Source organism: Pinus tabuliformis, chromosome 4_1 (genome assembly GCF_031772625.1).
Source record: "Pinus tabuliformis cultivar Carrire ecotype Pingquan chromosome 4_1, CPIR1, whole genome shotgun sequence".
Taxonomy (NCBI): domain Eukaryota; kingdom Viridiplantae; phylum Streptophyta; class Pinopsida; order Pinales; family Pinaceae; genus Pinus; species Pinus tabuliformis.
In genome coordinates this window covers 859,543,453-859,831,810 of record NC_142303.1, presented here as the reverse complement: position 1 = coordinate 859,831,810, position 288,358 = coordinate 859,543,453, and the positions used below count along the sequence as shown (strand labels likewise).

Sequence of the window (288,358 nt, the reverse complement as noted above, 5' to 3'; positions counted from 1 at the left end):
CTGACAACTGTTGATGTAAACATAAAATATTTTGATAGATATGACAGCTGGGTGAGATTTTCTACGGATCCAAACGAATCCTTGATTTCATAGCGCAACCAGTGCAAAATCTGGGTTTTTCCCTACGAAAACACCTAAACAGAGTTTATGCACTACGAAAACTCCTAAACAGTTTCGTAACACATAAGAACCTTCGAACAAAGCTGGTACATGGAAACTATGTGAGTTGTGAGACCAGTGATAAATGAGAATGGATAATTGACCTTTATTTAACCATACCACCAAGACTCCTAGGACTTAGACACTAAAGCAAACAAAAAATTAAACCTAGACTAGCACCTAACCTTTACAATCAAACTGATGTGAACAATTTACAAATTGTTTCTTAAGTGATAACAGGTGTGACTCTAGGTCATTCTCCTTAGTGAAAGCTTCTAGAAATGCCTTGTTGTAATGCCGCTAGGGATCCAGCAAATCATACATCTTCTTAATATCTTCAGGCTTGAATGTCCCAAACATCTTCCCATCGGCTGTGAAGAAGGATCTATTTGTTATATTAATACTTTCGATCACCCATCTCACTAGATCATTATATGGTAAAACTTTGGCTCGAGCTGCTATTTTATGGAGGAAGGAGCTGGCTAGGTCATTGAGCATGCTCTCTGTTTTATCGGTTCCATCTGCTGTTGCTTCTTCTTCTATCTCCATTGGATTTTCTGCTTCGAGTAAAGTATAGATGCCTTCGCATCAGATTTTACTGAGTCCTAGACAGGTAGTATTTGCAATTACCACCAATTTTGCTGGTGATTCTTCCACTACCACGGGGGCTTTAGCTTTCCGAGATTTCTTAGACATCTTGCTTGATGTGCGATACTCAGTTAGTCCTGCAAAATGAGAAAGAGGAGCGTAACAGTAAAAAAAATTGAACAAAGGTAATACAAATTACAGACTAAACGTAGTTAAGCGAATTAGATGCATGAGACGTTATGTTGTACTTAGCTATCTCGATGAAATCTTCGAAGGACATACCCATAACTGCTCTTTAATGTTTCGCCGTAACCTCCAACGTGGAACATTAATGTTGAAACCATATGTCACATTGCAAGTCTTGTAACGGTATTTTGTAGAATAGGTGTCGCGACTCCGTGATTTGTGATTAGCGATTGCGTTATTTTCATATTTGTTTAATAATTGCGTATCGCAAATCGAGAGTTACAAGCGCCATAAAAAAATTGTTTGCATCGTTGTGATTGCGATGAGTGCTTAGCTGGCATAGGGAGACAACGGGTTTTAATCTTGGCAAATCATGTTATTTCTTTGTTTATCAATTTATCCCTTTACCGCATGTATTTATTGTTGGAAATAATACTGAGAGGGGGGGGGGTGAATCAGTATTATTAGATCAATAAAACTTTTCAAATTTCATGCTCATAAACATATACGCTACTTCAGTTAAGTGAACCAGCATGTACACGCTACTGTGTCTAAAGCAACTAGCGTATATCCAGAAATCTTATGATTCAGTTAGCTTATCTTCAGTAAAAGCATCAGAACATTATTAACCACATTGACAGTAAACAGGTGCAGTATAACAGAACAGATCATCACATAAAAGCCACACACATGAACACCATGATATAAGGTGGAAACCCAATGTGGGTGAAAACCACCTGCTGCAAGTCGTCTCTTTCTTTCTTTAATAAGAATCTTCAGTTTACAATCTTTTGTACTGGTGCAGCCTTATACCAGTACATAGGCTACAACCTGCAGAGGGCTACAACCCTCTCTTGTTTTCCAACTACTTTTGGAAGGGAGCTACAACCCCCTCAGCTCTTGTACTAGCCGATCCATTTACTAGTACGTAGGTGCTGACCCTACAGAAGTCTACAACCTTCTTTCCTACAGGGACCACGTTTCATCAATTTTTAGACTGGATCCATGAGTATAAAACAAACACGGCTGCAATACAATCATCAACTTATACTTGCATCACAATTCTCTAGATCACCCAATACTGAATCACTGAAACCCTGTCATCAAGAACACAGAACACAAACCAGAGCCCAGAACACTGCAACAACCACCAGAATCAATAGCAACCTGAAATATCAAATCTTATTATGCATACGCTACTTCGATATACCAAAACCGCGTGTATACGCACTTTCTCCAAAGGCAACCCGCGTGCAGATCTAGAAATAATTACTTATACCTTCGCTGTCAGATCCGACCCTTGCCAAGCGTCCCGAACAAATAACAAGCAATACCAGATCTTCTCACTTCATCAGACACACATTGCTTACACTTCTTTGCCTAATGATCTTCTCCTTATATAGCCTTAGGCACTTCACAATACCATGGACCAAAACCATAGTAACACAATACCATCAACTTCAAAACTAGGGATCGACACGCCCGTCGAGACACCATGGTCCAAAACCATAGGCACAACTTCCAAGGACTAACCGCCATGGACCAAAGGTACTTTTCACATGTACGCGCTTTTCCTGAAGCCAACCTGCGTGTACACGCTGGTTTTCCTTAATGAACCTGCGTATATCTCTTTCTTGTCCTGCTGTACTGAGATTTGTCCTCTGATCAAGTTGCCATCACTTGTACCTGTCTCTGAGTGAGTTGCCATCAAGGACAACACTTGTATCATAATGCCAACAATCTCTCCCTTTGGACTTGATGGAAACCACCACACCAAGTCACTCTCCCCCTTTGACATCAAGGGCAAAGGGCGGACCAAGATATTCTCTTCTTTGGCATACCTTCTGCTGTCCATACTCCCCTTGAGTACCTGCTGAAATCTCCAAATGTGCTCCCCCTTTGTGTATGCCAAAGTGTACCAATCTATCCATGCTCCCCCTGAGCAGAGGCAGGTTCTAAGACCAACAATAACTAACATTTATCATATATGATCTGTACCATACGCATAAGCCTGCAATACCATTCCTTTGATCAAACAAGAAGATGTATCATTTAGTTTCATCAGCAACTTCCAACCATAATGCCAACAATGAATAATTTGAAGTATATGCTCCCCCTGAGCGTGAGCCAACCATGACTGAACCATTTCCTGAGTCTGTTCTGCTGCCCTTTATGCTCCCCCTGAGCCTGAGCCAACCATGACTGAACCATTTCCTGGGTCTGTTCTGCTGCCCTTTCTTCATATACGTGACTTTGCAGCCTGTAACTCGTGTATATACGCGCCTTGTCTTCATTATATCAGCGTATGTAAGATGGAATACTGAAATTCATCACTTTCAGATTCCCCTGTGTCTGTTGTGTCAGCTGTTTGAATTATGCCACACCTTTCTGTCTATGTCTTCTTCAATTCCTGGAACTGTGATGATGTATGGTCCTCTTGTTTTGAATTTTGAAATCTGCTCCTGCATTCCCTTGCTTTATGCCCATAGTTGTTGCATGTATAACATGTTACATATTTCATGTTCCTTCTATCGCAATCAATTGCTTTGTGTCCATATGCATTGCAGGCAAAGCAATATCCTCTGAAATACCTGGGATGTGATGATCTTTTGTAATGGTCTTGACCCATTCTACTTCTACATCTGGCTGCAACATGTCCAAGATTATGACATACATAACATTCAACATTATTCAGTGGAGGAAATAATCGTCTATCACTTCCATAGTTAGGAGTAAAGGATCTTCCTTGAGGAATTTCTTTCCTTGGTTGTTCCTTGTTCAACATTTCAGATTTCTCATTAGAATTCCTTGCCTCACCTTGTACACTAGATTCACCTTCAACATATTCATGAAAACCAAGACCAGTTTTGATAGCAGGAGACCTTTGACTATTAAGAATATCATCCAAGACTCTAGTACTATCTTGAAATCGTAAAAGCTTATCCTTTTCTTCTAGTTTACCTTTCAAGATATTTACCTCAACTTGATGTTGTTCTTCCTTTTCCAGATATTGATTCCTTAGGTCTTCTTCAGCTTTTCTTCCTTCTTCCACTTGTCGCTTTAGTTTGATCACTTCATGTTCTTGATCTTCAAGAGCTTCTCTGTTCTGTTCTCTTGATTTTTTAAGATCTTATTTTAGAGAGAGGATCTTTGATTCAAGTCTCTGAATAGTTATGCTCTGATCCTTTACTATATCCTGCAATTGCTCCCTTACCCTGGTTTCTGTCTCCAATTGTTCATTTAATTTGGTAACTTCTTCAGTTTCTGCATTCTTCTGTTCATGTGCCATGAGACTTCTAATATCTTCACTATTATTGGATGAAGCATTCTTCTTTTCATGTGCCATGAGACTTCTAATATCTTCACTATCATTGAATGAACTTTTAATATGGGTATAATAGCTTCTACCATCTTCTTCAGATATCTTTCCTTTGTTATGAGGGCATCTAGCAGCATAGTGACCAACTCTACCACATAGAAAACATTTGAAAGGTAGCTTACCTTTGAACCGTCCAGTTCCCCGTTCAAGATTCTTGACAAAATTTACCTCATCTTCTTCCTCTGACGTTTCAAATGCGGCTTCTGATGGTACCTCTTGTCGCATTTCAAAAGTAGTTAAGATCCCGTGAAGCTGTGACATGGTGATTTTCTGCACATTCTCCTTTTCTTCTATGGCAGATACTTTAGAATCAAATTTAGCAGACAGAGATCTCAAAACCTTTTCAACTAAGACAACTTCCTCAAATTCTTCACCCAGATCCCTCATACAATTTACAATCTCATCCATACGCAGGAAATAATTAGCTGTGCTTTCATTACTATGCATCTTAAGAGTTTCATACAGGATTCTGAGAGTTTGAAGCTTTGCTCTTTTTACCTGATCATCTCCTTCGTAGCTTGTAACGATTTTGTCCCATATTTCCTTGGCTGATTTGAAATGCATGATCTTCATAAATTCTGATTGTGTCAAACTACTCAATAGGACAGTAACAGCTTTGGCATTGAGCTCATATTGCTTTTTCTCTGCTGGATCTGTAGGAGTTGCTGATGGGAATTTGTATCCTCCTTCTACGCTTCCCCAAACTTCTGCTCCAAGAGATTGTAGATATGCAGTGGTTCTTATCTTCCAGTGGGTAAAATTGTTCCCGTCAAAGACTGGTGACCTGATTTGTGCCTCTCTTTCTGGATTAACCATTCTGATGGATCTTTTCCTTCAAGCGATCAAGCTTCCTCTGAAGAACCTGCTCTGATACCAATTGTTGGAAATAATACTGGGGGGGGGGGGGTGAATCAGTATTATCAGATCAATAAAACTTTTCAAATTTCATGCTCAGAAACATATACGCTACTTCAGTTAAGTGAACCAGCGTGTACACGCTACTGTGTCTAAAGCAACTAGCGTATATCCAGAAATCTTATGATTCAGTTAGCTTATCTTCAGTAAAAGCATCAGAACATTATTAACCACATTGACAGTAAACAGGTGTAGTATAACAGAACAGATCATCACATAAAAGTCACACACATGAACACCATGATATAAGGTGGAAACCCAATGTGGGTGAAAACCACCTGCTGCAAGTCGTCTCTTTCTTTCTTTAATAAGAATCTTCAATTTACAATATTTTGTACTGGTGCAGCCTTATACCAGTACGCAGGCTACAACCTGCAGAGGGCTACAACCCTCTCTCGTTTTCCAACTACTTTTGGAAGGGAGCTACAACCCCCTCAGCTCTTGTACTAGCCGAACCATTTACTAGTACATAGGTGCTGACCCTACAGAAGTCTACAACCTTCTTTCCTACAGGGACCACGTTTCATCAATTTTCAGACTGGATCCATGAGTATAGAACAAACACTGCTGCAATACAATCATCAACTTATACTTGCATCACAATTCTCTAGATCAACCAATACTGAATCACTGAAACCCTGTCATCAAGAACACAGAACACAAACCAGAGCCCAGAACACTGCAACAACCACCAGAATCAACAGCAACCTGAAATATCAAATCTTATTATGCATACGCTACTTCGATATACCAAAACCGTGTGTATACGCACTTTCTCCAAAGGCAACCCGCGTGCAGATCTAGAAATAATTACTTATACCTTCGCTGTCAGATCCGACCCTTGCCAAGCGTCCCGAATAGATAACCAGCAATACCAGATCTTCTCACTTCATCAGACACACATTGCTTACACTTCTTTGCCTAATGATCTTCTCCTTATATAGCCTTAGGCACTTCACAATACCACGGACCAAAACCATAGTAACACAATACCATCAACTTCAAAACTAGGGATCGACACGCCCGTCGAGACACCATGGTCCAAAACCATAGGCACAACTTCCAAGGACTAACCGCCATGGACCAAAGGTACTTTTCACATGTACACACCTTTCCTGAAGCCAACCTGCGTGTACACGCTGGTTTTCCTTAATGAACCTGCGTATATCTCTTTCTTGTCCTGCTGTACTGAGATCTGTCCTCTGATCAAGTTGCCATCACTTGTACCTGTCTCTGAGTGAGTTGCCATCAAGGACAACACTTGTATCATAATGCCAACATTTATAATATTTATCACTTTATTTTTATTGAGAGCGCGCCATGTGATAATTAAATCGCATCGTGATTCTTCAATGTAGTGTGTTGGATACTTCTTTATGAATCTGCGATATGCGATTTGCGATAGCCTTATTGCGTCACAATATTTCAATGGAGTTTAATGGACACTTTACTATGAATCAACGATATTCGATTTGGCGATAGCCCTATCGCATCGCAAAGTTTCAATGCCGCTTTAAATCATCCCAAGGGATTAACGTTGTGAAAGATGCGACAATTTTATTACTTTATGTGTATAAAAGGCTTATCTTGATAAAACTTTGCAATGAGGGTTTTGCTACAGCTATGATCGCATCGCGATTCTTGAAATGGATTTTCACGGATTCCAAAGAAATTCGATTTGCGATGAGCGGTCCCAACTACTGTAAAAGCAATTTTAATATGACTTCTATGGAAAATTTGTTTTATTTAAAAGTTTATTGCTTTTATTGATATTCAAAAGGGGACCCATTTCTTATTTAGTATTTTAAGACTAAGAGTTTAAAAATTGAAATGGGGGGTTGTTGTATAGCACAACAGAACGCAACATAATCAAGTTTATTTTATCATCATTAGAGGGACTTGAAAATAACATAATCATCCAAATTATTTGTTAGGTCCCTATACTACTAGTGTAGCCCCTTATTGTTATTGTTAGTGTAGTTCCCTTATTTTTATTGTTGTGCCCATGTAGTCCCCATATTGTTATTATTGTGCCCCATAGAAGCCTACTATTGTTATTGTTGTGCCCTTAAATTATTATTATTTTTTTTTACAGAAATGGTTATGGGACTTTCATTAACTATCTGGAAAAATACCATAAATTTGGTTACGAGAGCTGAGCCTGGTTTCTTGGAATCTCTCCAACCGGCTGAGCATGCCACGATCACTTGTGAATTGCGTCTTTTTACAATTTTTCACATGGCCTTTTCTTGTTGATTTCCCAAGCTTATGAATACAAACGAACTGCTTTAGCAAAAGGCGGAAAAACATAATTTTTTTTTAGGGGATTGGTTCCCAAGACATTTCATTATCTCTAAGAGTAGTCCCAGCGTCTAACTGAGCTACCTTATTTGCTTCTACATCTGCTTCCTTGTTATTGGTTCTCAGTATATGGAAGAATTCCTGTGTCAGGAGCTTGGTCACGCTTTTAATTCTTGAAATTCTTGCAAGTCGAAGATCTGCCAAATTTGTATTGGTCACCATTGCATTTATGATGACTTGGGAATCTCCCATAACAATTGCTTTTGTGAGCCCTAGATCTTTAAGCATTTTGATCCCTTGAAACAACGCCATGACTTCAGCTTGGATGCTTGTGGTGTGGGCTAGACCCCATGCGAACCTGTGGATGGAAGAATCTTTTGGATTTATAATTAGGCCTCTTGCTCCAGCCATTCCTGGATTTCCCTTGGCTGCCCCGTCAAAGAACAGGAGGGGAAGAGCTTGATTGGACAGCCAAGCTTGAAATTCTTCTCCATTTTTCCTTATTTGCTAGTTTTTGAGGCATATGGGCGAAATTTTCGAATTTTGGAAATTTAGATTGAGAGCTGCTCCGAACTCAATGTCATGCTGGCTAAGATTTGTGTCATCATTTTTATCACTCAGCCACTCATTTGGCTGTCCTTTAACTGTATTTGCAACTACCTTGTAGTTCTGTTCCTTATCCCTGAAGATACTTCTATTCCTCTCCAATCAGGTTTACCAGCTGATAAACTTGGGCAGAGCAGTCCATCAAAATTTGACAATCTTGTTTTTTGGGCCTGGTCCTGGATATCTAGCCCACCACCCAGCAAACAAATGCAGGACTGCGTGGGAAGATGGGCATCAAATTCAACGTTCCAAGGAGCTCCTGCCAAACTAGAACTGTAAATTTGCATTCCAGAGAAAGATGAACAACGGATTCGGGATTTTCTTTGCATAGAACGCATCTTGATGGACCTAGAAATCCCCTTTTCTGCAGCCTATAGTCTGTTAGGATTTTTTGATGGCATAACAGCTAGTAGAAAAAATCAATCTTTAGAATGGTGGAGAAATTCCAGATACCGTTCCAAGGCACTGGGTTGGGAGGAACGTGGGGTCTCTCCATGATTTTGGCATAGCCCTGAGCCACCGAATACCTAATCTGCTTCATTCCCCTGCCTCTCGAGTCTTTCCTTCTTGCGTGAAGAGGTGTAGCTCCATGTAACATCTGTAGCAGTGTTTCATAGTTTGGCAACCACGCAGCTGGCACATTGAGCGTTTTCCAGCCATCCCAACTATCTCCATGCCAAGTCGATATGTCCCAAAGCGATTTAATGTTTGCTTCTTCCATCCACACCTTCAGCTCTCTCCTGAGGCTCGAGTTCACTAACAGAGGTCTGTTCATAATGCTGTCATCCCAAATTCTGATAAGTTTTCCATTCCTAGGTATCCAATAGGCATTATCTCTTATAAGTGGCCCAACTTTAAAAATTAAATTGCTGAAAGGGGATCTAAAATGGACTTTGGTATGCTCCAGACAACGGAGTCTCTAACCTCATTTCCTCCACAGCACCAACTGAACCCATCCAGGCTTTGGCACTATGATATTCCAGATCAGTTTAGCTCCCATTGCTAAATTTTGAGTGTTTAGATTTTTAAAATTTAATCCTTGCTCTTGTAGCGGCCTAGATATTATTTCCCAGTTTACTAAGGAGAGTCGCTTCTCATTATTCTTGCCTCCTTTCCAAAGGAATTTTTTGATTATCTCCTCCATGTTTTTAATGATTCCCATTGGCGCCAAAAGAACAGAGAAATTAAAAAGAGGCAGGCTGCTTAAAACGGATTTGATAAGTACTGATTTTCCGGCCATGTTGAGCCAAGATGACCCCCAGGCATGCATTTTTGTTTTAAATTTTTCTATTTGTGGGAGCCAATCCTTGCTTATAGCCCTCTTGTGGAAGATGGGCAGCCCCAGGTACTTGAAGGAGGTCCAAGATGCTGAAGCAGCAAAGCCTAGGCATCTGGCTATGGAACTAGTAGCAACCACTGATACATTCCAACAACAAACATGGCACTTACCCCTATTTAGTTCACTACCTGATGCTTGGCAGTAGTCTTCCAACACTTCTTTGAATTTACTTGGCGATAGTTGAGAAGCAGCCCCAAGGAGCAGAGTATCGTCTACAAAGAGGGCGTGATTGATGCTTTTCATCCCTCTTGCTATGCACAATCCAACTATCTCTTGATCTTGTTGTTTCTTATTTAAGTGAAAACCGAGGACAGAGGCTTGCAACACAAAGAGGAGAGGAGACAGGGGGAACCCCTGCCTTAGCCCTCTAGATGCTTTAAAGAAGTCGGAAGCCCTGCCATTCACTAAAGGAGCAATCTAGGGTTCAGAAATACAAGCTCTGATCCATTTGATAAATTTTTGTCCAAACCCAAGTTTGTGAATTACATCAAACAAAAATCTATGTCTTACATGATCAAATGCATTAGCTAGATCGAGTTTGATAACCATACCTTTTTCTATTCGACGAAGACTGGAGTGGATCGCCTCTTGGACCAAGATGAAATTGTCTACCAACTGCCTGCCCTGAATAAAGCTGCCTTGATTCTCCGGGATGACTTTAGGGAGGATTTTCTTCAATTTGTTTGCTATAACTTTGGTGATCACTTTGTATCCAATGTTACATAAGGATATAGGACGAAATATATTAAAGGAATTAAAACCTTTTTCTTTAGGAATGAGGGCGAGGAATGCTAAGTTTGTGCAACCTCCAATTTTCTGACATTCTTGGGATTTTAGGATCATTTTCATAAATTCTTTCTCAACTATCTGCCAGCATGTTTGAAGAAATTTGGGCATGAATCCATCTGGACCCAGAGCTTTATCGGGTTCCATTGCAAAGAGAGCTTCTTTGACTTCATTTGTGGTGATTTTTTTATCAAGAATCTGGTTCATTTTTGCTGTGATGAGCTTGGGGACAACGTCTATCAGATTGGCATTCAGGCTGGTCTCCACGTCTTCAGAATACATCTTTTCAAAGTGGTTTGACGCAGCCTTCTTGATGCTCGCAAATTCTTTTAGAGTGCTGTTTTCATTTTTAATTTCTGATATAGAGTTTCGACATTTTCTAGCTTGAGCTTGCTTATGGAAAAAGGAGGAATTACGATCTCCAGCCTTGAGCTATAGAATCCTTGACTTGAGCCTCCATAATTCTTTTTCTGCCAGGCACGCCCTATGGAATTTATGTTGCAGTTGATATTCCTTATCTAACTCTTCTTTGGTTATTTCGACAACTTCCAGATGGAGGTGATGGGTTTCCAGATCATTTTAATTTTTTTGTTTGTTTGTTCTCTGTTATAGACATTTTTGTGCCTTACAGCATTGAGCATGAAATGTCCATAATCCAAGGGATTCGAAGTCCCTAAACATGTTTTTCCTACCCCTAGAGGAACAAGGCTAACAAACCACAGCAATTCACAGAAGTTCTCCACCAGAAACTGCTCAAAAACAAGTCAATTCAGGATCAATTCAGAGGCTCCACTAGCTGTCTGCGCTGAAATGCAGAGATTACACTGGCTAGGTGCACTGCAACGCAGGTAGAAGCACTACCAGGGTGCGCTGAGCGGGAAATGACAAATGGAAAGTTCATTCAACGAGGTGGAAAGACCCTGGAAGCTTCCAGAATCTTCTCCAATGACACTTGCCTCAGTGAATTCGACTAGTGATGAGTAAGAGGCTCTTAGTCTCCAAGTGGAAGTAAGAGCTGACAGAGGGAGAGGACACTAGTCAGATCTCAAGCTGACTCATCCTCTCTCCAAACATCTATATATGGATCTCTACTCCATGAGATCCAGGAGGCTGGAATTTTGTTATTGCAAAGAATTGCTATTGGTTTGAGATTGGAATCATTGGGTGCTTAATGCTTTGAAGGAAGGTGAAGATAGGAATTTCATTTGCTGGGAAGGAGATGCTGGATTGGAACTCTCTTGGTTGTATTTCCTCCTGAACCTTGTTATTCATCAATAAAGCTATCTTGGTTTCTCCTATATACTGATGTATCTTTGATGTATGATTGCATTAGTATGTTTAGTTTATTTCTAATCCTGAACTAGTTATGAATATGAATCTATGTCTTTGTGTAGTGTTCTCTTCTTGTGATCTTGCAGGGACCTGTTGAAGCTAGGCGAGCGAGAAGGCAAGTAGCTGGGAACCCTCAAAGAGAAGAGAAACCGGATCGAGGGACAAACGGAAGACACCGGTTAGTCCATCTATCTCTCTTCATTCTTAATTCATAAAGGAAGAATACTAGAATAGCTGTTTCTGTTTGTTGCTAAGGCACTGTCACACCTTAGGTGGTTAGGATCGTCCTGCATAGGCATTTTTCCCCACAACAAATTGGCGACTCCACTGGGGAGATCTGTTTAGTCATTTTATTTGTGTTTCTATCATTGTTTGTTTCATAGACTCAATAGCAACAATCGAACTGCATCTGCTATTCTCAGATGCAAAGTAGACAACTGCTGCTTTGATCCAATCACTGGATTTGTCTATGATCTGAACAATGGACTCACAAATTATTTGATGATCCTTTGTGATAGATCTTAATCCTCCTTCAAAGCATCCCTTTGATTGTACCTTACTTGTTGCTTTGATTTGGTCTGAAACTGTAGATTAAATAGCAAACTGTGACCCAGAACCCGGAGAAAAACTCTCGTTTCTGCTTCAGCGCAGACTCTGTGAAGAGGTTCTGCATTTCAACGCAGGTCCCGTGAGGGCTACCTGCGCTGAATGTCAAAACCTCTGTGTTAGGAGTGCGCTGATCCAGTTTAGGCCTTGTGCAGCTGGGGTTCTCTGCTATGTTTTGCCTTGTTTTGATCTCTGATTTCTATAGCCTGTAACCAGCATAGGTACCTGTCTGATAACTCCTTTTCTCTGCTTAAATTCCGCCTCCTTTTGTACAAAAAGACTGTGAGTGTTTTTATGTGTTTGTGGCGTCATTTACAGTTTTCCTTTGCAAGAGTGAAATAGTCATCCTATAGCCCTTGATTCAGATCTGTTGATTGTGATCTTAGGAGAGAGTTCATTGGCTGTTTACAGTTGGTTATACATTCATTTTTGCTTTTGGTTTGAGTTTGTCTCTTTTGAGTGTCAAAACAAGTATTCATTTCGAAAATCGTTAAGTGTTGTAATCTCTTCTACCCTTCCTGATTTCGAAAAAGTAAACTTGTTTGTATTTGTCATTTAAAAGCAAATTCAAAGTTGTACAAAAAGCTTTCTTTTAGGCATCAATATTAAGAGAGCGGAAAACAAACACCTGCATTGTGCATTTGCATCTTGATAGTTTGCATGTTTGATTTAGGAAAAGTGCATTTAGAGTGTGCTGGTTGCTATTTGAGAAAAGATGGTGTCTTTCTTTTCCCTTTGTAGCTAGGATTTTCATTGTTGAAAAGATATAAAAGCTTGCTTATCATCTTTTAGATTGCATTTAGGAAAGTTGTCTATACATCTCGTGGTGATCCAAAAAGGAAAACTTCTAAGAAAGATTAACCTAAAATAAATTGAATGAACCTAACAACGCTTTGTAACTTAACGCACAACATAGAGGTCTAGGCTAGAGACGTGTTCCGGCGTCGTAAAGTCTGGTGACTGTCGATCTCGCTGATGGTGGGTGATTCCTCCTGAGGGACGATAGCACCAGTACGGATTGTGCTCCCACGTACCATCGAGTATATATTGGGAGACCCCTATAGGCATAAAACCTTTATCCTTAGGAAGCCGTGTCGGCCGCCCTACTGATCGCAATGCACTGAACACAGCATTCAGGAAGATTGACCGCCCGTACCTTAAAAAGTATTCTGCGGTTTTGCAAAAAGTTTGGCACACCCTCTACCTAGAACTCCAGAGCAGTTCCTTTTGGCCTTTTTCAGACTCTATAACGGAAAAAGTCCATCCAATCATTTGTCACTTCGGGCTCGTTAAAACATCGAAGGAGACTAGAGTCATCTTTAGCTTTTTCTCGACTCTTTAAACTGAAAAAGCAAGTTGTGTCTAAAGCGTCGTTAAAATTTATTTTAAACGGAACAATTACCCCTATTCCCGCGTTGATCTTTTAGTTGAGAAAATGGAGCCCTCAAACCAAGGAATTCCCCTTGGTGGAAGTCCTAGTCCCTTCTCCTCTTGGGGAGATGTTGGAGCGCCCCATATGGCCACATTGTCGCTTCCAGGACTGACAATTGGCTTGCCGGTCTGGCTCTTCTTAACCAATGTCGTTCAGAACACCACTATTCCTGAACAGTCGAATCAACAGTTAGACCAGACCAGAGTTACCCACCAGCCTTCTACTTCATCTAATTCTTCCTCTCCTCCTTCCTCTTCGCTTGACGGAACTGGTAAAACAAAAAACCAAGTTCCTAAGGAGAAGAAGGAAAAGAAGAAGAAAGAGAAGAAGAAGAAGGAGCCAAAAGCGACTGGGGGCAAACAAGTGTCGTCTGACAAAAATCCACACACAACACTGACTAGGCCTAAATCGCCATGTGTCATATGCAAGGGAGACCACTTCCACAGAGATTGTCCCTGCATCCCTCAGATACTAAGGGACTGGTCTCCCCATTTGCACAATTCGGTGGCGTCAACCTCTGATAGCCATGTTGACAGCACACCATCAACTAGTGAAAGTGAAGCCACAGGATAGAGAGGGAAAGCTAGATTTCCCTGCAAACTGTGTGAAGGCGACCATGCCATCCACCGTTGTCCCTTCTTAGACGAGGCTAAAAGAGTTTTGGAAGATAGCCCGGTTTTACCAGCGCGACTTCCTCCTGGATATCAAAAACTCCTGCCAAGTCCTTCACCAGTTGAGAACCCGGCTGACCCGCTCAGGTGGTCAGCCGAAGCACCTATCATTGAGGATGAACCGTCTGAATCCATACATGATGAAAGTCAAAAGGTTGAGGCGGCAGTTGACCCGGTTTTGCCTTCAGAGGCTCTATCTTCGAATGATACCATCATAGAGGAGAATAAAGACGACACCGTCCAAATTCTCTTCATCAACACAGACTCTGACGAACAAGGGGGAAATTTGCCCATTCCTTTATCGCAGGAAGGAACTTCGTCAGAGTCATACCCGGCCGTCTATTCGGTCCCACCACCAAGCAACCTAGTTGTATCCTTCGATTGGAACCAACTAGGCAGACCCCGGTTGCCAGCAAGCATACCATTCAGAATTATCGTTGAAATATACAGAATGGTAATGGCTGGCACCATCATTGATGAGGGGGCATCTGTGAGTATCCTTTCCTCTATTGCTTGGAAAGCGCTTGGTTCACCAGCGCTTTTGCCTGAAATGAGAAATCTGACAGGCTTTGATAAAGGAACTAGTCGACCTTTAGGGATCCTCCCCAATGTGCCTATAACATTGAAAGGGAAGACCGTTCAAATGAACGTGATGGTCGTTCAAGGACCCTTGGATTATAACCTACTCCTTGGACGAGACTATATATATTGCATGGGAGCTATTGTCTCCTCACTCTTTAGAGTAATGTGTTTTCCGCACGAAGGAAGAGTGGTCAAGCTCGTAGACCAGCTTTCATTTCCCGGATCACGCATTGCAAATAGTCATATACCATCCCTAAATGGTCTCTTCACGCAAGAAATGTCTCAACCCACGGTCCGTCCTCCCGATGAGCGCAAGTAATTCGGAAGGACATGACTGGAACCCAGGGGGCATGTGTCCTGGTCTGCTTCGGCAGGAAAACTTTGGGTATAGGGTAGGTTTCCGCGGGAGAATATGACTAGTCCGTACCCCGTCCGTGGTTGGAAGAGGGGTTGTTCTGGAATAAGATTCTTTTGTCAAAGTTACGTGAGTTGGCGGGCATCGTCGATCACCTTTGTTTATCTCGGTAGACATCGCCGAAGAAGTGTTTTGTTTGAAAGATTAACAGGACAATCTTTGGGTAACCTGAAAGAGGTAGGCCTCTCTCGGTAAAACAATTGTTTTGGCGGAAGTGAAGTAGAGGTAACCTTGAAACTCTGTTTTATACTTGGGGGCATGCAAACCTTTTGGAATGCAAGCAAGGGGCGACTATTTATTTTTAAAATTTTTAGGTCCTCCCTTTAAACCTGTAGGTCTAACCCTTTAAACTCGTAGGATTAGTCGTTTCCGGACTTGCATAAAGAAAGGATCCGAAGCAAAGCTTTGTAAGATGAAGCTCCACAAAAAATAGAATCTTAATGGGACATTCTTATCATATGATTGGAAAATCGAGCAGTTTTAGCACACAATTCATGCTCGTTAAAAAATAAACGCAAGATCCAAGCAGTTTTAGCACATAGTTCATGCTCGTTAAAAAATAAACATAAGATTGAGCAGTGTTTTTCCACGTTTAAGCTCGTTAAAAAATGAACTATCTTCCGGTAAATAACCACCGTGAATGTAACATTATCAGCCATTAAAGCCTTGGTCGTGTTTGCACCATCACCTCCACTTTTCCATTGGCCGATCGTTCACCTCCATATGATTGTTTACCCATTTTGAGGAACAGCTGCGAAGAGTGATTTCACTAGCCATCCTTGTGACACTGCCGTGATTTGGAAATTCCAATCCTTCCCTGGAATCAGCTGCTACCCTTTTTATCACTCGTTCCTCAAAAGACGAGTCTTCTTTAAGCTCTTTTCATCTGACTCGTAAAATATGAAAAGATTGCCGAGTTTTTGCCTTCCAGCTCGTTAAAGCGACCGGAAGTGCTATCCCTCCTCTAGATTTTAATTTTTTGGACCTGAGGGATTATTGCACAAAAAGATCGAGCGCTTGTTTTGTTCGGCTCATTAAAGATATCGAAAATTCATCCCTTCTGTATTGTTTTATACTTTTTCAGACTTAAGGGATTAGATGACGAAAAAGGACTTTCGGAGTCGACTTTATGTACCTTTTCAGACTCTCTAAAAATGAAAAGGACCGAGTTATCTTTGTCGTTAGACTCGTTAAAAGCATTAAATAGCGACAAACTTGTCTTTAGACAAGAACGAGTTTCACTGTCGCTAGGCTCGTTAAAACATAGCGATGGGCTTGCCCGAAGGGCAAGTTATAGAACAAGCATATGTTATCCTCCTCAATCTTGACAAAAATAAAGAGGTATTGGTCAGCAATGACTGGGGAAAAATTGGGAGAAACTCAAGAAAACTTTGATGGTAGCAAGTCGCTCTTGAACATGACACTTTTCCTCCGTACCACAGTCGGGTTGGGTTGTTTCATTCACCGGTCACATCACCATGGTCTCGCCATACCATCCATATTTGGGGTAATGCTACCGATCCATCACATAAGTGTCGCCATATGTTCAAGAGAAGTCGTTCAGAGAAGTCACCTGTGTCCCATCCACTACCATACATTATACTCTTTCATGACCGCCACCCTGAATCATATATCATCAGATCATTTTCACCTCCATCAAAATCATTAGCTCCGTTCCGTGTCATTGATGTGGGATTCATTAAGGCCCTCCTTTGACGGATCACTTCTTGTCGACATCAGCTCATTATCCAAGAAGTTGATCTAGGAACAACCCCTTCAGTACTTTGAAGCTTGCATGCCTCAATGGCAAGTTTCTCACTTCCGGCGACAGGTATACATCAATGACCTTCGACCGAAAGATTTTGCATGGTGTTCGACGCCAAGTCCTTTATTCACACCACGTGAATTGTACTGCAGTACCTTGAGGGTCATTATCATTATCGGTGATTCCTCTCGCGCTTGTTAACGGTTTACCTCATTGACCGGTAATCAAGCGATGTCTTTCCATGTTCGACTTCAGAACAATTCTCACATGGATCGAATTGTACTTAGAGTGAAGATCGGACGAGATTGAAGACCCCGGATCTAGTTTCATCCATCCGGGCTGTGATATATATTCAGAAAATAAAGACATAGAAATGTACAGCTTTACAGCACAGATAATCATCCTACCAAAAGGATGATGACTCTATCAGAATCATCAGTCTGTCATCAGACGATTGTCTGTTATATGTACAGGAAAATGAATTTATAAAGCTGAGCATGGGAATGCCCGCCTCAGCCAGATCGTGAAAAAGTATGAAATTAATGTATTGTATTGTATTGTATTACAGGTCTCCTCCCAGCATTGAAATAACTTCGGATCCTCCTAATAAAGCATTTCACCCAATAAACGGCCTCATACTTTAGGGGGCAACTGTTATAGACATTTTTGTGCCTTATAGCATTGAGCATGAAATGTCCATAATCCAAGGGATCCAAAGTCCCTAAACATGTTGTTCCTACCCCTAGAGGAACAAGGTTAACAAACCACAACAATTCACAGAAGTTCTCCACCAGAAACTGCTAAAAAACAAGTCAATTCAGGATCAATTCAGAGGCTCCACTAGCTGTCTGCGCTGAAATGCAGAGATTACACTGGCTAGGTGCACTGCAACGCAGGTAGAAGCACTACCAGGGTGCGCTGAGCGGGAAATGACAAATGGCAAGTTCATTCAACGAGGTGGAAAGACCCTAGAAGCTTCCAGAATCTTCTCCAATGACACTTGCCTCAGTGAATTCAACTAGTGATGAGTAAGAGGCTCTTAGTCTCCAAGTGGAAGCAAGAACTGACAGAGGGAGAGGACACTAGTCAGATCTCAAGCTGACTCATCCTCTCTCCAAACATCTATATATGGATCTCTCCTCCATGAGATCCAGGAGGCTGGAATTTTGTTATTGCAAAGAATTGCTGTTGGTTTGAGATTGGAATCATTGGGTTCTTAATGCTTTGAAGGAAGGTGAAGATAGGAATTTCATTTGCTGGGAAGGAGATGCTGGATTGGAACTCTCTTGGTTGTATCTCCTCCTGAACCTTGTTATTCATCAATAAAGCTATCTTGGTTTCTCCTATATACTGATGTATCTTTGATGTATGATTGCATTAGTATGTTTAGTTTATTTCTAATCCTGAACTAGTTATGAATATGAATCTATGTCTTTATGTAGTGTTCTCTTCTTGTGATCTTGCAGGGACCTGTTGAAGCTGGGCGAGCGAGAAGGCAAGTAGCTGGGAACCCTCAAAGAGAAGAGAAACAGGATCGAGGGACAAACGGAAGACACCGGTTAGTCCATCTATCTCTCTTCATTCTTAATTCATAAAGGAAGAATACTAGAATAGTTGTTTCTGTTTGTTGCTAAGGCACTGTCACACCTTAGGTGGATAGGATCGTCCTGCATAGGCATTTTTCCCCACAACATCCTCTACAGGATTGGGCAAGGTCGTTACCCAGCCTTTCAGCATCCTTTTAACTCTCCAAATTGTTTCCTCCCATACATAGAAGGGAGACCACTTTACCGGCTCTTTCCAGCACTCTCTAATCTTTTGCAAGAAATATGTGTCTTTGGTCAATAGAGAGCTAAACCTGAAAGGTATAGGACCTAGATCCTTAGTAGAAATCAGTTCTAGGCTGATAGGCTTATGATCTGAGACACTGCTTTTGAGAATACGCATTCTAGCCTCTAACCCCAAGAGTAGGAAGGAGCTTTGAACAAGAAATCGGTCAAGTCTTGCCGCTATATGTCCCGGCCCCACTCTCTTGTTTGACCAGGTGAACGTTCCTGTGACTGGTTTTATATCTAGCAGATCCCAGTCTTGCATGAGGTCTTCCGCCCATTCTCTTGCCGGATCCCTGACTATGCTACCTCCTCTTTTTTCTGATGCATAGAGTGTGAGATTTAGATCTTCGGCTATAATTATATTTTCCAAATTTTCTAGATCTACCAGGCTTTTGATGGAGTCCCAACAGTTCTTTTTCTCACCTGCATTGTTAGGAGCATACACATTGAACAGACAAATAATCTCCTTTGATTCTAAATGTTGCATTTTTAAAAAAATCCAATGGGTATTCAGGGACTCAGAGATTAATGAAAACTTATTTGTGTTCCAGAGCGCCCCAAGTCCTCCCGATGCTCCGCGGGCAGACATTGCATGCGCTCCATTTTTATTCCAAAATTTTTTGCTTGCTTGGAGGAAGGCTGAGTCCTCCAATTTGGTCTCCTGGATGAGGAGGATATCTGGGGATTCCAATCTTATTAAGCTATGCATTTCTTCTTCCTTAGCTGAGGTGCCCATCCCCCTACAATTCCAGGAGACCATCTTCATCATTTATTTCTGCCTTGGAGGGCTCCCTTAGAGCCCTGTGATTGAATCCTAGTCACCTTCGGAGTTTTAGCTAGGAGCTTCTCTAGTGTTGGATAGCTGCCCTGGAGCTTGTCCTTGTAGGTTACTTGTTCTCTTTTTTCTTTTGCAGATTTGCGCCCTCGTGTAGATCTTTTGGGAGAGGATTGGGATTCCCCGATTTCCCCTTCTTCCTCCTATTCCTCGGACTCTTGGGTTTCCTCCTCTTCTTCTGAAGCCTTCTCTTTGGATCTCTCTGGAATGCTTTTGATGGAGGGGGAGGCTTTAAGGGGAGAGGCCTCCTTTGGAACTTCTGTCTCTTGTGTGTTCATGATTTTAGATCCGAGGATTTCAAATTTATTTCCTTGGCTTTCCCTGGTTGATTTTTGAGCAGGGCCCTCTTGAGGAGTTTTGGCACTGCCATTTGTGTTCTTCCTGTGAGAGGTTTTGGATCGCTTTGCCTGATTCCATCCATCTTCCTTTCCTTTTTCTTCCACCCCTTTGGACGGGCAGTCCCTGGCAAAATGCCCGTAGACGTGGCACTTCCGGCATTTGAATGGCAGCTGCTCATAATCTAGTTTCTGTATATGAGTCCAGGGACCTACCACTATTTTGACGGCTTCCGGCAGTCCGACCTCCAGATCTACCTCCACATAGATTCTAGCACAATCATACTGGTCCTTACTGTTAGCCTTGTCTATAAATTTTCCAAGGGTATTTCCGATGTGCTTCAAAGAATCCCAGTTCCAGCAATGAACTGGGAGGTTGGGGAGTCTCACCCACACCGGGACCGCTGTGGGCACGTCCACCGCCGGATCGAAGTCTGGCATCCATTTGTTTAAATACAGCCCTTGGGGGCCCATGAAGTAGGGGCCATTCCTGAAAATAAGGTCTTTGTCTTCTTTTGCAGAGAATTCAAACAAAAAATAGCCTCTCCCGAGGAAGTAAGAGGTTACCTTATTTTGGATCAGAGGTGCCCAGTTCCTGGCTACCCAATTCTCGGTCGACTTTGGGGAAGGCCAAAGTCCTGTAAACTGACCAACCAGAGCCCGATCTGCCAGAGAAAGAGCTACTTGGATCGGTCCTTCTGGTGGGAGAGCAATCTTCGAGATATCTTCCAGCCTTTTCACAAACTTCGCTGTTTCCATGCATTGCTTCTTAGGTAGGGAGGCTAGAAGGGTTTTGAAGGCCTCTGCTGTGGAAGGTGTAGGAGGAGTGGGGGTTGGCTCCTCCATGGAGAGCCAATAGCTCCAGCCAGGGCGGCTGCGGCTGGAAGCAGGACCCTCGGTGGACCCCCGCAGGCACAAAATAGATCCCTCCGCGAGCTCCCTCGCAGACTCCAGGCAGGATCTTCCGTGGACTCCCACGCAGGCTCAGAATGCGTGGAGCATGGGGGCACTCGCAGACTCGGCTCCCGCAGAAGGCGGATCTTCGTAGGTTGCAGAGCGCTCTCGTCAATTGTTTAAAAAATTGTCGTGCCCTTAAATTATTATTGTTATGTAGGCTCTGATTATATTGTGACCCTTTAGACTCCTATATATATAAATGAGGTATTGTCATTTGTATAATTCAAGAATTGTTCGTTTATGTGATGTAAAGGAGGTTTCCCCCTTGAAGAGGCTAATTTTGAAGTCATTGATCTATCTCTTTTTTGATCTGGTTACATAACATTTGGTCCTAGAGCTTTGAATTCTAGGGTTTTGCTGCTTCAAACAGATCATCGTGGCATTTTCGCTATAACTTTTTTCTATGAAGCTTCATAAGTTGAAATTGAAACCAAGTGGATCCGAAATATTGATGAACTTCGTGTACGAATTTAAGGTCTTCTTTCACTATATTTTTGGAGATATGATCCGAGGAAGTTAGGGTTTTTGCAGGCTCCAAAATTCCATCTCAAACAGGTGACCTAGGGAAAATCGTCATAACTTTCTCTCTGAGCATCAGATTTGAATTTTGTTAAAAGTGATAGAAATAGGACAAACTTTAGTTTTTTGGGTATCATTTCCAGGGCCGAAGGTTGAAACAGTGACATGTGGAGCTTTGTACAATTTCATTATACTCAATGAGTCTATAATTAGGTCATCGTGGGAGATTGGGCATAACTCTTTCTAGAAGAATCCAATATTGGTATGATTTGTTGGGTTGCAAAGAATAATCATAGGGATACTATAGGATGAAATTTTAGATCTTGGATATTCATATCTTGGAGAAAAAGGTGTGTATTTATTAAATTTTTCATAACTTTTGTTTGTAAAATTAGTTTGAAGTGATTCAAATGGCATAATGAAGCATAGATATCATAGTTTGATTTCAAAATGCCTCGAAACAAAAAAATGGACACACCTAGTAAGCAAACATAAATACCTTCAATGACACATGAAGAAGAGGAAGAAATGCAACATGATATATCAAAATTACGAGACCAAGTGCAACAAATTTCGCTCTCGCAAAGAGTAACCAAAAATGAAATGGAAGCTAAGATGGATGGTTTGAAGAATGGTTTAAAATAAGACATGGAAGGTTTGAAGGATGGATTAAAAGAAGACATGGAAGGTTTGAAGGATGGTTTAAAAGAAGACATGGAAGGTTTGAAGGAAGGTTTGACAAAGTTGCTACAAGAAATGCTTCCTAATGGCGAAAAGATATTAAATGAAACTCATGATGAGAACAAAAGAAATGTTAATCATGATTTCATAGACTCTAACGTTGGATTGAAGACCCATCATATTCCAAATATCGATATGAGGAAGTTTTATGGAGAGGTTCTGGTAACATGGATAATATAGATGGAGCAATATTTTAATCTCTGTAATGTGCAACAAAAAAAAAGGTACACATTGTAAATTTATATTTAGAACCCAATCAGTTTGTATGGTATCGATGGCTTTGATCTTGTAAGCCAATTTTCACTTGGTCAATTTTTATGAAGGAAATCATAGCACATTATGAGGATATAAAGAGAAACACCTTCTTTATCCAATTTATAAATCTCAAACAAAAGGGTTCAATGGTAGAACACATTGAGGAATTCCAAAATTGAATATAAGGGTAAATGATATTCCAGAGGAACATAGGATTGATGTATTCATAGGGAATTTAAAGGATAACATCCAACATGAGGTTATCCTTTGGGAAAATGACTCATTGGAGAAGGCATTCAGGGTGGCAAGAAAAGTTGAAAGCAAAATTATGGCGACTAGGAAGTCTACCACTTACAACTATAAATATGGAAGTGTTGCTACTCCTAGCCTTCCACAACCTACAAGGTTGACACCAAAAAAATTGGAAGAAAAAATAGCAAAAGGGATTTTTTAAAGTTGTGATAGAAAATACACTAAAGGTCATAAGTGTGATGAGAAGAAATTATTTTACATAGATTGTGAAGAGGAGGGAGAAAAGGGAAAATAAATGTCAAAAGAAGAGGAATTACACCAGGAACTAACCCTAGAGAAGGAAGAAATGAATATGACCATATATTGTAATTCATTGGTAGGAATTAACACTCCTCAAACTCTCAAGATAGAAGGACATATCAAGAAGAAAAAGGTAATAGTGCTGATTGATTTGGGTAGTACCCATAATTTTATTCATTGTAAGATAGCTAAGGAATTAAATTTTTTCCTATATCTATCACTAGAGTGTCAAGTGATGGTTGCAAATGGAGGAACTATAAATTACTCTGGAAAGTACCATAATATCAAGCTAACCATGGGGGAACATGTTTTTAATAGTTTAATGCTTTCCATTCCAATGGGTATTGCTGATGTTGTACTAGGAGTCCAATGGTTACAATCTTTGGGTACGATAGCTTTTAATTTTCAGGAACTTTTCTTGAATTGTTTTTGGGAAGGAAAGGAAGTTTAATTAAGGGGTATCAGAGGGAAAGCATGAAGGATAATCAACTCTAATGCCACGACAAAGCTTCTAAGTAAAGAACAATGGGGCATAATTGCACAATTATTCTCACTAGAGATTCAAACATCGAAATCATCTATTCCTCCATATCTCCAAAAAGCCTTGGACAATCATTCCAAGGTATTTGATACTCCCAAAGGCCTCCCACCTATTCGTGATCATGATCATGCTATTCATTTGATTCCAGGAAGTGTTCATCCAAACATTAGGCCTTACAAATATCCCTATGCCCAAAAGAGTAAAATTGAAATCATGGTTGCATAAATGCTAGAGGCTGATATAATTCAACCTAATCAAAGTTATTTCTCTGTTCTAATAGTATTGGTGCATAAGAAGGATGGATCATGGCACAAGTGTTTGATTATAGGGAGATCAACAAGCTCACTATTAAAGACAAATTTCCCATCCCTGTCATTGATGAATTGTTGGATGAATTACATGGATAAATTTACTTCATCAAGTTGGATCTTCGTTCAGGATATCATCAAATTTGAATGAAGACTGAAGACATTCTAAAAACAACATTTATAAATCCTGAGGATCATTATGAATTTTTGGTCATGCCTTTTGGCCTTACCAATGCACCTTCTACATTTCAAGGTTTGATGAATTCCATTTTCAAATCCTTACTTAGAAAATTTGTGTTAGTATTTTTTGATGATATACTAATCTACAACAAGTCTTGGAAGGATCATGTTAAACATGTTGATAGGGTTCTCAAACTATTGGAGGAGAAACAATTATATGAAAAAACCTTCAAATGTTTCTTTGGAGTATAGGAAATGGAATATCTAGGTCATATTGTATCTCTTGAGGGTGTCAAGGTAGACCCTAACAAAGTTAAAGCCATTAAGGAATGGAAAATCCCCACAACCATAAAGCATCTTTGAGGATTTCTTGGGTTGACAGGATATTATCGCATGTTTATTAATAATTATGGGAGAATAACAACACCTCTAACAATATTATTGAAGAAAGATGCATTTTCTTGGCCTCCAGAAGCAACTAAGGCCTTTGAACAACTTAAAGATGCAATGTGCCAAGCACTGGTCTTAGCTACGCCAAACTTCACAAAAACCTTTATTGTGGAATGTGATGCCTCAAGAAATGGAAATGGTGTTGTTTTAATGCAAGAAGGAAGGCCCATTTCTTTTGAAAGTTGTCTAATCAAAAGAAAGTATTTACACAAACCTATTTATAAGAAGGAAATGTTGTCAATACTACATGCACTAAAGCAATGGCGACCTTACCTAATGGGAAGACACTTCAAGGTAAAAAAATATCATGATAGTCTTAAATACTTTTTGGAACAAAGATTATCTTTTGAAAAGTAGCAAAAATGGGTCACAAAGATGTTGGGTTATGACTTTGAAATCATATACAAAAAAGGGAAGAAAAGTGTTGTTGCAGATGCACTCCCAAGAAAGAATGCGTGTGTGGAAGGATTGCTTTGTGCCATTTTTATTATCCAATCAGGTTGGATAACCAAAGCAAGGGATGAATGGAAGAATATGAAGAAGCATGGACATTCATTCAAAATTTGCAGCAAGATCCTAGTATATCTGATACATTTAGCTGGAAAAATGATTCAATATGGTACAAAGATCACTTATATCTTTGTGAGAATTCCCAACTCAAACAAAATATTCTTTTGGAATTGCACACCTCTCCCTTAGGAGGGCACTCAGGATTTTTAAAACTTACCATTATTAGGTTCAAGAAGGAATTTTTTTGGGAGGGACTTAAATCTAATATTCAAATGTATGAGGCGGAAGTTGAGACAATTAAGACCCTGGGTTTGTTACAACCTTTAGCCATTCAACGTTGGGAGGATGTTTCAATGGATTTTATCAGAAGTTTACCCAAGTCCAAATGAAAGAGTGTCACTACTACATTTATGAAAACAATTCAAAGGCTACATTGAAACCCAAAGATTATTATAAGCCACAAAGATCCCATTTTCACTGGAATTTTTTGGACGAAATTATTTTCTTATTTGGGTACTCGATTAGCTCATATATCATCTTATTGTCCTTAGTCTAATGGTGTTATATGGAATTTGCATCTACGTATAAACACATTTTACCTAGGTGGGTAGCTACACCTATAACAACAGAAAGAAAGTAGTTTAACCTTTTCCTATAGTAGATAGATGAGATGAAAGAACTTACTTGTGGTCTTTCACTTCCTTGATCCCCTTTGAATTGCTCCTGTCCTTCCCACTTGAACTAAATCCACTCAATTGGTACATGTATCAACAGAAACAAAAACAACAAATGATCAAAGCATACATGATCTATCTATTATAAACCAATGGAATCAAAGACATTGAAACACATAACCATCATAGATATGAACAAGAATACGAGAAAAGGAATAAACACTTTATTAATGTAGAAGAAAGAGTTTCACCCAATACAGTTCGATCCTGTGTCACTCCTCCAACTTCAGTCCAACCCTCTCCACATCAAAATCACACCAATATAGCAGCATAACATTGCTTGACATGAACACAAATCTCAAACCAACATAATTTCTCTACAATCTTTAGATTCTAGCCCCCTTGATCACTATGATGAGTGCTCAATTTATAGGGAGATGGAGGTGGTTTTGTCATAAATGAGGGTATTGAATGGCCTTCCAAAATTGGAGTTAGTTTCCATGGAGTAAGGGATGAGAGGATAGGAGGTTAATTGATCCATATCCTATCCAAAGTCGACCTCATAGGATGAGATAAGAGCTGGGAATCCTTCTAGAATGCTCTAGAATCAGAGAATATTCCCAGAATCCAATGTGAATTTCACTCATTCTCGCCCAACGCATGTCAAAGAGGGCCTAAGTGCATTGCAGTGCAGGCTTGAATGGACCCACCTACATTACAACGCAGTTACCCCTGACCAAGGCTATGCTGGTGTGCCAAGGAGGCATTTCAACAAGGTCTCAGGCTAGAAAACTTTCATGGATGGAAGCATTCAATGAGATGACTTGTCTAGGGCATGTAACAACTGAATTAGGGTTTGATGAGCCCTAATTGTACTGATCTGAATGTCAGGAGTGATGTGCCCAAATAGACCTGTAACATTTTCCCCCTAAAGCATGAAGTCGAAAATGATAATGTCGAGTGATATGCTTTACGATGTGATGGAGAGGATCTGAAGCGGACGGTGACCTGCATCGATTATAATACATAACATCATGATATTTTGAATTTTTCATGAATTTCTAAGGGAAGGCATACCCATACTCAGCATATAAACTTTTCATTACATGTACATAAATCAGATAGTCGTCTATAGATATAGATCCTTGATAGGATGACCATCTGTGTAAAGCCATTGTATGGATGATTTAGTACTCTCCTGAAATCGCAGCCCGGATGGACGAAACTAGATCCGGGGTCTTCTATCTCATCCAATTGTTCGCTCAAGTAAGAGTCTAACCATGTGAAAATGTGATTTGAATTTGAACATGGGAAGTCACCTTCTGATTACCAGCCAATGATGTCATTTGTTAACAGACGCAAGAGAGATCACCGATAATGATAATGATTCTCAAGGTACTATAATACATTCTGCATGGTGTGAATATATGTTTTGATGTTGAACACCATACAAAGTCTTTCAGTCAAAGGCCAGTGATATCAACCTGTCGTAGGAAGCGAGAAACTTGCCATTGATGTATGCAATCCCCAAGGTATTGGAAGGGTGTTTCTAAGTCAACTTCTTGGATAATGTGCTGATGTCAATAAGAAGCGACTCGTCACAGGAGGGCCTTGATGTATCCCCCATCAATGACACAAAATGAGTGTAATTATTTTGAAGACAGAATTTGATTGACGACACAAGGTTCAAGAATGGCGGTCATGAAAATGAAGGTTTATGAGTATTGCAAAGGATGAAGTTTACTGAGTGACTTCTCTTGAACATGTCGGCGACATTGAATGAATTGGTAGCATTGACCCAAAACCAAAGTGATGGATGGTGTGATAGACCATAGGTATGATAACCATCAAGCAGATAACCCAACCCAAATAGTCACAGAGATGAAGTGAAAGTGTCATGTTCAAGAGTGACTTGCTACCATAAAGTGATTTACCCCTTTTCCCATTTTCTCTAGTCATTGCTGACCAATACCTATTTATTTTTTAACAAGATTGAGGAGGATAACATATGCTTGTAGTATAATTCCACCCTTCGGGTGAATCCATCGCTATGTGATGTTTTAATGAGCCTAGCGAAGGTGAAACTCGGTCTTGTCATGATGGACAAGTTTGCTACTATTTGATGTTTTAATGAGTTTAACGATAATGAGAACTTAGTCCTTTTCATGTTTAGAGAGTTTGAAAAGCGACAAAAAGAAAACTCCACAAGTTCTTTTTCGTAAATTTGTCTCTCAAGTCCGAAAAAGCATAAAATAATATAAGAGAGAACTTATTGACCATGTTCGATCAACTTATTCCTTTTTCGTAAGTAATCTATCTCAGTCCAAAAAGGGTTAAAATTATACTGAGTAGATGTCTTCTAAAAACATGTTGATTTATGTGAAGATGTTGGCTAATAAGACCACTCATTGCAACTGTCCCTCAAAAAGGGTAAAGCAACCAAGTGAAAGCGTATGATCGGCCAAGCAGATAGTGACGATGGAAGGAGAAAAACCAAGGCTCATATGACGGAAGAGGCTGATAAAATGGAAATCATGAGGGTTAAAATGGAGATGGGTTCATTTTTAAACAAGCTTGAACCATAGGGAACTATGCTTGGATTCAGTTTCATGTTTACACAAGAGTGAAATGAAAAACTATGCTTGGATTCAATTTCATGTTTACACAAGCTTGAAACGAAAAACTATGCTTGGATTCAGTTTCATGTTTACACAAGATTGAAACAAAAAACTATGCTTGGATTGGTTTACATGCCCCTAGCATGATGACTCAATTCTAGGTGCATGCCCCCCAAGCTTCATTGCATTCACCTAAGTAGAATACTCATGGCTATCATGTGGATGGAATGAAGGTTAATTTACGAGATCAAGTGAAAGAATCAACTGGGATTTTACGAGATCTAATCAAAGACTTGAATTGGAACTTTTCTCCAAGGGACCTTGTTTCATTTTTTTATGAGCTTGACACAATACAAGGAACTCTCCTCAGATTCCTTGTTTCATTTTTTAACGAGCTTGACACAAGACAAGGAACTATGCTCTGATTCCTTGTTTCATTTTTTAATGAGCTTGACACAAGATAAGGAACTATGCTCTGGAACATGTTTCATTTTTTAATGAGGTTAACATAGTAAAAGAACTATCCTCATATTCCTTGTTTCATTTTTTAACGAGCTTGACACAAGACAAGGAACTATGCTCATATTCCTTGTTTCATTTTTTAATGAGATTGACACCAGAAAAGGAACTATGCTCATATTCCCTATTTCATTTTTTAACGAGATTGACACAAGACAAGGAACTATGCTCTGGGACCTATTTCATTTTTAATGAGGTTGACACAGTAAAAGAACTATCCTCATATTCCTTGATCACGACCCATAAGAGGTCATGACTTCCAAGAGGTTCTCATCAGATGGGAGAACAATGCTCTGGAAGGGATATGTAGCAAGGAATCCATTAGAGAGATCTGGTTCCAATGCCCCTAGTACATAATGTACAACATCACGGAATTGATCGTCAGTTGATGTAGGCATGGAACGGGTTGCCACATAATTGACCCATGGTGGGGAAGATACCATTGGGACAAAAGGACCATTTAGGGAAGATGGTTGACTGGAAGCCATATTTGGACTGGGAAATGAAAGCTGGTAAATAGTGACAATTCTACCTTCATGCGGGAAACACATTGTGGGGAACGGGATCCCCCCAGGACAGTTTTGGGGCGAAAAGCCCATGTTTTGGGTCAAATTTTGTAATAAAGTTGTAAAGACTCCACATTTTGTGGTCACGGAGTGTGAAGGTGTCATGAGTCATAAAGGGTTGTCCGCCCTTATTTTGTAAAGTAAATTCAGCTATAAAGATCTACCCTTGGTTCGTGGACCATGGGATTGTATAAAAAGAGCTAAGTAAGTAAGTAGTCTTAACGAGTCATGAGTTGTAGAAGAAGTCTTGAGTGATAAGGAGATAAGTCTAAGTTTCGGGTCTTAGTGTAGGTAGAGGCTCTGCAGTTGAGTGCGTAGAGGCCTAGGGTAGAAGTCCACAGCTGCGTGCGCGGACCCTTGCAGCTGTGTGTGTAGGGTGGATAGAGTCTGTAATCATCTGAAGATATCAACAAAGAGAAGCATTCTACGAATTCTGTGTCTTTGTTTCCTATTAATGCATCTTGTCATATTGTGTATGAATTTCATTTATAATGCTTATGTGATGCGCGAATGTATGTAATTACGTTGGTTAATTGAACGCAAGTAAAAATATATGATTACGCGGCGCTAACTGTGATTGTCTAATAAGATAAGTAAGACTCTTAAGATAACTTGGGAATCTGTTCTATACGCTGCTTTAGCAGCGCGAAAGTACTTGAACCGCAGGGTAGGGCTGTGCGAAGGCCAATCGTACCCCTTCGCGGAGGTACTGAAGGGAAGAATAAAGGGATAGATAGACTGAGCCCTAGAACTTAATGACTTGCGTGAAAGTAGGAATAGGAGGAATAAACCGACATCACGACCGTCTCAGGGTGTAGAAACTTGGTTCCAACATCCCCCCATACTGCTTCAGGTGAGACTTCGGTCCGCGCTCCGCGGGCTGATGCTGAAAGGGTTAGTAGTGTAGGGATTTGTTTGGCTAACTAACGCTAAACATAGGTCAGGCCCCCCAAGCCAACAAATGGTTCTGCTGCCGTGACCAGAATTTGCATAAGAGATGTGTGATGTCGTATCATTGGAATCCAACTAAGAAAGAGATTAGAGATTGATTGGATAGGAAGATCTAGGAATTCGCGGCGTAGGAGAACATAAATCCATGACTGACAAAGGAACAGTGGCTGGACAGGTACCTATATATAGAAATACACGAGATATTTTTCTATTCCTTTTCGGTTGAGCTATACGAGTGGATCACAAAGCTAGTAGATAGCCAAGGAAGGTGGAGACTTGACGGTCCTATTGTTTGGACCTTGGAGTTAGTACAAAGACTGGAAGCCTTTGAGGATAAGATCGCCCGCGCTGTCGATCATTGACACGATCGCATCATAGGATGATTTGTGATTGAATTTGCGGTCGATACCTTAGTCAACTACAACGAGGTGGAGCGACACTTTTTCAAAGGTCCGCGAGGTAAGTACTTGAAATATTTGAATACCTGGATTTAAATGTTATTGTGCGAAAATCGGGTTATGCAGCTACCTTGATGTTCGAAGTTACGCAAAGTGGAAAAACTTACAGGAACAAAGGAAGAAAGGGTCCTAAATATATTCCATTAATTTCACCTCCACGAGGTGACGAAGAAGGAGTAGCGCAGGCTTCTCTGTGAAGTGCTATTCAGTTAATAAGACAATGATTCCCGCGACTACCACCTCCACCCACACCACGTCCAACTTCACCACCATCGCCTGTGATTTCACCCGTACCACCTCCACCTCCACCGCAATTCAGCATGGCAAATTAAATGAAGCTACCTTTGTTCAAAGGCTTGGGAAATGAGGACCCAGACCAGTTTTGGTTCATTGTGAAATCTGTGTGGGAAGGTCAGGGAATTACAGATGATCACATGAAGAAGGCAACACTGGTTAGTGCTTTGCAGGATAGCGCGCTAACTTGGTACATTAAATACTCTAATGATAACCCAAACACTGGAGTAGTAGACATCCAGACCGCACTAAACAAAGAATTTAGTAGGCATAAATATGAGGCACAGTCGATTGTAGGGTTCAAATAAATCACAATGAAACCAGGTGAGACACCTTGGGAATTAGATCAGATATTTAAGTGTAAAATCCGTGAAGCTAATATGAACTTAACAGATGGGCAACACCACGAATGGTTTGTGGCTTCACTCCTGCCACACCTGAGTGTTGCACTGTCCCAACAGAAGATAACAACTTAGGAAGAGGCCTTGGAGATTGCAATGAGACTGCATGAAACATCGATGCAAGATCCGAATCTAGGTGTTCAACAGATCCATGCGTAGTTGTAAAATATTTGCATTGAAATGCAGAGCTTGAAGCAGGACAGGACAGTTCGATCGGAGGTGTGCGAAGAGGTATGGTGCCTGAAATGCAAGGGTCAGGGGCATGACAAAGACCATTTCCTGGTCTTTGTGAACTACCTTACAGGAGGAGGACCAATGCCTTTGAGGCCAGAGGCCCAAGCAAGACCAAGTGTGGGGCCTGCATTGTGGTGCGCTATATGTCAAGTAGCGGGAAAACATACGACAGATAACTGTTATATGTTGCAAAAGTTTGTACAGACACCGCAACAACTATTCTGCACTTCTGTAGGTCGGTAGGGCATGATGAGTGCAACTACAGGAGCTATGAATTTATAATCGATAGAACACCTGCCTATAGGGTTCATGTAGAAACGCGGCCCCCTGACCAGAACGTGGGGATGGCATGAACATGCTTTCAGGGGCGCAGATGAGGCCGAGGTGGAGGAGGACCTGGTAGAGGTCGGTAACTGTTAATCTACTATAATTGTAAAGGACTAGGACACTATGCCCGCGATTTCACTAACCCAACACGTCTGTCGTACAAATATTGCACTCTGTTCGATCATGAAACGAAGGATTTTCCTATGCTGATACGAGCATACATGACAAAGGGGTGCTACCACTTCAACTAACTCAGAACCTATAGATGATGAGGTTTGAGCCTTGCGAAGAGGATCCAAATGTGAATATAGTGCTCCGAAGTGGAATTGCAACAGGGGATGATAAGGGGAAACAACCCGAAGGTAGCACATGGGTTCACAAAGCTCTAGTGAAGGAGGCTGAATTTGATTTGGAGCATGCACACGAAACATTCAAGGAAGCAAAGAAGAGCTTCGCTGAGGCCTCCACCTCAGGAAGGAAGGATAAGCCTGATCATGAGATGGACTCTTCTATGCTTACAACCTTCCTAGAGACCTGCATGAAGTTGCTACGGGATAGAAAGGATGTGAAGGGATTACAAGAGCTTATAAATAGATGCGTTGGAAACACTCTGGGTGAACTATGTGTGGTACGAAAATTGGTAAGCATAAAACAAGGACATGACGAGAGATGAGGTTGACTGCGCAGATAGGAGAGTATGAAATGGATCACGTTATTTTGGATCTGGGATCCGATGTGAATGTCCTACTGAAGCAGACTTGGGAAAGAATGGGAATACCCGCATTGCAGTGGTCTCCGATATAGTTAAGGATGGAAAATCAACAGAAGATCATCCCCATGGGATGACTATAAGGGGTGACTGTAGATATTAAAGGCGCGAGTGCGCTGGCTTAATTTGAAGTAATAGAAATTGTGGATGATAGCAACCCCTACCCTGTGCTCCTTGGCATTGATTGGGCTAATGATATGAATGGGGTAATCAACCTAAAGAAGTGAAAGATGTTATTTGAGAAGAAATCGCTCCGCGTAATAGTACCCCTAGATCATGTTGAAGGATCATGCTATACTGAACCAGTTCGCGATTATGAGAGCAATGACGATCTGGACTATATCTATAAGATAACAACGCGAGACTAAGATTAGGTGAATCCAACATTAGATAAACGAATTACATGGGATCGTGAGACTTCCTGCACCTCAGACTCTGATGAAGAATTAGAGCGCTGGCAGAATCGGTTACATGAAGTAACCACGCTAAGCTGTAACATGATGACCCAATCGCTACACTGTGTGTCATCAGAGGTAAGAAATCTACCCACCTATGATGGCCTGAATGATGTAGATATATTTTTGGATGCATTTGAGAGGGAGGTACCAGAAAAGCAGCGCTTCCAAGCTTTGGACTGGGCACTGCGCACTATGCCCACAAGATGGTGGGGTACGCACAAGGGTAGCTTTGATGATTGAGTGTAGAAGAATGATGAGAACATGCTTTGGGAAGTTGAAGGTACGAATCATAGACAAATATGATGGGCAGGATGATTCGCTTGCACACTTGGCCAAATGGGCTTAGGCTTATGTGGAGAAGCCCCAACCTGAATGGGTGCACTTGTTATATCACACCCTGGATGTCATCCCGATGAACTGGTACTTGGAAACCGACCTCTGCCATGGTATAGGTGAATGGGATATTCTGCGGGAAGGATTCATAATGACATTCAACTTTGAAGACGGGTTTGACTGTATCAACAAGGCGCTACAAGAAGTAAAAGTAGCAATCTTTAGTGTTATAGAAATTTTTGTGCCTTGCAGCACCAAGCATGAAATGTACATAAACCAAGGGCTCCTAAGTCCCTAAAAGTGTTGTTCCAACCCCTAAAGGAACAAGGTCAAAAAATTATAGCTTCTCCCAGAAGTTCTCCACTAGAAACTGCTCAGAATCAGTCAAATCAGGATCATTTCAGCTGCTCCACTAGCCAGCTACGTTGCATAGCACCTAAATACACTAGCTAGGTGCGTTGCAATGCACCTAAATGCGTTATCAGGGTGCGTTGAGTGCGAAATGACAAATGGCAGTTCCATTCCGCGAGGTGGAAAGACAATGGAAGCTTCCAGAATCTTCTCAAATGACACTTGCCTCACTGAATTCGACCAAGGATGAGTAAGAGCCTCTCAGTCTCCAAGTGGAAGCAAGAACTGACAGAGAGAAGACACTAGTCAAATCATAAGCTGACTCATCCTCCTTGCATACATCTATATATGGATCCCTCATCCCAGAGATCCAGAGGCTGGAATTTTGTACATTGCAAAGAATTGCCATTGGTTTTGAGATAGATATCAGAGTATCGGGTGATTTATGCTTTGTTGGGGGTGAAGAGGGGCTTCTTTGCTGGGAGGTTCATGCTAGATCAGGAATCATCGGTTGTAACTCCTCCTGGATCTTCTTGTTATATCAATAAAACTATTTGAGTTTCTCCTACATGCTTGTGTATCATTGATGCTTGTTACATTTGTATGTTTAGCTTAAACCTGATCCTAAGCTTTTTATGAATATAGATCCATGTCTTTGTGTAGTTTTCTTCTTCTGTGATCTTACAGGAACTTGGTGAAGCTGGGCAAGTAAGGAAGCAGGTAGCTGGAAGCTGTCAAAGAAGAGAGGGATTGGATCAAAGGATTAGCGCAAGAAACAGGTCGGTTCCTTCTATCCCCCTCTATCTTTAATTCATAAAGGAAATACAAAAATAGTTTTCTCTGTTTGTTTCTAAGGTAACTGTCACACCTTAGTGGGATAGAGTCGTTCTAAATAGACACTTTTCCCGGTAACATTTAGGATACTGCAGGATCCTTTGGACCTGATTTAGCTTGATGGGACTACTCAGTTGAGTCACGCGTTGTAATGATATAACATGACCGCTAAAGAAGATGAGGATCCGTGAAAGATTAACATCGCTGAAATAGAAGGTCACTGCGAGGTTGAAGGACCGCAGGTTGAGGATCCAGATATAACTATGCCACTGAAAATGAAATAGGTAAATATTGGTATGGAGGCGGAGACCAAATTCGCGAAGATTGGAGATTACTGGGATGACGCGATGGTGGATAAGGTCACTAAATTGCTTCACGAATACCAGGATTTATTCCCTACCAAGTTTACAGATCTAAAAGGGATAATCATAGACTTGGGTGTTACGAAGATCACGTTAAAGCTTGACACGAAACCGGTTAAGAAAAGACCTTAACATCTTAATATGAAGTATAAGGAGAAGGTCCACTTAGAGCTAGACAAGATGCTCACGGCAGACATCATTGAGCCCGTAAAAGAATCTGATTGGGTGAGTCCAATGGTGGTACAGGAAAAGAAGCAGAAGGATGAAATAAGGATTTGCGTAGATCTCAGGAAGTTGAATGACACTTGTGTACATGATCCTTTCCCAACTCCCTTCACTGATGAAGTGTTGGACAATGTAGGTGGCCAAGAAGCATATTCCTTCACTGATGGGTCTCGGGGTACCATCAAATCAAAATCACGCCGGAGGATAGGAGAAAGATGAATAGTCGTATTGTCATCCTTTGATTTGGATCTGTCGCAAGTGTCGATTTTGATCATAGGAGAAAGTTTGATTGCTGCTGATGGTTGACTATACTTTTAATTTTGCCTTTGGTCTAAATTTATGTTTTTCTAGTGTCAAAAACGAGTGTTTATTTCAAAATCGTAAAGCGTCGTAATCGTCTTTATCTTTTGATTTCGAAAAGAAGCTTGTTTGTGTTTGACGCTTGAAAGCAAATTCATATTTGTGCATCAACTTTCTTTTTAGCATCAATATTAAGAAAGTCGAAAACAAATACATGCACATGTGCATTTGCATATTGACAGTCTGTTTGGCTTGATTTAGGAAAGTGCATTTACAGTGTGCTCTTTGCTCTTTGTGAAAAGATTGTGTCTTTCTTTTCCCCTTGTAGCTAGGATTTTCATTGCTGAAAAGAGATAAAAGTTTTCTTATCATCTTTAGATTGCATTTTAGGAATTACATCTACATCTCGTGGTGAACCCAAAAGGAAAACTTCATAAGAAAGATCAACTTAAAATAAATTCAATGAATCTAACAACGCTTTGGAACTTAACGCACAACATTTAGAGGTCTAGGCTAGAGACGTATTCCGGCGTCGTAAAGCTTGGTAACTGTTGTCCTCACTGATGGTTGGGTGATTCCTCCACTTTGAGACGATAAGTACCAGTATAGACTTGTGCTCCCACGCACCGTCGAGTATATATTGGGAGACCCCTATAGGCTTAAAACCTTTATCCATAGGAAGCCGTGTCTGCCGCCCTATCGATCGCAATGCACTGAACACAGCATTTGGGAAGATTGACTGCCGTACCGTAAAAAAGTATTCTGCAGTTTTGCGATTGGTTTGGTACTCCCTCTACCTAGATCTCCAGAGCAGTCCCTTTCGTTCCTTTTCAGACTCCTTAACGGAAAAGGTCCATCTGAGCACTTGTCACTTCAGGCTCATTAAAAATCGAAGGAGACTAGAGTCATCTTTTGTTTTTTCTCGACTCTTTAAAACTGAAAAACAAGTTGTGTCAAAGCATCTAAAATTTATTTTAAACGGAATATTCATTACCCCTTTCCTACGTTGATCTTGGGTTGAGAAAATGGAGTCTACCAACCAAGGAATTCCCCTTGGTGGAAATCCTAGTCCCTTCTCCTCTTGGGGAGATGTTGGTGCACCCCATATGGCCACATTGTCGCTTCCAGGACTGACAATTGGTTTGCCTGTATGGCTCTTCTCAACCTCTGTCGTTCAGAACACCACTATTCCTGAACAATCGAATCAGCAATTAGACGAGTCCAGAGTTGCCCACCAACCTTCTACTTCATCTAATTCTTCCTCTCTTCCTTCCTCTTCGCTTGATGGGGCTGGTAAAGCCAAAAATCAAGTTCCTAAGGAGAAGAAGGAAAAGAAGAAGAAAGAGAAGAAGAAGAAGGAGCCAAAGGCAAATGGGGGAAAACGAGTGTCGTCTAACGAAAATCCACACACTGCACCGACCAGGCCTAAATCGCCATGTGTCATTTGCAAAGGAGACCACTTTCACAGAGATTGTCCCTGCATCCCCCGAATACTAAGGGACTGGTCTCCTCGTTTGCACAACCCGGTGTCGTCAACCTCTGATGATCATGTTGAAAGCACACCGTCAACTAGCGAAAGTGAAGCCCCAGGACAAAAAGGAAAATGTAGATTTCCTTGTAAACTGTGTGAAGGCGATCATGCCGTCCACCGTTGGCCCTTCTTAGACGAAGCTAAAAGAGTTTTGGATGATCGTCCGGTTTCACCGTTACGACTTCCTCCTGGATATAAAAAACTCTTGCCGAGTCCGTCACTAGTTGAGAATCCAGCTGGCCTGCTCAGGTGGTCGGCTGAAGCGCCTATCATTGAAGATAAACCATCTGGATCCATACCAGACGAAAGTCAAAAGGTCGAGGCGGCAGTTGACCCGGTCTTGCCTTCAGAGGTTTCATCTTCAGATGATACAATCACTGAAGAGAACAATGATGACACCGTCCAAATTCTCTTCATAAGCACAGACTCCAACAAACATGGGGTCAATACACCCGTTCCTTTACCGCAGGAAGGAAGTTCATCAGAGTCGTACCTGACCGTCTATTCGGTCCCACCTCCAAGCAACCTAGTTGTCTCCTTCGACTGGAATCAACTAGGCAGACCCTGTTTACTAGCTAGCATACCATTCCGAATTATCGTCCAAATATATAAAATGGTTATGGCTGGTACCATCATAGATGAGGGGGCTTCTGTGAGTATCCTTTCCTCGACCGCTTGGAAAGCGCTTGGTTCGCCATCGCTTTTGCCTGAGATGAGAAATCTGACGGGCTTTGATAAAGGAACCAGTTGACCTTTAGGGATCCTTCCCGATGTGCCCATAACATTGAGAGGGAAAATCGTTCGCCTGAACGTAATGGTAGTTCAAGGACCCCTAGATTACAATCTACTCCTTGGACGAGACTATATTTATTGCATGGGAGCGATTGTCTCCTCACTCTTTAGGGTAATGTGTTTTCCGCACGAAGGAAGAGTGGTCAAGCTCGTGGACCAGCTTTCATTTCCCGAATCACGCATAGCAAATAGTCATACACCATCCCTAAATGGTCTTTTCACGCAAGAAATGTCTCAATCTCCAGTCCATCCTCCCAATGAGCGTGAGTAATTCGGAGGGATATGACTAAAACCCAGGGGGCATGCATCCTGGTCTGCTTCGGCAGGAAAACTTCGGATATAGGGTAGGTTTCCGCGGGAGAATATGACCAGTCTGTACCCCGTCCGTGATTAGAAGAGGGGTTATTCTAGTACAAGATTCTCTTGTCAAAGTTATGTGAGTTGGCGGGCATCGTCACCCACCTTTGTTTGTTTCGATAGACATCGCCGAAGAAGTGTTTTGTTTGCACCGCGAATGGAACAATCTTTGGGTAACCTGTAAGAGGTAGGTCTCTCTCGTCAAAACAAAGTGTTTTGCCGGAGAGAAGTAGAGGTAACCTTGAAACTCTGTTTTATACCTGGGGGCATGCAAACCTTTTAGAGTGCAAGCAAAGAGCGACTATTTATTTTTTTAATTTTTTAGGACCTCTAACCCTTTAAACTCATAGGATTGGTCGTCTCCTAACTTACATAAAGAAAGGATGTGGGGCAAAACTCTAAAAATTGCCGTTTTTATATGAGACATTCTTATCATATGACTGGATTAATCGAGCAGTTTTTACCGCGAGGTTCAAGCTCATTAAAAAATAAGCCCGGACCGAGCAAATGTTTCCACCCGCGTTTAAGCTCGTTAAAAAATGAACTATTCCCTGGTAAATAACCACCGTGAATGTAGTACTTTAGCCATTAAAGCCTTGGTCGTGTTTGCACCGTCACCTCCACTTTTCCATTGGCCGATCATTCACCTCCATTTGATTGTTTACCCATTTTGAGGAACAGCTGCGAAGAGTGATTTCACTAGCCATCCTTGTGACACTGCCGTGATTGGAAAATTCCAAACCTTACCTGGAATCAGCTGCTACCCATTTTATCACTCGTTCCTCAAAAGAGGAGTCTTCTTTAAGCTCTTTTCAACTGACTCGTAAAATATGAAAATATTGTCGAGTCCTTGGCCTTCCATCTCGTTAAAGGGACAGGAAGTGCTATCCCTCTTATAGATTTTAATCTTTTTGGACCTGAGGGATTATTGCACAAAAAGATCGAGTGCTTGTTTTGTTCGGCTCGTTAAAACTATCGAAAATTCATCCCTTCTGTATTGTTTTATACTTTTTTGGACTTAAGGGATTAGATGACGAAAAAGAAATTTTTGAGTTACCTTTACGTACCTTTTCAGACTCTCTAAAAATGAAAAGGGCCGAGTTATCTTTGTCGTTAAACTCGTTAAAAAGATTAATAGCGACAAACTTGTCTTTAGACGAGAACGAGTTTCACTATCGCTAGGCTCGTTAAAACATAGTGATGGGTTTGCCCGAAGGGCAAATTATAGAACAAGCATATGTTATCCTCCTCAAGCTTGACAAAAATAAAGAGGTACTGGTCAGCAATGACTGGGGAAAAATTAGGAAGAAAAATCAAAGAATCTTTATTGGTAGCAAGTCGCTCTTGAACATGACACTTCCACTCCGTGTCCGAGTCGGGTTGGGTTGTTTCATTCACCGGTCACATCACCATGGTCACGCCATACCATCCACATTTGGGTTAAATGCTACCAATCCATCACATAAGTGTCGCCGACATGTTCAAGAGAAGTCATCCATAGAAGTCACCTGTGTCCCATCCGCTACCATACATTATACTTCATTCTTTCATGACCGCCATCCTGAACCGTATATCATCAGATTGTTTTCACCTCCATCAAAATCATTTGCTCCGTTCTGTGTCATTGATGTGGGATTCATTAAGGCCCTCCTTTGACGGATCGCTTCTTGTCGACATCATCTCATTATCCAAGAAGTTGGTCTAGGAACACCCCATTCAGTACTTTGAAGCTTGCATGCCTTAATGGCATGTTTCTCACTTTTGGCGACAAGTTTACATCAATGGCCTTCGACCAAAAGATTTTGCGTGGTGTTCGATTCCAAGTCCTTTATTCACACCACGTGAATTGTACTGTAGTACCTTGAGGGTCATTATCATTATCGGTGATTCCTCTCGCGCTTGTTAACAATTTACATCATTGACTGGTAATCAAGCGATGTCTTTCCATGTTCAACTTCAGAACATTTCTCACATGGATCGGCTTGTACTTCGAGTGAAGATCGGACGAGATTGAAGACCCTGGATCTAGTTTCATCCATCCGGGCTGCGATATATATTCAGGAAAATAAAGACATTAAAATGTACAGCATTGCAGCACAGATAATCATCATACCAAAAGGATGATGGCTCTATCAGAATCATCAGTCTACACTCAGACGATTGTCTGTCCTATGTACATGAAAATGAATTTATAAAGCTGAGCATGGGAATGCCCGCCTCAGCTAGATCATGAAAAACAGTATGAAGATAATGTATTGTATTGTATCTTATTACAGGTCTCCTCCCAGCATTGAAAGAACTTCGGATCCTCATAATAAAGCATTTCACCCGATTAACGGCCTCATACTTTAGGGGGCAACTGTTATAGACATTTTTGTGCCTTGCAACACCAAGCATGAAATGTCCATAAACCAAGGGCTCCTAAGTCCCTAAAAGTGTTGTTCCAACCCCCAAAAGGAACAAGGTCAACAAATTACAGCTTCTCCTAGAAGTTCTCCACCAGAAACTGCTCAGAATCAGTCAAATCAGGATCATTTCAGCTGCTCCACTAGCCAGCTGCGTTGCATAGCACCTAAATACACTAGCTAGGTGCGTTGCAACGCACCTAAATGCGCTATCAGGGTGCGTTGAGCGGGAAATGACAAATGGCAGTTCCATTCTGCGAGGTGGAAAGACAATGGAAGCTTCCAGAATCTTCTCCAATGACACTTGCCTCACTGAATTCGACCAAGGATGAGTAAGAGGCTCTCAGTCTCCAAGTGGAAGCAAGAACTGATAGAGAGAAGACACTAATCAAATCATAAGCTGACTCATCCTCCTTGCATACATCTATATATGGATCCCTCATCCCAGAGATCCAGAGGCTGGAATTTTGTACATTGCAAAGAATTGCTGTTGGTTTTGAGATAGATATCAGAGTATTGGGTGATTTATGCTTTGTTGGGGGTGAAGAGGGGCTTCTTTGCTGGGAGGTTCATGCTAGATCAGGAATCATCGGTTGTAACTCCTCCTGGATCTTCTTGTTATATCAATAAAACTATTTGAGTTTCTCCTACATGCTTGTGTATCATTGATGCTTGTTACATTTGTATGTTTAGCTTAAACCTGATCCTAAGCTTTTTATGAATATAGATCCATGTCTTTGTGTAGTTTTCTTCTTCTGTGATCTTACAGGAACTTGGTGAAGCTGGGCAAGTAAGGAAGCAGGTAGCTGGAAGCTGTCAAAGAAGAGAGGGATTGGATCAAAGGATTAGTGCAAGACACAGGTCGGTTCCTTCTATCCCCCTCTATCTTTAATTCATAAAGGAAATACAAAAGTAGTTTTCTCTGTTTGTTTCTAAGGTAACTGTCACACCTTAGTGGGATAGAGTCGTTCTAAATAGACACTTTTCCCGGTAACATTTAGGATACTGCAGGATCCTTTGGACCTGATTTAGCTTGATGGGACTACTCAGTTGAGTCACGCGTTGTAATGATATAACATGACCGCTAAAGAAGATGAGGATCCGTGAAAGATTAACATCGCTGAAATAGAAGGTCACTGCGAGGTTGAAGGACCGTAGGTTGAGGATCCAGATATAACTATGCCACTGAAAATGAAATAGGTAAATATTGGTATGGAGGCGGAGACCAAATTCGCGAAGATTGGAGATTACTGGGATGACGCGATGGTGGATAAGGTCACTAAATTGCTTCACGAATACCAGGATTTATTCCCTACCAAGTTTACAGATCTAAAAGGGATAATCATAGACTTGGGTGTTATGAAGATCACATTAAAGCCTGACATGGAACCGGTTAAGAAAAGACCTTAACATCTTAATATGAAGTATAAGGAGAAGGTCCACTTAGAGCTAGACAAGATGCTCACGACAGACATCATTGAGCCCGTAAAAGAATCTGATTGGGTGAGTCCAATGGTGGTACAGGAAAAGAAGCAGAAGGATGAAATAAGGATTTGCGTAGATCTCAGGAAGTTGAATGACACTTGTGTACATGATCTTTCCCAACTCCCTTCACTGATGAAGCGTTGGACAATGTAGGTGGCCAAGAAGCATATTCCTTCACTGATGGGTCTCGGGGTACCATCAGATCAAAATCACGCCGGAGGATAGGAGAAAGATTACCTTCCTGACTAAGTGGGGGTGTTTTTAGCACACTGTAATGCCTTTCGTATTGAAGAATGCGCCTATGATTTTTTCATGCGTAGTCATTGCGGCGTTCAAGGAATTTATTCACAAATTCCTGGAAGTATTCTTTGATGACTAGACTGTGTTTGGGTTGGTGAAGAGTCATGTGGCAAGCTTGCGTCTGATGCTAGATACCTATCGAAGATACTAGATCGCGCTCAATCTGAAGAAGTGCCTGTTTTGTGTTCCTTTTGGGACCCTGCTGGGTCATGTGGTTTATAGACATGGATTGATGGTAGATCCCATGAAGATCGCAGTGATACTTAACTTAGAAGCACATAGGAGTGTGAAACAGCTATGCGCAACCCTAGGACATACAGGATATTACATAAAGTTTATCAAAGGCTATGCCCAGATCACCGCGCCTATGGAGAAGTTGTTGAAAAAGGATGTCACATTCTACTGGAACAAGGAGTGTAAGAAAAACTTGGATGCATTGAAGGAAAAGATGGTCACCGCACCAATCTTAGTCTTCCCGGATTGGAAGAATGAGTTTCATGTACATGTTGACGCATCATGTATAGCGCTGGGAGTAGTACTGACACAAGTTGGCGAAGGAGACTTGGACCATCCGATAACATTCACAAGTAGAAGGTTATCCAAGGTGGAGAAGAACTATTCCACCACCAAGCGCGAAGGGTTAGCCATGGTATACGCACTCCAGAAGTTTAGACACTATTTGCTGGGTGGCCATTTTAAGATGTATACAGATCATTCCGTGTTAAAATACCTGGTCAATAAGCCTCTGTTGGGGGGGGGGGGAATCTGCAGCTGGTTGTTATTGTTCTGTGAGCATGATTTTGAAGTTATTGTGAAGCCTGGACAATTGAACACGGGACCAGACCATCTGTCGTGCATCGAAACAGGGGAAGGGCACACTAATTTGGAAGAAGGATTGTCAGACATGTAGCTATTTGCAGTGCACGTCACGGATGGTCATTTTGAAGATATCATACACTTCCTAATGACAGGAACTACCCCGGAAGGATACAATGTCTAGCAAAAGAAGGAGTTAGTGGTGCATGCGGCAAACTTTTCTATCATTGCCAGGAATCTGTATAAAATGGGGTCCATTGAAATATTGCGACGGTATGTACCAGAGTTTGAAAGGAGTAGTATCCTCATGGACGCTCATGGGGGCACCACGAGAGGATATTATGCTGCGAGAGCGACTGCGCAGAAGATTGTACGTGCAGGGTTGTGGTGGCCAACCCTCCATCACGACTTGAAAGCATATTGCAAAGCATGTGATGTGTGTCAAAGGACTAGTAGGCCATCGCGGGGGGATGAGCTACCCCTAAATCCACAGATGACATTACAACCCTTTGAAAAATGGAAGCAAGGTATATTATCACCGCAACGAAGTATCTGACTCGATGGGCGGAGGCACAACCTGTAAAGGATTGTACACGTGTGACTACTGCAAAGTTCCTCTTTGAGTATGTATTGACACGATTTGGCTGTCCAAAGATTTTGATGAGTGATCGAGGTATGCACTTTCTAAATGAAACGTTCAGTGCGCTAACAGAGGAATTTCATGTATATCACTAGAAGAGCACGCCTTATCACCCGCAGGATAATGGGATGGTGGAAGAATTCAATAAAGTGTTAGAGCATGTGTTGATGAAGGTTTGCAACAATTAGTGAAGTGATTGGGACCTACGGATACCCGCAGTACTATCGGCCTATCGGACGACATGCAAGAAGTTGACTGGACAAACACCCTTTAGGATTGTCTATGGTGTTGAAGCAGTGATTCCCATGGAATACATTGTGCCTAAGCTGTGCATAGCGATACTCATAGGTATGACAGATCGCAGAGCCTTGGAGGAGAGGCTCACTCAGCTGGATGAGCTTGAGGAAGAAATATTTCTAGCTGGATTTCACCAACAAGTCCAAAAGCAGCGCGAAAAAGCATGGCATGGTCGGCACATTAAGCTGTGCACCTTTAAGGTAAATGACTTGGTTTTGCTATATAACAATAGGTTTGATAAATTTCTAGGAACATTCAGAATGCACTGGTTAGGGCCCTATGTCATTAAGGAGATTACTAATGGAGGAGCGGTTCAGTTGGTCAAATTCAATGGAGATCCCCTCCCAAGAAATGTGAATGGAAGTTGCTTGAAGCCATACACTGGTGGTCCGGCCATGTGACTATATGAAGGTAGCACAGTCTTAGTGCTCCAAGCAGCTGAAAGAGGGCGCGGGACTATAAACTACACTACTCGGGTTGGGGAGTTGCGCGATTGGAGGATTGTGTGAAGTAAGGAAGTGTCACAGGGTTCGCTGCAGTGTGAAGGAAGCTACACTACCCAGGGAGAAATCACGTAGGTCGGCTGGAAAGTGACCATTAAAGTCACTGTTCATGATTTGATGATAGAAATGTGGCCAAATAGAGCGAGCGACTGACATTTAAGAAGAAATTTATGGGTCAGATCCTTGAAAATTTGTCGCCAATCCGGTATTAATGAATTGAATTTGGGGGGAACGATCGGATTCGAATTCAAAATGCCCTATAAATTACAGGTGGTTGTCCAGTGAAAAACACTTCGCATTTCGAGAATTGAGTTTTTGAGCTCTCAGGTGCACATGAATTGTGAGCACTACGAACTTCTGATAGCCAGTTCAGTATTTGAGACATTGCCGAAGGAGACACAAGAGTTCTTGTAGAATATCATGTCGGTGTCCACAGAAGCTATAGATACCGAAGCAGAGGAATCGGTGTTGGAAATTGAGATGGAGGTCAAAGGAGCTGCTCCAAAGGTTGCCAAAGTATTAGTTGAAGTCCCCAAATCACCAAGGATGCCGAGACCAAAGCTGACCCCAACCAAGGAGAGTGTAAAGGATAAGAAGGGCAAGAAACCTACAATACCGGTGCGTGCATCACCAAGAAGAAACCCATCGAAGCCTACCGCATAAGAGAAGGGAAAATCCATCAATTTGGAGCTGGAGGAGGAAGAAATAGAAGACATCTCGATGGATGATGAGGATGTGGGAGTATATGTGGAGGAAGTTGAAGCCCAAAGTGCTGACCCTATTGTTGAGTTATGGAAAAGGTATAAATTTGACATTTATTTCCTTATCTTTCTCCTTAATCATATCTCCTTTATATTCTAAGATGATAATATATCAAAAAATTCTAGAGAAAACTAGGGAGTTATTGATTATTGTAATTTAGTTAATTATTGTCTTTTCTCATGCAGGAAAGAGAAGAAATGGAAAATTACCATTTCGGAGGAAAAGACAAAACATAGTAACTACTGTTCCTTCACCAGGAAGCCGTATCCAGACAACAGGTCAAGATTGGAGTGCACATTTAAGGATAAGAATGGAAAATATCACAACATTAGTGCAAAAGACAAAGAGTTAACTGGAGTTAGAAGATTGAGTGGATCCCTCAGGATCTCTTGATCTTGAGGGATCACTATTACTAGTCTATCTGCTATTCCTATTTTATCCGCCTGGCCATTATAAAAGGGACAACGCTTGTAAAGAATGGGGATTCATCATCATTATTTAGAACTTACTGTTGTATTTTTACTTTGATCATTGACTCTCATTGATTAAAACAGAGTACGACTGGCTATAACCATTTTTGCATATGATTAATACATAATCTGGTTGCTGTTCTTTCTTCTATACTGAAGTAGTCCAGCGATGCTTCACTAGTGGCTAAGGGCCCGACCTTGGTGGATCCACTTGCTATTCTGTACCATTCCTTTACAATATCTATTGTGTGATGGTTTCATTTGATCTTCGTTTATTGGAATCGCATTGGTTTATTGTTTCTTGTTTCTAGATTTAATGAATTGCTCCATTATATATATTATAACTGAATTGTGTTGCTGTTCCTTCTCATCATAATAAGATTATTATTCTCTACAACTATATTGTTATGCTATTCATCTCAATTACATAGCTTCACTGTTCATTTCAGTAAACTAACTTTGCTGTTCATTACAGTTTCATAAGTTCCACTATTCATTTCTACTAAATAGCATTGCTGTTCATTTCCTTTCTGCAAGCATTTGGTTTTGCCTTTCAGCATTGTTACAGTTAGCATAGTTATTCCATTTCTATCAGCAACATTATTGATTTAATTCATTGTCATTTCCAATCGGTCATTTAGTGTGGAGTGTGAGATCAACAACTATAAAGGACATTGGCTATTACTATCAGAGTTCTCAGATTGAGGATCTTATTTATGTTTGATTTCATTTACATCAGTTAAAAGAGGAAGGAGTTATTGCTACTGTATCCTTGACTGATAATTGCTATTAATTTCCTGAGTGAATGATTTAGTTTCAGAGCATTGAGTTTCTTTTAATTGCAAGTAAGTTTTATTTCAAGCATCTATTTACTCTTGTATTCGAAAGCACTGTACTGCAATTTAGAAACATTACTCTTGAAGAAATTGCCGGTACATACTGTGTACACTCTGGAAATAGAAAATCTTACCGAGATTGATAATTAATGTAGGATAAGTAGGAGTTGAAAAGACACCTTTTATCACTAAACATTTTGGCGCCATTGCTAGGGAAAGTGTAGCCATTTAAAAAAAAAAGAGTAGTGTGCATCTGATGAGCACCTATTAGGAGAGAATTGGGTATTAAAAATGGAAGGTAAGAACCTGCGTATGGAGCATGTAAAATCCCTACTCCCCTGCCCACTTTCGAGTAGAATTGTTAATTTTTTTTTTTGGGTAGAAATAAATATTTGAGTTGTGTGTATGACTAAGAAGAAAAAACTTGAAAATAATCCAAAACCACTACCCAAACCTGACAAAGCTAAGGGACCAGTGACCCTTGGTCGATCAACCTTCATAGACGATTTTATAATTAAGCCGAATATCAGCCATCAGTGGGCCCTAGAAAAGTTGCTTCTAGACAACCTACTGGCTCCCTTTGGGCCACAGGCTCACCATCTGTAGCCTTTGCTGAGGTGCACAGCAAAATAGAAGAGACTGAGCAAGATTTTCAAGAAATTAAGAATTCTCACCCAATTTATTTACAAGAAGGGAATTCTAGTAATCTCTGTGAAGGAGGAGGGGAAATAGGGGAAACAAAAGAGCCAAGATCCCCTCTCGAAATAGTTCAAACACTCAGCAGCCTAGATAAGGGGAGTGTTGTCAAGATCATTCAAAACAAAGCAGAATAACTTGAGGAGCCAAGATCCCCCAGATCGTAGTTCAGCAAGGAACACTCATTATCCTAGACCAAGGAAGTGCTATTAAGCTCATTCCTACTCCTTCTAGTCATCCTAGGAATAACTCCCTAGAAATCCCAGAAGGGTATTGGCACATATTTGATCAAATGGCCCAGAACTAGCAAACACCTCAAACCTCCACACTGCAATATCCCATCGTGGACACTACAGTTAATGCACCTATGAAGGCCATTCCTCTCCAAAATATTCCTACATTCCATGGCTTAACATCAGAGGATCCAGATGCATTTCTATTTGAGTTTGATGTATTATGCCGGGGGTATGACTATACCACCGATCCCCAAAAACTAAAATTATTTCCCTCCACATTAAAAGGAGCAGCTTTACGATGGTTTATGGGGTTAGGTGGAGGTGTTATAAATGACTGGGATCAGATGAAAACTGCTTTTCTAAAGAAATATCAGGATTATTGTAGATCCAGAGAATTAAAGGATGAAATATTTCAAATGACAGCAAGACCTAGTGAAACACTGGAGGAATATGTAGAACACTTTCAATAAAATCTCCAAAGATCTCCTTATGCATATTTACCCTTGCCTGAAAATGTGTTAAAAACTACACTAATTAAGGGGATGAAAGAACAATGGGTTGAAACATTAAACATTATGGGCAAAGGTGACATATATCAGGAAAATTTTGCTGACATCATTGATTTGTGTATCAGGAGTTCAAGAGGTAGCACAAGACTGAAGCCAATAGAACGTGACATGATCACAAGGGATAACAAGATCTCCAGTGGAGGTATAACCCGCGCAAAAATTGACAATCTACTAGAAGATTTCAAAACTGATATTCTAGGGACTCTGACAATGCAGCTTGACATTATGCAAGCTAAACAAAATCAAGCAGAAGTAGAACAAAATTTGGCGATATTCTGCCCTAGATGCAGAAAGAAACATAGCCACAAAGAGTGCCCACTGGATATAGTCCAAGTCTGCACCATTTGCATGAAATATCACTCCACAGAAAGCTGCCCCTCACTCCCAGGATTGAAAGCAATCTACAAAGAATCAGAAGAAGAAACAAAACCGATTTACCTACTAAATCAGCGCCACTAGTGGCAACCACAATAAACAGGTATGCTCGTTGATCCATCCTCTTCTTTTCAGTATCCTCAGTATAATGCTCAGCAATATAATGGAATGTGGCAGAATCAACCACCTTTTCCCAGCTGGTCACAACAGCCATTCCCCATATCACCATGGCCAAATCAAACAAATCAAACCAATTGGCTGAACTTTCCTTACTATCCACCATTTTGGCAAAATAATGCATATTCAACACAATGGTCACCCTCCACCTCGCAGAGTCAAACCTAGCAGTCGAACTGGCAAAGACCTATGAATCAGCTAGCTAGAACCATTCCTCTCCCGTAACCTACATTGATAGCACCTTATACATTGCAACAAAATCCCCAGACCAACTTAAGACTGTAGCTCCCAGCCCAACCCAACCCGAACCCCAACAATAGACCGGTTCAATCTGTACAAATAATCAAAGGACCAGAACTAGAAACTGAGTTAAGGGAGTGCAACGACCTTCAATTAAGATCTGGGCGTATAATAGAATCAGAGGGAGATAAAAATGTTCAAGTTGAAAATTCGTTACCTTTAGAACAAACACCACAAGAAGAGAATTTGGTTAGACAACAAACTCATGAACAAGCAACCACCTCTTCTCCACCATTCCCAAAATGACTGATCATACCTCGCCCAATAGAACATCCTAATTTTGATCTTCTGGGAGAACTAAAAAATTTGTGTATAAAAATTCCACTCCTCCAGGCTATCCAAGACATCCCAATTTACGCATCAAAGAATTATGTATAAAAAAGCCAAAGAGGAAAATAACATCTAATCCAACTGTCCAAGTAGTTGATACCCTATCTAACTTACTATCAGGAAGGGAAGCACCTGTAAAATATGAGGACCCAGGAAATCCTATAGTCACGGTGCAAATCAATGGATGCTCCTTCCCAAATGCCTTAGTTGATTTAGGATCTGCAATCAATATTCTAACAACCACCACTTGTCAAAAGCTTGGCATTACATCATTAGACCCAACTACAACCTTATTGGAGTTGGCTGACCACTCGGTAGTCAGACCAGAAGGCACACTATATGATGTAATGGTATCTATAGACTCCTGGGAGTACCTTGCAGAATTTCTGATCATTAATCCCAAAAACCGACTGGATGGACACCCTTTAATTCTAGGTAGACCTTGGCTAGCAACTGCTGACGCTTACATTGGCTATCGACAAGGCAGCATGACTATAGCAAGAGGGAGCAATGTAAAGAATTTAGCCTTATACCCTCCAGCCCAGCCAAGCTTAACAATAATCAAAACAAAAAGACAACCTGTATCATACCTAACTGAAAACATTAGATCACCACTAACCATAGAAGATGAATTCGAATTTAAAGACCAAACAGAGGACGACATCATTAACAACTTCATTAACCAACGAGAAACCAGATCCCATCTACAATGTCACATGATCAAGGCAACATTTGATAATGAAGTAGAAGAAGATCCCTTAAAAGATACTCATGATCAATCAATACCAACCACCTCTGTTTATAACAACAAAACCATAGATATTGAGCCGGGAAAAACTTTGAACATTAACAAAAACCTGACTGCTGAACAAGAAGAAAAGCTGGTCCAACTACCAAGAAAATACAAGGAAGCTTTTGCATGGGATTACCCGGACATGAAAGGAATTGATCCCCAGTTGTGTACACACCACATCTATATAGAAAAGGATGCTAGACCCGTTGGCCAACCCCAACGGAGATTAAACCCTCATCTTAAGGATATTGTGAAAGCTGAATTGCAAAAACTTTTAGATGTAAACTTTATTTACCCAATATTTGACAGCAAGTGGGTCTCTGCACTAGTAGTGGTGCCAAAGAAGAATGGAAAGTGGCGGATATGTGTAGACTACAGAGAATTGAACAAAGAAACCCAGAAAGACCACTTCCCCCTTCCATTCATTGATCAGGTATTAGACACATTAGTAGGAAAGAAATTCTTTTCTTTCCTAGATGGCTTTAGTGGATACAATCAGATTCAGATTGCCCCTGAAGATCAGGATAAAACTACTTTTACCTATCCTTGGGGAACATTTGCTTACAGGGTCTTACCCTTTGGGCTATGCAATGCACCTGCCACATTTCAGAGGGCTATCCTCAACATTTTTTTAGATTTAATAAATGAAGGGCTCGAAGTATATATGGATGACTTCACACCTTATGGGGATGACTTTGAGCCAGCATTACAAACATTAGAAAAAGTGTTGCAAAGATGCATTGCCACCAGGCTCTGTTTGAGCCATGAAAAGTGTCATATGATGATGACCGAGGGACTCATCTTAGGTCATTATATTTCAGTAGCTGGAATACAGGTAGATCTGGCTAAAATTCAGATAATTTTGTTAATACCTACTCCTACCACACAAACAAAGGTACGCAGTTTTTTGGGATTTTCTAGTTATTATAGAAGATTTATAAAACATTTTTCTCAGATTGCTGCACCTTTATATGCACTAACAAGGAATATTGATTTTATTTGGACAGATAAGTGTGACCGTGCTTTTGAGGATCTAAAAAAGCTTGTATCAACAACCCCAGTGCTAAGGGGCCCAAATTGGGATTTGCCATTCCAAATTTCATCTGATGCTTCAGACACAGCAATTGGAGCAGTTCTTGGGCATGAAGAAGATAAAAATCCATATGCAATTTATTATATTAGCAAAAATATATCTCTTGCTGAATTAAACTATACTGTGACTGAAAAAGAATTTTTAGCTGTAATATATGCTGTAAATAAATTTAGACATTATATAACTAGGTATCCTGTAGTTTTATATATAGATCACTCTGCCATAAAATATTTAGCAAATAAACCTATTACAAATGGAAGAGTGACAAGATCGTTGATTCTCTTGTAGGAATTTGATATCACAATTAAGGGTCGACCTGGAAAAGAGAATCCTGTAGTTGATTTTCTCTCACGAATGCCAAAGCCAGTGGATGTAGCAGCAGTCGAAGATCAATTTCTGGACGAACATTTGTATGATGTTACTGTCAGAACACCATGGTATGCTGACATTGCAAATTACTTAGCAATAGGCAAATTACCCAAGCATCTAACGCCTAATGAACGAAAATAGATAGTGCAGCGCAATAACCGATTCTCTTGGATTGGGGGCTACTTATTTCATACAGGGGGAGATATGCACATTAGAAGATGTGTCTGAGAAGATGAAGTATTTGACATTCTAAAAGCATGCCAAAATGGGCCTTATGGCGGACATTTTGCAGACCGCAGGACCAGTCACAAAGTTTTACAAACAGGCTATTACTGGCCCACTATTTTTAAAGATGCTAAAAAGTTTGTTCAAGCTTGTGATAGCTGCTAGAGGGGAGGACGCCTCAGACAATATGATGAGATGCCTCTAAATACGCAGTTAGTAATCGAGCCATTTGAGCGATGGGTGCTCAATTTTATTGGTCCTATTAACCCATAATCAAATTAGAAAACATACATATTGGTTGCAACAGAGTATGTTACTAAATGGGTTGAAGTAGAGGCGCTGCCAAGAGCTACAGAGGATTCAATGATACATTTTCTTTTCCAATTATTTGTGCAATATGGCCTCCCGAGGGACATAATTATAGATGGAGGACCACAATTTTTAAGTAATAAGATTGCTGCAACATTAAAAAATTACCACATTCTGCACAAAATTACAACTCCATACCATCCATAGGCAAATGGCCAAGTAGAAAGCACCAATAAGGTGATTGAGGCAATACTTACAAGAATAGTTGCATCACAAAGACATGATTGGGCTTCAAGATTTTTGTAAGCCTTATGGGCATACTGAACAATGTGGAGAAATACCACAGGGTATTCACCATATCAATTAGTATTTGGAAAAGAACCCATATTCCCAATCGAATTCGAAACTCAAACATTAAGAACAGTGCAGGAGGTGGGTTTGAATTTAAATGAAGCCCAGACCAATAGATTACAGCAAATCAAATCAGGCTCTCAGCTCTTTAACACACTACATTAATTCAACAATAGAGAGAAAAATGGCATGACGCCCTTATTAAAAAGAAAATCTTCCACGAAGGAGACTGGGCACTCCTATACGATTCAAGGTTCCAAGATTTCCCCGGGAAACTCCAGACATGATGGCTTGGACCTTATGAGATACAAAAAGTGCATGACAATGGCACCATTACATTGACAACCATTGATGGATCTGGACATTCTTTCAAAGCGAATGGTCATCGAGTGCGACTTTATCACAAACCGCTTACCAGGGAATCCTTTTACCAGCAATTACGGGAATATTCCACTATGCAAATTCTTGCTGAGGAAGATAACCCCTCCTCAACATTAATTCACTAAACAATTCCTTTGTTTTCGAATTTTGTATATAAACTTTTCTCTTTAATTTTCTTGTATAAACTGTTTTTGTACATATTTTAGTGCTGTTCCATTTAAGGAACAATAGAGGTTTCTTTATTTAATTTTCATGTTGTTCCTCTTAAGGAACAGATGTTGTTCCTCTTAAGGAACAACAACTGTTCCTCTTAAGGAACAACAATCTTGCGTGCTCATATTTTTGCTATTCCTCTTAAGGAACAACAGCCGTTCCTCTTAAGGAGCAACATCTTTGCATGTCCATATATTTTTGCTGTTCCTCCTAAGGAACAATGGCCATTCCTCTTAAGGAACAGCCGTTTGACGCTTTATTTTTGCTGTTCCTCTTAAGGAACAACTGCCGTTCCTCTTAAGGAATAGCAGCCGTTCCTCTTAAGGAATAGAAGCCGTTCCTCTTAAGGAACAACAGCCGTTCCTCTTAAGGAACAACAACCATTCCTCTTAAGGAACAGTAGCCGTTCCTCTTAAGGAACAACAGCCGTTCCTCGTAAGGAACAACACTTTTGCGTGTTTCTATTTTTGTTGTTCCTCTTAAGGAACAATGTTAACAGGAAAAGTGTCTACTCAGAATGCCTCTCTCCCACTAAGGCGTGACAGTACCTTAGAAACAAACAGAGAAAACTACTTTCGTATTCTTCTTTATGAACTATAAATGAAGAGGAATAGGATGAACCAACCTGTGTCTTGCGCTAGTCCTTTGATCCAATCTCTCTCCTCTTTGACAGCTTCCAGCTACCTGCTCCCTTACTTGCCCAGCTTCACCAAGTTCCTGCAAGATCACAGAAGAAGAAAACTACACAAAGACATGGATTTATATTCATAAATAGCTTAGGATTAGATTTAAGCTAAACATGCAAATATAACAGAACATCATTGATACACAAGCATGTAGGAGAAACTCAAATAGTTTTATTGATATAACAAGAAGGTCCAGGAGGAGTTACAACCGATGATTCCTGATCCAGCATCAACCCCCTAGCAAAGGAATCCCCTCTTCACCTCCAACAAAGCATAAATCACCCAATACTCTGATCTCTATCTCAAAACCAACAACAATTCTCTGCAATGTACAAAATTCCAGCCTCTGGATCTCTGGGATGAGGGATCCATATATAGATGTATGCAAAGAGGATGAGTCAGCTTATGTTTTGACTAGTGGCTTCTCTCTGTCAGTTCTTGCTTCCACTTGGAGACTGAGAGCCTCTTACTCATCCTTGGTCGAACTCAGTGAGGCAAGTGTCATTGGGGAAGATTCTGGAAGCTTCCATTGTTTGTCCACCTCGCGGAATGACACTGCCATTTGTCATTTCCCGCTCAGCGCACCCTAGTAGTGCATTGAGGTGCGTTGCAACGCACCTAGATAGTGTACTGGGGTGCTATGCAACGCAGCTAGCTAGTGGAGCAGCTGAAATGATCCTGATTTGACTGATTCTGAGCAGTTTCTGGTGGAGAACTTCTGGGAGAAGCTGTAATTTGTTGACCTTGTCCCTTTAGGGGCCGGAACAACACTTTTAGGGACTTAGGATTCCTTGGTTTATGGACATTTCATGCTTAGAGCTGTAAGGCACAAAAATGTCTATAACAGTTGCCCCCTAAAGTATGAGGCCGTTTATCGGGTGAAATGCTTTATTAGGAGGATCCGAAGTTCTTTCAATGCTCGGAGGAGACCTGTAATAAGATACAATACAATACATTATCTTCATACTAATTTAATGATCTAGCTGAGGCGGGCATTCCCATGCTCAGCTTTATAAATTCATTTTCATGTACATAGGACAGACAATCGTCTGATGGTAGACTGATGATTGTGATAGAGCCATCATCCCTTTTAGTAGGATGATTATCTGTGCTGCAATGCTGTACATTTCAATGTCTTTATTTTCCTGAATGTATATCGCAGCCTGGATGGATGAAACTAGATCCGGGGTCTTCAATCTCGTCTGATCTTCACTCGAAGTACAAGTCGATCCATGTGAGAAATGTTTTGAAGTCGAACATGGAAAGACATCGCTTGATTACCAGTCAATGATGTAAACTGTTAACAAGCGCGAGAGGAATCACCGATAATGATGATGACCCTCAAGGTACTGTAGTACAATTCACGTGGTGTGAATAAAGGATTTGGCATCGAACACCACGCAAAATCTTTCGGTCGAAGGTCATTGATGTATACCTGTCGCCGGAAGTGAGAAACTTGCCATTGAGGAATGCAAGCTTCAAAGTACTGAATGGGGTGTTCCTAGATCAACTTCTCGGATAATGAGCTGATGTCGACAAGAAGCGATCCGTCAAAGGAGGGCCTTGACGAATCCCACATCAATGACACGGAACGGAGCAAATGATTTTGATGGAGGTGAAAACGATCTGATGATATATGGTTCAGGATGGCGGTCATGAAAGAATGAAGTGTAATGTATGGTACTGGATGGGACACGGATGACTTCTCTGGATGACTTCTCTTGAACATGTCGACGACACTTATGTGATGGATTGGTAGCATTTACCCCAAATGTGGATGGTATGGCGTGACCATGGTGATGTGACCAATGAATGAAACAACCCAAACCGACTCAGGCACGGAGTGAAAGTGTCATGTTCAAGAGCGACTTGCTACCAATAAAGATTCTTTGAGTTTCTTCCCAATTTTTTCCCCAGTCATTGCTGACCAGTACCTCTTTATTTTTGTCAAGCTTGAGGAGGATAACATATGCTTGTTCTATAATTTTCCCTTCGGGCAAACCCATCGCTATGTTTTAACGAGCCTAGCGATAGTGAAACTCGTTCTCGTCTAAAGACAAGTTTGTCGCTATTAATCTTTTTAACGAGTTTAATGACAAAGATAACTCGGTCCTTTTCATTTTTAGAGAGTCTGAAAAGGTACGTAAAGGTAACTCCAAAATTCATTTTTCGTCATCTAATCCCTTAAGTCCAAAAAAGTATAAAACAATACAGAAGGGATGAATTTTCGATAGTTTTAACGAGCCGAACAAAACAAGCGCTCGATCTTTTGTGCAATAATCCCTCAGGTCCAAAGAGATTAAAATCTAGAGGAGGGATAGCACTTCTGGTCGCTTTAACGAGCTGGAAGGCCAAAACTCGGCAATCTTTTCATATTTTACGAGTCAGTTGAAAAGAGCTTAAAGAAGACTCGTCTTTTGAGGAACGAGTGATAAAATGGGTAGCAGCTGATTCCAGGTAAGGTTTGGAATTTTCCAATCACGGCAGTGTCACGAGGATGGCTAGTGAAATCACTCTTCGCAGCTGTTCCTCAAAATGGGTAAACAATCAAATGGATGTGAATAATCGTCCAATGAAAAGTGGAGGTGACGGTGCAAACACGACCAAGGCTTTAATGGCTGAAATGCTTCATTCATGGTGGTTATTTACCGGGGAATAGTTCATTTTTTAACGAGCTTAAATGCGGGTGGAAACATTTGCTCATGTCTTATGTTTATTTTTTAACGAGCTTGAACTATGTGCTAAAACTGCTCGATTAATCCAGTCATATGATAAGAATGTCTCATATAAAACGACAAGTTTTAGATTTTTGCCCCACATCCTTTCTTTATGCAAGTTAGGTGACGACTAATCCTACGAGTTTAAAGGGTTAGAGGTCCTAAAAATTTAAAAAATAAATAGACGCCCCTCGCTTGCACTCCAAAAGGTTTGCATGCCCCCAGGTAAAAGTATGGTTTCAAGATTACCCCTTCTTTAGTCCAATAAAACATTTGTTTTACCGGGAGAGGCCTACCTCTTACAGGTTACCCAAAGATTGTTCTATTCGCGGTGCAAACAAAACACTTCTTCAGTGATGTCTACCGAGATAAACAAAGGCGAGTGACTCAGTTCTGCCAACTCACATAACTTTGACAAGAGAATCTTATTCTAGAATAACCCCTCTTCCAATCATAGACGGGGTACAGACTAGTCATATTCTCCCGTGGAAACCTACCCTATACCCGAAGTTTTCCTGCCGAAGCAGACCAAGACGCATGCCCCCTGGGTTTCAGTCATATCCCTCCGAATTACTCGCGCTCATCGGGAGGATGGACTGGAGATTGAGACATTTCTTGCGTGAAGAGACCATTTAGGGATGGTATATGACTATTTGCTATGCGTGATCCGGGAAATGAAAGCTGGTCCATGAGCTTGACCACTCTTCCTTCGTGCGGAAAACACATTACTCTAAAGAGTGAGGAGTAGGTTATAATCCAAGGGTCCTTGAACAACCATTACGTTCATTTGAACTGTCTTCCTTCCCAATGTTATGGGCACATTGGGGAGGATCCTAAAGGTCGACTAGTTCCTTTATCAAAGCCTGTCAGATTTCTCATCTCAGGCAAAAGCGATGGTGAACCAAGCGCTTTCCAAGAAGTAGAGGAAAGGATACTCACAGAAGCCCCTACATCTATGATGGTACCAGCCATGACCATTCTATATATTTGAACGATAATTCGGAATGGTATGCTTGCTGGTAAACGGGGTCTGCCTAGTTGATTCCAATCGAAGGAGACAACTAGGTTGCTTGGAGGTGGGACTGAGTAGACGGCCGGGTATGGCTCTGATGATCTTCCCTCTTGCGGTAAGGGAATGGGTAGATTGCCCCCATGTTCGTCGGGGTCTGTGTTGATGAAGAGAATTTGGATGGTGTCATCCTTGTTCTCTTCAGTGACTGTATCATCCGAAGATAAAACCTATGAAGGCACGATCGGGTCAACTGCCGCCTCGACCCTTTGACTTTCATCTGGTATGGATTCAGATGGTTTATCTTCAATGATAGGCGCTTCAGCCAACCACTTGAGCGGGCCAACTAGATTCTCAACTAGCGACGAACTCGGCAAGAGTTTTTTATATCCAGGAGGAAGTCGTAACGGTGAAACCGGACGATCATCCAAAAGTCTTTTCTCTTCGTCTAAGAAGGGACAACGATGGACGGCATGATTGCCTTCGCACAGTTTACAAGGAAATCTAGCTTTCCCTTTTTGTCCTTGGGCTTCACTCTCGCTAGTTGACGGTGTGCTTTCAACATGATCATCAGAGGTTGATGACACCGGATTGTGAAAACGAGGAGACCAGTCCCTTAGTATCCGAGGGATGCAAGGACAATCTCTGTGAAAGTGGTCTCCTTTGCAAATGACACATGGCGATTTAGGCCTGGTCGGTGCAGTGTGTGGATTTTCGTTAGACGACACTCGTTTTCCCCCATTCGCCTTTGGCTCCTTCTTCTTCTTCTCTTTCTTCTTCTTCTCCTTCTTCTCCTTAGGAACTTGACTTTTGGCTTTGCCAGCCCCATCAAGCGAAGAGGAAGGGGGAGAGGAAGAATTAGAGGAAGTAGAAGGTTGGTGGGCAACTCTAGACTCGTCTAATTGCTGATTCGATTGTTCAGGAATGGTGGTGTTCTGAACGACATTGGTTGAGAAGAGCCATACTGGCAAGCCAATTGTCAGTCCTGGAAGCGACAATGTGGCCATATGGGGTGCACCAACATCTCCCCAAGAGGAGAAGGGACTAGGATTTCCACCGAGGGGAATTCCTTGGTTGGTAGACTCCATTTTCTCAACCTAAGATCAATGTAGGAAAAGGGTATGAATAGTCCGTTTAAAATAAATTTTTAGACGGTTTGACACGACTTGTTTTTTCAGTTTTAAAGAGTCGAGAAAAAACAAAAGATGACTCTAGTCTCCTTCAATTTTTAATGAGCCTGAAGTGACAAGTGCTCAGATGGACCTTTTCTGTTAAGGAGTTTGAAAAGGAACGAAAGGGACTGCTCTGGAGATCTAGGTAGAGGGAGTACCAAACCAATCGCAAAACTGCAGAATACTTTTTACGGTACGGCAGTCAATCTTCTCGAATGCTGTGTTCGGTGCATTGCGATCAGTAGGGCACCAACACGGCTTCCTACGGATAAAAGGTTTTAAGCCTATAGGGGTCTCCCAATATATACTCGACGGTACGTGGGAGCACAAGTCCGTACTGGCACTTATCGTCTCAAAGTGGAGGAATCACCCAACTATCAGTGAGGACAACAGTTACCAGGCTTTACGACGCCGGAATACGTCTCTAGCCTAGACCTTTAAATGTTGTGCGTTAAGTTCCAAAGCGTTGTTAGATTCATTCAATTTATTTTAAGTTGATCTTTCTTAGAAGTTTGCCTTTTGGGATCACCGCGAGATGTAGATGTAATTCCTAAAAATGCAATCTAAAGATGATAAGCAAACTTTTATCTCTTTTCAGCAATGAAAATCCTAGCTACAAGGGGAAAAGTAAGACACAATCTTTTCTCAAAGAGCAAAGAGCACACTGTAAATGCACTTTTCCTAAATCAAGCCAAGCAGACTATAAATATGCAAATGCACATATGCATGTATTTGTTTTCACTTTCTTAATATTGATACCTAAAAAGAAAGTTGATGTACAAATCTGAATTTGCTTTCAAGTGACAAACACAAACAAGCTTCTTTTCGAAATCAAAAGGTAGAGAAGATTACGACACTTTATGATTTTGAAATAAACACTCGTTTCGACACTAGAAAGTCACAAATTCAAACCAAAGGCAAAAGTAAAAGCATAATCGACTGTCAACAGTAAATAAACTTTCTCCTAAGATCAAAATCGACACTTATGACAGATCTAAATCAAAGGACGACAGTATGATTATTCTACTCTTTCAATGGAAAACTGTAAATGATGTAACAAACACACAAAGAACATATACAGTCTTTTTGTACAAAGGAGGCAGAATTAAGGCAAAGAAAAGGGGTTTTTAAACAGACACACACTGATCACAGGCTGCAAAAATCAGAGACAAAACTGAAAAAATGAAGCAAAGAACCTCAGCTGCACAGGGCTAGGCTGATCAGCGCACCTGTTACACAGAGAAACTGGATTGTAGCGCAGGTAGCCCTCTCGGGAACTGTGTTGAAATGCAGAATCTCTTCACAGAGCCTGCGCTGGGGCAGAAACAAGAATTCTATCCGGGTTCTGGGTCACAGTTTGCAGTTTAATCTATGGTTTTTGGCCGAGTAAAAGCAATCAGTAATGCACAATCAGAGGGTGGATTTAAAGGAGGTCTAAGAGCTATCACAAAGGGTAATCAGATCATTTGTGAATCAGCTGTTCAAATCATAAACAAATCCAGTGAATGGATTGAAGTAGCAGATGTCTACTTTGCATTTGATAATGGCAAATGCAGTTCGATTGCTACTTCTGTGTTTATGAAACAAACAACAAGAGAAACACAAACAACTAACTAGACACGATCCCCAGCGGAGTCGCCATTTTGTTAACGGGAAAAGTGTCTACTCAGAACGCCCCTATCCCACTAAGGCGTGACAGTACCTTAGAAACAAATAGAGAAAACTACTTTTGTATTCTTCTTTATGAACTATAAACGAAGAGGAATAGGATGAACCAACCTGTGTCTTGCGCTAGTCCTTTGATCCAATCTCTCTCCTCTTTGACAGCTTCCAGCTACCTACTCCCTTACTTGCCCAGCTTCACCAAGTTCCTGCAAGATAACAGAAGAAGAAAACTACACAAAGACATGGATTTATATTCATAAATAGCTTAGGATCAGATTTAAGCTAAACATGCAAATATAAAAAAACATCATTGATACACAAGCATGTAGGAGAAACTCAAATAGTTTTATTGATATAACAAGAAGGTCCAGGAGGAGTTACAACTGATGATTCCTGATCCAACATCAACCCCCCAGCAAAGGAATCCCCTCTTCACCTCCAACAAAGCATAAATCACCCAATACTCTGATCTCTATCTCAAAACCAACAACAATTCTCTGCAATGTACAAAATTCCAGCCTCTGGATCTCTGGGATGAGGGATCCATATATAGATGTATGCAAAGAGGATGAGTCAGCTTATGTTTTGACTAGTGGCTTCTCTCTGTCAGTTCTTGCTTCCACTTGGAGACTGAGAGCCTCTTACTCATCCTTGGTCGAACTCAGTGAGGCAAGTGTCATTGGGGAAGATTCTGGAAGCTTCCATTGTCTGTCCACCTCGCAGAATGACACTGCCATTTGTCATTTCCCGCTCAGCGCACCCTGGTAGTGCATTTAGGTGCGTTGCAATGCACCTAGCTAGTGTACTAGGGTGCTATGCAACGCAGCTAGCTAGTGGAGTAGCTGAAATGATCCTAATTTGACTGATTCTGAGCAGTTTCTGGTGGAGAACTTCTGGGAGAAGCTGTAATTTGTTGACCTTGTCCCTTTAGGGGCCGGAACAACACTTTTAGGGACTTAGGATCCCTTGGTTTATGGAATTTCATGCTTAGAGCTGTAAGGCACAAAAATGTCCATAACAGTTGCCCCCTAAAGTATGAGGCCGTTTATAGGGTGAAATGCTTTATTAGGAGGATCCGAAGTTCTTTCAATGCTCGGAGGAGACCTGTAATAAGATACAATACAATACATTATCTTCATACTGTTTTCATGATCTAGCTGAGGCGGGCATTCCCATGCTCAGCTTTATAAATTCATTTTCATGTACATAGGACAGACAATCGTCTGATGGTAGACTGATGATTCTGATAGAGCCATCATCCCTTTTGGTAGGATGATTATCTGTGCTGCAATGTTGTACATTTCAATGTCTTTATTTTCCTGAATATATATCGCAACCCGGATGGATGAAACTAGATCCGAGGTCTTCAATCTCGTCCGATCTTCACTCGAAGTACAAGTCGATCCATGTGAGAAATGTTTTGAAGTCGAACATGGAAAGACATCGCTTGATTACCAGTCAATGATGTAAACAGTTAACAAGCGCGAGAGGAATCACCGATAATGATGATGACCCTCAAGGTACTGTAGTATAATTCGCGTGGTGTGAATAAAGGATTTGGCGTCGAACACCACGCAAAATCTTTCGGTCGAAGGTCATTGATGTATACCTGTCTCCGGAAGTGAGAAACTTGCCATTGAGGCATGCAAGGTTCAAAGTACTGAATGGGGTGTTCCTAGATCAACTTCTCGGATAATGAGCTGATGTCGACAAGAAGCGATCCGTCAAAGGAGGGCATTGATGAATCCCACATCAGTGACACGGAACGGAGCAAATGATTTTGATGGAGGTGAAAATGATATGATGATATATGGTTCAGGATGGCGGTCATGAAAGAATGAAGTGTAATGTATGGTACTGGATGGGACACGGATGACTTCTCTGGATGACTTCTCTTGAACATGTCGACGACACTTATGTGATGGATTGGTAGCATTTACCCCAAATGTGGATGGTATGGCGTGACCATGGTGATGTGACCGATGAATGAAACAACCCAACCCGACTCAGGCACGGAGTGGAAGTGTCATGTTCAAGAGCGACTTGCTACCAATAAAGATTCTTTGAGTTTCTTCCCAATTTTTTCCCCAGTCATTGCTGACCAGTACCTCTTTATTTTTGTCAAGCTTGAGGAGGATAACATATGCTTGTTCTATAATTTTCCCTTCGGGCAAACCCATCGCTATGTTTTAACGAGCCTAGCGATAGTGAAACTCATTCTCGTCTAAAGACAAGTTTGTCGCTATTAATCTTTTTAACGAGTTTAACGACAAAGATAACTCAGTCCTTTTCATTTTTAGAGAGTCTGAAAAGGTACGTAAAGGTAACTCCAAAATTCCTTTTTCGTCATCTAATCCCTTAAGTCCAAAAAAGTATAAAACAATACAAAAGGGATGAATTTTCGATAGTTTTAACGAGCCGAACAAAACAAGCGCTCGATCTTTTTGTGCAATAATCCCTCAGGTCCAAAAAGATTAAAATCTAGAGGAGGGATAACACTTCCGGTCGCTTTAATGAGCTGGAAGGCCAAAACTCGGCAATCTTTTCATATTTTACGAGTCAGTTGAAAAGAGCTTAAAGAAGACTCGTCTTTTGAGGAACGAGTGATAAAATGGGTAGCAGCTGATTCCAGGTAAGGGTTGGAATTTTTCAATCATGGCAGTGTCACGAGGATGGGTAGTGAAATCACTCTTCGCAGCTGTTCCTCAAAATGGGTAAACAATCAAATGGATGTGAATAATCGGCCAATGAAAAGTGGAGGTGACGGTGCAAACACGACCAAGGCTTTAATGGCTGAAATGCTTCATTCACGGTGGTTATTTACCAGGGAATAGTTCATTTTTTAACGAGCTTAAACGTGGGTGGAAACATTTGCTCATGTCTTATGTTTATTTTTTAACGAGCTTGAACTATGTGCTAAAACTGCTCGATTAATCCAGTCATATGATAAGAATGTCTCATATAAAACGACAAGTTTTAGATTTTTGCCCCACATCCTTTCTTTATGCAAGTTAGGTGACGACTAATCCTACGAGTTTAAAGGGTTAGAGGTCCTAAAAATTTAAAAAATAAATAGACGCCCCTCGCTTGCACTCCAAAAGGTTTGCATGCCCCCAGGTAAAAGTATGGTTTCAAGATTACCCCTTCTTTAGTCCAATAAAACATTTGTTTTACCGAGAGAGGCCTACCTCTTACAGGTTACCCAAAGATTGTTCTATTCGCGGTGCAAACAAAACACTTCTTCAGCGATGTCTACCGAGATAAACAAAGGCGAGTGACTCAGTTCTGCCAACTCACATAACTTTGACAAGAGAATCTTATTCTAGAATAACCCCTCTTCCAATCACGGACGGGGTACAGACTAGTCATATTCTCCCGCGGAAACCTACCCTATACCCGAAGTTTTCCTGCCGAAGCATACCAGGACGCATGCCCCCTGGGTTTCAGTCATATCACTCCTAATTACTCGCGCTCATCGGGAGGACGGACTGGAGATTGAGACATTTCTTGCGTGAAGAGAACATTTAGGGATGGTATATGACTATTTGCTATGCGTGATTCGGGAAATGAAAGCTGGTCCACGAGCTTGACCACTCTTCCTTCGTGCGGAAAACACATTACTCTAAAGAGTGAGGAGACGATGGCTCCCATGCAATAAATATAGTCTCGTCCAAGGAGTAGGTTATAATCCAAGGGTCCTTGAACAACCATTACGTTCATTTGAACTGTCTTCCTTCTCAATGTTATGGGCACATTGGGGAGGATCCCTAAAGGTCGACTGGTTCCTTTATCAAAGCCTGTCAGATTTCTCATCTCAGGCAAAAGCGATGGTGAACCAAGCGCTTTCCAAGTAGTAGAGGAAAGGATACTCACAGAAGCCCCTACATCTATGATGGTACCAGCCATGACCATTCTATATATTTGAACGATAATTCGGAATGGTATGCTTGCTGGTAAACGGGGTTTGCCTAGTTGATTCCAATCGAAGGAGACAACTAGGTTGCTTGGAGGTGGGACCGAGTAGACGGCCGGGTATGGCTCTGACGAACTTCCCTCCTACGGTAAGGGAATGGGTAGATTGCCCCCATGTTCGTCGGAGTCTGTGTTGATGAAGAGAATTTGGACGGTGTCATCCTTGTTCTCTTCAGTGACTGTATCATCCGAAGATAAAACCTCTGAAGGCATGACCGGGTCAACTGCTGCCTCGACCTTTTGACTTTCGTCTGGTATGGATTCAGATGGTTTATCTTCAATGGTAGGCGCTTCAGCCGACCACTTGAGCGGGCCAGCTAGATTCTCAACTAGCGACGGACTCGGCAAGAGTTTTTTATATCCAGGAGGAAGTCGTAACGGTGAAACCAGACGATCATCCAAAACTCTTTTCGCTTCGTCTAAGAAGGGACAACGGTGGATGACATGATTGCCTTTGCACAGTTTACAAGGAAATCTAGCTTTCCCTTTTTGTCCTGGGGCTTCACTCTCGCTAGTTGACGGTGTGCTTTCAACATGATCATCAGAGGTTGATGACACCGGATTGTGCAAACGAGGAGACCAGTCCCTTAGTATCCGAGGGATGCAAGGACAATCTCTGTGAAAGTGGTCTCCTTTGCAAATGACACATGGCGATTTAGGCCTGGTTGGTGCAGTGTGTGGATTTTCATTAGACGACACTCATTTTCCCCCATTCGCCTTTGGTTCCTTCTTCTTCTTCTCTTTCTTCTTCTTCTCCTTCTTCTCCTTAGGAACTTGACTTTTGGCTTTGCCAGCCCCATCAAGCGAAGAGGAAGGGGGAGAGGAAGAATTAGAGGAAGTAGAAGGTTGGTGGGCAACTCTAGACTCGTCTAATTGCTGATTCGATTGTTCAGGAATGGTGGTGTTCTGAACGACATTGGTTGAGAAGAGCCATACTGGCAAGCCAATTGTCAGTCCTAGAAGCGACAATGTGGCCATATGGGGTGCACCAACATCTCCCCAAGAGGAGAAGGGACTAGGATTTCCACCAAGGGGAATTCCTTGGTTGGTAGACTCCATTTTCTCAACCTAAGATCAACGTAGGAAAAGGGTATGAATATTACGTTTAAAATAAATTTTTAGACTCTTTGACACAACTTGTTTTTTCAGTTTTAAAGAGTCAAGAAAAAACAAAAGATGACTCTAGTCTCCTTCAATTTTTAATGAGCCTGAAGTGACAAGTGCTCAGATGGACCTTTTCTGTTAAGGAGTCTGAAAATGAACGAAAGGGACTGCTCTGGAGATCTAGGTAGAGGGAGTACCAAACCAATCGCAAAACTGCAGAATACTTTTTATGGTACGACAATCAATCTTCCCGAATGCTGTGTTCGGTGCATTGCGATCAGTAGGGCGGCCGACACGGCTTCCTACGGATAAAAGGTTTTAAGCCTATAGGGGTCTCCCAATATATACTCGACGGTACGTGGGTGCACAAGTCCGTACTGGCACTTATCGTCTCAAAGTGGAGGAATCACCCAACTATCAGTGAGGACAACAGTTACCAGGCTTTATGACGCCGGAATACGTCTCTAGCCTAGACCTTTAAATGTTGTGCGTTAAGTTCCAAAGCGTTGTTAGATTCATTCAATTTATTTTAAGTTGATCTTTCTTAGAAGTTTGCCTTTTGGGATCACCGCGAGATGTAGATGTAATTCCTAAAAATGCAATCTAAAGATGATAAGCAAACTTTTATCTCTTTTCAGCAATGAAAATCCTAGCTACAAGGGGAAAAGAAAGACACAATCTTTTCTCAAAGAGCAAAGAGCACACTGTAAATGCACTTTTCCTAAATCAAGCCAAGCAGACTATCAATATGCAAATGCACATATGCATGTATTTGTTTTCACTTTCTTAATATTAATGCCTAAAAAGAAAGTTGATGTACAAATCTGAATTTGCTTTCAAGTGACAAACACAAACAAGCTTCTTTTCGAAATCAAAAGGTAGAGAAGATTACGACACTTTATGATTTTGAAATAAACACTCATTTCGACACTAGAAAGTCACAAATTCAAACCAAAGGCAAAAGTAAAAGCATAATCGACTGTCAACAGCAAATAAACTTTCTCCTAAGATCAAAATCAACACTTACGACAGATCTAAATCAAAGGACGACAGTATGATTATTCTACTCTTTCAATGGAAAACTGTAAATGATGTAACAAACACACAAAGAACATCTACAGTCTTTTTGTACAAAGGAGGCGGAATTAAGGCAAAGAAAAGGGGTTTTTAAACAGACGCACATTGATCATAGGCTGCAAAAATCAGAGACAAAACTGAAAAAATGAAGCAAAGAACCTCAGCTGCACAGGGCTAGGCTGATCAGCGCACCTGTTACACAGAGAAACTGGATTGCAGCGCAGGTAGCCCTCTCGGGAACTGCGTTGAAATGCAGAATCTCTTCACAGAGCCTGCGCTGGGGCAGAAACGAGAATTCTATCCGGGTTCTGGGTCACAGTTTGCAGTTTAATCTATGGTTTTTGGCCGAGTAAAAGCAATCAGTAATGCACAATCAGAGGGTGGATTTAAAGGAGGTCTAAGAGCTATCACAAAGGGTAATCAGATCATTTGTGAATCAGCTGTTCAAATCATAAACAAATCCAGTGAATGGATTGAAGTAGCAGATGTCTACTTTGCATTTGATAATGGCAAATGCAGTTCGATTGCTACTTCTGTGTTTATGAAACAAACAACAAGAGAAACACAAACAAACTAACTAGACACGATCCCCAGTGGAGTCGCCATTTTGTTAACGGGAAAAGTGTCTGCTCAGAACGCCCCTATCCTAGTAAGGCGTGACAGTACATTAGAAACAAACAGAGAAAACTACTTTCGTATTCTTCTTTATGAACTATAAACGAAGAGGAATAGGATGAACCAACCTGTGTCTTGCGCTAGTCCTTTGATCCAATCTCTCTCCTCTTTGACAGCTTCCAGCTACCTGCTCCCTTACTTGCCCAGCTTCACCAAGTTCCTGCAAGATCACAGAAGAAGAAAACTACACAAAGACATGGATTTATATTCATAAATAGCTTAGGATTAGATTTAAGCTAAACATGCAAATATAACAGAACATCATTGATACACAAGCATGTAGGAGAAACTCAAATAGTTTTATTGATATAACAAGAAGGTCCAGGAGGAGTTACAACCGATGATTCCTGATCCAGCATCAACCCCCTAGCAAAGGAATCCCCTCTTCACCTCCAACAAAGCATAAATCACCCAATACTCTGATCTCTATCTCAAAACCAACAGCAATTCTCTGCAATGTACAAAATTCCAGCCTCTGGATCTCTGGGATGAGGGATCCATATATAGATGTATGCAAAGAGGATGAGTCAGCTTATGTTTTGACTAGTGGCTTCTCTCTGTCAGTTCTTGCTTCCACTTGGAGACTGAGAGCCTCTTACTCATCCTTGGTTGAACTCAGTGAGGCAAGTGTCATTGGGGAAGATTCTGGAAGCTTCCATTGTTTGTCCACCTCGCGGAATGACACTGCCATTTGTCATTTCCTGCTCAGCGCACCCTGGTAGTGCATTTAGGTGCGTTGCAATGCACCTAGCTAGTGTACTGGGGTGCTATGCAACGCAGCTAGCTAGTGGAGCAGCTGAAATGATCCTGATTTGACTGATTCTGAGCAGTTTTTAGTGGAGAACTTCTGGGAGAAGTTGTAATTTGTTGACCTTGTCCCTTTAGGGGCCAGAACAACACTTTTAGGGACTTAGGATCCCTTGGTTTATGGACATTTCATGCTTAGAGCTGTAAGGCACAAAAATGTCTATAACAAACAGCTGTTGTTCCTCTTAAGGAACAACAACCATTCCTCTTAAGGAACAACACTTCTACGTGTTTCTATTTTTCGCTATTCCTCTTAAGGAACAACACTTTCGCGTGTTTCTATTTTTTCTGTTCCTCTTAAGGAACAACTGCTGTCCCTCTTAAGGAACAACAACCATCCCTCCTAAGGAACAACAACTTTGCATGTTCATATTTTGGTTTTTCTCTTAAGGAACAACTGCTGTTCCTCTTAAGGAACAACTTAAGAGGAACAACAACCATTCCTCTTAAGGAACAACAGCCTTACGTGCTCTTGTATTTGTTGTTCCTCTTAAGGAAAAACAATCTGCGTGTATTTTATTTTTGCTGTTCCATTTAAGGAATAGTTACTGTTCCTCTTAAGGAACAACAACCATTCCATTTAAGGAACAACAATATCGCCTGCTTACATTTGCGCTATTCCTCTTAAGGAACAACTGCCGTTCCTTTTAAAGGAACAACAGTTTCGCTATTTTTTTTACTTTCTGTCGTTCCTTCTAAGGAACAACAATTTCGATTTGGAGTGTTTTTTAGGTTGTTCCGCCGAAGGATCAACACTTTATTTTGCGTCTGTTTTACTTGTTGTTCCGCTTAAGGAACAACTGTGTTCCTCTTAAGGAACAACAATTTCGTGTGCAATTTTTTTCTTCTGCTGTTCCTCTTAAAGGAATCGTAGTTTTGCGTGCAACTGTCTTTTTTCTGTTCCTCTTAAGGAACAACAATTGTTCCATCTAAGGAACAACACTTTTTGAGTGCATTTTTTTGTTGTTCCTCTTAAAGAACAACATTTTTTTTGAGAGTTTTTGTGAATAATGTTTCACTCTTCATGATCCTTTCAAGGAAAAGATACAAATATATGCAAGGACACAAAAATTAGAGGTTACTGAAATAAGAAAATCAAAGAAAAATTATCATCTTTAATGAGATTGCTTTGTATTGATAAGAAAAAGGAAAGGACACAACTATCTATATCACTTTGCTGTCCTTATTTTCACTAAAACTCAAATTGATTGATTATTTTTATCATGTTGGTTCTTCCCTAATTCTCATAATTCTCTTTGATTATTATTATTGAATAAGAATAAGGGCATATTTTCCTCTATTGAGATGTTCAGACTTCTTCCACCATCCCTACTCTTAAGGAGTGTTGAGCCATCCTCTATATATAAATAGGAAGTGCTATATAAAAGAAAAGAAAAAGAAAGAAAAAATATATATATGTGATTACTAATAGTTCTATGATTTTTCAGATGGAGGATAGGGGGTTGCATCAAGAGCTGGCCTACCATGATCATAAGGGAGCAGTGAAGTGGCATTCCCACTATGGCCACCACACCAAGGATATGATCCAATGGACACATCAAAAAATAAAAGTCCTTGGAACAGGAGGTCTCATCATGAGCCGGCCTGTCCACCTTTCACTCCTTCCTGGTGAATGGAATTATGATTCATCTGGTTACCAAGCCAGCACAATGGCCTCCATTCTGACATCACAAGGCACTTTCCTAGGCATACATAAAGGATTATGGTTCCAAAGGGTGAAAAAGCAACTTTGAAAGGTTATAAACACCTGTGGGCAATAGATCTCTGTTGATGGTATTGGAGTCATATTTTTCAACATCAATAGTAATTATAAACCATTTTCTTATTTCTTTATCTTTATTTCAAAAGATATTATGTTCCCAATTCCCTTTGAACCTTTTATGCATGAAATATCGTTTAAAAAAGTCAATCATAACGGTTTAAGTGAAATAATGACCGCATAGCATTTTACCTACGTTAGCTGTCCTTTTCCCTTTTTCACATCACTCCATAGCATCTCCATATCTATTCACGATTTTCATCTTAAGCCTCGATTTCAGCAACTCAATACTTTTTGTGATCTTGTCATGAATATGTACACCTTGCCCTTTTTACACTGTACGATTGCCGTCTAGTACGTCGCTCCTCCATTTAACCGGTCGAGGACGACCTATCATTTTTTAGGGGGGCGCGGGTGACTTCCAAAATACTCTTGCATACATGTCAGTCTTTTATTTGGGTGTACTAGACTGCATCAGATCCCTTAATAGCAAGTTTTAACGGTATTGATGTTAAAAAAAGGGTATTATCCGATATGCACAGTTTGCTGTTCCATTGTTATCTCTATGTATTGCTATGTAAAAATAACAGTGTGCATAACTTAGACGAAATGGGACGACGATCAATACACAGCGAGCCACAGGTACTAGCAGTTTCCGATGCTGCACGAGAAATTTTAGTAAGGGCTAGAAGGATCGCATATTTTACATGACTACAACAACCCCATGAAACTGTGGCTATCGATTTTTTGCAGAATTTGTAGAATGATCTTTCCATAGTAAGAGGAATATGAATAACAATGATGGATACAGTAATTGCCAAGGTATATGGACTACCAGCAATCGGACCCATATGGACACATAAAAAATTGTGACTTCAAGATGCCATGGCTACCTTTTGGGATGAGGGACATAACCTAATTGTCAAAGGAAAAGGAGTCCAGCCTTCATCTCTGGGAGAACCATGGATGGAGCTGGCTAGAGTAGTGCAGAGCTACATTACATGCGACGGAAGAAAGAATGTGGTAAGACCACGCCACCTCAAATTACTAGCAGTACTAAAACAGAAATGTGCTGTAAATTTGCCTGCATATTTAAATTTTTTTGCTGCATGATGCTGCTCAGAGCATAAAAAATCCCACCATATAGATACTGTAGTGAGCCACCATTGTTTAATTCGATTGATAGTAAGTTATAGCCTTGCTCAACAACATACCAGTTGGGAAGAATTGGTGTTTTCTATAGATGGGGGATTAGCCTTACCTGTCCCAAAAAGAAATAGAACCACCAGCACAACAAACAAACCGCAAAAACGTAGACACCCTTCCAGATTAAGAACAAGCAGGGGAACATTTGAGAACCTCCAAGGTAGCAGCAGCCAACCCTTAGAATTACATAGCTCTGAAAATGAACAACCCTTACAGTTGGAAGGAAGAGACAACCAAGAATCAGAATTGGAGGAAGAAACAAAGCATACTAGTGAAGAAGAGAGGGAGGAAGCGGAACTTCCCTTAACCCCCAGCGCAAGTCCACCACAAAACCCATTACAGGAGGATGAATTGGCCCAGATTTTGGCCAATATGAGTGAATATACTGAGCTCCAAATTCTTCTCAACCTTAATATTGAAGCAGAGCAATCACAATAAAACTTCGCCCACAGCAAGAGTATATCAGAAGAAATAAATGATGAAGTAGAAGTAGGAGCAAAAGCCACTTAGGAAGTGGCAGACCAAACTAGGGTTACCTCTCCAGAGGAACCTAGTCACGACAATGCGAACATAGAAGATATGTTCCAAACAGAAGAAATGGAAACTAGCCAGAGCAAAGGCACAACCCTTGGAGAGCAAAATCCAACTGAGCAGCCGAGTCCAGTAAGAATAGAAACAGTTAGGGAAATAGCTGATCCTCTCAAAAATAAGAAGAGCCAAATTAAGAAGTTGCAAAAGGAACAACAAAAGCTACAAAATTTAGTGAAACAACTCAGACAAAAGATAAGGGCACTAAAAAGGGGGAAAATCTAAAGAAGAACCCAAAAAATAGTGAATGCAGCTATTCAAACTGAACTCCATGATACAAGGGCCACGGAGACTCAAACTGAGCCCATACTCATTCAAAACGATAAGGAATAGCATGCAGCACAGACCTCACGCATTCCATTCCATGATAAAGGGACGCAGACTATAGGCACTCAGTCTTGTAATAAAAGTACCCAGATAGATCTCCAAGCTAAAGATGTTCTGATATACAGCGATCCTGGTATAAAAAAACTCCAAGAGGACCTGGCACAGGCTCAACTGACCATAAAAAGGCTTGAGGAAGAAATTGTTCCTCAAAAAAGATACCAGAAATTACAGCAACAATTGAGGGACATCAATGCATCAGAAAATGAAGCCTTCGATAAATATTGGAGGGCAGAAGAAAGAGCTGAAGAGATAAAGAACAGACTGAAAATAGTCATGTGTCAAATGGATACTCTCTATTCCTTATATACAGATGTTTTAGCATGCAGGTCCCCTGCCAAAAACTATGCTTTATTTTTGTTAGAGAGGTATTTACAGTTAAAAATTAAGGCTGTTAGGGTAGGGAAACCTATAGAATTAAAAACTGTTGAGGATTTTATAAACTGCTGCAAACACCATGGAGTAAAAGTTCAACAATTACTCTATGAGTTTTATTTACATAATTTTATATTGGAAGAAGAAATGGAGAAGAATCCCAGTCCTTTTGTGGGTGATGTATAGTTTCAAGTGCTCATTTCATTTGCTGTTAACCAGTTGAAGTGGCTCAAAACCCATAGCACTTTCAGAGGCAAGAAAATCGGTTAGACCTTTGGGTTAGGGGTGAAAACCCATTACAACTGCTGGCTAAACATAAAAGTATAATGCAAAAGGAGGGAGTAATCTAGAACTTGGGACCTATCCACAAAGGAATTGTCCAGCAAGGGATAGAATATTTGCTCTCTATCAAAGAAAATTTCTTGGTAGCAGCTAAATTTAGATGGAAGACTTCCAATCGGAATATACAGGATAGAGAGCCATCCAACTACAAAAACTTTAAATTATCTGCAGATCGCCTGGTTACCTAGAGTAACCTCATCTTGAGAGAAGGCCCGTATTAGCTAGGTTGTAGGTTTCGAAGCCCTATTATCTGGTATCCTGCAAAAGGGTATAAAGCCATATATGAATTTCCTGAAGGGTAGACAGGGCCCATCTTTGAAGTTCTGGCTAAAAATCATGGTTTTAGACCACTTCATGACATCCCCTCTCCAGCCTATTCTTTGACTGCTTTGCACACAAACTACATGGTTTTCATGAGGGCATGAAAAAGGGTAAGCAGGGGAGTGTGTTGAGCTATGGAAAAGGTATGAATTTGACATTTATTTCCTTATCTTTCTCCTTAATCATATCTCCTTTATATTCTAAGATGATAATATATCAAAGAATTCTAGCGAAAACTAGGGAGTTATTGATTATTGAAATTTAGTTAATTATTGTCTTTTCTCATGCAGGAAAGAGAAGAAATGGAAAATTACCATTCTGGAGGAAAAGACAAAATAGAGTAACTGTTGTTCCTTCACCAGGAAGCCGTATCTAGATAGCAGGTCAAGATTGGAGTGCGCAGTTAAGGATAAGAACGGAAAAGATCACAACATTAGCGCAAAAGACAAAGAGTTAACTAGAGTTAGAAGATTGAGCGGATCCCTTAGGATCTCTTGATCTTGAGGGATCACTATTACTAGTCTATCTGCTATTCCTGTTTTATCTGCCTGGCCATTATAAAAGGGACAACACTTGTAAAGAATGGGGATTCATCATCATTATTCAGAACTTACTGTTGTATTTTTACTTTGATCATCGACTCTCGTTGATTAAAACAGAGTACGACTGGCTGTAACCATTTTTTCATATGATTAATACATAATCCGGTTGCTATTATTTCTTCTATACTGAAGTAGTTCGGTGATTCTTCACTAGCGGCTAAGGGCCTGACCCTAGTGGATCCACTTGCTATTCTGTACCATTCCTTTACGATATCTATTGTATGATGGTTTAGTTTGATTTTTGTTTACTGGAGTCGCATTGCTTTACTGTTTCTTGTTTCTAGATTTAAAGAATTGCTCCATTATATATACTGTAACTGAATTGCGTTGCTGTTCCTTCTCGTCATAATAAGATTATTATTCTCTGCAACTATATTGTTATGCTGTTCATCTCAATTACAGAGCTTCGCTGTTCATTCCAGTAAACTAACTTTGTTGTTCATTATAGTTTCATAAGTTCCGCTGTTCATTTCTACTAAATAGCATTGTTTTTCATTTCCTTTCTGTAAGCATTTGGTTTTGCCTTTCATCGTTGTTACAGTTAGCATAGTTATTCCATTTCTATCAGTAACATTATTGATTTAATTCATTGTCATTTCCAATCGGTCATTTAGTGTGGAGTGTGAGATCAACAACTGTAAAGGACATTGGCTATTACTGTCAGAGTTCTCAGATTGAGGATCTTATTTATGTTTGGTTTCATTTACATCAATTAAGAGAGGAAGGAATCCTTGACTGATAATTTCTGTTAATTTCCTGAGTGAATGATTTAGTTTTAGAGCATTGAGTTTCTTTTAATTGCAAGTAAGTTTTATTTCAAGCATCCGTTTACTCTTGTATTCGAAAGCATTGTACTGCAATTTAGAAACATTACTCTTGAAGAAATTTCCGTCACATACTGTGTACACTCTTGAAATAGAAAATCTTACCCTGATTGATAATTAATGTAGGATAAATAGGAGTTAAAAAGACACCTTTTATCACTTAACACTTATCACTCGATTGCCTGAGTACGTCCCTCCATGCAAGGGCAAGGCCAAGGTACCAAAGGATATCAATGAGAGAAAGGTTCCCTTGCAAACCCCTCTGTTGCTGGATGAGATTGTTTTTGAAGGACCGCGCTTGGGGCAGGTTCCTTTGTTAAAACTTGAAGACTAGGACTTCGTTGATCATGATAATTTCCCACACCTGGCGAATGAGCAGTTGATGTGTCACATTATCGACACAACCCACGGAATGACCACTTTGGAGCCACGGAGGTGGCTCAAAGGAGTAGACAAGGCAAGGTTGCTCAACTTGCTTTGGGTGCCACACTACAACCGCACCCTGGTTACAGTATTGGTCATCAAGTAGCTGCTATGCTTGGTGCATGATGGGTGTTTGTGGCTGGAGGAGCCAATACCCATCACTGACAGGTTGATCCATAGGATCACATGGTTTCCTTACATAGGAGAAAATCTGGCCATGATATTCGTCAGAAAAGGTGGTGAGCAGGCCCTCGCAGAGGCCATGAAAGAGAAGTTTAAGTTAGTAAAGAAGCCGCGTGGATATGCCATATCTAGCATCTGTGACCTTGCTGTAAAGGTGGTTGCAGATATTTTAGCAGGGAAGGTGATGAGGAAGTGTAACGCCAATGAGGTGCCGACGCCTGTCATCGTGCTAGTAGCCCAGTGCGCTGAAGGAGTTCAGTTCAATTGGGTAGACTATCTCCACGGTGAGTTCCTTGCAAACTGTCGCGAGGGACAAGAGCTCAGCAAGACATTCCACTATGCATGGATCTTGCTGTCTATTTGATCCAGGTGGATGTGGGTGGCCACCCACCTATCCCACTTGGAGCCCCACAACTGTCTCTTTCAGTTTTTCAGTTTCCATAATTGTAGCACAATTTACTATTTTTAGCAATTTTTTGGGTCCTGAATTTCAGAGCCGTTTTGAGGCCCTAAATGATGTGTTTTGGGAAATCTAGGAGCAACATGGGTCGGTGGACCGATGTTTCTCTTCCCAAAGTTGTAATTCTTGGATAGATCTTTCTAAGGAGCTATTGTACGTGTCAAACAGAGATCGTATGCCAAAGTTACGACCCCGGGAAGTTGATGTACCAATTTACCCAAATGGGGCCCACAGTTTGGCGTTTCATCTTCTAGGGTTATGTTTTTGAATGTTTATGGTTTTCTATTGTTTCTCAACAATAAATAGGCCTTCGAGCCTCATTGTAACACAGTTCAGAGGCATGTAGCCGCCACATCTCTTCTCAGAGATACACTACCATCACCCTAGTTGGTTTATTTCCGTTTCTGTTTGTAAGCATATTTTAGTATTTTACATAGTGAAATGAAGTATTATTTCCATTGCATCTATGTGTTGATGGTTATCTCTGTAATTTTTTGCATTCCTGTTTAAATCCGGATCAGTGGTATCAGAGTGGTTTGCTTTTTCTCTGTTTTTCTTTGCATGTCCCCAGCAAGGTCAGGATATAAGGAGTTAGGGCTTGAACTGGTCAAACCTTTGCAAGACCAGCCCCGCAAATCCTGACGGCCTCCCATGGCGGATGAAAAGAAAGACGAGGGGGCAGGAGATCTTATCAAAATCTTGCTCGAAGAAGCCCTCGAGCGGTAAAGGAACGCGATGATGGACAACTTTGCCCAGATCCTTCAGCGGCTACCCAGAGGCGACGCATCGGCTTCCAGAAGCTACTCTAGATATGCCACGCCCTTTAAGGTACAAGTTAATTTTGAAATCGCCATATTCAAGGGTCAAATATATGCAGATGCCGTACATAAATGGTTAAATCTACTAGAGGGGTATTTTTCTGTTCATGATTTTTCCAGTCGGGAAAAGATTATTTTCGCTCTTCTCAAAGCAGCCCCCCACGTTAAGGACTGGTGGGAAACCTACTGCGAGTAGAAGGATGAAAGTACGGGCTCACTATTTTCAGCCAAACCCACTTGGAATTCATTCTGGGATGCCATGAAGGAGCAGTACTACCCTGTCAAAAGCTATGAGGACAAATACATAAAGTGGACCACATTGCGACAGGGAAGGGACCAAGATGTGTTGGAGTTCACAAACATTTTTCATACCCTTCGCATAGAGTTGGGTATCAATGATTCTGAGCTACATTTAGTACTAAAATACCGTGGCTGCCTACATAGATACATCCAGTAAGAGATGGAGTTCCCGAACATCTTCTCGCTCGGCATGGCGTACTGATACGCTGTTAAAATCGAGCAGAAGTTCAAACAAAAGAAGCAAGACTTTGGATCTGCGAATTAGAAGACCAAAGGACAAAGCCAAGGCGGGGTGACCCAAGAAAACCTATTGAAGCCACAAGAAAAGAACAACACCACAAAGTCAAAGGACACAGGAAAGTGGTGTGAGTTCCATAAGAGCCCCACTCACAACACAAGTGAGTGTAGGACCAAGTAGTCGCTGGTGGCTGAGTTGAAGGCTTCTGAATCAGATGCATGTTCCGACCTTGAGTTAGAACCCAACAAGGGGAATGGAAAAGGGAAGAAGATCATTGATGCGGAGCCCAGCGCCACTATTGCCACCGCTAAGATCCAAAAGAATGAGCTCGAAGATCCAGAGGAGCGGGAACGTCTTTTCCACTCACAGATGTGGGTGAAGGTTTCGCCATTGCAATTCATTGTTGACAGTGGAAGCCAAAAGAACCTCATTTTAGCAGAGGTCGTGAAGTGGTTGGGCCTACCGACTACACCACACCCGCAACCGTACAGTATCAGGTGGCTTCACCAAGGACGAGATCTTCGAGTTCGCTAGCAGTGCCACCTTCCCTACAGCATCAAGCCCTTCACAGATGAGGTATTGTGTGATGTTACACCTCTGGATGTTTGTGATGTATTATTAGGCCAACCATACTTGTGGAGGTGACATGCTGTGTATGAGTCAAGGCCTTGCGATGTTATTGTTTCTTTGGGTAATTCATTATACAGGGTACCAGAGGTAGCCCCACTTACCGCCATCACTTTGATCGCTGCTAAGAAAGGCAGCAAGCTCAACTCACAGACTGGGAAATTTATTTTTTGTCTGGTTTGCTGCCAAAGTAAGGGGAAGATCATTGCCACATCCATGACCCCCGCAAAGGGTTCCTCCACGCAGCAGCAGCAACAAAGTGATATGGTCATGACAGAACACAGGAACAACTTCTCCTCACCCACAAGGGTACCACACAAGTTTCAGGTGGGCAACAAAGTTTGGTTGCATCTGTAGAAATAATGCCTTACAAGAGCCCATCAGAAGCACTGACCACTCCGACATGGTCCTTGCACCATTACCGAGGCTATAGGAAACAATGCTTTGGAGCACAACATTCCCCCTTTCCTTCGCCTACGCGAAGTGTTCAATGTGTACCACCCTCTACCATGCTTCCCACCATTGCTAGACACATCAAAGGTTGCAGAACAGCTCACTAGGGACCAAGTTCAACAGATGGAGGAACTCAATGCAATGGGGAACATTGCTTCCTAAGGGGGGAGGAATGATCCAAATGGATGTTGGTGGCCACCCACCTATCCCACTTGGACCCCCACAACTGTCTCTTTCAGTTTTCAGTTTCCGTAATGGTAGCACAATTTACTATTTTTAGTAGTTTTTCGGGTCCTAAATTTCCGGAGCCATTTTAAGGCCCTAAACGACGTTTTTTGGGAAATCTAGGAGCCACATGGGTCCATGGACTAATGTCGCTCTTCCCAAAGTTGTAATGCTCGAATAGATCTTTCTAACGAGCTACTGTACGTGTCAAACGGAGATCGTATGCCAAAGTTACGACCCCAGGAAGTTGATGTACCAATTTACCCAAACGGGGCCCACAATTTGGCGTTTCATCTTTTGGGTTAGGTTTTTGGATGTTTAGGGTTTTCCATTGTTTCTCAATAATAAATAGGCCTTCTAGCCTTATTGTAACACAGTTCAGAGGCATGTAGCCACCACATCTCTTCTGAGAGATAAGCTACCATCGCCCTAGCTGGTTTAATTCCATTTTTGTTTGTAAGCATATTTTAGTATTTTACATTAATGAAATGAAGTATTATTTCTGCTGCATCTCTGTGTTTATGGTTATCTCTGTAATTTGTTGCATTCCTGTTTAAATCTAGATCACTATTGTGCTGGTAGCATGGGAGCTGCTAGAGGAAAGCCAATTCCCTTTGGTCGCACCAGACCTACCAGAAGCAGCGAAGTATGCTTCGCTGTGGGTGACCAAGGACGCGCAGTGCATCAAGGACAGCAAGATCTTCTGGATCTTATTGGAGATGAACATTCGTATGGCCATCAATCGCAGACCACGGTTATCACCTACGGTGTTTGAAAACCTACAGGGCTACGCAAAGTTTAAAGCAGATTTTCACCATGTGGCCATCAGGGTACGGAAGGACCTTGCGCAGAAATGGTATGACTTTCCTTATCTGGCAACGGATGACGCCATTGATGTAGTACTTGATCGCTGGCTGACAGAGTGGCGCACTATAGCAGACTTGGCAGTGCGAGGGAGCAAGTCCGCCACGCAGAGAAAGAAGGAGGAGGCCAAGCTAAAGATGACACAGCTGGCCGAGAAGAGGAAGAAGGAGGCTGTTGATAAGGCCTAGGCGGAGCGCAATGCCGCTCAATAGATAGAGAAGCAAATGGGTGGAACAGAGCAAGACTCTGACAAAGGCACGAGGTCGCCTTCACCTGAGATAGAGGAGGAGAGGAATGAGTAGAAAAAACAGCACGACGTGGACCCACAGGCGACATCTGCCCGCATCAAGCGTCCAAGGGAGTAGGAGAAAGGAGGGTTCAGGAAGAAATCAAAGGCTACTAAGATATTGCTGGACCCAATCATGCTAATAGAGGGCGACTTGAATGATATTGGAGACACGGTGTGAGATGTCACCGCAGAGGCCCTACAATAGTGTGAGTAGCAATAGCAACTAGTATTGGGGGCTATCTAGACAGGTCTGCGGGAGATGTAGACCTGCGCGTCACAGGCTGGCACGGTGTCTACCAACCTTGCTATCGGCATTTCAGAATCTACCAAGATGCTGCGCGCGAAGTCCTCTAGCGCAGTAGTGTTGCCTGATGGAGCACTGACTATTGAGAATGAAGTTGACAGGCCCACTGTTAGTGCCCTCAAGGGAGTAGGATTGAATCTAGTAGCTCTCCTCGGTGAAGCGCTCCACCTCTTGTAGGATGGAGTGATTGTGGAGCTGAGGGCCTACAAGCACCACGCCTTCTAGATGATTAGTGAAGAATAGATTAACAATGAGCAGATGGCACTACAACGAGACTCTTCCATTGCCACTGTGACCAAGGTGACCAATCAGAAAAAGTGTATAATGCAGGTCGTCGAGGAGGCATGCCGAATGGTCCCAGATTTGGCCATTCCTGAGGAAGAACTAGTCGAGGTGCACGTTTGCAAGCTGGCTACAGGGGTGAGCAATGCTCGTACAAAAATGAATAGGGTTCAGTTGGAGTTGAACCTGCAGATCACAGAGTTACAGTTAAAGGCCCAGCCTTCAACTCCTCGAGAAGTGAAGGAGCAATGAGCAACCACTGTCACAAAGGCAATAAAGGCGATTGACAATGCAGTAGCAGACTGTACACAACTCTTTGAGCAATCGTTCGAGGTCCTGACAAGCTTGTAGGAGGACCCTAATGTACAACGGCTGGAGACAAAAGCACGCGAGCTACAACAGTGCTATGATGAGATTAAAGGTACAACATGAACCGTCATGCTCACACGAAGATTGGTGAAGCTGCAAGAGGCCAAGTAGCTGAAAGAACAGGTGGATGCAACACTGCACAAGGAAACAGTGATGAAGGCACGACTGAAGCCCTAGCTGGATGATGCTTACACGGTGATAGCCTCTATTAAAGGAAAGCTTGTGACTCTGCAAGCAACTCAGCAAAATCTTTAGGCCGACAGTTCAGGAGTAGTGACCAAGCAAATGATGGAAGATGCGAAGCAGATGGCTGCACAGTGCACTACTAAGGTTGCGGTCATGCGGGTCGAGCTGGGAGGTCTTCGCGCAAAGATCTCCACGCCTGCCGAGTGACTCGAGGGAGAGTCATGATGTTTGTGTTGGGGGCCTGTTGGGAACGAGATCCCCTAAGGATAGTTTTGGGGCTAAAAGCACATATTTTGGGTCAAATTTTGTAATAAAGTTGTAAAGACTCTGCATTTTGTGGTCGTAGAGCGCGAAGGTGTCATGAGTCATATAGGGTTTTCTGCCATTATTTTGTAAAGTAAAGTCAGCTGTAAAGATCTACCCTTGGTCTGCAGACCATGGGATTGTATAAAAAGAGCTAAGTATGTAAGCTCTAAGTAGTCTTAACGAGTCATGAGTTGTAGAAGAAATCTTGAGCGATAAGGAGAGAAGTCTAAGTTTTGGGTCTTAGTGTAGGTAGAGGCTCTGCAGCTGAGTGCGTAGAGACCTAGGGTGGAAGTCCATAGCTGAGTGCGCGAACCCTACAGCTGTGTCTGCAGGGCAGATAGAGTATGTAATCATCTGAAGATATTAATACAGAGAAGCATTCTACAAATTTTCTGTCTTTGTTTCTTATTAATGCATCTTATCATATTGTGTAGGAATTTCATTTATAATTCTTATGTGATGCGCGAATGTATGTAATTACATTGGTTAATTTAACACAAGTAAGAATATTTGTTTACGCGACGCTAACTGTGATTGTTTAATAAGATAATTAAGACTCTTAAGATAACTTGGGAATCTGTTCTATACGCTGCTTTAGCAGCGCGAAAGTACCTGAACCGCAGGGTAGGGCTGCTCGAAGGCCAATCGTACCCCTTCGTGAAGGTACTGAAGGGCGGAATAAAGGGCTAGACAGACTGAGCCCTAGACCTTAACGACCTACATGAAAGCAGGAATAGGAGGAATAATCCGACATCACGACCATCTTAGGGTGCGGAAACTTGGTTCCAACATCGCCCCACACTTCTTCGGGTGAGACTTTGGTCCGCACTCTGCGGGCTGATGTAGAAAGGGCCAGTAGTGTAGGGATTTATTTGGCTAACTAATGCTGAACTTGGGTTGGTCCCCCCCAAGCCAACACACATCACTCAAAAGAATGTTGAAACAATAGCTCCCATGTCATAAACATAGTCGCGTCCAAGAAGTAAATTGTAATATAAAGGGTCTGGGACTACCATCACATTGAGATAAACAATTTTTCCTCCCAAAGTAATAAGAAACTGAGGAAGGATCCCTAAAGGTTGACTGGTTCCTTTGTTAAAAGCCAACAGATTTTGGGTAACAGGCACAAGTGGCGGTGAAGCAAGCGCTTTCCAAGCAGTGGAGGAAAGGATACTCACAGATGCACCTTCATCTATAATAGTCCCAGATACAATCATATTATAAACCTGTACTATGATCTGGAAAGGAACATAAGAAGGAAGATGGCATCTTGCCAGTTGATTCCAATCAAAGGAAGTGACCAGACTACTTGGAGGGGGTATCATAAGAACGGGAGAATTACCCCCTTGAGTTACGAGAACGGGAGGATTTTCCTCCTATCTTGATGGAACAGGAGGGTTGCCTTGAAGCTCATTGGAATTTGAAGAAACAAAAAGAACCTGAGTGGTATCATACTCACTCTCTACGGGAAAGGTACGATTAACTGAAGCTGAAATCAAGTCAACTATTTTCTCGACCTGTGATTGGTCAGGTATAGACTCATGGGATTCACATTCAGAGAGAGTGGGTTTGACCAACGATTGATTTGGGTCAGTCACTTCATAAACTAGTGAAGGATTAAGGGAGAGTCCCCTGTAACTAGATGGAATTCACTGTGGAGAAGCAAGATGGTTATCAAACACTTTTTGGGCTTCATCCAGATATAGACAAAGGAGAATGGGGTGATTCCCTTCGCATAACCTACAGGGAAACTTAACCTTACCCTTCTTTCCACGAACTTTACTACCACTAGTTGATGGTGTGTCACCAGCATGATCTCCAGAAGAGTATGACACAGGATGATGTGAATGAGAAGACCATTCTTCTAAGATCTGAGGAATACCAAAACAGTTTCGAAGAAGATGGTCTCCCATACAAATTTTGCGAGGATATCGAAGTTTGTGAGGCTTATCAAACAATTTCTCATCAGAATTTGTATTCGAAGCAATGGTTGCTTGGTTTCCCCCCTGATGATTTTTCTTCTTCTTCTTCTTCTTCCCTTTCTTCTTCTTCTTATCCACCTGGTTACTAGTGTCAATACTTTCACCAGGTGAAGAGGAAGAATGGGAGGAAGAAAAAACCAACGAAGAAGGTAAAGGGTCAACTTTAGGATCAACTGGAGGTTGATTTTGTCCAGGTGGAGAAGTACTCGATTGTGGGGCCAAGGAGGTTGAGAAAAACCATACTTGCAAGCCGATGGTAAGTCCCGGAAGGGAAAATGTAGCCATATAAGGAGCACTAATATTTCCAAAAGGAGGAAAAGGACTAGGATTCCCATCAAAAGGAATTCCCTGATCATTGGACTCTGGAGTTGTTGCCATATGTCTCAACCTAAGATCAACTAAGGAGTGATGTGTAGGATGTTATCCGTGGTCAATTAATTTTATTTCAATCAAAATAACATAACAAAACAAAAGAGGGATAATTTAGGCAAAAGGCTTACCAAGTAACTGTGAACTGCAATATACTACCTTAGTAAACCAAGGACTTAACATATGTGTGCAAGAAATCTCCTCGAATGCTTTTTTCGGTGTATCACAGTATACAAGGCGGCTGACTCGGTTACCTATGGATGGATAGAAACCTAATGTAGTCCTCCCAAATATACCCGAAAGTACGTGGAGGCCTAATCTGTGTTAGCGCTGTCTAATGCGAAACCGCATAGTGAGAGCATTACTTTATACTTTTTGTACTATAACACCACCCTATATACCCAAAGGTATGTGGACGAGCTACGATATACTTACATACGTGGAACGAGGTATCACACTCAGAATGTATCGCAGATAATTAACGACAGCTGCTATGTTTTACGACACCGGAACACATCTTTAGCCTAGAACCTCTAAATGTTATGCGTTAAGTTACAATGCTCCATTAGGTTAATTGATATAACTTTTAAGTTGATCTTGTTTAGGAGTTTGTCTTTCAGGTTCATCGTGTGATGTCCTTGAAATTCCTAGAATGCAACTATGATGAGAAACATTCTTTTCATTTGATTTGAATAATGAAAACCTTAACTACAAGGGATAGAGCAATCATAATCTTTAATCAAAGAGCATAGAGAAAATCTAATGCAACTTTCCCTATACTATTCCTACAAGCACACACAAACTTGTAAATGCATAATGCAAGTTTTAATTTTCATTTCCCTTAATGTTTATATGAACAAAAGGAAACTAAATGCATAAACAATCAATCAATACTTTTTGCAAGAAACGAAGACTTTACGACAATTCCTTTTTCAAAGAAATGAAGACTTTACGACACTTCCTTTTCAGAAAATCCTAATTGATTATAAGCTAACTTTGAAAATGAATTGATAATGTTAAAGAAATCATTTAAGAAACAATAAACAATCAAGGCCAAAGTAGGTATAGGAGGAGAAATACAACTTGATTTCAGAACTGTAAGAAACATTGATCTTTCAGCAAACAAAATTAGAAGCAACTTTGGAAAAATCAAACCAAAGGTTGGTTTTTTAGTCTAAGAGGGATCAACGCAAGCTAGAGTGGGAGACAGTGCATTTCAGTGCACTGTCTCTAAGCTAAGGCTGCTCTGCAGCACACTGTTGTTGTGGGGAAAAATGCCTATGCAGGACGATCCTATCCACCTAAGGTGTGACAGTGCCTTAGCAACAAACAGATACAGCTATTATGATTTCTTCCTTTATGAAATGTGAAAGAGGGGAGATCGATAGACTTACCGTTGTCTTCCGTTTGTCCCTCGATCTAGATCCTCTTCTCTTTGGGTGTTCACAGCTACTTGCCTCCTCGCTTGCTCAAGAGAACAACTACTTGATTTCACGAGATCACAAGAGAACAACAACCTGTGACAAGAGAACAACTACTTGCGACAAGAGAAGAACACAACACAAAGGCAAATATTCATATTCATAAATGATTCAGGATTAGAAGTAAATCAAATACACTAATGCAATCATACAAAATACACCAGCATATAGGAAAGAACCAAGATAGCTTTATTGATTGATAACAAGGTTCAGGAAGAGATACAACCCAGAGGGCTCCAATCCAGCATCTCCTTCCTAGCAGAATGGAATTCCTTCTTCAGCTCCCTTCAAAGCATTAAGCACCCAATGTTTCCAGTCTCAAACCAACAACAATTCTTTGCAATAACAAAATTCCAACCTCTAGATCTCATGGAGGAGAGATCTATATATAGTTATTTTGGAGAGAGGATGAGTCAGCTTGAGATCTGACTAGTGTCCTCTCCCTCTCTCAGTTCTTGAGTCCACTTGGAGGTTCTTGCTTCCACTTGGAGATTTGGAACCTCTTACTCATCACCAGTCGAATTCCCTGAGGCAAGTGTCATTTTGGAAGCTTCCTGAGCATTGACACATTGAGGAATGAGCCTGCCACTTGTCCAAACTCGCTCAGCGCAGGTAGCTAGTGTTGGAGTTGACATTCAATGCATGTAGCCATTGTAGCAGTTGACATTCAGCGCAGATGCTCAGTGGAGCAGTTGACATGATCCTGAATTGACTCGTTTTTGAGTGGTTTCAGGTGGAGAACTTCTGTGAATTGCTGTGGTTAGTTGGCCTTGTTCCTCTAGGGGTAGGAACAACATGTTTAGGGACTTTGGATCCCTTAGATTATGGACATTTCATGCTCAATGCCGCAAGGCACAAAAATGTCTATAACAGTTGCCCCCTAAAGTATGAGGCCGTTTATCGGGTGAAATGTTTTATCCAGGAGGGTCCGAAGTTCATCCATTTGCTGGGAGGAGACCTGTAATAAGATACAATACAATAAATTATGATTCATACTTCTTTCATGATCTAGCTGAGGCGGGCATTCCCATGCTCAGCTTTATAAATTCAATTTTGTACATAGAACAGACGATCGTCTGATGGTAGACTGATAATTTTGGCGAAATTATCATCCTTTGAGTAGGATGATCATCTGCTGCAATGATGTACATGTCAAATGTCTTTATTTTTCCTGAATATATATCGCAGCCCGGATGGATGAAACTAGATTCGGGGTCTTCAAACTCGTTCGACCTTCACTCTAAGTACAAGTCGATCCATGTGAGAATTGCGCTGAAGTCGAACATGGAAGGACATCGCTTGATTACCGGTCAATGATGTAAACCGTTAATAAGTGCGAGAGGAATCACCGATAATGATAATGACCCTCAAGGTACTGCAGTACAATTCACGTGGTGTGAATAAAGGACTTGGCGTCGAACACCACGCAAAATCTTATGGTCGAAGGTCATTAATGTATACCTGTCGCCGGAAGTGAGAAACTTGCCATTGAGGCATGCAAGCTTCAAAGTACTGAAGGGGTTGTTCCTAGATCAACTTCTTGGATAATGAGCTGATGTCGACAAGAAGCGATCCGTCAAAGGAGGGCCTTGATGAATCCCACATCAGTGACACGGAACGGAGCTAATGATTTTAGTGGAGATGAAAACGATCTGTGACATATGATTCAGGGTGGTGGTCATGAATGGATGAAGGATAATGTATGGTAGTGGATGGGACCCGGTTGACTCTTTCTGAACGACTTCTCTTGAACATATGGCGACACTGATGCGATGGAACGGTAGAATTATCCCAAATATGGATGGTATGGCGAGACCATGGTGATGTGACTGGTGAATGAGACAACCCAACCCGATTGTGGTATGGAGGAAAAGTGTCATGTTCAAGAGCGACCTGCTACCATCAAAGTTTTCTCGATTTTCTCCCAATTTTTCGCCAGTCATTGCTGACCAGTACCTCTTTATTTTTGTCAAGCTTGAGGAGGATAACATATGCTTTTTCTATAACCTGCCCTTCGGGCAAGCCCATCGCTATGTTTTAACGAGCCTAGCGATAGTGAAACTCGTTCTCGTCTAAAGACAAGTTTGTCGCTATTTAATAATTTTAACAAGTCTAACGACAAGGATAACTCGGTCCTTTTCATTTTTAGAGAGTCTGAAAAGGTACATAAAGTTAACTCCAAAATTCCTTTTTCGTCATCTAATCCCTTAAGTCCGAAAAAGTATAAAACAATACAGAAGGGATGAGTTTTCGATAATTTTAACGAGATGAACAAAACAAGCGCTCGATCTTTTTGTGCAATAATCCCTCAGGTCCAAAAAGATTAAAATCTAGAGGAGGGATAGCTCTTCCTGTCCTTTAACGAGCTGGAAGGCCAAAACTCGGCAATCTTTTCACATTTTACGAGTCAATTGAAAAGAGCTTAAAGAAGACTTGTCTTTTGAGGAACGAGTGATAAACAGGGATAGCATCTGATTCCAGGTACAGGTTGGAATTTTCCAATCACGGCAGTGTCACAAGGATGGCTAGGTGAAATCACTCTTCGCAGCTGTTCCTCAAAATGGGTAAACAATCATATGGAGGTGAACGATCGGCCAAATGAAAAGTGGAGGTAGCAGGTGCAAACACGACCAAGGCTTTAATGGCTGATGATATTACATTCACAGTGGTTATTTACCGGGTAGGTTCATTTTTTAGTTAAAAATGAGCTTAAACACTGGAGGAAACATTTGCTCACTGCTTATATTTATTTTTTAACGAGCATGAAGACCGCGTTAAAACTGCTCGGATCTTGCGTTTATTTTTTAACGAGCATGAACTTTATGCTAAAACTGCTCGAATACCCAGTCATTTGATAAGAGTGTCTCATCAAGATTCTATTTTTTATGGAGCTTCATCTCACTAAGCTTTGCTCCCCATCCTTTCTTTATGCAAGTTAGGAAACGGCTAATCCAAAAAACAAATAAATAACCGTTCTTTGCTTGCACTCCAAAAGGTTTGCATGACCCCAGGTATAAAGTATGATTTCAAAGTTACCTCTACTTCAATTCCATCGAAACTTTCATTTCACCGGGAGAGGCCTACCTCTTTCAGGTTACCCAAAGATTGTCTCGTTAATCTTTCAAACAAAACACTTCCTCGGCAATGTCTACCGAAATAGACAGAGGTGAGTGACGACCCCCGCCCTCTCACATAACTTTGACAAAAGAATATTATTCCAGAACAACCCCTCTTCCAACCACGGACGGGGTACGGACTAGTCATATTCTCCCATGGAAACCTACCCTATACCCAAAGTTTTCCTGCCGAAGCAGGCCAGGACGCATGCCCCCTGGGTTCCAGTCATATTCTCCCAGATTACTCGCGCTCATCAGGAGGACGGACCATGGGTTGAGACACTTCTTGCATGAATAGACCATTTAGGAATGGCACATGACTATTTGCGATGCGTGATCCGGGAAACGAAAGTTGGTCTACGAGCTTGACCATTCTTCCTTCATGCGGAAAACACATTACTCTAAAGAGTGAGGAGACTACAGCTCCCATGCAATATATATAGTCTCGTCCAAGGAGTAGGTTATAATCCAAGGGTCCTTGAACGACCATCACGTTCATTTGAACGGTCTTCCCTTTCAATGTTATAGGCACATTGGGGAGGATCCCTAAAGGTCGACTGGTTCCTTTATCAAAACCTGATAGATTTCTCATCTCAGGTAAAAGCGCTGGTGAACCAAGCACTTTCCAAGCAATAGAGGAAAGGATAGTCACAGATGCCCCCTCATCAATGATAGTGCCAGCCATTACCATTCTGTATATTTGACAAATAATTCTGAATGGTATACTGGCTGGAAACCGGGGTCTGCCTAGTTGGTTCCAGTCAAAGGACACAACTAGGTTGCTTGGTGGTGGAACCGAATATACGGCCGGATATCACTCTGACGAACTTCCTTCCCGCGATAAAGGAATGGTGGCATTGCCCCCTTGTTCATCAGAGTCAGTGCTGATGAAGAGAATCTGGACGGTGTCATCTTTATTCTCCTCTGTGATGGTGTCATTCGAAGATGGAGCCTCTGAAGGAAAAACCGGGTCAACTGCCGTATCAACCTTTTGACTTTCGTCAGGCATGGATCCAGACGGTTCATCTTCAATGACAGGTGCTTCGGCTGACCACCTGGGCGGGTCAGCCGGGTTTTCAACTAGTGAGGGACTTGGCAGGAGTCTTTGATATCCAGGAGGGAGATGCGCTCGTAAAATCGGGCGATCTTCCAGAACTCTTTTTGCCTCGTCTAAGAAGGGACAACGGTGGATGGCATGATCGCCTTCACACAGTCTGCAGGGAAATTTAGCTTTCCCGCTCTGTCCTGGGGCTTCACTCCCACTAGTTGACGGTGAGCAGTCGACATGGCTATCAGAGGTCGATGCTACCGAATTGTGCAAACGGGGGGACCAGTCCCTTAGTATCCGGAGGATACAGGGACAATCTCTATGGAAGTGGTCTCCCTGGCATATGATGCATGGCGATTTAGGCCTTACGAGTGCCGTGTGTGGATTTTTGTTAGATGACACTTGTTTGCCCCCAGTCGCCTTAGGCTCCTTCTTCTTCTTTTCTTTCTTCTTCTTCTCCTTCTTCTCCTTAGGAACCTGGTTTTTTGTTCGACCAGTTCCGTCAAGTGAAGAGGAAGGAAGGGAGGAAGATGAAGTGGAAGGTTGGGAGGCAACTCTTGTCTGATCTAACTATTGACTCGACTGTTCAGGAATGGTGGTATTCTGAACGACATTGGTTGAAAAGAGCCAGACTGGTAGGCCAATTGTCAGTCCTGGAAGCGACAATGTGGCCAAGTGGGGCGCACCAACATCTCCCCAAGAGGAGAAGGGACTAGGATTTCCACCAAGAGGAATTCCTTGGTTGGTGTGCTCCATCTTTTCAACCTAAAGATGAACGCAGGATTAAAGGGTGATTGTTCCGTTTAAAATAAATTGTTAACGACGCTTTAGACACAACTTGCTTTTTTAGTTTTAAAGAGTTGAGAAAAAGCTAAAGATGACTCTAGTCTCCTTCGATGTTTTAACGAGCCCGAAGTGACAAATGCTCGGATGGACTTTTTCTGTTATAGAGTCTGAAAAAAGGCCAAAAGAAACTGCTCTGGAGTTCTAGGCAGAGGGTGTGCCAAACTTTTCGCAAAACCGCAGAATACTTTTTAGGGTACGGGCGGTCGATCTTTGTGAATGCTGTGTTCACTGCATTGCGATCAGTAGGGCGGCCGACACGGCTTCCTAAGGATAAAATATATATGCCTATAGGGGTCTCCCAATATATACGCGACGGTACGTGGGAGCACAATCCGTGCTAGCGCTATCGTCACTCAGGAGGAATCACCCACCTTCCACAAGATCGACAGTCACTAGGCTTAACGACGCCGGAACACGTCTCTAGCCCAGACCTCTATGTTTTGCGTTATGTTACAAAGCGTTGATAGGTTCATTCAGTTTATTTTAAGTTGATCTTTTTAAAGTTTGCCTTTCAAGGTTCACCACGAGATGTATGATACAAATTCCTAAATGCAGTCTAAGATGATAAGCAAGCTTTATTATCTTTTCAACTTTGAAAATCCTAGCTACTAAGGGAAAAGAAAAACACTATCTTTTCTCAAAGAGCAATCAGCACACTCTAATGCACTTTTTCCTAAATCCAACATGCAAACTATCAAATGCAAAATGCACAATGCAGGTGTTTGTTTTCCACTTTCTTAGTATTAATGCCTACAAAGAAAGCTTTTTGCACAACTTTGAATTTGCTTTTAAAATGATCAATACAAAGAAGTTCACTTTTTTCGAAATCAGAGAAGATAGAAGAGATTATACTACTTAACGATTTTCGAAATAAAGACTTGTTTTGACACTTCAAAAGAGACAAATTCAAACCAATAAGCGAAAGTAAACCTATAATCAATCTGCAAACAGCCAATGAGCTCTCTTCTAAGACCACAATCAATCAGATCTGAATCAAAGGCTACAGGATGACTACTTTACTTATGCAAAAGAAAACTGTAAATGACGCCACAAACACATAAAAACATTCACAGTCTTTTTGTACAAAAGGAGGCGGAATCTAAACAAAGAAAAGGAGTTATCTGACTGGTACCTATGCTGGTTAAAGGCTGCAAAAACAGAGATCAAAACAGGGCAACAGACAGTAGAGAACCCCAGCTGCACAAGGCTAAACTGGTTCAGCGCAACCTCAACACTGAGGATTTGACATTCAGTGCAGGTAGCCCTGACGGGACCTGCGTTGAAATGCAGACTGCCTTCACAGCAGTTGCGCTGAAGGAGAAACTCTCGTTTCCCCTGGGTTCTGGGCCATAAAATGCTCAAAAATCCACTGTTTCAAGCCAAATCAGAAACACAAGCAAGGTATAAACAGAGGGATGCTTTGAGAGGGTACTAAAGACTATCACAAAGGATCATCAAATCATTTGTGGATCCATTGTTTAGATCATAGACAAGTCCAGCAACTGGATCAAAGCAACAACTTTCTACTTTGCATCCGGGAAAGATGCAGTTCGATAGTTGCTGTCAAGTCTATGAAGTAAACAAATGACAGAAACACAAATGAAATGAATAAACAAATTTTCCCCAGCAGAGTCGCCAATTTGTTGTGGGGAAAAATGCCTATGCAGGACGATCCTATCCACCTAAGGTGTGACAGTGCCTTAGCAACAAACAGATACAGCTATTATGATTTCTTCCTTTATGAAATGTGAAAGAGGGGAGATCGATAGACTTACCGTTGTCTTCCATTTGTCCCTCAATCTAGATCCTCTTATCTTTGGGTGTTCACAGCTACTTGCCTCCTCGCTTGCTCAAGAGAACAACTACTTGATTTCACGAGATCACAAGAGAACAACTACCTGTGACAAGAGAACAGCTACTTGCGACAAGAGAAGAACACAACACAAAGGCAAATATTCATATTCATAAATGATTCAGGATTAGAAGTAAATCAAATACACTAATGCAATCATACAAAATACACCAGCATATAGGAAAGAACCAAGATAGCTTTATTGATTGATAACAAGGTTCAGGAAGAGATACAACCCAGAGGGCTCCAATCCAGCATCTCCTTCCCAGCAGAATGGAATTCCTTCTTCAGCTCCCTTCAAAGCATTAAGCACCCAATGTTTCCAGTCTCAAACCAACAGCAATTCTTTGCAATAACAAAATTCCAGCCTCTAGATCTCATGGAGGAGAGATCTATATATAGTTATTTTGGAGAGAGGATGAGTAAGCTTGAGATCTGACTAGCGTCCTCTCCCTCTCTCAGTTCTTGGGTCCACTTGGAGGTTCTTGCTTCCACTTGGAGATTTGCAACCTCTTACTCATCACCAGTCGAATTCCCTGAGGCAAGTGTCATTTTGGAAGCTTCCTGAGCATTGACACATTGAGGAATGAGCCCGCCACTTGTCCAAACTCGCTCAGCGCAGGTAGCTAGTGTTGGAGTTGACATTCAACGCAGGTAGCTAGTGTAGCAGTTGACATTCAGCGCAGATGCTCAGTGGAGCAGTTGACATGATCCTGAATTGACTTGTTTTTGAGTGGTTTCAGGTGGAGAACTTCTGTGAATTGCTGTGGTTAGTTGGCCTTCTTCCTCTAGGGGTAGGAACAACATGTTTAGGGACTTTGGATCCCTTAGATTATGGACATTTCATGCTCAATGCCGCAAGGCGCAAAAATGTCTATAACAACTGTGTCAAGGCCAACACTGCGTTAGTGCCAGAGAGTCAAATCAAGAGACATTCAAGCACACTTTTTGACCAAAAAACACTTCAAAATGACTGAAATAATATCAATGAAATCAAGAAAAGTCTACTAAGATGTAATATTATTAGGGTAAGCTACCGGGAAAAACAGTCATTCCCCAGTGGAATCGCCAATTTATTATATGGAATTTTTATCTACGGATAAACACATTTTCCCTAGGTGGGTAGCCACACCTAGAACAACAGAAAGAAAGTAGTTTAATATTTTCCTATAGTAGAAGATGAGATGAAGGAACTTACTTGTGGTCTTTATCTTCCTTGATCCCCTATGAATTTCTCCCATCGCTCCCATTTGAACTAAATCGGCTCACCTGTATCAACAGAAACAAAAACAACAAATGATCAAAGCATACATGATCTATCTACTATAAACCATTGGAATCGAAGACATTGAAACACATAATTATCATAGATATGAACAAGAATATGAGAAAAGGTATAAACACTTTATTAATGTAGAAGAAAGAGTTTCACCCAATACAGTTCAATCCTGTGTCACTCCTCCAGCTTCAGTCCAACCCTCGCCACATCAAAAGCACACCAATCCAACAACATAACATTGCTTGACATGAACTCAAATCTCAAACCAACAAAATTTCTTTACAATCTTCATATTCTATCCCCCTTTATCGCTATGATGAGTGCTCAATTTATAGGGGAATGGAGGTGGTTTTGTCATAAATGAGGGTATTGAATGGCCTTCCAAAATTGGAGTTAGTTTCCATGGAGAAAGGGATGAGAGGATAGGAGGTTAATGGATCAATAACATATCCAAAGTTGACCTCATAGGATGAGATAAGAGCTGGGAATCCTTCTAGATTTCTCTAGAATCAGATAATATTCCCAAAATCCAATGTGAATCTCGCTCATTCTCGCCCAGCGCAGGTCAAAGAGGGCCTAAGTGCACTGCAGTGTAGGCTTGAATGGACCTACCTGTATTGAAACATAGTTAGCCCTGACTAAGGCTACATTGGTGTCCCAAGGAGGCATTTCAGCAAGGTCTCAGGCTAGGAAACTTTCATGGATGGAAGCATTCAATGAGATGACTTGTCTAGGGCATGTAGCAACTGAATTAGGGTTTGATGAGCCCTAATTGTACTGATATGAATGTCGGGAGTGATGTGCCCAAATAGACCTGTAACAGATGGGAAAAAAAATATAGTAAACAAATCTTTGGAAGGATATCTTTGTTTATTTGTATATGATAAACAAACACAATGGGTCAAGTGGTTACCTCTGGTTGAATGGTGGTATAACACTTCCTTCCATACTGCAACAAAAATGGCCCCATTTATGGCACTTTATGGATATGATACACCATCCATCACATCATCTTCAAGAGAAAATTCTAAGGTTCAAGAAGTGGAAGATCACATCGAGCAGCAACAACAAACTCTCCAACTCTTAAAGGATAGCCTCACTTTGGTGCATAATCGAATGAAACAACAGGCATATCGGCATCATAGTGAAATAATTTTTGATGTAGGCGACTAGGTATTTTTATGGCTACAACCATACAAACAAATGTCCCTCAAGCAAGCTAAGAAGGATAATAAATTATCAGCAAAGTACTATGGTCCTTACAAGGTGTTGCAAAATATTGATACTATGGCATACAAAATGGAGCTTCCTGCATCTTCCCGAGTGAACCTAGTTGGTTTTGAAGGAGAGGGGCATGTTAAGTCCCTATACTACTAGTTTAGCCCCTTATTGTTATTGTTAGTGTAGCCCCCTTATTGTTATTGTTGTTCCCATGTAGTCCCCATATTGTTATTATTGTGCCCCATAGAAGCCCACTATTGTTATTATTGCGCCCTTACATTATTATTGTTATGTAGGCTCTGATTATATTATTATTATTATTATTATCCAATTTTAAGGTCATGACCAAGCCAAACACCAAATTGGTGTATGAGACCCCCTTGTTTGTGGGACAAGGGATCCACCTCCGCACATCAATTTGACTGCTAAGTCTATGAAGGCATACATGCTCTACCACCTCTGGTTTTGAACCTGTAACCTCTTAGGAGGAAACACATGCTCTTAACCATTAGGCCCACTTAAGTTGTATTGTGACCCCTTAGACTCCTATATATAGGAATGAGGTCTTGTCATTTGTATCATTCAAGAATTGTTCATTTATTTGATGTAAAGGAGGTTTACCCCTCAAAGAGGCTAATTTTGAAGTTGTTGATCGATCAATTTTTTTATCTGGTTACTTAACAATATTATTATCATAGGGACTTAAAATTTCTCCCATATCATCATTGTCCTAGGTACCAAAATGATTTATATATTCATCATCAAAGGACCTAAAGTTAGCCAAATTATCATCATTAAGGACCTATAATAATGTTAGATATCTCATTAACAAATGCAAGCAAAAGCGATATATAGCTTTTTACAAAGGAGGTTTGATAATTTATTTTACAATGCTTGAATTGTTACATTAAATTTTAAATTGATTTTTTTTCAATAAATACATTTTTCCTAAAAGAATTCATTGTCAGAAAGTTTTGATGGTCCAAGATCCAAAATTTTGTGTTTAAAAACTTCATAAGACCCTTATTATGATACCTATATCCTAGTTCATATTTCCCTTAAGAACCTTAGACTATCTTATATCATATTTTTCCACTCATATATTACCATTTTCCTACTGTCTTACCTTACCTTTTTATTCTTCCTATTATCATATAACCATATGAAAGTGTTTCTTATAACTGAGGACATAATACGAGATTTTAATACAAGGATTCTCAAAGTATTAATATCAACACAAAAAGAATGATTCTCAAAGTATTGAGGCCAACTTAAAAAGGTGGATTCTCAAAGTACATAAGTAAGCTAAAAAATGTTTCAATTAATAGTGATAAGGACACAACGACCAGTTTAATGATAGCATAGGGAAGAAAGGAAATGGAGCATCATGGTAATTATGGAGAATGAAGTCATTTTTTTTGAATTTGTCTGCGGAGGAAACCCTCATCCTTGACCTACGCTGCCATGGAATCAAAGGAGGAGGATTCTCTCCCTCACCCTCCTCCTCTCATCGATGAGATCAAATAATTTCAAGCACTAGTCAACACCATTGTGAATAGGCCTCAGAGAAAAGCGTCGAATCCAAATATTGTAAAGAAATTTGAGTTGATTCCCTAAGTCAAATTACCAATATGGGCCTACAAAAATACTTTAGCATTCTTTGAAAGAGCGTTCATTGGAAATTTTATAGGGATGTGTCCATCCCCAAGATCATTGGAAGTTTGGAGTGATAAAACATGGAGATCGAAGATGAAGGGGGATATCAGGTTCTTCGCATGCGGAAATGGATTTTTTGCATTTCCTTTCGAGCTCAAGGAAGACAGGGATGTAATATTCAAAAACAAATCCCTTTTTCCAGATGTAGAGGTATGTACCTGAATCATTGGTCTTTGGATTTTAACTAGGATGATGATATCCCAACAATGATACCTGTGTGGGTCAAATTTCCCAAGATTCCTCTTTGTTTTTGGAGCGATGATTGCCTTAGGGCCATAGGAAATAGAGTTAGGTGATATCTAGATATGGCTAATCCTAAGGGATCTCAATTTTCTTCTGCCGAGATATGTGTGGAAGTATATTTTGAGAAGGGTTTTCCTTCAAAGACCAACCTCACATTAAGAAGTTGGACTCACTGCCAAGGTTTAGATTATGAGCAAATTCCATTCAAATGCCGCTTCTATCATGAGTACGAACATTTCACAAGGGATTGTAAGAAATCCCCTTCTAGAACGGGGCCAATTTTGACCAAAAAAAAGGAGAAAAATGGAAGATTCAAAAAAGAGGAGGCAACAAAGGAAAATCTAGTGGACACAAGTAACAATTAGTGCAAAACAATAATGGAGATTCTACCTCCATAAACCCATTTAATGATTTTTAGGGTCATCCAGAAAGTGAACAAGAAATCCAAAATTCGTATTGGAACAAATGAACTCAAAATGGGGAATCAATTCCCAAGGAGCACGAAGAAGGGGAACTAAATGATGAAGAAGAAGGACCAATCAATGAATATCATGGAACACCAATTGATGAATAAAAAAATATGGAACACAAGGAAGGGAAATTTAATGAAGCAAAGTCGACTCTAGTAAACACCCCTCATCAACCACGTACGAAGTTGATCCCTAGGTCTCCAATAGCTAGAGTAAAGTATTTTAGTGCTAGAGGAGGGCATTTATCAATGAGGATAGACAATAAGCAAGAGCCTCCATTTTCAGTTCAAAAGGGAAACCCTCAAGAAACAATAATGCAAGATTCAATAGATAATATAATAGCAGTAAAAGGATCAAATACATAGTCAGAATTTTAATAAGGAATGCCAAAAATAACCTGAGTTGGGGAGATAATTCATCTATTCATGAAGTAAAAATCATCAGGAAGGGTCAAGGAAGATACTCCATAAAATAATAAAGTGAGGCAGAAGATGAATTGAATAAAAAGCTCAGAAGCCAACCCCAAATCATGAATGTTTTAAAATATGCAGCAACACATGAATAGGGGGCCAAAAAGGGACATGGGAGTTATCCTCAATGTGATTATGTAGTTATGAATGCAAAACCCCTTTGGTAAATATGAAATTGGAATGTAAATGCATTTTGATTCTGGGAGTGTTCTGGAAAATCTTAAACTGGAATGAGAATGATTTTATTTTTATTTTTTATTATGGGTTAATTTTTTGAGAGACTTTATTAAGCTTTTGTGTTTAATTCGACAATAATCACTGGTAATCCTAAAGAAATGTAATGATTTTGGGTCAGATCCCAACTCTCCTTGTTAATAAAATCCTTATAATCATTTCAATTTTTTTTTTTTTTTATGGAGAATGAAGTCATCATAGGTATGAAGAGACTAAATATAATGGTTAACAGTCTAGGATTTTAAAGTCTTGACATATCCCTTAAACTCATAAGTATTATGTGAAATACATTTGGATATCATAAGAAACAAAACAAGTGTATAGAATATGTTTTTAAAAGCATAATTACACTTTGTTAGTGCACTCTATTTTTGAGAGATATGAACAAAGAGAAAAGTTGATTGAATTGGAGATAAAGGATAACAAGTCAAAGGTTCAAATCATGTTGATCGAAAAGCAGGTATGGTTGTTTGCATGAGTATGATTTATAACCCAATTCATATGTAGAGTTTAAGTGAATTAATCTATGTCCATTTTCTATTAAAAAAGGAAGTATAATTCACCTTTGGACATGTAAAAACCAAGTGTAAATAAGTTATATCAAGACCCTAAGTTTATAGAGCACAAGTTCAACATAAAAGGGGAAATTTGTGGAGGAAGACACACGTAATTTAACTAAAAAGGAGAAAAAATATAGAGGTAAGTATTTACCATTATAGAAATTTCTATTTTAGCTAGAAAATTCATGAGAATGAGTTCAAAAACAACTAAGAATGTGTGTAAGGCATAAATAGTGAAACATTGTATTTCATATGGCAGTAATCAGAGGAGAATTACGAGCAATAAAAATGTAATTTATAGTAGCTCTCCTAGTAAACTCCACTTTTACTTTATTTACCCAAGAATCGATTTGTGCCTTAATTGTGTTCCTTTGAGAAATGGATTTGCTTCCTCAACAATTGAAATTGAGTCTCTCAGTAAAAAAAAATTGCATCCTAAAAATTGAGTTGAAATAATAAAAAAATTGCTTTTGCCATAAAATTATATTTTACAACAAAAAATGATTTCTCTAATGAAATCGATTTATCTTTGAGTAAAAAATAATAATTTAATGTTCTTATAGTGGCTCTAGAAGATAGAGATGGTAGTTGATATTTTAAAAAATATATTAAAACCCCTATGTGTATCACTTAGCAGATTCAATATTTGGTCACAATTTTGGTTGAAGTAAAATAATTTATCACTTGGGACAAATTTTATGCTGAATATTGATATTTTACTTGTCCTTTCATTATTCAAAAACAAAAAAAATTCCACAAAGTCAATGAATGTGTGCACAAGGAGGCAAAAGATAAGTTTTTTTTATTTTTTTTTAGTTCTCAGAGGATATCATTTAGAGGGTTAATGTTTCAAGCTTCTAAAACTTATTTTTACCTGAAAAATATAAGTCTTATGAAAATAAAAGTAGGGCATTACTTACAGTTGAGACAGAGCATTAAAAAAACTAGGAATTAATGTTGACATTGTTATGTTTAATGATTCATAAGACAATTGTGTTGATTATTGATTACGATTTCTGACAATTGTGTTGACTATTGATTACCAGATTGTGCATATAAAATCATTCATAAGTAATTTGACATAGATTGAAAAAGGATTGACTATACATGGCTATAAAATTTGATACAATAGTGGTAAATACATGGACAAATAGTGAAACAAAGAGCAATTATATAAATAATCAAAATGACTGGTAGAATTAAACCCTTTAGTTTTTAAATAAAAAATCATCATCCTAATAAAATCAAGATACTAGAGGAAATGAATTGGATTGATTTTATTCTCAAATTAAAGGGTTACAATAAGAATGTTCCAAGGCATTTTCCTTATTTTTTGATGGTAATTGTGCCGAAGTGGGACACCATACCATCCACTTGATTGAATATGTATTAAGTCAGATTATAGAGCTACCATAGGGAGGCAAAAAATTGTTTAAAATACAACATCTACAATGGAGGCCATGGACCTATTTATTCAATATGTCAAGGACACATATAGATTTGAAGAGAGGCAAGCCCAACACCTATTTAAGGCATCCATGGGATGAGGCCACTTTAATAATGTTAGGTCCTTATAATACTAGTGTACCCCCTTATTGTTATTATTAGTGTATCCCCTTATTGTTAATTTTGTGTTGAAGTAGTCCCCATATTGTTATTATTGTGCCCCATAGAAGCCACTATTGTTATTGTTGTGCCCTTACATTATTATTGTTATGTAGGCTCTGATTAGATTGTGACCTTTTAGACTCCTATATATAGAAAGGAGGTTTTGTCATTTGTATTATCCAAGAATTGTTCATTTATGTGATTTTAAGGAGGTTTCCCCCTCAAAGAGACTAATTCTCAAGTCATTGATCAATCTTTTCTTCTATTTTATGAGATAGTTGCATAACATTTGGTATCCGAGCTTTGGATTCTAGGGTTTCACTGCTTCAAACAGGTCATCTTGGTCTTTTCGCTATAACTTTTTTTATACGAAGCTTCGGAAGCTGAAATTTTGAACACAGGGAGAGAAATTTGTGATTAAATTCATATAAAACTTTTAGATCCTAGTTTACTACATTTTCAGAGATATGATTTGAGGAAGTTAGGGTTTTTGTAGGCTTGAGAATTCAATATCAAATAGGTCACCTAGGGAAAATCATCATAATTTTTTCTCCAAGAATTATATTTGAATTTCATAAAATGTGACTAATATCAAACGGATTCTAGTTTCATGTATATTGTTTTCAGGGCCAAAGGGTGAAACAGTGACACGTGGCACTCCGTACAAGTTCGCTCTGCTGAACCAGTCTATAATTAGGTAATTGTCGAACATCGAGAATAAATATTTCTTGAAGAATCAAATGTTGGTTTGACTTGTGGGGTTAGAAATAAGACTAAGAGGGATACCACAGGACAAAATTTCAGACCTTGTAGGTCTGAAATTACATAGATACAACAACTTCAATATTGAGCTCCTAAAAAGCAAGGAAAATGTGCATATTTTTTAAAATTTTACATAACTTTAGTTTGAAAAAATAGTTTGAAGTGATTCCAAGGGAATATTGAAGCATAAATAATAGTATTGGGTTGTAAAATTCCTCCAAAACAAAATAAATCTACACCCATTAAGCCCTCAGAAAGCTCTATTATGATGCATGAAGAGGAATAATTGCAACATGATATATCGAAATTAAGAGACCAAGTTCAACAAATTTCACTCTCACAAGAGAAACCAAAGATGAACTAAAAGGGGACATGGATGGCTTAAATGGGGACATGGAAGGTTTGAAGGATGGATTAAAAGCTTACATAGAAGTTTTAAAGGATGGATTAAAAGAAGACATGGATGCCGAGATGGAAGGGTTGAAGGAAGGTTTGACAAAGTTGCTATAAGAAATGCTTCTTAATGGAGAAAAAGGTATTTTATGCAACTCATGATGAGAACAAAATGAATGTTAATCATGATTCTAGAGACTCTAACTTTGGATTGAATACCCACATATTCCAAATATTGATATGAGGAAGTTTAATGGCAAGGATCTGGTCAGATGGATACTACAGACGAAGCAATATTTTGATATCCATAATGTGAAACACACAGAAAAGGTACGCATTGCATATTCATATTTAGAAACCAATCAGTTTGAATGGTATCAATGGCCTCGTTCTCGCGAACCACTTGTCACTTGGTCAATTTTTACGAAGCAAATGATAGCACATTATGAGTATACAAAGAGAAACACCTTCTTTATCCAATTGATAAATTTCAAACAAAAGGGTTCAATGGCAGAGCACATTGACGAATTCCAAAATTGAATATAAGAGTAAATGATATTCTAGAGGAGCATATGATTGATGTCTTCATAGGGAAATTAAATGATAACATCCAACATGAGGTTCACCTTTGGGAACTTGATTCATTGGAGAAGGAATTTAGGGTGGCAAGAAAAGTTGAAAGAAAACTTATGGAAACAAGGAATTCTACCACTCACAACTATAAAGATGGAAGTGTTGCTACTCCTAGCCTTCCACAACCTACAATGTTGACACCACAACAATTGGAAGAAGAAAGAGAAAAATGGCTTTGTTACAGCTGTTATAGAAAATACACTAAAGGTCATAAGTGTGCTAAGAAGAATTTATTTTACATAGATTGTGAAGAGGAGGAATAAAAGGAACAAGAAATGGAAAAAGAAGAGGATCTACACTAGGAACCAACCACAGAGAAACAAGAAATGAATCTGACCATACCTTGGAATGCATTGGTAGGAATTACCACTCCTCAAACTCTCAAGATAGAAGGACATATCAAGAAGAAAAAGTGAATAGTGTTGATTGATTCAGGTAGTACCCATAATTTTATTCATTGTAAGATAGCCAAGAATTGAATTGCTTCCTATATCCAACACTAGAGCGTCAAGTGATGGTCGCAAATGAGGAACTATAAATTGCTTTGGAAAGTGCCATAATATCAAACTAACCATGGGGGAATATGTATTGAATAGTCAATTTTTTTCCATTCCAATGGGTGGTGTTGATGTTGTACTAGGAGTCCAATGGTAACAATCCTTTGGTACAATAGCTTTTAATTTTCAAGAAATTTTCTTGAATTTTTTTTGGGAAGGATAGGAAGTTGAGTTAAGGGGTATCATAGGAAAACTAGGAAAGATAATCAACTCTAATGGCGTAACACGGATTCTACATAAATAACAATGGGGAGTAATTGCACAATTATGTTCACTAGAGGTTCAAACATGGAAATCATCTCTTTCTCTAAATCTCCATAATGTCTTGGACAAGCATTCCAAGGTATTTGAGACTCCCAAGGGCCTCCCACCTATTCGTGATCATGATCATGCTATTCACTTGATTCCAGGAAGTGTCCCTCCAAACATCAAGCCTTACAGATATCTCTACTCCCAAAAGAGTGAAATTGAACGTATGGTTGCAGAAATGCTAGAGGCCGGTATAATTGAACCTAGTCAAAGTTATTTCTCTACTCCAGTAGTATTGGTGCGCAAGAAGTATGGATCATGGTGCATGTGTATAAATTATATGGAGCTCAACAAGCCCACTATTAAAGATAAATTTCCCATTCAAGTGATTGATGAGTTGTTAGATGAATTGCATGTAGCAATTTACTTCACCAAGTTGGATCTTCATTCAGGGTATCATCAAATTAGAATGAAGACTGAAGACATTCTGAAAAAAACATTTAGAACTCATGAGGGTCATGATTAATTTTTTTTCATGCCTTTTGGCCTTACCAATGCACCTTCCACATTTCAAGGTTTAATGAATTCCATTTTCAAACCCTTCCTTAGAAAATTTGTGTTAGTATTTTTTGATGATATACTATTCTAAAACAAGTCTTGGAAGGATCATGTTCAACATGTTGATAAGGTGCTCAAACTATTGGAGGAGAAATAATTATATGCAAAAACCTCCAAATGTTTCTTTGGAGTACATGAGGTAGAATGTGTGGGTCATATTGTATCTCATGAGGGTGTTAAGGTACACCCTAACAAAATTAAAGACAGTAAGGAATGGAAAATCCCGACAATCATAAATCATATTCGAGGATTTATTGGGTTGACAGGGTATTTTCATAAGTTTGTTAAGAATTATGGGAGAATAGCAACACCTCTAAAAACATTACTGAAGAAAGATGCATTTTCTTGGACTACAAAAGCAACTAAGGCCTTTGAAAATCCTAAAGGGGCAATGTGCAAGCATCGGTCTTAGTTGCGCAAGAATTCACAAAAACTTTATTGTGGAATGTGATGCATCAGGAAATGGAATTGGTGTTGTTTTAATGCAAGAAGGAAGACCCATTGCTTTTGAAATTCGTCTAATGAAGGAAAGTATTTACAAAAACCTATTTATGAGAAGGAAATACTAGCAATACTGCATGCACTAAAGAAATGGCGACCTTACCTAATGGAAAGACACTTCAAGGTAAAAATAGATCATGATAGTCTTAAATACTTTTTGGAACAAATATTATCTTCATAAGAGCAGCAAAAATGGGTCACAAAGATGTTGGGTTATGACTTTGAAATCATCTACAAAAAATGGAAGCAAAATTTTGTTGCATATGCACTCTCAAGAAAGGATGAGGATGTGGAAGCATTTCTTTGTGCCATTTCCATTATCCAACCGGACTAGATAACTGAAGCAAGGGATAAATGGAAGAATGATGAAGAAGTGTGGACACTTATTCAAAAGTTGTAGCAAGATCCCAATACATCTAATACATTTAGTGGGAAAAAATATTCGTTATGGTACAAAGATCACTTATATCTTTGTAATAATTCCCAACTTAAACAAAATATTATTTTGGAATTGCACACTTCTCCCTTAGGAGGGAACTCAGGATTTTTAAAAACTTACCACAGGGTCAAGAAGGAATTATTTTGGATGGCCTTAAACTGATATTGAAAAGTTTGTGGCAGAATGTTTAGTTTTCCAACCAAATAAAGCTGAAACAATTAAGAACTAGGGTTTGTTACAACCTTTAGCCATTCCAAGCAAACGCTGGGACGAGGTATTAATGGATTTTATCACAAGTTTACTGAATTCCAAAGGAAAGAGTGTCATCATGGTGGTAGTTGTTAGACTTACCAAGTATGCACACTTTTTTGCATTATCTCATCCATTTAAAGCAAGTACAATTGCTATAGCATTTATGGAAATAATTCAAAAACTACAGGGAAACCCAAGGATTATTGTAAGCGACAAAGATCCCATTTTTACTAGAAATTTTTGGATGAATTATTTTCTTGTCTGGGTACTCAATTAGCTCATAGCTTATCTTATATCCTTAATCTGATGCACAAACTGAGATAGTGAAAAATGATTGGAAGTATACCTTCATTGCTTTGTATCTGATAAAAAAACACAATGGGTCAAGTGGTTACCTTTGGCTGAATGGTGGTATAACACTTCCTTCCATATTTCAACCAAAATGACCCCGTTTATGGAACTCTATGGATATCATCCACCGTCCATCACATCATCTTTAAGAGAAAATTATAAGGTTCAAGCAGTGGAAGATCACATCAAGCATCAACAACAAGTTCTTCATAACCTCACTTCGACACAAAATTGAATGAAACAACATGCATATCAACATCACAATGAAAGAAGTTTTGATATAGGCGACTGGGTAATTTTATGGCTACAACCATACAAACAAATTTCCCTGAAGAAATATAATAAGGAAAATAAATTATTACCAAATAACTATGGTCTTTACAAGGTGTTGCAAAATATTGGTACTATGGCATACAAATTGGAGCTTCTTGCATCTTCCAGAGTGCACACAGTTTTCCTTGTTTCATGCTTAAAGAAGATTATAAGTGACAAGCTCCGAGTTTAAATAGTATTTCCATAACTTGACGAGGAAGGGAAAATCATATTGGAACTTGAAGCAGCCACAGAAACAAGAATCCAACAACTAAGAAATTGATCAATTTCAGAGTATCTCATCAAGTGGAAGAACTTACCCACTAAAGATTCCACATGGGAGGATGAGAATTTTATACAGAAGCATCCAAAACTACTCAAGTGTTGAGGAAAACACTTTTTTGAGGGAGAGGGGCTTGCTAGGTCCCTATAATACTAGTGTAGCCCCCTTATTGTTATTGTTGTGTCCATGTAGTCCCCATGTTTTTATTATTGTGCCCTATAGAAGCCCACTATTGTTATTGTTGTGCCCTTATATTATTATTGTTATGCAGGCTTTGATTATATTGTGACCCCTTAGAACCATATATATAGAAAGGAGGTCTTGTCATTTGTATTATCCAATAATTTTTCATCTATGTGATGTGAAGGAGGTTTCCCCCTCGAAGAGGCTAATTCTCAAGTCATTGATCTATATTTTCTTCTATTTTATGAGTTGGTTGCATAATAAATAATACAAAGATATATGAAATGTGACGGTAGATTTAATCTCATATACCTATATCACATCAAAATATTGCAACATACGGGGGAGAAAGCACTTTGAATTTTCCATTATTTACTTAAAAGTCTCACTAAAGTGTCCAAGATAGCAAAAATATCTCTAGGCAATGACAAAAACATATATCATCACGACTTAATCAAGATGATTATAGAGTGGGAACTTGCCAAGACTCAAGAGACTTGAGAAACTTTTCTTAAAAGAAATCATTTGTCACAATGGAAGAAAATAAGTCTATAGAGGAAAAATATGCACAACAAGTTGAAGTTGAGGATCAATATGACAAGCTAGAACAAACACATGAGAAAGAACTACAAGAAAAATATTCAACACTTAGAAGAATGACCAAATCTATGACTAAATGGGTGGGTAGAGAAGAAAAGGTAACCATTTCCTCATATGGAAAAGAAGTAAAGAATCCAAAATCCTCCTTTGGTTGAAATAGAAGACAATGATAGTGAGGGACCGACACATTCTTTAGGTTTATATATAATCTTTACAGGCTGAAGAAAAAGAAGAGAAAAAATTTGCAGACAAAGGAAAGCTACCTGAAGAGTATACCTTTATTGATGAAGAAGATTAGTACACAAATGCAAAAGAGGAAATACGATAAATCATAAGAAACCAATATTCAAAGTTGGTTGAAACAACTTATCTGCCCCCACCAAAGGAAGTTATATCTCCTCAAGAGAAAGCCCTTGAAAATAAAAATAGGAGAATTAAGAAATTGAAGAAGATTGTGCAAGAAATGCAAGTATTAGAGAGATACTTGAAATCACAAAATGATTCACTCACCAAACTAAACCTCACATTGATAAAACAAAAATAAAGGATTCAGGATGAAAATAAGAGGTTTCAAGAATAAAACAAAATGATCTCTACACAGGCCTATAAGTGGTATGAGAGGAAAAAGACACATACAGTTGAAAACAAGATTTTGAAAGTGAAAATACTCAGGAAGAGACCCAAATCATAGGGACAATGGTCACAACCTCCTAAAGACAATGTGGACCTTTAGTGGCATGCAAAAAAAAAATGTGATGCAAACAATCACAATTTTGGGAATACGTATGATGACATAATTTAGCTTCAATCCAGGGGAATTTCACTCCTCTTGTTACACTAAAATTTGTCACCATGACTATTTGCAGTTAGTATGGCTCCATCAACTGTCATACTATCCTCCTTGGCAAGCCTCATACCTCTGCTCTCCATGTCAAACTCCAAGAAAAGAGGGAAAGTCATTAAAAATCTATATATCTCTAGGTACGCAGTTTCTCTTAGCCTTACCTGCATGTACGCACCCCAAGTTCACAATACCTGCGTACTTGTACGCTCTGTCTATAAAGCAATGGGTGCATACTCCTGTAAAGGTCAAAAGGTGCAAGTTTCACTCCAAAAAAGTTACTTGTGGTCATTTCTAGAGCATTCTAGAAGCTTGTTTGATGTGTATGAAGCGCCTCCAGATGGTTCATGTATCCCTACCAAAGAGGAACTTATCCCATCAAGAGGGGAGCTATCCCATCCAAAGAGGGGCTTATCCCATTGATGGTGGACCTGAATAACTTCCTCTAGAGCACTATAAATACAGGCATTGGGCCAAAGGGAGGAGAGGTTGAAAGCTGAACATTCCTAAGGGTAGATGCTGCTGGAATTAGGACTCCCTTGTAAAGCTTGAGAGGAGAGATTCCCATCCTTTCCTAGCCTTATTTGAGAGTGGGTGAGCTGATCAAAGTAAAGGAAAACTCTTGCTGGACCCTAGGAGGGACTTGCACAACACCAAGGCTCAGGTTGTAATGGTTCCTTTTGTTTCCTTTTAATACAAATGAACTCATTTTTCTCAACAGATTGTTATTCATGATTTGTTTCATATACTCCTTGGTCTGTATGATGGATATGTATTTTTTTATGAGTTTATCAGGTGCTATTTAATCTTTTGGCTTGTTAGTGAATGCAGGTTTCGAAGAGAAGGAGGAGCTCATCCGGATCGGCGAGGCTGGACTACTATAAAGCGTTGGACTAAAGGTATGTTAAAGATCCCCTGATTACTTGTATTCGTAATGCATGTTTAGAGAAAGGTAGTGTTTATTTGTCTTGTTTGTCACTAGAAAGCTTTTGCTTCTAGGGAGGTCGGTTGTGTCCGCACTATCGACTCTTTCCCCATGACAAAATGGCGACGATACTGGGGAATCCATTGATGTGAATGTTTTTTCCTTTGTATGAACTTTTGATCTGAGAAAAGTCATTTGTTTTCTGATTTTTGGCTGTCTGACTGTGTATTTGGGTGGGTTAGCTTAGGATTAAATTAGATTTTAGTTTTTCTTTGTTTTGCTAGAAGTACACAGCCTCTGAGTTGAGCACAGTGCGTACCTGTATGCACTGTCGCTTTGTGCACAGAGCGTACCCGCACCTGTGCAAACAGGTCGCCTGCGTACCCTGTCAAAATTAAGAAAATTTCAATTTTCTTCTTTTTGCCTTTTAGATTTTGTTTTTAATTTGTTTTTTCTGCCCAGATCCACTGGTTTTCTGCCATAAATCTTCACCTAAGCTTGTTTCGTCAGTGTTGAGAGTTTTAGTGAAATTCATAGGGATTTTGCCTTAGGGTTTGATTTTTAACTGGTCCTGTAGTGACTTTGGCGTTAGAGGTTGTCAAACTTTGGATCTCCTTGGTTTTGTTCAGTCCTCTTAGGAGTCGGGCCTGTCATAGAATTCACCCTTGTGAGAGACCTACCTTTGCGTCTTCTCTTTGCGAATCTCGAAAAAGTTTGTTGTTTGAACTTTGAATTTTATTCTTGAGAAAAAGAACAAAAAAATTTTGATTTTTGTTTTTGACTGGTTTTTGGTTCTGCATTAACTAGTCCTTAGTTATATTTTGACTGAGTAAAACATCCAGGAATCATCTTTAGTAAGATTTTGACTCGTTAGATTTACTTTTAGGTGCTTTTCTCTTAGATTTGATTTTGAGTGGAATTGAGTTGATTTGATTGCCATAGCTTTTTTAACTTTGATTTTTGTCAAAGTAAGTTTTACATGCTTTATTAATTAGGAAAAATACAAAAATATCTTTTGAAGGAAAGTCTTGTTTGGTAGCATTTGAGTCTTTGAAAGAAAAAGGAATTTTCGTGAAGTGATTAGTGGTCATGTGTCATATGTTTTGAAAAGATAAAGAGTTTGTTTCTTTGTTTTTCATTGCCAAGAAAGTTGTCTTTATATCAAGTTTGCATTCTCCAACTCTCTTAGCTAGGGAATTCATTGAAAAAGAAAAATTAGTATAAATCATCCTAAGTGCATCTTTTAGTGGATTTCGGTCGAGTCTACACACCATCAGTTTCATCTCCACTACCTTTTGTCTTAAAGAAAGCCATAAAAATTAACGCTTAAAGTAAAATCAACTTAGTAACTTTTTATTTACTAGGGCTCTGAAACACCAATATAGATCAGGCTAGTGTCTTGGAGTAGGAGAGTAATTAACTCTCCAAGATAGCAAAACCAAACAAGTAGCTCATCTTGTGGTAGGATAAATCCAACTGTTTCATTTGTACTCTGGGAAAGCTCCTCTTAAAGGAGAAGCACGAGCTCGTGTCCGAACCAGTGAGGGGATCAATCCTCCCTCGTTGGGAATGACGCCAGACATGCACGTATTACAAACGGTAAACCTCGGATTAACCATTGTCAAGGAGCCAGGGGTCACTTGTCGGTAAACCTTGGATTATTGTCAAGGAGCCGGCAAGGGGATTGAGCTGGATACTCTACCCTTGCGTGCTGTCGGAGTGTAGACTGTTCCCCCAGGTGCATTTGTTGCTGTTGGTAACCTTAGTGACCATTATCTTTAGGATTATACCGAGGTGACGGTGGAGGGAAGATCCCACTGTACCTGGAACAGACGTCGGCTAGACTCACTTGGATTTTCTGGGGGGTTCACTTCACTCGAGACGGTTAAAGTGGAGGAACTTGTGCCGGTCTATTCATTAAGCAGGTTGCCGGGGTAACTGTTCCGCCCACCACTTCTGTACTAAATTCGGCGATGTTGGGTTTCATCTCCAACTAGTGCTTTCGGTCCGGAAGGCTATTGTTTGTGTATGGTTTGACGCCCTAGATTCTTTAGGCGTGTGATTCAAATTTGTTTGGTTCTTTAGAGACTTTAGGTGGTTTGCTTTGAGATTTTACTTTGTTTGCGTGTGCAGTAGTTAAAAGTTTTTAACTGTGGCTAAATTACCGAGACAGTCCTGTAGACTTCGGGGCAAGTCTCCTGAGATTGTTACCGTGGCCGATTTGTTGAGGAAGTCCTGTAGATTGCGGGGCGAACCTCCTGAAGAGGTCTCGAGTCATTACGAAGGTTTGAAGGTCCTTGTAACTCCTAGTGGCAGTAAAGTAGGTTCACCTGAAGAAGGAGAATCGTCATTGGTAGTCCATCCAGATTACCAAGGTCTAGAAACAGGTTATAATCCTGAAGCTGTTGCAGTTTCTGAGCTTGCTGGTAGTTTTTCATCTACTAGTGATATAGGCGAAGAACCTGAAATATCTGAACCTGTTACTCCAACTTCTAGTGCACCGGATTCACCTAGGGTAGAAAGAGTCATCACCGAAAATCTTCCTGCTGGTTTGATAGCTATTGAAGAACTTGCTCCAGAGGAGGAATTTGGCATATCTATCCTTGAAGATCAACCTACTATTGATCTAAGGGAGCGTGAATCTATCTTTTACAGTCCTCCTAGAAGTACTACTTGGTACCTTTCGTTAACCAATTATTTAGACAACTCAGGGATAAGTTTTTCTCCACCTCGTACTCCTTTTCCACCTGGAGGTATTTATACTCCTGTAAATATGTCTGGTCAGTCGTCCGTGTTCACTCAATCTCCTGAATCTTTCTTGTACGACGGTCCTTCTGTTCCCTCCGGGTATCAGTCACTTTCTAGTACTTTTGCGGGAGCATCTCCTCAACCCATCGAACATGGGTTATTAGCTGGAAACAATGGTAATAGACTGTTGGGTGTAGGAGAAATTTACATGATGTCAGGTTCAGTTCCCGGTTCTCAACCTCAAGGTGGTCAATTATCGCTTGGGGGGCAGCCTCAATTAATGCCTGGGGGGCAACCTCAAGGTACACAAATTGTGTTTGGGGGGCAACCTCAAGGACAGTATGTACCCATATACAATACATTCCTCAAGGTCAACCCCAGCCTCAATATGTACCCCAAGGTCAACCTCAGTATTAGTATTTACCTCAAGGGTATCAACCTCAAGGTCAAGGTCAACCCCAGTATCAGTATTTACCTCAAGGTTATCAACCTCAAGGTCAATACTCGAGTCAAGGTTATCAACCACCTCAAGGTCAATCATATGTTCAAGGTACGGGAACTGTGCCTTTCAGTTATCAATCCTATCCTCAATCCGGTTATGGATCTCAATATCCTCAACCTGTTATGGGTCAATACCCCGGAATGAACATAGTGTGGGATCCATCGCAAGTTCAACAAGTATTACAACCAAGTGTACAGTTGTCATCTCAAGCTGGACAACCCTTAGTTGCTGGTCCATCCCAGCAACCAGTCCAGTCTAATGTTCAAACTTCTGTACCTTCGGTAGTTTCTCAGCCGCCAATTGCACCTAGTACTCCATCTCAAACGGCTACTGCAACTACCGCAACATCTACTCCTTCCACCACACTTGCTTCTGGAGTATCGACAGCTCCAGTTTCTACTGTCTCTGCAACTACTCCTCAGGCATCTTTACCATTGTCTGGATCTACGATTCAAACTACGGTTCAAATGCTTGTAGGACAACCTGGTTTAAGTACGGTTGTCACTAGTCAACCACAATTCACTTATCAACCGTACCAGGGACAGTACCAATATGGACCTGCTGTCCAACAGCCGGTTTACCAGTATCAACCGTATCCTGGGTACACTTATCAACAACCTCAGCAACCCCAGTACAGTCCGGTTAATCCTGGTTTTCCAGGAGGATATAATATCCCGAATGCGATTCCTATTCCAAGTTATCCTGGATATCCTCCTCCTGGGACTGGTCTTGTGACCCAGAGTTTTAGGGATTCTAATCGGCAATTACTGTTTATCGCAACTTTGGACTTACCAGACTTGACGCGCCTAACGAACGATCCAATAAATTATCTTCCGTTCTGGCCGCCAATGCCAAATAAGTTGCCCAGTGATATACCCAAGTTCGAAGGTAAGTCTGGAGAGGATCCGTCCAATCATGTGATGAATTACCACCTCTGGTGTGCTTCAAATTCCAACTCGGATGATTCAATCCACTTACGTCTTTTCCAGCATACGCTCATTGGTCTCGTGGCCAAGTGGTACATTGAGTTACCACGGGCCTCTTTTTACAATTTTAGTCTGTTAGCTACCTCGTTCCTAACTCATTTTCAGTTGCCGGTCAGGTATGATAATGGCACGAAGCTACTAACTTCACTAAAACAGTCAACGTCCACTTATATTTTCGATCATATACATGAATGGAGACGTCGACGGCGATTAGTGAAAGTTTTTATCCCGGACCAAATCTTAGCTGAATGGTTTGTTAAATCGTTATTACCGAAGATTACTGAAGATGTAGCTAAGGCCAGAGTAGTTACTGAGGAGCAAGTAATTTCTCTAACGCAGTACCTTGACTTAGTTTACACTCAGTCAGGTACGTTACATGAAAAGATCCCAGATATTCCAAAGTCAAATCAAATCGCTGCCACTCCTTCGGGATCTCATGCTGCTGATGGCATGATTGGTTCGGTAAATACTAAAAGCAAGAAGAAATCTTCAAAGAATTCTTCGCCCATTATAACCTTACCAGATTCCCTGACAGGAGAGTCTTCTCCTGAAATTTCCGCCGATATTCACGCTGTAGAGTCATCTACGGCTAAATCAAAAAACAGTGGGAAGAATAAGGGTAAAGCAGACAAGACTCCAAGGGAGAAAATAGAAAAGTCGGAAACCAATGACGAAAAGCGCAAACCTCGATATCCTTGTCTTATTTGTGAAGAGGATCATTTTACGAGAGATTGCCCCCATTGGGCCGAGGTTGTGAAAATCGTCAAAGGTTCCTCAACTCCTGCTGTTTTGAAAGATCCATTTCCAAAGCAGGACAGTAAGATGATAGGTTCTTCCTCGAGTGCCACTGAAGAACCCATATTGATGATGTCTCATGTAAGGATTGCGACTCGATCACACGATTATGGTAGTAAAAGTCCTGTTGATGGATCGAAAGAAGCATAATCTTCTCATTCAAATCCATCAACCTCAGCTCCCGGTTCCGATCCACTATAGATCGAGAAACCTAACCCTGACTTAGTAATAAAACCACCCGCAAAGGGTGTACTTCGAAGGTCTTCTTTCAATCCACATGCGAGACCGGCTCAGAATTACAACATTGTTGAGGATTTAGCTGTTTCACCCTCAGCAATGTCGGCTTTAGAGGTGCTGCAATCATGCCCAACACAACGAAAGTTACTTTTGTCGGCTATAGGAGCTGTTGATGTTCAGGACCCGAACCTGATAATCTTTGATCTAGAAAATAGTACACCACGTCTCCCTCATCAGATGGCTTTCCAGATTCCAGTTATAGTAAAAAACAGGCCTATTCATCAGACTGTAATTGATAAGGGAGCTTCCACGTGTATTATGTCGATTCAGTGTTGGAGATCACTTGGATCTCCTTCGCTGAACCAATCCCCGACAATTCTTAAGGCCTTTGATGGCCGTGGGTTCCATCCGTTTGGCATTTTACAGGATTTGCCTATAGGGGTTGAAGGAAAAACCGTTATTCTGGATGTGGAGGTGGTTGATGCCCCTCTAGACTACAACCTTCTCTTGGGTCGAAGTTGGTCTTACGCTATGACAGCGGTCGTTTCATCGGTCTTCAGAGTAATAAAGTTTCCACATAATGGTAAGATCGTAACCATAGACCAGCTGGCTTATTTTTCATCCGACCCAGCCTCTTCAGAGAGTATCCAGCATGTCGGTAAAACGACTATCCCTTATAAGGATGTTGGCGTTGGATTAGTTAAAGATTCCGGTTTACTGGGAACTTTTCCTTTTCCTCCAATCAACGCAGACCCTTCATTCGCATTCATGCATATGATTACGTCAGATACTATTGTTTACGATGATCCTTGGATTGTCCCATCTGAATCTGAGATAGACTCATTCAGTGATGCAATGCCTTTGAGTCCATATGAAATTGCCTATGAAGCCGTGCAGTCTTTTTCCGACCCAAGTTCAACCCGAAGCGACCAAATGAATGTGGTCCGTGAGGAATACCTTTTCGCGTCAACCTTGGAGTTAATAACGTTTCCCGAAGTTGTGTCATCTGACGAACAACTTTGTGAAATCCTGTGTGTAGACGATTTACCATGGGAAGATCTCCATCATAGATCTTCGTTTTTACCTGAGGATGATCGTTTTGAAAACGATTTCTCATCAATCTTTACAGCTGAATATGTCAAAGACGCTCAGAGTCCAATGAAACATCCTGATTCAGAGCTGAATTTGGGAAACGTTTCTCGTACTATTCCCGTTGACATTTCAGGGAAGCCTGGAATTGTTGAACACATTCATATAGGTGCCTCGTGTTCAGATGACGAAATTCCAACATACAAGGCCCTATTTCAAGAATTCCGCGACATGTTTGCCTGGTCCTATGAGGAAATGCCAGGAATTGATCCCTCCATTGTTGTTCACGAGATCAAGACTTACCCGGACGCTAAACCCATTTGGCAACGTCTGCGTCAGATACACCCTCGCGGCTGTAATTAAAGCAAAAGTTGAGAGGCCATTGAAAGCAGGTTTCATTTATCCGATCCCGTTAACGGATTAGGTATCGAATATTGTTCCGGTTAACAAAAAGCAGGGAACAATAAGAATATGTATCGACTATAGGGATATCAATCGCGCTTGTCCCAAGGAAAACTATCCAACGCCCTATATCAATCAAATAATTGATGATTGTGCCGGCAGTGAAATATTTTCCTTTATGGACGGTTTTTCCGGTTACAACCAAATCAATATTCTACCTGCCGATCAACCAAAAACGGCTTTCATTTGTCCATGGGGGACATTTGCTTATTGCAAACTACCTTTTGGGCTTAAGAATTTCGGAGCCACTTTTCAACGGGCGATGTCTTATGCATTTCATGACATCAAGCACATTGTGCAACCGTATCTCGATGATTTACCCGCTCACTCCTTACGTCGAGCTGATCACCTTGTCCATTTACGAGCAATTTTTATGAGGTGTAGGCATTATCGTATACGGTTGAACCCACACAAATGTGGCTTCTGCATCGAAGTGGGACGATTGCTAGGATTTGTAGTTTCAAAAGCCGGCATTCGCGTCAATCCCTCGAAGGTCGAAGCTATCATCAAATTGCCTCCTCCTTCGAGTCTGCGCCAACTCCAAAGTTTGCAAGGGAAAGCAAACTTTTTACGCCGATTCATTCCTAACTACGCCGAGATTACCAAGGGTTTTACCCGGTTGTTGAAACAAAATGCTCAATTCTCTTGGGATGAGATAGCTCAGAAATCTTTTGATGCGCTAAAGCACGCGTTGACCCATGCACCGTTGCTGCATCCTCCCAACTCAACCAGGATTACTTTTTGTACCTCGCCGCCGCTCATTCCACCATTAGAATGGTCTTAGTATAGGAAGATGAATTTGAAACGGAACATGTGATATATTATCTTAGTAGGACGTTAAATCCCACTGAGCTAAAATATTTGCATGTGGAGAAATTGGCCCTGGCAGCTGTTCAAGCTGTCCAACGTTTTCGTCATTACATTCTTCTCCGTAAAACTACAGTCATTTCGGATTGCAACCCTATGATCTATATTTTGACTAAACAATTGCTAGGGGGCAAGTACTCTAAATGGATTGTTATCTTGCAAGAGTTCGACTTGGAGTTTGAAAAATCTAAGTCTGAGAAATCTTTAGTTTTTGTAGAGTTGATGTGTGACTTCCCGCGTGCTGACACGGAAACTGTGGCAGAAGAACCCATTGCGGACGAATCTCTGTTTCTCATCAGCACTTTAGATCCGTGGTACAGGGATATAATTGTCTATCTCCAAACCCAATCCTTTCGGCCCGAAGCTTCAAAGTCGGAACGCCGAAAAATTCGATTCCAGTCCCAACAGTACAAAATTATTGGAGATACTCTTTATCGTCGTGGGGTAGATTTGGTTTTTCGGCGTTGCTTAACTCATGAAGAGGCAGAAAGGGTTATGAATGACTGTCATTCTGGAGCGTGTGGCGGTCATATGTCTGGGTATGCCACAACTCAGAAGGTGTTGCATGCTGGCTACTTCTGGCCGTCTATGTTTAAAGATTGTATCATTGCGGTCCGAAAATGCCACAACTGTCAAGTGTTTGATCGCAAGATGCACGCACCACCTGCTCCTCTCCACCCTATAATTGCCATTGGTCCGTTTGCAAAATGGGGTATCGATTTTATTACATGTAACCCTCACTCAGCCGGGGGGCATGCGTATATCATCCTTGCGGTTGATTATTTTACTAAGTGGGCCGAGGCGATGCCTACATTCGAGGCAGATAGCAAGACAGCTGCGATTTTCGTATTCAATCATATTATTGCTAGGTTTGGTGTCCCACAAGCAATAATCACTGACCATGGGCGCCATTTTCGAAACATTATGATGACAGAACTTACAAGCCAGCTTGGTTTACGTCATGATAGTTCTACTCCTTATTATCGCCAAGCAAACGGTTTGGTTGATTCCATCAACAAAGTTCTTGTTATCATGATCCGATGAATCATTGGTATTCATCGGTCGAATTGGCACAACATGTTATTTTCAACGCTTTGGGCATACCGAACCTCAGTGAAAACATCAACAGGGTTCACTCCTTTCCAACTAGTTTATGGTTTGGAAGCAGTGTTGCCCATTGAATGCGAAATCCATCACTTCAAATGGCTGTCGAATTACTTCCAGCTACTTCCGAAGAGGAGAAGCGTCTATTATACTTAGCTAAATTAGATGAGACTCGACGTGATGCTGCATTGGCAATCGAGACTCACGCAAAAATGATGAAAGATCAGTATGATCGCAACGTGACCCCTCGTAATTTTTCGGAAGGAGACCTAGTGCTATTATATGATCAAGCTAACGATAAATTAGGTGCTGGAAAATTCGTTCCTATGTGGCATGGGCCCTATATTGTCAAGCGAAAGCTAGCAAAAGGGGCCTATGAGCTGGTAGATTTTGATGGGGACTCTTTGGGTAAGCCCAGAAATGGACTTTACCTAAAGAGGTATTATGCTTAAATGATGGGTATGGAGATTTAGTTAGGTTAGTTTTTCTTTTTAGCTGGTGTGTTTGTTAGTATAGACAGTGTGCTTAGCTTAGAGAGTGTGTGTTTCGTCGTTATTCTGGCTTATCTTGGTTTTACTCTTGATATTGCAGATGTCGACGTCTCTCCAAACGTACATTGGATTTGCTGATGGTGCTTGTCGTAGTACACGGAATATCTTTTTCGCAGCTTGGGTTATCTATTCGCCCTCTGACGAGTTAGTTTCTATGCATGGGGTGAGCCTCGGTCAAACAACAAATAACATTACGGAATACAGTGCAGTGATTGAGTTATTATCTGAATCTATTTCATTTGGGATTCGGAGTTTGATAGTGAGGTTAGATTCTGAACTCGTTGTATTACAGCTTAATAGAGTATATGCCATTAGAAATCCAGTGTTATTAAGGTTATTTTTGAGAGTGCGCCTCTTGGAACGTGAATTTGATTACATTGAATATCAGCATATTCCAAGGTCATTAAATACATTAGCAGATGCAATTGCTTCTCGAGTGTTAGAAAAACATTTGCGATAATCATAAATGTAAATTTAAAAACATTTCATCATACATGTTTAACAAGATAAGCCGGTAATAATGATATATATATAGATAGGAGTGTGTCAAAAATATACATCGTCTTCGATCATAGGTTGAAAAACACCTTATGATCGGCAAAAATGATAAGTACAAAAAACCAAAAATGTCACATGTGTCTACAAAAAGTGACTAGCCAATCACTGGTGGTGCTCTCTATACGAGACCACTGCCCGCGCTACCCTACACAGGAACCTCCTGAAAGGTCCTGGGACTGCGACCACATAGCGCTGAAGTCGGATAGGAATATCGTCTATAGTCGTCTCTGGTATGTCCGCCGTGAGACGCTCTAGGTCCTGTTCCAGCTCGGCTAAGGTCTCTGCAGCCGCATCCTGTGGAGCCGGTGCTGGTGCAACTGGTACTCTTCTCTCAAATGGCCGGAGATTGGCTGGACGCTGTGGACCTACATCTGCATTTTGGAAATTGTCACTGTCAGTTTTGAGACGATATAAAAAACAAACAAAAAAGTAAATAATTTAAAAACTTTAGAAAAATGAAGTACCTCTGTCGTCCCATTGTTCTCCCTGTGGAAGAACCATGTCCGGATCACCGCGAAAATCTACTCCGGCATAAGGAAAATCTTGGATCACAAAGACCCGGTCCTCCAACCAGTGAAAGTAACCCGCAGGAAATCGGACAACTCCCGCTCCCTCATCAGGATGCCGGGCCATCACCGCAACCCATCGCATCAACTTTGGCTCCCGAGGAGGCCCAGCTGCAATAGTGAGATGTTGTGGGATCAGCATCGGAACCCTCTCTAGGGAAAAGCTCACAACTAGAGGCCCATACCCAAAGGTCTTTAATTTCCCGTTCTTTGCCCTAGTCAGTTGGCCCTTCATATTGGCCAACACAGCGTCACACCAATTGAAAATGGTGCCTCAGTAGCAATCTATCGCCATCCGCATTTGGGACTCGGTGGAAATATGCAAAGCGGCTGCGCCGCAGAGTCTGGTAACTGTAAAGGCAATTACCATAAGTTCAGGCAGGGATATGTATTTGATTTCTATTCCTTTCTCCTGGTTCTGATTGTTGCACCACTCTAGCCGAAGGCTAGCAAGGGATTGGCCACCCGACCTAGTCCCGAACAGAGTCAGTTGCTCGCCCCTATTAGGCAAACCAGTGAGAAAATATATGTCTGAGGGATCTATCTCGAGCTGGTGCCCTCCGATGTAGAAGCATTGATCCTGAACGTTCCACCTTTCAACCAACCATTCTAAGAATCGCACCTGGGCCCTCATGCTAGGTATGGCCCAGTATTTGTAGAGACCGCATGCCTTCAAAGCATCAATGGAAGGTTGATGATCTATTGTGGCCAAATCAACATCTTCGTGTTCTCTTTCACGCCAATCGAGCATGGTGGGAAATCTACACACCAGAAAACATTCATTAGAATTCATTAAATAAAAAATTGATGGTTTAGTTTTGAGTTTTAGGGTTTTAAATTCACTTTGCGCAGAGTATGCACCCCGCGTTCAGAAAACAGAGCGTGGGTGCGCAACTGTTCTGAAGGTAGGCTGCGTACTCCTGCCATTTTCCCATTAACGAAAATGTCGGGGGACGCAGGTCGCCCATGGGGCACCTGCATACCCTGAAAGGCGGATCCTAAAACCCCAAAGCCCTCAAAAAATCAAACTAGGGCTTAAAATGAAATTCTAAACGGATGAAAACAAAGAGGAGGATGTTGTGAAATACCTGAAAGAGATGGCACTCGATTTCGACGGTCGGATTCTCCACAAAGTCCATGGGAAGTTTCTTGCCAAAAGCCCTTTTCTCTCCCTCAACAGTAAAATGGTAAAAATGACATGGTAAAAGGTCTTTTTATAGGTTTTTTGGATAAATGAATGCTAAGTTTGTTTATTTTTCACCATGGAAGGATATTTCTCAATGAATTTTTGCTTATCTTAAACAGGTATGAGTAATGTGTCGTTTTTGTGCAGGACAAAAGGACTTTCAGGGAAAATTATCATTTTTCACGAACCAAAACGTCAGAGTCATCTTTTAAGCCCTTTTCTGACTCCTAAAACATGAAAATATTGCCGAGCGTTTCTTTTACACTCGTTAAAACGGAATTAAAAGACGGTCCCCTTATAGCTCTTTTCTGACCGTAAAAACAGGAAAAGATTCCTGGGTTTTTGTCGTTTCAAACTCAATACTGGAAATAAAACGATGTGTCCTTGATCGCTTTTTACTTTTCAGGTCAGAGGCACTAATCATGAAAGTACTCCTTGGTCGCAAGACTAAGCGGTTCTCCCAAGTATTATTTTATACTTTTTCGGGCTTGGGAGACACAACTTTACGAAAAAGTTCAACCTGGAGTCTTCTTAAGTTTTTTCAGACTCTCTAAAAATGAAAAACGCCGGGTTTCTCCTATACTGGACTCGTTAAAATTTCACAGTAAAGGACCTGTTCGATTACAAACAGGAACGGACCACTCCTTCTTAGGGTTCGAATCAAAACTAAGTTGGACTCATCCGAAGGATGAGCTTATAATCAAGCATATGTTATCCTCCTCAAGCTTGTAAAAAATAAAGAGGTACTTGCCAGAAATGGTGGGGGAAAAGAGAGAAAAATGAGCCCATTTGTTATCCTTTGTCTCAGAAGAAGCCTTATTACCACTCTTGATCACGACACTTTTCATTCACCTGGGTTGGGAAATCCTTTGCCTCGCAGTTGATCAAACCACATTGAAAGTCTTTAGCCGGGTATTAACTTTGGGTCAAATGTCACCAAGCCATCTGTTGTGTCGTTACGTGTTCAAGAGGTCTCTGCAATAAACATTCAATTGCAAAATACTCGTCATTCATTTTGACCATCCCTGAGTCAGTCCTTACAGCTACATTTCTTCAACTTGATCTATGATTTCGTGTTGTGGGCTTGCCTGCAACGGGTCGCTTTCTATCGACATCAGCACATTATCTAGAAAGATGACCTAGGAATCGTCAGTACCTTGAAGTCTGCATGCATCAATGGCAGGTTTCTCGCCTTTGACGACAGTTTACATCATTGACTTTCGATCGAAGGATTCCGTGAAATGTTCGACATCAACTCATTCATTCACATCTCATGGATTGTACTGGGTACTTTGAGAACCATTGACATCACTGGTGGTTTCTCTCACGCTTGTTAACAGTTTACATCATTGACTGGTAATCAAGTGGTTTCTACCATGTTCGACATCAACTCATTTATTCGCATGGATAGAATCGTACCTGTTCGGGAAGTAGAAATGAAGACCCTGGATCTAGTTTCCACCATCCAGGCTGCGAGGAGTTTTGTATTCATTATACAGTAGACTAACTATAAACAGATGGCTGCGTCAATACTGTCTACAAAAGTCTATGATTATGATGTACTGCAGAATCATTCCTGTATCAGAACAGTAGATAGTCAATTAGTTAAAGTTTTCAATCTGAGTATGGGAATGCCTACCTCAGCGATGATATGATCATATATATGTATTTTGTGTTGAATACTTGCAGGTTCTGACTGGGCTCTCCACAAGATAATCCTTGAAATGATAAAGTACTTCACCCTTCCTAGATAATATGAAACCCTAATCTACTACAGGCTTCGCACTTTAGGGGGCAATCTGTTACACTAAAATTTGTCACCATGACTATTTGCAGTTAGTATGGCTCCATCAACTATCATACTATCCTCCTTGGCAAGCCTCATACCTCTGCTCTCCATGTCAAACTCCAAGAAAAGAGGGAAAGTCATTAAAAATCTATATATCTCTCGGTACGCAGTTTCTCTTAGCCTTACCTGCGTGTACGCACCCCAAGTTCACAATACCTGCGTACTTGTACGCTCTGTCTATAAAGCAATGGGTGCGTACTCCTGTAAAGGTCAAAAGGCGCAAGTTTCACTCCAAAAAAGTTACTTGTGGTCATTTCTAGAGCATTCTAGAAGCTTGTTTGACATGTATGAAGCGCCTCCAGATGGTTCATGTATCCCTACCAAAGAGGAACTTATCCCATCAAGAGGGGAGCTATCCCATCCAAAGAGGGGCTTATCCCATTGATGGTGGACCTGAATAACTTCCTCTAGAGCACTATAAATACAGGCATTGGGCCAAAGGGAGGAGAGGTTGAAAGCTGAACATTCCTAAGGGTAGATGCTGTTGGAATTAGGACTCCCTTGTAAAGCTTGAGAGGAGAGATTCCCATCCTTTCCTAGCCTTATTTGAGAGTGGGTGAGCTGATCAAAGTAAAGGAAAACTCTTGCTGGACCCTAGGAGGGACTTGCACAACACCAAGGCTCAGGTTGTAATGGTTCCTTTTGTTTCCTTTTAATACAAATGAACTCATTTTTCTCAACAGATTGTTATTCATGATTTGTTTCATATACTCCTTGGTCTGTATGATGGATATGTATTGTTTTATGAGTTTATCAGGTGCTATTTAATCTTTTGGCTTGTTAGTGAATGCAGGTTTCGAAGAGAAGGAGGAGCTCATCCAGATCGGCGAGGCTGGACTACTATAAAGCATTGGACTAAAGGTATGTTAAAGATCCCCTGATTACTTGTATTCGCAATGCATGTTTAGAGAAAGGTAGTGTTTATTTGTCTTGTTTGTCACTAGAAAGCTTTTGCTTCTAGGGAGGTCGGTTGTGTCCGCACTATCGACTCTTTCCGCATGACACCTCTCTTTGTTAAGAATTTTTCTATATTTTTATGAATTCTTTAGCCTTAAAAATACCTTCCTTAGTAATTTATGACAACATTTTCCCATATTTTGTTAATATAATCACTTTCATAATGTATTTTAATGATTTTTTAATTTTTAAAATTTCATGTAATTAATTGCATTGTAAAAAAATTAAAGACTTAGTAGAATTCGTAAATCGTCATTCATTATGATATTTGTAGGAGATCTGGGTAAAGTATAAAAATGGGTTTTGTTCATGGGTATGCCAATATGGTAAAACACCTATTTTTGTAACCCAAAACTACTCCAAAACACAACATGAATTGCTAAATTCACCCAGGTCTAATTTTTAGAGATTGAATCCATAATTTGAGTGCCCAACAAGGTTGATTAGATCATATTTTATCTATAAAATAGGTTGCAATTAACAAAGAACATGATTTTTAAGTATTTTGTTGAATTTTTGCATATAGAGGCAATCAAACTTAACTTGTCAAGACATCTTATTGTTTTTTAGAACTTAGATATCGACTTGAGATCTCATATTTTGTTTTCAAAATTATTTTTAGTCATATTAATCATTTTATGGAGTGCATTTGAAGTTTTCTATCATCGATTCAAATTAAGTGTGCTTGTTGAGCTGTACAAGGCCCCCCACCACTCAAGCTAATACATTTTCATTACTATGCATTAATATGGTATATATTTGCATTTTAATACTATCTATTATCACATTTTTCTTATTTATATTCTCCTATTACATTTTGTACATTCATATCTAAATATTGTTTATAAAATTAGTTTTCTTGTCATTGTGTAGATATGTTTTAAAGCTAGTTTTAAAATCATTGTTTATATGTGTTATTTCTTATTATACCATGATTGTATTATCCACTTTCTAATGCTTCCAATGCTATTTTAATTTGGTTATACCAACTAATTCTTAGTGTGATCTCACTAGACTTCATAAGCCACATGTTGACATTGCTGGAAGCCGCCAACAGTAAGGGTGTCTCCTTGGTATGAAGTCCCAATTAGACCTCACACTGTTTGGGATAGGATCCCCATCTAGAATATGGGCTTGATCTCCATTATAGTGATCTTAAGGATATGCCTTGGATTCAATAAACAACACAATAGATCATACACATAACTTTGAGGATAATAAATGAGTGAGCTTTCTGAGACACCAATTGCAACACATAAAAGGAACTTCCACAGAAGGGAAAGAAAGAGTGAGCCTCTAGAAGAAAAGTAATAGTACTATCCTAAAAGAGACACACAAGAGAAAGAAAAGACTCGTTAGTTAACTTGCAAAATAGTTCACAAGGTAATAACGATCATGAAAGAAAATAGCAACACCCATCTAACAAGATATATACTGAAGCCAAAAAAATAGTTCATTTTCATTAGCATGTATGAAATAACATATACTGCAAACATTAAAATAATAGTCTTACAACATCCATGATACATGCATGAAAGTGCGCTGGCTCTGAGAGCTTCTGATGATTAAGTGAAAGTTCCAAGTACATAATTACAATGATGAAACACTAGCCCCAATAGTGGAACATCAATCCACTACTTGCTTCTCCAAAGAATGATATTCAATCCTATGCTAAAATACAGAAGCCAAGGCTAGCACTCCAAAATTCCAAGCCCTTTGCTTGAGTTATGAGGGTTTATTTATAACAAGTGAGGTGACCTTTCACCTCCCCTTGTGACTCTTGAGCTCCCTCATGACTCTTGAGCTTCCATTTGTCTTTTAGCTTCTCTTTAACCTTTGAGCTACCTAATGACTCTTCATATTCCCTATGTGACTCTTGGACTCACACTTTACACATTTTTCATTTTCTTATTATTTTCGAAATACAAAATTACAATAAGACAAAATTACAATAAGAAAAAATGTGGTTATTAGCCATACGACAAAATAATACATTATGTATAGATTTATGGGAATTGTAACTCAGCTAAGGTAACACGTAACTCTGTAGTAAGATATTGGTGCCAATATTTGTAATTTGCTGCTATGTGTTCAACCTTCACTAGTACATCTAGATTGTGCCTTATTTTACCCTCCAATGCATTTGGATATATGGTCTTGGAATATATGTGAATGGTTCTTAGAAGCATAATTAACTTCATTTGTATATTTGATGGCCCGGTCACATACTGCATAATATATTCTTTATTCACCTTGAGGTCATCCTGAGTGTCACCTGTTTGATATTATTCAACAAATCTTGTATTTCTTGCCTGATACTGCTCTTTCTCTTTACTTTTGTAAATGTGCATATAGAAGGTGTCCTATGCATCCTGACCAAGGAATCTAATCCATTATACATTTGGGAATAGGTTTTTATGGTGTTGGTAACAAAAGTATGGATATGCTCATAGATCAATAAAAAACTATGATTTCTACACTATCTCTTTCAACATCCTATCTGCTCTTTTTGACCAGCACTGCAGGTGTGTTTAGATATTTGGTGCTCCAGTCCTGGATCAAATATATCACTGTGTAAGTTTTCTTCAAGAACTTCACCATATTTTGTGACCCTTTCTGCACTTCATGTAAGAGCACCACTACCTCATGGAGAGTGAACATCTCATCATATAATTTCTTCATAGTGTCTTCCAAAGGCTTGATCTCTTCAAGTATTGTTGCCTTCAGTTCTATTCTACTGGAACTAGTGGAAGGAAATATCTTATTCTCGGACATGGGATGTTCAACCCGTTGCCTTGTTTAATCTAATTCATTTACTAATGTTTTATTTTCTCTCACCAAGTAATCAATATTCTCCATAGTGGCTTCCGCAAAGGCTACATTTGTTGTTGTAATTTCTCTTGGATTCTTCCTAGTATTTGATGTTAGAAAATTATATATTACAGAGCAATGGAGCACATAAAATATATTGCAGAAATATAAACACAGAAAACACATAAAACAAGAGAGACACAGATATAAGTGGTTCACCCAATTTGGGCTACGTCCACGGAGAAACAACTAGTCCTTCATTTCTTATTATCCAACAAACTGAAGAGATACAACCTACAACAGATCTGTTGTAATTCCCACTTCTCTCTCATAAAATATCATCTCTCTTTCTCACTTAGAATACAGATCTACATAGACATAATACAATTCCCTCATATATAGCGAGGGGTTTCCTTTTAGGGAAAAAAACCCTAAATTAAACATAACTTCTACCATCAGATCTCCGCCTAATGAACGGCCCAGATTGACTACGAAATTACAACATTTTACAAGGCAATTTTACATCTATTTGATCCTCTTGGCGGCACACATTTTATGGGTGGCATTGCCGCCACATTGCGAACTGGGGTCAAATGCGACGATACCTCTGAATAAAGAAGATAATGAGGCTCCACATCCAACATTCGACATAATCATAATTTTTGTGTTGATAGTAATGAGGTGGTGAGGGCCATTTAGAAAATACCTTCTCCTTTCCTGGACTATTATGCTCTTTAGCTGATCGAAGGTGAAGTTTGAAATGTCCATGACCTTATCATGATTTCATCTAGTGGAAGGACTATTCCTATTTTGCTAAATGGGATATGGCCACTAGTAAGAGGAGGTCGGGGGCGATAACTTATTTATTCTGCAATTTACATAATATCTAATTCTTGGTCATCATCCTCCTATTCTTCATCTACTTGTTGGGCCTGTGACGAAAAAAAACATTTCCTTAATTTCCTTATGGAGTAATAGGACCTCTGTGACCCTCTTTATACCTAGGATTATGCCTACATGGCTTTGTCCTATTCTATTTCAACTTTCGATGGCCGCTTCTTAAATCCTCATTTCTACACCTTCGATGATGACTTCACTTTAATAAACAAGCAGTCGATGCCATGTGATCCCATTCCAAAGAGTCAATTCCATGAAAAATCTGCTCGGGAATATTTCAGACTGGGAAGAATCCTCTGGGCGGGGCCCACTCAATCCTCCGCTTGAGTTCTTTGAACCATTTTATATATCCTGATGCAATGGAAAAGGGTGCTTATAAAGATCGTTGCGGTAATCCCTCTGGAGGGACCATAGTTAAAGTTCCGGGCTGCTATATATATATATATATATATATATATATCTTGGTGCAATGGAAAAGGGTCGCTTACAAATACCATTGGGGTAAGCCCTATGGGCAGGACCCACAGTTAAAGTTTTAGGCCACTTTACAAAGCTGACTCACTGGGAAGAGGAGATGCTAAGAGCCGACGAAGTGGAAACCCTCGGGCGGGACCCACCCATTGACATCAGCCCAACGTATTCAGTTGATCACTTAATAAAATTACCGAGGTAATAGTCATCGAGAAGATCCTTTGTAAATTTTTGACCTCTGTTGACTACTACACTGACAAGTGATTGATCCCTGTGTGGAATGGAAAAAAGTTAATTACTTGACTGTTCTATATAATGGTTCAACTCCTTTATTGGATTTTCCTTTGTGCTCCTTGACGTCTCTTCATGAGCCTCCTGCAATATAGTCTTATATATATATATATATATATTGTTGAAGAAAGTGTAAGTAGGTTTAGTCTGTTAGTGTCGGTATCTTCATCCCTCCATCAATGATCAAATTCTCTTGTTGCATTGGATGTTAGGTGTCTCATCTAATCAGCCGCATTCCATTAGAGTCATGGATCATCTGATGGTAGTGGCATATTATACATTTTCCCTCATGTTCTTTACCTACTGGCCCATTTTCATACATCTAGATCATCTGCAGTCATTTTTTGTCTTTATATCTGCAAAAGTCATTTTTAGGGTTTTAAGTCTCATTAGGTCTAGGGTTTCGTCAATAAGGTCTTGAAAACACTCAATAATGGTCAACAGGCACATGAGGAGGTCAAATAAAGTCTCAGCAGCAATAATTTCAATAATCGCATGCTCAATGATTGATTTTTTGTCAAAACCCTATTTTGAGGAAAAACAGAGTTTTTTATGTTTCATGTACTAAATTTCATTTAATTTCATTTTTCTATATGTAATAATTTTAAGAGGCATCCCTGGTCACCTTGCCAAGCCTCTTCTACTCCAGTTCCTGCAAAAGAAACAAAATTTCAAAGCATTTAGTCCATCAAAGGAAAAAAGTAAAGCAAACTGCCCAAAAACAGAGTTTTTAAAAGCAAGTGAAAATCAAACATTAGGAAAGTGGGTTTTCTAGAGTGAAAATTAAAACCATGGGTACATAAAGTTTTTACATATCAAAGGAGGCTCATTTGTGTCCAAAGTGAAGGAGAGCAAGTGAATTTGCATTTTCAAAGCCGAGAGAGCAATTTTCCATTCAAAATAGGGGAAATTGCAGGGGCAATGCACCTGGGTTAAGGCGCGGCGCACACAGAGCCCACTCCACATTCAAATTCATAACTGGCACGTCGCGCCTCTCTGGCGCGACGCACCAGAGAGGCGCGACGCGCCTGTGAGGTGGCACAACGCACCAGTCTACAAGGCCCGAAATCATTCACATCTTCCTCCAAAGGCTCTCAAATTGCAAAATTCCTCATGGCACACGTAAGTTCACACTCCAATATGCCCAATGCATGAGTTTGTTATAGTCTTCATGGTGATTCAATATGGAAATATTGAAACCCTAGTTCCTTGCACAGTTTTTTGAAAAAAACACTGCCTAGGGTTTACAAATCTCTGTTTTTGCTGTCTAAATCCTACCCCTATCATTTTCACTCCCTCACTTCATTTTCTCCCTCCCTTTTCACTCATATTTACCCATTCCCTATTCCCCATATCCCTAAACTACTAACCCTAATCCCTACCTTCACTTATCCCAAACCCTAATCAAACAATCCTAAACCCTAAATATTATTCCCTAAACCCTTTCATTCCCCAAAAACCCTACCAGCAGCATCCCCAACCCCTCATACACAGTCCCTCCACAGTCCTTATCATCATACCCTATCTTTTAGCAGCAAATACCCATTGACACCATAAAATCTCTTCATACTCATCTAAGAAAACTCAAGCATTGGCAAACATGGAGTCAGATTCTTCTTATGACAGAAATGAGGAAACAGTCAGTGACTCTTCCAGAGAAATTCATGCACCAAGGAGACCTCATAAGAGTGGAAAACATAACCGAGAGGAGCCTACTTCACTTGCCGAGCTGTTGGCTTGTCCTCTTGCTGTCACATGCTTCCAACACCAATCTTGTTATTAGTTTTGTGAGATGGTGGAAAGAGTCAAATACCACCATGAGCTTGCTAGACTATTTGTGCTCCATCTTCACAATGGCCAAGCCAATTTGGCAGGTGTGACATTCACCTTGACACCTGAGACTATAGCTTAGGCAACTGGTATTCCAAATGTAGGTGAGCAGTGGAATAATGGGCAGCTGGTGGACAGATATCATTATGAGCCTTATATCAAGGCTAGTTTTCAGAGACATGTCAGTAGGGTCTTCCCATTTAGGTACCTAGAGGACACATATGCTCCCTTGATGAAACTCATAATCAAATATTTCAGCTGTGAGGGTAGATTTTTTCGTCTGTACACCTATCATATCAGATTGTTGATGCACTTTACAAGGGTGAGGATGATGAACCTCCCCTATTTCATTTGCCGGAATATTGAGAAAATGACCACATTAGTGCAAAGGAAGCCTCTTCATTAGTAGTATAACAACATTTATCACTTTGCACTAATCAAAATTGTGGTTTTGCATCAGCTTAGTCTACTGTATGTTTCATGGGAGGATTTCATTACACATGAGGTCTTTACAGGTCCTCAAGTTCCCCCGTTAGTTTTTCATGAGGTAGGAGAGCCTTCACATCAGCAAGAGGTGCATGAGACACAAACCACTAGTGTGCCAGTGTTTTTCACATACCAAAAGGGCACTAGGAGATTGTTTGCAGCAGCAAAACGAGTACTATCTCCACCTGGGGTGGAAGGGGTCTCGTTTCCTTCATCAGCAGAGCAGGTACAGGACAAGGGTAAGCAGCCATTACATGATGAGGGACCTTCAGAAGGTCAAGAGGTAGATTTCATTCTCATTCAGGATGATGACACTGATTTGGGCTCCCAAAGCTCAAATCTCAAGGAGATCATTCAGGAGTAGCAAGATGACCTTCATCACTTGTCTCTCAACCTGGAAAGAGCCAAGTGGATAATCAACTATCTGGAGCAGAGGAAAAAATAGTTAGAGGATCATCAAACCATCATGGAGCTCCAAAAAATAAGGGCAAATCGGCAGGCTGCCAAGAGGAGGAAAACCAAGTTGACACCACTTGAACAAGAAATTGAAGCTGATCGTGAATCTTGGCTTGAGAGGATAAAAATACAAAAGGCCAAAAAAGAGAAAAACATGTTGAGGCACATGGCCTACCACTACTTGGCGAGGAACAAAAGTTGCAAAGCGAGAATTAGGACTTTGAAAGCCAAGTTGAGGAAAGCATTGAGGAAGAGAAAAGAGAAAGATAGACTCTAAATCTTAGATGAGGCTTCCTTAGCCCAACACAGCACTTGATGAAGGACACTCAGCCCAAATTTCAGAAATTTTGGAAACTTTTTGCAAATTTTGAATTTTTGGACTAAAAAACAGGTTTTTCTGCCTGGTGCGCCGCGCCACCTGGCGCACGTTTTTGCTAGGGACCTCCTTTGGAGGAAAACTTAGAATTTTTGGATTCCTCAGGAAAAAATATGAATGCCCTCACATGGCCAAAAATTTTTGACAAGTTTTGAGCTTCCAAAAGGGTCAAAAACACCTCAAAAATGACCTTTCTGCCCCTTTTTGGTCACACAGGAAGTAGTGTTGGGAGAACTAAATTTTGGAGGGGCAAATGAAGACCAAATTTAGAAATTCCACCTGTTCTGGAAAGTAGATAGGCAGGAATTTCCAAAAATCCTACTTGGAGCAAATTTGGTGCACGGGAAGGCCTCCAAAATCAGCTCTAAAGTAGCATGGTGCACAGGGACAAGAGTGCAGCGCACAAGATGAAATTTTGTCATTTTGGCCAAAAAAACTCCGTTTTTCGCCTAGTTTCTTCTTAGTTTGACTTTTCTCTTTCTAATAGTTGAATTCATGATGTAATTTGATTTTACTTGATGGATTTTGATGTAAATATGTTAAATTTTCACTCATAGAGGTAGATTCATCACGAAAAGGTAGTTTGCAACTAAATGAATCAGTTTCCTAGGTTTTAGAGGCAAGCTGTTCCACTGCCTACTTTTTAGTTCTTAGTTTAGATCTTGTTGAAACATATCCTAAACTCATGAATTCGACCCCTAAAGCCTAGCATGAGTTGTTTGTTGCCTATATCTAGTAGTTTTTCAGTCATTTGTAAAGGTTGGACTCTTGTGAATGCTTTGAGCATTATTGTACACTCATTTCAGTAGTTTGGCAAAGGAATAGACCAGGGTTTGCAACACTTTATGGGATTCTTGTGGCAACTTGATTTGGTATTGTTTTTTCTTCTGTAATTGAAAATTTACATGTGTTTTATGTATTCCATCATCCCTCTTTTTTCATCTTAACTAAATGAAACAAGGACAAAGGTAGAATTCATTGAAGGTGTAGTGCTCTACCTAGGGTTTGTTTAGTTATTTATGTTTTCAGCTGTTTTAAGAGGATCCCTGAGACTTTCATGCTCTCTCCAACTCCTCACCGGTCTAAAAGCTCTCCATCTCACTCATTTTGAAGTACTAAACCATTTTCATACCTCGCCCCATAGAGATCTCTGCAAGACTGTGTCCATTCCCCCGACCCAAATCTGCCTTTCACATTTGAGCCAGCGAAACAAAATTAAATTCATTCAAACTCCTCAGCTCACATACCTAACCTAAAATTAATCTTTATATTAGTCATCTCAAACTATATTGATCATATTCTTCTGAGATTGACAAGGAAAGAGCCCTCTCTCAACCTGGTAGGGCTAGCTACCAGGTTAAGCGTGGTTTGATGTTACCCTAGATCCTGCCTTTATCAGCCTGAGGTAGATTTAGGCTCTAACACAGTCTTCATAAATGTAATTTTTCTCTTTTTACTTCTAAAAGAAAAGAATTATTATTTTTTAAAATTGTAAAAATGTGTTTCTTGCTGATTGCATAGGTTAAGCACATGGTTGAGTGCTTCTAGGAAGTCAAAGAGTTAATGTAATTATTTAAGACCCATGTGGGAATGTTACACTATGTAAACATATGTATTAGAGTCAAATAAATATGTTTAGGGTGATCCTCCAAAGCAAAGACAAGTCTCCCCTTCATACCTACTCAAAAAATGATTTTTTATGAACAAAAGTGAAGTCGGCCTCAGCAGTTGATCAAGTCGGCCCAAAAGAGGAATATCAACCACTATATATAGGGAAACTTGTTCTCATTCGAGAATCAATTCGACCAGCTCTGCAATTCAACGAGAAAGAGGTGCGAAATAGAAGGAAAAAGCCTTCTAGGGCAAGCGAAGAAGGAAAGGAAAGAAAATGCCAGTGTTATCTATGTTTTGTGCTGATCTCATTCACACGTGTTAAGGAAAAGGAGGGCATTCTACTGCTGCAACAAGTCATACAGTGCAGTCATTCAAGAAGTTTTGATTGGGCTAAAAAGTGGCTCCAAATAGGCCTCCATCTCAAGCGAAGTAAGTCTCACCTAAAGCGAAGGAAAGAAGCAAGAAAAAGGGCCAAGTACAAGTCTATATCAGCCACACGTGCGAAGAAATCAGACCTGCAGTAGGGTAAAGAGGATCAGCCTCTCAACTCAGAAATATCTCTCAAGGAAGGTCTCATTCTCTAGCCTAAGTGTCAAGGAAAGGGAAGATTTCCAAGCGAAGTAGAGAAGGAAAGGAAGACTCCAAAGAAGAGGTCTCTAAGGAGACCTAGGGTTTCTGTAGTTGCCAAAAAAAGAGCTATCATTTGCTGGAAGAAGTGTGAAGGAAGAGATCAAGGTGCAAAGCAGAAGAAGGCATTGATTGAAGGACAAAAGGAAGAGAGACTGTGTCTTGTGCTTGGAGGATCTACTGGTCAAGGGTCTAGGGTTTGGCATTTGTCAATTGAAGCTTCAATAAGAGAAATTTGTAGAAAGGTTTTCCTCTCTAGGAGAGAGAGGTTTTACCCTTGCTGAATGCCAACATCTTGTGTTCTTGTCTCTTTTGTTTTTGATAACTGTTTGATGAAGAAAGATATCACACACTAACAATAATAAGAGAAGATTGTTTTAATAAGAAAAGGTAAAAAGTGCTTCAAAAATAGTTATCATCGTCAAACGAATCTCACCATATCTAGATGCCCTAGATTCTTCAACATGGTATCTGATGGGCGTGGGATCCCCCAAGGGAAGTTTTAGGGCTAAAAGCCCATATTTGGTCCAATTTTGTAATCCAAATGTAAAGACTCCGCATTTTGTGGTCACAGAAAGCATAGGGGTTAAAGAGTCATAGGGTTATCCGCCCTTATTTTGGAAATGTAATGTCGGCTGTAAAAGATCTACCCATTGCCCGCGGACCATGGGATTGTATAAATAAAGCTAAGATCTAAGTAGTTAGAAGAAATCGAAGAAAGATCGACATGTATGAGAGATAGCTCTGAAGTAAAAGTCTAAGTTTGGGTTGTAGCGTAGGTAGAGGCTCTGCAGCTGAGTGCGCAGAAGCCTAGAAGTACGCAGTTGAGTGCGCGGACCCCTGCAGCTGAGTGCACAGGACGGGTCAAGTTTGTAATCATCAGATTTATCAATAAAGATAAGTATTCCATAATTTATGGATCTTATTTCCTGTTTATGCATCTGTTATATTGGGTATGAATTTAACTTATAATGCTTATATGATGCGCGAATGTATGTAAATGTATTGGTTAAGTGAACATAAGTAAGAACATCTATTTATGCGAAGCTAACTGAGATCTATTAATAAGGTAAGAAAGACACTTAGCCTAGTTGGGAGCTATCGTAATTCACTACCCTAGCAGCGTGAAAGGACTTTAGCCCCTGGTTAGGGCTGCGCGGAAGTCGATTGTACCCTTTTGTAAAGGTACTAAAGGGTGGAACATATGGTTAAGAAACATGTGTGAAGCAAGGTCTAGCTGAAATAAACTGACATCACTTCCATCTCAAGGGTGCAGAAACTTGGTTCCAGCATCCCCCCATTGCTTCAAGTGAGACTTTAGTTCGTGCTCCGCGGGTTGATGTTGAAAGGGCCGGTAGTGTAGAGATTTGTTTGGCTAACTAACACTGAACCTGGGTCAGGCCCCCTCAAGCCAACAAATGGTTCCATTGCCGGGACCAAAATCTTCATAAGAGATGTGTGATGTCATATAACTGGAATCCAACTAAGAAAGAAATCAAAGGTTGGTTGGATAGAAGGATTCACGAGTTCATGACACAATAAAATAGAAACCTACAACTATCAAAAGAACAGTAGTTGGACCGATACCTGTATACGAAGATCCACGAAATATTTTTCGCTTCCTTCCCTACTGAGCTATACAAGTGGATCGTGAAGCTAGCAGATAGCCAAGGAAGGTGGAAACTTGACGATCCTATTGTGTGGACCCCAGAGCTAGTGCAAAGGTTGGAAGCATCAGAGGATAAGATCGCCCGCGCTGTCGATCATTGGCTCGATCACATCATAGGAGGACTTGTGACTGAATTCGCAGTCGATACCTCAGTCAGCTATAGCGAGGCAGAGCAATGTTTTTCAAAGGACCACGAGGTAAGTACGTAAAATCTTTGAATACTTGGATTAAAATGCTGTTGTGTGAAAAATAGGTTATGCAGCTACCTTGATGTTCGGGACTATGTGAAGCGAAATATTTTACAGAAACGAAGGAAATAAGGGTCTAGAGCATAGCCCCTTGATTTCACCTCCGCAAGGGGACGAAGAAGGGATCGCGAAGGTCTCTCTATGAAGTGTTATTTAGTTGATAAAACAAGGATTCCCACGAATACCACCTCTGCCCACACCACCATCGGCTTCACCACCATCACCTCCAACTTCACCCATACCACCTCCACCTCCACCACGATTCAGTATGGCAAACACAGTGAAGTTGCCTTTGTTCAAAGGCTTGGGAAATGAGGACCTAGACCAATTCTGGTTCGTTGTGAGGGCTGTATGGGAAGCTCAAGGTGTTACAAATGACCATATAAAGAAAGCAACACTGGTTAGTGCTCTGCAGGATCACGCGCTGACCTGGTATATTAAGTACTCCAACGATAACCTGAATGCGAGAGTAGTGGACATCCAAGCAGCACTAAATAGGGAATTTAACAGGCCTAAATCTGAAGCACAGTCGATTGTGGGATTCAAAGAGATCACGATGAAACCAGGTGAGACACCTTGGGAACTGGATCAGAGGCTGAAATGTATGATTTGCGAAGCCAACATGAACTTGACAGATGGACATCATCGTGAGTGGTTTGTGGCTTCACTACTACCACACTTAAGGAGTGCGTTGTCACAGCAAAAGATAACAACTCAGGCAGAGGAATTGGAGATTGCCATGAGACTACATGAGACTCTGATGCAGGATCCTAATCTAGGAGTCAAGTAGATCCATGCACAGCTGAAGAATCTATGCCTTGAGATGCAAACTCTGAAGCAGGACATGACGGTTCAACTAGAGGTACGTGAAGAGGTATGGTGTTTGAAATGCAAGAGTCAGGGTCATGACAAAGACCACTACCCGGTCTTTACAAATTACCTTGCAGGAGGAGGACCGATGCCTTTAAGGCTGGAAGCTCAAGAAGGACCTAGCATGACGCCTGCTTTATGGTGCGCTATCTGTCAGGTAGTCGGAAAACATGCCATGGACAACTATCACTTGCTACAGAAGTATGTGCTAGCACTACAACAATTGTTCTGAAACTTTTGTAGGTCGGTAGGACATGATGAGCGTACTTGCAGGAGCTATGAATTGATGATGGATAGCACTCTTGCCTACAGGGTTCAGGCCAAAACATGGCCCCTTGACCAGAATGAAGGGATGGCATGGATAGGATTTTAGGGGCACGGACGAGGCCGAGGTGGAGGAGGATTTGGTAGAGGTCAAGGATAGTTGATTTGCTAAAATTGCGAGGGCCAAGACACTATGCCTGCGATTTCACTAATCCAACGCGCCCGTCGTGCAAGTATTGTACACTGTTTGATCATGAAATAGAAGATTGTCCTATGCTGATAGCTAGGATACGTGACAAAGGGGTGCTGCCACCTCCCCCGACTCAGAACCTGTAGATGATGAGGTCTGAGTCACGCGAGGAAGATCCAAACGTAAATATAGTGTTTCGAAGTGGAATCACGATAGGAGATGACAAGGGGAAATAACCAGAAGACAGTACATGGGTTCGCAAAGCCTCGAAAAAAGAGGCTGAGTTTGATTTAGAGCGTGCTCGTGAAGCATTCATAGAAGCTAATAAGAGCTTCGCTGAGACCTCCACTTCAGGAAGCAAGGATAAATCGGAGCCCGATATGGACCCCTCTATGCTCACAACTTTCCTAGACGCCTGTATGAAGTTACTGCGTGATAGTAAGGCTGTGAAAGGGTTACAAGAACTTATCAATAGATGTGTTGGGACCATGATAGGTGAACCACGCGTAGTCCGCAAGATAGGTAAGTATAAGACAAGGACGAGGCGTGAAATGAGACTCACCACGCAGATCGGAGAATACGAAATGGATCAAGTCATTCTGGATTTGGGATTAGATGCGAATTTTCTACTGAAGCAGACTTGGGAGCGAATGGGGAGACTTGCGCTACAATGGTCTTCGATTCAGCTGAGGATGGTGAATCAGTAGAAAATCATACGCATGGGGCGGCTGCAGGGAGTGACCGTGGATATTGAGGGAGCGAGCGCGCTAGCAGACTTTGAAGTAATAGAGATTGTTGATGACAACAATCTCTACCCTGTGCTCCCGGGAATTGACTAGGCTACTGATATGAACTGGGTAATCAATTTGAAGAAGTGAAAGATGATCTTTGAGAAGAAGTCACTACGCATAATAATACCCCTGGATCCTACTGAAGGATCGCACTATACAGAACCAATCCGGGATTATGAGAGTGATGATGATCTGGAATGCATCTATTAGATAATAACATAAGACCAAGACTGGGTGAATCCCACTGTAGATGGACGGATTACATGGGAGTGCGAGAGTTCCAGCACTTCAGACTCCGACGAAGAAATAGAATGCTAGCAGAATTGGTTACATGAAGTAACTACGCTAAATTGCAACATGATGACCTGGTTGCTGTGCTATGTGTCACAAAAGTAAGAAATATGCCTACTTATGATGGTCTAAATGAGGTAGATATATTTTTGGATGCATTTGAAAGGGAAGTGCTAGAAAAGCAATGCTTCCAGGCATTGGGCTGGGCACTGCATGCTACACCTGCAAGATGGTGGGGTATGCACAAGGGAAGTTTCGATGATTGGCGCGAATGTAGGAGGATGATGCGAGCACTATTTGGGAAGCCTAAGATGCGACTGACAAACAAGTACGATGGGAAAAATGATCTGTGTGCGCAGTTGACCAAATCAAAGAAGAACTATTCTACCACCAAATGTGAGGGGCTAGCTATGGTGTACGCACTCTAGAAGTACCAACAATACTTGCTAGGAGGCCACTTTAAGTCGTACACGGATCACTTCGCGCTAAAGTACTTGGTCAATAAGCTTGTGTTGGGGGGGTGAATTTGTAGATGGCTCTTATTTTTCCAAGAGTACGATTTTGAAGTTGTTGTGAACCTTGGATGATTGAACGCGGGACTAGACCATCTGTCACACATCGAAATAGGGGAGGAACCTACTAATTTGGAGGAAGGATTACTTGATATGCAGCTCTTTGTTGTGCGCATCGCGAATGGACATTTCGAGGATATAATACACTTTCTAACAACTAGAATTGCACCATAAGGATACTCTGTCCAGCAAAAGAAGGAATTAGTGGTGCGCATTGGTTGAAGGGAAAATACCCCTAGGGTCCTTTGGGCTAAGACTCTACCAGACTGAAAATTGCTTATACAAAGAGACACACACACACAGCCATCTTTTTTACTTTTAAGCAAATTCTAATGTTTAGGGTACATACCTAAGGTCCTACGTTCGAGAAGACCGTTAGGGTGCAAACCCTTCTTGGAGTTCCCTTCTTCTTTCTCTGACCTGCAAGACAAACAAATCAAAGAATACAACAGTACATGTATAGAAGTTTATATATAAATCATCTTTATGCTATAAAGTTAGTTATAAAAAATCTTTAAGTAACCACTTTCATAAGAATTCAACACAAGAATCTCATAAGCATAAAGAAAGATTATTCGGGAACAAAGACGTGTTTCTTTATATATAAAGGCAAATAAAGTACATATATCGGAAAGATATCACCTGAACACCTTCAGCAGGCTCCAAGCAAGCTTCCTCCCGGATTCGTTCCAGCCTCCAGCCTCCAACAAGAGCTCCTTCCAAGTCTTACTCAATGATGATGTCAAGAATGAATGATCACCAATACACATGGAAACAAGGGTTTCCTATGCAAAATGGGGGAAGTGCAGGATGCACCAAGGACTTCAGACCTGGTCTAAGGGAAAAATCTCAGCATAATAATCTTGCTCTCCTTTCTCTCTCCCCTTGGCCTTCCCTTTGATGTCTTTTTATACCCTCTCCAAAGTAGTTTTTTAGTTAGGAGTTGGTTGGGAACAGTTGGGCCACGGGCACTAACAGGTGATCCAGCTGGTAAACCCGCGATCACCGCCCGAAAAAGAGGAAATTATATTTTTTTAAGTGTTTTAATAGATACACGCGGGTTGGGTATGACAGACCCGCGTGTACACGCGTTTAACACAGGGCAAAGTCGCGTATAGGGAATAAAACACTGTTTTTTAAATTTTTGGACCAGGTCTGGAAGGAGGGGTTGCCCTAGGCCATAAGTGCAGCATCACAAACCATAAGAGTGAGATTTGGAGCTATAACAGATGCCCCCTAATGTATGAGGTCAGAAGGGGAACATGATGGCCGAAATGCATTAAGTAAGTACAAGGAAAGGAACTCTGCCGAAAAACCGAGGAGGACTTCACCGGAATTCAGCCTGCCAAGCCACCGAAAGGAGATCAGAAAGAAACACTGTCTGAGGCGGGCATACCCATGCTCAGGAAAAGTAAAGCATGTCTGCATATCAAGTACAAGGGGATCCACTAAGTATACAAGTATAAATGACTGTAAAATACATAATGGATCATCTGATCATAATGAGTAAGTACATGTCTGAATGTCACATATAAAACTGTCAATGATGCTGAAAGATGCAACGGATCACTGAAATCAAAGACTGATCCCATAAGGTACCAACTGAACATGATGGAATAGGATGGTACTACACTGCAAACTCAGGTGCCAGCATATAGAATGTCGCCATGACTGACTGCAACATATAAGGTGGAATGGTATCAACTAGCAGCAACAGGAGCAACTGTCAAGTGAACCAATGAATGCTGATACAACCTGAGGTCTTCACCGACCGCCGTGGTACATTTCTACACCATGGGAATAAATGATCTGAAGTCGACCATGTGAGAAATCGTTTGATTACCGGTCATTGATGTATACCGTTAACAAACGCGAGACTACTCACCGATAATGATAATGAGCGTCAAGGTACCCAGTACAATCTAACAAGTGTGAATAGATGAGCTGAAGTCGAACACCTGTAAGAATCTATCAATCAGGAGACAATGATGGTTTCCCACTGTCGATAGCGAGGAATCTGCCACTAATGACTGCAAACCCCAAGGTACTGCCAAATGGACTCTAGATCTTTGCCCCAGAGCAATGAGTCGGAGTCGATAGGGAAAGATCCGCTAGAAGGAAGGCATTAAGGCATCCTCCATCAATCTAGCGCGAGTGTAACCCGTAGGCCAATAATGTGGAAGGAATCGGACGAAAAAGATGTAGTAACCCAACCGAAGTACGTTTCCGGCGTACACAAGATGTGGCTGGCGCACGGCAGAAACCCTCTGAACCAACCAATAATGAAAGCTGACACAGAGGCGAGGTATCCACCAATAGGGTCAAATGGAAACCAAGGTACTGCACGAATCCCAATGTGTGATAATGTATGCTGATGTCGAACACAAGGGAAACCACTCAGTCAAAGACCCATGATACTGATCGATGCTGAGCACAAGGTGACCTATCAATAATGAAAATAGGGCCAGGGTGCGGTCTCTAGGTCTGCCCTCAGAGCAATGTGTCGTCGTCGATAAGGACAAGACCCGCCAGCAAGAATTCAATGGGGACCTTCTCAAACCGGCACGAGTGAAGGACCAATATAACTGATGTGATGATAGACATGATACTGACAACCAGGGATGGCCGACTGAAAAATGAGTCAAGAGACACCGCAGAAAGGCCGACTCAGGCTAACCTCCCTTGAACAAAAGCACGACTCAATGTGACTATGTGGCAGCATATAATGAATCTGTATAAGTTTGTCATGCAGGAGGCACGAACGAACCCTCCATATGATTGGAAGAGATAACCAATCGGGGGAGAACTGACTCGATAACAAGGTGATGGCTTACCTAGGTCAAACTAAATCCCACCCAAGTGGAGGAGACTTTGTTTTGAGTGCTTTGTTCAAGGGCGACACGACTGACTCTAGCTGCCAACAATAAATGGAAATAATGTCCCTGTTCCCGCTCTTTTTGGAATATTTAATTTTTTTGTCTTTTTCTGATAAGCCGGAAAAAGAATAAAAGAATGCTATGGTACAGTGGAAAGAACGAGTGTCGGTGAAACAGATGCTCTAGTTCCTGGGAAAGGAACGTTCCTATGCTCAATGCAAAGAGGTGAAAAACTGGTCATTGACACTCAGAGGTATGTTCCTTCCACGGATCTGGGTATGTCAAGCTGCAGAGGTCAAGGGGATGCAAGGTTGATTTTTGCAGACGTCATGGTCAAAAGTGGGCTTAAACACGAGTCCAAGTGAAGCCGGCTATAGGCCAAAAGGTGCAAATGGTCAACATGCAATGCAGAAGTACAACTCAACACACATAGGAGCCTCTAGGGTATAAGGCCAGAACGAAGCGAAGAAGCAAAGAAGAATGAGTCTTCAACGCATAAGTCATGGCGGGACTACAGAGGACTCCCGAGCCTACTCAAAACGAAGCAGCATGGGCAACAAATGTCAGTGAGGTGCTAACTAGGATGCCCATGTAAAAGGATGGCTCTACCGTCATGTCATGATTTAAAGAATCGGCGAGTGAAAATGGCTTGCGAACCATAACATGATGGGATCGACCCTACGGCAGATGTATCGGTCAAATGGAGGCTAGTATGCATAATGCAACGGAAAAATGGTGTCCCTAACCTATATGCCAGTGAGAACACGATACCTGCCATGACGGGTCAGCAGTCATGGAACCGTCTCGAACCGTCGAAAAAAATGTCCAAAATGTCCTGAAAAACAACTCAATCTCGACATTCCAAGCTCCCAAGTTAAAAGTGACATGAAACCAAACAAAATAAAATTTTGAAAAAATTTTGCATTTTCAAAACTTATAAAAAGAAATTTTGGACTTACCATTTTCACCGTTTGACTTGGAGAGCAAATTGTGGAGCAAAAGGAGCAAACTTTCCCCGTGACTTTTTCAACCGTTCAAACTTGCCGAAAACTTCCAGGTAAGCACTAAACTTGTCTTGCAATCAATTGTGATAGTTTTTAGGAAGTTTAATTAATGTTTCACCGTTAGATTTTTGCAAAAAATTGCTCTGCGGCGTACACGCGGGTTGGATGTATATAAATCGCGTATACGACGGCCCTACACGCGACTGTGTATAGGGTAAACCGCGTGTGCGCAGCGAAAAAATTTTATACAAAAAACTAATGGATGAAAATGATTTTTTCTTCCAGGATGACTCTCACATGGCGTGAAAGAGAGCACTCAGCTGTAGATAATGAAGTTATGGACAATGATGAGGCATTAGATGCCTTACGGGGATGCGGATTGTTAAAATTCTTCAAGTTGCCGAATATGAAAGCAAATGTGCGTCTGCTCGAGAGACTTATTGATTATTGGGATGTCGAGGAAGAAGATTTTATGATTGATCAAATGCCACTCAGGATAGAAGTGGAAGATATATATTTCATCACGGGCCTTTCCCGAAGGGGAGAGGTAGTCCACTCCCGGGGCAGGACCCGGAATAGTCTCAGCGTAGACGACTATGTACAACTTTACTGCCCAGGTCATCGGAAGGTCGGGAGTCAGATCTCGATCCCACACGTGGCGAGTTTGTCACTGCGGATAATCCTGTTCACCATAGCTCGAGTGAACGGGTCATCTTCGCTACATCAGGCATCACGGGTAAACATGAGCGTAGCAGTGGACTGTCTCACCACGGTGTTTGACTGGTGTACTCCTCTACTTGCCAACATGAAGGAGCAGCTTGCTTCTATCAGGAAGGGACAGACCAAGAACTTTGGGTATGGAACCATTTTATGCACGTTTTTCTTCGAGAAGGTTCCCGCACTCCGCCCCAGGGTAGCAGTTCCCATCAGTAGTCCACGTGATCCACGCATGGGCCGGTGGGCTGACTTGATGAAACGTCTGGGGGGTGGGGAAGTGCCCAGGAATGCATTCGACGACGACTTTTTTGCTTGGTGGGAGCAACAGATCATCGCCATAGACGACTACCCCTATGCTGGACTGGATTTCCGAGGAGATCCTGACCTAGTGCTACCACCAGACGCAGCATGGGGCGAGATCGGTAAGATTTTTTTTTTTTGATTTTTATGATTTTATGATTTTTAGGATTTTTCAAGCATAATGATGAACTTTGAAAAATATATTTTTTGATGAGATCCAAATGACTGATATGATGATCATGTTCCAGACATTGGGCCTGTGCGACCAGATGGATTCCCACGGCACGGACGGCGTGGCCGAGGAGCCGAAGAGGCGGCTGCGGATGCGGAAAGGACCCTCGCCAACGTCCAGCGACACTTGGCGAGATTGAGCTATCAAGTACCGATGGCCGAGATAGAGGACCTTCCTCCAGATATGCAGCGTCATGTGGTTGGGATGCCACGTGACTGGGTTCGCGTTTTTCGGCGCGTGGCCAATGCTATAGTTAGTTATTTAGCTGCTCATCCAGAGCCGAGGCATTAGATATGCCTGACATGATTATGGGCATTTGAGTCCCAATTTTGTATATTTTTGGACACACATATGTACACTCGAGACGCTTTGCGATATATATATATATACAGTTTGACTTTTTGATGCATGATTTTATGATGATGAATGATTGATATGCCAGTCTAATGCTTGATTAGCGATAGAATCAGCTAACCAATTTTGAGATCTTGGAATGTGCAAATAATTAATGTAACTAAATGATCTTTGCAACAACCTCACCCTTAAATATTGGCGATATAATGATGGATCTCTAACCCGATAAATGTTATTTAACTGAGACACTATCAATTGAGAATCAAGATACACTACCAACGAGTCGATCCCATGAGAGATTGCCTCGGATAATAAATTGATAACAGCTGTATACTCGGCCATATTGTTTGAAGCAGGACCGATACACACGCCTCTCGATGTCATCAACTGACCAGTTGGGTAATAAAGTACCCAAGCTGCGGAAGCAAGATTCCGAGTGTGCCGACTAGCACCATCGGCGAATCCAAAATAAACCAAATCATCCATCAACACCTGCCAAAGTAGACCAAAAGTGCTGATATCAGAAAACGCTCGATAAGATATGTACAAATATACATAAAATACAAAGAAGCCATTGCCTGGTAAAACTAAGCAAAATACTTCTTTAAATAGAGCCCATTTCGGGGCTCCGCCAGCTTGTTTCCTTCGAAATCAATTAACTCATACGATCCTTTTTCTAAGACTCGTTTGATAATGAAAGGACCGTACCACATAGGCTTGAATTTGCCTGCCCCCAGGGCGTCCTTATCTTGGTCATAGACCAAGACAAGGTCACCTTCAGAAAAGACACGAGGTCTGACAGACTTATCATACTGAGTTTTGACCCTTTTCTTATGGGCCTCATTCGTCGTGGCGGCATCTCGACGCTGCTCATCGAGATGTTCCAAGTGAACTAGGCGCTCCTCGAGACTCGAAGTCTCAGGAAGAAGCTCGACAGCCAATTTCAGAGATGGAATTTCACATTCGACTGGAAAGATAGATTCCACCCCGTAAACTAACTGAAAAGGAGTAAAACCAGTAGCCGTTTTAACGGAGGTTCGGTATGCCCAAAGAGCCGGATACAACATAATGTGCCAATTGGACCGATTTTTATCGATTGTCCGTTGGAGTATCGTCTTAAGAGTTTTATTGACCGCCTCGACCTGTCCATTGGCCTGAGGATAGTAAGGAGACGAATGCTCTTGACGGAAACCTAATTTAAAAGCCAATTCGGACATTAGCTGATTTTGGAAATGACTGCCATGGTCAGTGACAATCTCTCTTGGGATACCGAATCTTGAGATAACTTGATTGAAAAGAAACAAAGCTGCCGTGTCACTGTCATTCTTATAAGTAGGCATGGCTTCAGCCCACTTCGTGAAGTAGTCTACAGCCACGATAATGTACTTGTGATTTGCCGCTGAAGGCGGATTACAAGTCGTAAAATCAATACCCCACTTAGTAAAGGGACCGACGGTGACAACGGGAAAAAGGGGAGCTGGATGCGCGCGCATCTTGCGAGTAAAAATTTGACACGGGTGACAGCGTTTTACCGCTTCCACACAGTCCTTAAAGAGTGAAGGCCAAAAGTAGCCGGCACGTAAGATGCGCTGGGCTGTAGCAAGCCCGGATAGATGACCACCACAAGCTCCACTGTGGCAATCATTAAGAACAGACTCTGCTTCCTCTAAGGTTAAACAACGTCGAAGAATTGAATCAACCCCTCGACGGTATAAAGTGTCACCAATGATAACATAGTTTTTAGCCAGGTGACGTAACTTGCGACGTTCATCCTTGGAGGAAGTAGAGGGAAACTTCGAAGTCTGGAGATAAACAATGATATCTCCATACCAAGGGTCTTGTGAAGAGATGAGGAATATATGTTCGTCGGGTAAACTTTCCTCATAAACAACATCCTCTCCACAAGGAAGCTCAGAAATTAGCTCCGCGAAGACCATAGATTTCTTAGACTTGGCGGACAAGAACTCGAGGTCGAATTCTTGTAAAATGACTATCCATCTATTATATTTGCCCCCAATCACTCGCCTACTGAGGACAAATTGGAATGGATTGACTGCCGCTAAGACAAAAGTTTTGCGTAGCAAAATGTAATGACGGAGCCTCTGGACGGCATGGACTGCTGCCAAGGCTAACTTCTCAACTGGAGAATAGCGGAGTTCAGGGCCTATCAAGCCTCGGCTCAAATAATAAATCACGTGCTCGACAAGAGCATCGTCTTCCTGAACTAGAACCATACCAATGGTAGATTCTGCTGCAGCGAGATATAAAAGGAAGTCTCTACCGTAATCCGGTGGACTCAAAAGCGGGGCAGAGACTAATGCCTTTTTCAAAGCATCAAACGACCGCTGCGCAAAGTCGTCCCACAGGAATGGAACTCCTTTCCGTAGCAAACGCATGAACCCTTTAGTGATCTCGGCATAGTTTGCTATAAACCTTCTTAAGAAATTGGCCTTCCCTTGAAGACTTTGAAGTTGACGAATTGAAGACGGGGGAGGCAACTGAACTATTGCCTCAACCTTGAAGGGATCAACCCGAATCCCTTCATTGGAAACTATAAACCCTAACAACCGACCTGATGTAACCGCGAAAACGCACTTATTAGGATTCAACCGGATTTTGTAAAAACGACATCGCTCAAAGACTAATCGAAGATGACTAGGATGATCAGTTCTCTTTCGAGAACGAGCAGCGAGATCATCTAAGTATGCCTCGATGATATGTTTGATGTCGTGGAAAGCGTAAGACATGGCCCGCTGAAAGGTGGCTCCAGCATTTTAAGACCGAAGGGCATCTTTCGATATGCAAAGGTACCCCAGGGACATATGAAGGCAGTCTTATGCTGATCCTCAGGACGAATAGAGATTTGATTATAACCTGAGAAACCATCCATAAAGGAGAAAATCGCATTACCTGCACACTCGTCAATAATTTGATCAATAAATGGCGTGGGGTAATTGTCTTTTGGACAAGCCTTGTTTAAGTCCCTAAAATCGATGCATACGCGGATTGTTCCTTGCTTTTTGTCCACAAGAACTGGATTCGAAACCCAATCCGTAAGAGGAACAGGGTATATAAAACTCGCCCTTAGCAGCTTCTCAACCTCAGCTTTGATAGCCGCTGCTTTCCTAGGGTTAACCGGCCGAAGCCTTTGACGAATTGGTTTTGCGTTTTCGTACGTCTTGATCTCATGTTGGACTATAGAAGGATCAATGTCGGGCATTTCCTCATAAGACCAAGCAAATACATCACGATATTCCTTGAATAGGTCGGTGTAAATTTGAATTTCTTCAGGGGAACACTCACTTCCGATGAAGATATTCTCGATGATGTTAGGATTTTTAGAGATGTTTATAGGTATCGTTTTTGAGATTACTGACATATTACCTTCAGCACGTGTGTGTGTTGGAGCCAAAGGGTTCGATACCGTACAGACATCACTACCGACGAGCTCGGAGAATCTAGATTCTACTTCCTGCAATGGAGGAAGAAAATATGAGCGATGGTGTAAGTCTTCCCAAGGTCGATCTATACCCATCATAATTTCGAGGATTGCTTCTTCAGAAGGTAGAACCGAATCTAAGCAGTCCAAGGCAGAGTTAGAATCAAAGCTCCAAGCGGGGGCCACATGACCATCTAACTCCTCTTCGGAAAAGGGAGTAGAATGGTTATCTGCAGAGTCTACAATAGCCTGATATCTAAGCTCAGCTGCAGATATAGGAAATGCCATTCCATTAACTTGCCCTTCAACTAATGTGGTCGTAGGTGAAGGCAAGGTCCAAGGGTCGGAAAAATGATGAGTTCGGAAGAACTCCTCTCGAGAAGATTCCTTGGATGATGAAATAGCATTAATTCTTGCAAAAGGAGAGGGAAGATCAAACGTACCCATCAATGAGGAACACATCCCTACTCCTAAATTCTCAGTCGGCGGGCGAGGGTTATCCACCAAAGGAACAGTAGAGTCGGAGTTTGCTTGAGGATCGATTGGAGCATAGTCCAATTGATCAACCTTAACGATTTTCCCCTCATGAGGAAAGCAAATGACACGAAACAGAGTCGAAACAACGGCTTCCATCTCGTACACCCAGTTCCTTCCTAATAGGAGATTGTAGTCTAGGTTAGCATCTACGACTTCAACTTCGATATTAACGACCTTCCCTCCAACACATATAGGAAAGGCCGGGATAATCCCATGCGGCTTGTGAGAATGGCCATCAAATGCAGTTAAGACGGTTGGTGAAGGAACAGCCGAAGGTGAACCAATAGCCTTCCAACAAGACATGGACATGACGCATGTGGAAGCTCCTTCATCTATAACGGTGCGAAAAATATTGACTTTCCGGTATGTTGACTTTACCTGAAAAGCCATATGATGAGGGAGTCTCTTTTTGACACTTGACATGTCAAAAGAGAGCACTAGAGAGTTAGCTGGATCGACTGCTCCAATGGCGGAGAGTAAAGCACTTCTCTGAGACGGACACGACTGGAGAACTTCCAAAGCGGACATAGCACATGGGCTTTGAGCCAAATCCTCTACAATGGAGTAATTTTGAGCAGCTCTAGCATTGGGGTTAATTGTCGCGCGTTTGGCGGAACCTTTCGGTATCCTAGGTACAGTCTCAACAGGGGGTCGCTCAATATGAAGGTCATTACTTCCGGGAACCGTTTTATCCTTAGATGTTTCGGCTTCACCATAATCACGTGACCGAGTAGTCACGTTAACGTTTGAACCCATCATAAAAACATTTGATGCTTTTTCCCCTTCCTGGTTGCCCCCTGAGGAGGTACCAGGATTCGAATTTGCGCCAGCAAGAAGTTGCTGCCCTTGGGGAAACGGGTTAGTCAACACAGCTTGCGAACTAGAAGTCCCTTGCTGTGCTAACAAGCGCTGAGCGTCTTCGATTTTAGGGCAAAGATGAGTTAGATGGTCTCCACTGCATAACTTGCAAGGAAACTTGACTTTCTTTCTCGACTCACCCTTACCACCACCAGCGTTGTTGCCGGATTTATTTGCATCGGGCTTCCCATCCGAGTTCTTCTTTTTACCACGTCCTTTCTTTTTCCCATTGGAATTTTGATTTCCTTTGGGGTTATCGGATTGGACGGCGTTAATGGAAGAATTTTGGGAAGTAGGAGGATTAGACATTGTGACTTGGTTGTTAAGAGCAGTTTGTAATGACAACTGCTGCAATTGATTCAACAAGTTCACTGTAGTCGAGTCTACAGACCCCACGATACCATCCGCATGCGGACCTGGCTTTGGCTTAGCTAAATCAACCTTAGATCCAGGAGCATCTGGCAAGTACTTTTGGAGGATCCCAGACTGAGAGTAGATCAGTTCTAATTGCTGGGCCCTGAAAATGGCTTGCTCCTCAGAATAGACCCCAGACATGGAGACATCCTTGGAGATCTCAGGTTGCAAAGACTTCAAAAACCACTCTAGACGGTATTCCGGAGGGATTTCGGCTTTAATGAGCCTTTTTCTCCGTCTCCATTCCTGTATATGATCAGAAATGTGGGTTGCCTTATCCTGACGAAAGGTAGCCAGAAGTTCAGTTCCGGCATCATAGCGGACAGGCAACTGAAAGTGATTCAAGAAGATATTAGCTAAGTCTGCGAACGATGTAAAGCTGCCCCCTGGCAACTCTATGTACCATTTAGCCGCATTACCAGTCAAGGTGCGCTGAAAAAGTCTCAACCTAACCGAATCTTCGATGAGGGAGTTAGATGAGCACCACAAATGGAATGTGGTTACATGATCGCCCGGATCTTCACCACTCTTCCCTTCGAATTTTGGGATGTCCGAAGGGAGTTTAGTTGGGACCGGAGGCCAGGCCGGATTGTATCTGATAGGGTCGTTCGTTAGCTTAGTGAGATCTGGCAAGTTTAACGTTGCCAGAAATGGAAGCCTAGGAGGACCTAGGGGATTCCACCCAGACTGGGCAGAACTCCCCAAGTTCTGAAAAGATTGTCCTGGGATTTGAGAGGCACCAGGCTGCCCCAAGTGACCAGTAGAACCAGCTGAACCAAAGGGCAAGCCTTGTGGTCTAGCAAAATTCGGAGTTTGACCAACTCCTGCCGTATAAGCTCCATAGCTTGCAAAGTTTCCTCCTAAAGAATTGTAAGGAGTCGATAACCCCTGATATGGGTTCCAAGCCGAAGCGAGGGGAGGAATACTTTGAAACATGCTGACCGTGGAATACGACCTACTTCCTTGTTGGCCAATGAATGGATTCGCAGTTCCTGCGTTACTAGCCCCAGGGTTATTCCAACCTTGGAAAGGATTGCTGCTTTGTCCTATTGAAGAAAAAGGCATGGATCCTACCGTTGGGTTGGAATGTGGAATATGACCACTTCCAAAAGGAAAACCCTGAAATAAAGCCGATCCACCCATCATGGACGTAGTGGCACTGAACGGAACTGACGGAATACCCTGTGATTGGGTGCCAAAAAGGAAGGAACCAGTACTAAAAGCATTGGTTTGGGCATTTCCACTCGTGGACGGAATGGAGGTAGACCCAACCAAAGATGTGCTAGCAAACGATCCGAACAAAGAAGCGGAGGGGATGGAAATGGTTCCTCCCCCTTGCACCGATGTTGGGGTTTGCATAGTCGCAGCACTCGTGGAAGCCATGCTTCCAGTAGTGATCATAAATGGTAAGCGCGTAGCGTAACCTGGACTCGCTGGTCTATATAATGGAGGCCCAACGTATTGCAATACGTCTGGGTAACTAGATGGTAGCGGAGAATTTGGAATCACTAATGATTCTGAAAGTTCTTCTACCTCTACGTTATCCTCCGCTTGAAAGCGAACTTGAGAAAAGACTGGAGCGTCCCTCTCTTGTTCAAAAGTACCAGGCCTTGCTTGGCTGCTAATATCCCCGAGAGGAGGATCAATCCCCGATGCGTCAGCCGGCGTGGGATGGACCCCACCGGTAGTATTCCCTCTGCGCCTTCTAGGAGAAGGCTCTAAACTAGGTGGCGAGAGACCACGAAGTCTTCGAGACCGTCTTGGAGACCGGTCAGCCACTTTGAATTTTTTGTTAAGATCTAACTAAAGACTCAAAAAAAAAATTAAAAGCTAAGCCGACTAGGAGCACAGAGCACACAGTATAAAGTTCCTAAAGATACAGCCAGTCAAACAACTTTCAAGTATTTCCGCTCCGGGTGATTGAGACCGGACACCAAAATACGAGAAAGTGAATCAAAGGGCCTTCCGAGGATAGTCTGGGATGATGAGGGCCCAGTCCTATCAGCGAAGGTATCAGAGGAAGTTACGCTGACCTCCTAACAACAGTCTGCGCCGGTGCAAGCCCCCAAGCTTCGCAAGGGTGCCCTCTGGAAGTACTGTCGAGAGTGATACAACGTCGACCTCAGGTGCCACGGGATTCCCCTCCGCAGCCACCTATGCAGATCCCTAGGAGAGGCAACTATGGGTACCAACTCGTCACAGAAGCCAGGCGGAACAGTCGTGAGGTAAGTTCGGACAAGTAGGAGAGGGGGTATCTCTCTTCCCTGTCTTCACAGACCCTCGTGCTTAACTCCCAGATCCGGAGTTTTCCTGGTCTCCCTAACGCTATTGGATTTACTCTCTTTAATCAGACTCTTATGTTTGACGTTTTGTGTGGCCTTGGAGAGTTAACTCTCCACTCGCCTAATCCAAGGCCCTAAAATCCTAAACTTGTTGGTGTAATAACTAAAACAAAAAGTTCTAGTGGATTTTAATTAAGCGCTTGATTTTATTAGGCTGTTCTTTAAGTCAAAGGTAATGTAGGTGAAACTTGTGGTGTTTTATGGACGCAAAAGAAATTAATAAAACCTAGCTACATGCACATGCACTTTTGTTTTCGATGAATAGCAATTTCTATGAGGTTCAGAAGGCACTTGTAATATAAACAAAAAAAAATTTTCCTTTTTCTTTTCAGACTCCACACTCACAAAAACTAACAAAACTAAATATGCCTAAAAAGAGATGCAAATCTTTCCCTAATGCAAAAACTAAATGTGGATGCACGATTCAAAGACTACTCTAAAAACAAAGAAGGAAAGTTGCTGCTTTACCAAATTTTGTCTTGCCACTGAAATGCTTAGATAGAAGATGATTTGTTACTAATCATTTCGTCCAAACAATAAAAACAAGTTTTAAGATAAAAAACAAAGCACTTTCACTTCGCAAAAAAGGAAATCAGATGAGAAGCAAGTTTAAGAAAGCGAAACTCAAAAACTTTCAAAAGATTTTCTTTCAATCAAACCAAAAAGTCTTTTTCAAAGGAAAAACTCTCAAAAATACTGACACCAATGATTGATAAACAAGCAACCAAACACTTTTGTGAATTGACACCAATGAAATGATGAGAACTCAACAAAAATAAAATGTGTTCGAAATCGCTTTTGACAATCAAAAGCAGCAATGAAAGTCCAAGAAATCAAAAGACAAGTTTCAAGAAACTGGTAACAAACAAATTTCCCGAAACAAAGGAGTAAATGGTCATAAAAACGATCTCGTTAAGCAAACATAAATGTCATGAAAACAAAATGGACACAAAGATTTGAAGACAATCTTCCCACTCTGCCGAAACAGAGCAATCAAGATTCTTAAACAGAAACCTTGTGTGTCAAAAATCAATGACGCTTGCAATCAACGAAAAACAAGACTAGCACTCCTTATAACTAGAGAGAGTTCGAAACAAGATGCCCCCTGTTAAACAGAGAACTGTCACTGGGAATTGACTGCTTTAAACTGACCCAAACCACCAGACAGACATTCAGCCAAAAGAAAAATTATAAATCTTGAAAATTATGAAATATACGCGCCTGCAATTACTTGCAGAATGCGTGTACACGCGACTGTAACTAAGGAAACCTGCGTATACGCGGGTTTACTTAGTGCAACTTGCGTATATACGCTTCTGTAATCCAGAAAAAGTGCGTATATGAAGTGTTTCAAGAAAAATAAAAAACACAAACTGAAAAACTGTAAAAGCTTGGAGTTCAAGAAAATATCAGACAGTCAGAACCAACAAGCAGAGGGACTGAGCCTTGATTGGCTTGAGGACTACCCAAACTAGGAACAACAAGAGTGTTGTCCCCAGCGGAGTCGCCAATTCTGGTTGAAGGGAAAATACCCCTAGGGTCCTTTGGGCTAAGACTCTACCAGACTGAAAATTGCTTATACAAAGAGACACACACACACAGCCATCTTTTTTACTTTTAAGCAAATTCTAATGTTTAGGGTACATACCTAAGGTCCTACGTTCGAGAAGACCGTTAGGGTGCAAACCCTTCTTGGAGTTCCCTTCTTCTTTCTCTGACCTGCAAGACAAACAAATCAAAGAATACAACAGTACATGTATAGAAGTTTATATATAAATCATCTTTATGCTATAAAGTTAGTTATAAAAAATCTTTAAGTAACCACTTTCATAAGAATTCAACACAAGAATCTCATAAGCATAAAGAAAGATTATTCGGGAACAAAGACGTGTTTCTTTATATATAAAGGCAAATAAAGTACATATATCGGAAAGATATCACCTGAACACCTTCAGCAGGCTCCAAGCAAGCTTCCTCCCGGATTCGTTCCAGCCTCCAGCCTCCAACAAGAGCTCCTTCCAAGTCTTACTCAATGATGATGTCAAGAATGAATGATCACCAATACACATGGAAACAAGGGTTTCCTATGCAAAATGGGGGAAGTGCAGGATGCACCAAGGACTTCAGACCTGGTCTAAGGGAAAAATCTCAGCATAATAATCTTGCTTTCCTTTCTCTCTCCCCTTGGCCTTCCCTTTGATGTCTTTTTATACCCTCTCCAAAGTAGTTTTTTAGTTAGGAGTTGGTTGGGAACAGTTGGGCCACGGGCACTAACAGGTGATCCAGCAGGTAAACCCGCGATCACCGCCCGAAAAAGAGGAAATTATATTTTTTTAAGTGTTTTAATAGATACACGCGGGTTGGGTATGACAGACCCGCGTGTACATGCGTTTAACACAGGGCAAAGTCGCGTATAGGGAATAAAACACTGTTTTTTAAATTTTTGGACCAGGTCTGGAAGGAGGGGTTGCCCTAGGCCATAAGTGCAGCATCACAAACCATAAGAGTGAGATTTGGAGCTATAACACGCATGGCAGATTTCTCTATCATTGCTAGGCATCTATACAAGATAGGGACTGATGAGATATTGTAGAGGTATGTACCGGAGTTTGAGAGAAGCGGCATCCTTGCATATGCTCATGGCTGCGCCACGGGAGGACATTATGCAGGGAGAGAAATAACGTAGAAGATTCTACGTGCAGGGTTGCGGTGGCCAACCCTTCATTAGGATTCAAAAGCATATTGCAAGGCATGTGATGTATGTCAAAGAACAGGCACGCCATCGCGGAGGGATGAAATTCCTTTGAATCCAGAAATGACATTGCAACCTTTCGAAAATTGGGAAATAGATTTTGTAGGACCCATTCAGCCTCATGGGAAGACACGCACGAGGTACATTAACACTGCGACAGAGTATTTGATTCATTGGGCAGAAGCACAGCCGGTGAAGGATTGCATGCACGCAACTGCCGCGAAGTTCCTATTTAAGCATGTATTGACGCAATTTGGATGTCCAAGGATCTTGATGAGCGATCGTGGTATGCACTTCCTGAATGAGATGATCAGCGCACTAACGGAGGAATTTCAGGTGTATCACCAAAAGAGCACACCTTATCACCCACAGGCTAACGAGACAGTGGAGGTGTTCAAAAAAGTGCTTGAAAATGCACTGACCAAGGTATGCAATGCTTAGTGAAGTGATTGGGACCTACACATACCTGCAGTGTTATGGGCTTATCGGATGACATGCAAGAAGTTGACGGGACAGACACCCTTTAGGCTGGTATACGGGGTTGAAGTGGTGATGCATATGGAATACATCGTGGCTAGTCTGTGCATAGTAGTGCTCACGGGTATGAAAGATTGCGGAGCCCTGGAAGGGAGGTTTGCGCAGTTGGATGAGCTCGAAGAAGAGAGATTTTTGGCTGGATTTCACTAGCAGGTCCAAAAGCAACGTGAAAAAGCATGGCATGACCAACATATTAAGCTACGCACCTTCAAGGTAAACAATTTGGTTTTGTTGTATGATAGTAAGTTTGATAAATTCCCTAGAAAATTTAGGATGCACTGGTTAGGGCCGTATGTTATTAAGGAGATTACCGACAGAGGTGCGGTATAGCTGGTCAAGTTAAATGGAGAACCCTTCCCAGGAAAGGTGAATGGCAGTCGCTTGAAGCCATACACCGACGATCCGACCATGTGACTATATGAAAGTAGCACAGTCTTAGCACTCCAGGCAGTTGAAAGGAGGCATGGGACTATAAACTACACTACCCGTGTTGGCGAGCCGCGCAATTTCAGGACTGCACGAAGCAACGAAGTCTCACAAGGTCTGCGATAGCACAAAGATAGTTGCGTTAGCATGTAGGTCCGCTGGAAAGTGACCGTTAAAGTCACTATTCACGATTTGATGGTCAATTTGAGGCCAAAAGGAGCGGGTGGTAGGCATTTAAGGCGAACTTTATGGCTTAGATTCTTGAAATTCTGCCACCAATATAGCATTAATGGGCCAAATTTTGGGGGAATGGTCAGATTTGAATTCAAAAAGCCCTAAAAATCACAGGTGGTTGTCCAACAAAAAAAACTTGGCATTTTGAAAACTTAGTTGTTGCACTATCAACTACGTATGGACCTTTCAAATTTCGAGGCTTTGAGAGAAAGTTCAGTGTTTGAGAGATTGCTGAAGGAGACGCAGGACCTCATGACCAGAATGATGTCGACACCTGAGGAAGTCACGCAGGAAATTGCAGTAGTAGAAGCACTAGAGAGTGCCAGAGCAATAGTTGAGGTCCCTAAATCACCCAGAACACCGAGACCTAAGAAGGATAAGTAGGCTATGATCTGGGTGCGCGTCTCACCAAGAAACCCACATAAGACCAAACTCACCTTGTAGGAAAAGGGGAAGGCCATTAATTTGGAGGAAGATGAGGAAGAATCTGAAGAAATCCTGGTGGATGAGGAGGACGTAGAAATGGAATTTGAAACCCAGGGTGCGAACCCTATTACCAGGCACCCGAATATGTTCCTCCACGCAAGGGTAAAGCCAAGGTGCCGAAGGACATAGACGAGAGCAAGAACTCCCTGCAAACTCCACTGCTCCCAGATGACCTTGTTTTTGAGGGACTGGACTTAGGGAAGGTTCCTGTATTGAAATTTGAAGATTGGGACCTTGCAGATCACAAAAAATTCCCGCATTTAGCGGCTGAGCCGCTAATGCGCTAATGGATGGATGCGACTGCTGGAACAATTGAATTGGAGCTACGGACCTGGCTCAAGGGTGTAAAGAAATCAGGGTTTCTTAACCTGCTCTTGGTGCCGCATTACCACCGCACCCCAGTGACAGTCTTCATCATTAGGTAGCTGCTCTGCTTGGTGCATGATGGATGTTTGTGGCTGGAGGAGCCCATTCCCATCATAGACTACTTGATCCATCAGATTACACGACTGCCTTACTCAGGGGAGGATCCAGCCAATATTTAAGAAGGAAAAGGTGGTGAGCTGGCCCTTGCAGAAGCTATGAAGAAGAAATTCAAGTTGGAGAAGAAGAAGCGAGGATATGCCATCTCCAGTATTAATAACCCTACACTTAAGGTAGCGATGCAAATACTAGAAGGGAAGGTGATGCGGAAGTGCCGTGCAGATGAGGTGCTTGTGCCTGTGATTGCACTAGCGGTCCAAAGCGCTGAAGGAGTCCAATTCAACTGCGTGAATTATCTTTGCGGCAAGTTCCTTGCAAACTGTCGCAAGGCACAGGAACATGGAAAAACATTTCACTACGCATGGCTCGTGCTGTCGATCGTACTGGTGGCATGGGAGTTGCTAGAAGATAGTTAATTCCCTTTGGTCGCACCGCACATTCGAGAGGCAATGAAGTATGCTTCGATGTCGGCGACCAAGGACACGTAGCGTATAAAAGAAAGCAAGATATTTTGGGTCTTAATGGAGATAAGTATCTAGATGTGGATCAATTGCAAGTCGCAGTTGTCATCCACAGTATACGCCAGTTTACAGAGCTTTGCAAAGTTCAAAGCGGATTTCCACCATGTTTTTATCAGGGCGCGGAAGGACCTCGTGAAGATATGCCTTAACTTACCATATCTGGCGACTGATGATATGATATTTGTAGTCCTCGAGTCTTGGTCGCCGGAGTGGTGCGCTACAGCAGGCTTCGCGGTGGAAACGGACAAGTCTGCCGTGCAGCGTAAGAAGGAAGAAACAAATATATGAATGGTGTAGCTGATTGAGAAGCACAAAAAGGAGGAAGTAGAGGCTAAGTCCCAAGCAGCGTGTGACGCCGTGAAATTGGTGGAACAACAGAAAATAGGAGGAGAAGAGTGCAAAGGACAGAAGTCACCTTCGCTTGGGACTGAGGCAGAAACAGAGACAGAACAAGGTGGCGTGAACCCGCAAATGATGTACACCCAACTCAAGCATCCGCGATCGTGAGAGAAGGAAGTGCCACGAAATAAAACAAAGAAAACCAAGACATCAAAGACATCCTTCGACTCAATCACCCTCACTTAGGGGGATTTTCATGATATCAGAGAAACGGTGAGGGATGTCACCACGGAGGCTCTCCAACAGATCGATGAGCAGCAACAGTTGATATTGTGGTCTCTTTGGACAGAGCTACAGGAGTTGTAGGTTCACACTCCATAGGCTGGCATAGTGTCCACTAGCCTCACAATCGACACTTCAATTTCCGAGGAGATGTTGCGCACAAGGGTGACCAACATGATAGTGCTACCATATGGGGCACTTACTACAGAGAATGAGGTCAACAGGCCCACGGTGAGTAGTTTGAAAGGGGTTGGATTGAATATGGCCGCGCTCCCTCGAGAGATGCTCTACCTCTTACAGGATGGAGTGACTGCGGAACTTCGAGTGCAGGAGAGTTGTGCTCTGCAGGTGATGAGCGAGCAACGCATCAACATTGAGCAGTTGGGCCTGTAGTGCAATGAGGCAGTGGAGTAGAATAAGAAAATAATGAAGGTAGTGGAGGAAGCCTGCCGAATGGTCCCGAAGTTGGACATTCAGGCAGAAGAACCGGTAGAGGCATGCGTCCGCAAGTTGGCCATAGGGGTGTGCGATACTCGAGCAGAGATGGCCTGGGTTTAGTTGGAGTTGAACCTACAGATCGCAGAATTGCAGTTGTGGGATCAACCTTCAACTTTGTCGGAAGTCAGGGAATAACGTACCAACACTATTACAACAACAATAGCGACAGTTGACAGTGCAGTGGCAGTCTGCGTGCAGCTTTTTGAACAGTCATTCGAGGTCCTAACCACCATGAAGGAGGACCTGAATGTAGAGCGCTTGGAGACAGAGGCACACGAGCTACAACAAAGGTATTACGAGGTCAAAGGGACTGCATAGATGGTTGCCCTTACACAGAGGCTCGCAAGGATACAGGAGGTAAAGATGCTCAAGGAACAGGTGGATGCCGCTCAACACAAAGAAGCAGTCTTAAAAGCGCACCTACAACCATGGATAGACGAGGCTTATATGATCACAACCTCCATTGAAGGAAATCTCACACAACTGCAGGTAGCTTAGCAGAAGATTCAGGGCAACAGTTCTGCTGCAATCATTGAGTGGAAGAAGTACAGTAGGCGACCACTCAGTATGCTGCCAAAGTTGCAGTGATCCAAATAGCGCTGGGAGGTATTCATGCTAAGATCTGCACACTTGCAAAGTGACTTGAGGGTGAGTCATGATGTTTGTGTTGGGGGCTTGTTGGGTGTGGGATCCCCCAAGGGCAGTTTTGGGGCTAAGAACCCATATTTTGGTCCAATTTTGTAATCCAAATGTAAAGACTCTACATTTTGTGGTCGCAGAGCGCGTAGGTGTTAAAGAGTCATAGGGTTTTCCTTTCTTATTTTTCAAATGTAATATCGGCTGTAAAAGATCTACCCATGGGCAGCGGACCATGGGATTTTATAAATAGAGCTAAGCTCTAAGTAGTTAGAAGAAATGGAAGAAAGATCGACATGTATGAGAGATAGCTCTAAAGTATAAGTCTAAGTTTGGGTTGTAGCGTAGGTAGAGGCTTTGCAGCTAAGTGGGCAGAGGCCTAGAAGTCCGCAGCTGAGTGTGTGGACCCCTGCAGCTGAGTGCACAGGGTGGGTCAAGTCTGTAATCATCCAGAATTATCAATAAAAATAAGTATTGCATAATTTCTACATCTTATTTCCTATTTATGCATCTGTTGTATTGCGTATGAATTTCAATTATAATGCTTATATGATGCGCGAATGTATGTAAATTTATTGGTTAAGTGACCGTAAGTAATAACATCTATTTACGCGAAGCTAACTGAGATCTGTTAATAAGATAAGAAAGACACTTAGCCTAGTTGGGAGATATCGCAGTTCACTGCCCTAGCAACACGAAAGGACTTCAGCCCCTGGTTAGGGCTACGTGGAAGCCAATTGTACCCTTTCACGAAGGTACTGAAGGGTGGAATAGAGGGTTAAGCAACCTGTGCAAAGGCAGGTCTAGCTGAAATAAATCGACACCACATCCATCTCAAGGGTGCGAAAAATTAGTTCCAACATCCCCCCAGACTAATTTGGGTGAGACTTCAGTCCGCGCTCCGCGGGCTGATGCTGAAAGGGCCAGTATTGTAGGGATCTGTTTGGCTAATTAGATATGAACTTGGGTCAGGCCCCCTCAAGCCAACAATATCAGAGCTAAGGTGACACATCAAGGCAGAGAATCTCAAGAACACATAGAAGATCAAAGCATCAAGATCAAGAAGCAAGGGCACACAAAAGTTGAAGCATCAGATCGACAAGCAAGGGTTCCATATCCATCAAAGACACGGAGGATTACTATCTCCTCTCCTAGATCCATTAAGAAGGACTACCATCCTGGGAAAAAAGAAGGAAGAAATCCTTCTATACAAAGGCATCTAATAGAAGGTTCATCCAAGAAGGGTTTACATCAAAGAATCATCATCTTCAAAGGAAGGTACTTAGATATAGGCCCACATTGAAGATCTCCAGATATGCACATTGAGAAGTTTTCATCAACATGCAAATCTATCACAAGGCACCTTGAAGGAAGCATCTTGAAGAACTCAAAGATCCAAGAAGCTGAGACTTCATTCATCAAGGAAGTAACAAGATCTCCTCATCACTAACACTCTCATGTAAATGTTTTTATGTCCTCTTCTGAAAATATCAAAATGTCTTTTTGCAAGGAAAGCAACAAACTGGTTGGGATTGCTAATTTCCTTGCATGGAAAAAGAGATTTGATCTACTTCTCGAATAAAATGAATTTTTGGACTACATCAAAGGGAGTTTCACTGTTCCTGCTAAGGAACAAACTCAAGCCCTAGTAAAGTGCAATAAGGATGAAACAAGGGATCAAAGGATTTTGATAGAATCCATTAAGGACCCTCTCATTTCTTATGTTTCCAAACTTGAAACAACTAAAGAAAACTATGATAATATCGTGGAGCCATTCTCAGTTAGTACAGCTGGAGAAGTGATATCGTTGCATAACGAGTTATATAAAATGAAGATATACAAGGAATAAGGAATATCTCCCTACTTCATGAAGGTCTCTGAGATTAGAGACCAGTTGCAAGAACTAGGAGAAGTTATGTCATATAGAGAAATGACTAATGTGGTGCTCAATGCACTACCTGAGGAATGGGGCAACTTCACATCAAATATATATGCCAAGAAGGAATCCACCCCGTTGAATGAACTTTGGTCTCTATGAAAAATTGAAGAGACTCGACTCAAAGCCAAGGATGATGTGGGATCAAAGGAGCAAGCATTTTCTACTTTGGCCAAGGGAAAATGGAAATTTGGCAAGTTTGGTCCACAGAGAAAGGGTAAAAGAGATATGTCCAAAGTCTAATGCTTTGGTTGCCAAGAATATGGACACTATAAGAGGGATTGTCCTAAGTTCAATAAGGACAAGAAAAAGAGAAAAAGAGAAGAAGCCCACATTACCCAAGAAGTGAAAGAAGAAGATAAGAAGCAGAAGAAGGAGGACCATCTGGATCTCTACTATGATTGAGATCAACTTATTAACATAAGTCTTCTTTAAAGTTTTGGGTATCATAGGAACATGTAGTGGTAGGATAGAATTCATGATTTATGAGAATGGCATCTTCAGGAATATAAGAGCATTATGTAGAGATAACTCAGATAAATATATTCATGTAGGAAGGATGTAGCCATTAGATAACCTCATCAATGCATAAAGGAATAGTCATGATCATGAAGAATCATCTTATAAGGCCATTATCATCAACAGGAAGGGACATTTGCAGGATGAGGACTATAAGGATCCTTTAGTGGAATCTTCAATAGAAGGTTCATGACCTTCAGGAAAAGTAGGTGTCTCAAGAAGAATTCCACTTATGGGGATTCAATAAAGGATGATATGTACGAAAGGAAATATGTAGTAAAGCAAAGGATATTGAGGTTATCTCAATCTAGGAAGTTCTCAAAAGAAGTTGAGATGATCAAGGAAAGAACTAAGATGAGGTATGTATGATCTATGTTTTTAGTTAAACTCATGTCATCATTTTGTAAGCATGGGGAATTTCTCTGGAAGCATGGTCAAGAATAAGATGAGATCCCCTTCATTGAAGGTATGCATGAAGGCATGGTTCACTCTCTCATAAAGATCAACATGAGAAATGTCCTCATATGGAGTAGGAGATGGTTGACAAAGAAAATCTATAAAGAAGCATATGAGATAAAGAGATCAGGCATAAAAGGACACCATGAACACTAGGAATGACAAATTTGTTGAAGGCATCTCCCAAAAGAAGGCACGAGAATTATGACAAAGGAATAAAAAGATCAAAGGACCCTTGAAACCTATGAAGGCCTTGGAGATGTGAACATACTGGATGCTGATGATTCAAGGCAACAATATGTCATGATGGAAATCCATTTCATAATGTTCTATTTGATTTAAATTTATGCTTTAATTTCTTGAATAATACCTCGATGGGTTCATGCAGGGCTACTGGAACAAGAGTTTTAAGTGCAAGTACAACTAGCATTCATGTGGCAGATGGAAATCCCTGAAATAAACATTATGAAGAAGAAGTATCCATATGATGAAGGTCCTAGATATGTGTCAATAAGGCCACTTTCCATGAAGAAAGGAATGGCATGAAAAACAAAGAAGGAAGATGATCAATCGCTGATGCCCTACAAAGAAGAATCTCGATTAAGTTTCATGACATCAAGGAAATAAATTGATCAAGTAGCTGAAGGACCCACAAGAAGAAGTTTCTAATGAAAGGGAGAGTCCCTAGTTGAAGAGGGAGCTCTGGAAAGTCCTTGATTAAGAGGGATATTGGGAAAGTCCCTGGTCAGAGGGAGCTTGGGTACATTCCTTTATAGGAATGGGAATATATTCCCTAGATGAGAGGGAGAGATAGATACAAAATTCTTGTGTTCACTTGGGAAGAAAGAATGGAGGATTGGGTAATCATCTGGCATTCGATGCTCTTTGAGGATGTGTAGGGCATCCAAGATAAGAGTAGGAAAGATGACCGATATTATTTGAGGGATGGGAACCTAAGATAAGAATAGTCCTAGAAGGTCATACTCAATGAACACCGGTGTGGGTATGTACCTTGAGAAACATTGATAAATGTGCCTATAATCATTGGTCTCACCAAAATTGTGCTCTGATCTATTGAGAGATAGAGATGTTAGTCAAGGCCTTGTTGTGGAAACAATGTTGGTTACTATGATGCTATAACATATGGAATTCCAATCCGATTTCTCTTATGTGAATTCTTCAGATTAAAAATGTCCAAACACCTTGTAATGATTTATGAATACCTCAAGTGTTGAAGAAAGTGTAACTAGGTTCAGTCTTCATAAATGTAATTTTGATCTTTGTATTTGTAAAAGAAAATAATTATTATTTTTGAAAATTGTAAAAATGAGTTTCTTGCTCATTGCATAGTTGAAACACATGTTTGAGTGCTTCTAGGAAGTCAAAGAGTCAATGTAATTATTGAAGACCCATGTGGGCATGTTATACTATGTAAACATATGTATTATAGTCAAATAAATATGTTTAGGGTGATCCTCCAAAGCAAAGATAAGTCTCCCCTTCATGTCAGCTCAAAAAATGATTTTTTATGCACAAAAGTGAAGTCGGCTTCACTAGTTGATCAAGTCAGCCCAAAAGAGGAAGATCAACCACTATATATAGGGGAGCTCGTTCTCATTCAAGAACCAATTCAACCAGCTCTACAATTCAGTGATAAAGAGGTGCGAAATAGAAGGAAAAAACCTTCTATGGAAAGCGAAGAAGGAAAGGCAAGAAAAGGAAAGTGTTATCTTTATTTTGGGCTGATCTCATTCACACGTACGAAGGAAAAGGAGGGCATTATACTACTGCAACAAGTCAAAAAGTGCAGTCCTTCAAGAATTTTTGATTGGGCTAAAAAGAGGCTCCAAATAGGCCTCCATATCAAGCGAAGTATGCCTCACCTAAAGCGAAGGAAAGAAGCAAGAAAAAGGACCAAGTACAAATCTATATTAGCCACACATGCAAAGAAATCAGACCTGCAATAGGGTAAAGAGGATCAACCTCTCAAGTCAGAAATATCTCTCAAGGAAGGTCTCATTCTCCAGCCCAAGTGTCAAGGAAAGGGAATATTTCCAAACAAAGTAGAGAAGGAAAGGAAGACTCCAAAGAAGAGGTCTCTAAGGACACCTAATGTGATGTAGGTAAAGTTCCCTCTACAGACAGAGGCAACCCCTCTAGCCCTAGAGTGGTTCTAGTCACAGCAAGACACATACAATAGCTAATTCCTTAATTAGTCATCATTGAAAGAGCCTACCTTATCCCGATGTTTGATGCAGTCTTCGTTACACTGCTCCAGCTATCATTTTCTTCTCTTTGATGAGTGATTCACCTGAAACAACACAAGAGAACAACGAAACACATAATAGAGCACAACAATGAACTATTCACTTACAGAGTCAAGGAACCATAAGCTATCAAATATATTTCATACACGATATAGGAAATAACCATTGATTGTATTAATATGAGAAAAAGTAAAGCTTACAACCATGCCTTGACATCGCAAGCTTTCTCGAAGGGTCCAGTCAGTATGTCTCCACAAGCATTCACTCTCAAAAGGTCTCCCAGAAAGGATGATGACTCTCTCTCTCACCCAAAAGCACTAACATAAGGCTATGGAAATCCACAACCAATTTCTAGACTATCAGCAATTCACACTGCAAACTATCAATCTCACACCAAAACTAGCCAGTGTGCTCACTACCAAAAACTAGCTGATCATAGTCATGGAGGATGTTTTTATAAGAGGAGGAGCCTCCATAAATGAGGGAGAGGAAGCGTATATTCATGGGAGGTTACTCAAAAGGTGGAACCACCATCTCAAATAAGGAAAGGCAAACTTCCTTGACCCAACAACCAGTTTGAGAACCATGCAGAAGAATTCTATTTGAACTAATTCGCCATATCTAGGTCATCGCGAGTCAAACACAATGACTCAGAGACGACATCGCGAGGCAAAAATGTATTCAGATCTATCGTCGCAAGCAGGATACTGATGAATTGTGACGATCCCTAAAATCTGACTGTCGCAGAGAACATATGTACTCTTGTGACGATGTCGTGAGGTTCTAGTTCACTTTGGTCCATCGTTGTAGACAGGATATTGATGTCCTGCAACGATCTTGAAACATAGGTCAAAAGGGTCAACTTCAAGATTAATGAGGATGGTTGATATTCTTGAGTGATATGGAAGATGTGGACACATATTTTGATGTATGACATAGAACAGATGCCATTCGGGGACCGACTCTACCCGGGATCAGGGGATGCGGGGTCAGTGACAAAATACTGTGTAACACCTAGGGTTTCTGAAGTTGCCAGAAAAAGAGCTATCCATTGCCGGAAGAAGTGAGAAGGAAGAGATAAAGGTGAAAAGAAGAAGAAGTCATTGATTGAATGAAAAAAGGAAGAGAGACTATGTCTTGTGCTTGGAGGGTCCACTGGTCAAGGGTCTACGATTTGTCATTTGTCAATTGAAGATTTAATAAGAGAAATTTTCAAAAGGGTTTTTCTCTCTAGGAGAGATAGGTTTTTCCCTAGCTGAGAGCCAACATCTTGTGTTCTTGTCGCTTTTGTTTTTGGTAACTATTTGATGAAGAAAGAGATCACACACTGACAATAATAAGAGAAGATTGTTTTAATAAGAAAAAGTAAAAAGTGCTTCACAAATAGTTATCATCATCAGAAGAATCTCATCATACCTAGATGCCCTAGATTGTTTAACATACATACATACATATATATATATATACATACACACACACACACACACACACACACACACACATATCTATATATCTATATATAGTTCAATCCCATCAATAAAATACAATGCTATTACAAATGAGAACATGCATCGATCATAAAGATTGCATAAGGACTGGTTATCGAAAAAAAATTGCACAACACACTCGCTCATACATTTTTATTAAAATCCAAGAAATATAAATATTACATTAAGAGTTTGACATGGATCCATGAATATACGATCTAAGGACCAATTTAGGGAAATATAAACAAACTACCACAAATTTGTGACAATCTACCTAATTAAACAAAATACATAACAATATAAAATAAATCTTCTCCTAACAAACCACTCCTTGAGGAACCAAATCCTCCAGTAAATGATTTCAACCTCTTGGTCTCTGAAAATTACATATGCCCCTGCATCATACTCCCAAGAAACACAAATTTCATGAACACTTGTCCATGAGTTCTTGAACAGATTTTCCACTATTCTGTATAAGTGTCGCAGTCATCCAAGTTGCATATGAAACTGGAAGTTTTTTCTACTTTACCAAGTATTCAAAATATCCTTTTTCCCTGGTTTTCTTGATCAATCCCTTATCCAAAATCCTTTCAGGTTGCAAAGGTTCAACTGCTAGCAAATGATTCTCCCACTGTACTCAGTGTTGCTTCTCATCATCATTTGACGGTTGTTCTATGTTAGGCTCATACTTGTATAAATATGCTAGATTAAATATTGGTGAAATTCCAACTCCAGGTGGAAATTCAAGTTCATAATTATTAGTAGAGAATTTCTTCAAGATTCTGCAAGGTCCTATATGTTGAAAATAACAACAAGACATGTTAAAAATAGCATCTAGAAATTCCAATTTAATTTTTCCTTGAATTAAATTGTAATTCTTTTCTCATAGCAACTTGTAATAGTTAACTAAGTTAAGTTGACTTAGTTAGCTTAGGAAATTTGAGTTGGATGTCTATCTGGAGTCATGTAAGTGTGATCCCTAAGTTTTAGGGGTCCAAATTGAGATTATTGGAGTTGTAATTAGATAACTTAGTTTGACAGAGTTATAGTTACTTAAACTAGTTCTAACTTTTGGAGGAACTAGTAGAGCTCTAGTAGTGAGTTGGTGCACTTGTGCATCCTCAGTGCTACTCCAGCTAACTAGAGATTCACTCAAGAATAAATCAAGCAAGTTAGTTCAAAGGAAGACCCAGTTGAGACTAGAGTGCAGGGACATTGTACTATCAGTTGTATAATTTTTTGAGTTGTACAGATGCAGCATGCAATTAGTTGAGGACTGAAGTTTGGATTGCGTAGTTATGGAAGAAGGATTTCCTCATTAAATAGAGGCTAATTCCTCTTGGAACTGTGCAAGGAAGTAGGGGCTTGGAGAGCAGCAAAATAGGCTAAGGTTTGGCTTGAGCTAGCTTGTGAGCAGAGAGTTGATCATTTGTTCAAGAATTGTTCTAGTGAGAACAAGCTTTGTAATTTCTTCTCAGATATTATGATTAATGCAATATAGATAGTTCGGGTTTTGAGCAGTTTCTTTCCCAGGAGAAATATTATGTTATGTGCCATTGATTATATTCCTCTTGTTGATTATTGTTTTCAGTGATCTATTGGTTTCCGCTATTGAGAGTAGAGTATATTCTTGTCTTATGTTTGATTACATTACATGAGTTGTGAATCTACAAGAAAATCTACACTATATTTTTGAGTTTTAATTTGTTGTACTTGCCCTTTGGAAATATTTGTTTTCTCAAATGTGCAAGTACTAAATCTCCTACTTCAAAATTTTTCTCCCTTCTGTTGAGATCTTCTCTTCTCTTATATTTAAGGTTGTTTTCATGAAGTTTCTACTTTACTTGGTCATGAATTTCTCATATAGTCGTAGAAAAGTCTTCTCCTGCCGCACTTCTCTACTTTGTTCTTCCTAAATTTTTGAGCTCATGCATTCCTCTTGGGTTTATTCCATACACAATTTGGAAATGGATTTGTACAATACTTATGTTTGGAGTGTCATTGTATGCATATTAGGATTGTGCTAAATTTTTATCCCACTGTTTAGGATGATATCTAATCAAACTGCATAAAATATTTCCCAAACTTCTATTCATTACTTTAGTTTGACCATTAGCTTGTGGGTGATATGCTAAAATGAAATTCAATTCTGTGCGAGAGTTCTTCCACAATGTCCTCCAAAAATGTCCCAAGAACCTAGTGTCTCAATCTGAAACAATACTCTTGGGATTTCCATGTAGTCTTACCACTTCTTTAAAGAATAAATTAGCAACATGGTTAGCATCAATAACCTTAGCACAAAGAATAAATCGAGCAATTTTTTAAAGCCTATCTACAACCACAAAAATAGAATCATTACCTGTCTGAGTTCTTATTAGTCCTAAAACAAAATCCATACTCACTGAGTCCCAAGGCCTCCCTAGAATTGGAAATGGGGTATACAGTGTAGTGTTATGACTTCTTCCTTTGACAATTTGAAAATTTTTTCACTTACTGAAAAATATTTGTACATCAGCTCTTAACTTTGGTCAATAATAATTCCTTTTCAGCAGATCATACATCTTGCCTTTTCCAAAATATCTTCCAAGACCTCCACTTTTCTTTTATTTAATTAAATTCTCCCTCATGGAATAATTGGGAATACACAACTAGTTGTTCTTAAAGAGTGGTCCATATTGAATCATGTAATCAAGCCATGGGCTGCGATTTTGAGAAGTTGGGTTCTTACAAGATTCAAAATATTCTTTGAAATTTCATATGCCATGCATGCCAAAACTAGGAAGGAAATGATACATGCAACTTGATACCTACAAGAAAAACCCACTGTAGCTGCTGATACCGATGTCCTCTTGTGCTTTCCTACTCTTCTTTTTCCTTTTTTCTCAAAATATCAAGTGTGCCACCCTCCTCCAATAGTTCTCTAAGAAAACTCTAAGTGTCCAAGAGCATGAGAGAGAGAGAATAGAGAGAGAGCTCCAAAACTAAATTGACAAAAGTCTGTGAACTGATCCTCATAAGCCTTTTTATTAATGAGGCCTCTATTTTCTTTAATTTCCGTTATTTTCCTTCATTTTCCTCCTCACATGCAACCTGTGAGATTTCACCATCCTTTTCTCCTAATTTTCATTACTTTCATAAATAAAATGCTAATTAATGCCACTTTGTCTTTCCAAAGCCTTAACCATTTCCTATGTCAATTTCCATAACCATTAATTAATCACCAATGATCCCCATCACTATGTTTTTTCCCAACATTCAGCTTGGAATACGTGTTCCATTACCAAGGTATTATTTTTACCTTATTAAGTTTATTACATGGATTTTTGACCAGCGCTGTTAAAGAACCCCCGCCCCTTGGGGGAACACTATCCTCAATGTTCAATGACACCTACAACCAACAACACCACTGAAAGACAAAACATAATGCCCATGGAGCTCTATAACTTATATCGATGTAGTATTTACAATAATCAACCTACTGAAAAGAAAACCATCATGATAAACATAACAACATGACAACCATAACAACATAACAAAAATAACAACATAACAACCATATATCTTGTTGGAGCTTTATAACATAGCTCATGGCTATATTTACATCCATATACACACACATATATATATACACCAAAACATCACACCAAAACATATACCAAAAACACTTGCTCAACCAAAAAATAGAGAAGGATACATAGCGTGCATTTTATCTTCCATCTCCCATGTAGCTTCATCAAGCCCAAAGTGCTTCCACTACACATTAAACTGCTCGATTGCTCAGTTCTGGAGCATGAGAATATTTGTTTGCAAAATGCACTGAGGTTCTGGCTGGAATTCTCCTTCTGGCTCCACCTGTAATACAGACTAGTCAATCACGTGATCAACATCTTTAACATACTTCTTAAGCAATGACACATGGAAAACATCGTGGACTTTCACTGTCGGGAACAGTGCAAGTCGATAAGCTATTGGTCTAATCCTTTCAAGGATCTTGAAAGGTCCACAAAACCGAGGTTGCAAACTTGGCACATGATCCAATCCTCAAGGATCTCTTATGGGGCTTGATGGACAAGTACACATGTTCCCCAACTTGGAACTCCCTAAGAAACCTGTTCCGATCTGCATAAATTTTCTGTCTATCTTGTGCTTCCTTTAGATTATTCTTGATTATGTGCATTTCCTATTCCATTTTTGCCAACATATCCGGTCCTATCAATACCCTGTTAACTAGATCACTCCAACTGATGGGAATATTACAACTCCTCCCGTAGATTCCTCAAATGGAGTTATCCTCAAAATTCCTGATACCCGTTGTTGTAAGCAAACTATACTAGTGGAATATACTCTTCCCACTTTCATTGCTGATGCATGACGTACATTCTCAACATGTCTTCCAAAATCATGTTGACCCTCTCTATCTTTCCATCTGTCCGTGGATAATAAGGTGTGATCAAGGCCAAATCTTTACCCAAACCTGCAAACAAATCCTTCCATCACTTTGAAGTGAACTTAACATCCTTTCCTCACACAATATTCTTCATAACACCATGTAACCTCATTGCATCTATGAAGAATACCTGTGCTACATCATTAACTGAATATGTAGACTTCACTGGAATTAAGTGTGCTACCTTTGTCAACCTGTCAACCACAACCATAATAGAATCATGATGTCTTGATGTCCTTAGAAAACCTATGATGAAGTCCATGGAAATGACTTCCCATTTCCACTTTGGAATCGAAATCAACTGTAGTAATCCACCTGGATGCTTACACTCTACTTTTACCTATTGACAATCCAAGCATCTAGGCACAAACTCTACCACTTCTTTCTTCAAATTTGGCCAATAGTAGAACTTCTTCACTGCTGTCAATGTCTTCTCATATCCTGGGTGATTTGGCTTAACATGAAATTCCCTAAGGATAAGCTTCTTGATCTCACTATCGTTCGACACATAGATCCTATCCCTAAATTTGACCAAGCCATTTACTGTGAGACGGTACTCTACATCCTGGTCACTTGTACCCTAATGTAGCATATGAATAAGATCCATGTACCTGTTATCCTATTGTTCCACCTGTAAGATCCGAACTTGAAAATCTATCCTATAAGAACTCATAGTTGCTATATGATTTGCCTCTATCCACCTTCTAAGAGCATCTATAACCCTATTCTCTTTACCTTTAATGTACCTAATCTGAAAATCAAACTCACTGATCATGGCCAACCATCTAGCTTGCCTTACATTCAAATTCAGTTGGTCAAATAGATACCTCAATCCATTGTGATCACTCATCAATACAAACCTCTTTCCCAGAAGACACTGTCTCCACATCTTAAATGCATGGATGATCGCTGCCCACTCAAGATCATGTGTCGGATAATTATTCTCATTCTCATTCAATTTCCTTGATTCATATCATACCACTTGTCCTTCCTGCATAAGAACTCCACCAAGTCCTCTCTTGCAAGAATCTATACATACCACAAACTCTTTGTCTAGATTTACAATATTTAACAATGGATCATTCGTTAACCACAAGTTCAACTATTTGAAACTTGCTGCACATTCCTCTGTCCATTCAAACTTATTACCTTTCCTTTACAATGATGTAATCAGATAAGCAATGCGAGTGAAGTTCCTAATGAACCTCCTATAATAACTTGCTAGCCCCATGAACGATCTTACCTCATCCACATTTTTACGATCTTCCCATTCCATGATATCCCTTATCTTCTCTAGATCCATTGTTATGCCTTCCTTGGAAACCACATACCCTAAGTAATGTACCTCTATTTGAAATAAATTGCATTTGCTAATATTGGCATACAACTGATTCTCTCTTAGTAATCTCAATATTGAAATAAATTGCATTTGCTAATATTGGCATACAACTGATTCTCTCTTAGCAATCTCAATATTGATGCTAAGTGTTTGACATGTTATTTCTCATTCTTAAAATATATAAATATATCATAAATGAAAAAAATAACAAACTTGTCCAAATAAGGACACAACACACTATTCATTAAGCACATAAAAGTAGCTGGAGCATTAGTCAAACCGAAAGGAACTACAACAAACTCATAATGTTCATACTTGGTCTGGAAAGCATTCTTGTGAATTTCCTCTTCTTTAATGCATACCTGATGATATCTTGATCTTAGGTCAATATCTGAGGACCCTGTTGCTCCCTTCAATTGATCAATCAAGTCATCAATCCTAGGCAATGAATACTTGTTCTTGATGGTCACCTTGTTCATCTACCTGTAATCGATGCACAACCTGAGAGTACCATCCTTCTTCTTTACAAACAATACTGGTGCACCCCAAGGTGATACACTTGGCCTAATATATCCATTTTCAACCATTTCCTTCAACTACAACTTCAACTGCACCAACTCTAGTGTGCTCATCCTATATGGTGCCTTAGGTGTTGAAGCTACCCTTGGTACCAACTCAATAGAAAAATCCACTTCCCTGTGAGGTGGCAACTCTGAAATATCTACAGAAAATATGTCAAAGCTGATGTAAGATCAGGTACCTGCTCAATACCTCTACATCCTCAACTTCCTTACCTTTAGCACTAGAAATATGCAATGCAAATAAAACACACCCTTTCCTATGACTACGCTTCACCTATATAGGTGTCACCATTCTAACTGATGTTGCCCTCTTCTTACCTAGCAAAATTCTCTATTCTCCATTGTCATCCAAGCACTCAATAGATTTTTCATAACAATCCACTTAGTCCTATTAAGATACATCCATTCCATACCCAAAGACATACTATACGACCCCAATGATAATACATTCAAATGTGATGATGTAGGCATACCATTCAACTCAAATATACAAGCTCTTACCTATAGATGAAATCACTTCTTTGTACCTGTAGCCAACTACACTAGCTAAGATTCTGCATGCACTTCTTTATTCAAACCACACTTATCCACCAAGCTAGGATTAACATTACCATAATGAGATCTAGGGTCAATCAAAATAGAAACAACTTGATCACAAAGCTTCCAGTCCATCTCAATAATAGATTCCTCGTAATCTTCCTGCCTATTATCCAACGCTGCATAGATCTGCGGAATAATCTTTCCAACATCCCCCACTATCCTTGCCTTTTGAGCACTATAGATCTGCAGTCTACCACCCTAATGCTATGGAAAATCTCTTCTGTGATGCTCTCCTCCACAAGTTCAACACTATAAGGTCTTCCTATCATCACCCTTATTCTTCTCATATCGAAATCCCTGTCCTCTGTCAGATGCATTGAAATTATTATGTGGTGCTGCATTCTCTTTTTTACTTGTATCTTGAGGTCTTCTTCACTTCTTGTCCCATTTTCCTTTATTCCTATCATTACCTTTCCAGTATTGCTTTGTCTCAGATCTATGCTTTGATTTCTCATAACAATGCTTTAGCTTCCGGATGGCCTCCTTCAATGATATGGGCTCATCAAACTCAATCCTATCCTTGAACGCTACCGACAACCCACTAATTAATCTCTGAATCTTGGCCTTTTCCTCTTGAGGTAAGGAATATATCTCAATAACTCCAAAAATATGCTAGTGTACTCTTCAATAGTTATAGATCCCATTTTCAGCTCATAGAATTCCTTTGCTCTATCATCATAGTATCTCTATGATAGATACTTCTTCCTGAATAGTCTCTTGAACTAATTCCAAGTCAACTCCTCTTCATAAATACCTCTGACATTCTTTACATCTTCCCACCAAACATCTGCTTTACCATTAAAAATGAATGCATCTATTCTGGCCTTCATGTTCACTGAGTAATCATGAAATCTGAAGAACTTTTTCATACCAAGCAACCATGCTTCTACATCCTGCAACTTCTTCATTTCTCCATAAAATGTAGGTGACTTTTCTTTCTTGAACTCATCTAGAAAATATCCCTTGTCATTCCTCCCGTAAGGATGATAACAACGATGATCATGATACCTGTTAGAACTAGAACTAGAGTAGAACCTATGTCCATTGCATCTGCTATCCAGAGTGTCTAAGAACCTACCATCTCTAATTGTGTCATCTCTATCCAACCTGTCCCCACTATGTGACCTGCTACCATGTGCTCCACTAGTCCTATCCTCCTGTTCATGACTGATTCTAAGTGGTCCCCGTCTCTGGAAGTCTGACAAGCTCTAAAGAATCATCGTATTGGCATCTGCTTGTTCCCCTGTGCCTGTATGATTTTGTCATTATCTTCTTTGTAACTCTTTATTCATTCCTTCAACACTCTCAATGTGTTTGCTATGTCAGAAGAGATCCCAATACCACGTTGTTCATCTGATCCAAAGGGAGAGTCTTGTGAAATATAGTCTTCCATCTTGCTAGTAATATTTGTTCTCTTCTTCCTACAAGGTATATTATGTCAGCTAAACCAAATCGTAAACAAACCAGTGTACATTAGTATAGTTCTGGGAGGATATATCGTTTGCAAGATTGACCAGATTAGCAATATACATAGATAAACATAATTAAGTCAACATATAATCATCATTTCAACCATTATCCAGTTATCAATGCATGACTATACTGACCACATACCATGGCTTCATGCACAATAACCATCACCAAGTCAATGCATGTGTAACAACATTTAAACACTGACATGCATAACCAGTGTATAATTGACATATATTCACAACCAATACTATTAGTAATGACACCATCAACTTTCACGTGGCGATACAAATGTAACCACGACCACCACCATGCAAACACAATAAGCACATATACCAGAAGGATAATGAATACATATGCAACTGACATGTATGCATGACCAACACACCACCCATCTAGTCCAAGGGTTGAATCATGCTTTGATACCACTCTGTAACACCCTCCTCCCACATTTACCCAAGCTAACCGGTCCATTGGGATAAACATGTGACAAAGAGTTACCATGATATGATTCAACTCCTCAAGTACAACTAAGGAAGTGGAATTGGCATGAAAAGACTGATCTGACCTTCCACACATGCTACAAAACCTCTAGGAGCTAACCAGCCCTTCTAGGTGACCAATCTGTGAGGAAACTTACCTTTTTCTAAACTAGAGCCCTAGTTGCTCCCTTGTTAAGCCCTCCAAGTGACAGAGATCCTCCACTCGCTCCCATGAGCATGCCTTAGTGCGATTGTAGCCTTTTTCTGCCAGTGCTATGCCAACGACTGTGAGATTTAAGGCTATTTTCTAGGGCTAGGACCTAATCACTTCCCAGAAATCCATGAAAATTCAAAAACTCATAAAAGACATGAAGACAATGCTTTTGATAATAAAGTTGATCAAGGACTTTACTAGACCCCTACTAGCCATGACAAGCATTTCATCTAACATGTCACAAATATGCAATCTACATGACATAACAAAGGATCTGAGCACAGGGGTCTCATACTTATCTGAGAATCTCTATGAATAATTGATGCCTTATCACAATACTGCATTATCATCCATTAGGTCATATATTCATTGTATATTCATTTATTAATCAAAACATGATGAGATCCAAACATCATCATTGTCATAAAACTTACTCATAACCAACATATAACCAACAAAAATTACAAGGATGTGACAGCCATAAAAACCACATATGAACCAATACATTTACACAAAAGAACAAGGAGAAGGAGCTCTTATTAATTAATGCATAGGCCGTCCAGGTATGGGACTTTCATGAACCACCCGAACATAGATTGGGCTGAACCAAATATCTCTTTCAGCCAATCACCCCCATGCCATATTCTTATCATGAATGTGGGATCTCATAAAACAAATCCAACAAAACCAAACTAGGCATTCCAGAGGCCAAACCACCTCAACCCTCAACCAGTGATTCCACCTCATGGTCAGACATCAATAACCATCACTTGATTGGTCTCCACCCAAGCTATTAAGGGCTCCACAACTTTTATTCCAACCAAGGCTTCCAGGACTAGTAACTCAACCCACAACTACTACCAAGATCCAGAGCGTTTGTCTAACCAAGGCTCTAGGACTGGTAGCTTAACCCACCAAGGGCTCCAGAGCATTTGTCTAACCAAGGCTACAGGACTAGTAACTCAAGCCAAGATGTTACATGGCTTCCAAAGCATTTGTCCAACCAAGGCTCCAGGAATTAATAACTCAACCCTCAGCCACAGGAATATGAGAACCAACCAAAAAACAAAAGTAAAACCCACAACACCATGGCTATCTAGGAAATGGAAAGGCTATCCTTGTCAACTACTCTGGTATTTACTATGAATGGACCAATTTGCACCTGTAATTTGAATTAGGCCTTTTTCTTTCTATAAAAAAATGAATCTCATCCATGTTCAAACTCTGTCTTATGAATTCCAGAGAAAAAATCCTCATAGGAAGAAAAATTGGCAGTTTGTATGGTTGCAAATCAGAACCATAAACTCTAATTTCTATGAAATTTTGATATAAGTAACAGTCTCCCACTTTGGATTGTTCACTCAAATGAAAATTTATTTTAATTTCTGTAGATATCCTAGGGAAAACATCATTTCTAAGAACACAAAATGACAAATGTAGGAATTGATATACAAAATCATTGAAAGAGTAATTTTATGAATTCCTTATGTTTACAGAGGTCTAGTGAATAACAACTTGTGGCTTTCCCCGTAAGTCAAGATTTTGAAGTGGCATTTCGAAACTTTTAGACTGATGATATAAAAATAAATACACCAATACAGATTGATGCTTAAAATACCTTTCTGCATTAAACTTAAAAAATTGTTCATGGATGATCTCAGAAATAAACTGGGTGAATTTGAAAAAATAGAGGGCTTTTTACAAGGAGAAAAGACTGACATAAAACCTAAAATGAATTCATCAACCCACTCATCACTTTTGGTAACCTAAAATACAAAAATCCATAGAAATTACTTGTCTTGACATTTCTAGAAACGTTGCTGAAGAGTATGGTGGATTGTGACAAGGTAATTCAGAACCCTCTTGCATGAAAGACTTAAAAATGCCGGCTTGCTACTGAAAGGTAAGTTTCTGGTATAATTCCACCAGTGAATCTACTAAGAATGGGTGAATGGAACTTGGAGGATTGATCTATAAGGCTTGGAAAATAGATTCTGAAGTTATGGAGAACAAGAATTCCCCATTTCTAGCTACAATTGTTCTCTGACTAGGTAGATAACAGTTCTCACACTAGGTAATAATCTTAGGAAAATGACAAGTCTAGGGGAAAACAAATTTTGGTAACATGGATTCCCAAAAGCTTAGTTCATTAATGGAATATTTGAATTTCTGAAATTCCCAATTGTGGATTTCATATAGGTCGAATTCACATTTGGTTTTAGTGATTTTATAACTAGTATCTACTAGAGGGAATTCATCTAAATTAGGAACTAGAGGAAGCATAGGGTTTTCAGCAGAGATCTTGGATTTCCCCTTCTAGCTAGCCATTTTAGATTAAAAGAGAACAAATGATTAAGAATACTTGGTAATCTGCTGGCTAATTGAAGTGGTTGACTATGGAATTCTGATACCTTCTATTACTGAGCAATTATGCAACACTGGAGAAATGAAGGAAAAAGATGGGTGAATTGAGGATAAATGGCTTATGAGATAATTTGAAATAATTGCTATAGGTATTGATGCTTGTTGCATCACCAATCAAGTATCGGGATGTTTTCGGGAAGGGATAAATGACTACAACAATTATTTTACTAAATTTATCAGAAAATAGCGACTGTGGTGGTGGAAGTGTTAAGTTGGCGGAGGTGGTAGTGACAATAAAGAGTGTATGGAAGGTGGTTTGCGGGTGGGGGGGTGGGGTGGTTTGGCGGTATATAGTTTTGATGAGGGGGGACCCACAATGGATCAATGTCTGGCACGTCACGATGGGTGATTTCCCTAAAAACCATTTTGCAGACCCCCCTCCCCGTTAACTATCAGAAGTGTGGGGGGGTCCTGTAATCATTTATTGTACGTTGATTCGAGTGGAGATAACCTAGGATGTTGAAAGATGCTCGATGGATAACTTAATTGGTGACATTATTTAAAAAAAACATTTAAACAAATTTATTTGTGCCTAAACTAAATTAAAGTGACATTTTTGAACATATGCTTGACTATATTACAAAGTGCTAATAAAAATTGAAATTTTTTGTTTCGGAAACTATACAATTTAAGAATAAATCGCATAGGTAAAAATAAGTTAGAACACATCCATCGACATCACATTACACAAAATCTTGTCCTTGTAACTACCAATTTGAAGCTCTATCTCACACTGCTCATTCACCAAAAAATGATGTCCTTTCTGCAACTAAGCCACCTTATAGGGCATTGTATGCTTTTACTTCTTCAACCAAATTTTCTACAACCTTTGTAAACACTAGCTATTAGTACTTCCATTTTCAATCACTACAATACAACATTTCCCTTGAACTTTGCAAATAATTCAGAATAAGGCTCCTCTTTGGATTGGCTCAACAACTTCTTTCTCCGTATTAATCAATTCTTTCTTCATCATCAAGGCCTCTCTTGTCTCTGGCACATTATCAACTTCTTGTGTAGAAATTCCTTGTAGATTCAAAATGCTAATTGTAATTTACTAAAACAATATACTTAAATATACTCTACTCATTAGCGGAAACAATTAAAAGATAGTGAAATCACGAAGCATACAAGAGAAAGAATTCAATCAACACATTACACAATTATTTCTTGGAGAAAATATGAGAAGATTACAATGCTTTGCTCAAGCCCGAGCAACTTCTGCACTATCTCTATCTATATCGCTACTTCCTAGACAAGCCTAGGCTAATACTTAACCAATTTCTCACTTTCCCAACACCCTATTTCCTTACACGGTTTCCTTGGGAATTAGCCCCATGTTAATTAGGGAAATTTCTTAATATGAATTGCACAATCCTCATAGGCCTTCTCTGATTGCATGAACCACCTGTACAATTCAGATGATTATACAACCGATAATGCATTATCCTTGAACTCCAATCTCAATTGGGAAACTCTCAGATCTAACATGAATGAGTTATTTATGAGTGAATCATCAGTTAAATGGTTGAACACATGAAGCAACACCCCACTCTCTAACCTTCTACTAGTTCCTCCATTAGTTGGAACTAGTTTAACTGACTTTATCTTAGTGAAACTGAATTAATTAATTACAACTCAAAATAAACTCAACTAGGGATCCTATAATATAGGAGACACTGTACATGACTCAAGTTATACCCTCAACTCGAATTAACTGAGCCAACTAAGTCAATTTACTTATTTAACTCATACAAGTTGTCTTGTGATCTGGAATTACAATTTTATTCCTAATTTAATTAAAGGAAAAAATTAAATCAAGATTTTCCTGTTGCATTTTCAACACTCCCTCTCAACAAGAAAGGGATAATCAAATACACCAATCCTACCTCTATGGAACTTGAATTTTCCTCTTGAGAATGCCTTAGTCAAGATGTCTACATCCTGCTCCTCTGTAGGAATGTACTCTAGCAATATGATTCTCCTCTATACACAATCTTGTAGACGGTGATACCAGATGTCGATATGCTTAGACTGATAATGAAAAACTGGATTCTTAGAATGTTTGATACAAATCTGATTGCCATAGTAAATCAATGTAGGATACATCTGCTAATCAAATAACCCAAAAATGATCTTCCTCATCCAGATAGCCTCACAATTTTCTTGATTAGCAGCCATGTACTCTACTTCTTCCAAATTGAGTGCAATTGATCTCTGCTTCCTGCTGTACCAAGAAAATGTTGCTCACCCAATACTAGAGATTCCCCCTGATGTGCTCTTCCTATTATATGAAATCCCTACCCAATTTTTCATCTATGAATCCTTGCAGCTTCACTCCCTTTGTCCGTTTGTACCAAGGACCAAATGAGTGGTGCCTCTGAGGTATCTCAACACATGTTTAGTTTTCTTCAAATAGAGTTTGGTTGGCTTAAAAATTGCTTGACTAAGATGGTTAACTGCAAAACATATGTCTGGTCATGTGTTGACCAAACACATAAGTGAAACCACAAGGTTCCTGTTTATAGTAAACTCTACTACTTCACTTGAAGTAGCATATTCCTTCCTCCAATTCCCTGCTAGAGGAGTCTCCATGGGTTTGTAGCTCTCCAAGTGGAACTTCTTCAGTATCTCGTTGGAATACTTTCCTTGAGAGACAAACAGTTCCTCATCTCCTTGCCATGCTTCCATACCAAGAAAATAATGCATGAGCCCCAGGTCCTTCATCTCTAATTCTCTTGCAAGATCTTCTTTGCAATATTTGACCAGATTCTCATCACCGTTAGAATTAAATCATTGACATATAATACTATAATCAACAATTTACCTTCAACCACAATATGGCAAAGTTTTGCATCTGCTTCACTTTTTGTGAAGCCCAACCTGGTGAAATAACTGTCAATCCTGGTGTACCAAGCACCAGGTGCTTGTTTCAATCCATGCAATGCTTGTTTAAGTGCACACACATGTGACTCTCTGTTGAAGGTCTCAAATCCTTCCATCTGCTTAATGTACACCTCGTCCTCAATCACTCCATTGAGGAATGTTGTCTTCACATCCATATGAAGTATCTTCCATCCCATTTGCACTGAAAGTGCTATAATAGATCTGATTGAAGAGTAACTTGCTACTCAAGCAGAGGTCTCCTCGTATTCAATTCCCTCCACTCAAGAGAACCCTCTAGCCACAAATTTGTCCTTATGTTTCTCCACACTCCCATATGTTGATTGATTTACCTTTTAAAGCCATCTAGAACTCACCACTGACTTGTCTGCTGGTCTTGGGACCAATTTCCAAACACTGTTTATGATAATGGACTCATACTTCTCTACTATGGAATCAAACTATACTGGCTACTGCACTTCTTCCTCGAATGAGGATGGCTCAATCTCTACACTCTCGCTCATCAGAGCCATGTAGCCAGTGTATTGATCTGGTGACCTCCTCTTCCTGCACTATGATGTGGGTGCTCCCACATTCTCTCTAGCATCATGCATCAATATTTCAGCCTCTCTGGTGTGCTTCCTTCCATCTCTAGAAGTCTCTGCATGAGTGGGTTCTTCCACTCTCTGCTCCTCTGCATGTGGCTGCTCCACATCATCCTGAGGTTCTTCCTTTGGAGCTAAAAGCTCCTCATATTCATATAACTGAAGCTCCCTCTCAAGGGAACATATCATGGCTTTCTCTTCATCGAACTTCACATCTCTATGAACCACTAACATCCTGTGAGATGGAAGGTACACCTGATAGTTGTGAGGTGTATCATTGTATGCCATAAATATGCCCAATTCAGCGATCATTTTTAGATTTTCCTTGCATCATTGGTAACATGACACTAAACTGGTGAACTAAAGATCTTGAAGTGTGCCACATCCGGTTTCTTACCTGAAAAATCTTCTTTCGGTGTACTCATTCTGAGGATCCGGTGAGGACTACTATTTTGCACATATATAGTTGTGTTGCATGCTTCAGCCCGCAAGTGCAATGTTCAGCCTTGATCATGTAACATTTCCCATGCAGCTCCCACAATACTTATGTTCTTCCTTTCAACCACCCCATTCCATTGTGGGTTATGAGGTGCTATTAACTCTCGTCAAATGCCTTATGATGCACAAAAGTTATTTAATTCATTCGACATATATTCTCCATCGTCATTGCTCTTTAGAGCCTTCACTTTCTTGCCAACGTCTTTCTCAACAAGTGCTTTAAATTCACAAAATTTAGAGAGTGTCTAATCTTTCTTCTGCATGAATAAAGTCCAGCACCTACGTGAGAAATCATCTACAAATATTACATAATCCCAGTTCTTGTTCATGGAGGCTGTCGAGAATGGTCCACACACGTATGAGTGAACTCTTTCAAGGATCGCTTGGGCTTGACTATCCTTATCATGAAAGGTTTCTTTGGTGTACTTCCCCAATGTACACCCTTTGCACGTATCTCTCTGCTATAGTTCACCCATAGGAAGTCCTGTAGAAATTTGTTGCATGATCTTCAAAGCTCCATGGTGAATATGGCCCAATCGTCTATGCCAAAATTCACCGATGTCTCATATCTACAACTTCTCTTCTTTTGTGCTCAAAGAAGCACAGTCTTCTACATCTAATTTGTAGAGGTTCTTCACCTGAACCCCGATTCACTTCACTTGTCCTGAGGCTATGTGATGAAGGAAAGCCTTTCCTTTGCTAAATATCACATTTTAACCATGGTCCTCTAAAATATCAACTAAAACCAAATTCTTCTTCATACTTGGAACATACATGACATCTTTTAATGTGAGAGGAGAACCAGATTCCCGCTGAAAAGTAACAGTACCAATGACGGTCGCACTATACCTTCCATGATCTCCCATTTCTATGTGCATCTGGAGGTCCTTCTCCTCCAAGTCACTGAAGAATTCTTTGTTGAACATAGTTACCGATCAAACGAGAAAGTGAATTGGTACCCGCTTTTTTGAGTTAGCAAAAAATCACCCGATTTTGATTTTTTTTAATATAATTAATTCTTTTTATTTTTTTATTTTATTTTATTTTTAAATTTATTTTATTTAGTTGTTTTGAATTTTTTTGTTTTTATGTTTAATTTTAATTTAATTTAATTTTTTGATAATTATTTAACATTTTTTTAAATGATGTTTTTATTTTAACTTAAAAAGTGGTCTTTTTTTAATTTTTATTTATTTTTTCTTATATTGTATATATATATTTTAATTTTTTTTTGTTTACTTTTTATTTTTTATTTAAATTTTTCATTTTTACAAGTTAATTTTGATTTTTTTTTGACAGCTTTATGGTTTTTTTATTTATTTTTTTATATATTTTATGAAATTTATTTTATTTTTTTTGTCATGAATTGTCCCCTTTCCACCCATGGTCAGTTGGGCCTCGGGGTCGCCGGGGAATTTTTTTTTTTTTTGAATGTTGTATTTTATTTTTTTAATTTGGTTTTTATTTTATTTTACTCTTTTTTTTTTGTTTTTTTGTTTTGTTTTTGTTTTTTTTTTTTTAAATTTTATATGGTATGGTTAATATTTTTTTACATTTTATAGTTTATTTTATTTTATTTTTTTATTTTTATGTCATTACTATTTATTTTTTATATTTGATTTTTTTGTCATGTTTTTTGTTTTTTAAATGTTTTATTACTTCTTATTATTTTTTATTTTTATTTTTTTTTCCTTATTTGAATTTTTATTTTCTTTTGATTTTTTGTGTTTTTTTGTTATTGTTGTTTTTTTTCAATATTTGAATTTTTACATTTCTATATATTTTTTATATTTAATTTTTTTGTCATGTTTTTTTTTATGTTTTATTATTTTTATTTTTTAATTTTTTTTTTCAATATTTGAATTTTTGTTTTCTTATGTTTCTTTCTATATATATATATATATATATATATATATATATTTTGTAGGGTATGTGTCGATGCTTGTCTAGCAACCCGATCCCATTATGTGTAATTTGATAGTTGATTTTAAATTTTTCGTTATAATGAATCGAGTCTGCCCCACAATGTGTTAATTTCATGGTTGGTCTTTAAGTTTTCATTACAATGGGTTGAGCTCACCTACACTGCATGTCAATTTGATAGTTGATTTTTAAATTTTTTTCGCAATGTATCAAGTTGTCTTAGGCTAAGATTTCAAAATCGCTATACATTTAGCATTTAAAAAAAATTACTCTTGGTATAATAACTCTTTCATTCAGGTGTTCATTTTTAAAGCTTTTTTAGTCATAAATTTTTTCCATAATGTCATGCTTGAAATATTTTGAAAATTTAAGATTGTTTTGTAGTCATAATCTTTGGTTTTAATTCCATGGTTGAAAAATTGTCAAGATTTTTAATGTTTTTCTAAGTCGTGATATTTTATCTTTAATGTTATGGTTGAAAACAATTATAAATATTTTTTCTTATCACCATGCTTGAAAATTGTTGGAATTTTAAGGTTTTTCAAACAAGTGATATTTTAAATTTAATGTCATGCTTAAAAATCATTGGAATTTTAAGGGTTTTCAAAGACGTGATATTTTATCGTTAATATCATGCTTGAAAATCATTGGAAATTTAAAGTTTTTCAGAGTCACAATATTTTGTTTTTAACGTCATTACTAAAAAATGTTGAAAATGTACCCTGAAAAAAAACGTTATTCCGGCATCAACACTTTTCGATTTCAAGGTGTTTTTTGCACCAAACAAAATGGCTTTTTGTTGTTTTTTACTGTTTTTTTTTAAATATTGAAAATTTACTCTAAAAAAAAAACGTTATTCCGGCATCAACACTTTTCAATTTCAAGGTGTTTTTTCATGTTTTTTTGGGATTTTTGGGCTCGAGTACTCATTTTGAGGTAATAGTTCCCGTTTGATCGATAACTATGTTGTTTCCGGTCATATGGAATGAGGCTCCAATATCTAGATACCACACAATACCCATCACCGATGTCACCATGCAAGCGATGAGGGTGAAATCCAAATTGAATTATGAACCAAGAGCTTCGTCTGCAGCTCCTCCTGCGGGCTTCTTGCCGACCTTCTTGTGCAGACACTTCGTGGCATAGTTTCCCAACTCATGATAGTGAAAAAATTTAATCTTCGACAAGTCCTTTCCTACCTGACTAGAATCTGACTTGGAATGGGATGACTTCCCTTTCTCTTTCTTTTCCTTTCCAATTAAGGCACAATTCTCCTCCTCATCATGCTTGGATGAAGATCCATCTCTGGTGTTCCACCAAATCTCTTCTTGCACCAAGTTGGATGACAAACACCCCCACTTTGGTAGCTCTCCCTCCCATTTACAGAATCCTGGTAGTTGTGCCAGCTCTTGGGAAGGCCTAGAAGTGCTAGGCTCACTAGATCATCTTCAACAACTATAACAACAACAGTTCCAAGCTCATCTTGAAATTGGGTGAAATTGGTCAAGTACTTTGGTATTTTGTCACCCTTCTCCATCTTGATTTTCCTGAGCTTGTCCTTCAATGCCAACTTCTTGTGGTCACTACTATTCTGAAATAGGTCTGTCAAGGCCTTCCACATTGCATATGGAGTCTCCTTCCCATGGCGGTTTGAGACAATAGGATCTTGAAATCCTTCTAGTATGATCCTTCTCGCCTTTGCAACACATTTACTCTACTCTGCCAGATCTTGAGCATCAATTGCTAGAGGCTTAGGAATATCTTTGTCTATGAATTCCTTCAACCTGTTATCTTCCAATGCTGCCTCCATCCTGTCCTTCCAGGAAATATATTTCGAACTACCCTCAAGGGAATATTTGAGTCTCAATCCGTACAACGACATCCTGCTAGATCTAAAGAATGATATTGCAAATTTGATTTCACTTGCAAAAGACACACTCATATTCTCCTCTTCTAGAATTTTGATACCATGTAGAAATTCACTGTAGATTCAAACTGCTAATTGTAATTTACTAAAGCAATAGAATTGAATCTACTCTACTCATCAGCGGAAATAATTAAATGATTGCGAAATCATGAAGCATATAAGAGAAAGAATTTAATCAACACATTACACAATGATTTCCTGGGGAAAGCCACAACTAAAAACCCTTGCTATTTTTATATTGCATTAATAAGAAAATATGAGAATATTACAATGCTTTGCTCAAGCCCGAGAAACTTCTGCACTATCTCTATCTGTCTCACTACTTCCTAGATAAGCCTAGGCCAATACTTAACCAATTTATCACTTGCCCAAGTCCCTATTTACTTGCACTATTTCCTTGGGAACTAGCCCCCTATTAATTAGGGAAATTTCTCAATATGAATTGTGCAATCCTCATAGGCTTTCCTCTGACTGCATGCCCCACCTGTACAATTCATATGATTATACAATTGATAGTACACTGTTCTTGAACTCCAATCTCAAATAGGTAACTGTTGAGTCTCAAAATTGTCTTCCATCTTCATCCATATTTCCATAATTTCATAACCATTTAGCCCTCATTTCATAACTATATAGCCTAAAACCCTACATTAAGTAACCATCTTCAAAATTATATGGGTTAGGATCCTTGTTTTCCAAAGTTATTTATTTTATGTATATAAAGTGAATTTATGATTAAAAACTAGGAAGTTAACATGGTTTCATATATCTATATATGTGTTATGAGTTTTGTGACATGTTTAGGCTTATTTGGAGGTTTTAGAAGGGTCTTACTTGGCCTCCCAAGATCAAATTCGAATTTCAACTCAAGAGTGTCTAATTTCCACTGTAGATCAACAAATTACGCAATATACTAAAGCAAAATACAAGATCTACTTCTACAACAAACTTGCGGAAGCTTAATCGATTTTGAGCAAGATCAAATAGAACACATATAACTGAGAATGAGAAAGCAATCACACATGAACATAGAAGAATACTCTGGGGAAAGCCTCAGCTAAAAACCCCGATCTCTGTATTATCACACAAGTGGAAATATGTCCGGATTATACAAAGCATTAGCTCACAAGCTATCCTGCTCTCAGTACAATCCAACAGTACAACTCACAGATTGAATAGACACAAAATATGCCTTCCCTCAGCCCTCCAAGCCTCCTATTTCCTTGCACAATTTCTCTTGGGGTCCAATGTTGCCACCTGTGTGAATTGGCCTCATCACACACTCATCAAACTCAAAATTAACTGCGCAATATCCAAGGAATGAATTCCTTTTGCATGCAAGAGACATCCTCCATGGAATATTCTTGCAACTGATAGTACACTGTCCCATCATCTGATCTCAACTGGGTCTCTGACTGAACTGACATGCATGAGTTATTTATGAGAGAATATTCAGTTATTTGAAGTGCAGTAGTTACATGCATGCATGCATTAACTAACTGAACTCACAATCAGTTCCACAAACTGTTGGAACTAATCTAACTGGACTTAACTCAGTTAACTGAGCTAACTAATTACAACTCAAAGTACAACTCATCCTGATCTCCTTTAATCAAGGGATAACTTCCTCATTCAATGGAGAAACTATTGCATGTCTTCACATAGACTCCATGTTTGATTTCCTACAACTAATTAACTCAAGGTGAATTAATTAATTATTTTACAAACATTTGCCAAGATCAAATTCAAATTTTAATTCACAATTTTAGTTTAGGGACTAACTAAAATTGGAATGTATCCCGAAATGTTATTTATAGTAGTGCTATTTTTAGCACTTCTATTTTTAGCATTTCTTGTTGCTATTTTCAACACTCCCTCTCAACAAGAAAGGGATTATCAGTCACCCTAATCCTGTCTCTGTGGAACTTGAACTTGCATTTTGACAATGCTTGAGTCAAAATATCTGCATCTTGTTCCTCGGTCAAAACTTACAGCAACAACATGATCCTCTTCACAACACAGTCTTGAAGATGATGGTATTGGATATCGATGTTCTTGGACCTATCATGAAATACTGGATTCTCAAAGAGTTTGATACAACTCTAATTATCGCAGTAGATCATAGTTGGATGCATCCTTTGAGCAAACAATCCCACTAGAATCTTCCGCATCCAAATGGCCTCACATGCTGCCTGACTAGCAGCCATGTATTCAGCCTCTGTTGAGCTAAGTGCAATTGACCTCTGTTTCCTACTGTACCAGGAAACTGTAGCTAAACCAAGGTTGAAGATTCCTCCAGAAGTGCTCTTCTGGTCTGATGGACTCCCTGCCCAATCTGCATCTGTGAAGCCCTGAAGCTTCACTCCCTTTGTCCGTCTGTACCACAATCCATACAGAGATGTGCCTCTGAGGTATCTCAGCACATGCTTTGCTACCTTCCAAAATAGCTTGGTAGGCTGAACCATAGCTTGACTCAGCTGGTTCACCATAAAGCATAAGTCTAGTCATGTGTTCACTAGATACATTAGTGAACCCACTAGCTATCGATAAACAGTAGCTGCTACTACCTCACCAGAAGTAGCATCCTCCTTCCTCCAGTTCCCAGCTAGAGGAGTCTACATGGGCTTGCACTTCTCCATGTGGAACCGCCTGAGTATCTCATTGGCATACTTGCCTTGAGACAAAAATACTTCCCCATCTTTCTGCCACACTTACATACCTAGAAAGTAGTGCATAAGACCCATGTATTTCATCTCGAACTCTCTTGCAAGGTCCTCCTTGCAAGACTTGATCAACTGATCATTACCTGTCAAAATCAGATCATCCACTTAAAGAACAATGATCAATGGCTTAAATTCTACCATGATGTGGTAAAGGTTCGCATCTGCTTCACTCTTGGTGAAGCCTAACCCAGTGAAATAGCTTTCGATCCTGGTGTACCAAGCATGAGGTGCTTACTTCAGTCCATAAAAAGTCCTGTTGAGTCAGCACACATGCGACTCATGATCAAAGGTCTCAAAACCTTTCAGCTTCTCAATGTACACCTCTTCCTCAATCTTCCCATTGAGGAACGTTGTCTTCACATCCATCTGATGGATCTTCCAACCCATCTGAGCTGATAGTGCCAACATCAATCTAATAGATGAGTACCTTGCTACAGGAGCAAAATTCTGATCGTAGTCGATCCCCTTGACCTATGAGAAACCACGGGCAACAAACCTTGCCTTATGTTTCTCAACACTGCCATCAGCTGCCTACTTTACCTTGTAAAGCCATCAGGAACTCACCATTGACTTATCCTGAGGTCTTGGGACAACATCCCAAACATAGTTCCGAATGATGGAGTCGTAATCCTCTACCATAGCATCAACCCAAACTGGTTGCTGCACTGCTTCCTCGAAAGAAGAAGGTTCGGTCTCTACACACTCCCCAACCAGGGCCATGTAACCAGTGTAACGCTTGGGTGACCTCCTCTGTCTGCGCTGAGAAGATGGCTATACCATATTCTCTCACGCATCTAGCATCAACCTGTCAGCTTCCCTTGAGCATTTCCACCCATCTCTGGAAGACTCAACATGAGTGGATGTCTCCACTCTCGGATCCTTTGCATGCGGCTGCTCCACATCAATCTGTGGCTCCTCCTTGTTAGGAACTAAAAGTTCCTCCTTTGCATGCAACTTGAGCTCCCTCTCAAGTGATACTCGCATGGTTTTCTGCTCATCGAACTTCAGATCTCTGCGTACCACTGTCCTCTGACTGGTAGGCAGGAACACCTGATAGTTGTGGGGTGTATCAGTGTACCCCACAAGTATCCCCAACTCAGCTGTTGGATCTAGCTTCTTTCGGGCATCTTTGGTCACATGGCAATAAATTGATGATCCAAAGATCTTGAAGTGACTCACATATAGTCGCTTCTCGGAAAAGGCTTCCATTGGTGTCTTCATCCCCAGTAGACAGTGCGGGCTTCTGTTCTGCAAGCATACTGGTGTATTGCATGCCTCAACACACAAATGAAGTGGTAGGCTTTGGTCATGCAACATTGCTCGAGCTGCTCCCACAATCGATTTGTTCTTCCTTTCGACCACCCCATTCTACTGTGGGTTATGGAGTGCCATCAACTCCCGTTTAATTCTTTCGCTACACAAGGCTTTTATTTTCTTTCTAGATTCTTTCTCTGCCAAGGCTTTAAACTCAAAAAACCTTAAGAAGGCCTGATCCTTCTTTTGCATAAAATAGATCCAACATCTACGAGAAAAATCATCAATAAAAATAACATAGTACCTTTGTTTAGCAGTGGAGGCTGTAGAGAATGGTCCACACACATCTGTGTGAACTCGCCCTAGGATTGCTCCAACTCTACTGTCTCGATCCTGAAAGGAAGATTTTGCATAGTTACCCAAGTTACAGCCTTTGCATGTATTTGTTTGCTCCAGTTTTCCCTTGGGAAGTCCGGTAGAAATCTGCTGCATGATATTCAAGGCCCCATGGTGCAAGTGGCCCAATCTTCTATGCCATAGCTCGCCAACATCTTGGCTTTGCACCAACTCTGCTTTGGAACTCAATGCAGCACAGTCATCTACCTCCAACTTGTAGAGATTCTTTACTCGAATCCCAATCCTCTTGGTCTGTCTAGGACCGATATGCCTCAGGAATACCTTTCCTTTACTAAAGACTACATCATAGCCTTTTTGTTCTAGCATAACGATAGACACAAGATTTTTCTTCAGACCTGGTACATACTTTACATCATTCAGGGTGAGATGAGCTCCCTGCTCCCTCTAAAACACAACTGTACCTTCACTTGAAACACAGTACTTTCCATCATCACCCATATTGATCCGCATCTGGAGATCCTTCTCCTCCAAGGTATTAAAAATATTCTTGTCGCTAGACATGTGGAAGGAGACTCCATTGTCCAGGTACCAAACACATCCCACCATGGATGAAACCATGCATGTGATGAGAGAGAAATCCAACTCGAACTGTGAGGCTAGTGCCTCACCGTCTGATCCCTTCGAGGATCCCTTCTTGGATTTCTTCTGTGGACAATTTGTAGCATAATGGCCCACCTCATGACAATGAAAGCATCGCACTTTTGATTTGTCAAACTTCTTCCCACCATGGGAAGAACTGGATTTGGGATGGGACGCCTTCCCTTTCCCTTTCCTTGCCTTACTCGCTAAGGCTAGATTTTCTTCATCATCTTGCTTTGATGAAGATCCATCTCTGGTGCTTCTCCTTATCTCCTCCTGCATCAGATCCGACCAAAGTCATTCCCAATTTGGCAGTTTCTCTCTTCCATTTACCGAGTCTTGGTAACTATGACAGCTCTTAGGAAGATCGAGGAGAGCAAGGCTCACCATGTCATCATCAGCTGTCATGATCCCTACACTTCCAAGCTCATCCCTGCAGGTGGTGAGCTTGTTCAGATATGTAGAGATCGTGTCGCCCTTTTCACACTTGATTTTCTGAAGCTTGTCTTTCAGCGCCAGCTTCCTCTGATCGCTGCTATTCTGATATAGATCTTTCAATGTTTTCCACATTGAAAATGGTGTATCCTTCCCATGGAGACTCGAGACTATGTGGTCTCGAACTCCCTCCAGAAGGATTCTCCTCGCTCTAGCCACACATTTCTTCCATTTCGCCAATTCTGTAGCATTAGCTTCTACTGGCTTGGGGACTTCTTGATCAATGAAGTCCTTTATACCGTTGTCCTCTAATACTACTTCCATGTGATCCTTCCAGGCTATATAATTTGAGTTTCCATCAAGGGCATACTCGAGTCTTAAACCGTTGAACGCCATTGGTGAAATTTGAGATGTGATAAGAATTCAAATTCTATAATAAGGAACTTCAACCTTCAAACTTCTCCCTTCTTTGTATACTGTCTTCGCTATCACCTTTGCTCTGATACCATGTCTAATTTTCCACTGTAGATCAACAAATTATGCAATATACTAAAGCAAAATACAAGATCTACCTCTACAACAAACTTGCAGAAGCTTAATCGATTTTGAGCAAGATCAAATAGAACACATATAACTAAGAATGAGAAATCAATCACACATGAACAAAGAAGAATACTCTGGGGAAAGCCTTAGCTAAAAACCCCGATCTCTGTATTATCATACAAGTGGAAATACGTTTGGATTATACAAAGCATTAACTCACAATTTATCCTACTCTCAGTACAATCTAACAATACAACTGAGACTGAATAGACACAACATATGCCTTCCCTCAGCCCTCCAAGCCTCCTATTTCCTTACGCAGTTTCTCTTGGTGTCCAATGCTACCAACTGTGTGAATTGGCCTCATCACACACTCATCAAAATCAAAAGTAACTGCACAATCTCCAAGGAATGAATTCCTTCTGCATGCAAGAGATATCCTCCATGGAATATTCCTACAACTGATAGTACACTGTCCCATCATCTGATCTCAATTGGGTCTCTAACTGAACTGACATGCATGAGTTATTTATGAGAGAATATTCAGTTATCTGAAGTGCAGCAGTTACATGAATGCATGCATTAACTAAGTGAACTCACAATTAGTTCCACAAACTGTTGGAACTAATCTAACTGGACTTAACTCAGTTAACTGAGCTAATTAATTACAACTCAAAGTACAACTCATGCTGATCTCCTTTAATCAAGGGATAACTTCCTCAATCAATGGAGAAACTGTTGCATGTCTTCACATAGACTTCATGTTTGATTTCCTACAACTAATTAACTCAAGATGAATTAATTAATTATTTTACAAACAGCTGCCAAGATCAAATTCAGATTTTAATTCACAATTTTAGTTTAGGGACTAACTAAAATTGGAATGTATTCCGAAATGCTATTTATAGCAGTGCTATTTTTAGCACTTCTATTTTTAGCATTTCTTGTTGCTATTTTCAACAAAGAGGTGGACCATATTCCAAGGAGAAAGATCATGGAGATATTGATGTGTCATAGGATTTGTATCTAGTATTTAGGGATGAGTTCAGACAAGTATGGATCTAGTAGATATTTAAGGGATCTACATTTATTCAGTAGTTATCCCTAATTCATGTATAAATAAGAGGAGCATCCTTCAAAGGAAGCCAACAGTTGTTAGTTATTCACTAGCATCAGATTTATGATTGTTTGTTTAACATGAATAATATTATTTTCTTGCAATTATGAGTTATGGATGTTGCTTGATTCTTAAGGAGTGATAGCTGTTCATGTGTGTTCATTGAGGAATGGACGGATCCCCATCAACCATAATTTGCATACATCTGTAACATAGTTTAATTTCTATTATTTCCTTTCATGCAGGTGTGATTTACTTTCCGCAAGTGTGTTTGTTATGTGAGATTTAATTGTTTCTTGAATTCCAGTTTATGATTTGATGCAATGGTAATGTTGTTGGAGTAGAACTGTGAGGAAGGACAACCAGGACCTCCTGAGTTAGGAGCCCTTTCTCTTGCTATCTACACATCACAAATCGTTGCTCTTTAGTTTCTCTTCTTGGGGACAATAATGTGAGGAAGGACAACCAGGACCTCCTAAGTTAGGAGCCTCTTCTCCTTCTTGCTGCCTCTTGAATCAGAAACTTTTTAGTTTCTTTAAACTTAGAAGCTATTTGTAATATGCATTTCCTTTCTTTCTTTCCATCCTAAACAAAATTTCTACAACAGTTTCATCTGAGGTCCCATATATTTTGGTTTGCTTCTAAGTTTATGAAACCCTCGGGTTGACATATTAAAATGACAAGGGATTTAACATACCATTAAAACCACCCTACATTTTTGACGCCATTGCCGGGGATGCAAACTTAGATGTAAGATAGTTAGGAGGATTGTTTAGGAAGCCTTTTTCATTTAGGGTTAACCGCATTTAGGAATTTAAATTTAAGTTTATTTTTCATTTGTATATAGAAAACATAGAAATAAAACAAAACATCCACAAATCAAAAACCCCATTCAGTAAAAAAAAACACACACACAATAAAATCCAATTGCAACAACCTTTAAGTTTTTCATATTTTAAGTTTTGGGTTTTGTAAGAACCCATTTCCAACTAATCCATATGTATATCTATAAGAAAAATGAGTATAAGTTTGGAGCAACTCATTCAGATCCTAGTAAGATTTAGGATCTCCTCTTCTTGCGAAGAAGAGATCTTGACAGCAGCCAACAGCTTAACTACTCCTCCAAAAGAAAACAACGAATCAACCTTTGAATAATCCTATACATCTGATGAGGAACAATAATTTGAATAGAAGATTCAGGAGGACAAAGAGAATTTGTAGCATGATCTGAATTAGAGTGGAAATCACGCCTATGAAAGCCTTATCAAAAGACGGTTTCAAGCAAATACCAGGTTAGATCAATTTCATTTTTGTTCTTATTTCATTAAATCACAGTCACAAAAACTAGATTCGATCATCCTTATATATTTTCATTTTACAATTTCAAATTGAAAATGAATATATTTTTATTACTATTGTGTGAATGGTTACACTGGAAATTTAATTACACGTAATGGTTTATAATTTTCAATTAAGCATAGAGTAGGTAGGATGATATTTTCAATGTCGAATAAGTATGCTCTCCTCCCGCGTCTTTGTAAGATTTCGAGGATCATAAAGTAGGATGTTTATAAACGTTTTCAGGATTGAAGAAATTGAGGGTTTGCAATATGCTTAATCAATTGAAAATGAATATATTTTTATTACTATTGTGTGAATGGTTACACTGGAAATTTAATTACACGTAATGGTTTATAATTTTCAATTAAGCATAGAGTAGGTAGGATGATATTTTCAATGTCGAATAAGTATCCTCTCCTCCCACGTCTTCGTAAGATTTCGAGGATCGTAAAGTAGGATGTCTATAAATGTTTTCAGGAATGAAGAAATCGAGGGTTTGCAATATGCTTAATCAATTTCACTTGCAAATCAGTTTGTCTCCATTTGCTAATTTTTTTTTTCCTTAAAACAATAAATTTTCTAGATTGTTTTAGAGTTAGAATAAAATTTAAATTCTTTTTAAAGATTTTAATTTGAATACAACATAGAAATTAAAAAAAAATAATTAGAAATAAAATTCAATTTCTTTTTTAAATATTTTAATTTTAAAACAACATAAAAATTAAAAAAAATTAGGAATAAAATTCAAGATTTAAATTTTTAATACAACTTAAAAATACATTTTTTTTTTTGCAAAATAAAACATAACTCAAGAGGAGTGTCTTTATATGTTGAAGTAACAGTGGTGATAGTGGTTTTGTGAGCGGTTTCTTTGACTAGATATGGCCCATTTATAGCTATTACCTTCTAAAAAATTGGACAATAAAGAGAGATCTTTATGCACTCTTACTGCCTGGTGAGTAGACCCAAGGTTTTTCTCTTTCAGTTTGAAGCAGTGGAGAAATGGTTTGAGCAGATGATGACTATGATTACCTCTTCAAGGTGGCACTGATTGGGGACTCTGGTGTGAGCAAGTCCAATCTGGTGTCGAATATTTACTAGGAACGAGTTCAACTTGGAGTCCAAATCCACCATCAGAATGAAGTTTGTGACTCGGAGTATGATAGTCGATGATAAGGATTTGGGACACAGCTGGTCAAGAAAGATATCGGGCCATAACAAGTGCATATTATCGAGGAGCAGTTGGTACACTGACTAGTTTATGATGTAACCAGACATGTAATCTTTGAGAACGTGGAGAGATGGCTTGAAGAGCTTAGAGACGACATTGATGCCAATATTGTAATAATGCTTGTTGGTAACAAAGTTGATTTGCGCCATCTTAGAGCTGTTTCTATAGAGGATGGAAAAGCATTTGCAGAATGAGAAAATACATATTTTATGGAAATATTACCTTTGGAATCAACAAATGTTGAGAATGCATTCACAAAAGTAATTGGCCATATCTTCTGGATTGTGAGTAAGAAATCTCTTGGGGAAAACCCAATAACCGTGCCCCATAAAGGATAGAAGATACATGTTGGCAATAAGGATGATGTGATATCAATGAAGAAAATTAGGTGTTGTGCAGTACTGTAAAGTGTTGCCATCTGAATCTTTTGCTTCAAAGTGACTCTTTTTGAGGAATTGATTTAAATGTCAAAAGAAGAGGAGCTGGCTTGGCTACTGATAAAAATGCACCAATACCACTCATCCAGGAAATAAAAGACATTTCTCAGCTAAAAACACACTTCACCCCTTAGAATTTGCTAAACTCGGTGAGAGAAAAATCCTCAAAATTCATCAAAAGTTGGCCTCTCTCTCCCCAAGATCTCGATTGCCCCAATCCATCATTCATTCGAAGATCTAAGATTTGATTCAATTGAGTGATATATTTAGAAGTCAAATTGGCCAATGAGGAAAATCAGGCATTTGTTCGCAAAATATGGAAGAAATCGGGCTAAGATTTGGATTGATCATGCGATGACAATGTAGAGAACCTACCAATGAATATGTAGTGAATTGTCAGTGATTGCACAAATTTCAAAAGTATAACAATGCCAATGCTTACCATTTTGATCCCATGGTCTGTATAAATTTATTTCTATGTGCTTCATTTGATTGCTCTTTATATACTGTGGCTCCGATAGCATGTGATTCACTCTTCCCTCAGTGGCTAACGCACGCTAATGAATTCCTTCTGACAAGTGTGACTTCTTGTCTTCATTATTCATCATTCTATTAAAAGGAAAATAATTCATCTATCTCTTCCCTATTGAACTTTATGATTGAAAGAACGCAGTAGATCAAAAGGACGATTTTTTGGATACTAATATAATACACTCTGGTTCAATTACAATGCCTACTATATCAAATCGAAATGCATGGTGAGATGCGTAATGCATGATGATTGCATACTTCTCATTCAGTCACATTTGATATGCCCCTGCTGTACCTCCATGAGGAGAAATTTGAAGTTAACATGATGCTGGAGCTTCAGGAGGCTATACCTCAGTTCTTTGCCATCCTCCATTCAACTATGATGTATCATCCAATTCCTGAAAGAGAGATCAATGATTCTAGTAGAATTGAAAACAGAGAAACTATTCGAGCAACTATGGGTGGTATGGTGACTTGACACCACAATACAAAAAGTATTTGTAGCTATGCGTTGAAATTGAATATGAGTAGGTTGTGTTAGATTTTGATAAGAGAATTTACGATGGTGCCCATAACAGTCAGAGATGAGGTTCAAAACAACATTATTCTATCCAATTTTTGGCTGTTGGGAAGAAGATTATTATTTTTGGCATCCTGGGGGCTCTTACTCCAATTTAAATCTAGTAATTGCTCGCCATGAAGGACAGGACCATTTACGAAACCCCAAATTCCAGCTCGATGCATTTAGGTATCAGACATCAAGATTGCTGCATACTACTGCATTGCGTCTAAGGAACACTCATGCAGACTTAAAGCTTCTCTGTGATCTTTATATCAGCTATATCTCCTGCTACATGCACATGCATGTTTGTTCCTTTGTTGCTCTTCTGTGTATTTTGTTTGATGCAATGAAAACATGTATCAGTTGACGGAGTTGTCAGAGGAACTGGACTGCCTGACCAAGTGCTGAATGGATTGAGAATGGAACTTGTGCATATAGATACGTTGTTCGGCAATATTACATCCATTGAGCACTTGAAACGAGCAGTGGAATGTAGTAAAAAGTGACTAGAAACCCTACAGTTGTCTACAGTTCTAAATACTAATGCTAGACTTGTTGATGAAATGCAAGTAATCGAGGCCCCTGTGAGTGCAGGGAAAGGTGTGAATGCAAAGAATGGAGAATTTGTCATGAATATGGCGATTGGTATGCCACCTTCATCTTTTTCTGCAATTATGGACAGTGGAAGTGACTTAATTTGGACGCAGTGAAAGCCTTGCTACCATTGCTATAATCAAACAATACCAATGTATGATCCTTCATTGTCCTCAACTTACAGAAGGGTGCCTTGCAAAAGCCCTCTGTGCTATAGATCGGGCTTCTCTTTTTGCAAAAATAATTCAAGGTGTGTGTACGGGTATTATTATGCTGACTCTGACTACACCAGGGGGATCCTTTCAAATGATACCTTTACCCTTTCTTCTCAATCAGTTCCCCATATTGCGTTTGGTTGTGGTCATTACAATAAGGGAAGGGGATTCAACCATCAAAGTGGATTAGTAGGCTTCGGACGAGGCCCTCTATCCTTAATCTCACAACTTAGGCCATTGGTCGGTAATAAGTTTTCTTATAGTCTCGTCTCTGTTAATGATTCTCTTTCCAAATCCAACCCTTTTCACATGCAAAGGGTTATTTTCACATTATGCCACAATGAAGTCGTGCAATTTTTCATGAGGACATGCAACAAGTTCAGCTGGGGGAGTATAGAATTCGATGACTATTTTGTTTTGACACCTTTTCTTGCTGACTCAACCAACATTTTCCTCATTTGATAGATTGTTTTCATTTCATGTTTACTAATGGGTTGTGCAAACAATAAAAATAAAAAATAATAAAATCAAAACAATTAAAAAAATCAAAACAATTAAAATAACAAATAAAAAACAAAAAGATTTTGCAAATGGACATTTCATAACTCTTGAAAACAACTTATGCTAACTTGTTTCTTGGAGTCATTTCAAATGAACTTTCACGCAAAGGCAACAGGTAAGAAAGATGCATTTCATTTTATTTGGTTGCTAGCATTTCTGCATTTATGTTTTTTAGAAGCTCTCATAGTTTTCATGCAAGATTTGTACTGAGCTTTTACAAGTGCGTAGACGATCCAAGTCCATGCAGATGTGATCTCCAGAAATCACATTCATCATTGAAAGCTTGGAGGAGCTAATTCTTCATTACAAATACCGTGACATTTGCCGCTACACAGAAACCTTTTGCATCATGATATGTTTACCCACATTTCTCCTTTAAAGCTCATTAGTCATCCATGTTAAAGTCCACTAATTCATTGTCTTATCCATCCCGACTTCACACATAGCCACTTTTCTGAGTCGCATACATTTTTTCCTTCTTTTCAATTCATATTTTTGCCTCACGAATAAACCATCCATCTCTCTACATTGCCTTGTTTTCCTTACCATAAAAACTGTTTGACCGTGACATATTTTATCTATAGTCCTACCAATCATTTTGTATGAACTCGCGTTGACTGATGTGGGATTCCTTAAGGACCACCTTTCAACAAGTCTTGACCCATCGACCTCAACACCTTATTTGGGATAAAGACTAGAGTCATTATTAGTACCTTGAGGCTTGTATGCATTAATGACAAGTTCTTTCACTGACAATCATGGGAATACATCAATGTCCCTTGATCGTTGGATCTTGCAAGTGGCTCAACATCAGCTCATCCATTCGCACTTCGCAAGATGTACTTAGGTACCTTGGCACTCATTGACATTAATGGTGAGTTTGCATCACATTGGTTAACGGCATTCATTAATGGTCAGTAATCCAATGACTTCTCTTCATGCTCGACATTAACACATTTATTCGCATGACTAGAATTGTACCATCGGGTTTTGTAACGATCGAAGACTACAACATTTCAACAGTTTGCAACAAGAACCAATTTGTAGCAACAACAATAAAGATCACAATCTTGTCATCAACACAAAGAGAACAAAGAAGAAGATCAAATTCCTTTGTTTACATACTCCATGATCTGACATCAGCAACCACACTCTTCAGTAAACACAATTCATCCACATTGAAGGTAAGAGAAGGTATGTTGTTTAATAATTTTTAGTCATGCAATTCCTTAAAATGCTAAAATAATAATTTTGGAAAACTCCTCACACTGTTTCTCATATTTTCATAAACTAAAAAACACCATTAGTTGGGGGAAAGGGACATCAATTCATTTTATACACCATCACACATTTTCATTTCATTCCAACCCGCATATTCTCCCCAATCAACTATTGTTGCAGTATGATTCCAAAAAGATTATATGCTTTGGAAATTATTATTTCATTGATAGTTATTATAGGACTTGAAAAGAAAATTCTCAATGTTTTCATGAACTTTCATACAACAAAAAATAAAAAGCATTGTTACAAAAGAACCAATGCTCAAAAAATTTCGTTCTCACACAAGAACCAACCATAAAAAATTTATGTTGCAATCAAATATATTACACTTTGAAAAAGAGAATATTATGACGCAAAGATTGAAGAGAATCAATACAAGTCAAAAGCTCATAAAGAAGCAAATCATTTCAAGAAGATAAACTTATGGACAAATGAATCAATGCAATAGTTGCATGAGGACATGCAACAACTTCAGTTGGGGGTATGTTGAGTCTCAAAATTGTCTTCCATCTTCATCCATATTTCCATCATTTCATAACCATTTAGCCCTCATTTCATAACTATCTAGCCTAAAACCCTACATCAAGTAACCATCTTCATAATTATATGGGTTAGGATCCTTGTTTTCCAAAGTTATTTATTTTATGTATATAAAGTGAATTTATGATTAAAAACTAGGAAATTAACATGGTTTCATATATCTATATATGTGTTATGAGTTTTGTGACATGTGTAGGCTTATTTGGAGGTTCTAGAAGGGTCTTACTTGGCCTCCCAAGATCAAATTCGAATTTCAACTCAAGAGGTGGACCATATTCCAAGGAGAAAGATCATGGAGATCTTGATGTGTCATAGGATTTGTATCTAGTATTTAGGGATGAGTTGAGACAAGTATGGATCTAGTAGATATTTAAGGGATCTACATTTATTGAGTAGATATCCCTAATTCATGTATAAATAAGAGGAGCATCCTTCAAAGGAAGCCAACAATTGTCAGTTATTCACTAGCATCAGATTTATGATTGTTCATTCAACATGAATAATATTATTTTCTTGCAATTATGAGTTATGAATGTTGCTTGATTCTTAAGGAGTGATAGCTGTTCATGTGTGTTCATTGAGGAATGGATAGATCCCCATCAACCACAATTCTCATATATCTATAACATAGTTTAATTTATGTTATTTCCTTTCATGCAGGTGTGATTTACTTTCGGCAAGTGTGTTTTGTTATGTGAAGATTTAATTATTTCTTGAATTATAGTTTATGATTTGATGCAATGGGAGCCTCTTCTCTTTCTATCTACACATCACAAACCGTTTCTCTTTAGTTTCTCTTCTTGGGGACTATATTGTGAGGAAGGAAAACCAAGACCTCCTAAGTTAGGAGCCTCTTCTCTTGCTTGCTGCATCTTGAATTAGAAAATTTTTAGTTTCTTTAAACTTAGAAGTTATTTGTAATATGCATTTCCTTTCTTTCTTTCCATCCTAAACAAACTTTCTACAACAGTTTCATCTAAGGTTCCATATATTTTGGTTTGCTTCTAAGTTTACGAAACCCTCGGGTTGCATGTTAAAATGACAAGGGATTTAACACACCATTAAAACCGCCCTACAGTAACTCTCATATCTGACATGCATGAGTTATTTATGAGTGAATCATCAATTATCTGGTTGAACACATGAAGAAACATCCCACTGTCTAAACTCCTACTAGTTCCTCAATCAGTTGGAACTAGTTTAACTAACTTTAACCCAGTTAAATTGAATTAATTAATTACAACTCAAAATAAACTCAACTAATGCCCTATAATGTAGACGACACTCTACATGACTCAAGTTATACCCTCAACTCAAATTAACTAAGCCAACTAAGTCAATTTAAATTAGTTAAATCATACAAGTTGTCTTGTGATGTAGAATTACAATTGTATTCCTAATTTAATTCGAGGACAAAATTAATTCAAGATTTTCTTGTTGCATTTTCAACATCTTGCACCTATGCTAGAGCAGTGACAATGTTCCTTTGGCTTGTCACTCTATTCTCTAGGAAATCATACACCATGTGTCGAAGCTTACCACACCTGTAGCAACGAACCTCTCTTCTACCTCTTCCTCGTCCTTTGGAAAATGATCTTCAACATTTGGATTCTCGCTCTTGCTATCATTGTGGACTCGAGGTATTAGCTCCATCTATTGGTGAGGTAGATCTCCCTTTATTTATTTTCTACCCTCTTCCGATGATAAAGGAATATTTTCATGGGAGCCTCGCCTCTGATATCCCCAATTGGGAACTCAAAGGTGGTGATAGTAGCATCTGTTTTAGTGTTGTTGTTATTATTTCCCCCTATTGCTAACCCTTCTAATCCTAGTTGTAATAGACGTTCTTCAAACTATTCTTGTGATTGTCTTGCACGTGAAATTGATGGCTTAGGCGACTTCAGGGCTAGCTGTTTCACTGTGCTGCCTGAATCTGGATATTGATAAACCAATAGGTGCTCTCTTGTTTTAGGTTTTTGATGTCCCCCTTTAGTTTCCCCTTGTCCCTCAGTCCTAAGATTCTAGTTACTAGCTTCCCCCTGCTGTTCCTGAATTGGATGCTTAATCTTGGGAGTATTTTCACTAGATTTAGAATGATATGGCCCCGAGACAGAGGATTCAGAGGTTTCTGTCCTTGTTATGGGAGTAATATATTTTTGTGGCCCTATTTTCCTTGTGTCCCTTTGAGAATTTGACTGTTCTTTTTCTTCCTTTGAGATCAGTTCATGGATAAATGTTTTCCTTCCCAAATCTACACTCTCCCTTTCCTTTTTACAACCCGTTTTTCCTGTGACTAATTAGAGGGGGGGTATTTTTGGTATTCCTATAATTCCTATAGTTGCACACATGGACCCTATGTGTATTAATTCACACCCTAAGTGTCTCCGTCTTCGAAAGTGGTGAGACTACCCAGGTATGTTAGAACGATGCATAGGTTTTTACCTCTCATCTTACGTCCACCAACTGAAGAGCTGAAGACACGCTTTAAGAAAACACCAAAATGCCACACCCTAAGTGCCCTAGTGATCACAACAGTGAGCCCGTCAGGTATGTTAGAGCGATGCGTAGGTTCTTACCTCTCGTCTTACCACCCAACGATTGTGGACTAGGAACACTCTATCATCAAACAAACAACTTGGCTGACTGTATCATCAACTGCCATCCCCGGCAATGACGCCAAAATGTAGTGCTATTTTAATCAATCCTAATTGACCAAGACTGCAACCATTTAATTGTCAATGTAGGGTAAGTCTTGTTGTTTCAATGGAGTTTGCACTATGTGTGCTGATACACTACAACCAAGAATCAAAATAGAAAACAGTAAAGAATGCAGTTGAATCAATTGCAAAAATTAAATCATTCATGCAGAAATTAAAACACTCTACAGAAATGAAATCACACTTCATGATTACCATAGAAAGGGCGTGCCACACACTGAACTAATAACTACAACAACTTTTCAACTACCATACCACTTAATCAAATTAGTGTAACATCATAACATAATTCTGGAACTGAAACTGATATATTCTACAATTTATACAGCAACAACAAAAAACCATACAAACAATAAAAGAAACAATAATATACAGCTACTTCTACTGTTGCAGTCCCTACTAAAGAGGAGGGCCCTCCCTCCCTAGCAGGGGCATAGGAATGAACATGAGATTAGTTAAATAATCAAATGAGAAACATTAACAACATCACCGCAGTGTCTTCGATATTCAAAATAATTAAAAGTTACAAGATCAAAATAACATTGCTCTCTATGTCATCCTCGTACATGAGATATTAAGTTTCTATTATAGTTATTACATACCCAAAATCAGGAATAGATCAGTCATGAGAATCTCACGATTCTCATGCTGATCATAAAATAGAAATCATTATAACCTGTTTCTAAATGAAAATGATATTCAAATACATTGGTTAAGATCACAAATGCTTGGATTTGTTACTTTCTAAATAAACAATTCATAACTTCTGATAGCTGTTGCGTGGAATAGTACACATGACTTTACTAGCTACAGTGCAACAACATCCTGTGGCCAGATAATGTTTTGGGATGTAACAACAATCAGTGGGTAACATTATCCTTGTAACGACACCCAAGGTGTAACAATGGTCACCTTTAACAGAACGTGGTGTAACAACAACCCCTGTAACAACATACAGAGTGTAACATCAATCTGTAACAACATCTAGAGTGTAGTAGCAATATGTTCCATCCTTCTCTGAGACCGATCAACACAGTTTGTTCAATCCATAACCTTGTTCTCGAAAGAAACACCTGAAAAAGAGGAGAGGATCCAGAAGACTTCTCCAATGCTTACCCCAGTTAACCACAAAAAGGAATATTGCATCGTTATATTCAGAAAAAATGGAAAAATAACATGATGACGAAATAGGATGTTTATAATAATAAAAAGGCAATTAAAATGTGAAGTTTCATTGGCCTAGAAGGAAAGAGGATCAAAACTGGGGAAAGAAAGTGTAGGAAATAGGTATAAAAACCACACCCAACACATGATAACCGCTAAAAATAAATTTTTAGTTTTATTAGTCAAGGTTTTCCATCATTTATATTTTCATCTATCTATTGTTTTTCTGAAAGAGGTTATTTTTCTTTGCATTTGAATATCAAAGAAGGAAGGACAGGTCAATTCTAACTATTTTGGAGAAATTCCCATATTCTCCAAAACCCATCCCATTTCATCCTTTGTTTTTATAACTCTAACCAATTTCCATTCATTACTCATTAACCCAACTCTAGTCGCATACCCATTCCTACTCTAACTGCATTCACCCACATTTAAGCTCTAGCTGAAACCCATATTCCACTTTCCTTTGTTAAAATCTAGCCGCATTCCATTTTTTGTGTAATACTAGCTCTAGCCACAAAACCCATTGTATCATATAACTCTATCTGTAAACCCTTTATATATATATTGTTTATATGTATAAACATCCCACTACCTTTTAAAAGATGGGACCTGCAGGACGCGTTTCATATATCACATCGGCCCTTCCCTTCCCTTCCTTTATAACACCTCCTCCTGTGTCCCTCCTCCGACTTCGATATCGCATACCCACCGATATCGCATATCACAAACCCCGTTATCACTCCCCTCATTGATTCCGATAGCTCTGATATCTCTGATTGTGATAGTTCCGATATCACAGGCCCACCACCGATCACAATATCACAGGCCCGCTGCCAATCGCAATATCGCAAACCTCTTTGATGTCCTAATTGTGATAAGACTTTCATCTAACCACCGATTGTGATAGATGATGTGATATCACATAAAATCCTTCACCTTGCAGATTGTGATAACTCTCCTCCCACCAATTGCGATATCAGAATCGGTGATCGCACAAAAATAATCACGCTCCACCAAAGTCTTTCCAACCCACCAATTGCGATGTGTGAGACCCTCCACGAATGTAATTTTTTTATGTATTTCACTCTATAAAGTGTTATGTCCGGCTTATTTGAAAATCGCTAAAAACAAGTGTTAAAGCTCTTCCTCCTGTGTTGTGATTGCGATGTTAAAACAACACGAATTAACGGCTAAGATCAGAATCCACTCTACTTCCACTCCATGAGACAACAATAATATTTCTCGTTTTTTCTCAGCAGCATGGTTATTTAATAGAAGACAGAGAAAATAGGGAGCAAGACACAGAATGCAAGAAAAAGGGGCACGAGACATAGTGGGATAGTAATATCACTCACAACACGCCTTCCAGTAGGATAAACGCTCAAAAGAAACACAACAGGTTCAAAGGCCAGATGCTCGAATTTCTGCCAATATAGAGCCATGCTTTTAATTATTATAACAATCTACATGACTCCCATTTGTATTCGAATTCTCTTGTAACAAGAAATCCCTTAGAAAGCTCAACGTTTTATTAAAAAGATAGGAACAAATCTGATAGTTATTTATTGAATTTGGCCCATGTGGCAGATATGTAATGAGAGACCTTTCTCTATAAATATGTAGACTCTTGACTCTCCATAGGGGGAGATGAATGATGTGAGAACCACTATTGTATTGCTTTCACTTAATAGAAATACTGGTTTGCAACAACTCTGTTTTAACTTGAGATTCATTCTGGTTTTAGTCCCATCTTGTCATGCTTTGTTATTATTAGTTTTTAAAGCTTATTAATTACTTGGAATTCAATGTTGTATTGATCCAACTTCCTTTAATTTGCTGTGATTACTGTGAATGCCCTATTATCAGTTTTTCATAGTATCTTGATTACTTGGAATTCTGTCAAACAACTCCAACTTATTTCAATTTGCTATGATTACTATGATGCCTTTATCCACCTGTTGTGGTCACCAACAACCCCCCTCCTTATTTAGTATTAGCAATAACACTAGGTAAGTGGGGACCCTTAGTAAAAAATTCAATTAAGGCTCATGTATTTTACTCCTTAAGAAAACATCGCATCGCGCAAGGAATGATAGGACATTTCCTTATGAGTGAAAATGTTAAACTGTGAAAGTGCGACGTAAATTCCATCGCATCGCATGCATTAAGAAACGCTCACATTGGAAAACCTTAAAAAATTGCCGATATCCGATATGCGATATCACATATCGCAATGTCGCATGAAAACACATAAACCATTTAACGATTGTAGCGATCTTCGATCTTGCGATAGCGCGATACTGTGATCCGCGATCTTGCGATAGCACGATATTGCGATCTGCGATCTTGCGATAGCGCGATCGAGCGACCCTGCGATAACACATCTTAATGAAATTTGCGATAATGCGATAATGCGATATGCGATGTGAATCGCAGAAACGTTCCATCGTAGATTTTCCCCGGCTCAACATTCAAGAAAAGCTTTCCATAAACCAAGAACTGGATACGCACTTTAATGATAATTAATGAATGATATGCCAGTTGTTAATGAAAGACGGTTTTGTGTTTTCGAAGAGTCAGTTCATGTTAGGTGGCATGTTTTTGTACATCCGTAGAGCTTAAAGCTTTTCTATTGATTTTTTTTTATTATCATTACTCTCTCCTCATGTGTGAACTGCAGGAACGTAAAACAGAAGTAACACAAAGCAATGTGCTGGAAGCCATGAGGGAAAAGGGTAAAGCTCCAATGCTTAGAGACAGAGAAAAGATGTCATCATAAACGAATACCGCATGCAACAGAGCTACAGATTCAGAGAGCGCTGCTGAGCTGTCCGTTACAGATCTTTCAGTCACAGCCATGGTTGAATGAGTAGTTGAATAATGCTGATATCAACAGGTGGTTTAATGCTCAAGGTCAGAAGCTCACGAAAAGCAGTATGTTTACAAATTTTGAAGCCTATACTCAGTGAAGGAAAAGGTTCTAAAGGCGAAAAACGCATCAGAAAGGCCCGGATCAAATAACGGAGGCAGTTTCCGATGCGCGATTAGGCGCTAATCGCGCATCGCTGAGAAAATTGCTCAAAAAGAAAAGCCTCTAACTACTCAGTCACTTGTAAGCCCGGAAAACGCAAGAAAGCAATAGTAAAGAACAAACTGGAAACATAAAGCTGAAAGAAGAAGCAATTCGAGGATTAACCAAGTGGAACTTGGATTATTACTGAGCATACACAGTAAATCTACATAGCCAGAGGATGACTCTCGAGTATATCATCGATTTTGCTGAAAAGATGGTGCCAGCTCTTACCATTTCTGTTTGCTTAGCTCAACCAAAAGCGGAAGACAGTCAGCCGACTCTAGCCAGGCAAATATTGAATGCTCACAACATTAGGGAGAAAATGCAGAAATAGTTACATATTAAATTTAATTTTTAGAAATAGTTTTGCTTAGAAAAAGGGCGGTCATTTAAACCGTATCATGAATATGTGTAATTAAGTTATTTAGTTAGTAGTATTTAAACCCTTCTCATGCATTTAGAGAAGGGTCTAGAAATTTATCAAAAACTTGTCCTTAGAACATGCACTTTTGCACCCTCAGAGGAGGTTTTGGTGAATGAATGGATCAAGATTTGTTGATGTTTGCATTTGATATCTGCTACTGATGTTGCACTTCTGTACTCTTAGTGGATGTTAAAGCAAGGAGAGATAAATCATTGTTGCTTGAAGCTTATGAGTAGGACTAGTCATAAATGGTACTTTTATCTCTTGACCATTTCTGCTTATATGTTAAAGTGATATACAGTTTTTAGTTGTTTATGTATTACTGCATGAATTCTTGAGTTATCATTTGGCACTTTTGTACGGTGATAGCTATTTATTTATGTTTAATGTATGAATAACTAATTATGCGATATGTTGTTCACAACTGTTTCGTCTAACTTTTTATGCGAAGTGGTTCATCTTAATTGATTTCCTTTCTTATAATCGCTAAATGATCTTTATTACCAGTTGTTATTTGAAATCTCTTTAGATCGCATAATAGAAGAATTACATCCCGGGTTAGTATAGATTTAGATGTGTTGTTTATTAGATTACAATAGCATAGAATTAGATAAAAGTTTGAATTAGAATAGCTTAGATAGGAACTGTTAGATCAGCAACATAAAATTCTACAAACACACACTCATAGATTGGGAAACTGGTCCCATTATCCCCAGTCGGACCTGCTATACCAAAAGGATAAGGAGCTGCCAACCAAGGTCCGGACCGGGCGGGTATCCCCCTTGTTGTCGACCCGATTTTCGGGGCTTCAACATATTTGGCGCTAGAAGGAGGGCCTGAACTATGAATGACAAGTAAATCCAAATCTGAATACCATTCTGAGAGTAAATCGCCCTCATCATCTCCCCCGACTTCTCCATTACATTTAAATCCAGAGTTAGAAGTCACTCGAGTATTAGCCGCTGCTACACACCCTGGTCTTTCAGAACAATCTACCGTTGAACTTCCTGAAGTCGAATCCATGATTCACAAACTTCAGCGATTTTCCATTTCTCCTCAGAGATCTGATAAATCTCAAGGCAGCGTGACTTCGCAGTACAACCCTGCTCATCCCCTGACCAGGCTAAAGAGTGAAAATATTGGCATTCAGCCAACTGAATTACGTCTTCCCACTAGGAAAAGAGCGAGGAAATCACCGCAAGAGTCTGACAATGAGACTCTTTCGTCAACATCGTCGATCTCAACTACTTCACTGTGAAGTCAACCATCCACACCTCCACTCAAGAACATCGTCCATCTGTCCACTGGAACCCCCACAACCCCTCTTCAATCATCTACAATCGTAGTATCCTCATCCTCCTAGCCACAAGGATCATCTTCTGCACTTTCCTCTGTTAGCAGTTCAACAATGGCCTAGTCTCCATGGAATAACCCCGGGGCAGTCTTAATGCCTGCACCCTTGAGTCAAATACCGGCCCATCCTGAGAAATGGCTGCCTAAATTCAATCCCGAGGCAGGCATGTGAGCAGAAGAGCACATAAACAACTTCATGCTTTCCATTAATCTCAATGGGGTTACTAATGAAGATGCGTTTGTTCGGCTTTTTCCTTATACATTGCAAGGAACAGCTGGGTCATGGTACTTTTCATTACCCTTCGGATCTATCACAAGTTGGGACATCTTCCAGGACCAATTCCTAACCAAGTTTGGCGATGTTAGGTCTATGGCAACATTAATTAATGACCTATCTAATCTTAAAGCCGAAACTAGAGAGCCTATCAAGGATTTCAATTTACGGTTCAACAAAATTTTCAACAAAATTCCTACTGCTTCCCAGCCCAGCGAAGAAGTACAATGTGAATGGTATATTACCGCTCTACCATCGAACATAGCAATCTTTGTGGACAGGGCCAATAAAATAACCTTAGCTGATAACATGAAAGAGGCGATAGCAGTAGAGAAACGAATAATAGCCCTGGAAAAGAGATCCACGATAGAGGAACGTAAATTCAAAAAAGTCACCTTCAAGGAAGACTCCAAGAAGAAACAAGTAAAAGATCCATTTGATTTGGAAGGATTGCAGAAAGTTCTAAAGATCATGTCCAATGAAATGGTCGACATAAAAAAGCAAGTAGCAGAAAGTTCTTCAAAAAAGCCCTACAGAGCTTTTAAAAGAGGTCCTTCGACAGATGTAAAGCCACCCAATGCCATTTCAAATGTTGAATTCGAGGAAGAGGAAGAGGAAATTGCCACTGAAGGGTAGACTGATGATGAAGAAGTTGTGGAATTACAAGGAATGTGGGATTTCATCCTCCCACAAGAAGAAGATCAAGAATTATTTCTAGTTAGCACACGAAGCAAAAATCAGCTTGATCCTCCACAAACTACCCCTAAGCCAAAGAGCGCAAGCTCTGCAATAAAGGATAAAGTCGCGACAAAGAAAACGACATCTAAAGCGACTCAAACCAGCCCAGTCCAAACAGATGAAATGACTCCATCTAAAACACTCATAGTGTCGGATGAAATGGAGTACAATATTATTGAAGACATGAAGAAGACTAGGGCTAACATCACCCTTTACGAACTGAGCAAGTTGAAACATCAGCAGAAGATAATGATGAAAGAATTACATGCCGTGCCAGTTGCACCTTTGCCTGCCGCTATACTTTCTCAAGCTTCCCATAACATGGGAAGACCTCCAACTAACACGATCAATAAGATTGATCCAAATGACATCGCCCTAATTGGAGGAAGATCAAGATTTCACACTCCCCCGTTTCTCCTTACTTATGAAATCTTCAATAAAAATGTGCACAATTGTTTGGTAGATTCCGGTGCTTCATCGAATATTTTACCCAAATCTATATGTGCCAAGTTAAATGTTCAACCACAAAAATCCACAGTGCGTATGGTTCAGCTAGATCGATCTCAAGTCGAAGTGATTGGCGAACTAAATCAAGTAACCATAAGGCTGTCATCCAACCCGAAAGTATGTCAGGTTATTGACATTTTAGTTGCCGATATCCCAGAATTCTATGGCTTAATTCTTAGCAGGGATTGGTCAGAAAAACTCCATGGATACTTCGCAACTGACTGGTCCCACATGTGGCTGCCCTACAATGGTAAACCGAATCAAATAAAAGTTGAACGAGAGCTACACCAGAAGTACATAGTAACGGAGTTAGAGGGAGAAAATGAACAAGTAGCATATAACAACAGCATTATTGGCAATTACTCGGTAGATTCTTTCCTCGGCAATTTCAATGCTCATGCGTCACCCTATTTAGAACACTCTGTTTTGTCCCAAGTCGAAAATTTTTCTCGAACTGATAGTTCGAAATGTATCAATTTTTTAGATAAACCTGTAAATAAATCTTTGTTTTGGAAATTATTTTTTGATGGTTCTAGATCTAACGAAGGAGCAGGAGTAGGATGCGTTCTCATTAGTCCAGAAGGAGATAAGGTCATGCTCACATGTAGACTCGAATTCGATTGCACAAAAAATACAGCAAAATACGAAGCTTTGGTTCAAGGCTTGTACAAAGCAATCGGGTTAGATGTCAAGTATCTTCAAGTTTTTGGAGACTCTGAGATTGTGGTTAAACAGGTACGTAACACTATACATTGCTTATCAGGTCATTTAAAACATTACCAATCCTTAGTACAAGATCTGACTGAGCATTTAATAGCATTTAATATTTCTTCAATCCCCATGCTCCAAAACGCAAGTGCAGACCTTTTGGCTAACGTAGCTTCTAAGCTTATTCCGTCCGAAGATTTTAGTCCAGATAGATTCTCAATAGAATTAATCTTTAGACCATCCATTCCTGACAACATTACAAATTGGAGAGTATTCAATGACGATCCTGATATCGTAAATTTCCTCATGTTTGAAGGATCCTACTCCAATCAAATAATTGACGAAGACCAGCACGATCGACAATTGCAACAAAATAGCACTAATAATGCTATACCTAAGTCGGTGGTCAAGTTAGAAGACTTGTACGATTTGAAAGATCGGTTTAAGAGGTCTACTAATTCAAAACTCCAAAGTTCAACCTTGAACTACGAATTAGTAAACCTAGGGATCGATGCTAAACCACAAAACATTAATCTAGGCCTCGGCCTAGCCCCTGAAGAGAAACTAGCGTATATTCGTCTTTTGAGACAATATAAAAATGTTTTTGCCTAGAATTATGATGAGCTGAAAACATATGACACTTCCATCATCCAGCATACTATTCCCATGATCGATAATGAAAAACCTGTCCAACAAAAGCTGAGAAAGATCCACCCCAATTTAGAAAATCAGATAAAAACTGAGCTCAATAAGTTATTGAAAGCCAGGATAATCTTTCCAGTCAGGCATTCCAAATGGGTCTCCAATATGGTACCTGTTAGAAAGAAAAACGGAGATATTAGGATTTGCATTGACTTTCAGAACCTTAACAAAGCCTGTCAAAAAGATAATTTTCTTCTACCATCTATGGAACAGATAATGCAGGCAGTGGCGGGCTCAGAATTAATGTCTTTCTTGGATGGATTTTCATGATACAATCAAGTGTTGGTACATCTTGATGATCAGTTGAAAACCACATTCAGAACTAAATGGGGCACATACGCATATCGAAAGATGCCATTTGGTTTGATTAATGCTGGTGCTACATTTCAGAGAGCCATGGACATCGCATTCAAAGGTTTAGTCAATAAATCTGTAGTAATTTATTTGGATGATATAACAATGTACTCGAAGAAGCGAAGCGACCATCTCAAAGAACTGAAACAAATCTTTCAACGGTGTTTAAGGTATGGAATTTCACTTAACCCAAAGAAATCTTTTTTCGCGCTAGGTGAAGGGAAAATTCTAGGATTCATAGTGTCAAAATCCGGTATTCACATTGATCCCGACAGAATCAAAGAAATTTCTGAAATATCCCTACCTCATAAAAAAAAAGCCATGCAATCTTTCCTTGGTCAGATCAACTTTGTAAAGAGATTCGTTCCAGATTTTTCACGAATCGTGTCTCCTTTGCAAACCATGATTAAAAAGAATTCAAATTTTAAATGGGGTCAAGATGAACATGAAGCATTTAACCTGATCAAACAAGCTATTATTAATGCTCCATCTTTAGCGACTCTGAATTTTTCAGAGCCTTTTATTTTATACACATTTGCCTCAGATAAGTCATATGCTGTGATTTTAACTCAAGCAAATCAAGAAAAAGCGGAAGCTCCAATCGCGTTTTTTAGCTCAAATTTACAAGGTGCCGAACTAAATTATTCAGACGTGGAGAAACAGGCTTATGTTGTTTTCAAAGCGGTCAAATACTTCAGACCTTTCTTACTTAAAACCCATACTAAGATCATAGTACCATTTCTAGCAGTAAGGAATTTTCTAGTACAGAAAGATGTGGGTGAGAAAAGGGCCAATTGGGTTATTGCCTTACAGGAATATGACATTGAGATCAAACCAGCAAACATTGTAAGAGGTCAAGGCTTCTGCAAAATGTTGGCTGGAGCATGGCAAATTTCTGAAATTCCATCTGAAGAGGTACAAATGTGTGAGGTAAGCCTAAATGATGCAGAATCATTATATGCTGATGTCATTTATTATCTTAAGAACGGGTATGCTCCTTCACACCTTGATCATACAAAGAAAAGAGCTCTAAGGTTGAAAGCGAAGCAGTATCAGCTCATAAATGATATTCATTTTAGAAAAAATTATGATTTTGTTCTTCTTAGGTGTCTTGAGAAAGCTGAAGCTGAAAAAGTTTTGCAGGAACTCCACGATGGGCCGACAGGCGGGCACTATGCTGGAGATGCTACTGCACATAAAATCTTACGTGCAGGATATTACTGGCCCACACTGTTTAAAGACTCGCACAGTTACGTGAGAAGATGTCAAGTCTACCAAACTACTGTTGGAAGACAAAAGAAGCCGTCCCTGCCACTACAGCCGGTAAACATCGAGCAACCTTTCAGTCAGTGGGGCTTGGACATAATAGGTGAGATCGTTCCTCACTCTTCTAAGCAGCATAGATACATCCTCACAGCAACAGATTATTTTACTAAGTGGGTAGAAGCAGTTCCACTCAATACGGCTAATTCTGAAAATATCATTGAGTTCATAGATCAATTTATAATCACTAGGTTTAGATTGCCATCCGCTTTAATGTTTGATAATGCATCATACTTTTCTGGAAATGCAATGACTGAATTTTCACTTAAAAGAGGATTCAAACTTAAATATTCGGCCAATTACTACCCACAAGGTAATGGGTTAGCTGAGTCAACAAATAAAAACCTAATCAGGATTATTAAAAGAACAGTTGACCAAAATCAAAAGAATTGGCACAAGGCTTTGATATATGCTTTATGGGAAGATCAGATAACGCAAAAAGCTTCTATCGACACTTCTTCCTTTAATTTAGTTTATGGGAAAGAAGTGGTTCTTCCGACTCACTTAGCCATTCCCTCTTTGTCTTTAGTACAATACATTGATCAAGTACCCACTTCCTCCTTACAGCTCAGACAAATGGAAATAATTAAATTAGAAGAACAATGAGAACAAGCTAAGAAAACGCATGCTCATCATCAATCACTAGTAAAATCCTCATTTGATTCAAACATAATGACCAAAAAAGATTTTGAGATGGGAGATTTAGTTTTAAAGTGGGACAAGGCTCATGAAGAAAAGGGCAAACATACAAAATTTCAAAGGATGTGGCTTGGTCCTTTTCAGATTGTAGAAGTCATAGGTCCATCAACATTTGTGTTACAAGGTAAAAGGGATCCTTTGCCTGTTAATGGACAAATTCTCAAGAAATATTTTCCATAGAAGATTATTCTTCTATTTTTGTAGAATAGTTGTTTTTCTTTTTCATAATAAAACCAGTTGTGAGTGGTTACATTAGGCATTTACGAAAAAGACACCAATTCTCTTTCAGATTTTGAACTTTTCGCTTGTATAAATAGAAAATCTTTTGGAAAACTGATCTTTATTATTGACAGATACAGTTAAAAACTTTAGCTTAGATATGATACTAGTTTCAACTTCAAAAAATTTGATGAAAGTAACCTTTAGGGAAGAAATTGTTTTATCTCAGTACAATGAAAGATATCAATAACAAAATAAAGATTCTCTGTAGAACAGCGGTTTCCAAAAACTCTATTATTGTCGTCCAGAGCTATCTTAAGGAAACAATGACTTCCTCCCTGCTAAGGAAATCACAGCTTTCAGAGGAATAATCCAAGGATACACTTTATCTTGAAGAATAAGAGGTCTCATCACGAGCCGGCTTATCATTATCACAGATATTATAACTTGCTGACTTTGCCAATACTGTACACCACAACAAGGCAATGACTCAAGATTGTTGCAATCAAAAGACAAGGGGTCTCATCACGAGCCAGCTTGTTCAGCAAAGTTATAAATCAAGTGAATGACTATGTCATAATTTGGCTACCAAACCAAGACATTGTTCTTTAAGAATAAAAAGAAAATCAAAGCAATAAGTGTAGATATGGATTCTTCTTTGAAATTTGTAGGCCACCTTAAGTAGGATACAGGATCATTGCTGGGTACAGGTAACCCTGTCGAGGCTATAAACACCTGCTGGCAGCAGAGGCTCTACCTACAACAAATGAGCATATTTAAAACTGGGTTATAGACGAGACTTTATTTTATCTTTACAAGACCGAGTAATGGCTGATGTAAATACAAGGACTAGCCCGAGGAAGCAAATAATCAAATTAGAAAAAGGTTGAAACAAAATATCATTGACAGTTTAGAGCATAATGTACTTTATCTTTCCATAATAAAGTATAATTTTCTGAAAAATTTTCTGTTTTGGAAGTTTGAAAAAATTCAATAGAAAAGCAGAGATAACTGGTTATTCCAAGTGAATCTCCAATTGTTGTGGTCACCAACAACCCCCCTCCTTATTTAGTATTAGCAATAACACTAGGTAAGTGGGGACCCTTAGTAAAAAATTCAAAAAATTCAATTAAGGCTCATGTATTTTACTCCTTAAGAAAACATCGCATCACGCAAGGAATGATAGGACATTTCCTTATGAGTGAAAATGATAAACTGTGAAAGTGCGACGCGAATTCCATCGCATCGCATGCATTAAGAAACGATCACATTGGAAAACCTTAAAAAATTGCCGATATCCGATATGCGATATTGCATATCGCAACGTCGCATGAAAACACATAAACCATTTAACGATTGTAATGATCTGCGATCTTGTGATAGCACGATACTGCGATCTGCGATCTTGTGATAGCGCGATACTGTGATCTGCGATCTTGCGATAGCGCGATTGAGTGACCCTGCGATAACACATCTTAATGAAATTTGTGGTAATGCGATAATGCGATATGCGACGCTGCGATGCGAATCGCAGAAGCGTTCCATCGCAGATTTTCCCCGGTTCAACATTTAAGAAAAGCTTTCCATAAACCAAGAACTGGATACGCGCTTTAATGGTAATTAATGAATGATACGCCAGTTGTTAATGAAAGACGATTTTGTGTTTTCGAAGAGTCAGTTCACGTCAGGTGGCATGTTTTTGTACATCCGTAGAGCTTAAAGCTTTTCTGTTGATTTTTTTTATTATCATTACTCTCTCCTCATGTGTGAACTGCAGGAAAGTAAAACAGAAGTAACACAAAGCAATGTGCTGGAAGCCATGAGGGAAAAGGGTAAAGCTCCAATGCTCAGAGACAGAGAAAATATGTCATCATAAATGGATACCGCATGCAACAGAGCCGCAGATTCACAGAGCGCTGCTGAGCTGTCCGTTACTGATCTTTCAGTCACAGCCATGGTTGAATGAGTAGTTGAATAATGCTGATATCAATAGGCGATTTACCACTCAAGGTCAGAAGCTCACGAAAAGCAGTATGTTTACAAATTTTGAAGCTTATACCCGGTGAAGGAAAAGGCGCTAAAGGTGAAAAACGCATCAGAAAGACCCGGATCAAAGAACAGAGGCAGTTTCCGATGCGCGAATCGTGCATCGCTGAGAAAATTGCTCAAAAAGCAAAGCCTCTAACTGCTCAGTCACTTGTAAGCCCGGAAAATGCAAGAAAGCAATGGTAAAGAACAAATTGGAAACATAAAGCTGAAAGAAGAAGCAATTCGAGGATTAACCAAGTGGAACTTGGATTATTACTGAGCATACACAGTAAATCCACATAGCCAGAGGATGACTCTCGAGTATATCATCGATTTTGCTGAAAAGATGGTGCCAACTCTTACCATTTCTATTTCCTTAGCTCAACCAAAAGTGGAAGACAGTCAGCCGACTCTACCCAGGCAAATATTGAATGCTCGCAACATTAAGGAGCAAATGGAGAAATAGTTAGATATTAAATTTAATTTTTAGAAATAGTTTTGCTTAGAAAAAGGGCGGTCATTTAAACCGTATCCTAAATATGTGTAATTAAGTTATTTAGTTAGTAGTATTTAAACCCTTCTCATTCATTTAGAGAAGGGTCCAGAAATTTATCAAAAACTTGTCCTCAGAACATGCAATTTTGCACCCTCAGAGGAGGTTTTGGTGAATGAATGGATCAAGATTTGTTGATGTTTGCATTTGATATCTGCTACTGATGTTGCACTTCTGTACTCTTAGTGGATGTTAAAGCAAGGAGAGATAAATCATTGTTGCTTGAAGCTTATGAGTAGGACTAGTCATAAATGGTACTTTTATCTCCTGACCATTTCTGCTTATATGTTAAAGTGATATACAATTTTTAGTTGTTTATGTATTACTGCATGAATGCTTGAGTTATCATTTGGCACTTTTGTACGGTGATAGCTATTTATTTATGTTTAATGTATGAATAACTCATTATGCGATATGTTGTTCACAACTGTTTCGTCTAACTTTTTATGCGAAGTGGTTCATCTTAATTGATTTCCTTTCTTATAATCGTTGAATGATCTTTATTACCAGTTGTTATTTGAAATCTCTTTAGATCGCATAATAGAAGAATTACATCCCGGGTTAGTATAGATTTAGATGTGTTATTTATTAGATTACAATAGCATAGAATTAGATAAAAGTTTGAATTAGAATAGCTTAGATAGGAACTGTTAGATCAGCAACACCAAATTCTACACACACACACTCATAGATTGGGAAATTGGTCCCATTATCCCCAATCGGACCCGCTATACCAAACGGATAAGGAGCTGCCAACCAAGGTCTGGACCGGGCGGGTATCCCCCTTGTTGTCAACCCGATTTTCGGGGCTTCAACACCACCTTAGGAAACTAAAGATTGCCTCAGCTTCCATAAACAATGAGTTTTTTGTTGTTGTTTCTCTTTGACTGACTCCATGCCCAATTGTGGCTACCCTCACACTCTTTCACCCAAAATATCAAAATAGAAAACCAGAGTTAGGCATCTACATTCTAAAAAATATTGAGAGAGCCCTCTCAAATTCGAAGGGCTAACTTGCAGATTCTTTGGCTGTTTCAACAAGTTTATTTTCAATTCCAATTCATTCCGGCAATATATATGAGGTAGAAATTAGGTGTAGACCTGCTATACCTGATAACATAGTAAATGGGCAAGTGTTTGATACTGATAAGCAAGTCAGAAAATTTCTGGAATTGAAAGAAGAATTTGAATCTATTCAAGTTGACCAACAAAACATCTTTGTTGAAACAAAATCCAATACCAAAGTTTTTCATCTCAAAAACAATTGTATTCCAAAGGGATTGATTCCTCTTGAGATGTTATTTGATCAAAATGATGTGGCCAAAAAACTGAAGATAAAATCTGACGATAACATTTTGGTGCATCTTCCAGGAGTTGAAAAGCTCCTTTTCCAGGATTCTCTTTGAGTATCTTCTTTCTTATTCCTGAGGGTAATAGGAAATCAAAAGTTCCAAAGGTTGTGATATTACCCTGGAGACTCCACTCTTAAAGGATATTGAAGATCGAAGCTTCATGCTGACTCCATTGCTTATAGATCAGTAGCTTGAATAAATTCCAATATGAGTTCTACTACAAGAGGAAATGTTAGGTATGCTCCTATGGTTCAGTCTCACATCCATGGTTTTCCAAATCCTATGCCTTGTGTTGATTGGTCAACTCATCTTCCCATGTTCAAATATGAAAAGGAAGATGATGTTGGTTTACATTTGGTTAAATTCCATAAATATGTATGTAGTCTGAGTGTTGATTTTCTTGAGGATTGTCTCATGAAGATGTTTATGGCTACCCTTGAAGAAAAAACTAGAATATGGTATGAAGCGTTGCCATCACAAAGCTTGTGTTCTCTTAAAGATTTCCATAAAATATTTTTTGAACATGATGGGAAGTCTCATCCTTCATCACCATTGTTTCAATACTGCTGTAATGTTTGGAAAGGTTTCGTTCAATATCTTAATAGTATTAATGATGATGTAGAATGTATGGATGATGAGGAGTTGCTAGAGGCACTCTATGCATTTTCTTCTCAAGCTAGCTGTCGTGATGATCAAGAAGTTTTCCAACAAGCAGATGTATCTTCTTTAGTTGAAGATGAAATGGATCAGCAATTTGATAGTCAAGTCATAGTTCATGAAATCCATGAATATTTATAGCCCTGTCAATCTATATACAGTCAAAGGTATGATTCCTTTTCTGAGATTTTATGTCAAGAAGAAACTCCAGGGTGTTGAAAATACATGCATGAAAATCCTGAACAGTGAGGTAATATGTGAATAAAGTTGTCTACCTAGACAAGATATTTTTTTATTATTATTGAAGATCATAATGATGTTGTTTTAGTTGAAGTACATGATAGTTCACTTTTAGGTAAACCCGAGTTACATGAAGAGTTGAATATACAGGTTTTACCTATTCTATTTGAGGATCATAAAAATGATATCGATGAAATGCATAAAGTTTTTTATATAGAAGCTGTTAGCTTTCATAATCAAGATGACATTCCTCAAGAAAAACTACCAAGGGTTATATCTGATTTGTTTGCTAAGCAGAAGAGTAGTTTTGATACACACAATATGGATGTCATGTTTGAATATGTTCAAGGATGCATGGATGTTTTCGTTGATTTACATGGAAGGGAAAAGAAATCTATTTTTGCCTTTTTATTTGATGGTGCTCTTGAAATTGAAGACATAGGACAACAAAGGCCATCATTTATGAATGGATTCAACCCTCATGGTATTATTCATCAAGAAAAGGTGTTTTTTCATGATTATCAAGATCATTTGGTAAGTCTATTACAGTCATCAGTGAAGGTGAAGTCTCTTCCATTTATCAACTCAAGTGTTGGATTCAATTTTTACTTTGAGTTGCCAGTGGATGGTCCACTTGAATACAGTCAAGGAACCCTCATGTTGAATCTACTCTTTGACTGGTTGTACTGGAGGTTTTATATTGCTTGAATTAAATAAGTGGATTTTCAGATGTTAAAGTAGGACATAAATAAGCTTGCTAGGCAAGTATTTCTTTCAACTTTAGATTACATGTTGCAGCTTTCTTTTCAGTTTGGTGAAGTGGGTTTGAATGTATTCTTCAGATGGGATCAACCCCATGGCTAGGAAACTGGTCTTCTAGTTCTTTTTTGCACTACAGGGGCGCAACATCCCCATTGGAGCTAATTTTATCCATGATAACCACTCAAAATAAATTTTTAGTTTTATTAGTCAAGATTTTCCATCATTGATCTTTTCATCTATCTGTTGTTTTTCTAAAAGAGGTTGTTGTGCTTTGAATTTGAAGATCAAAGAAGGAAGGACATGTCTATTCTAACTATTTTTTAGAAATTCCCATATTATCTAAAACACATCCCATTTCATCCATTTTTTTTATAACTCTAACCCATTTCCATTCATTACCCATTAACCCAACTCTAGCCGCATACCTATTCCTACTCTAACTGCATTCACCCCCATTTAAACTCTAGCCAAAACCCATATTCCACTTTCCTTTATTAAAATCTAGCCACATTCCATTTTTCATGTAATACTAACTCTAGCCGCAAAACCCATTGTATCATATAACTCTAACTGCAAACCATTTATATATCTATATATATATATATATATATATATATATATATATATATATATATATATAAACATCCTGCCACCCTTTTAAAAGGTGGGACCTGCAGGCCACGTTTCATATATCGCATCGGCCCTTCCCTTCCCTTCCTTTATAACACCTCCGCCAGTGTCCCTCCTCCAATTGTGATATTGCATACCCACTGATATCACATATCGCAAACCCCGTTATCACTACCCTCACCGATTCCAATAGTTCCGATATCGCAGGCTCGTCGCTGATTGCAATATCGTAGGCCCGCTGCCGATTGCAATATCGCAAACCTCTCTGATGTCGTGATTGTGATAAGACTTTCATCTGCCTGCCGATTGCGATAGCTAATGCAATATCACATAAAATCCTTCACCTTGCCGATTGCGATAACTCTCTGCCCATCGATTGCGATATCGCAATCGATGATCGCACAAACATAATCCCACTCCACCAAAGTCCTTCTGACCCACTGATTGCGATGTGTGAGACCCTCCCTGGATGCGATTTTTTATGTATTTCACTCTATAGACTGTCATGTCCAACTTATTGGAAAATCGCTAAAAATCAGTGTTAAAGCTCTTCCTCCTATGTTGCAATTGCGACGTTAAAACAACAAGGATTAATGGCCCATATCAAAATCCATTTTTCTTCCACTCCATAAGATAGCAAGAATATTTCTTGGCTTTTATCAACAACATGGTTATTTAATAGAACACATAGAAAATAGAAATCAAGACACGAAACATAATATAACGGGGCATGAGATAGAGTGGGACAGTAATGACACTCACAACATGCCTTCCAGTAGGATAAATGCTCAGAAGAAACACAAAAAATTCAAAGGTTGATGCTCAAATTTCTACCAATACAGAGCTGTGCTTTTAATTATTATAATAGTCTACATGACTCCCATTTGTATTAGAATTATGTTGTAATAAGAAACCCCTTAGAAAGATCAGTGTTTTATTAAACAGATAGGAACATATCTGATAGTTATTGATTGAATCTAGCCGAAGTGGAAGATATGTAATGAGAGACATTTATCTATAAATATGTAGACTCTTGACTCTCCACATGGGGGATCGATGTAGTGAGAAGATCATTGTTGAATTTCTTTCAGTTAATAGAAATACTAGTTTGTAGTATACTCCGTTTTAACATGAGATTCATTTAGGTTTCAGTCTCATCTTGTCATGGTTTGTGTTATTAGTTTTCACAGCTTGTTGATTACCTAGAATTCAATGTTATATTGCTCCAACTTCCTTTAATTTGCTGTGATTACTGTGAATGCCTTATATTCAATGTTTCTTAACTTATCTTGATTACTTGTATCTTGATTACTTGGAATTCTGTCAAATAGCTCTAAGTTCTTTCAATTTTCTATGATTACTATGATGCCTTTATCCACTTTAGGAAACTAAAGATTGCCTCAGCTTCCATAAACAATGTGTTTTTTTGTTGTTGTTTCTCTTTCACTGACTCCATGCCCAATGGTGGCTACCCTCACACTCTTTCACCGAAAATATCAAAATAGAAAACCAGAGTTAGGCATCTACATTCTAAAAAATATTGAGAGAGCCCTCTCAGATTGGAAGGGATAAATTGCAGATTCTTTGGCTGTTTCAACAACTTTATTTTCAATTCCAATTCATTCTTGCAATAGGTATGAGGTAGAAATTAGGAAGAGACCTGCTATACCTGATAACATAGTAAACGGGCAAGTGTTTGATAATGATTAGCAAGTCAGAAAATTTCTGGAATTGAAAGAAGAATTTGAATCTATTCAAGTTGACCAACAAAACATATTTGTTAAAACAAAATCCAATACCGAAGTTTTTCATCTAAAAAAAAATTGTTTTCCAAAGGGAATGATTCCTCTTGAGACGTTATTTGATAAGAATGATGTGGCCAAAAACCCGAAGATAAAATATGATGATAACATTTTGGTGCATCTTCCGGGAGTCGAAAAGCTCCTTTTCCAGGATTCTCTTTGAGTCTCTTCTTTTTGATTCCTGAGGGTAATAGGAAATCATAAGTTCTGAAGGTTGTGATATTACCCTGGAGACTCCACTCTTAAAGGATATTAAAGATCGAAGCCTCATGGTGACTCCATTGCTTATAGATCAGTAGCTTGAATAAATTCCAATATGAGTTCCACTGCAAGAGGAAATGTTAGGTATGCTCCTATGGATCAGTCTCACATCCATGGTTTTCTAAATCCTATGCCTTGTGTTGATTGGTCAACTCATATTCCCATGTTCAAATATGAAAAGGAAGATGATGTTGGTTTACATTTGGTTAAATTCCATAAATATGTATGTAGACTAAGTGTTGAGTTCCCTGAGGATTGTCTAATGAAGATCTTTATGGCTACCCTTGAAGACAAAACTAGAATATGTTATGAAGGGTTTCCATCATGAAGCTTGTGTTCTCTTAAAGAGTTCCATAAAATATTTTTTGAACATGATGGGAAGTCTCATCCTTCATCACCATTGTTTCAATACTGCTGTAATGTTTGAAAAGGTTTCGTTCAATATATTAATAGTATTAATGATGATGTAGAATGTATGGATGATGAGGAGTTGTTAGAGGCACTCTATGCATTTTCTTCTCAAGCTAGCTATCATCATGATCAAGAAGTTTTCCAACAAGCAGATGTATCTTCTTTAGTTGAAGATGAAATGGATTAGCAATTTGACAGTCAAGTCATAGTTCATGAAATCCATGAAGATTTACAACCCTGTCAATCTATATACAATCAAAGGTATGATTCCTTTTCTGAGATGTTATGTCAAGAAGAAACTCCTCAAGATCAGGTTGTTGAAAATACATGCATGAAAATCCTGAATAGTGAGGTAATATGTGAAGAAAGTTGTCCACCTAGACAAGATTTTATTTATTTATTGAATATCATAATGATGTTGTTTCGGTTGAAGTACATGATAGCTCACTTTTAGGTAAACCCGAGTTACATGAAGAGTTGAATATATAGGTTTTACCTATTCTATTTGAGGATCATAAAAATGATATCAATGAAATGCATAAAGTTTTTTGTGTAGAAGATGTTAGCGTTTAGAATAAAGATGACATTCCTCAAGATAAACTACCAAGGGTTATATCTGATTTGTTTGCTAAGCATAAAAGTAGTTTTGATACACACAATATGGATGTCATGTTTGAAGATGTTCAAGGATGCATGAATGCTTTTGTTAATTTACATGGAAGGGAAAAGAAATCTATTGTTGCCTTTTTATTTGATGATGCTCTTGAAATTCAAGACATAGCACAACATAGGCCATAATTTATGAATGGATTCAGCCCTCATGGTATTATTCATCAAGAAAAGGTGTTTTTTCATGATTATCAAGATCCTTTGGTAAGTCTATTACAGTCATCAGTGAAGGTGAAGTCTCTTCCATTTATCAACTCAAGTGATGGATTCAATTTTTATTTTGAGTTGCCAATGGATGGTCCACTTGAATACAATTAAGGAACCCTGGCGTTGAATCTACTCTTTGACTGGTTGTACTGGAGGTTTTATATTGCTTGAATTAAACAAGTGGATTTTCAGATGTTAGTGTAGGACATAAATAAGCTTGCTGGGCAAGTATTTCTTTCAACTTTAGATTACATGTTGCAGTTTTATTTTTAGTTTGGTGAAGTGGGTTTGAATGTAGTCTTCAGATGGGATCAACTCAATGGTGAGGAAACTGGTCTTCTTGTTCTTTATTGCACCATAGGGGCGCAACATCCCCATTGGAGCCAATGTTATCCATGATAAGCATTAAAAGTAAATTTTTAGTTTTATTAGTCAAGATTTTCAATCATTGATCTTTTCATCTATCTGTTGTTTTTCTGAAAGAGGTTGTTGTGCTTTGAATTTGAAGATCAAAGAAGGAAGGACATGTCTATTCTAACTATTTTGGAGAAATTCCCATATTATCTAAAACCCATCCCATTTCATCCTTTCCTTTTATAACTCTAACCCATTTCCATTCCCATTAACCCAACTCTAGCCGCATACCCATTCCTACTCGAACTGCATTCACCGGCATTTCAACTCTTGCCAAAACCCATATTCCACTTTCCTTTATTAAAATCTAGCCACGTTCCATTTTTCATGTAACACTAAGTCTAGCCCCAAAACCCATTGTATCATATAAATCTAGCTGCAAACCCTGCAGGCCACGTTTCATATATCACATCGACCCTTCCCTTCCCTTCCTTTATAACACCTCCGCCAGTGTCCCTCTTTCGATTGTGATATTGCATACCCGCCGATATTGCATATCGCAAACCTCGTTATCACTCCCCTCACCAATTCCGATATCGCTGATTGCGATATTTCCAATATCATAGGCCTGTCACTGATCGTAATATCACAGACCCACTACCGATTGCAATATCGCAAACCTCTTCGATGTCATGATTGTGATAAGACTTTCATCTACCTGCCGAATGCGATAGTCAATGCAATATCACATAAAATCCTTCACCTTGCCGACTGTGATAATTCTCTACCCACCGATTGCGATATCGCAATCGATGATCGTACAAACATAATCCCACTCCACCAAAGTCCTTCTGACCAACCGATTGCGATGTGTGAGACCCTCCCCAGATGCGATTTTTTATGTATTTCACTCTATAAACCATCACTTCCAACTTATTGGGAAATCACTAAAAATCAGTGTTAAAGCTCTTCCTCCTATGTTGCGATTGCGATGTTAAAACAACAAGGATTAATGGCCCATATCAGAATCCATTCCGCTTCCACTCCATAAGACAACAAGAATATTTCTCGGCTTTTATCAACAACATGGTTATTTAATAGAACACACATAAAATAACAAGCAAGACATGAAACACAATATAATGGGGCATGAGACATAGTGGGACAGTAATGGCACTCACAACACGCCTTCCCGCAGGATAAATGCTTAGAAGCAACACAACAGATTCAAAGGCCAGATGCTCAAATTTATGCCAATATAGAGCCGTTCTTTTAATTATTATAATAGTCTACATGACTCCCATTTGTATTTGAATTCTCTTGTAATAGGAAACCCCTTAGAAAGATCAGTGTTTTATTAAACAGATAGGAACATATCTGATAATTATTGATTGAATCTAGCCCAAGTGGAAGATATGTAATGAGAGAAATTTATCTATAAATATGTAGAATCTTGGCTCTCCACAGGGGGGATTGACGTAGTGAGAAGATCATTGTTGTATTGCTTTCAGTTAATAGAAATACCAGTTTATAGTATACTCCGTTTTAACATGAGATTCATTTAGGTTTCAGTCTCATCTTGTCATGCTTTGTGTTATTAGTTTTCATAGCTTGTTGATTACTTGGAATTTAATGTTACATTGCTCCAACTTCCTTTAATTTGTTGTGATTACTGTGAATGCCTTATATTTAGTTTTACTTAGTATCTTGATTACTTGGAATTCTCTCAAACAACTCCAACTTCTTTCAATTTGCTATGATTACTATGATGCCTTTGTGATCAGGTGCTCATGTCCTAAGTGTCGTAAAATGCTCAAAATTTAAAGTGCTTAGAACTAGTTCAAAGTTGAATGATTGGAAATTTCTCGTCTTCCCTATTCCGGCGCCGCAAATGGTTCGAAAAACGGTCTCCGTATGAGGAAGTTATGGCAAAAAGAAGAATTTGTCCATAACATTAGAAATTTTAATTTAAAAAAAAAAAATTAAAAAAGGAATATTCCGCCTGGCATGAAATCCGAGGCAACCACCAAACATTAAATGTAACTGCAGTTAAGTTGGCAGAATTTTGGCAAGAGTGCCAAATTTGGCGGACCCGCCATAATTGGCGGAGCTAACTGGAGTTAACTAAAGTTAGCTGGAGTTTTTCTAGGGACAAACTGGAGAAACTTTAAATGGCCATAACTTTGGCTAGGAAAGTCGGTTTTGGACGGTTTTTTTTTTTGATTTTGGGTATTTTCGACCTTCTGAAGCAATTGGTGGAGGTTTCACAGCCATCTGAGGTCATTTGTAGGTGTTTTTACTTCGTGGAAGTTCTAGGAGCCACTAGGGCCAAATCAGTTTGGGAGTTGCATTGGGAATTGTGCCGCCAGTGAATGTGGAACGAAGGTCACTCCTAAAGGTTTTGAGCATTTTGAATCCATTTATACAGCTTGTTTTTCCTTCTGAGGCATTCTTCTCACTGTTTAGCTTCAGGGAAGCTTTCAGGGCCACTAGGGCCATTTCAGTGCTTGAGCTGTTTGGGGGCTATGTTCATCCGTTTTTGGTGATTCAAAAGCCTATGTCTGCTATTTTAGACCTTCTGAGTCTAATGGCAGAGGTTTCAGAACCAATTGAGGTCATCTTCACCTTGAAATTCTCCATGCAAGTTTAAAGGGCCACCAGGGCCAATTGGGGAAAGTACTGTATAAGGTACAAAATTCACTGTTTAGTGTTTGGGAAAGAGCATGTTTGGCTAATTCCTATCTTCTAATTTTGTATTTATAGTCAGATCTGTCCTTTGTGACACCCTTCTTGTATTAGCCTTTGTAGCAATTTTAATACAAGAGGACAAGCCTAGTTGGAGAGGTTTGGTCCAACAGATGTAGCCCAGAGGGGGGGGGTGAACTGCTTTATCATTTTGATGTCTTTATTTGCTGAAGATGATATGCTAAACAAAACTGATATAAAGTATTAAAAAACAAATAAATATAAATTGCATACACACATAATCACTTATTCAGCTACAGAAAGTTACTTGTCTTATTCCGCAAGACCTTAACCTTCAAGTATGTGTATGTCAAAGACTTCTAAGTGTTTACTTTGTTATTTCTTTAGGCAGAGCCTGTAGAGGGCCAGGTAGCCTCTAGAACTCATCCTATTTTTAGAGGTGACATGTCCGGTGAATGCCCCTACAGTCTATCTCTGTATAAGAAATAAGAAGTTTATACATTTTTAGAGGTCATTTGGAGTGTCTAGCTCACAGTTGAAATTATTGGAAATGGATACCTTGCACCCTTAAACAAGTACATTCCATTTTCAGATCACTTTGTCCACCTTAGGAAACTAAAGATTGCCTCAGCTTCCATAAACAATGTGTTTTTTGTTTTTGTTTCTCTTTGACTGACTCCATGCCTAATGGTGGCTACCCTCACACTCTTTCACCCAAAATATCAAAATAGAAAACCTGAGTTAGGCATCTACATTCTAAAAAATATTGAGAGAGCTCTCTCAGATTGGAAGGGATAAGTTGTAGATTCTTTGGCTGTTTCAACAAGTTTATTTTCAATTCCAATTCATTCCTGCAATAGGTATGAGGTAGAAATTAGGAAGAGACCTGCTATACCTGATAACATAGTAAACGGGCAAGTGTTTGATAATGATCAGCAAGTCAGAAAATTTCTGGAATTGAAAATAGCATTTGAATCTATTCAAGTTGATCAACAAAACATCTTTGTTGAAACAAAATCCAATACTGAAGTTTTTCATATCAAAAACAATTGTATTCCAAAGGGATTGATTCCTCTTGAGACGTTATTTGATCAGAATGATGTGGAAAAAAACCTGAAGATAAAATATAATGATAACATTTTGGCGCATCTTTCGGGAGTCAAAAATCTCCTTTTCCAGGATTCTCTTTGAGTCTCTTCTTTTTGATTTATGAGGGTAATAGGAAATCAGAAGTTTTGAAGGTTGTGATATTACCCTGGAGACTCCACTCTTAAAGGATATTGAATATCGAAGCTTCATGGTGAATCCATAGCTTACAGATCAGTAGCTTGAATAAATTCAAATATGAGTTCTACTGCAAGAGGAAATGTTAGGTATGCTCCTATGGATCAGTCTCACATCCATGGTTTTCCAAATCCTATGCCTTGTGTTGATTGGTCAACTCATCTTCCCATGTTCAAATATGAAAAGGAAGATGATGTTGGTTTACATTTGGTTAAATTCCACAAATACATATGTAGACTGAGTATTGAGTTTCCTGAGGATTGTCTCATGAAGATGTTTATGGCTACCCTTGAAGACAAAACTAGAATATGGTATGAAGGGTTGCCATCACGAAGCTTGTTTTCTCTTAAAGATTTCCATAAAATATTTTTTGAACATGATAGGAAGTCTCATCCTTCATCACCATTGTTTCAATATTACTGTAATGTTTGGAAAGGTTTCATTCAATATCTTAATAGTATTAATGATGATGTATAATGTATGGATGACGAGGAGTTGTTAGAGGCACTCTATGCATTTTCTTCTCAAGCTAGCTGTCATGATGATCAAGAAGTTTTCCAACAAGCAGATGTATCTTCTTTAGTTGAAGATGAAATTGATCACCAATTTGACAGTTAATTCATAGTTCATGAAATCCATGAAGATTTACAACCCTGTGAATCTATATATAGTCAAAGGTATGACTCCTTTTATGAGATTTTATATCAAGAAGAAACTCCTCAAGATTAGCTTGTTGAAAATACATGCATGAAAATCCTGAACAGTGAGGTAATATGTGAGGAAAGTTGTCTACCTAGACAATATTTTTTTTGTTTTTATTAAAGATCATAATGATGTTGTTTCGGTTGAAGTACATGATAGTTCACTTTTAGGTAAACCCGAGTTACATGAAGAGTTGAATATACAGGTTTTACCTACTCTATTTGTGGATCATAAAAATGATATGGATGAAATGCATAAAGTTTTTTTTATAGAAGCTGTTAGCGTTTAGAATCAAGATGAAATTCCTCAAGAAAATCTACCAAGGGTTATATCTGATTCATTTGCTAAGTAGAAGAGTAGTTTTGATACACACAATATGGATTTCATGTTTGAAGATGTTCATGGATGCATGGATGTTTTTGTTGATTTACATGGAAGGGAAAAGAAATCTATTGTTGCCTTTTTATTTGATGATGCTCTTGAAATTGAAGACATTGGACAACAGAGGCCATTATTTATGAATGGATTCAGCCCTCATGGTATTATTCATCAAGAAAATGTGTTTTTTCATGATTATCAAGATCCTTTGGTAAGTCTATTACAGTCATTAGTGAAGGTGAAGTCTCTTCCATTTATCAACTCAATGATGGATTCAATTTTTGTTTCGAGTTGCCAATGGATGGTCCACTTGAATACAGTCAAGGAACCCTGGCGTTGAATCTACTCTTTGACTGGTTGTACTGGAGGTTTTATATTGCTTGAATTAAACAAGTGGATTTTCAGATGTTAGAGTAGGACATAAATAAGCTTGTTGGGTAAGTATTTCTTTCAACTTTAGATTACATGTTGCAGTTTTCTTTTCAGTTTGGTGAAGTGGGTTTGAATGTAGTCTTCAGATGGGATCAACCCAATGGTCAGGAAACTGGTCTTCTGGTTCTTTGTTGCACCACAGGGGCGAAACATCCCCGTTGGAGCCAATGTTATCCATGATAACCACTAAAAATAAATTTTTAGTTTTATTAGTCAAGCTTTTCCATCATTGATCTTTTCATCTATCTGTTGTTTTTCTGAAAGAGGTTGTTGTGCTTTGAATTTGAAGATCAAAGAAGGAAGGACATGTCTATTCTAATTATTTTGGAAAAATTCCCATATTATGTAAAACCCATCCCATTTCATCCTTTTTTTTTATAGCTCTAACCCATTTCATTCATTACCCATTAACCCAACTCTAGCCGCATACCCATTCCTACTCTAATTGCATTCACCCGCATTTCAACTCTAGCTAGAACCCATATTCCACTTTCCTTTATTAAAATCTAGCCACATTCCATTTTTCATGTAATACTAACTCTAGCTGCAAAACCCATTATATCATATAACTCTAACCGCAAACCCTTTATCTATATATCTATATATATATATATATATATATATATATATATATATATATATATATATATATATATATATATATATATATATATATATATATAAACATTCTTCCACCCTTTTAAAAGTTGGGACTTGCAGGCCACGTTTCATATATCGCATCGGCCCTTCCCTTCCCTTTCTTTATAACACCTCCACCAGTGTCCCTCCTCTGATTGTGATATTGATATTACATACCAGCCAATATCGCATATCGCAAACGCCATTATCACTCCCCTCATAGATTCCGATAGTTCTGATATCACCGATTGTGATAGTTTCGATATCAGAGGCCCATTGCCGATCACAATATCGCAGGCCCACTGTCGATTGCAATATCGTAAACCTCTCTGATGTCATGATTGTGATAAGACTTTCATCTACCCACCGATTGCGATAGCCGATGAAATATCACATAAAATCCTTCACCTTGCTGATTGCGATAACTCTCTGCCCACCGATTGCGATATCGCAATCGATGATCACACAGACATAATCCCACTCCACCAAAGTCCTTCTAACCCACTGATTGCAGTGTGTGAGACCCTCCTCGGATGCGATTTTTTTATGTATTTCACTCTATAAACCGTCACTTCCAACTTATTAGAAAATTGCTAAAATTTAGTGTTAAATCTCTTCCTCCTATGTTGCGATTGCGATGTTAAAACAAAAAGGATTAATGGTCCATATCAGAATCCATTCTACTTCCACTCCATAAGACAGCAAGAATATTTCTCAGCTTTTATCAACAACATGGTTACTTAATAGAACACAGAGAAAATAGCAAGCAAGACATGGAACACAATATAGCAGGGCATGAGACACAATGGGACAGTAATGGCACTCACAACACGCCTTCCAGTAGGATGAATGCTCAGAAGCAACACAACAGATTCAAAGGCCAGATGCTCAAATTTTCGCCAATATAGAGCCGTGCTTTTAATTATTATAACAGTCTACATGACTCCCATTTTTATTCGAATTCTCTTGTAACAGGAAACCCCTTAGAAAGATCAATGTTTTATTAAACAGATAGGAACATATCTGATAGTTATTGATTGAATCTAGCCCAAGTGGAAGATATGTAATGAGAGACATTTATCTATAAATATGTAGACTCTTGACTCTCCACAAGGGGGATCGATGTATTGAGAAGATCATTGTTGTATTACTTTCAGTTAATAGAAATACTAGTTTGCAGTATACTCCATTTTAACATGAGATTCATTTAGGTTTCAGTCTCATCTTGTCATGGTTTGTGTTATTAGTTTCCACAGCTTGTTGATTACTTGAAATTCAATGTTATATTGCTCCAACTTCCTTTAATTTGTTGTGATTACTATGAATGCCTTATATTCAGTTTTGTTTAGTATCTTGATTACTTGGAATTCTGTCAAACAACTGCAACTTCCTTTAATTTGTTGTCATTACTATGAATGTCCATTTCCACCTTAGTAAACCAAAGATGCCTCAGATTCCATAAAAAAATGTTGTTTATTGTTGTTTTTCTTTAACTAACTCCATTCCCAATGGTGGCTACCCTCAAATTCTTTCATCCAAAATATCAAAATAGAAAACTAGAGTTAGCCATCTGGATTCTAAAAAATATTGAGAGAGCCCTCTCAGGTTGGAAGGGCTAACTTCCAATCAAAAGCTAGTTTGAAATAGTTACTCTGAGGTTGAAGGGTTGACACAACCCAACCCCCACCAACCTAGGTGATAATAGATCCAGTGGTTGACGGCCTGCACAATGTTATTTTCTGAAGCCTCCAAGCACTTCACCAGTTCTGGGGTCCACACAATAGGGCTCTTCAGCTTCCACATACCCTGACTATCTGCCAATTTGGACAAACACTCATGAAATTCGTTGGGGAAAAACTAGAAGAATATTTTGTGTTCGTTTGTGAATAGGTATCTATTCAGCCACTCTTCCTTTGACAAGCACATATTTATGTTCTCCTAGGCTGCAAACACATGCAACTTTCAATCGATCCACTTTTCAATTTCTTTCTTAGTGGGGAACCACTTATCACACATTCCTTAGCAAGATCCCGGTCCTGGCAACAAAACCATTTTTTGGCTTGATGGGGGCTGACCCAGGCTCAACGTTATCTGTGGCAACCAACAAAACCCTAAACTGATGGCCCTTTCGATAGCAACCTGCATAGTGTAGGCTGCAGTCTCACCTGAAGTAGTATTAGGAGATGATAGAACCAGGTTTCTGCATCCAAGGGTTTGCGTGATGGGTTCTTGCAGCTCCTGGGGCTTAGTTTTGTCTTTGTGAACCCTAACCCTTCCAGAATAGTTAATAACAATAAATCTTATACACAACAATTATATCTTCACGAAGGTCATTAATTAGTCATAACATGAATAATGTATACTAATCTACCACTTTCACGCATTAGATAAACATTAATTCGTATACTTTTAGATGCAGCGCGAAACCACATAAATTGTAGAAGTAAATGAACAGATACACAATGTATGGATCAAAACTGTCTTTATTAGATGTGATCTTCAAAGTAGAGACTCTTCTTCCTTGCACACTTAGCTATAGGGGCTTGTGCACTCAACTTGCAGACTTACCAAGGTCTCTGAGCACTCAGCTACATGAGCCTTCCCCTTTGCCTAAGTACATGAAACAAACTTTCCTGCCTTATCTTACTTTCCCAAAGCAATGATTTTCTATATTATGATTCTTTTCTAGACTCGCAATGACTCTTCTATTTATAGTCTTTCCTTTTACAATACCATGGTCCACGTACCATGGGCGGGTCTCAAAACCTTCTTAACAACTAACAACATAAGTGGCTAAATCACCTTTGACTCTTACTATCCTCGCACTCCACTTCCACAAATCGCGGAGACTTTACAGTTTTAAAAAGGGGAAATACAAAATTTAACACTAGGGACCATATCCCAATAGATTGCCACTTTTTATCATTTGATTTCTGCACAATGAGCCTTGATTTTCTCATTCCATCATCATCATCTGCTTGCCCTGTCATTTTATTTCACTTGGTCTTTTACCCTTTCTTGGAGGAACTGATGGGATGAGTGGTCTTATTAGCTATCTTATTGACCTTTACATATTTTTACTATTTCCACCATGACCGAAACCTATTGCTACCCTTTACACCAATTTTTCCTCCAAGAGATTTTCCCTTTAAGCTATTTTCAGACTCTTTAAGTTAGAAAAGATTTTAAAGTGAACTTGTCTCCTTCACGCTCATTAAAGTAATTGAAGGGTCATTTATTCAATATAAGTTTATCCCTTTTCCTGACTAATTAGACTAGTTACAAAAAATGAATACTCTAGTCTATTATGGCTAGAATGTTCTCCCTTATATTGTTTTATATGTTTTTCAGGCTTGGGGGACTAAACTTACAAAATAGGAACCTGTTGAGCATACTTATCTTCTCTTTCGTGATCATTAAACCATGAAAGAGACTAAAAAGATAAAATGGGAAGCGAAATTTTATTTTTTTAGTCATTGAAATTGAAGCATCAACCATGTCGCCCTTGAACATGGCACCTTTCTGCATTATTATCTTAATGTTGGATTTTAGCTTGCTTAAGAGTTTTACCATACATATGAGTCTATCTTCTCCTCTGATCAGTTACTCTTCTAATAATATGGAGTGTGCTTCAATTCCTCCTATGTTGTTGCATAATAACATGTGGTGCTCATTACTCATGCTTCCAAGTCACTTTCGTGTTGTGCCGCTATGTGTTCAAGGGAAGTCTCAACCTATGTCATCCATCTGAAATTTTTTGTTGACATTTTTTAGTCAGCCATCCCTATGTTAGTTGTACTTCATCACCTCATGACTTCATCCATTCACATCATCTCTTGTTCTATTTCATGTCGATATATGGGGGATAAATCAAGGCCTTCCTTCAATAGATCTTCTCTTATTGACTTCATCTCATCATCGATGAGCTTAATCTAGAAACTAGTAGTACCTTAGAGCTTGTAGATCTCAGTGGTAGGTTTCCTCGCAATTTATAGTGGGTGTATATCACGAACTCTAGATCAGTCGATTTCACTAGTGTTTGACATCATCTCATCTATTAACACTTAGAGGAATGTATAAGGTACCTTGCAGTCACTTTTCATCATTATCGGGTCCCCTTGTGTCTTTTAATGGTACACCTCATTGACTGGTAATCAAACAATTTTTGGCATGCTTGACATTAGCACATCTATTTGGATGTTGTAGATTTGCATAATTGGGGTTATGTCAAAGACCCTGGGTTAGGTACATCTCACTCTTATCTAACACCCTTCCTAGGTTGCGTTATAGTTATGTATCATTTATGTACTTTGAGGACTAATCTAGGACACCTCCTGTTTGTTATTTGTCCATAGTCCTGCTGATGTATACTGTGACATAAATCCACACTTTATTTTTTAGTGGCTATGATATTTTTGATGACTCACATGGATCCACTAAGTATTGTTCATGGCCATGTCTTAGCATTTTATGTCATGGATCTGTATTATATGTTTAGCGACCATGTTTAGTATCTCTTCATGACAGATCATGGGTATGTCTACCTATGTGATGTTATCAATAGAGTTGAGACTTCAACACTTGAGTTCCTTTGATCCAGATTCACATTCTTGGATCCTTCCTCCCATTTTGAGCTTTGAGTTTTATTGTAATGCATTTTGGCCATCATTTTCTCTTCTGACCTTAGGCATTAGGGGAAATCTATTATAAATCTATTTTCCATTCCATTATAGTAAGAGATACCTAAGTTCAACTTACCTTAGTTGTTGGCTAGAATGCATACCCTTTTACCTCTTATTTTACTTATGTGAGATTTATTCCTTGTTAAAAGGGTGAAGCTACATAATTGAGAAATTTATCATAATTATTTTCCTAAAATGTTTTAATTATGAGATAATAATTATTTCATAATTGAGATAATTGAGAAAAAGCTCATAATTGTGAACAAAATTTCCAGAGTTTCTCATTCCCAATGATATCAACTTGACTCACTTGTGTGTGAGTTGGCTAGGGGGTGGCTATGGGTCCACTATTGTAGAAGTTTCCTAACTTCTCAAGCACCTAGGTTTCTAGATACATTCTCCCAAAGGATATAATGAGCCTATATAATGTCACTAAGAGGAAGGGGGTAAATGAGAGTATCCATATAGCGCAAGAGATCTGTTGTATTTGGAGGAAGAGAACATGCTTCAAGCTTGAGGAGAGGAACTCTCTTATGAAAGTATATTTGTATCATTTTGTTTATGATGAATAAAAAATAATGTTCCCTTTCCTATAGATATCAGTTTATAATCAATTATTCATGTATATTTTATTTATTTAAGTTGTCTATCTTCTATGGAAGACTATTTTTGGTCCTTGTTGGGTGGTGCTTGTGTGTGGGTTCTATGTTTCTTAGCCTTTTCATCCTTGATATAAGGTATATACCTCAACAATTCCAAGAATGTACTTGTATACTCCGTAGGTGTCAATAATCCCATCTTGTTTCATAACATTCTTTGGCCTTGGTATCATAATATTTTTCAAATATGTACTTCTCACAAAGGTACCTTTTGAACTTCGTCCAAGAAAAATCCTTATCTATAATGTCTTTGATATTCTTTAAGTCCTCCCACCCTATATCAACCTTTCCTTTAAGGATGAAAATAACTACCAAGTTAGCTTGGTCACTGTCAGTTAGTAAACAAAAAGTATTTATGAGCCCTCATGCAACGTGGAGGTGTCATATTAGTCAATATTAGATCACAAAGTGGGTGGTGATTACGAGGGATGAAGGAATGATTATTCCAGGTGGGGAAAACAGTCCAAAAGAGGAAACCTCTTGCCTCTGCCAAGTCATCAAAACCCTCTGAGCCCTAGCCAAAAAAAACATATAATGTATTAAGCCTTGAATTCTCTTGCATCTATGCTCATTTCAAAAAGAGTTAAAGTGAGGATGAGTCTGGGGAGCCATCGAGGAGAGTCGAACCCTGATCTACCATTTCTATAAGAGGAAACTACAGGAAGCCTGCAAACAATACATGAAGCCCGAGAAATTGCTACATGAAGCCTCAAAGGGTGAAAGAACATTGCCAAGGGTTGAATTGGTCTCCAATTATCCTTATTGTAGGCCATGTGGTAAAAATTAAGTGCACCTTCTCATTCATCTGTCCATAACTCTTATGTTGGTGCACCCTGAATTCTAGAGGAAATATTAGTCATTTTGTGAATTGACATAATTTTTTTGGTTGTAGAATAAAGGGATTATAACAAATTGGCATCAACTAGGAATTTCAACCCTCTACTTCCACTAAATTACATATCAAAGGTATTACATGAAGCATCCCTCCTTCACCTAGTTGAAAACAAAGGAAAGAGATGGGAGAGGGATTTAATAGAAGGGAGCCTACATACACTAAAATAATTCATCTTCACCCTCCTGTTTTAGACATTTCTCGAAAACATCAGTGGCTAGGATTATTTGAACTACTGAAGGGATATGATGGGGACATTACATATGAAATTTCAATGGCCCTAAACTCTCAGACAAAATTCACTACCACCACTGTGGTGAGGGGATTAGCTATTTCAATTAGTCATGAGATAATTAGTAGGGTGACAACCTTTTCGCTAGGGATCCAATGGAGAAGAGAAGACAAAACCACCAATGCCATTTCCAAAAATAAATTCTTCATTGCTGATGAAAAAACTATTGAAGACAAGAATGGAGTTAGGAGGGAAAGCCTAACCTATCCCTGGGATGAGGAGGCCTATATCCTAAAATACATCTCCTATGAAGGAAGGTTGAGTGTAGTCTATGTCTATCATTTTAGATTACTACATGAACTAAGGTTTCAAGCATAATTTCTCCTAGCCCAAAGACTCAGTCTACCATATTTCCTCCTAAAGTCCATCACGGACATTATCCAAAAGGTGAGAGAGGGAAAGCACCAAAACCTAAGCGACCATGTCCTCATCAAACTGATAGTGGTAGATTCTTTGAATAAACTAAGGATCCCTATACTTTGGTCCAAATTCATGGATATGGATGGAGAGACCTTCATTGAACCTCAAACCCTCACATGAGGTGAGACCACAACCTCTAATGTTGGAGGAAGAGAGGGGAAAGAAGAAGAAGAAGAGGAAAGAGAGATAGAGGAAGAGAAAACAAAGGAAGAAGAGGTAGAGGAAGAAGAGGAAAGAGAGAGAGAGGCAGAGAAAGACCCCAAGGAAGACATAGAGAAAGAGAATGATGAAGAAGAATAAGAGGAGAAACAGGAAAAACCAAGCATTGAGAAAACTACTGCACGTAGAGAAGAAGGGGTATCCCCAGAGAAAATAGGTTTGTCTCCAAGACCCAATAAAAAAGAGGTAACTGCCATCTTAGCTACCTTGAGCAAACTAGTCAAACCCAAAAAGAAAAGGCAAAGGAAAATTCCCCTCTACTTTAAAACCAGGAAAAGCACCAGGATTAAGCAAGGAAGGCCTCAAACTCCCACAAAGGCCCCTATCACAATTGAAGAGTCCCCAAGTAAAAAAGAGGAGGTAGGGCCCATTGAAAGAAAAGTTGAGGAGGTCATCTCTGCAGAGAACATCTCAAAGACTCTTATAGAGTATGTAAGGAGGTCCACCACTAGATCAACCTCCTCTAAACAACCCAAGGCACCTACCACCTTTGAAAAAATGGGAAAGGGGAAGCTACAGGAAAAACATAGTGTGCTACCAGAAGAATAGAAAGTGCTACAGGAAGAACAGAAGGTGCTACAGTAAGGGTAGAAGGTAACGCAACAGCTACAAAAGGGGGAAGCTGTTAAATTTTCAGAATTTTCAATGTTATATTAGTTACTTTAACACAATTTATTTTTTCATTAAAAATGCATCCAATTTGTTAATTGTATAATCAATCATAAACATAACTGAAGATAGAACAATATATGCAGTGACAGAGAAGACAAAAACACAACCATAAGAGACAATAGATTGGTCAAAGATCAAGGAAAAGCCCCACTAGGGGGGAACCCTTTCAAATATTCTTCTTTAGTAGATCGTCATAAAATGATTTCAGTAGAGAGCAAAATGAGCTTAATACATATGATTTGCAGTGGATAGTAATGAACCAGATCTACAAATCTATAGATTTGTTATAATGGTAGAGAAACCAGGATCTACCATATCACTGAAGCCAGCTGGTATCAATATGTCAAAGCCTTAGATATGAACTGGGTCACTCTCATCAACATTGTCTGCGAGTGGCTGAAGCTTCTGGGTCGCTGTCACTTATACAGTGTGCGAGCGACTGTAACTACAGAGTCGCACTGAGGAGGTCTCTATGCATGTGGTTTTAGTAATTATCTACAAAAATAAAAGTTTCTCCCTTATTGAGCTTTACGAGTGACCAGAGATCCAAATTCGCACCCTTGCTAAGCTGTGCAAGCGACTATGACGATAGGATTGCTCTCAGGTCTACTGGATGCGAGAGACTGGGGACCATTTCCTTCTGATCTACCTCTGAACCCAGAGTCACTCTCACGAAATTGTCTCCGAGTGACCAAAGAGCCAAAGTTTCTCTCTCACCTACTCTATGCCTATGATTGAGGACAAAAAACTTTATATCTATAATAGTGACCAAGATCTAGAAAACCCTAAAGCAAAGTGAACCTTTTGCTTGTAATTTTTAACCCAATGCAAACTTCTATCGATGAACTTGTGCAAGCCAAAACAAAAAAGAATAATAGAAAGAAGATGATGATGTTATCAAATAAACTTGAGGTCGAGGTCGCTTCCTTTTATAGTTTTTCCTAAGGGTTAACTTGGGGTTAAGATTGACCCAAGCAGTTACTGATATGGTTAGGGCCAACCCATTCCATAATGTATGCATGAATAAAATAATTCAAATCTTAATATATGTTTAACTGAATTAGGTGATCTTTAGGTTGATTTTAGTCCTCTCGAAAATAAGAATTTAATAAAAATACTATCTTGATCATTTGAGTTGTCCAGTGCGGAATTTGACCCTAGTTGCAAAAATTAACACTCCCTCTCAACTAGGAAGAATTCCACCTTTCAATATATGTCAGTCACTGCTCAACTCTATATGCTGAAACTTTCTCAGATCTAGAATAAGAAACGGGGAGAAATAGCTTCCACCCTTATCTAGCTATAGGATAACTCATCATACAGGGGAGTAAATCCTCAACCCTTGAATCATATCAGGTTATCTCAACCCACGGGTCATCTCAACCCATCCTATTGCCTACTAATCTTTCCATCAATGACCCATAATAGTCATGTGGTAGAACACCTGCATCATAATGACCTTGGGTTGTACACCTTCAAGTACACTCTCACTCATTGGCCAGATGAGGAGGTGTACTCCCAACAAGACCAACTTGTGGGTATGATGCCAAATGGGGCATACTCTTCAAAGACCAAGATAGGGCGTGAGCTACAACTCCAACCCTATGGGTAACATATATGGATAACACCCTATTTTACAGAGTTCCCTCAAACCCAAGAGACCTCCATATTGATTCCTCAAACAGGATAGGAAGAGATGGCTCAATATTCTTGATCAGCACTGCCCTCATCTAGAGGGGACACATCCATCCGTCCAAGAAATTTCTCTTGGTTAATGGCTTTGTGAGAATATATGCAATCTATTCATTTGTCGATATGTGATGGAGCTTGACTTCTCTTCTCTGTATCATGTCTCAAATGAAGTGATATCGAATCTCGATATGCTTAGAATTGTCATGAAACAAAGGATTTTCTGCTAAATAGATCCCACTCTTGTTCTCATAGTATATCACTGTAGTATCCAGTACCTGCTCAAGTAGCTCTCCAAAGAGCATTCTCAACTCGATTGCTTCGTAGCTAGCCATGCTAGCAGCAATGTATTATGCTTAGGTTGTGCTCAATGCTACAATTTTTTTTTCTTTCTCATCCAGGATATCATGGTAGATCCAAGGCTAAAGTAACATCCAGATGTACTCTTTTTGTCGATAAAGTTTCCGTCCTAATCAACATCAGTGTATCCATGAAGTTGAACATTTCATGTAGAATACCTCAAGCCAAGTGTAATCAACCTATACAAATATCTCAATATGTTTTTAGAAACTATCTAATGTGAGTGGTGGGGCTCAGTCATGAATTGACTCAAAGCATTTACTGCATAGCATATATCTAGACAAGTATTCACAAGGAACATTAGAACCCCAATTAGTTGTTTATACTGAGATGTATTTTCTAAGTTTGGTCCTGCAACATCTCCACATAATTTCTTGAAGTTCATTTCCATTGGAGTGACCATAGATTTACATTCAGTCATTCCAAATATTTCCAGCAACTTTACAAGGTATTTTCCTTGTGAAAGGAAAATATTACCAGGCTTTTGCTACACTTCAAGACCCAAAAACTAGTGCATGAGAACAAAGTATTTCATCTGAAATTCAGAGGCTAGATTCATCTTACATTAGATCATCAGAGGTTCACTACCTGTCAAAAATAAATCGTCAACATATAAAACTAAGCTTCACTAAGTAACTGCCAATACATGCATAGTAAGCTCGGGGAGCTTGATTCAATCCATACAATGCCTTATTCAACCTACAATCATGTGTTATTTGATATTCCACTTTGAATTCTTTTAGTTTTTCAACATATAACTCTTTCTGTAACATGCCATGAAGCAATGCAGTATTTACATCCATCTGACGAAGAGTCCATCTCTGACTTACAATAGGCGAAACTATAGAATGAATTGTTGTATATCGAGCTACAGGAGCAAATATCTCATCATAATCTTCTCCCTCTTTCTGAGAGAATCCTCGATCCATGAATTGTGATTTACATTTCTCAATACTGCCATCAATTCCATGTTTGATTTTAAATAGCCATTTTTAAGTCACAATAGACTTCCCTTTCGGTCTAGGTACAACGTCCCATACATCATTTTTCATAATTGATTCATACTCTTCAACCATAACATCCTTCCAAACTTGTTCTTTTGTAGCTTCTTTGAATGTGGAAAGTTCGGCGTGAATCATAGTACTCATAGAAGAAACATATCCCTGATACCTAAATGGTTGTTTCTTTTATTTGTATGATCTACGAATGAGGACATTTATTTCAATATCCTGTGAAGTATCTCGAAGCCAAAGTGGTCTCTTGTTGGAGGGAGGATCACTTGGAGGAGGATCTAATGGATCCATAGGCCCTATGGGATCATCAACCATATCAGACATAGGTGCAGACGAACCATTCATAATATCCCAATCATCATTCTATCCCTTAGGAGGAGGAGGTGGAGGAATATCTCTTTCTTAACAAAGAGCTAAACCTTCATCAAAGGTTACGTCTCTACTAATTTCAACCTTCCTCTCACTAGGAATATAAATTCTATATACTTCAGAATTTTTACAATAACCCACAAATGTACCTTTTCTGCCAGTAGCTTCGAGTTTGTTCCTTTTGTCTTTTGGCACATGAAAATAGATTGGGCATCCAAATACACGAAGATGGCTAATATGAAGCTTAGTGCCTGTGAATATTTCTTCAGGAGTCTCGTTTTCTAATGCTTGATGAGGCACCCTGTTCTGAACATATACAACAATAGATTTCACTTCACACCAAAGGAACTTTGGAACCTTTTGATCATGTAGTGTAGCATAGACAACTTCTGATATGGACCCATTCTTTCTTTCAGCTAAACCATTCTGTTTAGGAGTATATGGCACAATTGTTTCCTTCTTCATTTTTCCTTTCTTGCAAAATGCTATGAATTCTTTTGACATGTATTCTCCTCCATTACCGGACCTGAAGAGTTTTATTCTCTTTCCTGATTGATTTTTGACCAAGGCTTTGAATTCCCTGAATGTTTCAAAGGCTTCATCCTTGTGCTTAAGATAGTATATCCATGTCTTTCTTGAGAAGTCATCGATAAAGGCAATGTAGTATAGATGACCACCAACAGAATGTATAGGCATTATACCACATATTTCATAATGAATGAGATGAAGGATGTCATGAATTTTGTTCTTACTAGAGGGAAATGGTCCCCTTGTTTTCTTTCTGCTTGCACAACCTAGGAAAACTCCATCATGATGAGCCTGAACATCGGGAATACTAGAGAGAAATTTCTTTAGTTTCAAAAGTGCATCAAAAAGAAGATGAGCCAGTGTGCGGTGCCATAATTCGCTCAAATGATTAGTATTATGGAAAAATTCAAAGAGTGAAGGAATCCCTCATAGGTGAATCAACAAGCCAAGTTATAAATTTACCTTTGATGAGGGAAACCATAATACCTTTGTCTTCCAGTGCAGATACGGATACCAGATTCTTCACTAATCCTGGTACATACATGACATCATGCAATCGAACTGATTCCCTAGAATTTAGCTGAAATTTGACAGACCCAAAACCTTTCACAGCATGAGTAGATTTTTCTCCAAGAATTATATTTAGCTTAGCATCCCTCTCTACTAGATTAGAGAGGACTTCTTTATAACCAGAGAAATGATGAGTGGCCCCACTATCAACCAACCAACTATCCCACGAATCTGGTGGGGAACAACTAGTAAGAGAAGAAATGAGAATGTATTCAGATTTATTTACTGCATTACTTTCATACTTGGGAGATTTTGACTTGTTTTGAGAAGGGAGATGTTCTTCATGATCACTTGAGGAGTCTCTTCTTAATATTTTATTGTAGTTCTTCCTTTCATAGTCTTTTCTTCTTTTGTCATTATATTTTATTCTAGTGTTGTAGTGATGTCTTTTATTCTTCTCGGGACAATCACAAGCAAAGTGACCTTTCTTATGGCAATAAAAGCATTCAACCTGAGATAATGATTTGTCATTTCTTCTTTTTGAGTTTTCAGAAGGAGGATTCCATCATGGAACTCCTTTTGTCTTTTTTTTTTTTTCATGAGATATATATGCAACGGGCTCTCCCTCTTCATGCTTTTGAATCCTTCCTCTTTCTATCATCCTAGATTCTTCTTGCGTGATATTGCCAACAATTTCATCAAATGTTGGAAGGACATTGCTGTTGTTGATTGTAGTAATGAAGGTTTCTCAAATGGGAGGGAGACCTCTAAGAGTCACAACCACAAGCTCCCTATCCGACACATTTTCTCTAGCCCTCTACAATTGATCTCTAAGGCAGGAGAAAAAAATAATGTAGGATTGAATCGTTTCCCCTTTGTTCATCTTAGTTTCCCTGAGTTGATCTTTCAAAGTGACGAATTCATTCAAGTTGTTTAATTCATACACACCAGCTATCTTGTCATACATATATTTAGACTTTTGTAAACTCCCAACATAAGTAAGTAAATGATCTTGTAAACCATTAACTATAATTTACTTTGCTTTAGACTCACCTTTCTTGTACATGTTCTTGAGAGAAGTGGAAGCATTTTCTGGAGGCTCGAGCATCCTTCCTTGAATGTATTCCAGCACATCATTGTTGTCAATTATGATTTCCAATCTGACTTTCCATGCAACAAAGTTTGATGCATAACCTAACTTTTCATGTTCATTGAAGGTAGAGGACGACATCTTGACCTTGAATAGGCGATCTGCTTTCTAAAAAAGAAGGCTTCAAAGCTTGTCTTCTCTTGGGCTTGACTTTCACCTCAGGTTTGATTCCATGTTAAATTTTCAGATTGTTCAATGTTGTATCAGTTACTTTAGCCAAATTTATCTTTTCATTAATAATGCATCCAATTTGTTAGCAGTATAATCAATAATAAACATAACTAAAGAAAGAACAATATATGCAGTGACAGAGAAGAAAACAAAACAACCATAAGAGATAGCAGATTGGTCCAAGACTAGGGAAAAACCCCACTAGGGGGAAACCCTTTCAAATCTTCTTCTTTAGTAGATCGTCATAAAAATATTTCAGCAGAGAGTACAATGAGCTTAATACATATGATTTGTAGCAGATAACAATGAACCAGATCTATAGATCTACAGATATGTTATAATAGCTGAGAAACCCAAATCTACCATATCACTGAAGCCCGCTGATGTCAAGATCTTGAAACCTTAGATCTGATCTAGGTCACTCTCATTTACACTACCTATGAGTGACTGAAGCTTTTGGGTCACTCTCATGAATACAGTGTGCGAGAAACTGTAACTACAGAGTCGCACACAGGAAGTATCTATGCGCACGGCTCTGGCATCGATATGCAAAACCCAAAGTCTCTGCCTTATCGAGCTGTACAAGTGACCGAAGAGCTAAAGTCACACCCTCGCTGAGCTATGAAAGCGATTGTGAAGATAGGGTCACTCTTAGGTCTACTAGATGCAAGTGATTGGGGACTGAATCCTTCCAATCTGCCTCTAAACCCAGATTTTTTCTCACTGAACTGTCTCTGAGCGACCAAAGAGCCAAAGTCTCTCTCTGGCCTACTCTATGCCTCTGACCGAGGATGAAAAACTTCAGATCTGTGCCAACGACCTAGATCCAGAAACCCTAACCTAGAGTGAACCTTTCGCCTATAACTTCAGACCCAATGCAAACTTCTGTCGATGAACCTGTGAAAGCGAAAACAAAATAGAATAATATAAAGACGATGATGATGTTATCAAATGAACTTGAGGTCTCTTCCAATTATATTTTTTCCTGAGCATTAACTTGGGGTTAAGATTGACCCAAGTAGTTACTCATGTGGTTACAGCCGACCCATTCCATAATGTATGCATGAATAAAATAATTTAAATCTTAACTTATGTTTAACCCAATTATGTGATCTTTAGGTTCATTTTGGTCCTCTCAAAAACAAGAATTTAATGCACATATTATCTTGAATCTGAGTTGTCCCATGTGGAATTTGACCCTAGTTTCAAAAGTTAATAGCAGCTTCCCCAAAAACATTTGAGAAGGACTTACTAGAGATACAAGAGCCTAGTCCACAGCTTAATTTGAGTTCCTATTATAAATTCATTGAAGGAGTGAGAGTTATTACCCAAAATTTGCAATCTCACTTTTCTTTGAACTTAAAGCAGAAAGAGGAATTCCATAGATGGATGTAGATTGCTAAATTTAAAAAGGTGGAAGATGTGGGCCTCATGGAAGAGAATATCCTTGAAATGGGCAAGGAGTTAAGTGATTTAAGGGAGAAAGAGTCCATAATGAGGGAACAAGTAGATGCAGAAAATAAATGGTTGAGGTTGAAAATGCAAGAGAAAGAAACCCAACTGGATACAATGGTAATCCTCTCCATGGAGGCACTACGGTGCAAACAACCATCCAAGTCTTATGCACTCTTTCTCAAAGAGCAGTGGATGTGGTTCCAAATCAAGACCTTAGCACAACATGGATCCATGCCATTTCAGGACTACAAATAATTCATTGAGTTGTGTGACCAAAGTAGCATAGAAGACAGAGCCAAATTTGCTGAGTTCTACATGCATAACCTCACCTTGACTGATATGAATGTTTGGGATCCCAACGCATTTTTTTGGAACATGCAACTGATGGACCTAGCTTCTTGGATGAATCATGAGGAGTTTAGAGTTGAGGAAGTAAAGCAAGTAATGGAAAAGGAAGAAAAATAACCACTCTATATCAGGGAAGAAGAGATAAGCCCAATGGATGTAATTAGTACTCACAACATAATCTCCAATGATGCTAATCTAGCACCTAGATACGTTTCCACCCAAGAACATTCCATCTCACATTTTGAAGACACACTCAGGCTGTTAGGTACACAAAGCCAACAAGCATGCCAGAGAATATGGAATTCCTTACCCCATAGTATCCAGATCAGGGAGTATCACTCTCCTGAAAGGTTGAGGAATGCATTGGAAAGGACACCCCTGTATAAAAGGCTCATGCAAATATTAAAAATCAACTGGATTGGACTCAAGATCAGTCCACCTTTTCTACTGGGTCTACAGGAAGGAAGGAATGAAGAAGAGGAAAGGAAGCAGTAGATAGACATAGAGAAGGATGCATGCTTCTATCCTCAAGAAGGCACACCATATGTAGAACCTTGGGATTTCAGAGAGGCTACCATGGCCATGAAAGAAATGGACATAGATGAATGAGTATCTTAGAGGATGAGAAACAACTTCAGTAGGGGGGTGATGATGAGGCTCATTAATAGGTATATCATAAGGGTCACAATGCCATCCCCTACCTTTAAAATTATCTCTTTATCACGATTATTTACAAGTTTCGTTATATTATGCTGAGTGTGGGGTAAAAGATATGTTTCTGTGTCGTGTGGCCTACTATGTTTTAAATGCAGGAGTTGGAGAAATTTTGAGATAATCTGAATGCAAGGGCTCAGAGTAGACAACATGGAGAGATTCTAGGAGGTTGTCTGCCTCAGTAACTCCTTCAATCAACCAATATCACCACTTTGTCTCTCATCAACTCAGAGTCATTGGAAGCCAAGTAGGATGAGGTCATTGGCATCCAAGCCAGTGCAGTTCAAGAAAGATCTAGATCTACCTTACTCGAGTTTGGGAGACAAACATCTCTATTTTCTAGGGAGTTGTTGGTAGCTACCATTTTATATAAATAAACATGTCAAGGAAATCATTAGGATTTGAATTTTGGTTCTAGCTAAGAGGCTATTGAGCTCAAGCACTTGTGATTGCTATTTTTTATTATTATGTGATGTATTTGACATTTCTACAATGGTAATGAGAAGTTTCTTGTTGATCCATAACCGAGTTAGTCCAGAGGGCTGAAGATCTTAGGTTTGGGCCCAACCCTAGTAGCTTAGGTCCCTCTTATGTATTGATATTTATTTTAGCTTAGAATTTTTGATTAATTGGTTCTTCTTAGTAGAATATAATTCCTCAAAAAGTTTGTGACTGTGGCCTCTATCTCATCTCTCTCATGGGAGCATGATTAGAGAACTACACCATCACAACCCAAAAACTTTATGTGATTTCTTGGAAAAGTGTACATTTGTTATCTTTCTTTACATATGATTTCTGTAGCTTAGAAGTTCATTCATTGCATAGGGAAGAGTTCTTAGGATTAGTTAGATAGTTTCCAAATTCAACTCATCTTTTCCACAATTGGTTGTAATATTTTGTAATTGAAAATAAGAATAGGTGCATGTGATGTTGCAGGACTATTGGACCTGCATGCAAGGGATATTTTCACCATCTCCATCCAAGACTTCTCCACTCTCTTTTGGTGAATGGCAACTGATGTTCTTGATCTTTGTTTTTAGGTCATTGTGAGCAACCTCCTAGTCAAAAAATGGCCTTCCTAAGGTGTTGAGATTGGCTAGGGGTGTTGGTCACCTTCCACGCATCCACCGCAACCTTAATCCATCTTTTCATCCAATTATTCCATCATTCTTACCTTCCAAACCCTCTCGACACCCTTCTTGTAGCATTTTAGGACTTCTTGTAGCAATACAAGAATCCTGTAGCAACTTCATGTAGCACGCATGTAGCAACCTGTTCAGCCCTTGTTTTGAACTGTACTGTAGCGTAGCTTAGTATAGGAGTAGGTTAATTCCCCAACTTGGGCTCCATGATTAGAGGTACCACCTAGACCATTCCTTCCATTCCTTTTCCTTTACTGCAAGAGAAAATAACATTAGTTTCTTCATCACAGATTTGGCAATTAGGGCATTACTTAGTGTGCAAGTGTGAAATAGATAAATTATGCATGAATTATTGAGTTATGAGTTGGTAGAATAATCTTTTGTTTTCAAGTGAATTTGATAGCTAGATGGTTGATTGCAATTAGTGTAGTTTCCTTTCTACAGGTAGCATAATTCTTGTGTTCTTTCATGGATTGATTCAGTAGCATTTACAAGTTGACAACATTTACAAGTTAGAGTTGAAAAGCATTTACTTTTTCTACACTAGGACTAGCTTTTGAATTATGCTTTCAGTAGTTAATCTCCCCTAGTTTAGTAGAAGAATGGTCTTGGAGCCCTAATGATCAAATGACCTAGTTGAGGGTGGCATGAGTAGAATTCCATCTATTGTGTATATAACACTATAAACTGGAAGTTGTGCAAACCCCAAGTTGATAAATAGAGTTGAGGAGCCTCTGTGAATTGCAACACTCTTGGTGCAGTACGAGGGCTCATCACATACACAGAGGTTAACTCACAAGAGGTGTGTGGAGGGGGTCCACGTGGCACCTTCCCGTGCCCCCTGCACCATCCCAAAATATTCATTGGTGAGTTTTGGGGTGAAAAGAGGGGTGCGATGTGGCATTCCATGAAGGCATCCCATGTGTTCCTATACACCACTCGACCCACCAAGTCACCCTCCCACGCCAACCTTCAATCCTTCCACATGTCAGAATGTCCACATCCCCACCCTGATGCATCAAATTCGAGACGTGGCTTGGCCCACATCATGATGATGTTAGCATGATGTCATCCCCAAAAAGTTTCAAAGCCTTCCTTGCCATGTTTTAGGCTCCAAAATCGTTTTAAAAGGGTCTATGAGCCCATTTGTTTTCCATTTTATATATATCAGACTCCATATCACACCTCTTGCACATCCAAGAACTTGATGAACCCAATTTTTCTTCTCCAGCCTTAAATTCACTACACCAAACATATAATTCACCTTATTTTAGTGAATTAAACTCACTAAGGCCTCTCATGAAGCAAAGCATGAGCTAATTTGAATTTTAAACAAAACCTTAGCCCTTTTCCCATGAATAAATGCATGCTCTCCATGAGAAATCCATCTTCTATATGGATAAATACTTATTGTACCCAATTAAGTCTTATAAGTGCTTTCAAAATTTTAATTCACCATGGAGTATGCTGAATTCGAGCTCAATTGGCTTAGAAAACCATTAACATTACCTCTACATATGTTAGCTAGTTGCATTTTTCAGAGTTTAAATTATTTCTCCTCTACCTACTAGCCAATATCGTCTAGCCATGTGGTGCCTATAAATTAGCTGACTAATCCCTTTTAGAATCTCCCTTTCTTCCGTTTATCCCTACTGAGTTAGTTAGCCACTTTTTAACAAGTCTTACTTTCCAATGGCCACATCATCTACCAAAAGCTTTGTTGATGTCCCAATGGTGGAAAAAACCAAAGTACCTAATTTTTCTGATGGTGATACAAATATATAGGACCCAATGATAACCACTTATGATATGAAGAAATATATTCATTTGGTGTGAAGTACAAGTGACATCATTGAGGACCAAAATAACTTGTTTGCACCAAATTTGGTCCTAGTAGTGGTCCCATAGATATAACATTTTTTGGAAATGGTATCCTAGTGTGTTAGCCAATACTTTCCATATAAAATAATTATTGTCCCATCTCAAGGAGACAAGGTAATAATCAAGACAACACTGGAAGCAATTCAACAAACATGGTTTATTTTCCAGATAGAACAAATTTGTAGAAGCTAGATAAAGATAACTTTGAGGAGAAGTGGCATGTTATTCCTCTAGAAACAAAGCAACAAATGGTCCATGGGTATGTCAAAGAGGGAGTAGTTTCCCCCTATGCCCCTCCTCTTTACCACATCACAACCTTTGATTCTATGCCCAAGTTATCTTTTTCCATGGCTTCCCAAATTCTTGGTCTTGATATTGATGTTTATGTAATTAAAACCATTATGGGTTTATTAATGTCCTTGTGTCACCTAACTTCCAAGTCCTGTACAAATTTTGATTTCCCACAATTTTTTTCTAATGAAATTCATTCCCAAATGGTAGAATTTGGAGAAGGGAGGTATTTTCACTACCAAGCCTACCTGGTTCACCTATTCATCCACAAACAATATTATCACTTGGAACACCTAAAGCCCAAGCTGGTGGATGAATATAATTATCTATTACCTATATATAAGTGGTTACCAATGGTGATAAAATAGGAATATAACTAGGGTTTCTTCAATTATGTGCCTTATTTTATGTCAATTGTCGATACCCTTATGCATGGTCAACCATTACTTATATTTCCTTAGTTCCTCAGGGAGAAGTTACAATTTACCAGAGATACGAGAGTAGGTGATTGGTACTTATTCCAAGAGTACGCATTCGTTAGTGTATGGATTTGAAGTCAAACCTTACTAGCTACCAAAATTCTTGACTCCTCACATATTTGCATTGGAGTACATCAATAAAATATTCAACAGAGATAATGTGAACTTAACTCATAGGAAGGAAATAGTCACTTTCCACTTTTGTCATAGGGTAGACCATTTGTAGTAAATTTAAGGAACACCTTGGATCTTGTGGAGAAGATATTGCAAAGTTTTGATTTCCCACAAGCAGGAGAATGTAACTATGACCCTCATAATATCATTTCTAAGTCGAGGAAGGATAAATATAGGGAAAATCATAAACACGATCCAAATCCCATAGTAGAATATTGTGCCAACTAGTCTACTTGAGAGGAAGTTAAAAATATTTTGCATCCAGTTGAATCAAGCACTTCCCAGCTCTTAGGGAAGAGCAGGGCTACTTTAGAACCCATGGATGTTGACCAAGGGGAGGAGCCTAGCTCCAAGAAAGATAGGGTAGGATGATGATGATAGTGACGATGATGAGACAGAGTCATAGGCACTAGTATTGTATAACAGTCAGTTGACAACCATGATAAAGCAAGCCTTTACAATGGAACACATGCCATCAACCATGTAAACATATGAAGCAACAAAGTTAGGAGAGGTTTCCAAGCCTGGACATGTACTAGTGGTAGAATAATTTCTGGAGATAGCTAAGAAAGCATCTAAAGAAAGGAAACGAGACATAAGAGTAGATGAAAATCAAACACTCCCCCCTATGCAAGTTAAAAGTGCATTATACTATGAGAGGGGTATTTTCAAGTTGGAAGTATTACAGTCCAAGGTGGAGACATCTAGATCAATTTACTATTATCAAGTGCATCAATTGTCCCTGCTCATATACCATATTCCATATCGATATTATGGAAATGAACATGTAAGTAACCCATATGGCGCATATAAAGATGCATAAGACAAATGCTACAACAAAGAAGTTGCAAGATTTGTATACTGAAGTTATTAACTAGTTAAAATATGAAAATATGGTATGTAGATCCAAGAAGATGAAGATAAAAACCTTAGAAGAAAACATCACCCACCTAACTACATTCCCTCATGATTTTATGCAATTTAAAACCATGCTGGAGGATAAGGATAGGGAAATAACCTCTATGAAGAAGCAACTCAATATTATTGATGCACATCTATGTAAATGAATGAGTTAGTAGAGGCAAAGAAGGAGAATTAGGAGCTCAAGAAGAATCTCTATGATGCACTAACAAAGAATAAGGAATACAAGGACCTATTTGTGCTACCGGAGGCACATGTCCAAGGAATGAAGGAGAAGACAGGTGAGACTTCTCAGTTTCACCAAACACTTGATGTTCTAGTTGGGAAGGTAGAGTCAGTGATGATATTAGAGGATGGAAAGAAGCTAAAATTTCCAATCACAAATTAAAAACAAGAACTAAATACAAAGGAAGAAGAGATAGGAAGTACAAAGATGGATTTGTAATGGACGTAGGAGCACTATGCACAAATTGAAGCTGAATTTGAATTTTTGAGGAGGAAATACCCAATTAAATCCTCTTTTAAATATTTGAAAAGAATCATATGGGAAATAATAATGAATACAATGAAAATCATTAGGGTCATATGAATTTGATCCAAGAAAAGATAGAAACTATCAAAAGGGCCCACAGGGAAATGACTATAATTAAGAACATTATTTGTGACTCCCCAGAGGAGTGATCATATATTTTCTTAATCATATTCCCAAGGAGGAGCTCAATAAGGAAAATATTAATATATCCAAGTGGGTAGTGAGGGTCGACTAGATGAAGAGAAAATAATTTTTGGAGATACTGGTGGAGAAGAAAGCAGAGGCATTGTCCAATGAAGTACAAGTATTTTAAGATAAATGTGAAGTGCTATATAAGAGGAAATACCCACCATTATTTGAGAGGATTGGGGATTTATATTCCAAGGAGTCCATCATGAAGAGCCTCAATGTAATTAAAGAAGATAGAAAAGGCTTCAGGGAGGAGGACCGTGCGCCCCATGGAAAGGAAATTGTAATTTTCTATGAAGATTATTTTGAAGTTTTGTTCATGTTAAAGATCCTCTTTAAAGAAAAAGGTAAAGTAGATTATGAGATGGTCACAAGTTTAGAACCAACCATCTTGGATGCAAAAACATGAGATATTCCATTTGGAAAGGAATGGAAGGGCTCAATGGGCCTATATAAATTATATATCCATTCAAAGGGGACATGCACAATTTCCACAAATGTCACTAGTAGAGGAAATCTCAAGTTCTAGGCCTCGATAATAGTAGCATGCACAACTACAAATTCATCCATCGACATGGGAACAACCAAGGCCGACACCGCTAGTGACCCAACCTAGATGATGTGCACTCTTTAGCCAGTTCCCAAGAAAGAGATAAGGAAGGCACCCATAGCATTAGCAAGAGAGAGAAGGGAATTTCACTACAACCAAATTAGATGGTACCCATATGTTAGTATGAAATTTCTTGGAAGGTGTACCAAAAACACTTCACTTAAGTCATTGGTGACAAGTGATTGTAACGATAATTTATGGCTTCTTATGCTTTAGATCTATAATAATAAAATGAGAAAAACCTACAGTAAAAAGATATACGCAATCCAAAATAGTAAACAACAATAAATATCCAATCTAATAGCCCAATATGGAAAGGCTTTCAAAATGAATAATAATATTTATTGATAACACCTGGTGAAGGAGATCTATAAAAGGGTCTGTAAATCCCCCTTTGTGGGATGAGTCTTTTGATGTCCTTCACGATTTAGCGATTGATTCTCTCTCTCAATATGTGAAAAGTCCAAAATAGTATGTATAACTCTAGAGGGAGCATAATGCAAGAAGGCGATAGTGGTGATGATGATAATGATCATGGTGAAGAATGAATGGAAAACCCACTTATTTATAACAAAGTATTGGGTTGATCTTGAAAATGGAAAATAATAAAATAATATCGACCAAATCAAGATCTAACTGTCAGGAGTATTTTATTATATTTTTTGGAGAGGGAAAAGATATTCAAAATTCTCAAATATATTTATTTAGAAATAATTAATAAATGAAATCATTTATTAATTATTTCACGAGGATTAAGAATAGTGTGAAATTGATATAATTATTAAATATTGATTTAACAATTATTCCAATAATAGAATTAAGGAATAATAAATAAATAGTGATTTATTTAATTATTTCTAGGTGATTTAGTAAAATGTGACAAGGAATAATTATCAAATAATGATTTAATAATTATTCCTATAGAAAATTAAATAAATAATCATTTATTCAATTATTTTCATGGGTTTTTTTTTATTTTTATTTTAATAAGAAGTAATTTAATAAAAATGGTTTACTAAATTATTTCCCATGGTGAAATATATTTTTAGTATGGTAAAATTAATCTTACATGGTGTATTTCGATCCGCCTAGTTATAAATGGTTAGGTGATCATTTTTTGGTGATAACACCCTACACAACTGGCAATATGTTTTGAAAACTTCTAGAGGAAGTTAGTTACAACAACTATCATGTTTGTAAAATATTCCTAGTGGTTACTAAATACCACTAGTATTTTAGGGTTAGAGTCTTGGGTCTTGAGAATCTATATACAAGCCTCATTTTGATGTTATTAAGGGAGGAAAAATTCTGATGTAGGGGAAACTCTATCAAAATTTTTCCAGAATTTGTTGGGATTTTGGAAGATATTGTAAGGAGGAATTATGAACTATGTCTTGGGTTGTCAGTTCTTCTTCTCCATGTAATTATGAAAGCCCACATTGTAGTTTTAGTTTTGCACCATATTAATACAATTACAAATATTTTTCTTGGTAGATCATGTTGTAAACTTGATGTTTGTATGGAATTTAATTGTGATTGTAAATTGAGGAAAATTCTTAATCAATATGACTGTTTTCTTTAATTCTTGTAGGATTTATCAATATTGTTGAAGAACATCTTTACTATTTTGATAAAATTTTACATGGGGTGATATGGAAATTTATAGACTCATATTGCTTTGTTTCTTATAGCTGAATTCTTAATTTCTCATTTACCCATATGATATCAATAGGCTAAAATGAATTCCTAATTGCTCATTTTAGTTTGTTGAAATTTTTTATTTTTCTCTTCTCATTAAACCCTTTATTTATATTATGTGAAACCTTAGGTACATGGATGCTTTAACTGAAACCATGTTGAAATTATACCCAAAAAATCCTTTTGAATTATTGACATTTTTCCCTTACTTGAATTCTCAGAATAACTGAAATTTAAAAATATGATTTGAATGGCTAAAAGTGGCTCTTTATGATTCCTTTATTTTTTTGGCAAAGCTTTATGAAAGAACTAGTGTTTCCTTTACCTTTTCAATGCATGATTCACAATTGTTGGAAATAATATTGAGAAGGGGAGTGAATCAGTATTAGCAACTTAACGATATTTCATTTCCATAAAAAGATTTATATACGCTACTTCTGTTAATGCAACTTGCGTATATATGCAACTATGTTTAGAGCAACTAGCGTATACCTTGTAAACTTATTATTTAGTCAGTTGATCCTTAATCCGTGTATGAGAACCATATAAGTAGTAACAGGTACAGTAAAAATAGAGCAGACAATCACACACAAGAACATAAGATATAAGGTGGAAACCCAATGTGGGTGAAAATCACCTGCTACAATTTGTCTTTATCTTCTTTAAATAAGAAACTTCTTTTTACAGTATTTCTGTATTGGTGCAGTCTTATACTAGTACACAGGCTTCTACCTGCAGAAGGCTACAACCTTCTCTCGTTCTCTAGCTTCTCCTGGAAGGGAGCTACAACCCCCTTAGCTCTTGTACTAGCTGATGTACTAGTACGTAGGTGCTGACCTACGTAAGGCTACAACCTTCTCTTTTCTTCTAGGGACCACGTTTCATAAATTTTCAGACTGGATCCATCAATAGCATCAAAATATATTTGCATCAATCAATCTCCCTTGCACTTAACCAAAATTGAATCAAACAATCACTTCTCTGAATGTTGTAGCCAGAATACAGTAATAGTACCAGAACCCAGAACACTGCAATAGTGAACAGAAGTAGCTAAAAAATATTATATGAGACATATGCTACTTCAATGTGCCTAACCTGCATGCATATGTTGTTATATGAAGGCAAACCTGCGTCTATGCTGTTTTGAATTTCTGAACTAGTGTGTATACGCACTTTTTCTATACTGAACCTGCATACAAATTTGTAAAAGATGATTTAACCTTTACAACTATTCAGACATCAGTTATACCCAGATCGTCAGATTTACAGATTATGACATGCACCAATTATTCAGATAAAATATCAAAACCACATAAATATATTCCTCTTCCAGCTTTAAGATCTTGACCCATCAATAGAACTTATCCTTCTTCAAGCACTCAGGTTCCTCCTTGATTCAGATCCGGCAATGCACCATAACCCAATGACCAATGTTCTAGATCTTCTTCTTCATAAGATATTCAATACTTGAGTGCCTTTGCCTAATGATCTCCTCCTCCTTTTATAGTCTTAGGCCTTACTCAATACCATGGTCCAAAACCACTTAGAAGCAATACCTTGGACCAAATACCTGGGGTCAACACTTCAGTCAAGATACCTTGAATCAATACCATGGGTCAAAATACCAGGGACCAAATACCATGGAAGAAAACCAAGTTTTCCCACATGTACGCGTTTTTCCTTGTGTGAAAGTTTGTGCATACGCATACGTGCCCTTGGGTCAATGATCCTGCGTGTATACGCGTCTTGGTTAAGTGGAACCTGCGTACATATCTTTTTCCTTCATTTTGAGAGCCTGAACTGTGATCTATCATCTAAGTGAGTTGCCATCAAGGACAATACCTATGTCATAGCGCCAAACCTATGTCATAATGCCAACAATCTCCCCCTTTGGACTTGATGGCAACCCCAAGTCACTGTCCCCCTTTGTCATCAAGGGTAAAGGGTTATGCTCCCCCTGAGTACATGCTGAAATCTCTGATCTGCTGAAGAGTGCTGTCCATGCTCCCCCTGACTGTAAGAAAGGTTTGCAAAATGATGTTATACAAGAAGAACATGACTCTATACATCATAAATGACCTTCCTATTACCAAGGATTCATACATACATCCATCTCCCAACCAAGTGGGGATATACCAACATTGAATCATCCACCCAACCAAGTGGGGATATACCAAAAGTTTATACATGATAAAACAAGAACATTACATCATCCATCCCAAGCATAGTGGGGAAAAAAAATAGGTCGTTACGTGACCTCGATAATAAAAGATATACATGAAATAGAGAAAAAATATCTAAAACAAGACTATGATAGTCATCAACAACTATCATCAACAACATCTGTCAATCATCATCCAGACCAGCAACCATGATCTCCCTTTGCACCTGTCCCACCTAAAGAAAAACAGCTGTGAAATTGAACCAAGATCTTCTAAGATACTACCAATAATGCATTATTAGAAGTATATGCTCCCCCTGAACTTGTGCCAGATGGTCTCTGTCAGACCCATATCAAACTCTTTTCATCCTGAGTCTGGCCCACTGTTTTTTCTTCAAACCAACAATACGCGACTGTATCCACAGAAACCGATGTATGTACGAGGATTCTCTTCTTGAAACTTGTGTACAACCACTTTTCTTTGGAACAAATAAGTGTCAATAGCAAGATGATGCATCAACTACTCCCAGCTTCTCTTTGAGGTATTCAAATGTCTCCTTGGGCAGTGGTTTGGTGAATATATTAGCAACCTGTTCCTTGGAGGGAACATACTCCAATTTGACCTTTTGTTCGAGCGCTTGTTCCTAGAGAAAATGATATTTGATAGGTATGTGCTGGGTCTTTGAATGCATGACTGCATTCTTTGAAATACTGATTGCACTTGTATTATCACATAGAATGGAGATAGGTGGAGTGCATGTGATCTGAATGTCTTGCAATGTTTGCATCATCCAAAGGAGTTGTGTGCAGCAAGATGCAGTAGCCACATATTTTGCTTCAGCTGTAGATAATGCAATTGAAATTTGTTTCTTGCTGAACCAAGATACTAATCTGGAACCCATATAAAATGCACCACCACTAGTGCTTTTTCTGTCATCCACGCTTCATGCCCAATTTGCATATGTATATGCATGAAGTGTAAGATCTGTATCCCTAGGATACCATAAACTAAAATTTTGAGTTCCTTGAAGATATTTTAAGATCCTTTTGACTGCTTGAAGGTGTGCTTCCTTTGGATTTGCTTGTAATCTTCCAACTATTCCTATTGCATGCATGATGTCTGGTTGGGTACGTGTTAGATAGAGTAGACTACCAATCATGGATCTGTAGGTTGGTTGATGTACAGCTGTTGATTCATCATTTGTGCTGAGGCTGCATCCTATTACCATAGGAGTACATACTGGTTTAGATTCTTCCATGCCATATTTCTTCAAGATTTGCTTGAGGTACTTGGTTTGTGATAGAAAAATACCATCTTTATTTTGTTGAACTTGTAAACCAATAAAATATGTGAGCTCACCAAGAAGGGACATTTCAAATTCTTTTTGCATTACCAAAGCAAAGTTTTGACTCATGGCTTCTTCATTACTCCCAAAAATGATATCATCAACATACACAACAAGTATTAGCAATTTATCATTGTCAATTTTTATATATAGATTACTATCAGCTGATCCTTTTGAAAAATGTTGTTGATGAAGGTATTTTTTAAGATGATAATACCAGGCCCTTGGAGCTTGTTTTAGACCATAGAGAGCTTTTCTGAGTCTACATACAAGTTTTGGATCATTTCCAAGGATGAATCCGTCTGGTTGCTCAATATAAACTTCTTCTTTTAGATCTCCATTAAGAAAGGTAGATTTCACATCCATTTGATATACTTTGAACTTCTGAAAGCTAGAAAGAGCAAGGAACATTCTTATGGCTTCTAGTCTAGCAACAAGTGTAAAAGTTTCTTCAAAGTCTATACCTTCTTGTTGAGCATACCCTTTACAAACAAGTCTGGCCTTGTTTCTAATAACTTCTCCATTTTCATTCAGCTTGTTTTTGAATATCCATTTGGTTCCTATGACATTCTTATCATGAGGTCTAGGAACTAATTCTCAAGTATTATTCTTTTCAATTTGCTCAAGCTCTTCATTCATGGTCTTGACCCAGCATTCATCTTTGCATGCTTCATGTACATTTTGCGATTCGATGGAGGAAAGCAATGCTAGATAGCTTGAAGGTTCTATGATAGTTCATCTTGTCTGTACACCTGCCTCTTTCTGTCCCAAAATTTGAGTCTCTAGATGATTTTTCTGAACATATCTGGATGGAGTCTTTTCTTCTACCGTTATCTGCTCTTCTGGCACTTCATTGGTTTCTTCTTCTTCAACATTAGTCTGAGTTGATGTGGAAGGATAATCCTCATCTTCTTCCCACTCTTCAGTTTTTACCTTCTTTTAATTTTCACCTGCTTCATCAACCACAACATCAATACTTTCAACAATTTTCCTTAGTCTTTTATTATAACACTTGTATCCTTTACTTCAGGAAGAGTAACCAAGGAGAATGCCTTCATCTACTCTAGGTTCAAACTTGCCAAGTTTTTCATTAGTCCTTTTGATGTAACATTTACTTCCAAAAACTTTGAAGTATTTTACAGTAGGAGTCTTACCATACCAAAGTTCATGAGGAGTTTGAGTGCTGTTTACCTGGACATTTGTTTTGTTGAGAATAGTGACGGCAGCAAATGCAGCTTCTCCCCAGAAGGTTGCAAGAGTTCCAGACTCATCTAGCATAGCACAAGCCATTTGTTGAATAGTTCTGTTGATCCTTTCTACCACTCCATTTTGATGAGGAGTCCGTGTGGTAGAGAATGCCCTTCTTATTCCATGTTCTTCACAGAAGTCAAAGAATTCATCTGTGGTAAATTCCCCTCCTTGATCAGACCTGAGGCATTTGATTTTGCGATCTGATTCATTTTCAACCAAAGCTTTGAGGGCTTTGAACTTTTCAAATGCTTCGTCTTTATGCTTTAGAAGTCCTATCCAACACATTCTGGAAAAGTCATCAATGAACAATATAAAGTATTCTTCTCCACAAGGTGACTTCTTCCTTGATGGACCACATAAATTAGTGTCGACAAGTTCAAGACGCTTACTAGCTGATCCTTCCTTCTCAGGAAAATGTGCTCTGGTTTGCTTACCAAATTGACATGATTTGCATATTGTATTTTCTGGAATTATGATGTCAGGAAGATCGCGAACAACCTGGAATTTGCATGATTTCCTTATCTGAGGGAAAGTTAGATGCCCAATCTTCCGTGCCATAGCCAGTGTTCATCTTTTTTGCTGAGATAGCACTGTTGTTGTCCTCCCTTGAGTATGTATAAATTATTTAGAGTTCTTATGCCTTTGATCACTGTTTCTCCTATATCAAGCTCACAAACAACACATCCATTTGATCAAAATACTACCTCATTTCCTTGATCACACATTTGACTGACACTCAATAGATTATGCTTTAAACCATCAACATACATAACATTCCTAGCTTTAACCTTTTCTGTTAAGAGAACAGATCCTTTACCTTTTATGACTGCAGGAGTAGCATTTCCAAATGAGACCTTCCTTTCCTTTTCTAAGGCACTTTATGACTAAAGTTTTTCTTTATCACCTATCATGTGTTTCGAGCATCCACTGTTGATGTACCATTGATTTTCTTGCCCTTCTGCATATAAGGCTATACCACATCTTTCGATTTGCGGTTATTTCTTTTTCCATGTTTTGGGACCCAATGAAGCTTGCTCCTTTTGATATGTTTGCTGAAATTTACTCCTGCATTCAGAGTCTTCATGACCGAAGTTGTTATAGATAGTACATTCTATTTCATTTTCAAGAGTAGAGAAGTTATTGTAGGTCCTTTTCATGATCCTAGTCACATTCCTTTGATTTCGTGCTTCTCTAGTCATGATGGTCTTGTAAGAAACACATTGAGTAGCTTTGTGTCCAAAGTTATGACAAGAAAAACATTGGCCATTAAAGCAATTCCTGCGATTATCGAATCTATTGACCTGACGATTGTAGTTTCCATTGACATTCATTCTTGAAGAAAACTGATAATGATTTACCTGTGGTTGGTTATAGCTTCTATTCATCCTTGAAGTAGATTGAACTCGATTTATCTGATGATCTACTTTAAGCCTCTACTGACGATTGTCAATCTGTTCATTTCTCCTTGCTTCAACAAGATAGCTTTTGGAGGTTGATGGCTTATGTGCTTGAGATGGTTCTTTAGTATATCAAAGACCTGTCTTTATCAGAGGAGAATACTGCACTTTGATGATTTCATCTAAAGTTTTGATCCTTTAGCAAACCTAAGATTGAGAGCTTTTGTTTTCTCAATTTCTTTTCTTAGACCCACAATTTCACATTCTAACTTTTCATTGTGTTTTTCCCTTTCAGCAAGTTGGAATGTCAAAGTATCTATAACCATACTCTTTTCTTCTAAACAAATTTTAAGTTTAGAAATTTCTTCATAGAGACCATCTTCATCTAAAGCATCCAAAAAATCATCATCTTCAAAAGCCATCAGAAGTCTATAATCATTACTATTTTCATCTTCATCACTCTTTGATAAACCATCACTATCTTCATGCATATAGTAGCTCTTCTTATTTACACTTTGTTTTCTATTCCATTTTGCTGATTCCTTACCTTTATCAAGCTTATCTTTGTGAGGAAATTTGGCAGCACAATGACCTACTCTTCAACAAGCAAAACATTTGAAAGGTAGTTTACCTCTGAATCTTCCAGAACCCCGTTGAAGGTTCTTGACAAAGTTTGATTTTTCCTCTCCTTCTGACGTATGTCTTGACTCATTGAGTTCTCCTCTTCCTGAAGCTTTGAATGCAGCTTCTCTCATATCTGATGGACCCCATTTTCTCATTTCATAAGCAGTTAGGATTCCGTGTAGCTGTGACATAGTAATACTCTAAAGATCATGCTTCTCTTCTATGGTAGAAACTTTTGATTCAAACTTAGAAGACAAGGATATTAGAACCTTTTCAACTAAAGTAACTTCTTTTATCTCTTCACCCAAGTTTTTCATGCGATTAACAATCTCATCTATACGTAAGAAATAATTAGCTACACTTTCAACATTGTGCATTTTGAGAGTTTCATATTGAATTTTGAGAGATTGTAGTTTTGCACCTTTCACCTTATCGTCTCCTTCATATCTTAGAATGATCTTGTCCCATATTTATTTGGCGGTTTTGAGTTACATAACCTTGACGAATTCTGATTGTGATAGACTCCCCAATATAGTATTGACAACCTTTGCATTTGTTTCATACTGCTTTTTACCTGCTGTATCTGTAGGAGTTGCTGATGGAAATGTGTATCCTCCTTCTACGATATCCCAAACTTCTGTTCCAAGAGATTGAAGATAGGTTGTGGTTCTTACCTTCCAATAGACGAAGTTGCTCCCATCAATGATTTGTGGCCTGATGGATGCCTCTCTTTCGTAGTTGCTCATGATGATAGATCTTCCTTCAAGCGATCAAGATTCTTCTGAAGGACCTTCTCTGATACCAACTGTTGGAAATAATACTAAGAGGGGGGGTGAATCAGTATTAGCATCTTAACAATATTTCATTTCCATAAACAGATTTATATACGGTACTTCTGTTAATGCAACTTGCGTATATACGCAACTATGTTTAGAGCAACTAGCGTATACCTTGTAAACTTATTATTTAGTCAGTTGATCCTTAATCTGTGTATCAGAACCATATAAGTAGTAACAGGTACAATAAAAATAGAGCAAACAGTCACACACAAGAACACAAGATATAAGGTGGAAACCCAATGTGGGTGAAAACCACATGCTGCAATTTGTCTCTATCTTCTTTAAATAAGAAACTTCTTTTTAGAGTATTTCTATACTGTTGCAGTCTTATACCAGTACGCAAGCTTCTACCTGTAGAAGGCTACAACCTTCTCTCATTCTCCAGCTTCTCCTAGAAGGGAGCTACAACCCCCTTAGCTCTTGTACTAGTTGATGTACTAGTACGTAGGTGCTAACCTACGAAAGGCTACAACCTTCTCTTTTCTTCCAGGGACCACGTTTCATAAACTTTCAAACTAGATCCATCAATAGCATCAAAATATATCTGCATCAATCAATCTCCCTTGCACTTAACCAAAACTGAATCAAACAATCACTTCTTTGAATGCTGTAACCAGAATACAGTAATAGTACCAGAACCCAACCAGAACCCAGAACACTGCAACAGTAAACAGAAGTAGCTAAAACATACTATATGAGACGTACGCTACTTCAATGTGCCTAACCTGTGTGAATACGCTGTTATATTGAGGCAAACTTGCGTATACGCTATTTTGAATTACCGAACCAGCATGCATACGTGCTTTTGCTATACTGAACCTGCGTACAGATCTGTAAAAGATGATTTAACATTTACAACTATTTAGACATCAATTATACCTAGATCATCAGATTTACATATTACGACATGCGCCAATTATTCAAATAAAAGATCAAAACCACATAAATATATTCCTCTTCAAGCTTTAAGATCTTAACCCATCAATAGAACTTATCCTTCTTCAAGCGCTTAGGTTCCTCCTTGACTCAAATCCAGCAATGCACCATAACCCAATGACCAGTGTTCTAGATCTTCTTCTTCATAAGATATTCAATACTTGAGTGCCTTTGCCTAATGATCTCCTCCTCCTTTTATAGTCTTAGGCCTTACTCAATACCATGGTCCAAAACCACTTAGAAGCAATACCTTAGGCCAAATATGTGGGGTCAACACTTTGGTCAAGATACCTTGAACCAATACCATGGGTCAAAATACCAGGGACCAAATACGACGGACCAAAACCAAGTTTTCCCACATGTACATGTTTTTCCTTGTGTTAAAGTGCATGCATATGCATATGCGCCTTTGGGTCGGTGATCTCACGTGTATATGCATCTTTGTTAAGTGGAACCTATGTATATCTCTTTTTCCTTCATTCTAAGAGCCTGAACTGTGATCTGTCATCTGAGTGAGTTGCCATCAAGGACAACACCTATGTCATAGTGACAAACCTATGTCATAATGCCAACAACAACTTCCAAATTATAGGCCTAGCTTCTTCAAGGAGACATACCTAGAGTAACTCAGACCAAAATATCACACTTCTAGTTTTCAACCCTTAGTGTTTTGTATACACTTAAAAACAATGAAACAATGTTTCAGAGGCATAAACATAAGAGAGTCACACCATAGATTTTACATCCCATCCTTCTCTCACCATGATTTCTAAACTTGACACACCTTACTCAAGTTGACACACCTTTTGTGCAACCAACAAACAAACATCGCAAGTTACTTAATCCTCCTCATGCATTGAAAGCTCCACTCTCATTCACACCTAGCGTAGCTACAGAATAACAGGAAAAACTAGAATCCCAATATCATCTTCTGCTAGAGATATCATTCTACAACACATTATGGTTGGGCAAGGACAACCTCTCAACCAAAAAAATCCACCTAACCATCCTGTGGCCTAGGTGGCAACCCATTATGCATCCTTTGATTTTCCTTAGGTCATATACAACATGATAAAGAAATATTTGAATATTTTTCCCATATTTAGTGGTGAAAAGAATGAGATGACTAAAGAACATATGAACGCTTTCCAAGACTTTACTTACAACTTGATGGTGGAGGATGAGGATGTGATCATGATAATATTCGTACAAACCCTAGAAGGAGATGGGCGAAAATGGTTTCATAATCTTCCCACTAATTCTCTACACTCAAGGCATGACTTAGAGAGAACATTTCATACTAAGTGAGGTGAGAAGAATTATTTTCAATATCACCTTTGAATTTTCAGTAGTAAAAATGAAAACTTCTGAGAGTGTAGAAGATTTCACTAAAATATTCAACAAGCTCTATAATAAAATTCTAAATGAAATCAAACCTACTTTTATTGATGCTATGGTGAGTTATGCCACTACTTTTAAACCTGATATTTCCATCATGCTGAGAGAGAGGAGACTTAGAATCCTAGCAAATATGCAATATGTTGTGGTTGAAATAGAATGAAACCTAACTACTATAGGAAAAATATGAAGAACTATGATTGGATATGAGAATTATAGCGTTGAGAAAGAAAATGGAGGCAATAGAGATAAGGAAAAAAAGAAAGAAAATACCAACTTGACCTTCCCACATACAACAAAGACACATCTGAAGAAAATATTGAAGAAATGACTAGGATGATAAAAAAATTGTCCAATAAGATTGCTAAACTTGAATCTAAAGGGTTAAGCAAGAATAAAACACAACCACCCATAAACCCACCATAAACCCCACTTTCATTCGTAGGCCATTCAAAATTCAATAGATGAATAGAGAAATGAGTATCAAATATCAACCAATACAACCAATCGTGAGAAGACATTTGAACATCCAAATAGACGATTTTTCTAATGAAGGCATCAATTAGGTAGGATATTAGATCTCCACTTTCTACATCACATAAAATGACTATACAAACTCTCTAGTAATGAAATAGACCTATGATATGTAAGATAATTATGAGATTATTGCTTACATATCAATGAATCATAAACACAATAATGGATGAACGTAAGAGGAACTATGAATTACATCCCAAGCCAAGCAGACTAGCCGGAGTAGGTCATTAGACTAAAACTCCTATGCATTTACCTGATTCAAAACTATCCAATAATGTGAATCAACTACCCAAAAATTTGAGGAGAATATAAGGACCCTCACAACAAAAGGGGAAGAGAAATCAGGATTCACATCTAAACCTAAGCCAGGACATGGGTAAATCACAAAATTCCATGCCATCTCAACCACGAATTCAACCCATCAAAGAGGTTAAAAGAAACACAACCTCATTTTTTAACTTGGCACAAGAATTGAGTAAGATAAAGGTCCCAATACCACTATTTGAATTGGACCAGAATCTAATATATCAACCCCACATATGAAAGCTTATAAATCCTACTGAAGTGCTTTCTCATAATGATACTTTAAATATTCAAGAAGATTGTCCCAACATGGATTGTGTACCGCATGTGGAAGAAAACGATGATGATAGCCCTCCATTTTGCAGCACCCTTAATGTACACCCAAGCTGCTCCAAAACTACATGTTAGATTTAGGAGCATCCCATAATCTCAATCCTATGTTAGTCATGGTATAACTAGGATTGGATATTACGAAGCCATACCATGATATTTATTCATTTGACTTTAGAAGGGTACAATGCCTCGGTCTCATCAAATATTTAGTGGTATCCCTTAGTCAAATACCCAAGAAGTGCTTAGTTATGGACATAGTAGTAGCCAATATCCCAACATCTTATGCATGTTGCTTTCCAGATCCTGGGCTAGAAAGTTGGGTTGAAACTTATAAATGTATTTATCCTATGTGACCATACCATTTTTTGGGTGTTAAGAGAAAAGGCTAATAGAGAGGATAAACTTCTATATGTTGTGAGTGATGCTAAGAGATCCAAGAATATTCCTGTATACACTATAAAAAATTCCATAGGCTGTTATAGCCTCTCCATCAACCCTGAATCCATGACAAAAGCAAATCCATGACCTACTGAGTCTGAACAACCACACGAGCTATATTTAGTTTGGAAATTTTTCTTCAATGGAGCATACTCCAAATAAGGAACATGGGAAAATGTTCTTTTAGTACCTCCTATGGGCCAAAACATTCCCCTATAATTAAACTAGAGTTTAATGCCACAAAAAATGTTGCTGAATATGATGCATTGATTCTAAAGCTAGGGATGACAAGGAATATGGGAGTGAAGAACATCATGATTTTTGGTTATTTTGAGTTGGTACTATTCCAAATAAAAAACATCTACACTACCAAACACCCTAGAATAAGGTTGTACCAAAATGTAGTATCGGATATTATTGAAAACTATTTTGATGCATTTAACATTACAATTATGTGCAAGGAAGAAAATTAACATGCATATGCATTCGTGATAGTAGCTAGTACATTCAAGCCACCTCCCGAGCTGAAATTGAAATATAAAGTAGAGATGAGATACAAGACTTTTATCTCGAATACTATAAAGCATCATAAAATATTTGAGGATGATGAACAACTAAAGATATTTCTAGAATTAGTGGATGAGTTATCAACCATTAACATAGATTATGACGATCAATCTCTTGAAGTAGACCAGGAGGAGGTATATTCATAAGAAGACATTCTTGAATTCCACAACCAAATTGGAGGTCACAAAGTGATGCATATGAAGAATAAATTTATCCCAAAGGGATTGGTCTTGCTGGAACAAATATATGATCATAACGATGTGTCTAACAGACCCATTTTTCAGCTAGTAGCTGAGAACATCAAGGAACATAATTTGGGCATTGAAGACAACTTCCAAAAGGTAAAGCTCACCAAATCTTTGAATCCACATGCAAAGAAAGGTAAGTCGATTTGTTTAAGCAATTCAAATATGTTTTTGCATGGATTTATGAAGATTTGAAAACATATAATACGTCCATAATACAACATAGAATACCATTGAAAGAGAATTCTAGGCCTTTTGTGCAAAATCTAAGGAGATTTAACTCTGTTATGTTACTGAACATAGAATAGGAAATTAGGAAGACGTTAGAAGGGAAAATAATTGTGCCACTAATATAATTAGAGTGGGTAGAATATTTGGCACCCATTAGAAAGAAAAATGAATATATCAAGTTATGCGTGGATTTTAGGAACCTGGATAAATGCTCGCTAAAAGACAATTACCCTTTGCCCATGATGGATAATTTGTTACAGAAGGTGATAGGAACATTGAGAATAATGATGATGGATGAATTCTCATGCTATAATTAGATAGCTATGCATCGAACATATAAAGAAAATACTACATTCACAACACCATGGGTTACATTCATGTACAAAAAAATTCCTTTTGGATTGATGAATGTGGGAATGACATTTCAAAGGGCTACAAACATTACTTTTTTCAGAGAAAGAGTTAAGTTCATAGTTATCTATTTGGATGACATGATAGTATTCTCTAAGACATATGAAGAACACCTAGAACATTTGAGACAAACATTCTTGAAGTGTAGAAAGTTTGGCCTTTCTTTGAACTGCAAGAAACCATTCTTTGCTTTGCAGTAAGGAAAATTGTTGGGACATATAGTTTCAAAAGATGGTGTCAAGATTATTCTAGAAAGGGAAAATACTATATTGAAGATCAACTTACCCTAGAATAAAAAGGAATTTCAGTAATTTTTGGGGAAGATAATTTTTTTGTGCAGATTCATTACGAATTATGCAGAACTCCTCAAATATATAATGGGTATGCTCAAGAACAATAGTGATGTAAGGTGGACACTTGAAGCCCACATATATTTTGAGAAAATAAATAAATCCATTATGGAGGCACGTTACTAGCAAGTCCTGATTTTTTGAAGGAATTTAAGATATTCTCTTTTTCATACGAACACTTGATAACAACAATACTGTTAAAAAGGAATCAAGAGAGGTGTAAACAACCCATATGATTTTTCAGATTCACACTTGGAGATGCATAACTGAAATATATCATTCTAGAGAAAAAATCGTATGATATGGTAAAACCAATGAAGTATTTTAGAGAATATGTGTTGCATTCGAAAGTGATAACATATGTACCATCCATAGTAGTGAAGGAGATTCTCATGCAACCTGATAGTGATGGTAGGTGAGGGAAACATATATCCAAGCTCCAGAAATATGATATAAATGTCAAACCTACAAAACTCATGAAAGGTCAAGGAATGGCTAATATTCTCACTAAGTCCAACCATATAGCACTTGAAATGTGCACCAATGAAAATATTTGCAACATATTTGAAGAGGAGAATCCACAAAAACCTCCTTCAGGCAAAGAGAATCCATAAGAACCTCTTCATCCTAGAGGATGGAATCCAAAATAACCTCTTGTCCTAGTAGGAAGGAATCCGCAAGAACCCTTCCCATTGGAAGGAAGGATCCAAAAGAAACAGTCCGAAAAAGACTTTCAAAATTTCAGAATTTCATTTTGTATCATAACATAATCTTCTTCTTGCAAAATCTACAATTTCCTCTTGAGATGCCCAAAGAAAAATGTAGATCATTGAAATTGAGGGCAATCAAGTATTATATAATATAGGAAGTATTATACTAGAAGGACCCCATTGACATCCTAATTAGTTGTGTCATTGAATATCAAACATAGGAAATAATCTTAGAATTTCACCATGGAATATGCGGAGGTCATCAAGCATGGAAGGTCACACCATACAAAATTTTAAGAGCTGAATATTACCGACCTTCTCTTTTCAAGGACACAAATGTGATCACTAGAGGTTTTCCATAACGTCATATGTTCAAAGGAAAGAAAAAGCTAAAATATCTTCCATTCAATCCCGTTAAATTTCAAGCTCCTTTTCAGCGGTGGGGGTTAGAATTCATTGGATAGATACAACCTAACTCAAGCTGTCAGCACAAGTATATCCTCATGAACATTGATTATTTAAATAAATGGGTGGAAGATATTTTGACCTAGAAGACTGATGAAAAATTCATTATCTTATTCCTCGAATATTGCATTCTTTTGACATTTAGGTGTCCTAGGAGTAAGGTCATAGAAAACGCCTAGGTTTTCAAGTCATCTAAGAGATGATGTAGTTATTCCAAGATTACAACATAGAATTGATACACTAGATAGCTTACTATCCTCAAGGAAATGTAATAGCAGAATCCATAAATAAAAATATTATTCATAACAAGGATGCTAGACAAAAACAAGAAGAACTTGGATGCCAATCTCAAATACGCACTATGGGTAAACAAAATCAACACCAAGAGAGCTATAGGCTCTTATCCTTATCAATTGTTCTATGGTATAAATGTTATCTTTCCCATGAATCTCACCTTACCAAGTGATTAAATTGCTACAGGAAGAAGAACTAGACAATAATCCAATACAGAGAAGAATATATTAGATGATAGAAGTGCAACAACAAATAGAAAAAGATCTAAACAAGATTCAAGCCTATCAACAAAAGATGAAACCTATTTTTGACAAAAGAGAAAAGGAATAAGATCTACAAGCTGGACATTTAGTATTGAAATAAGACTTAATCCGAGCCAACAAAGGCAAGAAAAAAAAATTGATAATCTATGGATTGGTCCCTTTCGAGTACATGAAGTTTTGAATAATAACACTTATCAGCTTGAGACCCTTGATAGATATTTCCTTGGGAATCCTATCAATGAAATGTTTCTAAATAAATTCTTGACTTAAATACTTATCGATTAAAAAAAGGAAGAAAAGAAAAGAAAAAAGTTTTTACTTTCAAGATTTGATTTTTCCCATTTAGAATTTTCCCGCGAATATTGTAATTCTTTAGATTTCAATAAAGGTTACAAGGAATGTGTTGTAGAAGATGCAACACCCTCCAAAATTTTGGCTTGCATCCAAATTTCAGATCCTTCCTTGGTTTTTCATTTGATGGTTATAAACACTCGAGCTCACCCCATGAGCTCTTGTGAAGTCTTTTTCAACTTTTGTTTGTTTGACCAGCAATCGTCTTTTTGCATGTTGATTGCTTTTTCATGCTTGTGATCTTATTCTAGTGAGTTTGAAGGTTAGGTTTTGTGTGTTTGGGTTGTCCTCACTATGTAAAACCTCGTCGCACTCACACACAAAGTTGTAAGCACTGTCACGCAAGTGTCTTCACGGTCGTCTAAAGGTCTATCACGAGTGTCGCGCTTGTTGTTCTCAACTCTAAGACAGTCTCACTGAGGGCAGTTTTGTCTTATTTTCATGTGGTCTATGATGTCCCATCTTCAAGTATGCTAAGTGTATGATAAAAATGTTAGTATGCACAAGTTCACTTGCTTTCGACACTTAGCCATTTTCGCGAAAATCTGACCGACCGAACAACCCTCTTCCACCAAATGCCAACTGAGCTACACTGCACAGTCTTAGCCCTCAATGACCCTTCTCTGCTACCAAAAGCTGCGTATTGTTTGATGCTTTCCTCAAGGGCAACTACACTGTGCAATCCCAGAGGTGAACATCCGGTCTTCCTCCCAGAATTGCACAGAGACTGCCTCCATGACCAAACTCAACTTCACATTTCTAAAGAATAGTCATCATGCCTCCTTCTTACCTACCATAATCATGCATAGCTGCACGACCTGGGTCTACACTATTCTCCAAAACTATGCAGACATGCCCAACTAGTCCTCTGCTTCCTTGCTATGAACTATTATAAGAAATTGTGCAAAATTTCTTAGGTGACCCTTGCTGCCTTGCTCTGCACTACCTTCAGAAATTGCACAGACATGTCTAGAAATTCCCCTACTGCCTATCCTGTAATATTCCCAGAAATTGAAAAGTAATTCTCAGTAGGTTCCTCTGCATCCCTGGTCTATCTTCAGTCTAGAAATTGAGAAGAACTTCCTAGAAGTCCCTCTGCAACCCTACTCTATATTCTCCTCTATAAACTGCGCAGAACTTCCAAACAGTCCCTATGAAGCTCCGTTCTATCTTCTCTCTAGAAACTGCACAGAGGTGACCCCCCTTAGGGTCCCACCTTGCAGCTGACACTAGTGAATTTCACTGCACAATTATGCCTCCCAATGGTCACTACGCAATTTTTCCTGATAGTGTAGGCTGTCCTCCCAGAATTCCTCATTCCAACTTGAGCTGCACTCTGCGCTGTCTTAATGAGTTGTCCTCCCTCCCTGTCACCCAGAGCACGATAATAATGCATTATGCTAGACTGAGAGGTTTTGGATTTGATGTTGTCCCGTCATGAGTGAATTGCAGGAACAGGTACACTGATATATCATGGAAAGACGATGAACGAGATGAATAAGGAGTGAACATGATAGAAGACTTGCTTGCAACTTGACGAACATACCAAGAATATCAAGCAACAAGCGAAAGGAACACATACATTGAAACATCATGCAAGACCAAGACCATCGAATACTTTGCAGCACTATGCCATGCAGAGGAGAAGAAAAAGAACACCAAGAGTACATCTATCACTCAGCAATGCCACAACTTGACATGGACACCATAGTCAACTAGTACATGTCACCAATGTCATGAGCTGTCTTGGGCACATCACCATTATGGGCCATATCCGTTGTAACTGAATGTAATTTAAAGTGAATTCCAATGGACGCACACAAGAAGTTGAAGAGTCATTTTAGTTGAAAAGTCATGGGAAGTTGAATAGTCACGAGGGTAGTCCAAGAGTCACAAGGGTCAAGCATCACCCTTGGCTATATATACCCCTCCCATTATATGAGCAGGGACTTTTCACCTTGGTTCCTGCCACATAGCCTTGAGAGTCTATAGTTTTTTCTTTGAGGAGTGAGGAGTGGCTCCAACGTCCCACTACTGGGACTAGTGATGTATGGTGTACTGATGTGTCTTGGGACTTTTGCTTATTTCAGAAGCCTGTTAAGGCCAACAAATTTTCATGCATGTTTTGTAGATGTTTGTAAGACTACTCTTTAAAAATTTGTAATGCATGTTTGCTTAACCTGTACTAATATAGTTGAACTAATTTGGTTATTTTAGTACTTACATTGTTAAAGATGTGTTGTATTTATTATCAACGTTGTCTCATCCCTATGGACTACTCCGCGGAATACTAGATAGACCACCTTTGTGTATTGGATATCACTGCTGTCACATCCTTGTGGAATACTCTGTGGGATACTCGATAGACCATCTTTGTTTTTGGTTATAACGACCATCACATCCGTGTGGACTACTCCGCTGGGTGGTGTATGCATTGTCCCCTTCACCTCAGTTTTAATGACTACTGCATCCGTTGTGGACTATTTCGATAGGTGTTGGACAAACCTTTCTTGTTGACGTGTGTCTCTTCTTGGGTGGTAATACCACATCTCATTTAGAGGCTCACTTTACTCTCCCCATTTATAGTAAGAGAACCTCGACACAGTTACATTACGCACTCACCGGCCACACATACCTTGTTGTTCGAAGATACTAGCACTCTCATGTGTTGATTTCTAGAGCCAAGGTAGATCTCTAAGTATATGGCAACCACTCCTTCATACTGGATGGGAATCCTATGCCAAATGGTGTGAGGTCTAGTTGGGACTTCACATTGGGGTGATCCCCTTTGTTGGCAGGGTCCAACACCATCAAAAAAATGGTGCTAGATGGAGGGCCAGACAACAGGTTGTGCCCATAGAGTCTGGTTTGAATCTATTATTTAAAAATGGCCCTTCCTAACATCATAATCCCAGGATGTCTTTCCACAAAGTTCGAATGTACCAACACCATAGTAGTTGTCCATGACCTGTCCAACTTAAAGTTCAGTGGTGAGGGTGAACCATCTTTTAGTGCACATGTGTTCCAAGTTATCAACTTTTTCCTACACCACAAGATAGAGTACAAGGATGTATGGACTGTATTACTCACCCTCCCATTCAAAGGTCATGATCAATGCTGGTGTTACACATTACCCTTTGTCTTTATCGATTCATTTGGTTAGCTTGCTGAAATGATGATTATAATGTTCGATGTATATAGCCACCAGGATTTCCATGAAAAAATCATTCATTTAAGCATGGAAACTGATGAATTAGTTGAGGACTTTGCTGATCACTTCCTTCACCTCTGTTATGAAATTCCTGAATAACTTGTGAACTTTGACTTCTTGAGAGAAGAGTTTAAACACTTGGTTCATAGTTCTCAATATAGTGAATCTCTTGATTTCCCTTCCGCCCCAACTCTTGTGAACCATGAGGCACCCTAGATTGTAGAGGAGGAGCTCAACACCCCATTTGTTCCTTGTCCTCTTCCTTTTTTGGTCCCGATGTGGGTGCCCCCTTGTGGTGATTGCAAATCTGAGAAATCCGTGTTGCATGTCCCCAGCCTATCTTCTCATTTGTCTCCCACTTCTATGGAGGAAGTTCCAGAATGGATCAGGAAGCCTATATCGAAGACTAATTCCTCCATTCTGCAAGAGGATGTCACCATTCATAGCTTAAGTCTTGAATCTAATCTGCATCTTTTCCATCCTCTGTCATCTACAAGACATGACTCCTTGTACCATGACTCACTTGATCAATCTGTTACACTAGCTAGCTGTGCACATTCTCTTGATTCTCCAGCTGCTGGCCCAAATTGTGATCGGGCCCAAGGAAGTCACATTACATAGGCAGACAAGCAGAAAGGTGAGGACACTATCAATCTTTCCTCTCAGTTTCAAAATTTTGAACATCAAAACAATGAGCTTCCATTCCTTAACGATTCTCAACCTGCTAATCCTGGCAGAACATGTTGTACAATTAATTCTTTCGATCAACCCCCAGTCTTTGGAAGTCATCACTCCCATACTTCCATATGTTGTGACGAATTCCCAAGCACATCATGCGATCTTCTATTTTCTCATGAAGACTCTAACTCAGATTTGGAATGTGCTTTGGTCAAGGAAGACATTCATATCGAAACTTCCTCTTCACCTCACTTGCCCATGTGTCCTACCATTCATAACGCATCCAAATGCATCAGAGATACTCCAAATTCTCTTGTTTCTTCATCCGATGAGTTATATCCTCAATTGAAACAAGGAAGTGAGGCTATCCATGACGAAATTGAAAATAGTCTAATCACAAAGAGTACTTCCCATTCCCTGTCATTTCTTCTCTTGCACGAAGACAACTCTTCAAGTCATCTTGCTGAAGCTGAAAGATCTGGTGCAAATTGTGATAGAGATGGCTGCCATTGTGAGAGAAGTTTTGAAATAAAAAAAAAATCCATCCTCAAGCCATGCATGATCTGGCTCAAGCTTCAAAATATGATTATGAAATTATGGAAAGTTTCAGCACGTACCAGGGAGTCGAGGCATTTGAACGTCCATTGATGGTTATTTCAGGACCTCGCGACTTTGGTAAGCCCCCTGAACTAAATCAGACGTAGTTTCTGATGCACAATCCATCTATCTACATGGTTTCACTTAGTGTGGATCCCCGTGTAATTTTTTTTTGGTATTCTGGGTGTGATCTTTCAAAATTTCAAAATTTTTCTTATGACTGAATCCATGAATATGTTACAACAAATCTATCATCATGAACATCTCTTACATCAAACTTGGGTTGGGAATGTCCATATCTCATGAAATCATGGAATTGTGAAGTAGATCATCTCAAAGACTGTCTTCGCTCGCAATCATACTTATCGAATTTTGCCTCTCATGATCAACTCCTCAGTATTCTAGCGAATCTTGTACTGCGAATTTTCCCACCCATCACACCAGTGATTCCCCTGTGTGATGATGCATGCACGAGCTATCACATCAAGTTTCTCTACCCAACTGGTTTCATGCATTCACAATGTTGGCATCTCTTTTAAATTCCTATGATGAACACGATCCTTGCCTGCAGGAAGGTGGTCTGTCCTGTCTAGGTCACAATGAACTTGGTTCCATTGTTCAAAGCGTTCGCAAGATTGTTGAAATGAATTTTTCTTTTTTCATTGAAAACTTGGAATATGTCTCAACTAGCTCATCTGGTAATTTCTCTATATTGGGTGACTATTGTTCAACTTATAATTTTCCCAGTTGCTGGTAGCGAAGCAACACTAGAGATGAAAACTTATACTCTGAATATCTTAAGCTCGCAAGCCAAATTACCCTTCCCAATTTGAAATACTCTGATCTAGCTAAATTTTGTCTTGTGTTCAACTTAGTCGGTACAAGGTGAACCGTGTCTAGCCTTAGCTGGTGATCTGGGCTGTTCCCCTCTCGACAATGAAGCTTATCCCCCATCGTCTCACTGGTTGACCCTTACCCCCTTTTATTGGGGTAATCTAGTATTCAGAGTTTGCCTCGATTTGGTACCGCTCTCGTGGCCTGTATCGAAACAGTGCTTTACCCCTAGATGGTCCAGTCAACTACTGTGCCTCAACGCATTTTAGGGAGAACCAGCTAGCTCTGGGTTCGAGTGGCATTTCACCCCTAACCACAACTCATCCGCTGATTCTATGTGGTAAGTGGGGAAGCTGAAGTGATATGCAAAACGAATCAATACTCCCTGAAAGGCCAAGGCCCTACATTATAAATGAACCAAAATAGAGAAGCTGGTATTCAAACAGTATGTCACCAAGTGTTGTAGCTGCTACAACACCGTGCAAAATTTTGGCTTACATCCAAATATCGGAGCCTTCCTTGGTTTTTCCTTTGATGGTTGAAAACACTCGAGCTCACCCCATGAGCTCTTGTGAAGTATTTTTCAACTTTTTATTGTTTGACCAGTGATCGTCTTTTGGCATGTTGATTGCTTTGTCATGCTTTCGATCTTATTCTGGTGAGTTTGAAGGTTTGTCTTTGTGTGTTTGGGTTTTCTTCACCATGTAAACACCCATCGCACTCACACAAAGTTGTAATCATTGTAGTGAAAGCGTCATCATGGTCGTCCGAAGGTCTGTCACAAGTGTCGCGCTTGTTGCTCTCAAGTTTAAGACAGTCTCACTGAGGTCATGTTTTGTCTTGTTGTCATGGTGGTCTACGTTGTCCCGTCATCAAGTATGCTAAGTGTATGATCACAATGTCAGTATTCACAAGTTCACTTGCTTTCGACACTTAGCCATTTTCCTAAAAATATGATAGACTGAACAACCCTCTTCCACCAGACCCCGACTAAGCTGCACCGCAGTCTTAGCCCTCAGTGACGCTGCTCTACTGTTTGAAACTGCACAATGTTTGAGGTTTTCCTCCAGGACAGTTGCACTGTGCAATCCCGGAGGTGAGAAGCCAGTATGCCTCCCAGAATTGCATAGAGACTGCTTCCATGACCAAACTCAACTTCGCATTTCTCAAGCATAGTCATCATGTCTCCTTCTTGCCTATCAGAAGCATGCACTGCTTTGAGACCTGGGTCTATATTGTTCTCCAAAACTATGCAGACATGCCCAACTGGTTCTCTGATGCCTTGCTCTGCATTGTTTTCGGAAATTGCACAAATCTTCCCAGCTAGCCCTTGCTTCCTTGATCTGCATTGCCTTCAGAAATTGTGCAGAGATGTCTAGCAGTTCCCCTGCTGCCTCTCCTTCATTGTTCACAGAAATTGCACAGTCATGCTCAGCAGGTCCCTTTGTAGCCCTGCTTTCTCTTCCCTCTAGAATTTGCATAGAACTACCCAACAATCCCTCTGTAGCCCTTCTCTATCTTCCCTATGGAAACTGCGTAGAACTTCCCAACAGTCCCTCTGTAGCTATGCTCTGTCTTCCCTCTAGAAACTGTGCAGAGGTGTCCCCCCTCAAGGTCCCACCTTATAACTGAAACTGGTGAATTTCACTGTGTAATTATGCCTCCTAGTGGTTACTGCACAATATTTCCTGACAATGTAGGCTATCCTCCCAGAATTCTTCATTCCAGCCTGAGCTGCACTCTGCATTGTCTCAGTGATTTGTCCTCCCTCCCTGTCACCTAGAGCATGAGAACAATGCATCATGCTAGACTAGGAAGTTTTGGATTTGATGTCATCCTATCATGAGTGAATTGCAGGAATAGGTAGACTAATACATCATGGTGAGACGACGAACAGGATGAAGAAGGAGCGCAAATTCTAGAAGACTTGCTTGTAGCTGGATGGACTTACCAAGCATATCAAGCAACAAGAGAAATTAACACATGCATTGAACCATCAAGCAATACCAAGACCATCAAAGACCCCGTAGCACTATGCCATGTGGAGGAGTAGACAAAGCACACCAAGAGTACATCTATCACTCAGTAGTGGAGCAACTTGACATGGACACCACAATTAATGAGTACATGTCAACAATGTCATGTCGAGTTGTGTCATGAGCTATCTCGACCACATCACCATTATGGGCCATATCTGTTGTAACTGAATGTAATGTAAAGTGAAGTCCAATGGATGCACACAAGAAGTCGAAGAGTCATGTTAGTTGAAAAGTCCTGAGAAGTTGAACAGTCATGAGTGTAGTCCAAGAGTCACAAGAGTCAAGCATCACCTTTGGCTATATGTACTGTTGGAGAGGTAAATCCCCTCTACGGATAGAGGCGATCCCTACTAGCCCAGAACGGGTCTAGCAACAATCAATCAATGCTACTGTGCAAGTTCCTAATTGCAAATACAAGAGAGGTAAAGAACACCTACTTGGATTCCAACGCTATTGTTTGATGAAGAGATGCTGCTCTCGCTCCTTCGCTCTGGCCGGTCACGATCCTCCACGATCTCCGCGAATAGATACCTGCACACACGAAGAGAAAGACAAACACAAGCGTGAAGTCTAATAAAAGCAATTATACATCAGTCAGAAAGGATGTAATTCACATTAACCATTATAAAGACAAATGAGAATGGAACCATAACAGCAGTCATCTATTATTAAATCAATAACAGAGAAAGGTACAACCAAAGTTCTGACATTGAGTCCTTCTCTTGAGGGTCCAGCCAGCAAGTCTCTTAAGCATTCACCCTTGGAGGTAGATTCTCCCAAAACAAAGTTCTCTCTCACACAAGCAAAACTCACAACCTTCCTTAAGCTTCCTCTAGCAAAACCACACTTGTCACACCAACTACCTATTAACATAAGCAATCCAAGCACTATGAATTCCACACTATCCAAACTATCCCCCCAAAAAACTAAAAACTCGCTGCTCATGGCAATGGTGGAGGTTTAAATAGGAGGAGTCTCCATGAATGGTGGGAGGATGAGCTTATCTTCAAGGAAGGTGGTTTCAAATGACGAAACAAACATGCCATAGAAGGGAGGCGACATTTACAAGGCCAACAACCAGGTCTAGAGTCATCTGGAACGCCAGTTGTTAGAACAAACTCGCCCAAACAGGATCAGCGCGGGTCCATAACTGCACTTGAGCACTGACATCGCAGCTGAATAACAAAGAAGGTCATGTCAGCGCGATCAGATATGAATAACAAATGCGCTGGCTCATGAAATTTGATCAGCGCGGAAAACACGTGTGCTTCCGCGCTGACAGCGCATTCGGTCTGTTATGGAGCGCCCATCAGCGCGGTTATTGGGCCAAAATTCGCGCTGATAGCAAAAACTTTGGCAAAGTGGGTCATTTGGCCAGATTAGAGAGCACGAGCATGATTGATTTGATTTCATGACACAGTAGGGAGACTGACAGAGAGACAGTGACAAATTGCTGTGTAACAGATGCCCCCTAAAGCATGAAGCCCGAGAGAGTGGGAGGGGTGAAATGCTTTACAAAACTCGCTGAACTGGAACACCACCAGGAAGAACCTACATGTATGTACAACTGATATCTTGATTACATGTAGTCTAGGCATGGGCGCAGCCATCCAAAAGACATACGAAAAAGGTCTGTGGTATGGACGCAGCCACCCAGCTGAGGAGACCATGATGATAAAAAGGTATGGTCGCAGCCATCCCAAAAGACTCAGGTATGGGTGCAGCCATCCATCAATGAGTCATGTAATAATAATCCACAAAATCGCAGCCTAGTTCACAACAGACAAAACCAGGGTCTTGCGCTCCATCCCAACCCGAACAAAGTACAAGTCCAAGCATGTGAATACATGAGCCGAAGTCGAACATGCATGAACATCGTCTGATTACTAGCCAATAATGAAAACTGGTCCTCAAGGTACTTATAGGTACAATCCGCGGCGTGTGAATCAATGAGCTGGTGTCGAACACCCGCAGAATCATTCGATCGGAGGCCAATGATGAAAACCTCACGTCGAACACGAAGAACCTGCCATTGAGGCATGCAGGCTCTAAGGCACTTGAAGGGAGTCTCTAGGTCACTTTCCTGGATAATGAGCTGAAGTCGACAGGAAGTAACCTTGATCGAAGGTGGGCCATGATGATTCCCACATCATCGACACGAGACAGAGAAGGATAAAATATTTTGTGCGAGACATCAGAGGGAGGTGGTAAGCTTGCAGAGGCCAACTTCTCTTGAACATATCGGTGACACAACAACGGATTTGGCAGTATTTGGCATCAAATGAGCAGAGGTCATGGTGACAAGGCAATGGGCAGATGAGAGGTCAAATAGGATAACCCAAACCCACGGAGGCTAGTGTAAAACAAGATTAGAAATCCCCACCCAGACACGAATGCAGACGAGTGCCATGTTCAAGAGCGACATACTGCCGACACGACCATTATTACAGTTTCATTTTCCCCACCATTTCTGGCAGGTACCCCGGTTATTTTTGGATGACAAGCTTGACGGGGATAGCATATGCTTGGAGAGGCGTCATTTTGACAATGTTCGATGTCATTGATTTTTAACGAGCCTGACAAAGGAGAAGCTCGGCGTCTTTTCTTGTTTAGAGAGTCTGAAAAGACAGCGGAAAAGGAAACTCCAGGGGGGTCCTTTTTCGTAAAGTTGTGTCTCTCGATGATCGAGGAGTACTTTTCGTAAGTAGTGACTTCGACCCGAAAAAGTAAAAAAGCGGTCAGAAGTACGTCGTTTTGGAGCCAATAACGAGTGCGAAACGACAAACACCCGGCAATATTTTTAAGTTAAACGGTCGAAAAAAAGAGCTTTAAAAGCGACCGCCTCTCATTTCTTTAACGAGTCGAGAGGGGGACTCGACAATCTTTTCATCTTTAAACGGTCAGAAAAGAGCTTAAAGCAGACCTCCATTTTGATTCTCTTTAACGAGTCAAAAAGGGAAAAATACTCGGCAATATTTTCACATTTTACGAGTCAGAAAAGAGCTTAAAGGTGACTTGTCCTAGAGGAACGAGTGGTATAGAAGGTAGCAACTGGTTCCGGCAATGGTGGAACTGCTCAAAACATGTAATGGTCAAGAGGCGGGCTAGTAAAACCACTCATCGCTGCGGTTCCTTAGGAAAGGATAAACAACCAAGTGAGAGCATATGACCGGCCAAAGAGATGGTAGCAATGGAATGAAACAACCAAGGCTCATCTAGCAGAATTCAGCGGATAAAAATGGCAATCACGAGATGTAAATCGAGTATGGGTTCATTTTTACACAAGCTTGAACCATGGAGAACTTTGCTTGGATTCGGTTTCATGTTTACACAAGCTTGAAACGAAAAACTATGCTTTTTATAAGTTCGCATGCCCCTAGCATAATAACACAAATCGAGGTACATTCCCCCCTAGCTTCATTGCATTCAACAAAGTGGATGGAATGAAGGTTCACTCTCGAGATCGATGAAAGACTCGACTTGTAGTTTACGAGATCTTAATCAAAAGACTCAATTTAGAAAGGGAGGTGTTTCATTTTTTAATGAGGTTGACACAGTAAAAGAACTATCCTCATAACCCTTGTTTCATTTTTTAACGAGCTTGACACAAGATCAAGAACTATGCTCCGACCAGACTACTTCATAATGAATAGGAAGTCGGTGCTTCCAAGAGCGTGATTCCTGATGGAAGGACCACATCTTGGAAGTCAGGACCTAATGCCCCCAGGACACTATGCACAACGGTGTCATCACTGGATATAGGCACAGGGTAGGTAGCCACGTAGTTGATCTGCGGTGGGGCAGATACAACTGGTGGATAAAAACTAGGAGGGGGCGACAACTGCGCAGGAGGCATCGGGGGACTAGCGAACGACAATTGATCGATAGTCACGATTCTTCCATCGTGTGGAAAGCAAACCACATGGAAAAGTGAAGAAAGAAGTGCCCCCATGGCGTAAACATAGTCGCGACCAAGGAGAAGACTAAAGTCTAAAACACCTTGGGTAACCAAGATGTCTATATAGACGGTTTTTCCTCCCAAAGTAATGGGGAACTTCGGGAGAACTCCTAGAGATGGACAGGCTCCTCCGTCGAAGGCCAACAGATTCTGTGTGACTGGCCCGAGCTGTGGAGAACCTAAAGCTTGCCAAGTAGTGTACGGCATAAGACTGACCGACGCACCTTCATCCAGAAGAGTGCCAGGTACTGCCTTATCACAGGCAAGTACTGTAACCTGGAAGGGCACATGGGATGGGAGGCGACCGGCGATCAGGCGATTCCAATCAAAGGAAGCGACCATACTACTTGGTGGGGGAATCGTATGATTGCCCCCAGGCGCTAAAGGGAACGAAGGAGAACCTTCGGGAGCAGCTGGGTTAGGAGAGTTATTTCGGGACTCCGGAGAATCTGAAGAGACGAGAAGAACATGAGCATGATTCTCTTCCGAAACAGAGTGAGCGAGCGGTGGACTCGAGTCGTCACTCTTTCCGACCAATGGTTGGTCTGGAATAGGCTGGACACGGCCGTGTTCCAGAAGAGGGGCCTGGACAAGAGAAGAATGTGAACCAATCTTTTGTCGGGAGGCGGATGATCTACAGCTGCAGAAAGACGTTGATATCCAACGGGAAGTTGGGGTGAGGGAGCTGGGAGACTTTCCAAGACACTGGAGGTTTTATCCATGAGTGGACAAAGGTGAAGGGGATGATTGCCTTCACAAAGTCTACAAGGGATTCGAATCTTCCCTTTTCCCTTACCATTCCCAACTAATAAGGTAGCATCGCCGTGAGCTTCAAAGGACGATGCGGGGTGGGCCGGATCGTGAGACCATACTTCTAGTACCCTGGGAATGCCAGGACAATCGCGAAGAAGATGGTCCTCCTTGCATAATCGACAAGGAAACTTGACCTTCCGCGGAGGAGCAGAAGGTGGCCCAACTTCAGGTGTACTCAGTGGAGCGAGAGTTATACTTGTAGCCTCTCCTTTAGGAGATTTCTTCTTCTTGGTCTTCTTCTTCTTCTTCTTAGCCACCTGGTTATTCGAATCGAGACTTTCACCAGGCGAAGTACAAGAGGAAGACGTAGAAGTAGGCGTCGAAGGGGAGAGATCCACCTTAGGATCAACATGATGTTGTTCAGGTGGAGGGACCGATGGACTAACAGCCGACACGACAGGGACCAGAGAGGTTGAAAACAACCAAACAGGCAACCCGACAGTTAACCCTGGAAGGGATAACGTCGCCATATAAGGAGCACCAACATTCCCGAGAGGAGGGAAATGACCAGGATTCCCGTCAGGAGGGGAACTTGGGTTGGTGAACCCCGGAAAAGTTGCCATGGCAAACGAAAAGAAACCTACTCAAGCTAACGCACAAAAAATCTAACCAGGTAATGTTATCGTGGCCGAATAAATTTTTAAGACACAGGAACTGAATCTACCTCCAAGGGTGAATGCTTAAGAGACTTGCTGGCTGGACCCTCAAGAGAAGGACTCAGCTTCAGAACTTTGGTTGTACCTTTCTCTGTTATTGATTTAATAATAGATGACTGCTGTTATGGTTCCATTCTCATTTGTCTTTATAATGGTTAATGTGAATTACATCCTTTCTGACTGATGTATAATTGCTTTTATTAGACTTCACACTTGTGTTTGTCTTTCTCTTCGTGTGTGCAGGTATCTATTCGAGGAGATCGTGGAGGATCGTGACCGGCCAGAGCGAAGGAGCGAGAGCGGCATCTCTTCATCAAACAATAGCGTTGGAATCCAAGTAGGTGTTCTTTACCTCTCTTGTATTTGCAATTAGGAACTTGCACAGTAGCATTGATTGATTGTTGCTAGACCCGTTCTGGGCTAGTAGGGATCGCCTCTATCCGTAGAGGGGATTTACCTTTACAACAATTTGGCGACTCCACTGGGGAGACTGACAGAGAGACAGTGAAAAATTACTGTGTAACATGTACCCCTCCCATTGTATGAGCAAGGACTTTTCACCTTATCTCCTCCCACATAGCCTTGCGAGTTTGTAGTCTATTCTTTGAGGAGTGAGGAGTGGCTCAAATGTCCCACTACTGGGACTAGTGATTTATGGTGTACAGTTGTGTCTTGGGACTTTTGCTTAATTCACAAGCTTTTTGAGGCCAACACGTTTTCATGCATGTTTTGTAGATGTTTGTAACACTACTCTTTAAGCATTTGTAATGCATGTTTTCTTAACTTGTACTAAGATAGTTGAGCCACTTTGGTTGTTTTAGTACTTACATTATTGAAGATGTGTTGTATTTCTTATCACCGTTGTTTCATCCCTGTTGACTACTCCATGGGTTACTAGACAAACCACCTTTGAGTAATGTCTATCACCACTGTCACATCCTTGTGGACTACTCCACGGGATACTCAATAGACCATCTTTGTTTTCTAGTTATAATGACCGTCACATCCGTGTGGACTACTCTGGTGGGTGGTGTACGTGTTGTCCCCTTCACCTCAGTTTTAACGACTACTGCATCTACTGTGGAATATTCCACTGGGTCCTGGAAAAACCTTTCTGTTTCACTTGTGTCTCTTCCTAGGTGGTACTACTAGCTCTCATTTAGAGGCTCACTTTGCTCTCCCCCTTTGTAGTAATAGAACATCAACACAATTACATTACGCACTCACTTGGCACATGTACCTTGTTTTTTGAAGATACCAGCATAACACTCTCATGCAATGAAAACTAGAGCCAAGGAAGATCTATACGTATATGGAAACTAGGCCTTCATACTGGATGGGACTCCTACACCAAATAGTGTGAGGTCTAGTTGGGACTTCACATCAGGGAGATCCCCTTTGTTGGTGGGTCCAGCACTGTCAATTGAAGGGAAACAAATTCTCTTTTGAAGTTCTCAAAGCCAAAAGGGAGATCATGAGTATCATGAAATTAAAGGTCCATCTACTAAAAAACAAGGTTTTAATGTTTTTTTATGAAGTGTTAAAGGAAGAAACAACTTGTTGGGCATCGAAAAATGGGTAGAGACACACCAACACAGGCGCGTGGAAATGGCAAGCACTAGATGGGTGAGTTGCCTAGTTGTTATAGACATTTTTGTGCCTTACAGCATTGAGCATGAAATGTCCATAATCTAAGGGATCCAAAGTCCCTAAACATGTTGTTCCTACCCCTAGAGGAACAAGGATAACAAACCACAACAATTCACAGAAGTTATCCACCAGAAACTGCTCAAAAACAAGTCAATTCAGGATCATTTCAGTGGCTACACTAGCTGTTTGCGCTGAATGTCAAAGCCAACACTGGCTACCTGCGTTGAATGTCAAAGGGAACACTGGCTACCTGCGCTGAACGAGAGTGGACATGTGGCAAGTTCATTTCTCAAGGTGTCAAAACCCAGGAAGCTTCCAAAATGACACTTGCCTCAGGGAATTCGACTGGTGATGAGTAAGAGGTTCCAAATCTCCAAGTGGAAGCAAGAACCTCCAAGTGGAATCAAGAACTGACAGAGGGAGAGGACACTAGTTAGATCTCAAGCTGACTCATCCTCTCTCCAAACATCTATATATGGATCTCTCCTCCATGAGATCTAGAGGTTGGAATTTTGTTATTGCAAAGAATTGTTGTTGGTTTGAGATTGGAATCATTGGGTGCTTAATGCTTTGAAGGGGGTGAAGATAGGAATTCCATTTGCTGGGAAGGAGATGCTGGATTGGAACCCTTTGGGTTGTATCTCTTCCTGAACCTTGTTATTCATCAATAAAGCTATCTTGGTTTCTCCTATATGCTGATGTATTTTTGATGTATGATTGCATTAGTGTATTTGGTTTATTTCTAATCCTAAACTAGTTATGAATGTGAATATCTGTCTTTGTGTAGTGTTCTTCTCTTGTCGCAAGTAGCTGTTCTCTTGTGATCTTGCATGAACCTGTTGAAGCTGGACGAGTGGGAAGGCAAGTAGCTATGAACTCCCAAAGAGAAGAGAGACCGGATCGAGGGACAAACAGAAGACACCGGTAAGTCTATTTATCTCTCTTCTTTCACATTTCATAAAGGAAGAAACTAGAATAGTTGTTCTTGTTTGTTGCTAAGGCACTGTCACACCTTAGGTGGATAGGATCGTCCTGCATAGGCATTTTTCCCCACAACAAAGTGGCGACTCCGTTGGGGAGATCTGTTTAGTCATTTTATTTGTGTTTCTATCATTGTTTGTTTCATAGACTCAACAACAACAATCGAACTGCATCTGCTATTCTCAGATGCAAAGTAGACAGCTGCTGCTTTGATCCAATCACTGGACTTGTCTATGATCTGAACAATGGACTCACAAATGATTTGATGATCCTTTGTGATAGATCTTAGTACTCCCTCAAAGCATCCCTTTGATTTCACCTTGCTTGTTGCTTTTATTTGGCCTGAAAAAGTAGATTAAATGGCAATCTGTGACCCAGAACCTGTGGGAAATGAGAGTTTCTCCTTCAGCGCAGACCCAGTGAAGGGATTCTGCATTTCAACGCAGGTCCCGTGAAGGCTACCTGTGCTGAATGTCAAAACCCCTGTGTTGAGGTTGTGCTGAACCAGTTTGTCCTTGTGCAGCTGGGGTTCTCTGCTCTGTTTTGCCCTGTTTTGATCTCTGGTTTTTGCAGCCTGTAACCAGCATAGGTACCAGTCTAATAACTCCTTTTCTCTGCTTAGATTCCACCTCCTTTTGTACAAAAAGACTGTGAGTGTTTTTATGTGTTTGTGGCATCATTTGCAGTTTTCCTTTGCATGAGTGAAATAGTCATCCTGTAGCCCTTGATTCATATCTGTTGATTGTGATCTTAGGAGAGAGTTCATTGGCTGTTTACAGTTGATTATACATTTACTCTTGCTTATTGGTTTAAGTTTGTCTCTTTTAAGTGTCAAAACAAGAATTCATTTCGAAAATCGTTAAGTGTTGTAATCTCTTCTACCCTCTCTGATTTTGAAAAAGTAAACTTGTTTGTACTTGTCATTTAAAAGCAAATTCAAAGTTGTACAAAAAGCTTTCTTTGTAGGCATCAATACTAAGAAAGCAGAAAACAAACACCTGCATTGTGCATTTGCATCTTGATAGTTTGCATGTCTGATTTAGGAAAAGTGCATTAGAGTGTGCTGATTGCTCTTTGAGAAAAGATGGTGTCTTTCTTTTCCCTTAGTAGCTAGGATTTTCAAAGTTGAAAAGATATAAAGCTTGCTTATCATCTTTAGACTGCATTTAGGAATTGTATCATACATCTCGTGGTGAACCTTGAAAGGCAAACTTCTAAAAAGATCAACCTAAAATAAATTGAATGAACTTAACAACGCTTTGCAACATAACGCACAACATAGAGGTCTAGGCTAGAGACGTGTTCCAGCGTCGTAAAGCCTGGTGACTGTCGATCTCGTGGATGGTGGGTGATTCCTCCTGAGGGACGATAGCACCAGTACGGATTGTGCTCCCACGTACCGTCGCGTATATATTGGGAGACCCCTGTAGGCATAAAACCTTTATCCTTAGGAAGCCATGTCGGCCGCCCTACTGATCGCAATGCACTGAACACAGCATTCAGGAAGATCGACCGCCCGAAAAAGTATTCTGCGGTTTTGCGAAAAGTTTGGCACACCCTCTGCCTAGAACTCCAGAGCAGTTCCTTTTGGCCTTTTTCAGACTTTATAACGGAAAAAGTCCATTCGAGCATTTGTCACTTCGGGCTCGTTAAAACATCGAAGGAGACTAGAGTCATCTTTAGCTTTTTCTCGACTCTTTAAAACTGAAAAAGCAAGTTGTGTCTAAGCATCGTTAAAAAATTTATTTTAAACGGAACAATCACCCTTTAATTCCTGCGTTGATCTTTAGGTTGAAAAATGGAGCACACCAACCAAGGAATTCCCCTTGGTGGAAATCCTAGTCCCTTCTCCTCTTGGGGAGATGTTGGTGCGCCCCATATGGCCACATTGTCGCTTCCAGGACTGACAATTGGTCTGCCGGTCTGGCTCTTTTCAACCAATGTCGTTCAAACCACCACTATTCCTGAACAGTCGAGTCAACAGTTAGACCAGACCAGAGTTGCCAACCAGCCTTCTACTTCATCTAACTCTTCCTCTCCTCCTTCCTCTTCGCTTGACGGAACTGGTAAAACAAAAAACCAAGTTCCTAAGGAGAAGAAGGAAAAGAAGAAGAAACAGAAGAAGAAGAAGGAGCCGAAAGTGACTGGGGGCAAACAAGTGTCGTCTGACAAAAATCCACACACAGCACTGACTAGGCCTAAATCGCCATGTGTCATATGCAAGGGAGACCACTTCCACAGAGATTGTCCCTGCATCCCTCGGATACTAAGGGACTGGTCTCCCCGTTTGCACAATTCGGTAGCATCGACCTCTGATAGCCATGTTGACTGCTCACCGTCGACTAGTGAAAGTGAAGTCCCAGGACAGAGAGGGAAAGCTAGATTTCCCTGCAAACTGTGTGAAGGTGACCATGCCATCCACCGTTGTCCCTTCTTAGACGAGGCTAAAAGAGTTTTGGAAGATCGCCCAGTTTTGCTAGTGCAACTTCCTCCTCGATATCAAAAATTCCTGCCAAGTCCTTCACTAGTTGAGAACCCGGCTGGCCCACCCAGATGGTCAGCCGAAGCATCTATCATTGAAGATGAACCATCTGGATCCATGCCTGACGAAAGTCAAAAGGTTGAGACGGCAGTTGACCCGGTTTTGCCTTCAGAGGCTCTATCCTCGAATGATACCATCACAGAGGAGAATAAAGACGACACCGTCCAAATTCTCTTCATCAACATAGACTCCGACGAACAAGGGGGCAATTTTCCGATTCCTTTATCGCAGGAAGGAACTTCGCCGGAGTCATACTCGGTCGTCTATTCGGTCCCACCACCAAGCAACCTGGTTGTGTCCTTCGACTGGAACCAACTAGGCAGACCCCAGTTGCCAGCAAGCATACCATTCAGAATTATCGTTCAAATATACAGAATGGTAATGGCTGGCACTATCATTGATGAGGGGGCATCTGTGAGTATCCTTTCCTCTATTGCTTGGAAAGCGCTCGGTTCGCCAACGCTTTTGCCTGAAATGAGAAATCTATCAGGCTTTGATAAAGGAACCAGTCGACCTTTAGGGATCCTCCCCAATGCGCCGATCACATTGAAAGGGAAGACCGTTCAAATGAATGTGATGGTCGTTCAAGGACCCTTGGATTATAACCTACTCCTTGGACGAGACTATATATATTGCATGGGAGCTATTGTCTCCTCACTCTTTAGAGTAATGTGTTTTCCGCACGAAGGAAGAGTGGTCAAGCTCATGGACCAGCTTTCATTTCCCGGATCACACATCGCAAATAGTCATATACCATCCCTAAATGGTCTCTTCACGCAAGAAATGTCTCAACCCACGGTCCGTCCTCCTGATGAGCGCGAGTAATCCGGGAGGATATGACTGGAACCCAGGGGGCATGCGTCCTGGTCTGCTTCGGCAGGAAAACTTTGGGTATAGGGTAGGTTTCCGCGGGAGAATATGACTAGTCCGTACCTCGTCCGTGAGTGGAAGAGGGGTTGTTCTAGAATAAGATTCTTTTGTCAAAGTTATGTGAGTTGGCGGGCATCGTCGCTCACCTTTGTCTATTTCGGTAGACATCGCCGAGGAAGTGTTTTATTTGTGGCCGCGAATGGAGCAATCTTTGGGTAACCTGAAAGAGGTAGGCCTCTCCCGGTAAAACAAATGTTTTATTGGACTAAAGAAGGGGTAACCTTGAAGTCGTACTTTATGCCTGGGGGCATGCAAACCTTTTGGAGTGCAAGCAAGGGGCGGCTATTTATTTTTAAAATTTTTAGGACCTCTAACCCTTTAAACTCGTAGGATTAGTCGTTTCCGAACTTGCATAACAAAAGGATGCGGGGCATAGCTTTGTGAGATGAAGCTCCATAAAAAATAGAATCTCAATGAGACACTCTTATCATATGACTGGTATATCGAGCAGTTTTAGCACACAGTTCATGCTCGTTAAAAAATAAACACAAGATCCGAGCAGTTTTATCGTATAGTTCATGCTCTTTAAAAAATAAACATAAAATTGAGCAAGTGTTTCAATCCGCGTTTAAGCTCGTTAAAAAATGAACTACCCGGTAAATAACCACAGTGAATGTAATATCATCAGCCATTAAAGCCTTGGTCGTGTTTGCACAGTCACCTCCACTTTCCATTTGGCCGATTGTTCACCTCCATATGATTGTTTACCCATTTTGAGGAACAGCTGCGAAGAGTGATTTCACTAGCCATCCTTGTGACACTGCCGTGATTGGAAAATTCCAACCTGTACCTGGAATCAGCTGCTAACCTGTTTCATCACTCGTTCCTCAAAAGACGAGTCTTCTTTAAGCTCTTTTCATCTGACTCGTAAAATATGAAAAGATTGCCGAGTCCTTGGCCTTTCAGCTCGTTAAAGGGACAGGAAGAGCTATCCCTCCTCTAGATTTTAATCTTTTTGGACCTGAGGGATTATTGCACAAAAAGATCGAGCGCTTGTTTTATTCGGCTCGTTAAAACTATCGAAAACTCATCCCTTCTGTATTGTTTTATACTTTTTCGGACTTAAGGGATTAGATGACGAAAAAGGACTTTTGGAGTTAACTTTATGTACCTTTTTAGACTCTCTAAAAATGAAAAGGACCGAGTTATCCTTGTCGTTAGACTCGTTAAAATAATTAAATAGCGACAAACTTGTCTTTAGACGAGAACGAGTTTCACTATCGCTAGGCTCGTTAAAACATAGCGATGGGCTTGCCCGAAGGGTAGGTTATAGAACAAGCATATGTTATCCTCCTCAAGCTTGACAAAAATAAAGAGGTACTGGTCAGCAATGACTGGGGAAAAATTGGGAGAAACTAAAGAAAACTTTGATGGTAGCAAGTCGCTCTTGAACATGACACTTTTCCTCCATACCACAATCGGGTTGGGTTGTTTCATTCACCGGTCACATCCATGGTCTCGCCATACCATCCATATTTGGGGTAATGCTACCGATCCATCGCATCAGTGTCGTCACATGTTCAAGAGAAGTCATTCAGAAAAGTCAACCGTGTCCCATCCACTGCCATACATTATCCTTCATCCTTTCATGACCGCCACCCTGAATCATATGTCACAGATCGTTTTCACCTCCATCAAAATCATTAGCTCCGTTCCGTGTCACTGATGTGGGATTCATTAAGGCCCTCCTTTGACGGATCGCTTCTTGTCGACATCAGCTCATTATCCAAGAAGTTGATCTAGGAACAACCCCTTCAGTACTTTGAAGCTTGCATGCCTCACCAGCAAGTTTCTCACTTCCGGCAACAGGTATACATCAATGACCTTCGACCGAAAGATTTTGCATGGTGTTCGATGCCAAGTCCTTTATTCACACCACGTGAATTGTACTGCAGTACCTTGAGGGTCATTATCATTATCGGTGATTCCTCTCGCGCTTGTTAACGGTTTACATCATTGACCGGTAATCAAGCAATGTCTTTCCATGTTCGACTTCAGAACATTTTCTCACATGGATCGACTTGTACTTAAAGTGAAGATCGAACGAGTTTGAAAACCCCGGATCTAGTTTCATCCATCCGGGCTGCGATGTATATTTAGGAAAGATAAAGACATTGACATGTACATCATTGCAACAGATAATCATCCTACTCAAAGGATGATAATTTCATCAAAATTATCAGTCTACCATCAGACTATTGTCTTTTCTATGTACAGAAAAATGAATTTATAAAGCTGAGCATGGGAATACCCGCCTCAGCTAGATCATGAAAGCAGTATGAAAAATAATGTATTGTATTGTATCTTATTACAGGTCTCCTCCCAGCATTGGATGAACTTCGGATCCC

At 39.6% G+C, this 288,358-nt stretch overlaps 1 pseudogene; it reads left to right on the top strand.

Moving 5' to 3' along the window:
* Positions 1-75,353: 75,353 nt before the first annotated feature.
* Positions 75,354-192,972, top strand: LOC149178917 (ras-related protein RABA1f pseudogene; annotated as a pseudogene).
* The last annotated feature ends 95,386 nt before the right edge of the window (positions 192,973-288,358 follow it).